The 288,358-nt window shown below is 44.3% G+C and overlaps 1 protein-coding gene across 2 annotated transcripts; it reads left to right on the top strand.

Annotated features, from left to right (window-relative positions):
* Positions 1 to 77,663: 77,663 nt before the first annotated feature.
* Positions 77,664 to 243,162, top strand: ARHGEF40 (Rho guanine nucleotide exchange factor 40). Of its 2 annotated transcripts, none has more exons than XM_069760341.1 (22): positions 77,664 to 77,819; positions 107,674 to 107,871; positions 108,003 to 109,731; positions 112,097 to 112,276; positions 118,049 to 118,163; positions 121,393 to 121,489; positions 121,651 to 121,740; positions 124,249 to 124,356; positions 149,168 to 149,254; positions 151,865 to 151,992; positions 152,098 to 152,236; positions 154,270 to 154,332; positions 154,561 to 154,760; positions 180,860 to 181,073; positions 181,251 to 181,337; positions 183,971 to 184,195; positions 203,369 to 203,539; positions 204,517 to 204,694; positions 223,803 to 223,919; positions 224,000 to 224,173; positions 241,091 to 241,146; positions 241,234 to 243,162. In XM_069760341.1, exons 1-22 carry the CDS (start codon positions 77,817 to 77,819, stop codon positions 241,273 to 241,275), a joined length of 4,401 nt encoding a protein of 1,466 aa, XP_069616442.1. In that variant the 5' UTR covers positions 77,664 to 77,816; the 3' UTR covers positions 241,276 to 243,162. The 2 variants fall into 2 exon arrangements, with proteins under 2 accessions (XP_069616442.1, XP_069616451.1); XM_069760350.1 differs by having other exon boundaries at positions 77,669 to 77,819; positions 112,100 to 112,276.
* Positions 243,163 to 288,358: the final 45,196 nt, after the last annotated feature.

The raw sequence follows: 288,358 nt of genomic DNA, 5'->3' as shown, positions 1-288,358 counted from the left end.
TAAAAAAAATGGTTTTGTAAATTTCGTTGTAAAAATGACAAATCGCTGGTCAAATTTTAACCCTTATAACTTCCTAACAAAAAAAAAATTTGTTTCCAAAATTGTGCTGATGTAAAGTAAACATGTGGGAAATGTTATTTATTAACTATTTTGTGTCACATATCTCTCTGGTTTAACAGAATAAAAATTCAAAATGTGAAAATTGCGAAATTTTCAAAATTTTCGCCAAATTTCCGTTTCTATCACAAATAAACGCAGAATTTATTGACCTAAATTTACCACTAACATGAAGCCCAATATGTCATGAAAAAACAATCTCAGAACCGCTAGGATCCGTTGAAGCGTTCCTGAGTTATTACCTCATAAAGGGACACTGGTCAGAATTGCAAAAAACGGCAAGGTCTTTAAGGTCAAAATAGGCTGGGTCATGAAGGGGTTAAAGTTAACAAGTGACTTGTGTATTGATGCTTTGCACTACCTCAGAGAAAGACTTGACTTTGCCCTTAAAGGGATTGTTTTCTAGTTGCACTGTGCTAAAAAGTTAATATAATAGATAGTGAATTAATGTAATAAAGAGAAAGTAGATAGCAATAATGTTTACATAGTATGTAGCTAGAATGTTAGATAGTGATAAAATGTTTGATAATGTTGAGAATAAAAAGTTAAAGTGATGTACTTTAGATAAAACTAGCTGAAGAGCCCGGCGTTGCCTGGGCATAGTAAATTGTACTGTGGTTAGTTATAGCACCTCACTTCTCTTATTTTCCCATCACGCCTCTCATTTTCCCAATCACATCTTTCATTTTCCCCCTCACATCTCTCATTTTCTCCCTCACACCTCTCATTTTCTCCCTCACTCCTCTCATTCCCCCCTAACACTTGTCATTTCGACCTCACATCTGTCATTTTCCGATCACTCCACTATTTTCCCTCACTCCTCTCATTTTGCACTCACACCTTTTCATTTTCACCTCACACCTCTCATTTTCACCTCAGTATATACATGTTTGTCATCTCCCTTATATACAGTATAGTATACACCTGTATGTCATCTCATGTATATAGTATATACCTGTATGTCATCTCCCCTGTATATAGTATATACCTGCTGTGTGTCATCTCCCCTGTATATTGTATATACCTATATGTCATCTCCTCCTATATATAGTATATACCTGTATGTCATCTCCTCCTGTATATAGTATATACCTGTGTGTCATCTCCCCTGTATATAGTATATATCTGTGTGTCATCTCCTCCTGTATATAGTATAAACCTGTATGTCATCTTCTATATATAGCATATACCTGTATGTCATCTCCTCCTGTATATAGTATATACCTGTAGGTCATCTCCTCCTGTATATAGTATATACCTGTATGTCATCTCCTCCTGTATATAGTATGTACCTGTATGTCATCTCATCCTCTATATAGTATATACCTGTGTGTCATCTCTCCTGTATATAGTATATATCTGTGTGTCATCTCCCCTGTATATAGTATATACCTGTGTGTCATCTCCTCCTATATTAGACCTCGTTCACACGTTATTTGCTCAGTATTTTTACCTCAGTATTTGTAAGATAAATTGGCAGCCTGATAAATCCCCAGCCAACAGGAAGCCCTCCCCCTGGCAGTATATATTAGCTCACACATACACATAATAGACAGGTCATGTGACTGACAGCTGCCGTATTTCCTATATGGTACATTTGTTGCTCTTATAGTTTGTCTGCTTATTAATCAGATATTTATTTTTGAAGGATAATACCAGACTTGTGTGTATTTTAGGGCGAGTTTCGTTTGTCAAGTTGTGTGTGTTGAGTTGCGTGTGGCGACATGCATGTAGCGACTTTTGTGAGATGAGTTTTGTGTGGCAACATGCGTGTAGCAACTTTTTGTGTGTCGAGTTGCATGTGACAGGTTAGTGTAGCAAGTTGTGTGCAGCAAGTTTTGCGCAAGGCGAGTTTTGCGCGTGGCGAGTTTTATGTGTGGTGCCTTTTGAGTATGTGCAAGTTTTGTGTGAGGCAACTTTTGCATGTGTTGCAACTTTTCTGCATGTGACAATTTTTCCGCGTGTGCAAGTTTTGCGTGTAGCGAGTTTTCCATGAGGTGAGTTTTTCACTTGTGGCGAGTTTTGCGTGAGCCTAGTTTTTGCATGTGGTGAGTTTTGCGCGTGGCGAGTTTTGAGCGCCGACTTTTGTGTTTCGACTTTTATGTGGCGAGGTTGGTGTATGTGTGGTGAAATGTGTGCTGAGGGTAATATGTGTTCAAGCACGTGGTAGTGTGTGGCGCATTTTGTGTGTGTGTTCATATCCCCGTGTGTGGTGAGTATCCCATGTCGGGGCCCCACCTTAGCAACTGTACAGTATATACTCTTTGGCGCCATCGCTCTCATTCTTTAAGTCCCCCTTGTTCACATCTGGCAGCTGTCAATTTGCCTCCAACACTTTTCCTTTCACTTTTCCCCATTATGTAGATAGGGGCAAAATTGTTTGGTGAATTGGAAAGCGCGGGGTTAAAATTTCACCTCACAACATAGCCTATGACGCTCTCGGGGTCCAGACGTGTGACTGTGCAAAATTTTGTGGCTGTAGCTGCGACGGTGCAGATGCCAATCCCGGACATACATACACACACACACACACACACATACACACACACATTCAGCTTTATATATTAGATCATAGGTTTTAGGAAAGGAAATGCAGTAGGCCCGTGGGGGTAGACAGATAGTCCTGCATGTGTAGAAGAGAGATAAGGAAATTGTTAATTTGCACTTTAAGGGTTAATGATAGTATAGGGTACTTGCACTAAGTAGATAGAATACCTGTACGGGTAATTGTGTTTCATAGATAGCTAGTAATTGTTTTCCATTTGCCTTTAAAAGTCGCACGCACAATGTAAATATGTTATTGTTTGCAACGTTCAAGTGTTCTCACCTCCCAAAAAGGGAAACTTAGTATATATTAACTTGTTTTATAGCATTTCAAAAATTTTGCATGTCTTTTGATAATGTATTGTTGTTTTCTTTTTCCCAGTCCGGGAGTACTGGATTTAACGGGTGTGCAGCGCCCCAGAGTCCTGGTCGTTGCAGTAATGTTATTCTTCCACCAGGGGGAGTGATGTTACGTCTGAAGGCAATGAAGGAGATCTTCTGTCCTGGTATCACAACCACAAAACACACTTCACACTCCAGTACGCCAGGCGGAGCTAAGCTTCTATCTACTTGGACACTCCTCACACTTGGGTAAAACTGGTGGGTTGGTTAGAAAGTTAGACAGTCTGAGGAGGAGAGGAGAGACAGACAATGAGTCCCGACTGAGTTTGGCAGAGGCTGGTTGGAGTGGGTTCCAGCCAGCTCCAGACTGCGACCTGCGGAAGGCGAGGGTACACGGAGCTGCGCCTCCATCCCATGCAGCAGAATCCCAAGAAGGAGACATTGAAAGGAATTGTGTTGCAGTGAGTGAGAAACAAAGTCATAGCAAAAGGAGAGGAACATCAGCGGGAGACCAGCTAGAAGCAGGCTGCCTCCTTCTGAAGCGCAGTACCGGTAGCCAGAACACTGAGGGAGTAAGGAACTCTATGCTTTACTTCAGAGACTGGCAGGACAGTTGATTCCACGTTGGCTGCCCGACCATATACCCAGGAGGTACGGTGGCAACTTGTAGGGGCCGGGGCATCTTTAGGGTCCCTATAAAAAGCCTCAGGCCACCAGTCATACGGATTTGTCCTATTCGTCAGGGGGACAGAGAGGAAGAGACTTAACACCTACAATAGTTGTGAGGACCTCACCGAGTTGCTCAGCAGGGAGGAACTACAACACTCAGGTGCTAGAGGAAGGCTATTGAATTCCACCTGGATAAGGGGACTCTGGATTTGCCTTCAGACCGGCCGGACTCTGCCTACCCTGTGGTCCCTACCCTGGACTGTGGATGCTGAAGCCCTCAGTAAAGGTAAAGAGACTGCAACCTTGTGTCCTCACTATTCACTGCGCCTTGCATCACCCACCATCCACCATCTACACTCTGGGAAGCCCTGGGGACATACTTCACCTGTGGGAAGGTATACCATCTAGCTGCCATAACATCACCCCAGTGGACCCCTAAGCAGCGTCGGTCACCCTGACCGAATACCACAGGTGGCGTTACGAACACTATCCCTTTAAAGACCTTTCCTGTCATGATCCCAATGGCAGGGGATCACAAAAGGACAAGCACAAAAAACAAAACAAGCTCTAGGGTGATGGAAACTGAGCTGACCACGATCCTGAACCTAAACACACAACTAGCTGTAGCCGGGGAACGTGCCTACGATGATTCCTAGACGTCTCGCGCCAGCCGAAGGACTAACTTCCCCTATTAGAAGAAACACAGACCTCTCTTGCCTCCAGAGAAACACCCCACAGAAATAGCAGCCCCCCACATGTAATGACGGTGAAATGAGAGGAAAGCACATACGTAGTTATGAAAACAGATTCAGCAAAATGAGGCCCGCTAAAGCTAGATAGCAGAGGATACAAAAGTGAACTGCGCGGTCAGCGAAAAACCCTTCAAAAAACCATCCTGAAATTACTTGAACTCATGTGCCAACTCATGGAACATGAGGAGTAATATCAGCCCACTAGAGCAACCAGCAAAAAGGAATCACATATCTGCAAGCTGGACTAAGACAAAAATTAAGCAAAACGTGGAACAGGAAAATCTAAAACTTAGCTTGTCCTGAAGATTACAGAAGCGGGAAGCAGAGGTAACAAGACACACTGATTACATTGATAGCCGGCGAGGAAATGACAAGAAAGCCAGGTTAAATAGGAAACTCCCATATCCTGATAGAACAGGTGGACACCAGAGACCGCAGAAAACACAAGTCACCCAGTACCATCTGTAACCACCAGAGGGAGCCCAAAAACAGAATCCACAACAGTACCCCCCCCCATTGAGGAGGGGTCACCGAACCCTCACGAGGACCACCAGGGCGACCAGGATGAGCCCTATGAAATGCACGGACCAAATCAGCAGCATGAACATCAGAGGCAACCACCCAAGAATTATCCTCCTGACCATAACCCTTCCACTTGACCAAATATTGGAGTTTCCGTCTGGAAACACGAGAATCCAAGATCTTCTCCACAACATACTACAATTCTCCCTCCACCAGCACCGGAGCAGGAGGTTCAAGCGAAGGAACAACAGGTACCTCATACTTCCGCAACAACGACCGATGGAACACATTATGAATAGCAAACGATGCCGGGAGATCCAAACGAAACGACACAGGGTTAAGAATTTCCAAGATCCTATAGGGACCGATGAACCGAGGCTTGAACTTAGGAGAAGAGACCTTCATAGGAACAAAACAAGAAGACAACCACACCAAGTCCCCAACACGAAGTCGAGGACCCACGCGGCGACGGCGATTAGCAAACTGCTGAGCCCTCTCCTGGGACAACTTCAAATTGTCCACCACATGACTCCAAATCTGATGCAACCTATCCACCACCATGTCCACTCCAGGACAATCAGAAGGCTCCACCTGACCAGAGGAAAAACGAGGATGAAACCCCGAATTACAAAAGAAAGGAGAAACCAAGGTAGCAGAACTAGCCCGATTATTAAGGGCAAATTCGGCAAGCGGCAAAAAGGTAACCCAGTCATCTTGATCAGCAGAAACAAAACACCTTAAATAAGTTTCCAAGGTCTGATTAGTTCGTTCCGTCTGGCCATTCGTCTGAGGATGGAATGCAGACGAAAAGGACAAATCAATGCCCATCTTAGCACAGAACGTCCGCCAAAATCTAGACACAAACTGGGATCCCCTGTCAGAAACGATGTTCTCTGGAATGGAGGGACCAACTCAGAGGAGGAAGGTAACTTAGGCAAGGGTACCAGATGAACCATCTTAGAAAAGCGGTCAAACACAACCCAGATGACGGACATTTTTTGAGAGACAGGGAGATCCGAAATAAAGTCCATGGAAATGTGCATCCAAGGCCTCTTCGGGATAGGCAAAGGTGACAACAATCCACTGGCCCGAGAACAGCAAGGCTTAGCCCGAGCGCAAACTTCTGGAGATAAATAGGAAACTCCCATATCCTGATAGAACAGGTGGACACCAGAGACCGCAGAAAACACAAGTCACCCAGTACCATCTGTAACCACCAGAGGGAGCCCAAAAACAGAATCCACAACACTTTCCCCAATTTACAACGGACGTTCCCCTAGGGCCACGGACCGGGTCAGCCACCGTGACATCCCCTCAGAGAACCATAGGGCCCAGCTCTGAGTAACCCCTAGCCCCTGGGGGCGATCCAGAACCACTTAGTCAGACAGCTGGGTTGTCGGGGGGAAGACTTTCTGCCCTGGACAGAAGGGAATATGTGACTGCTGGGGGCAGAGAGGAAGAGAGGGGGGTGTGGTCAGAAAAGAACGGGAGAGCAGAGCGCGTGAAACAGAGAGGACAGTGCGCCAGAGAGAGAGCAGGCTGCAGCGCCGCGCTCCCCATGAGAGAGTGCTCCCCATGAGGGCACTGAGGCTGAGATACCAGCCGTAGTGGAGGCTGGATGTGAGAGTGTGGACTTGGAAGCTTCCGTAATCAGAGAAGACCTATCCCCTGACAGTGACCTGAGCGCGCAGCCCCGGTGACCGCACTGACAAGCCGGGACCCCTGAGAGTGACAAGTAAACTGCTCAGTGTGTGTGTAGCATTGCTGCTGCAGAGAGAGAGAGACTGCCAGCCTGATATACAGAGACTAGCAGCAGAGTGGCTGTGTTACTTCCTGCTTCCAGCTGCACTGGGAGAAAAGACTGCAAACACTTAACCCCAGAGTCTCCATTTCCCAGGAGACAGAGGAGAGACTTCAGGATCTTCAAGTGCTGCTGGTGACTGTACCCACGTTGGAATAAGGACCCTCCAGTCAGGACCACCCTGGACTGATAAGTTACAAGAACATTCGTTAATCGTTTCGATTCCGCTTAACTGTTTACTGTTTGCTTTATCTCTATTAACCCCCTGTTTACTCCCTGCGAGGAGAAACCTACTCCTGTTAATAAATTCCCCTCAACAGTTGGTCTGTCTGTTCCGTGGTGACATACTCAACCCTGCACCCTATTACACTTGGCGTAGTCTGCAGAATGTCACACGGTAGCAGGGAAAGGGCAGACCAAGCAGTTGGGGAAGGCCCTAGGTCTAGCATCTCTCTGGGAGCCATGTTAGTTAACCTGCCAAAATTCTCGGGGAGCGATGTCATGTTGTGGAGTTGGACAGAGCGCATCTGAGGGATGATGCGGATGCATCCTATGACGCCGGCTCTGCAGGTGGAAATAGCTGTGATGACCCTAGAGGGGTTATGCTCAGACCTGTTGTGAATTCTGTGGCAGAGCTCCCTCCTGTGGTCACAAGTGGTACTTCGGCTGATTCTGTCTATGAGCTTCCGTTGGTGGAGGTGAGTGGTACTGCGGCTTCTGAGTTTCCTTCCTCAGGTAATGTGGTGAAGTTGTTAAGTGCTGCTCTATTTAACTCCAACTAGTGCTTTGCTCCTGGCCTCCAGTCAATGTTCTAGTTTTGGTCTTGCTTCCTCCTGGATCGTTCCTGTGGCCTGTCTGCTCTGCATAAGCTAAGTTTTGCTTGTGTTATTTTTGTTTGCTATTTTTTCTGTCCAGCTTGCCTAATTGTTTTTTCTGGCTTGCTGGAAGCTCTGGGACGCAGAGGGAGCACCTCCGTACCGTTAGTCGGTGCGGAGGGTCTTTTTGCCCCCTCTGCGTGGTTGTTTGTAGGGTTTTGTGTTGACCGCAAAGTTATCTTTCCTATCTTCGGTCTGTTCAGTAAGTTGGGCCTCACTTTGCTAAATCTATTTAATCTCTGCGTTTGTATTTTCATCTCTACTCACAGTCATTATATGTGGGGGGCTGCCTTTTCCTTTGGGGTATTTCTCTGAGGCAAGGTAGGCTTATTTTTCTACCTTAGGCCTAGCTAGTTTCTCAGGCTGTGCCGAGTTGCATAGGGAGCGTTAGGCGCAATCCACGGCGGCCTCTAGTGTGGTTGGATAGGATTAGGGATTGCGGTCAGCAGAGTTCCCACGTCTCAGAGCTCGTCCTATGTCTTTTGGTTATTGTCAGGTCACTTTGTGTGCTCTGAACTTCAAGGTCCATTGTGGTTCTGAATTACCTAATCATAACAGTACTGGAGGCCAAAAGTACTAATGCTTCTCAATAGAGGGAAAAAAGAAGTTCTGAGACCATTTTTTTTTCTTTGCACTGTGTTTTGCCTTTTTTCCCCCTAGACATTTGGGTGGTTCAGGACACAGGTGTAGTGATGGACATTAAAGGTCTGTCTTCATGTGTGGATCATCTCACTGCAAGAGTACAAAATATTCAAGACTTTGTGGTTCAGAATTCTATGTTAGAACCAAGAATTCCTATTCCTGATTTGTTTTCTGGAGATAGAGCTAAATTTCTGAGTTTCAAAAATAATTGTAAACTGTTTATGGCTTTGAAACCTCGCTCCTCTGGTGACCCAGTTCAACAAGTTAGGATCATTATTTCTTTATTACGTGGCGACCCTCAAGACTGGGCATTTTCCCTTGCGCCAGGAGACCCTGCATTATGTAATATTGATGCGTTTTTCCTGGCGCTCGGATTGCTGTACGATGAACCTAATTCGGTGGATCAGGCAGAGAAAAATTTGCTGGCTCTGTGTCAGGGTCAGGATGAGATAGAGATTTATTGTCAGAAGTTTAGAAAGTGGTCCGTACTCACTCAATGGAATGAAGGTGCGCTGGCAGCTATTTTCAGAAAGGGTCTCTCTGAAGCCCTTAAGGATGTCATGGTGGGATTTCCCATGCCTGCTGGTCTGAATGAGTCTATGTCTTTGGCCATTCAGATCGGTCGACGCTTGCGTGAGCGTAAATCTGTGCACCATTTGGCGGTATTATCCGAGCATAAACCTGAGCCTATGCAGTGCGATAGGACTTTGACCAGAGTTGAACAGCAAGAACACAGACGTCAGAATGGGCTGTGTTTCTACTGTGGTGATTCCACTTATGCTATCTCCGATTGTCCTAAGCGCACTAAGTGGTTCGCTAGGTCTGCCACCATTGGTACGGTACAGTCAAAATTTCTTTTGTCCGTTACTTTGATCTGCTCTTTGTCATCTTATTCTGTCATGGCATTTGTGGATTCAGGCGCTGCCCTGAATTTGATGGACTTGGAGTATGCTAGGCGTTGTGGGTTTTTCTTGGAGCCCTTGCAGTGTCCTATTCCATTGAGAGGAATTGATGCTACGCCTTTGGCCAAGAATAAGCCTCAGTACTGGACCCAGCTGACCATGTGCATGGCTCCTGCGCACCAGGAGGATATTCGCTTTCTGGTGTTGCATAATCTGCATGATGTGGTCGTGTTGGGGTTGCCATGGCTACAAGTCCATAACCCAGTATTAGATTGGAAATCAATGTCTGTGTCCAGCTGGGGTTGTCAGGGGGTACATGGTGATGTTCCATTTCTGTCTATTTCGTCATCCACCCCTTCTGAGGTCCCAGAGTTCTTGTCTGATTACCGGGATGTATTTGATGAGCCCAAGTCCAATGCCCTACCTCCGCATAGGGATTGTGATTGTGCTATCGATTTGATTCCTGGTAGTAAGTTCCCTAAAGGTCGACTGTTTAATTTATCTGTACCTGAGCACGCCGCTATGCGGAGTTACGTGAAGGAGACCTTGGAGACATGTCTGAGATGCTTTGTTTCTGCTGATCAGGATGATTGGGTGTCCTTCTTGCCTTTGGCTGAGTTCGCCCTTAATAATCGGGCCAGCTCGGCTACCTTGGTTTCGCTGTTTTTCTGCAACTCTGGGTTCCATCCTCGTTTCTCTTCAGGGCAGGTTGAGTCTTCGGACTGTCCTGGTGTGGATACGGTGGTGGACAGGTTACAGCAGATTTGGACTCATGTAGTGGACAATTTGACCTTGTCCCAGGAGAAGGGTCAAGATTTCGCTAATCGCAGACGCTGTGTGGGTCCCCGACTTCGTGTTGGGGATTTGGTTTGGTTGTCATCTCGTCATATTCCTATGAAGGTTTCCTCTCCTAAGTTTAAGCCTCGTTTCATTGGTCCGTATAGGATTTCTGAGGTTCTTAATCCTGTGTCTTTTCGTTTGACCCTTCCAGATTCTTTTTCCATCCATAACGTATTCCATAGGTCATTGTTGCGGAGATATGTGGCACCTATGGTTCCATCTGTTGATCCTCCTGCCCCGGTTTTGGTGGAGGGGGAGTTGGAGTATATTGTGGAGAAGATTTTGGATTCTCGTGTTTCGAGACGGAAACTCCAGTATCTGGTTAAGTGGAAGGGTTATGGTCAGGAAGATAATTCCTGGGTCTTTGCCTCTGATGTCCATGCTGCCGATCTTGTTCGTGCCTTTCATATGGCTCATCCTGGTCGGCCTGGGGGCTCTGGTGAGGGTTCGGTGACCCCTCCTCAAGGGGGGGTACTGTTGTGAATTCTGTGGCAGAGCTCCCTCCTGTGGTCACAAGTGGTACTTCGGCTGATTCTGTCTATGAGCTTCCGTTGGTGGAGGTGAGTGGTACTGCGGCTTCTGAGTTTCCTTCCTCAGGTAATGTGGTGAAGTCGTTAGGTGCTGCTCTATTTAACTCCACCTAGTGCTTTGCTCCTGGCCTCCAGTCAATGTTCTAGTTTTGGTCTTGCTTCCTCCTGGATCGTTCCTGTGGCCTGTCTGCTCTGCATAAGCTAAGTTTTGCTTGTGTTATTTTTGTTTGCTATTTTTTCTGTCCAGCTTGCTTAATTGGTTTTTCTGGCTTGCTGGAAGCTCTGGGACGCAGAGGGAGCACCTCCGTACCGTTAGTCGGTGCGGAGGGTATTTTTGCCCCCTCTGCGTAGTTGTTTGTAGGGTTTTGTGTTGACCGCAAAGTTATCTTTCCTATCTTAGGTCTGTTCAGTAAGTTGGACCTCACTTTGCTAAATCTATTTCATCTCTGCGTTTGTATTTTCATCTCTACTCACAGTCATTATATGTGGGGGGCTGCCTTTTCCTTTGGGGTATTTCTCTGAGGCAAGGTAGGCTTATTTTTCTATCTTAGGCCTAGCTAGTTTCTCAGGCTGTGCCGAGTTGCATAGGGAGCGTTAGGCGCAATCCACGGCTGCCTCTAGTGTGGTTGGATAGGATTAGGGATTGCGGTCAGCAGAGTTCCCACGTCTCAGAGCTCGTCCTATGTCTTTTGGTTATTGTCAGGTCACTTTGTGTGCTCTGAACTTCAAGGTCCATTGTGGTTCTGAATTACCTAATCATAACACAGACCCCCCAGGTGAGAGATACCCTGGACAAAGTATCATGTATACTTGAGGAGACGCATGGGGACCCCACTGACGTAGGGGAGCTGCGCATGCGACTGTTTCGCTGGGTACAAAGAGAGGGGGAGACCGTGATGCAATATATGAATGCACTGCAGGAGCTTCATACTGCCATTATACGGAAGGACGGTGTAGGTGTGGGGTTAATTGACGTTGTGCTGCGAGACCAACTGGTGACAGGCTTGCGAGATGTGTTGATGAAACAGGCCCTGCGAGAGCGCATGCGCGTAAAGCCAGATATGACCTTTTCTGAGGTCGGGAGTGAGGCACGCACGTGCGAGCAAGAGCAAGGGGTGGTAGTGCAAGTGAAGAAGGTATGGAACGGGGAGGTAACAGCCCCTCAATGGGTAGAAGACTTGAAGAAGGAGATTAAGTGGGTCCATGAAGGTGTGGCTGAATATAAGAAGACCCCTGCTGCAGAGTACAGCCCTCCGGTGCGAGAAAGAGAGACTGCCCCCCAAGGTGAGACTAGTGCCGCTCGGCGAAGAAGACTGCCGACATGCTACAATTGCGGAGCTCCCAGTCAGAATGAAGAGGAGATGACATGGACCCAGGATTCCAGGTTGAAGATGGGAAGAATCTGGGAAGAGATTGAGAGTGTGGGGAAAGCCCTGACTGCCGTTTTGGGGACCAGCGGCATACCCCGAGGTAATGTGAGGAAGCAGCCAGAAAGAGATAGCAGAGAGGTGTGTAGCATGAAGAAGGTTCCAGTGGTGGCTCCAGAGTGTAACTCCGTATCCTGGGATGAAGAGCAACCGCATATGAGAGATGTCTCCCGCCGAGGTCGACGATCCAGACTAAAGCGCCCTCCAGACAGACGCAGTTGTGAGTTCTGGTCCTGCAGAAGGGTGGGACATATGTCCAGAAATTGCCCTACCCGAGAAGAGCGGTGTCAAAGATCCGCTCACCGCTCTGAGGGTCCTGCTAACTGGAGGGAACGACGCTCCTGGAGGGATTGCTATGGCAGGAAGAGAAGAGCACCACCTAGAGCAAGACAGTACCACAATGTCGGATGCCCAAGAGAAGGAGAGAAAGTGCCAAGTGTTCCTGCGATGCTCGTTTTCAAGGTCCTAGACGATGAGAAGGAGGAACCACTGATGTCGTCCCCTGAGGTGAAGAGTGTGCTGGCTGTCAGCTCACCTGTTCCTGATCGGACAGAGGAAATGGAACAGCTGTGTGAGACAGGGCATGTGGCTGAGAAGCCCTGGGAAGTGATGCCCGCAGAGCCCGGCGCAGATGACAAAGAGTCCAGCCTGCATGGTCTTAATTCATCTGATTCTAGTTTCGACGAAAATGCTCCTGTCAAAGAGAGGGGGAGCTATGGAGAAGAATTACTTGTACTAAGCCCCCAGACTGAGGAGCCCGGGCAAGAAGTCCCTAAAGTTTCCGATAACTACAAGGAACAGAATAAATCGTCTATGCAAGCATCTTCTAGCGGCAAAGCCAAAAAGAAGAAGAAAAAGAAGAGGACAGTGGATGCCGTTGGAAAATCTAATGTGACAGCACAAAATTCATCTGAGGAATTTTCTTCTATGGCTGCCGATGAGGTAGAGGAAGAGTATCTCAACCTGACTGATGAACAACTCCTAGACCATTTAGTTTAGCAGTATGTGAAAGAAGAAAGGCAGAAGGAGATGCGAGAATTGCAGGTATCTGACTCCCCTCAAAAGAACAAAGAGAAACACGAAGAGTCCTCGCCCATGGAATGGTGAGCTTCAAGAGAGGGGGAATGTAAGGAGGTTGCTTTCCCTGCTCCTTACCTGAAACCACTTAGTCAGACAGCTGGGTTGTCGGGGGGGGGGAAGATTTTCTGCCCTGGACAGAAGGGACCATGTGACTGCTGGCAGCAGAGAGGAAAGAAAAGAGCGGGAGAGCAGAGCGCGTGAGACAGCGCGCCAGAGAGAGAGCAGGCTGCAGCGCCGCGCTCCCCATGAGAGAGTGCTCCCCGTGAGGGCACTGAGGCTGAGATACCAGCCGTAGTGGAGGCTGCATGCGAGAGTGTGGACTTGGAAGCCTCCGTAATCAGAGAAGACGTATCCCCTGACAGTGACCTGAGCACGCAGCCCCGGTGACCGCACTGACAAGCCAGGACCCCTGAGTGTGACAACTAAACTGCTCAGTGTGTGTGTAGCATTGCTGCTGCAGAGAGAGAGAGACTGCCAGCCTGATATACAGAGACTGGCAGCAGAGTGGCTGTGTTACTTCCTGCTTCCAGCTTCACTGGGAGAAAAGACTGCAAAGGCTTAACCCCGGAGTTTCCAGTTCCCAGGAGACAGAGGAGAGACTTCAGGATCTTCAAGCGCTGCTGGTGACTGTACCCACGTTGGAATAAGGACCCTCCAGTCAGGACCACCCTGGACTGATAAGTTACAAGAACATTCGTTACCGTTTCGATTCCGCTTAACTGTTTACTGTTTGCTTTATCTCTATTAACCCCCTGTTTACTCCCTGCGAGGAGAATCTTACTCCTGTTAATAAATTCCCCTCAACAGTTGGTCTGTCTGTTCCGTGGTGACATACTCAACTCTGCACCCTACTACACCTGCTTCCAGCAGGGTGGCACTCCAAGCTGCTCATTGGCATCACTCGAGCATGGCTGGAGAGGTACAGGGGACTCAGACTATACTCATCTCACCGAGGACAGCTTGTTGTTGACTCTAGGCACCCTGGCACACATGAGCCAATACATGCCACTGTGCCTATACAACAACCACTGAGTTGCCTATATTATTAGCAGTACTTATTACTTGGTTAACCCCCTGCTGGATCCCCACTACAAGGACAACATACTATCCTTACTTCCGTTCTTGGACCGGGATTGCCAAATACGTGAATACAAGCACACACTGGTTGAGAAACTACTGATGGCTTTACTATCTGACAGCGGAGTTCAGAGGAAAAACAAGGCAGAGCCAGAGCAGGAAGTCACCAAGGCAGCTTGGGCACTGCCAGCAATTCAGAAGGCAAGGTTAGCATGATCAAAATGTGGAAACAATTCCTCCGTGCACCACAAAATCCAGCACCACCATCTGATATGGCTCATATCAGCAGGAGGCAGCGTTTCCACAACATTGTGGAATACCTGTCCACACATCTCCACGTTATAACTGATGTGTCTCCAAATTTCATACATGGCCTGAACTTGCCCTTTACGCCATGGAGGTGCTGGGTGGCCCTGCTCAAGTGTACTGGCATGTGTTTAGCATGGCAGGTGGTGTCATCACAGACAGGCATATCCACCTGACCACAGCCAATGTGGGCAAGTTCACATTCATTAAAATGAACTAGGCACGGATCAAAAAGGACTTGTCAGTATATTTGGCTGACTTGACCAGCTGTACCCAGTCATGGTTAGACTATTTGCCATTTGTCTAATTTTGGGGCCTCCCCTCCCCCAATTTTTTTTTTAAAGTTGCTGGCTACCTCCGCCTATTCCGCCACTTGGACCTCGGCCTCCTGGTTCAAGATAATACTTTAATAATGCTTTGTGTACTTAATTTTTCTTATTTTCATTAATGCCTCTTAAAAAAAAAAAAAAAATATATATATATATATATATATACATTAAAAAAAAGTGTTAGCTACCTCCCACTTTTAAAAAATGTCCAGCCGAACACGGAGTTCCACGGGTTCGCTCATCTCTACCGTGGATGTCCGTGTTCGGCTGGTTCGGGCAGACTTTTTTAAAAGTGGGAGATAGCCAACACTTTTTTTTAATGTACAACTCTGGCAAAAATTAAGAGACCACTGCAAAATGTTCAGTTTGTCTGATTTTTCTCTTTATAGGTATATTCTTGAGTAAAATATAAATTGTTCTTTTAGTCTATAAACTTCTGGCAACATGTCTCCAAATTTTCAAGCAATAAATTGTGCATTTTTTTTCTAACAAAGAAAAATTGTCAAAATGAAAAATAAAAACAGTGCTTTCAGATCTCAAATAATGCACAGCAAACAAGTTCATAATCATTTAGAAACAACAATACTAATGTTTTAACTCAGGAAGAGTTCAGAAATTAATATTTTCTGGAACAATCATGATTTTTAATCATAGCTTTCATGCGTCTTTGCATGCTTTCCACCAATCTTTCACACTGCTTCTGGGGCAAAAATGTAAGCAGTTCTTCTTTGATGGCTTGTGACTATCCATCATCCTCTTGACTACATTCCAGAGATTTTCAATGGGGTTCTGGTCTGGAGATTGGGCTGCCCATGACAGGGTTTTGATGTGGTGGTCTCTTAATTTTTGCTAGAGCTGTATTTTTAAATATGTTCGCTCATCTAGAGAAAGGCATACCTTAAAAGCTGCTCTCCACTTGCTGCCCTGGATTGACAGGTTTTTGCTTACATATAACACAGCATTTCAGAATCAAACCTGCCTGGCTGAGATCATACAGCCAGTGCCTAATACAAGCTGCCCATGGATTGGGCAGCATGTATCAGCTGTCAGGTTCATTTTAAATTACCTGATATCTCAATGATTAATAGAAGCAGTCATAGGCTTTGTATAAATTCATTTTTAAAGTATCAGATCAGACACAAACCAAGCAGAAATGTGTGCCCAGAGATGAGTTGGTTAAAGGGGTGTGTGGGCTGAAAACTCCTCCTTTCCACCCACACCCATTAGAGTGAACACAATTACCCTATTCTCATACACAAAGAAGTTCATTTAGCAGTTAAAGTGACGCATGAAGCTGCTTTTCTTACATATTCACTAAATACATTGCCTTTGAAAAAATTTCATTCACATCAAGTAAACCCTTTATTAGTCAGACACTACTTTGCATTGAATGAATATGAAAATTCCAGTTTAGAAGAACATATGGAATTAATTTAAGAGAAATTCAGTGATGGAAGATCCCTACCACATGATGATAGTTTATCAGATGGTTCTCATAAACAAGAGGAAATTAGAACACAGCAATATAATCAGACATCACCAGCCCCATGTCACCTAATAGGGCTCGCTCACACTTCCCATGAAATTGGATGAATGCAATCCAATAAAAAATTGGATTGCATTCTGACCAATTTTATTCAATGATTCAGTGCGCACCTGCATTTTTTTATCAGCTCGGACAGCATTGTGATCGGACTGATAAAAAAAAATCACAGTATGATTTTTATGCATAATGCATAAAACACTGCGGGGCTGGGATTCACAAGCTGGGTGGCCGCACAGGCGCAGTCTGCGAGACTGCATCTGAGGTCAGACGGGCAGCGCTCACTGCGCCTTCCCCAGGCAGAACAAAACAGCGCAGGCGCCGGATTTGATTTAAAAACAGTGCGGAGGGGGCGGCGCCTGGCGCCGAAGAAGCCTTGAGTGACGGAAGTGGCATGTGCAGCAAGGGGGTTAAGACCTGCCTCCTTGACTGAAGACAGGTATTTTTGCGAAATTATAAAACGCTTTATTTCTGCTTTGACTGCACCAATAACTAAAAGAGCCACCTTGTCAGAATGCAGCATTACTGCTGCACAATGTGGCTCTTTTAGTTTCTAACGGCTGGAGGGGGTGACAGAGTCCCTTTAATCACAGCTTCTGGCACAAAAATTTAAGCAGTTCTTCTTTGTTTGACGGCTTGTGACTATCCATCATCCTCTTGATTACATTCCAGAGGTTTTCAATGGGGTTCAGGTCTGGAGATTGGGCTGCCCATGACATGGTTTTCATGTGGTGGTCTCTTAATTTTTGCCAGAGCTGTAGATTGTGAGCACATAGATATTCGGTGAACCATACAGCCATAATAGTCCCTCGAAATGCAAATATTCAAATGTATTTCCAATTAAAGGGGGACTCCTACTACGTATATGTGATGCAAATTATGTATGTGTTTATAATAAGGTAAGACATATGGTGATATTATAATAGTGAGGTGGCCAAAAGGTCCCACCACCTCTGCAATTACTGAGCTGTATCACACTATATGCTGGTGGTATTCATATGGTGCATGTAAGTAACGCAGTAAGCTAGGATATACATTGGTCCAATCGTAAATAATAAAGATACTCTCGTCATATGGGGAAATAAATGAATATAAGTTGGTAAGTATAAGTGGGTACGGAAAGTATTCAGACCCCTTTAAATTTTTCACTCTTTGTTTCATTGAAGCCATTTGGTAAATTCAAAAAAGGTCATTTTTTTCACATTAATGTACACTTTGCACCCCATCTTGACGGAAAAAAAACAGAAATGTAGACATTTTTGCAAATTTAATAAAAAAGAAAAATTGAAATATCACATGGTCGTAAGTATTCAGACCCTTTGCTTAGACACTCATATTTAAGTCACATGCTGTCCATTTCCTTGTGATCCTCCTTGAGATGGTTCTACTCCTTCATCAGAGTCCAGCTGTGTTTAATTAAACTGATAGGACTTGATTTGGAAAGGCACACACCTGTCAATATAAGACCTCACAGCTCACAGTGCATGTCAGACCAAATGAGAATCATGAGGTCAAAGCAGCTGGCCAAGGAGCTCAGAGACAGAATTGTGTTACAAAAGAATTTCTACAGTACTCAAGGTTTCTAAGAGCATAGTGGCCTCCATAATCCTTAAATGGAAGAAGTTTGGGACCACCAGAAGTCTTCCTAGACCTGGCCGTTCAGCCAAATTGAGCAAACGTGGGAGAAGAGCCTTGGTGAGAGAGGTAAAGAATAACCCCAAAACCACTGTGGCTGAGCTCCAGAGATGCAGTAGGGAGATTGGAGAAAGTTCCACAAAGCATGGGCAGACATACCGCATGTGCAGCTGCACCGGGGCCCAGAGGTGGAGGGGGCCCCTGCAGGGTGGCTAATAATGAGGGCAATCTGGCCTGTTTATTCAGCCCCGAGACTTTGGGGGGCCCCTGGCCAGATTGCCCTCATATGCGGCCTACAAGAGAAAATAGGAGTGGAGCTGCAGCAATCTGTCCTGCTTCCTGCCCGCGCTTCCTCTCACACAGATAGCAGCACCGCTGGATAACGTCATCATTCAGCGGGCGGCTGTGCCAGAGAGAGAAAGGCGACTGTGATGCTGTGGCAGAGTGTGCAGAGAGGTGGTGTGTGTGTATGCGTATATGTGTGTGTGCGTGTGTATGCATATATGTGTGTGTGTATGCATATATGTTTGTGTGTGTATATGCGTAGTGCTGCGGGGGAATGTGAAGAGAGATGAATGGTGCTGTGTGTGTCTGTGTGTGTGTAGGGGGAGGAGAGGGCAATGATGGGGTTGATGGTGAGAAGGCAATCATGGGGTGATGGACAGAGCAATGATGGGGATGGTGGGGAAGGAGGAAATGATGGATGTGGGGGAATGGGCAATGATGGTGGTGGGGAGGAGGAAATGATGGATGTGGTGAAAGCGCAATGATGGGGTGGTGGAAAGAACAATGATGGGGTGGTGGGGAAGAATGCAATGATGGTGGTGGTAAAAAGGACAATGATGGTGGTGGTGCAAAGGGCAATAATAGGGGTGGTGGGGAAGGAGGAAATGATGGAGGTGGTGGAATGGGCAATGATAGTGGTGGGGAGGAGGAAATGATGGATGTGGTTAAAGCGCAATGATGGGGTGGTGGAAAGAACAATGATGGGGTGGTGGGGAAGAATGCAATGATGGTGGTGGTAAAAAGGACAATGATGGTGGTGGTGCAAAGAGCAATAATAGGGGTGGTGGGGAAGGAGGAAATGGAGGTGGTGGAATGGGCAATGATAGGAGTGGTGGGGAAAAGACAATGATGGGGGTGGTGGGGGAGGAGGAAATGATGGAGGTGGTGGAATGGGCAATGATGGGGTGGGGGAGAGGACAATAATGGGATGCTGGGGGAGGAGTACAATGAGGGGTGTGGGGGATTGGGATGGGAGGAAGGGGGACTTGTAATGGACTTAGGAACAGGGGAGGTGGAGGAAGACATTATCGCTTAATATGTATAACACAGTCCCTTAGTATATAGTGTACTCACTAATTCTGTATAACACCATCCTTAGTTACATAGTTTCCTCTTTTATTACGTATAACATTGTCCCTTATTATGGACCATTCTCTCTAGTTATATATGGTGCCAACCCTTATTATATAGCTTCCTCTGCTGTTATGTTCAGTACTGTCTCTTAGGCTGATTTCACAATTGCGGTTGTGTCCGCAACGTTTCTGACGCATACATCTGCCTGCGTCTTGATTTCCTATCTTTAGCATTGTAGACACAGATGCATGCGTTTGCCCGCGTTTGCTTACACATGTGTATTTTTGCGGTGTGCAGCTGGGCGCACATGTTAGAATTTTTTGGCATCAAATTTCCACCGCCATACGCATGCGGATGCTTGCAGAAGGATTGCGTTAAAAAAACACATTACAGTCTATGGGAACGCATAGGAACACAAGGACATGCGTTCGCTTGCGTTTGCACAAGGGTCTATATACAGAAATCCCATGAGCCACGCCTATTGGGCGTGGCTTGTGTCAATTAAATTCTCCTTGAAAATATTTTTTATAACAAACGCATGCGCATAAACAACGCAAACACATGCAAACGCGTGCAAACGTTGCGTCTTTTTAGCAGTCATGCATAAGTTGATGTGGATAAAAAACGCAGCATTATCATGCATGCATTTTGCCATGCGGTTGCGTAGGAAACGCTGTGGACTCCACTGCAAATGTGAACCTAGCCTTACATACTGTCTTCTTGTTAATTTTGTTATTCACAGTGCCCTCTTTTATTACATAGTCCCCTCTCTTTTTAGATATAAAATCACTGCTGATGGAGGAGCCGGTGACCAGACGACTGGTCGATCAGCTCCTCCATTAGAAAAGAAGCTTTCCCATGCTCCATCGGCCATCATTGCATTATACAGCTAACAAGAAAGGATGGTATGTAATAAAAAACAGGGCTCTATAAAATCCAATATGTAAGGGACGGTACTGTGCATAACAAGAGAGGGCACTGTATAATAAGGGATGACAATATACATAATAAAGGAGACAATGTAATATATATACGTGAGTGTGTGTGTGTGTGTGTGTGTCTATGTACAGCTTTGGCAAAAATTAAAAGACCATTGCAAATTTTTCAGTTTGTCTGATATTTCTCTTTATAGGTATATTTTTGAGTAAAATGTAAATTGTTCTTTAATTCTATAAACTACTGACAACATGCCTCCGAAGTTCCAAGCAATAAATTTTGTATTTTTTTTTCTGAAAATGAGAAACGGTCAAAATAACAAAAAAATGCATTGCTTGTAGACCTCAAATAATGCAAAAAAACAAGTTCATAATCATTTAGAAACAACAATGTTTTATCTCAGGAACAGTTCAGAAATCAATATTTTGTGGAATAACCATGATTTTTAATCACAGCTTTCATGCGTCTTAGCATGCTTTCCACCAGTCTTTCACACTGCTTTTGGGTGACCTTATGCCACTCCTGTTACAAAAATTTAAGCATTTCTTCTTTGTTTGATGGCTTGTGACTATCCATCTTCCTCTTGATTACATTCCAGATGTTTTCAATGGGGTTCAAGGTCTGGAGATTGGGCTGGCCATGAAAGGGATTTGATGTGGTGGTCCTTCATCCACACTTTGATTGACCTAGCTGTGTGGCATGGCGCATTGTCCTGCTGGAAAAAAACAGTCCTCAGAGTTAGGGAACATTGCCTGAGCAGAAGGAATCAACTGTTTTTCCAGGATAACCTTGTATGCGGCTTGATTCATACACCCTTTGCAAACATTAGCCTGCCCAATTCCAGCCTTGCTGAAGCATCCCCAGATCATCACCAATCCTCCACCAAATTTCACAGTGGGTGCAAGACACTGTGGCTTGTACTCCTCTCCAGATCTCCATCTAACAATTACATGACCAGGTGTTGGGCAAAGCTGAAAATTAGAGTCATCAGAGAAGATTACCTTACTCCAGTCCTCTATGGTCCAATCCTTATTTTCTTTGGCAAACTTCAGCCTGGCTCTCCTTTGCTTCTCATTGATGAAAGGCTTTTTTCTAGTTTTACATGACTTGATTCCTGCCTCTAGGAGCCTGTTACGAACTGTCCTTGCCGTGCACTTCACCCAAGCCGCCATTTGCCATTCTTTTTGTAGGTCACTTGATGTCATCCTGCGGTTGCTGAGTGACAATTGAATAAGGTGATGGTCATCCCGGTCAGTGGAGAGTCGTTTTCACCCTCTGCAGGTCTGTAGCTTTGTTGTCCCCAATGTCTGCTGCTTGACCTTGTAATGGACTGCCGTCTTAGAAATTTTAAGGATCGAGGCAACATGACGCTCACTGTGTCCCTCTGCTAGTAAAGCCAGAATTCAGCCCTTCTTTTCCTCACTCAAGACTTTTCTTTTCAACTCCTTTGGCATGGTTCAAAGTTATTCATTCCTATTTACTTTTGGGATATTACAAGCACTTGTTTTGCCATCCAGCTTGTCCTATTGCAAGATAGTAACATAGTAACATAGTTAGTAAGGCCGAAAAAAGACATTTGTCCATCCAGTTCAGCCTATATTCCATCATAATAAATCCCCAGATCTACGTCCTTCTACAGAACCTAATAATTGTATGATACAATATTGTTCTGCTCCAGGAAGACATCCAGGCCTCTCTTGAACCCCTCGACTGAGTTCGCCATCACCACCTCCTCAGGCAAGCAATTCCAGATTCTCACTGCCCTAACAGTAAAGAATCCTCTTCTATGTTGGTGGAAAAACCTTCTCTCCTCCAGACGCAAAGAATGCCCCCTTGTGCCCGTCACCTTCCTTGGTATAAACAGATCCTCAGCGAGATATTTGTATTGTCCCCTTATATACTTATACATGGTTATTAGATCGCCCCTCAGTCGTCTTTTTTCTAAACTAAATAATCCTAATTTCGCTAATCTATCTGGGTATTGTAGTTCTCCCATCCCCTTTATTAATTTTGTTGCCCTCCTTTGTACTCTCTCTAGTTCCATTATATCCTTCCTGAGCACCGGTGCCCAAAACTGGACACAGTACTCCATGTGCGGTCTAACTAGGGATTTGTACAGAGGCAGTATAATGCTCTCATCATGTGCATCCAGACCTCTTTTAATGCACCCCATGATCCTGTTTGCCTTGGCAGCTGCTGCCTGGCACTGGCTGCTCCAGGTAAGTTTATCATTAACTAGGATCCCCAAGTCCTTCTCCCTGTCAGATTTACCCAGTGGTTTCCCATTCAGTGTGTAATGGTGATATTTATTCCTTCTTCCCATGTGTATAACCTTACATTTATCATTGTTAAACCTCATCACCTTAAGATGATTGTTAACACCACAGCAGTGTTTTTTATACTTTCCTTTGTTAAATAAGATTTGGCTCAGGTGGTCACCTAATCAGAAGCACATTACGTAGAATGAGGTGTACTCTGTTTCGAGTTCAACTGACACTGGAATGGAATGGCTGCCAGACATGTAGAGATGGTGATTTTTATAAAACTGTGCAGTGGTCTCTTAATTTTTGCCAGAGCTGTGTATATATAGCTTTTTTTGCCATAAAAGGAGGGGGCCCAGACACATTTCTTGCACAGGGGCCCCAATATGTCAGTGTCCATCCCTGCCACAAAGTCATCAATCACTGCAGCTGTCCACCAGTCGGGCCTTTATGGCAGAGTGGCCCGACGGAAGCCTCTCCTCAGTGCAAGACATATGAAAACTGGACAGAGTTTGCTAAAAAACACATGAAGGATTCTCGGACTATGAGAAATAAGATTCTCTGGTCTGCTGAGATGAAGATAGACCTTTTTGATGACAATTCTAAGCGGTATGTGTGGAGAAAACCAGGCACTACTCATCACCTGCCTAATACAATCCCAACAGTGAAACATGGTGGTGGCAGCATCATGCTATGGGGGTGTTTTTCAGCTGCAGGGACAGGACGACTGGTTGTCATTGAAGGAAACATAAATGCGGCCAAGTGCAGAGATATCCTGGATGAAAACCTCTTCCAGAGTGCTCTGGACCTCAGACTTGGCCGAGGGTTCACCTTCCAACAAGGCAATGACCCTAAGCACACAGCTAAAATAACAAAGGAGTGGCTTCAGAACAACTTTGTGACCATTCTTGACTGGCCCCGCCAGAGCCCTGACCTAAACCCAATTGAGCATCTCTGGTGAGACTTGAAAATGGTTGTCCACCAACATTCACCATCCAACTTGATGGAACTGGAGAGGATCTGAAAGGAAGAATGGCAGAGGATCCCCAAATCCAGGTGGGAAAAACTTGTTGCGTCATTCCCAAGAAGACTCATGGCTGTATTAACTTAAAAGGGTGCTTCTACTCAATACTGAGCAATGGGTCTGAATACTTATGACCATGTGATATTTCAGTTTTTGTTTTTTAATAAATTTTCAAAAATTACTACATTTCGGTTTTTTTTCAGTCATGATGGGGTGCAGAGTGTACATTAATGAGAAAAAAATGAACTTTTTTGAATTTACTAAATGGCTGCAATGAAAAAGTGAAAAATTTAATGGGTTCTGAATACTTTCCGTACCCACTGTATATAGATCTCTATATGTTGGTAAGTATTATCATCTAGCCTTTTGGATATATTTAAATGGAGCAACCGTCTCCTTCTTCCACCAATCAGCATATGTGACAGAGCTAGCAGACACGACGATGTCACTTCATCGTGACTGCTGTGTGGAGAGTCAGAGCACTGGAGACAGGAGCAGTGCGCAAGCCGCAAGGGGAACAGAAGCGAGGTGAATGTTTTTTTCTCTAGTCACCTTCCACGACGGCATATGGAGGTTGTCTCTTTGCCCTAATGGGGAACAGGAAACACAAGAGAGGTTAAAAGCACCTCCCACCTCCCACTCGCCAGTGTCTTTCCTGTTCCCCATGGTACAGGGAGAGGTTCCTACATGCTGTAGTGGCCGGTGACTACAGTCATTCTTCAGGTCTTACCTGTGTTTTAGCCGGGCAGCTGGGGTCGCCTTGTGCCTCTCCGTGGGCTGCTCCCGTCGTCCTGCTTGACAGGTACCTCGGGACCCTTCCCGGCCTTCCTGCGCCCCCATGAGGGTAAAGCAGGCCGGGATCCCCAGCCGGGATCCTCTCCGAAGCTTCCCGGCTTCCTCCATCCATGCTGCTCGGTCGGCGTTCCGGAAGTGGCGTCAGCGGTCGCGCGCGCGTCACTTCCGGTTTTCGTATCACCCTGAAGCCGGCTCTTCCGGGTTTCGCCGGCGGCGGTGTCGGTACCAATGGCGTCCCACACGTGGATCCTGGAGGAGGAGGAGGAGGAGGGGAAATCCTACCGCTGGAGGCAGGTGCTAGGAGAGCTACTCCATAAAAGCCTGCTGAATCACCACTGAAGGTAAGACTATAATTTCTTCAGTATGGATGGTTCCTTGTGCCCTGCATCTGCAGAGCCCAGCGCTGCCCCTGCTACTGTGAGTATGCAGGGTCTGGATCCGGGAGGTAGTTTTTTCTTAGGGGTAGCTCCTCATTCTTCTCTCCCTCTCTGTTTCAGGGAGAAAAGTCTGCCCCTAGAGCTACTATTAGGAAGAAGTCGACAAAAAAGGCGTCAGTGCAAAATACAAAACGCACATATATGGCGACTCAACAATCCAATTATCAAAATTTAGGAGACACACGAGTCAAAACTGGCCACAATATATAATAACAAATAGTTTTTACTAAGTAATCAAACTTACAATAGTATAGTATTCAAAAAAGAGGACTATAAAGTGCATAGCAACTTAATCTAAGGGTACATCCAAGTCACCCATTTGTCCAGAACAGGGCCCACACAAGTATGGAACAAATATATTCGATAATAAATATCAACATTAAAGTGCTGCTCACATAAGGGCTATATAGCCTAAAGCATGTGGTAATCCTAATGAAAAGGAGTATATTCACAGTGACCTACAATACATGGAATACCACATGTTTCAAGCGTACAGATGGTCACACAGAAGAATCAAATGGTAAAGTTACCCATGTGTGGTTAAGGGGTCCTGCCTGGGTCCTGGGTGACGTTCCCCAACGCGCGTTTCGCGTCCTATGGTTACCGCTTCTTCAGGGCGCCCCCTCGTGTGTCTCCTAAATTTTGATATTAGGAAGAAGTGTCCGGTATGTTCTGCAAAGCTCCCTCCTACCTGGGATAAAAAACTCTGAGCAAACATCCCTTTTAGATGAGATACGCTCTCTTGTTAAACAGGAGGTACAATCTTCCTTAGCAGCCTTTACACCTCCACCCCCACCTCCGCCACCACATTCCCCAGCTAAGAAGAGGAAGATTCAGGTCGTAGAATCTGATTCGGATTCAGACCACTCTTTTTCTTCATCTGCTGGCTGGGAAGATCCAGCATCCCCTAAGGCTGAGGTCAGGAAATACCTCTTCTCCTCGGATTATATTGAGGACCTGGTGTCTGCTGTTCGTAACACTATGGGGCTTGAAGAGGAACCTGTACCACAGTCCATACAGGATCATATGTTTGGTGGGCTCAGATCGGAGAAAAAGGCAGGATTCCCAGTTCATGCTAATGTTATTAATATGATTGAGCAAGAGTGGGAACTCCCTGAAAAGCGCCTTAGTATATCTTCTGAGATGAAACATAGATTTCCTCTAGAAGGCGACCTTGTCAAACTTGACATTCCCAAGGTGGATGTGCAGGTGGCCAGAGTCGCCAAAAGAACAGCACTCCCCTTTGAGGATGCGTCGCAGTTAAAAGACCCTATGGACAGGAAGATTGAGAGTCTCCTGAAGAAGTCCTGGGAATCTTCTTCTTCTGTCCTCAAAGCAAATATTGCCTCTACCTGTGTAGCGAGGACCCTTTCCTGCTGGCTGGAGAAATTAGAATCGCACATTTCTCAGGGTACCTCTAGAAGTGAGATGTTGGATTCTCTCCCTATCTTACATAAGGCTACTGGGTTTCTGGCGGATGCTTCTCTGGAGTCCGTTAGAATTGCCGCCAGATCTTTAGTGCTCTCTAACTCTGCCAGAAGAGCTCTCTGGCTTAAACTATGGAGTGGTGACACGTCTAAGGCCAAGTTATGTGCCATCCCCTTTAAGGGAGACTATGTGTTTGGTCCAGCTTTAGACGACATTTTGGATAAAGCGACCGACAAGAAAAAGGCGCTCCCGGAGCAAAAACAACCGAGGAAACGTTTTTTTCGTGCCCCACTGTCTCAGCCCTCTCAGCCGAGGGGTAAAGGCAAGACCGGCAGGTGGAGCTATGCTAAAGGCAGAGGGAAAAATATCTTCGTCCCTCAACAACAACAACAGCAGCAGCAGCAGTCATTCCAGCAAGATAAACAATGACTCCGACCCGGTGGGGGGAAGACTCTCAAAATATGTGGATCAGTGGGAAAATATCACCAGCTCTCACTGGGTCCTCAATGTTATCAAGGAGGGCCTATTGATCGAGTTAACTTCTCCCCCCCCCCTCAGGGTCTAAAGATTACTACCCCCTCAATGAGGGATCACAAATTGTTAACATTGGGTCTCATAGACCTTTTAAAATCAAATGTGATCTCCCCAGTTCCACAATCAGAATGGGGTCAGGGACATTATTCCCGTTTATTCCTGGTACCCAAACCATCGGGCGAAGTACTTATCATCATAAATCTAAAAGGTCTGAATCAATATGTAAAATATCGAAGATTCAAGATGGAGTCTGTAAAATCAGCCATTCCTTTAATAGATCAGCACGCCTTTATGGCGACAATCGACCTGAAGGATGCGTATTTTCATATCCCTATTCACCCGAGACACAAAAAATATCTCAGGTTTGCGATTCAGGGGAATCATCAGGTGGAGCACTACCAGTTTGGAGTCCTTCCCTTCGGCATCTCATCAGCTCCGAGAGTATTCTCCAAAGTAATGGCGGAAGCAGTGTCATTCATTCGGAGACAAGGGGTTTGTATAGTGCCCTATCTGGACGACCTGCTGATAGTGGCTCCCACCAAAATGACCCTGGTATCTCATGTGTCAACCACATTAGAGATATTGAAGTCTCTGGGTTGGATACCAAACATAAAGAAATCCCAGCTTCAACCCTCAAAAACCAGGAAGTTTTTGGGAGTAATCCTGGACTCGGAAAAACAGATGTCCTTCCTTCCAGAAGATCACAGACTACCATTAGTAGTAAAGATCAAAAAATACAAAGAGATGAGATCCCCCACACTCCGGGAAGGAATGTCACTATTGGGCTCCATGACAGCCTGCATTCAGTCGGTGGCTTGGGCTCAAGCCCACTCAAGAACTCTCCAGACCTATGTGCTAGACAATTGGGATGGACGTCCTGGCTCCTTAAACAAAAGGATTCACACTCCAGGTCGAGTGAAAGCATCCTTAACGTGGTGGATGAAGTCCGTAAACCTTCGCAGGGGTGTGAGTTGGATTCAATTCCCGTTAACCACGATCAAATCAGATGCCAGCAAGAGGGGCTGGGGAGCCATGATAAATCATGTTCCTTATCAGGGTCTTTGGGACCCGTCAATCAGAGAGAGATCGTCAAACTTCCGAGAACTCAAAGCTGTGGAAGAAGCTCTCCTTGCAGCAAATCGTCAGCTCTCTGGACAACATGTCCAGATATACTCGGACAACATGACCACGGTGGCTCACATCAGACATCAGGGCAGTACAAAATTCGCCAGTCTAAAAAAGATCTCTGCCCGAATCTTTGCCTGGGCCGAGAAACATTTACTGTCCCTGACGGCAACTCACCTAAAAGATACTGCCAATTTTCAGGCAGATTATTTGAGCCAACAGGATATTCACCCAGGCGAATGGAGTCTGGATCGGCAAACTTTCAGCTTACTGGTAAACAGATGGGGTCTCCCGGAGGTCGACCTCTTTGCCTCTCACCAGAATGCGAAAGTAGAAACATTTTTTTCCCTGGATCCAAGAGGAAATCCCAGAGCAGTAGACGCCTTAGTTCAAGATTGGCATTTTCATCTGGCGTACGCATTTCCGCCCATTCCGATTCTTGCAAAGGTGCTACAGAAAATTTGGATAGAAAAGACTCCAACTATTTTGGTTGCTCCATTTTGGCCCAAGAGAAGTTGGTTCAACCTGATTATTCAACTTCAGGTGGACGGACCGATAATGTTACCGATAAAGGTCAATCTCCTTTCTCAGGGCCCAATTCTTCACTCGGATCCTCAGAAGTGGAATTTAGCGGCGTGGTTTCTGAAGCCAATGTGCTGAGAGCGACAGGGTTATCAAACCCTGTTATAGCTACTCTACAAAAATCCAGAAAACCGGTAACAAATGCTATTTATAATAAAATCTGGAAAAAAATTTCATCTTTTTGTCTGCCTAACCCTCCAGACCCTCTCAGGCCAGATATACCTAAGATATTAGACTTTTTACAAAGAGGCCTAGAAATTGGTCTGAAACCCAGTACTCTGAAAGTCCAGGTCTCTGCGCTCAGTTCCATCTTTGATCAAGATCTAGCAGGACATCGCTGGATTAAAAGGTTCATGACCTCAGCAAACAGAATAAACCCTAGGAAGCAAGTCATAGTTCCTCCATGGGATCTCAATGTTGTGCTTCAAGGCCTTACAGGTCCACCGTTTGAACCTTTGTCTACCTGTTCCCCACAAAATCTCGCCTACAAAACAGTTTTCTTGGTAGCTATAACTTCAGCTAGAAGAGTGGGTGAATTACAGGCCTTGTCTATAAGAGAACCTTATCTACTGGTTAGAGAAGATTCAATAATACTCCGTCTTGATCCCTCTTTCCTCCCAAAAGTGGTCTCTGAATTCCATCGTTCTCAAGAGATAGTACTACCAACCTTTTGCAATAATCCTGCAAACTCTGAGGAAAGAAGATTTAATACTCTTGATGTTAAGCGTATCCTGCTTCATTACTTAGATCAAACCCGTGCCTTTAGAGTTGATCACAACCTTTTTGTCCACTCCTCAGGTCAAAATAAAGGGAAGAAGGTAGCCAAGAGTACCATTGCTACATGGATTAAAAAAGCCATAACAGAATCTTACCTTGCTCAAAATAAACTACCTTCGGTAGGAATCAAGGCCCATTCAACTAGATCTACGTCGGTCTCCTGGGAAGAGAGAGCAGGCGCATCTCCAGAGCAGATCTGCAGGGCAGCTACGTGGTCGTCACTCCATACCTTCTCCAAACATTATAGATTGGACGTATTATCCAATAGAGATTTAGTCTTCGGCCGCAAGGTTCTTCAGGCCGTTGTCCCTCCCTAGTGCCAATTAGTTGGTATTCCTCCATATGCCGTCGTGGAAGGTGACTAGAGAAAATAGAATTATTCTTACCGTTAATTCGGTTTCTAGGAACCTTCCACGACGGCGCTAATTTCCCACCCTCTATATTTCCTGGATTAATTCTGGGACTCAGAAGGTAAACCGGTGCTATGGTTTCAGTTATAAGTCACTGGCGAGTGGGAGGTGGGAGGTGCTTTTAACCTCTCGTGTTTCTTGTTCCCCATTAGGGCAAAGAGACAACCTCCATATGCCGTCGTGGAAGGTTCCTAGAAACCGAATTAACGGTAAGAATAATTCTATTTTTTCATATGTTTATGGGATATTTGCATGTATATAGGGGTTATGTGGGAGCTTTTACTGCATTTGAGTCTATGTGGAGGCTTATATTGTATTTAGGGGGCTATGTGAGGGCTCTGCCGTATATAGAGCCTAACCACAAGGCCAATAACCACATACACAGATACAATATAGATGTGGAAATAGAATAAGGATAGGATTCAATGCAGCAATCGATAGAACTCCAACCAAAAATTACGCACCACCAGAGATCAAAAGTTATAAGTATACAATTTTATTACAATTAAATACATAAAAAGTACAAGGGATGTGACAGGGGTTTAGCCAATTCGTGGAGAAACACAGGGAAGCCAGGCACCAACAGGTATGCATGTTACAGATTAATGAGATTGCTCCATAGTGTGTCAAGTATTAGTATACATATAAGACCCAATATATAGGTGCACACCTCGGAACAACCAACCAAACAGCAGAGGGGCTGTAAACCACCTCTGAGCCCGCAACCGAGAGGATATAAAGTTAGAGTCAATCGTTCATACTGTTTACCTGTACGTGCCTGGAGCCCTGTGTAGCCCACCGTCCCCTACGCGCGTTTCGGCGCTCAAGCCTTCTTCCGGGGGAGATTATAGCAGAGCTCCTGCCTGTAAAATATTTTAACCCCTTCAGATGGATTTACATCGTGGGACGTTACAGATCAACGGAAGGTATGTATATTGTTGGTTTATTATTTTTTATTTGTTACAGAGCGAGGGTCTTCAAGTGGATTGAGAGAACAATAAAATATTAACCCCTTCATGACCCAGCCTATTTTGACCTTAAAGACCTTGCCGTTTTTTGCAATTCTGACCAGTGTCCCTTTATGAGGTAATAACTCAGGAACGCTTCAACGGATCCTAGCGGTCCTGAGATTGTTTTTTCGTGACATATTGGGCTTCATGTTAGTGGTAAATTTAGGTCAATAAATTCTGCGTTTATTTGTGATAAAAACGGAAATTTGGCGAAAATTTTGAAAATATCGCAATTTTCACATTTTGAATTTTTATTCTGTTAAACCAGAGAGATATGTGACACAAAATAGTTAATAAATAACATTTCCCACATGTTTACTTTACATCAGCACAATTTTGGAAACAAATTTTTTTTTTGTTAGGAAGTTATAAGGGTTAAAATTTGACCAGCGATTTGTCATTTTTACAACGAAATTTACAAAACCATTTTTTTTAGGGACCACCTCACATTTGAAGTCAGTTTGAGGGGTCTATATGGCTGAAAATACCCAAAAGTGACACGATTCTAAAAACTGCACCCCTCAAGGTACTCAAAACCACATTCAAGAAGTTTATTAACCCTTCAGGTGCTTCACAGCAGCAGAAGCAACATGGAAGGAAAAAATGAACATTTAACTTTTTAGTCACAAAAATTATCTTTTAGCAACAATTTTTTTATTTTCCCAATGGTAAAAGGAGAAACTGAACCACGAAAGTTGTTGTCCAATTTGTCCTGAGTACGCTGATACCTCATATGTGGGGGTAAACCACTGTTTGGGCGCACGGCAGGGCTTGGAAGGGAAGGAGCGCCATTTGACTTTTTGAATCAAAAATTGGCTGCACTCTTTAGCGGACACCATGTCACGTTTGGAGAGCCCCCGTGTGCCTAAAAATTGGAGCTCCCCCACAAGTGACCCCATTTTGGAAAATAGACGCCCCAAGGAACTTATCTAGATGCATAGTGAGCACTTTGAACCCCCAGGTGCTTCACAAATTGATCCGTAAAAATGAAAAAGTACTTTTTTTTCACAAAAAAATTCTTTTAGCCTCAATTTTTTCATTTTCACATGGGCAACAGGATAAAATGGATCCTAAAATGTGTTGGGCAATTTCTCCTGAGTACGCCGATACCTCATATGTGGGGGTAAACCACTGTTTGGGCACATGGTAAGGCTCGGAAGGGAAGGAGCGCCATTTGACTTTTTGAATGAAAAATTATTTCCATCGTTAGCGGACACCATGTCGCGTTTGGAGAGCTCCTGTGTGCCTAAACATTGGCGCTCCCCCACAAGTGACCCCATTTTGGAAACTAGACCCCCCAAGGAACTTATCTAGATGCATATTGAGCACTTTAAACCCCCAGGTACTTCACAGAAGTTTATAACGCAGAGCCATGAAAATAAAAAATAATTTTTCTTTCCTCAAAAATGATTTTTTAGCCTGGAATTTCCTATTTTGCCAAGGATAATAGGAGAAATTGGACCCCAAATATTGTTGTCCAGTTTGTCCTGAGTACGCTGATACCCCATATGTGGGGGTAAACCACTGTTTGGGCGCACGGCAGGGCTCGGAAGGGATGGCACGCCATTTGGCTTTTTAAATGGAAAATTAGCTCCAATCATTAGCGGACACCATGTCACGTTTGGAGAGCCCCTGTGTGCCTAAACATTGGAGATCCCCCAGAAATGACCCCATTTTGGAAACTAGACCCCCAAAGGAACTAATCTAGATGTGTGGTGAGGACTTTGAACCCCCAAGTGCTTCACAGAAGTTTATAACGCAGAGCCATGAAAATAAAAAAAAAAAAATATTTTCTCAAAAATGATCTTTTAGCCTGCAATTTTTTATTTTACAAAGGGTAACAGGAGAAATTTGACCCCAAAAGTTGTTGTCCAGTTTCTCCTGAGTACGCTGATACCCCATATTTGGGGGTAAACCACTGTTTGGGCACATGCCGGGGCTCGGAAGTGAAGTAGTGACATTTTGAAATGCAGACTTTGATGGAATGCTCTGTGGGCGTCACGTTGCGTTTGCAGAGCCCCTGATGTGGCTTAACAGTAGAAACCCCCAACAAGTGACCCCATTTTGGAAACTAGACCCCGAAAGGAACTTATCTAGATGTGTGGTGAGCACTTTGAACCCCCAAGTGCTTCATAGAAGTTTATAATGCAGAGCCGTGAAAATAATAAATACGTTTTCTTTCCTCAAAAATAATTATTTAGCCCAGAATTTTTTATTTTCCCAAGGGTTACAGGAGAAATTGGACCCCAAAAGTTGTTGTCCAGTTTCTCCTGAGTACGCTGATACCCCATGTGTGGGGGTAAACCACTGTTTGGGCACACGTCGGGGCTCAGAAGGGAAGTAGTGACTTTTGAAATGCAGACTTTGATGGAATGGTCTGCGGGCGTCACATTGCGTTTGCAGAGCCCCTGGTGTGCCTAAACAGTAGAAACCCCCCACAAGTGACCCCATTTTAGAAACTAGACCCCCCAAGGAACTTATCTAGATATGTGGTGAGCACTTTGAACCCCCAAGTGCTTCACAGACGTTTACAACGCAGAGCCGTGAAAATAAAAAATCATTTTTCTTTCCTCAAAAATGATGTTTTAGCAAGCATTTCTTTATTTTCACAAGGGTAACAGGAGAAATTGGACCCCAGTAATTGTTGCGCAGTTTGTCCTGAGTATGCTGGTACCCCATATGTGGGGGTAAACCACTGTTTGGGTGCACGTCGGGGATCGGAAGTGAGGGAGCACCATTTGACTTTTTGAATACAAGATTGGCTGGAATCAATGGTGGCGCCATGTTGCGTTTGGAGACCCCCTGATGTGCCTATACAGTGGAAACCCCTCAATTCTAACTCCAACACACCCCTAACCCTTATCCCAACTGTAGCCGTAACCCTAATCACAACCCTAACCCCAACACACCCGTAACCCCAACACACCCCTAACCCTAACCACAACACTAATTCCAACCCAACCCTAGCCCTAAGGCTATGTGCCAACGTTGCGGATTCGTATGAGATTTTTCAGCACCATTTTTGAAAAATCCGCGGGTAAAAGGCACTGCGTTTTACCTGCGGATTTACCGCGGATTGCCAGTGTTTTTTGTCTGGATTTCACCTGCGGATTCCTATTGAGGAACAGGTGTAAAACGCTGCGGAATCCGCACAAAGAATTGACATGTTGCGGAAAATACAACGCAGCGTTCCCGCAGGGGGGGGGGTGGTTTGGAGCACGGAGTCGGGGATCGCTGTGCGGGCGGGTGGATCGGAGCACGGGGGGGGGGATCGCTGTGCGGGGGAGAGTCGCTGTGCGGGGGGTGGGATCGGAGTGCGGGGGGGTTTGTTTGGAGCACGGGGGGAGCGGGCAGGAGGACGGGGGAGCGGAGCACAGGACCGAGGGGAGCGGACCACAGATCGGGGGGCTGGGGCGGCGATCGGAGGGGTGGGGTGGGTGCACATTAGTGTGTCCAGCCATGGCCGATGATATTGCAGCATCGGCCATGGCTGGATTGTAATATTTCACCATTTTTTTAGGTGAAATATTACAAATCGCTCTGATTGGCAGTTTCACTTTCAACAGCCAATCAGAGCGATCGTAGCCACGAGGGGGTGAAGCCACCCCCCCTGGGCTAAACTACCACTCCCCCTGTCCCTGCAGATCGGGTGAAATGGGAGTTAACCCTTTCACCCGGCCTGCAGGGACGCGATGTTTCCATGACGCATATGCTGCGTCATGGGTCGGAATGGCACCGACTTTCATGACGCAGCGTATGCGTCAAAGGTCGGGAAGGGGTTAAAACAACCTGTGTTTATTTCATTAAAATAAATTTTTAATAATGTGTGTGTGTGTTTTTTAACCCTTTCATACAATTGGATTAATAATGAATAGGTGTCATAATTGACGCCTCTCCATTATTAATCTGGCTTAATGTCACCTTACAATACCAAGGTGACATTAACCCTTCATTACCCCATATCCCACCACTACACGGGAATGGGAAGAGAGTGGCCAAGTGCCAGAATAGGCGCATCTTCCAGATGTGCCTTTTCTGGGGTGGCTGGGGGCAGATGTTTTTAGCCGGGGGGGGGGGGGCAATAACCATGGACCCTCTCCAGGCTATTAATATCTGCCCTCAGTCACTGGCTTTACTACTCTGGCGGAGAAAATTGCGCAGGAGCCCACGCCAATTTTCTCCGCCATTTAACCCTTTAATTTAATAGCTAGAGAGCCCAAATTTTGCACATACACACTACTTACATTAGTTGTGTGGAATATGTAAAAAAAATGGGGATATAAGATGGTTTACTGTATGTAACCATGTCTCATATCATGTCGGGTTTGGGAAGGAGATAGCAAAAGCCGGCAATTGAATTACCGGCTTTAAAGCTATCTAGCGCTGGATGAAATATTAATAAATATACATATACGTGTCTTAATGATATATATATATATTTATATATATATATATATATCTATTCTATGTGTACACATTTATTCTACATATTCTATTGTAAGCTGTCAGTGTGATTTTACTGTACTCCGCACTGAATTGCCGGCTTTTCTATAGAACACCGCTGCGTATTTCTCGCAAGTCACACTGCTGGTCCGTGTGTATTCCGTATTTTTCTCGCCCCCATAGACTTTCATTGGTGATTTTTTGCCCAATACGGTGACAGACGCAGTATGCTACGATTTTCTACGGCCGTAGAAGACCGTATAATACGGATCAGTAAAATACGGCTGATAGGAGCAGGGGCATAGAGAAGTATTGTACCGTATCCAATCCATATTTTCTGCACCTCTCTTACATCCGTAAAACACGGTAGTGTGACGCCGGCCTTAACGTATGGAAAATCGGTCCGAGTCTCCCTGCCAAGAGTTGCACAAGTGTTCTCCATATGGTCATCTGTGTGTAATGTGTTTGCAATGCGATGATGCGATTTTCTCGCACCTATGCATTCGTATGACATTCGTATGTCCTGCGTATGGCTTTACATTTCTCACTGACTTTCCGCATTAAAATAAATGGCTCAGGCGGCGCATGCGCGGACTCTGGTAGCGACGGACATGTCGCGCTAAGCTCCGCCGCCCGACAGTCCCCAAACAACCCCTTTCAGCGACCAGGACACAGCGAAACTATCGCCCCCGGATCACTTACATTCCTGGGAGTGCAGTCGTCGGTAATGCCTAAAAAATGCAGCGCAACCCAGCCTGCAGGCCGCACCATCTCGGAGCTCCTCTTGAGCGGCAGCGCTCCCAAAATGGCCGCCGCGGCCGCCCCATCTCTGGCTGCAGCTCTGATGGCAGAGGGAGACGTGGAGCAGGAGGAAGCCGCTGCAAGCACAGAGACCACGATCTCCACAGCAGCGCTCACAAAATCACTGCAGGAGACTTTCCGGGCAGAACTGTCTTCTGCCATGCAAGGTATGGCGTCACAGCTGCAGGACGTGCTGCAGCGCACAAACTGCCTGGAGGAGAAGGTGGAGGCCATAACTGATGCATTAGAGGAGGACCATGACACGCTTAAGCGCCACACTGACCTCATCACTGAACTGGAGCTTCGGTGTGAAGATTATGAAAACAGGTCACGCAGGAGCAATCTGAGAATAAGAGGCCTCCCTGAGCATATAGTCGCCCTTAAGGATACAGCGACCGCTCTCTTTACAGCACTCCTACCTGATTTGGACTCAACCCTCCTCCATATCACCAGAATCCACAGGGCCTTGGGTAAGCTTTGATCTAATGACGTACCTAGAGATGTAATATTAAAACTACACTATGAGGAAACGCGGGATCTGATCCTGATGGTGGCCAGAAACCAGCCTTCATTACCTGGCCTACCAAATACTGTTCATATATATGTTGACATTGCAACAGCCACACTGGCCAGAAGGAGATCTCTCAGACCCATCACGGCCTCCCTCCAGGGAGCTCAGATTAAATATCGCTAGGGGTTTTCTTTCGCCCTAAATTTTACAGTTAACTCTCAATTGTACGTCTGCTGGTCACTAGAGGAAGGAAAACAGGCGCTAACCAAAGCAGGAATACCGATCGCTACTGACATCCCCCTCTACCTCAAAGAAGATCCAGGCCGGTAAGGGAATGGAAGGACTCCCCCAGAACAAGAAGCCAAAACGCACAGATCACCTGACCAGATGGAACAATAATATAAAAGGAAATTGCGTCTCTCATGATCGTCTTTTTGGACAATTGCGACCTCTCCAACACCTGAACTTGTCCTGTTTATTATATAACGGATCCAGATGAGTATTTTATCAATCTGTGCCTGGTATATCTACCACAAGTTTATCATTCCTACCTAAATTCCACCTATCCCCTCCAACCCTCCATCTTTCTCTACCCCACCTTACCCCGCCACCCTCCATTACCCTTCCCTGTTATCTCCTTTCTTTCTTATTTTCATCTCTATTCCTCCTCCATCCCTCCCCCCCCATTCCCTCTCTTCCCTCCCCCCCCCTTTTTTTTTTTTTTTTTTTTGGGGGGGGGGGGGGGGTTGTTTTGTTTTATTCTTACAGGGGTTGGGACTCTCGAAGTTATAACATGCTGCCTGAAATTGGTGACCCCTGGTTTTCTACTTATTATGGGAACCTAGATCGCCATACTTCTTGAATTAGTGTCCTTTTGAATGTACTATCTGTTTTGCTTGTCGTTGTCTTCCCCCTGTCTGACTCCTTCCTCATGTTACCTTTTAGAAATAGTCGTTCTAATTTCAAAATAACCAAATACAGTGATAGAGTCGAGGTAACTGAGTCCTTAGTTCACTGCCTCACGTTCAATAGCAATAGACACACATTCAATTATGTGTAGAGTCCTTTCTCACAATGTCCGGGGATTCAATTCGCCTATAAAGCGCAGGAAGGCATTTCTCGATTATCAGAGACAGAAGCCCGATATAATCTGCTTACAGGAGACCCACTTCACCAACTCCTCATTTCCTAAGTACTTTGACTCGCACTACTCACAACATTATCTGTTGTCCTGGAACCGTAAGAGGAGAGGTGTGGCCATTTTTATCAGAAACAACTTCCCACTCCACTGCACTAAAGGCCCCTTCACATTAAGCGACGCTGCAGCGATACCGACAACGATCCGGATCGCTGCAGTGTCGCTGTTTGGTCGCTGGAGAGCTGTCACACAGACCGCTCTCCAGCGACCAACGATGCCGGTAACCAGGGTAAACATCGGGTAACTAAACGCAGGGCCGCGCTTAGTAACCCGATGTTTACCCTGGTTACCTTCCTAAAAGTAAAAAAAAACAAACAGTACATACTTACCTAACGCTGTCTGTCCTCCAGCGCTGTGCTCTGCACTCCTCCTGTACTGTCTGTGTGAGCTCAGCGGCCGGAAAGCAGAGCGGTGACGTCACCGCTCTGCTTTCCGGCCGCTGTGCTCACACAGACAGTACAGGAGGAGTGCAGAGCACAGCGCTGGAGGACAGACAGCGGTAGGTAAGTATGTAGTGTTTGTTTTTTTTACTTTAACGATGGTAACCAGGGTAAACATCGGGTTACTAAGCGCGGCCCTGCGCTTAGTTACCCGATGTTTACCCTGGTTACCAGCGAAGACATCGCTGGATCGGTGTCACACACGCCGATCCAGCGATGTCTCCAGGGAGTCCAGCGACGAAATAAAGTTCTGGACTTTCTTCAGCGACCAACGATCTCCCAGCAGGGGCCTGATCGTTGGTCGCTGTCACACATAACGATTTTATTAACGATATCGTTGCTACGTCACAAAAAGCAACGATATCGTTAACAATATCGTTATGTGTGAAGGTACCTTAATACATACTCCGACCCAGAGGGCAGATTTATCATCCTCTTTGGAACTTCCCAAGGTATCAATATATGCATCGTCAATAGTTACTCTCCTGCAGCGGCTCAGACCCGCACCTTTCAACTAATCCTATCAAAACGCGCCTCGCTCACGTACCAGCACCTTATCTGGTGTGGTGATTTCAATCTTACTATAAACCCAACACTAGATAGCAGTTCTCTAAAGCGTATGGACATAACAAAAGCTGATCGGAAAAAGGTACTGCAGCTGATGAGGGAGAATCATATTGCAGATGTCTGGAGGGAATTAAATGGGCTCACACGGGGGTACACCTACTGCTCGCCAGCAATAATTAACCGGTACCTCCTCCTTTCTTCATCTTTTTTATTATCTTCCCTCCTCACCCTATCCAAGTTGAAACGCTCTAACGGCAACAAGGAAAAAATCTCTATATATTCCCCTTTCCATATTTTTTCTCTCACTTCCTTTTTTAAATGAGCCCCTAATGGGCCTTCAAAGCATACATATACTTCGCCTTTTGCCACATCGTCTAGGCGCACCGTATCCTCCTTTTCTTTTTCGCCACCCGCCCTTGTACTACAATTAGTACTGGCCGCGTCATCCATAACTATGCTGCCTCCAGACACCACCTCCCCCTCCTGTCATGGACTGGGCGCTGCCAGCATCACAAGCCACATTGCTTGGTGTTCCACCAGTGTCAGTGAAAACTCCAGTGCCCAGCCCTGAATTCCCCAGCCAAGCTGCCACCGGAGGAGCTACCCTCGCACCTCCCCCAGACCCCAGTAAAAAGGCTAAGTCCCTAAGGCCGTGTAACAATAAACCCATGCCCCCACTCACCCCCCCCAGACAACAACTCGCGCCCCGTACTCTCAATTACGGGAAAGCATGGATTAATAGGAAAAATATGCTCACTCTTACCTGGCTGCCTGGGTCCTGTGACCCCACCAGCCGTAGATCCTGCATCCTGTTGTAGCCGTCCAGTCGCAATCGTGGATTGGTCTTCTGCTCCTACTGTAGCCACTGGGTCAACCTGACCAGCAACCCATGAGGCTGATGCTACGCTGCTAGTGACTCCTGTCACCCTGTGTGCTGGCATGTGTGAGCCTCCCTGTGCTTGTGCAGGTGATTCCGGACCGTTGCCCGTGTCTGCTGCTTGCTGCGCGCCTCTCAGGAAGGCAATGGGAGCCGACCCCCACCACGGCCTGCGCTGTATCGCTGTCTGCCACGAGGCGCCATCGCTGACCACGCTCTCCTGCCTGGGCCGGCCGGCTGCCACCCGCTATGGCTCAAACGCTGAGGGGCTGATTGGTAAGGCCCCCTCTTCGCAGTCTCCCGCTCACATCCTCGCTGAGCAGGCCTTGCCACCGCGCAAGTGCCCGCCGTCCCTGGTCCCGACTCCCGCTGTGGTGCACTCACCGCCGTGGGGGAAGCGGATGCTTCCCCCCCCCTCTGCAGGTCCTGCCATCTGACAGAACTCCTCCTGGTTCTCTGGCACGGTGCGAGCTGCCTGCGGCCAGAATCGGAAACTGGAGGGTCCCCGGAGGGGCTCCTTATTCGGCGCCGGACCCTGGGGATGGCATCTGGGCTAAGGAGGCCTGGACCTCCATGGCCGTCTGCCTTCAGATGAAGCCTGAGAGCTTCCTGCCGCCGCCCCCTGAAGTAGGCTGCTGATGGAGGTTTGCGAGTGCAGCGCCCCAGAGACCTGGTCGTTGCAGTAATGTCGCTCTGCCACTAAGGGGAGTGATGGTACGTCTGATGACACTAAAGGAGTTCACCTGACCAGGTATCACCAGCACAAAGTACACTTCACACTCCGGCCACTAGGGGGAGCAAAAGTTTCTATTTATTAGGCCACTCCTCACACTGGTAAAACTAGAGGTTGGATAGGAAGTTAGTCAGAAGCTGACTGGGTTTTGTCCAGGCAACATCCCGTGGCAGGGGGTGTTGCGGGGAAGATTCAGGGGGGTCCCTGTCAGGTGTGGGAACCTGGCAGGTACCTAGCGACAAGGCAGAACGTTACGGAACCGTGCCTGCACTACCTTGCACGAAAAGAAAGGACACGAAGCGAAGGATATTGTGGACAGTGAGAAACGAGATCAAGCACAAAGGAGAGCCAGTAGGAGTCGTGCCCGGAGAACGGCAACATCCTACTGAGGTGCGTAGCCGGTGCCCGGAACACCGAGGAAGTAACTGACTTTATGCCTTACTTCAAATACCGCAGGACAGTTAATTATAGGTTGGCTGTCTACCTTACATCACCTAAGCAGACATAGGGGGCAACCGTGGAGAGGGGCGTCTCTAGGGTCCCGGAAGAGCTCCGAGCCTACCCATCAAACAGGTGCGTTCTAGCCATAACAAACCTGGGGGATGGAGAATAGAAAGAACGAGAAAGAACTAGAAAGAACGAGAACAGAAGTTGTGAGGACTATCCCGAATGCTCAGCAGGGAAGCACTACATCACACAGGCGCTAGTGGTAGGCAACGATTTCCACCTGCAAAGGGAAGTCTGGATGTGCCTTCGGACCGGCCGGTCTCAGACAGCCCTGTTAACTGTGCTCTGGATTGAGGATCCTGAAGTTACCATTAAAGAGGTAAAGAGACTGCAACCCTGTGTCCTCGTTATTGACTGCACCTCACACCAACGTCACCTACACTACTGGGAAGCCCTGGGGATATACTTCACCTGTGGGATGGTATACCATCTAGCTGCCATCACATCACCCCAGTGGACCCCAAGCAGCGTCGGTCACTCTGACCGAATACCACAGGTGGCATCACGAAACCTTGACAGACTTGTTTCACCTTTTATTGGATGCCCCTTAGCAGGGTCACGGACCGGGTCCAGCCACCATGACAACCCCAGAACTGAGCCAGAGAGGACCAGTACCGAGTAACCCGCGGCCCTGCGTCTGGGGGCGCTCCAACTTGGCGTCACGAACAGGATCTACTTAAGCCTGAGAAGCAGGTCATGTGTGCCTTGGAACTGTGATTGAATTGTGCTTGAACTGTGACTTGTTGCAAAGACTGTGCATTGCTGATTGTCGCAAAGGTTCCGGCCAAAACCGCTGCCATTATAGCGCCACGAGGAGCACAGGAGAAGAAGAAGGGCGTGGAGTTGTCGGCATGGAAGAACTGAGGAGCGCGAAAAGCAATGGCCGCCCTGTCTAAGTATTGCTGTATTCTGTGGGCGTGCCCGTCAGCCGCTGAGGTCCGCCTTCTCATCCTCTATGGAGGGTGGAGACAGTGGGGACAGAGACGCCCCCAAAAAAGAGCCCGGGAAGAAGATCCAGAGGAGGGGACGAAGATGGCGACGTCCGGGACCCTGCATGGAGACGCCTCGGCCCGGGGCAGGGCTGCATCACCCGTAGCAGTCCCGGAGTCACCGACGTCGCAGAGCTGCCTAGAGAGAAACCCGGTGGGCGGATGCCTGATGGCTGGGTGGCCGCAGCCGAAGCCCGGCGGCTGGCACGCTGCCAAGAGGCCCACGCTCGGGTGAGCTCCCAGTTGGGCCACCCGACGGAGATCCGCCTCTCCCCTGTGTCCCCTCCTCCACCCGCTCCGACCACGGCAGACCCCTAAACCCAGCCACGGCTCTGGCGCAGGCGTACTTTGCTCTGCCCTCTTGAGGGCAGAGGATAGTACTGCAGTGCGCAGGCGCCGGAAAGGTCAGAGGCCTGGCGCCTGCGCACTGTAGTACTTTGTCTGCCCTCAACAGGGCAGAGCAAAGTACGCCTGCGCCGGAGCCGTGGCTGAAGATCAGAAGAGGACGTCATGGAAAGAAGATGGGAGGCGCCGCAGCGGACCAGAGACGCCCATCCGACCTGACCAGCAGCGGGACCGCCCCTGGGTGAGTATAATATAACGTCTTTTTCTCCTTTTTCAGGTAACATCGGGGGCTTATCTACAGCATTACAGAATGCTGTAGATAAGCCCCTGATGCCGGCGGGCTTACCTCACCCGCGATTTTCGGGGTGACAGGTGCCCTTTAACTAACTGTCTTCCTGCTTTTTTGCTGCTAATACCCATCTAGGGTTAATTCTAAGAGGGGTCCCTTTGTTTACGCGGGATCCCTATTGTTCTATTTTATTTTGCACAAGTTCATCAGTGTTTTAAAAGACTGTCGAATCATGGATGGTGAATGATTCACAAACTGTGTTGTAAATAGTTCACACCTTCTTAAAGGTGCCCTCTACTGGTTTTACAAAGAAAGAAGGCTTTGTGAAGAGACTGTTTTTGAATACAGAGCAGAAGTTCTTGCTTTCTAACGGACTTGCAGATAGAGAGAATCTGCACTACCTCAAAGAGACTTGGTTCCCTCTTAAAGGGAATGTTCACATGTTGCACTTAAGTATAATGTTGCATTAGGAAAGTTAAGATTGTAATAATGTTGAGATTTAGGAACTGTTAATAATGTTACTAGAGATTGAGGACAGGAAAAGTTGAAAGCCGAATTCCAACATAGTGAACCCGTAGGGGTTAGAGAGTCCTCCTGAGAACCACAGAAAGATGGTTGATTGCGGCAATGACAGTAGGCCCAGCCAAGGAGCTAGGCGGTCCTGCATTTGTGAAGTTAGAAAATAAAGAAAAAGTTGAGTTTGCATTAAAGTACTTTATAGTAAGCCTTTAGTGGGTTCGGGCTATACGCCCTTAAAGGAGAAGTTAAATTATTGTTCAGAATTTGCACTTAGTAGAATACCCGGCAGGGTACCAGAAGTTATTTATAGTCAGAGTGTTATTTAAAATATTTAACCTTCTTTTCATTTGTAACGTTCAAGTGTCCTCACCTTCCATAAAGGAAAGCATTGTTATATTTTCATTGCATTTCAAAAATTTGCATGTCTTTCACTAACATGTATTGTTGTTCTTCTTCCCAGTCCAGGAGTACTGGATTTAACCGGGGGGGGGGGGTGTGCAGCGCCCCAGAGACCTGGTCTTTGCAGTAATGTCGCTCTGCCACTAAGGGGAGTGATGGTACGTCTGATGGCACTAAAGGAGTTCACCTGACCAGGTATCACCAGCACACAGTACACTTCACACTCCAGCCACTAGGGGGAGCAAAAGGTTCCATTTATTAGGCCACTCCTCACACTGGTAAAACTAGGGGTTGGATAGGAAGTTAGTCAGAAGCTGACTGGGTTTTGTCCAGGCAACATCCCGTCGCAGGGGGTGTTGCGGGGAAGATTCAGGGGGGTCTGTTATGACCTGGTGGTTAGGAGCACCTGACACGACCTGATAGTTAAACTCACACAGGACAAGCTCTGGGATGTGGGAGCTCTGCTGACCGCAGGCCCTAATCCTATCACAACAACTAGAAATAGCCGTGGAGCGTTCCTGACTCTCCCTAGACGCCTCTTCACAGCCTAAGAGCTAGCTAGCCCTAGAGATAGAAAATAAAGCCTTCCTTGCCTCAGAGAAATTTCCCAAAGAAAAGGCAGCCCCCCACATATATTGACTGTGAGTAAAGATGAAAGTCACAAACGCAGAAATGAAACAGGTTTCAGCAAAGGGAGGCCAGACTTACTAAACAGACAGAGGATAGGAAAGGTATCTTTGCGGTCAGCACAAAAAACTACAAAAGACCACGCAGAGTGTGCAAAAAGACCTCCGCACCGACTAACGGTGCGGAGATGCCACTCTGCATCCCAGAGCTTCCAGCTAGCAAGACAAAATCATGATAACCAGCTGGACAAGGAAACAATGAACAAATAATAACTATCAGGAACTTAGCTTCTGCTGGAGAAGACAGGTCACCAGAAAGATCCAAGAGCGAACTGAACCAATGCAGGAACATTGACAGCTGGCATGGAGTAACGATCTGAGTGGAGTTAAATAGAGCAGCCAACCAAAGGATAAACCACATCACCTGTGTAAGGAACCTCAGAAGCAGCAGCTTCACTCACAGCCACCAGAGGGAGTCCATGGACAGAACTCGCCGAAGTACCATTCACGACCACAGGAGGGAGTTCGACAACAGAATTCACAACAGTACCCCCCCCTTGAGGAGGGGTCACCGAACCCTCACCAGATCCCCCAGGCCGATCAGGATGAGCCAAATGAAAGGCACAAACTAGATCGGCAGCATGAACATCAGAGGCAAAAACCCAGGAATTATCTTCCTGACCATAACCCTTCCACTTGACCAGGTACTGGAGTTTCCGTCTCGAAACACGAGAATCCAAAATCTTCTCCACCACATACTCCAACTCCCCCTCGGCCAACACCAGGGCAGGAGGATCAACGGAGGGAACCATAGGCGCCACGTATCTCCGCAACAACGACCTATGGAACACATTATGGATGGCAAAAGAAGCTGGAAGGTCCAAACGAAATGACACAGGGTTAAGAACTTCAGAAATCTTATATGGCCCAATGAAACGAGGCTTAAACTTAGGAGAGGAAACCTTCATAGGAACATGACGAGATGATAACCAAACCAAATCCCCAACACGAAGTCGGGGACCAACACAGTGCCGGCGGTTAGCAAAACGTTGAGCCTTCTCCTGGGACAATGTCAAATTGTCCACCACATGAGTCCAAATTTGCTGCAACCTGTCCACCACCGTATCTACACCAGGACAGTCCGAAGGCTCAACCTGCCCTGAAGAGAAACGAGGATGGAAACCAGAATTAAAGAAAAAAGGAGAAACTAAAGTAGCCGAGCTGGCCCGATTATTAAGGGCGAACTCAGCCAAAGGCAAGAAGGACACCCAATCATCCTGGTCAGCAGAAACAAAGCATCTCAGATATGTTTCCAAAGTCTGATTAGTTCGTTCGGTTTGGCCATTAGTCTGAGGATGGAAAGCCGAAGAAAAAGACAAATCAATGCCCATCTAAGCACAAAAGGACCGCTAAAACCTCGAAACAAACTGGGAACCTCTGTCCGAGACGATGTTCTCTGGAATGCCATGCAAATGAACTACATGCTGGAAAAACAATGGCACCAAATCAGAGGAGGAAGGCAATTTAGACAAGGGTACCAAATGGACCATCTTAGAGAAGCGATCACAAACCACCCAAATGACCGACATCCTTTGAGAAACAGGGAGATCAGAAATAAAATCCATGGAAATATGCGTCCAGGGCCTCTTCGGGACCGGCAAGGGCAAAAGCAACCCACTGGCACGAGAACAGCAGGGCTTAGCCCGAGCACAAGTCCCACAGGACTGCACAAAAGAACGCACATCCCGTGACAAAGAAGGCCACCAAAAGGATCTAGCCACCAAATCTCTGGTACCAAAGATTCCAGGATGACCAGCCAACACCGAACAATGAACCTCAGAGATAACTCTACTAGTCCATCTATCAGGGACAAACAGTCTCTCCGCTGGACAACGGTCAGGTCTATCAGCCTGAAACTTCTGCAGCACGCGCCGCAAATCAGGGGAGATGGCAGACAAAATTACCCCCTCTTTAAGAATACCCGCCGGCTCCGGAACACCCGGAGAGTCAGGCACAAAACTCCTTGACAGGGCATCAGCCTTCACATTCTTAGATCCCGGAAGGTATGAAACCACAAAATCAAAACGGGAGAAAAAGAGCGACCATCGAGCCTGTCTGGGATTCAACCGTTTGGCAGACTCGAGATAAGTCAAATTCTTGTGATCCGTCAAGACCACCACCCGATGTTTAGCTCCTTCAAGCCAATGTCGCCACTCCTCGAATGCCCACTTCATGGCCAACAACTCTCGATTGCCAACATCATAATTGCGCTCAGCAGGCGAGAATTTTCTAGAAAAGAAGGCACATGGTTTCATCACCGAGCCATCAGAACTTCTTTGTGACAAAACAGCCCCTGCTCCAATCTCAGAAGCATCAACCTCGACCTGAAACGGGAGCGAAACATCTGGCTGGCACAACACAGGGGCAGAAGAAAAACGACGCTTCAACTCCTGAAAAGCCTCTACACCCGCAGAGGACCAATTGACCACATCAGCACCTTTCTTGGTCAAATCAGTCAACGGTTTAGCAATACTAGAAAAATTAGTGATGAAGCGACGGTAAAAATTAGCAAAGCCCAGAAACTTATGCAGGCTCTTCACAGATGTCGGCTGAGTCCAATCACAAATGGCCTGAACTTTAACAGGGTCCATCTCGATAGTAGAAGGGGAAAAAATGAAACCCAAAAATGAAACCTTCTGAACTCCAAAGAGACACTTAGACCCCTTCACAAACAAGGAATTCGCACGAAGGACCTGGAACACCATTCTGACCTGCTTCACATGAGACTCCCAATCATCCGAAAAGACCAAAATGTCATCCAAATATACAATCATGAATCTATCCAGGTACTCTCGAAAGATGTCATGCATAAAGGACTGAAACACAGATGGAGCATTAGAAAGCCCGAATGGCATAACCAGGTACTCAAAATGGCCCTCGGGCGTATTAAATGCTATTTTCCATTCATCGCCCTGTTTAATTCGCACAAGATTATACGCCCCTCGAAGATCTAACTTGGTGAACCAACTAGCCCCCTTAATCCGAGCAAACAAATCAGACAGCAGCGGCAAAGGATACTGAAATTTGACTGTGATCTTATTAAGAAGGCGGTAATCAATACAAGGTCTCAAAGAGCCATTCTTCTTGGCCACAAAAAAGAACCCTGCTCCCAATGGTGACGACGACGGGCGAATATGACCCTTCTCCAAGGATTCCTTTATATAACTCCGCATAGCGGCGTGCTCTGGCACAGATAAATTAAACAGACGGCCCTTAGGAAACTTACTACCAGGAATCAAATTAATAGCACAATCACAATCCCTATGAGGAGGTAGGGCACCGGATTTGGGCTCTTCAAATACATCCCGGTAATCTGATAAAAACTCAGGGACTTCAGAAGGAGTGGAAGGCGAAATTGACAACAATGGAACATCACCATGTACCCCCTGACAACCCCAGCCGGACACAGACATAGATTTCCAATCTAACACTGGGTTATGGACCTGTAGCCATGGCAACCCCAAAACGACCACATCATGCAGATTATGCAACACCAAAAAGCGAATATCCTCCTGATGTGCAGGAGCCATGCACATGGTCAATTGAGTCCAGTACTGAGGCTTATTCTTGGCCAAAGGCGTAGCATCAATTCCTCTCAATGAAATCGGATACTGCAAGGGCTCCAAGAAAAAACCACAGCGCCTGGCAAACTCCAAGTCCATCAAATTCAGGGCAGCGCCTGAATCCACAAATGCCATAACAGAATAGGACGACAGAGAGCAAATCAGAGTAACGGACAAAAGAAATTTAGACTGTACCGTACCAATGGTGGCAGACCTAGCGAACCGCTTAGTGCGCTTAGGACAATCGGAGATAGCATGAGTGGATTCACCACAGTAAAAACACAGCCCATTCCGACGTCTGTGTTCTTGCCGTTCAGCTCTGGTCAAAGTCCTATCACACTGCATAGACTCAGGCCTATGCTCAGAGAATACCGCCACATGGTGCACAGCTTTGCGCTCACGCAAGCGCCGATCGATCTGAATGGCCAAGGACATAGACTCATTCAGACCAGCAGGCGTGGGAAATCCCACCATGACATCCTTAAGGGCTTCAGAAAGACCCTTTCTGAAAATTGCCGCCAGGGCACACTCATTCCACTGAGTAAGCACAGACCACTTTCTAAACTTCTGACAGTACACCTCCGCTTCATCCTGACCCTGACACAAAGCTAGCAAGATTTTCTCTGCCTGATACACTGAATTTGGTTCATCATAAAGTAATCCAAGCGCCAGAAAAAACGCATCAACATCACGCAATGCAGGATCTCCTGGCGCAAGGGAAAATGCCCAGTCTTGAGGGTCACCACGCAACAAAGAAATAATGATTTTTACTTGTTGAACGGGGTCACCAGAGGAGCGGGGTTTCAAAGCTAGAAACAGTTTACAATTATTCTTGAAATTCAGAAACTTAGATCTATCCCCAGAAAATAAATCAGGAATAGGAATTCTAGGCTCTAACATAGGATTCTGAACCACAAAATCTTGAATGTTTTATACCCTTGCAGTGAGAAGATCCACACAAGAGGACAGACCTTGAATGTCCATATCTACACCTGTGTCCTGAACCACCCAAAGGTTTAGGGGAAAAGAAAGACAAAACACAGTGCAAAGAAAAAAAAATGGTCTCAGAACTTCTCTTATCCCTCTATTGAGATGCATTAATACTTTGGGCCAGCTGTACTGTTATGACCTGGTGGTTAGGAGCACCCGACACGACCTGATAGTTAAACTCACACAGGACAAGCTCTGGGATGTGGGAGCTCTGCTGACCGCAGGCCCTATTCCTATCACAACAACTAGAAATAGCCGTGGAGCGTTCCTGACTCTCCCTAGACGCCTCTTCACAGCCTAAGAGCTAGCTAGCCCTAGAGATAGAAAATAAAGCCTACTTTACCTCAGAGAAATTCCCCAAAGGAAAAGGCAGCCCCCCACATATATTGACTGTGAGTAAAGATGAAAGTCACAAACGCAGAAATGAAACAGGTTTCAGCAAAGGGAGGTCAGACTTACTAAACAGACAGAGGATAGGAAAGGTATATTTGCGGTCAGCACAAAAAACTACAAAAGACCACGCAGAGTGTGCAAAAAGACCTCCGCACCGACTAACGGTGCGGAGATGCCACTCTGCATCCCAGAGCTTCCAGCTAGCAAGACAAAATCATGATAACCAGCTGGACAAGGAAACAATGAACAAATAATAACTATCAGGAACTTAGCTTCTGCTGGAGAAGACAGGTCACCAGAAAGATCCAAGAGCGAACTGAACCAATGCAGGAACATTGACAGCTGGCATGGAGTAACGATCTGAGTGGAGTTAAATAGAGCAGCCAACCAAAGGATAAACCACGTCACCTGTGTAAGGAACCTCAGAAGCAGCAGCTTCACTCACAGCCACCAGAGGGAGTCCATGGACAGAACTCGCCGAAGTACCATTCACGACCACAGGAGGGAGTTCGACAACAGAATTCACAACAGGGGTCCCTGTCAGGCGTGGGAACCTGGCAGGTACTTAGCGACAAGGCAGAACGTTACGGAACCGCGCCTGCACTACCTTGCGGCGGTATCTAAAAAAAGGACACAAAGTGAAGGATATTGTGGACAGTGAGAAACGAGATCAAGCGCAAAGGAGAGCCAGTAGGAGTCATGCCCGGAGAACGGCAACATCCTACTGAGGCACGTAGCCCGTGCCCGGAACACCGAGGAAGTAACCGACTTTATGCCTTGCTTCAAATACCGCAGGACAGTTAATTATAGGTTGGCTGTCTACCTTACATCACCTAAGCAGACATAGGGGGCAACCGTGGAGAGGGGCGTCTCTAGGGTCCCGGAAGAGCTCCGAGCCTACCCGTCAAACAGGTGCGTCCTAGCCATAACAAACCTGGGGGACGGAGAATAGAAAGAACAAGAAAGAACTAGAAAGAACGAGAACAGAAGTTGTGAGGACTATCCCGAATGCTCAGCAGGGAAGCACTACATCACACAGGCGCTAGTGGTAGGCAACGATTTCCACCTGCAAAGGGAAGTCTGGATGTGCCTTCGGACCGGCCAGTCTCAGACAGCCCTGTTAACTGTGCTCTGGATTGAGGATCCTGAAGTTACCAGTAAAGAGGTAAAGAGACTGCAACCCTGTGTCCTCGTTATTGACTGCACCTCACACCGTCACCTACACTACTGGGAAGCCCTGGGGATATACTTCACCTGTGGGAAGGTATACCATCTAGCTGCCATCACATAACCCCAGTGGACCCCAAGCAGCGTCGGTCACCCTGACCGAATACCACAGGTGGCGTCACGAAGCCTTGACAGACTTGTTTCACCTTTTATTGGACGCCCCTTAGCAGGGTCACGGACCGGGTCCAGTGTTGTGAATTCTGCTTTTGGGCTCCCTCCGGTGGTTGTAGACGGTAATGCAGTTGTGCCTGGACTGCAGGATTGGACAGGTGTATCTGCTAATTGCAAAGCTGACTGGGGTATTTAGCTTTGCAGGACCCATTAGTCCCCGCTAGTTGTCAATGTTCTATGGCCAGTAATGGTTCTTTGCCTGGCCTCTCCTGCCTGTTGCCATTTCAGCTAAAGATAAGTGTCTGATTCTGTTTCTTAGGCTCACAGGCTGTGTGTCTATTTTTCTGTCCTGTTCATAGTTTCTATTTTGTTCCAGCTTCGACTGTCCTGTTGTTTTCTCAGTCTGGTTGGATTCGCTGGAGTTGCAGATATACTATCCACACCTTTAGTTAGGTGGTGGAGTTTTGTATTTTTCTGCTGTGGATATTTTGTAGATTTTGTGCTGACCGCTCAGTATCCTGTACTATACTTTCCTATCTAGGTAGAAGTGGCCTCCTTTGCTAAATCTGTTTTCCGCCTGTGTGTGTCTTTTCCTCTCCTACTCACCGTCATTATTTGTGGGAGGACTGCCTATACTTTGGGGGTCTACTCAGAGGCAAGTCAGTTTTCCTATTTTCTATCTTTAGGAATAATTAGTCCTCCGGCTGTGTCGAGGTGTCTAGGTCTGGATAGGCACACCCCACGGCTACTTCTAGTGTCTGTGATAAGTTCAGGGTTAGCGGTCTGTATAGTTACCACTACTCCAGCGAAGGTTTTTTCATGTTGTTCCAAGGCCGCCTGATCATAACGGTCCAGCCACCGTGACAACCCCAGAACTGAGCCAGAGAGGACCGGTACCGAGTAACCCGCAGCCCTGCGTCTGGGGGCGCTCCACAGCCATGCTGATCCCTGGGTGCTCGCAGCCTCCCTCAGAATCTGAAGCAAGGCTTCTATCTCCCTTTCTGCCATATAAGAAGGAGCTACAGTCATGGCCAAAAGTATTGACACCCCTGCAATTCTGTCAGATAATACTCATTTTCTTCCTGAAAATGATTGCAAACACAAATTATTTGGTATTATTATCTTCATTTAATTTGTCTTATATGAAAAAACACAAAAAAATTGTCCTTAAGCCAAATTGGATATAATTCCACACCAAACATAAAAAGGGGGTGGACAAAAGTATTGGCACTGTTCGAAAAATCATGTGATGCTTCTCTAATTTGTGTAATTAACAGCACCTGTAACTTACCTGTGGCACCTAACAGGTGTTGGCAATAACTAAATCACACTTGCAGCCAGTTGACATGGATTAAAGTTGACTCATCCTCTGTCCTGTGTCCTTGTGTGTACCACATTGAGCATGGAGAAAAGAAAGAAAACCAAAGAACTGTCTGAGGACTTGAGAAACCAAATTGTGAGGAAGCATGAGCAATCTCAAGGCTACAAGTCCATCTCCAAAGACCCTGCGCACGGTAGACACAGGAACATTCATCCTGTATCTACCGTGCGCAGTGTCATCAAGAAGTTTAAAGCCCATGGCACTGTGGCTAACCTCCCTAGATGTGGACGGAAAATAAAAATTCACAAGAGATTGTGCGGATGTTGGATAAAGAACCTCGACTAACATCCAAACAAGTTCAAGCTGCCCTGCAGTCTGAGGGTACAACAGTGTCAACCCGTACTATCCGTCGGCATCTGAATGAAAAGGGCTTGTATGGTAGGAGACCCAGGAAGACCCCACTTCTTACCCCGAGACATAAAAAAGCCAGGCTGAAGTTTGACAAAACTTACCTAAAAAAGCCTAAAATGTTTTGGAAGAATGTTCTCTGGTCAGATGAGACAAAAGTAGAGCTTTTTGGGCAAAGGCATCAACATAGAGTTTACAGGAGAAAAAAGAGGCATTCAAACAAAAGAACACGGTCCCTACAGTCAAACATGGCGGAGGTTCCCTGATATTTTGGGTGTTGCTTTTCTGACCCTGGCACTGGACTGATTGACCGTGTGCATGGCATTATGAAGTCTGAAGACTACCAACAAATTTTGCAGCATAATGTAGGGCCCAGTGTGAGAAAGCTGGGTCTCCCTCAGAGGTCATGGGTCTTCCAGCAGGACAATGACCCAAAACACACTTCAAAAAGCACTAGAAAATGGTTTGAGAGAAAGCACTGGAGACTTCTAAGGTGGCCAGCAATGAGTCCAGACCTGAATCCCATAGAACACCTGTGGAGAGATCTAAAAATGGCAGTTTGGAGCAGGCACCCTTCAAATATCAGGGACCTGGAGCAGTTTGCCAAAGAAGAATGGTCTAAAATTCCAGCAGAGCATTGTAAGAAACTCATTGATGGTTACCGGAAGCGGATGGTCACAGTTATTTTGGCTAAAGGTTGTGCAACCAAGTATAAGGCTGAGGGTGCCAATACTTTTGTCTGGCCCATTTTTGGAGTTTTGTGTGAAATGATCAATGTTTTGCTTTTTGCTTCATTCTATTTTGTGTTTTTTCATTTAAGACAAATTAAATGAAGGTAATAACACCAAATAATTTGTGTTTGCAATCATTTTCAGGAAGAAAATGAGTATTATCTGACAGAATTGCAGGGGTGTCAATACTTTTGACCATGATTGTAGGAGCTGTTTCCGTCTGGTGAGTACCTGACTGGTTGACTCACTGATATGGCTGCCCCCCTTTATAAGCCCGCCTTTTCAAATCCCTCTGTGCCCTCCCCATCAGTGACCTCATCACCCTTGCATTCACATTAACCCCCTATTTACCCTCTGCACAAAATGCTCCTTATTATCCCACGTCTCCTTGTCATGTCGGCTAGAGACACCAAATTTTACACACATACACTTCTAACATTACTAAAGAGGAATATATAATATATAATAAAAGAGGGGATATGAGATGGTTTACTGTATGTAAACCAGGTCTCATCATGTCGGGTTTTGGAAGGAGATAGCAAAAGGCGGCAATTGAATTACCGGCTTTTCTGCTATCTAGCGCTGTATAAAATATTAATATATATATATGTGTCTCACTGACATATACCGTATATACTCGAGTATAAGCCGACCCGAGTATAAGCCGACCCCCCTAATTTTGCCACAAAAAACTGGGAAAACTTATTGACTCGAGTATAAGCCTAGGGTGGAAATGCAGCATTTACCGGTGAATTTCAAAAATAAAAATAGATCATTATTTCCCCATAGCTGTGCCATATAGTGCTCTGCACCGTTCATATTTCCCCATAGGTGTGAACCATATAGTGCTCTGCACCGTTCATTGTGCCCCCTAGCTGTGCCATATACGGTGCTCTGCACCGTTCATTGTGCCCCATAGATGTGCCATATACGGTGCTCTGCACCGTTCACTGTGCCCCATAGCTGTGCTGTGCCATATACGGTGCTCTGCACCGTTCACTGTGCCCCATAGATGTTCCACATAAATTTGTGCCGCCGCTGCCGCAATAAAGAAAAAAAACCACATACTCACCTCCCTTGATTGCAGCTCCCGGCGTCTCGTTCCGGCGCCTCCATCTTCCCGGCGTCTCTGCTCTGACTGATCAGGCAGAGGGCGCCGCGCACACTATATGCGTCATCGCGCCCTCTGCCTGAACAGTCAGAGAGCAGAGACGCCGGGAAGATGGAGGCGCCGGCCGGGAAGATGGATCGGCGCCCGGCGGCTGGAACGAGGACAGGTGAATATGCTATACTTACCTAGTCCTGGCGATCCTCGCGCTGTCCCCTCCTGTCTTCGGTGCCGCAGCTTCTTTCTCTATCAGCGGTCACCGGCACCGCTGATTAGAGAAATGAATAAGCGGCTCCGCCCCTATGGGAGGTGGAGCCGCTTATTCATTTCTGTAATGAGCGGTCCCACGTGACCGCTGAAGAGAGGAAGAAACTGCAGCGCCGAAGCCCGTGGGACGGCAGGGACAGCGCGAGGATCGCTGGGACTAGGTAAGTATACCTCAGCGCCCTCACCCCCTCACCCGCCGACCCCACCGCTACCGTGACTCGAGTATAAGCCGAGGGGGGCACTTTCAGCCCAAAAATTTGGGCTGAAAATCTCGGCTTATACTCGAGTATATACGGTATATATATATATATATAAACAGTATATATGTTTTAACGAATATTTGAGCGCATGGATCCATTGTATGTCCGTTTTGCAAGCCTGCGAGAAAATCTCGCCATATGGATGCCATACGGATGTCAAACGGATCATTTTTTTTTTTTAAATTCGTTTATTAGCAACAAAATAAGTGATGTTACATACATTTTGTATCCAAGATTATTAAACATAGTGTATGATACACATAAATCATGCGTTGGTAAGCAGACAATAAAACATAACTGTCACCTATATCCAGCATTGTCTTGTGATTATTAGATTTATTAAATCGATTGTAACATGTGAATTATGTAAATAGAAAAACTCGTAAAACCAGAACTCCTAAAATAAAACTGTACTCTTAACTACTAACTCGCCGCAATGCCTCGCGCCTACCTCTCCACATGAAATCCCCAGACCACGATGAGTCTACAGGGTAAGATGGGAAGAATTCCACCTACCCCAGATCTTTTCAAATTTTCCCGGACATCCTCTATTTTGATACAACGTGCGTTCATATGGAATGATCGAATTAACCAAATCAATCCAAGCTCTTGTAGATGGGTTCGAGCTCCCCATCCACCGCAAAGCCAGTACCTTTCGTGCCATAAAGAGCGTTTCGCGTAGGAAAATATCAATGCAATGATCCCAGGACTCCTCCTCCCACACCCCAAATATGCAAACTAGTGGGTCAAGGGGAACTGGAATTGACAGCAATGTTGCAAGAAGTGATATCACCTCTCTCCAATATTGAAGAACAACAGGGCATCTCCATATCATGTGGATGAAGTCTGCATCTAGAGCCCGGCATCTCATACACTCAGATGTTTGAAACCTACCCATCTTAAAGAGCCTTACCGGGGTTAAGTATGATTGGTGTAGTATGTATAGCTGGGTCATCCTATTGTTAACTGATGGGGATACTTTAATTGGAGATTCAAGAATGTCATCCCATTCCTCCTCTTGTACATTGGAAAGAAGTCCCCCCCACTTCCCTTTAATGGAATTGACAGTCGATATGGCTCCCGAAGATAGCAGATAGGTATATAAGGAGGAGATAAGGCCCTGGGGGCCCTGCGATTTAAGAATTCCTATCAAGGGTAAAGAGGATATAGCCTGACCTACACCTGCCTGTCTCATGTATGATTGTATGGCTGACCGTAACTGTAGATATCGGAAAAATTGGGATCTCGGTACGTCATACTTAGTTTGCAATTGCTCAAAGGACACAAACACCCCACCATCATACAAATCACCCACTGAGGAGACACCATGCCCAATCCAAAAGTCCGCTGATGGGTGATTCAATAAAGTTGAGAAATAACCGTTCCTCCACAGGGGCATCTCCGCTATAATATCTGTGAATCCTACAGTTTTTTTAATTTGTCTCCAAACTGACCGCGCCAAACGAAGCAAGGGCAACATGCGAGGGATATTAATTTTCTCCAACTCTAAAAAGTTCAATGGACAGTCAGTTTGAGCTGCATGAAGTAAATGACTTTCAGAGTTAGGGAGGCAATTATTGGGCATCCATTTATTGAGTGCTTTAACCTGACCGGCCAAATAATATAAATAGAAGTCTGGCAACGCAGCCCCACCTCCCTGCCTTGGTCTCTGCAGCGTAGACAGTCTAAGTCTGGGCCTGGATTTCCCCCATATGAAAGATGTGATTTGAGAGTTCAGACCCATGAAGAAGAATTTAGGGATTAGCACAGCACTATGTTGAAGACAGTAACAGAGCTTAGGGAGCAGTATCATTTTGATTAAGTTGATACGGCCAGCTACAGACAATGGAAGTTTGCTCCAAGTTGCAAATTTAGATTTAACTAATTCTAATAACGGAAATATATTAAGTTGTAGATCAGATCTATTACAGTGAGATATATGTATACCCAGGTATTTAAAGCTAGGTACAATAGGAAGGGAGGAAAGGGTCCCAAGACTGGGCATCGGAATATGGGAGAGAGACATCAACGCCGATTTGTCCCAATTTATGTATAAGACTGAGTGTCTACTGAATCTGTCCACAGTAGCGATTACCCGTGGTAGTGTTACTTCCGCCTCATCCATAAATATCACCATGTCGTCAGCATATAGGCCAATGGTGTCCACACGACCAGCTATATTTATGCCTTTAATGTCTGTAGATGATCTTACACGTATCGCCAGGGCCTCTATTGCGAGGGCAAAGAGGGCCGGGGAGAGGGGACACCCCTGGCGGGTCCCTCTATATAATGAAAAAGATTTGGAGATGGAACCGTTAACAATTATACGGGCCTTGGGTTTCATATACAATAGACCTACCCATTTCAAAAATTTATCCCCAAAACCATATTTTTGTAAACATGCTAATAGGAAGGGCCATTCAAGAGAGTCAAAGGCTTTGGCCGCATGCAAGGATGCCAGAGCCCAGGAGTTATCTAGTTCCAATGAGCTGTATTGAACTACTGACTGGACCCTTCTAATGTTAATCGAAGTATTTTTGCCCGGCATAAAACCCGTCTGGTCTGGATGTACAAGGTCCAATATAATCGAATTAAGTCTAGTAGCTAGGATTTTAGTGAAGATTTTATAGTCTACATTTACTAGCGAGATAGGCCTATAAGATCCACACTCCAGCGGGTCCTTCCCTTCTTTTTTAAGTACAATAATATTTGCTTCATAGAACGTGTCGGGCATAGAACCCCCCTCCCACGCCCCCTGGAACACTCTCAACAAAAGTGGTGCTAGTATATCATGATATTTCCTATATAATTCAATGGGAAACCCGTCTGGGCCAGGAGCCTTCCCAGAGGCCATATCCATCAGAGCATTTTCAACCTCCTCCAAGGTAAACTCTGCGTCCATAAAGGCTCGCTGAGCTGGGGTCAGTAGAGGAAATGTCACATCTGATAAATAGTCCAGGTTTTCTTGAATATCAAAGTCACACTTAGATGTATATAGCGACTTATAATAATCGTGAAAGCAGCGAAGTATCTCCTCAGTCGAGGACACCAACGATCCGTCTGGTGTTCGAATCTGTAGTATAGTATTGGAGACACTATGTTGGCGTACCAGAAAAGCCAAAAATTTGCTAGGCTGGTTTCCCAATTCAAAAAAGGATTGACGGGTAAAAAATAATTTACGCTTAGATTTGGCATCTGTATGCTGAACATATAACCTCTGGGAAGTCAACCACTCAAGTCTATTACCGTTAGTTGGATCAGAAATATATGCAGTCTCCGAATCTTTTAGTCGTTGTTCCATCTCGTCATCCTCCCTCGAAGTTACCCTTTTTATGTAAGATATCGTAGAAGAAAGACACCCCCTTAGATATGCCTTAAGGGTATCCCAGAATAGATTAGTGTCTTGGGGTTCCGGGTGGGATAAAATAAAGCCCTTCAACTGGTCCACAGTTCTATCATTGGAATCTATTAACTTGAGCCAAAATGGATTCAATTTCCACACTATGCCATTATTTGAGTGCCCAAATTTAAGTTTAAGGATAACCGGGCTGTGGTCAGAAATTCCTCTATTGCCATGTTCAATACTATCCACCATTGTCGCCAATCCCACGGATCCGAATATATAATCCAGGCGAGAGAGGGAACGTCTGGTAGATGAGTGGCAGGTATAGCCCCTTACCCCCGGATGACGCGTTCTCCACAAATCCAACCAACCACTACCCTCCATAAACAAAGCCAAAAGGGATGGAGTCTGAGAGGAGGGTTCCCCTGCTATGTCATCGCCCAGTCTCAACCTATCCAAGCGGGTGTCCATTACCAGATTGAAATCTCCCATGCATATGACATTTGCGTCCGGATAGCTTAAGGCAAAGCTCATTGCCATCCGGAGTATTGAAAGATTAGCTGGAGGGGGGTTATAAACACATAATATGACATATTCACGAGAGTTAATTAATGCGTATACAAAGACAAATCGACCTTCAGAGTCCCTCTTAGCCTCCCTCACCTCCCATCTAACGTCTCTGTGGATTAACAGCGAAACCCCTCTTGAATAACTAGTGTGGAACGCGTGTATGGACCACTGCACCCACGGTTTCTGTACACACCGGGCCGTGTCCCTAGTCAAATGTGTCTCAACCAACGCTACAATGTGTGGGTGATGACGCTTGATCTGTGAAAATACCTTTATCTTTTTCCGGGGAGCTTTAATACCCCGCACATTCCAGGTCATGCATATTATTTCAGACCCCATACTTACTCATAAAAAAAAATATAATAAACAATGTTGTCCAGGAAGGGCCTAGGGATAACACATAGAGGTCGAGATATCCACTGGCGGCGATTTCTACCTTCATAATAGAACAAACATAGAAAGAAAAACAAACCGAAAACCAAACAGAGTAGGAGCTTCGTCTCATGCTCCTATTATCAAGTGAAAATGGGGATACCCTCGCTAAATTAAGCGTTCGGTATTGTTGGTAGGTTAGGCACCCATATGGAAAGCTCCACTATAGAATTATCCACTCAAGTACTTTAGAATGTCTTTACATTGGACACCTTGTGGACCCGTAACCACTCAGTCACCTCCTCTGGATCAGTGAAAAATATAGAGGAACCCTCATGGGCGATCCGCAGACGAGCAGGATAAATCATGGAGTATACAACATTCCGGTCTCTGAGTTGTTTCTTAATTTCTTGGAACCGTGCCCGCTGTTTCTGAAGCTCCATGGAGAAATCCGGAAATATCGAGATTGTGGCATTGTGGAACTTAATAGGGCTCTTCTGTCGTGCCAGACGCAGGATAGCATCCCTATCTTTGCAATTGAGAATACGCGCCAAAAAAGGTCTCGGCGGAGCTCCAGGAGGGAGGGGCCTCGCAGGGACCCTATGGGCTCTCTCCACAGAGAAGGTTGAGGAGAATTCTCCTTCCAGAGAAGTCTTAAGCCAGTCCTCTAGGAACTCCTCAGGTCGCTGGCCCTCCGCGCGCTCTGGTAGACCAATAATACGAATATTATTCCGACGTAGTCTATTCTCCAGGTCATCCGCTTTTTGTTTCCAGGCGTTTATGGAGCCAGCCACCTTTGTCAATTTAGTCTCCATGGGCGGAATGGTATCTTCTATTTGTGACACTCTCGTTTCCACCTCTGCGATGCGACCTCCCATAGTCTGCATATCTAGTCTTAGACGGCCCACCTCAGTGTGTACACCCTCTATCTTTTCAGTAAGAGAGGATCTAGTTAAGGAGATAGCCTGCATTAATTGCTCAGAGGCCTGTTTAAGGGTTAACTCCTCTTGTTCCCCTTCCTCAGTACTATCAGAAGGACGACCTTTACGCTGAGTCTGTGAGGAGTTGTTTCTGAGGGTCCGTCCACCATCCGGGGGATCCTCTCTGGCAAATTTTTTAAGCCTATCAGCCGTTCCTGATCCTTTAGAGTGCTGCATAGTTGACAGGAATGAGAGGCAGCAGAGTAACTAGAGTTATGATCTGAAATATGTTGTTTTAATGTCAGATAAACAGTAGAGCCGGCAGAAACTGCCCACGTGTTGCTATGAGGCAGCCCTGGACATGCAAAGTCCTTCCAGCAGTAAGCACTTCTGCCCCCAGATAACAGCAGAGTTCTGTGCCCCAAGGGGGGGGGGGGGAGCCTGCAGCAGCGGCAAAGGCAGCAGAGGGGGAGGGGAGCCAGACCCTACAAATTATTAGCACCAGTAGGGAAGATGTCTTTAAATGGGGGGCAAGCGGGGCCCAATTTTCCAGAGCACTCACCGCTTGTCCCTTAATGTATCACAGGATGAGCGTCCACCTCCCAAGCGGCGCTGCAGATCTAGTGCTCGGCGCCGCGTCTCCTCTCACCAGAGCGTGCGCCTCTGTATTAACTGCCGCCCACGCCGGTACCGCCGATCGAGACTCCTCAGCTCCCGGTGTTTTAGAGTCCAGCCGCCGGGATCAAAGGGTGCTGGCGCCGCTGCGCTCCTCAGAGCGCGCGCTTGTAAAATGGCCGCCGCTCCACACAGGGCTCACCACTACCGCAGGCTCCGCCGGCTCCCTGCTCTCCTCCGGATCTCACACAGCCTCCCGCAGTGGTCACACGCTCCCCAGGGTCCAAGGGGGACTACAGCTCACAGGTAGCCCGCTCTTTAAAGGGGTCTGAGTGGCAGGATAATGTCAGGATTTGGGAGCTCTCTCAGGGTACGTCTTCTCTCTTTGGCTACATAGCCACGCCCCCCAAACGGATCATTTGATGCGAGAAAATCGCATCCTCGCACTGCCCACGGATCACTGTTTTGTTAACATTTGTGCGATTCTCGTCCGTGAAAAACGGACCGTTTTTTTTAAACGTTGTGTGTGTCCCCGGCCTAAGACTAGCATGAGCAAAGCCAGTCATAATTAATCAGCCCTTATGTGACTGCAGTTAGGAGTGCCTGTGGAGTCTGAAATAGGACCGGGTTTAGTGTTGCTAAAGCAGAAGATTGTATCAGGAAACAAATTGTGGGCCCGATTCATTATTTGAATTTTTTTTTAGTTACTATTCATTTTTTTGTCTTGTGGTATTCACTGACGTTTTTGTGCCAAATTCAAATTTATCAACATGACACACGTGGTTCATGAATTTTGCATAAAGAAAACATGGTCTTTTTTCTGTGTTTTAATAGATTTTGGCTCAAAAATAGTTGCTTGTTTTATAAAGTCTTGCAAAAATGACTGACTTGCGTAGAATCACTCCATAGTACAACTGGAGTACTCATGCAACAAATTTCAAGGACAAATCAAGTTGAAACATCGGGAAACCACGCCCACAGTGGCAAGCTAAAACAAAAAATATAACAAAAAACATGCAAATAAAATAGACTTAAAAAAAAAAGAGCAAATGGAAAAGTGGATTTAGTGCAACACACCAAATACTCGATAAAAAACAGGAGTAAATGCAATAAAGAATCGGGTCCTAAGTGATGGATTTCTATTAGGGAGCTGTTAAAATATCCTAAAGAATAATAATGGATCAATATCACTCAACAGAGGGCAAACAATGAATATCCAGAATTAGTGCCTTAATGCTGAGTATGCGTGTGACCCCAGGCATGGAAACAAAGGATTGATTGTTACTTTCTACTTCGAAAAAATCTTAAACATTTCTCCGAATATCTGTTTCTGACACGAATGCTTACCAGGAAGAGGGGAACAACTGAAGTTAATTAAAACACAGAGAAGAGGGACAATAAAGGAAAGAGCCAGGAATATAAACCAAAGACGCCGGAGGGTGGAGCAAGGAAAAAGCACATATGGGGAAAGTTTACTGAACTACAGTTAAAATGGAGGAAGGAGTAGGGGAGACAGAAGATTACTAGCCAATAAGACAGAGGTGAAGGCGAGAAATGGAGAAGTGTGAAAAGAAATAACGGAGGGATTGAGAAAGTGATGACAGAAAGACTGAGCGAGAAGTGCTATTGAGAGAAATGGTATACCTATAATGTACAAGAGAGAGACAGCACAGTTATAATGTATGAGGAGAGAGACAGCACAGTTTTAATGTAGGAGGAGAGAGACAGCTATAATATACGAGGAGAGACAGCACAGTTATAATGTACGAGGAGAGACAGCACAGGTATAATGTACAAGGAGAGAGACAGCACAGGTATAATGTACAAGGAGAGAGACAGCACGATTATAATGTACGAGGAGAGACACAGCACGGTTATTATGTACGAGGAGAGAGACAGCACGGTTATAATTTAGGCGGGGAGAGACATCACATTTATAATATATGAAAAGAAAAATACATCAGTTATAATGTGTAAGGGAAAAAAAGTTATAGTCTATGAGGAGAAAGAGACAACTTGGCTAAAATGTATGAGGAGAATAAAGACACAGCACCATTATAATGTATGAGGATAGAGACATTACATTATAAATTTTTCCCTTACACAATATTAACGTATGAGGAGAAAACAGGGGCAGACATGGACAGAAAAGGGCCCCAGTGCAAGAACACTATATGCGCCCTGTGCGGTTCCATAATGGGTCTGTGGCAGAAGCTGCTTGCTGTTTTGAAGGTGGAAGTGGGCCCTCCAACCACTTGTGCCCCTGTGCAGCTGAACAGGTTGCACCAATAGCATGTCCACTCCTAGAAAAAAAAGGGATACCATAGTTATAATGTATGTGAGGAAAGATACAACCTGATTATAATGTATGAGGAGAGATACTACAGTTTTAATGTATGAGGAGAAAAAATAACACACATATCGCTTTCATCTCATTCACAGATTAAAATCATCCTTTCAAGAGAATGAGTCCATGAAACAAAAAGGCACACAAATGCCATCAATGTGTCGAATACTGTTTTTTTCTTCATCACTGTTTAAGACCTGGTTCACATGATGCATATTTGTCAGCAACTTTCAACAAACACAGTAAGGCCAGTTTCACACGTCAGTTTATTTCCAGTACCGGAAAACCGGTATTGGACATATCTGTGTTCATGTGTGTAATTACAGAATAAGTGTGGCAGCCAAGTGCCGCAGTACCACACAGATTGGCGCCGGGGAAGAAGCGCTACAGTAAGCGTTGTTCCCCGGCGGTGGGTGCTGAAGATGGCTCTCATCATTCTCCCCTGCTCTGCCAGTGATCGGCGCAAGCAGAAGAGAATGATGAGAGTTAAAGTCAGAACGATGACTATAGGTGAGGGCTTTTGGGACTCTTACTCCCATCATCCAACAATACAATACAAAGGTGACATCAACCTCAAAATATTAACCCCACTTGCCACTACAGGGCAAGTGGGAAGAGCCGGGCAAAGCACCAGAATTGGCGCATCTAATAGATGTGCCTTTTCTGGGCAGCTGTGGACTACTATGTTTAGGCTGGAGGGGGGGCCAATATCCATGGCCCCTTACCAGCCTGAGAATACCAACCTCCAGCTGTCTGCTTTAGCAAGGTTGGTTGTCAAAAATGGGGGGGACCCCACGCCGTTTTTTAAATTATTTAAATAATTAAAATATACGGCGTAGGGACCCCTCTATTCTTGATAACTAGCCTTGCTGAAGCTGAGGGTTGCAGACCCCAGCTGTGAGTTTTGCCTGGCTGGTTAGCAAAAATATAGGGGAACCAACACTATTTTTTATTATTTACAGTGCATGAGCGGCAGATGAATACTCCCATCCTCCGCTCTTGCCCTTGCTGTTATTAGCGGCAGCAGGTTTCGGTTGATGATGGGAGCAGTTGTCCCATCAGCTGATACCAGTGACCGGAGGTAAAATTTATACCTCTGATCACAGCTGAGCGCTCAGGCTGTCTTTTTCCGATCAGAAGCGGTGTTTGCCGCGCTGTCATGCACATTACAGCGCACCTAACACTGGATGTTCAGGCCCCCCATTCATGTGAACAGGGTTAGTCTTATACGGCGAGTATATCCCAAACTCTATATTTTTACTGGAAAAGTTGGGGGTCGTCTTATACATCCAGTCGACCTATACGCCGGAAAATATGGTAATTATGAGTGAGGAGGGAAAGAGCGTACAGTGTGAGGGTGGTTTCACACTTGCGTTTTTGTCTGCAGCGTTTTTTTTTCTCAAAAAAACGCATGCGTTTTTTTCCCCTATATTTAACATTGAAAACGCATACGTTTTTTGTTGTACGCGTTTGGTCGCGTTTTGAAACGCATGCGTTTTTTTACTGCATGCGTTCATTTTCAGAAATGCAACCTGTAGTATTTTTGAGAGGCGTTTTTTGGACCAAAAAAACCGCATGCGTTTTCATGCATTTTTTTGGGGTAAAAAAATACATTGGAGTCAATAGGGACGCATGCGTTTTTTTGTGCATGCGTTTTTTTTGCGTTAAAAACGCATGCGTTTTTATATTAAAAAAACAGAAAACACACTAATATGCCACCCCCCCAACATAAAAGTGATAAAGGGATCCTAACCCTAACCCTACCCCTACTCCTAATCCCTTTAGGGTTAGGGTTAGGGGTAGGATCCCTTAGGGTTAGGGGTAGGATCCCTAACCCTGCCCCTAACCCTATTTCTGTTTATAGTGGGTTTTTTACTTTATTTTGATGATTGGCAGCTGTCACACATTTCTCAGCATGCGTTTAAAAAACGCAAACGCATGAAAAAACGCATGTAAATGCATCAAAACGCCGCGTTTTTTTCACCACATGCAAAAACGCATGCGTCAAAAAAACGCAGCGTTTGCACGCGTTTTTTTCACCATGCGTTTTTTACCGCAAAAACGCACCCAAAAAACCGCAAATGTGAAACCAGCCTGAAAGGGACATCAAGTGTATTATTTATAAGGTGAAAGAGACAGCTGCTGTAATATCGAGTGGAACAGCAGTATAAGGGTATGTTTCCACGGGCCGGATTACATCTGGATTAATCCGCAGCGTCCAGATGTTACAGCATAGTGGAGGGGATTTTATGAAATCCCGTCTCCACTATGCGTGTGAACACGCACCCAGCGGCCCTGTGTTTCCAGACATGCAGCGCGTCTTTTTAGACTGCATGCCTGTTTACCTTGCAGCGATGCTCCATCTCCGCAAGGTAAATAACACAGTCCTATGTATAGGGGTGTGGCGATTCCAGATGTGTTCAATTAACACATCTTAAATCACCGCGCATACAGAAGGTGGCGTTGCTTTGGGCGGAGCGGGTTTCCGCTCCATCCAAAGCGCCGACAATACGGCCCGTGGAGATGTACCATAACAGTACTGTTATGTATAATGTGCAGCAGCACAGGTATTTGTGAAGAAAATAATGTGAGGAGAGAATACAGCACAATGATGTGTGAAGAAAGTGAGACATACAATAGCAAAGCTACTGTATTACACTAGAGACAGATATAATGAACAATGAGAGAAACCACAGCTAAGCTATAAAACACAAAAAGAAAGAATATAGCTATGTAAGGAAGGAAGAGACAGACCAGCTACTGTGCAAATAGGAAAAGCAAGACTAATGAGAGTAGAGAGAGACAGCACCCATAGTGGCAATGCGTGAGGAGAAAGAGACTGAGCACAAAGCCGCAAAGTGTGAGAATAAAAAGACTGAGCACACAGGCGCAACGTGTAAGAGACAGCACACACAGGCGCAACGTGTGAGGAGAAAGAGGCAGCACCCACAGCCACAAGGTGTGAGGAAAAAGACACCGCACACACAGCCACAACGTGTGAGAAAGAGACAGCACACACAGCCACAAGGTGTGAGGAAAAAGACACCACACACACACAGCCACAACGTGTGAGAAAGAGACAGCACACACAGCCGCAATGTGTGAAGAGAAAGAGACAGTACACACAGCCGCATCATGTGAGGAGAGACAGCACACACAGTCGCAACGTGTGAGAAGAAAGACAGCACACACAGCCGCAACATGTGAGGAGAAAGACAGCACAAACAGCCGCAACGTGAGAAAAGAGACTGAGCACACACAGCCGCAATGTGTGAGGAGAAAGAGACAGCACACACAGCTGCAACGTGTAAGAGACAGCACACACAGCTGCAACGTGTAAGAGACGGCACACACAGCCGCAACGTGTGAGGAGAAAGAGACAGCACACTCTGCTGCAATGTGTGAGGAGAAAGACAGCACATACAGCCGCAATGTGTAAGAAAGACAGCACACAGAGCTGCAACGTGTGAGGAAATAGACTGAGCACACACAGCCGCTACGTGTGAGGAGAAAGACAGCACACACAGTCGCAACGTTTGAGGAAATAGACTGAGCTCTGAGCACTCACAGCTGCAACACGTTCACATTTCAAGATCGCACAAGATCGCATCTCACCACCTGTGCACTTGACCCTATCCCTTCCCACTTCATCCCAAACCTCGCCACAGTCTTCATCCCAACTCTAAGCCATCTCTTCAACCTATCACTAACAACTGGCGTTTTCCCCTCAAGCTTTAAACATGCCTCAATCACACCTATCCTCAAAAAACCCTCTCTTAACCCATCCTCTGTATCTAGCTATCACCCTATATCACTTCTCCCCTATGCCTCAAAACTACTGGAACAATACGTCCATCTTGAACTGTCCTCTCATCTACAGTATCTTCCTGCTCCCTCTTTGACCGCTTACAATCAGGCTTCCGGTCACACCACTCCACTGAAACTGCCCTAAGGTCAACAATGACCTATTAACCGCCAAGAGCAAGCGACACTATTCTCTCCTCCTCCTCCTGGACCTGTCCAGACTTGGCCCTATCCTGGATCTCGTCATACCTAACTGACCGAACATTCAGCGTCTCCCATTCACACACCACCTCCTCACCTCGCCCCCTATCTGTCGGAGTCCCGCAAGGTTCAGTTCTAGGGCCCCTGCTCTTCTCCATTTACACTTTTGGCCTGAGACAGCTCATAGAATCTCACGGTTTTCAGTATCATCTCTATGCTGATGACACACAGATCTATATCTCTGGACCAGATATCACCACCCTACTAACCAGAATCCCTCAATGTCTGTCCGCTATTTCATCCTTCTTCTCCGCTAGATTTCTAAAACTTAACATGGACAAAACAGAATTCATTGTCTTTCCTGTTATGATCCGGTGACCTTGGAGCCGCATGGAACTTTCTCTGGAGTTGGTGGAAACTGTACTGACCACAAATCCTGAACTTAACACCGCAACTAGAAGTAGCCGTGGGGTGTGCCTAACAAATCCTAGACACCTCGACACAGCCGGAGGACTAAATACCCCTATAGATGGAAGTAGGAATTCTACCCTGCCTCAGAGCAGAACCCCAAAGGATAGGCAGCCCCCCACAAATATTGACTGTGAGTAGTAGAGGAAAGACACACGCAGGCAGGAAACAGGATTTAGCAAAAGAGGCCACTCTAGCTAAAATAGGAAAGGATAGGACAGAATACTAAGCGGTCAGTATTAAAACCCTTCCAAAAATATCCACAGCAGAAAATACAAAAAATGCCACCATCTAACTAAAGATGTGGAGCGTATATCTGCAACTCCAGAGAATCCAACAAGACTGAGAAAACACTGACACAATCTAAGCTGGACAAGAGAAAACAAATGAATAGCACAGAATTATTAAGCACACAGCATGTGTGCCACAGAAACAAAAACCAGACACTTATCTTTGCTGAATTGGCAGCAAGGCAGGAGGAACCAGACAAAGATCCAAAACCTCCCAGAACCATGGACAACTGGCAAGGACTAATGAATCCTGCACACCTAAATACCCCAGTCAGAACTGCAATCAGCAGATACAACTGACCAGGACTGCAACTCAGGGACAACTGCATTACCACCTACAACCACTGGAGGGAACCCAAAATCAGAATTCACAACAGTACCCCCCTTGAGGAGGGGTCACCAAACCCTCACCAGGGCCCCCAGGACGATCAGGACGAGCCAGATGAAAGGCATGGACCAAATCAGCAGCATGGACATCAGAGGCAAAAACCCAAGAATTATCTTCCTGGCCATAACCCTTCCATTTGACAAGGTACTGAAGCCTCCGCCTCGAAAAACGAGAATCCAAAATCTTCTCAACCACATACTCCAACTCTCCATCAACCAACACAGGGGCCGGAGGATCAACAGAGGGAACAACGAGCACCACATATTTCCGCAATAAAGATCTATGGAAGACATTATGGATAGCAAAAGAGGCCGGAAGCGCCAATCGAAAAGACACCGGATTAATAATCTCAGAAATCCTATAAGGACCATTAAACCGAGGCTTAAACTTAGGGGAAGAAACCTTCATAGGAACATGACGGGAAGACAACCAGACCAGATCCCCAACCCGAAGCCGGGAACCAACACACCGACGACGGTTAGCAAAACGTTGAGCCTCCTCCTGAGACAACACCAAATTGTCCACCACATGAGCCCAAATCTGCTGCAACCTGTCAACCACAGAATCCACACCAGGACAGTCAGAAGGCTCAACCTGACCAGAAGAAAAACGAGGATGAAAACCAAAATTCCAAAAGAAAGGCGAAACCAAAGTAGCCGAACTAGCCCGATTATTAACCCCTTCCCGACCTTTGACGCCACGTAGGCGTCATGAAAGTCGGTGCCAATCCGACCCATGACGCCTATGTGGCGTCATGGAAAGATCGCGTCCCTGCAGATCGGGTGAAAGGGTTAACTCCCATTTCACCCGATCTGCAGGGACAGGGGGAGTGGTAGTTTAGCCCAGGGGGGGTGGCTTCACCCCCTCGTAGCTACGATCGCTCTGATTGGCTGTTGAAAGTGAAACTGCCAATCAGAGCGATTTGTAATATTTCACCTATTATAACTGGTGAAATATTACAATCCAGCCATGGCCGATGCTGCAATATAATCGGCCATGGCTGGAAACACTAATGTGCCCCCACCCCACCCCACCGATCGCCCCCCGATCTGTCCGGTACTCTGCTCCGGCTCCCCTCCGTCCTGTGCTCCGCTCCCCCCCGTGCTCGTGTCCGCTCCCCCCGTGCTCCAATCACCCCCCCGTGCTCCAATCACCCCCCCCTGCACTCCGATCCAACCCCCTCCGTGCTCCGTTCCACCCCCCGTGCTCCGTTCCACCCCCCGTGCTCCGTTCCACCCCCCCGTGCTCCGTTCCACCCCTCCCGCGCTCCGATTCACCCCCCCATGCTCCGATCCCCCCCCCCCGTGCTCCCCCCCACCCCATCATACTTACCGATCCTGCCGGGGTCTGTCCATCTTCTCCCCGGGCGCCGCCATCTTCCAAAATGGCGGGCGCATGCGCAGTGCGCCCGCCGAATCTGCCGGCCGGCAGATTCGTTCCAAAGTGCATATTGATCACTTAGATAGATTATATCTCAGTGATCAAAATAAAAAAAATAATAAATGACCCCCCCCCCCCCTTTGTCACCCCCATAGGTAGGGACAATAAAAAAATAAAGAATTTTTTTTTTCCACTAATGTTAGAATAGGGTTAGGGGTAGGGTTAGGGTTAGGGGTAGGGTTAGGGTAAGGGCTAGGGTTAGGGTTAGGGGTAGGGTTAGGGTTTCGGTATGTGCACACGTATTCTGGTCCTCTGCGGATTTTTCCGCTGCGGATTTGATAAATCAGCAGTGCTAAACCGCTGCGGATTTATGGCGGATTTACCGCGTTTTTTCTGCGCATTTCACTGTGGTTTTACAACTGCGATTTTCTATTTGAGCAGTTGTAAAACCGCTGCGGAATCCGCACAAAGAAGTGACATGCTGCGGAATGTAAACTGCTGCGTTTCCGTGCAGTTTTTCCGCAGCATGTGTACAGCGATTTTTGTTTCCCATATGTTTACATTGAACTGTAAACTCATGGATCCGCAGCGTGTGCACATACCTTTAGAATTAGGCTATGTGCACACGGTGCGGATTTGGCTGCGGATTCGCAGCAGTGTTCCATCAGGTTTACAGTACCATGTAAACATATGGAAACCAAATCCGCTGTGCCCATGGTGCGGAAAATACCGGGCGGAAACGCTGCGTTGTATTTTCCGCAGCATGTCAATTCTTTGTGCGGATTCCGCAGCGTTTTACACCTGTTCCTCAATAGGAATCCGCAGGTGAAATCCGCACAAAAAACACTGGAAATCCGCGGAAAATCCGCAGGTAAAACGCAGTGCCTTTTACCCGCGCATTTTTCAAAAATGATGCTGAAGAATCTCACACGAATCCGCAACGTGGGCACATAGCCTTAGGGTTGGAATTAGGGTTGTGGTTAGGGTTAGGGGTGTGTTGGGGTTAGGGTTCTGATTAGAGTTATGGCTACAGTGGGGATTAGGGTTAGGGGTGTGTTGGGGTTAGTGTTGGAGGTAGAATTGAGGGGTTACCACTGTTTAGGCACATCAGGGGTCTCCAAACGCAACATGGCGCCACCATTGATTCCAGCCAATCTCATATTCAAAAAGTCAAATGGTGCTCCCTCAATTCCGAGCCCTGACGTGTGCCCAAACAGTGGTTTACCCCCATATATGGGGTACCAGCATACTCAGGATAAACTGCGCAACAATTACTGGGGTCCAATTTCTCCTGTTACCCTTGTGAAAATAAAAAAATGCTTGCTAAAACATCATTTTTGAGGAAAGAAAAATGATTTTTTATTTTCACGGCTCTGCGTTGTAAACGTCTGTGAAGCACTTGGGGGTTCAAAGTGCTCACCACATATCTAGATAAGTTCCTTGGGGGGTCTAGTTTCTAAAATGGGGTCACTTGTGGGGGGTTTCTACTTTTTAGGAACACCAGGGGCTCTGCAAACGCAACGTGACGCCCGCAGACCATTCCATCAAAGTCTGCATTTCAAAAGTCACTACTTCCCTTCTGAGCCCCAACGTGTGCCCAAACAGTGGTTTACCTCCACACATGGGGTATCAGCGTACTCAGGAGAAACTGAACAACAACTTTTGGGGTCCAATTTCTCCTGTAACCCTTGGGAAAATAAAAAATTCTGGGCTAAATAATTATTTTTGAGGAAAGAAAACGTATTTATTATTTTCACGGCTCTGCATTATAAACTTCTATGAAGCATTTCAAAACGTCACGTCTTCAATTCCGAGCCCCGGCATGTGCCCAAACAGTAGTTTACCCCCACATATGGGGTATCACCGTACTCAGGAGAAACTGGACAACAACTTTTGGGGTCAAATTTCTCCTGATACCCTTGGGAAAATAAAAAATTGCAGGCTAAAAGATCATTTTTGAGAAAATAATTTTTTTTTTTTATTTTCATGGCTCTGCGTTATAAACTTCTGTGAAGCACTTGAGGGTTCAAAGTCCTCACCACACATCTAGATTAGTTCCTTTGGTGGACTAGTTTCCAAAATGGGGTCATTTCTGGGGGATCTCCAATGTTTAGGCACACAGGGGCTCTCCAAACGTGACATGGTGTCCGCTAATGATTGGAGCTAATTTTCCATTTAAAAAGCCAAATGGCGTGCCTTCCCTTCCGAGCCCTGCCGTGCGCCCAAACAGTGGTTTACCCCCACATATGGGGTATCAGCGTACTCAGGACAAACTGGACAACAACATTTGGGGTCCAATTTCTCCTATTACCCTTGGCAAAATAGGAAATGCCAGGCTAAAAAATCATTTTTGAGGAAAGAAAAATTATTTTTTATTTTCATGGCTCTGCGTTATAAACTTCTGTGAAGCACCTGGGGGTTTAAAGTGCTCAATATGCATCCAAATAAGTTCCCTGGGGGGTCTAGTTTCCAAAATGGGGTCACTTGTGGGGGAGCTCCAATGTTTAGGCACACAGGGGCTCTCCAAACGCGACATGGTGTCCGCTAACAATTGGAGCTAATTTTCCATTTAAAAAGTCAAATGGCGCGCCTTCCCTTCCGAGCCCTGCCGAGTGCCCAAACAGTGGTTTACCCCCACATATGAGGTATCGGCGTACTCGGGAGAAATTGCCCAACAAATTTTATGATCCATTTTATCCTATTGCCCATGTGAAAATGAAAAAATTGAGGCGAAAAGAATTTTTTTGTGAAAAAAAGTACTTTTTCATTTTTATAGATCAATTTGTGAAGCACCTGAGGGTTTAAAGTGCTCACTAGGCATCTAAATAAGTTCTTTGGGGGGTCTAGTTTCCAAAATGGGGTCACTTGTGGGGGAGCGCCAATGTTTAGGCACACAGGAGCTTTCCAAACGCGACATGGTGTCCGCTAACGATGGAGATAATTTTTCATTCAAAAAGTCAAATGGAGCTCCTTCCCTTCCGAGCCTTACCATGTGCCCAAACAGTGGTTTACCCCCACATATGAGGTATCAGTGTACTCAGGAGAAATTGCCCAACAAATTTTAGGATCCATTTTATCCTGTTGCCCATGTTAAAATGAAAAAATTGAGGCTAAAAGAATTTTTTTGTGAAAAAAAGTACTTTTTAATTTTTACGGATCAATTTGTGAAGCACCTGGGGGTTCAAAGTGCTCACTATGCATGTAGATACGTTCCCTGGGGCGTCTAGTTTCCAAAATGGGGTCACTTGTGGGGGAGCTCCAATTTTTAGGCACACGGGGGCTCTCCAAACGTGACATGGTGTCCGCTAAAGAGTGGAGCCAATTTTTTATTCAAAAAGTCAAATGGCGCTCCTTCCCTTCCAAGCCCTGCCGTGCGCCCAAACAGTGGTTTACCCCCACATATGAGGTATCAGCGTACTCAGGACAAATTGGACAACAACTTACGTGGTTCAGTTTCTCCTTTTACCATTGGGAAAATAAAAAAATTGTTGCTAAAATATAATTTTTGTGACTAAAAAGTTAAATGTTCCTTTTTTTCTTTCCATGTTGCTTCTGCTGCTGTGAAGCACCTGAAGGGTTAATAAACTTCTTGAATGTGGTTTTGAGTACCTTGAGGGGTGCAGTTTTTATAATGGTGTCACTTTTGGGTATTTTCAGCCATATAGACCCCTCAAACTGACTTCAAATGTGAGGTGGTCCCTAAAAAAAATGGTTTTGTAAATTTCGTTGTAAAAATGAGAAATCGCTGGTCAAATTTTAACCCTTATAACTTCCTAGCAAAAAAAAATATTGTTTCCAAAATTGTGCTGATGTAAAGTAAACATGTGGGAAATGTTATTTATTAACTATTTTGTGTCACATAACTCTCTGGTTTAACAGAATAAAAATTCAAAATGTGAAAATTGCGAAATTTTCAAAATTTTCGCCAAATTTCCGTTTTTATCACAAATAAACGCATAATTTATTGACCTAAATTTACCACTAACATGAAGCCCGATATGTCACGAAAAAACAAACTCAGAACCGCTAGGATCCGTTGAAGCGTTCCTGAGTTATTACCTCATAAAGGGACACTGGTCAGAATTGCAAAAAACGGCAAGGTCTTTAAGGTCAAAATAGGCTGGGTCATGAAGGGGTTAAGGGCAAACTCGGCCAATGGCAACCCCAACTAGTCACAGACATAGACTTCCAGTCCAACACAGGATTATGTACCTGCAACCACGGAAAACCCAGCACGATAGCATCATGCAAATTATGCAACACCAGAAATTGACAATCTTCCTGATGGGCTGGCGCCATGCGCATGGTCACCTGTGTCCAAAACTGGGGCTTATTTTTAGCCAAAGGTGTAGCATCAATGCCAATTAAAGGAATAGGGTTCTGCAAAGGCTGCAAGGGAAAACCACAACGCTTAGCAAAGTCAAAGTCCATTAAGTTCAAGGCGACGCCTGAATCCACAAACGCCATGACAGAAAATGATGACAATGAGCAGATCAAGGACACAGATAACAAAAATTTAGGTTGTACAGTACTGATGGTAAATGAACTGGCGATCCTCTTTGTCCGCTTAGGGCAGATAGAAATGACATGAGAAGCGTCGCCACAATAATAACACAACCTATTCTGACGTCTGAAACCTTGTCGTTCCGTTCTAGACAGAATCCTATCACACTGCATTGGCTCAGGAATTTGCTCTGAGGACAACGCCACAGCGCGCACAGTTCTGCGCTCCCGCAAGCGCCGGTCAATCTGAATGGCCAGAGACATAGAATCATTCAGACCGAAAGGCGTGGGAAACCCCACCATAACATCTTTAACGGATTCAGAAAGACCCTTTCTGAAAATTGCCGCAAAGCAACATCACTCCATTTAGTCAACACAGACCATTTTCTAAATTTCTGACAATACAATTCTGCCGCCTCTTGACCCTGAGACAGGGCCAACAAGGTCTTCTCCGCTTGATCCACAGAATTAGGTTCATCATATAATAATCCAAAAGCCTGAAAGAAGGAGTCTACATTAAGCAAAGCCGGATTCCCAGATTCCAGGGAAAATGCCCAATCCTGTGGATCGCCACGCAGCAGGGAGATGACGATTTTAACCTGCTGAATGGAATCACCGGAGGATCGAGGTCTCAGAGCAAAAAAACAGTTTACAGTTGTTTTTAAAACTCAAAAATTTGGACCTGTCACCAAAAAACAAATCAGGAGTAGGAATCTTCGGCTCTAAAACAGGAGTCTGAACAATATAATCAGAAATACCCTGTACCCTAGCAGCAAGCTGGTCTACACGAGAAGCTAATTCCTGAACATCCATGCTAGCACAAGACTCCTCAGCCACCCAGAGAAAAAGAGGGAAGAGAAGACAAAGCAGACTGCAGAAAAAAAAATGGCTCAACACCTTTCTTCCCTTCTTCTGAGATGCATTTAACTCATTATCGGCCAGTTGTACTGTTATGAGCCGCATGGAACTTTCTCTGGAGTTGGTGGAAACTGTACTGACCGCAAATCCTGAACTTAACACCACAACTAGAAGTAGCCGTGGGGTGTGCCTAACAAATCCTAGACACCTCGACACAGCCGGAGGACTAAATACCCCTATAGATGGAAGTAGGAATTCTACCTTGCCTCAGAGCAGAACCCCAAAGGATAGGCAGCCCCCCACAAATATTGACTGTGAGTAGTAGAGGAAAGACACACCCAGGCAGGAAACAGGATTTAGCAAAAGAGGCCACTCTAGCTAAAATAGGAAAGGATAGGACAGAATACTAAGCGGTCAGTATTAAAACCCTTCCAAAAATATCCACAGCAGAAAATACAAAAAATTCCACCATCTAACTAAAGATGTGGAACGTATATCTGCAACTCCAGAGAATCCAACAAGACTTAGAAAACACTGACACAATCTAAGCTGGACAAGAGAAAACAAATGAATAGCACAGAATTATTAAGCACACAGCATGTGTGCCACAGAGACAAAAAACAGACACTTATCTTTGCTGAATTGGCAGCAAGGTAGGAGGAACCAAAGATCCAAAACCTCCCAGAACCATGGACAACTGGCAAGGACTAATGAATCCTGCACACCTAAATACCCCAGTCAGAACTGCAATCAGCAGATACACCTGACCAGGACTGCAACTCAGGGACAACTGCATTACCACCTACAACCACTGGAGGGAACCCAAAAGCAGAATTAACAACACTTTCCCCCATCTCACGCGACCCCCCTAACGAACCTATCCATTACAGTAAACGGCTGCCCACTCTCCCCAGTCACACAAGCTCGCTGCCTCGGGGTAATCCTTGACACTGATCTCTCCTTCAAACCGCATATCCAAGCCCTTTCCATTTCCTGCCACCTTCAACTCAAAAATATTTCACGGATCCATACATTCCTAAACCAAGAATCTGCAAAAACCCTAGTCCGTGCCCTCATCATCTCCCACCTCGACTACTGTAACTTCCTGCTCTGTGGCCTCCCCTCTAACACTCTCGCACCCCTCCAATCTATTCTAAACTCTGCTGCCCAACTAATCCACGTGTCCCCTGGCTATTCCCAGGCCTCTCCCCTCTGTCAATCCCTTCACTGGCTCCCCATTACCCAGAGACTTCAGTACAAAAGCCTAACCATGACATACAAGGCCATCCACAACCTGTCTCCTCCATATATCTGTGACCTCGTCTCCCAATACTTTCCTGCACAACCTCAATCCTCACAAGATCTCATTCTCTACTCCCCTCTTATCTCCTCTTCTCACAATCGCATACAAGATTTCTCTTGCGCATCACCCCTACTCTGGAACTCTCTACCACAACATATCAGACTCTCGCCTACCATGGAAACCTTCAAAAAGAACCTGAAGACCCACCTCTTCCGGCAAGCCTACAACCTGCAGTAACCACTGATCCACCAAACCACTGCACGACCAGCTCTATCCTCACCTACTGTATCCTCACCCGATCCACCAAACCACTGCACGACCAGCTCTATCCTCACCTACTGTATCCTCACCCATCCCTTGTAGATTGTGAGCCCTTGTGGGCAGGGTCCTCTCTCCTTCTGTACCAGCTGTGACTTGTTCAAGATTATTGTACTTGTTTTTATTATGTATACCCCTCCTCACATGTAAAGCGCCATGGAATAAATGGCGCTATAATAATAAATAATATAATAACATGTGAGGAGAAAGACAGCACACACAGCCGCAACATGTGAGGAGAAAGAGACAGCACACACAGCCGCAACGTGTGACAACAAAAGAGACAGCCGCAACGTGTGAGGAGAAAGACTGAGCACACACAGCCGCAACGTGTGAGGAGAAAGAGACAGCACACACAGCCGCAACGTGTGAGAAAGAGACAGCACACACAGCCGCAACGTGTGAGGAGAAAGAGACAGCACACACAGCCGCAACGTGTGAGGAGAAGGAGACAGCACACACAGCCACAACGTGTGGAGAAAGAGACAGCACACACAGCCGCAACGTGTGACAAAAAAGAGACAGCCGCAATGTGTGAGGAGAAAGACTGAGCACGTGTGAGGAGAAAGAGACAGCACACAGCCGCAACGTGTGGAGAAAGAGACAGCACACACAGCCGCAACGTGTTATAAAGACAGCATACACAACCGCAAGTCCGCAACGTGTGAGGAGAGAGACAGCTCACACAGCCGCAACGTGTGAAGAGACAGCACACACAACAGTAACGTGTGAGAAAGAAACAGCACACACAGGTGCAAAGTGTGAGAAGAAAGAGGCAGCACACACAGCCGCAACTTGTGAGATAGAGACAGCACACACAGCTGCAATGTGAGGAGAGACAGCACACACAGCCGCAACGTGTGAGGAGACACAGCACAGCTATAACGTAAGAAGAGACAGCACAGCTATAATGTGTGAGGAAAGAGACAGCACAGCCATAACGTGTGAGGAAAGAGACAGCACAGCCATAACGTGTGAAGAAAGAGACAGCACAGCTATAATGTGTGAGGAAAGAGACCGCACAGCTATAATGTGTGAGGAAAGAGACAGCACAGCCATAATGTGTGAGGAAAGAGACAGCACAGCCATAATGTGTGAGGAAAGAGACAGCACAGCCATAATGTGTGAGGAAAGAGACAGCACAGCCATAATGTGTGAGGAAAGAGACCGCACAGCTATAATGTGTGAGGAAAGAGACCGCACAGCCATAATGTGTGAGGAAAGAGACAGCACAGCTATAATGTGTGAGGAAAGAGACCGCACAGCTATAATGTGTGAGGAAAGAGACAGCATAGCTATAATGTGTGAGGAAAGAGACAGCACAGCTATAATGTGTGAGGAAAGAGACCGCACAGCTATAATGTGTGAGGAAAGAGACAGCACAGCTATAATGTGTGAGGAAAGAGACCGCACAGCTATAATGTGTGAGGAAAGAGACAGCATAGCTATAATGTGTGAGGAAAGAGACAGCACAGCTATAATGTGTGAGGAAAGAGACAGCATAGCTATAATGTGTGAGGAAAGAGACAGCACAGCTGTGTGTGGGAACAAGCTGGCATTTAGATGCAGGAATGATGAGAGACAGCACTGAGTGAAGGTAATATAGAAGCAAGGAGAACAAATCACAGAGGCAGAGGGGCGGTGAGGCAGAAGAGGGGGGCGCTGTGCTCACCCCCTAACAGGTCCCCCAGTGTGAGCAGAGAGACAGACAGAGGAAGGCAGGAGATGCTTCGAGGAGACGCCAGCGAGACTGCTGCATGAGACTGTCACCAGGAGAGCGCACTGCAGACCCCGGCACAGAGGCTCCCGCATAGATATGTGACTGCACATCCGCAGCAAGACATGGTGAGGGTGGCACTGCCCTTCGCGCCACTGTCTCACTCCTACAGTCCCGTGTCTGTCTCTTTCCTCCGATTCTCTGCTTTCTATTTCTTTGTTTCTGTCTTGTTCCACCTCCTAAAATCTGGTTTCAATTTCCACATATCTGGGTCTCGACTCCTTGTACTTCCTATGGGGAATACTGACTTTCCGTCTAGCGGGGCTGTCTGAGGTGAGGGAGTTGTTAGTTTAGGTCAGTAGTACACGGAGGTCTGCTCATCTGTCTCCCTGCCCTCAGATAACGATTGGCCTCCTTATCGCTGCTGGCGTCTCCGTATTCCCCTGCAGCCTCTATTACCGCTGTCCTCGTCCTCCCTCATCCTCCGTCCCCCTCACATTACTCCTCATTGCTCCTCACATTACTCCTCATTGCTCCTCACATTGCTCCTCACATTGCTCCTCACATTACTCCTCATTGCTCCTCACATTACTCCTCATTGCTCCTCACATTGCTCCTCACATTGCTCCTCACATTACTCCTCATTGCTCCTCACATTACTCCTCAGCCCTCTCTCATCCCAGCTCTCTGCAGGAAGAAATGAGCTCACACATTTAATGATTTGCAGCTGGTGTTATGGCTGAGAAAGGACACACACAGACATGTATGGAGGGCTCACTACTCACCTTACTTTCCCGTGTGTGGCGTAGACACACTACTTTCCCGTGTGTAGCGTAGACACCCTACTTTAAGATGTGTAGTGTAGACACCCTACTTTCTCGTGTGTGGCATAGACACCCTACTTTCCCGTGTGTAACGTAGACACCCTACTTTCCCGTGTGTAGCGTAGACACCCTACTATCCCGTGTGTGGCGTAGACACCCTACTTTCTCCGTGTATGGCGTAGACACCCTACTATCCCGTGTGTGGCGTAGACACCCTACTTTCTCGTGTGTGGCGTAGACACCCTACTTTCTCCGTGTATGGCGTAGACACCCTACTATCCCGTGTGTGGCGTAGACACCCTACTTTCTCGTGTGTGGCGTAGACACCCTACTTTCTCGTGTGTGGCGTAGACACCATACTTTAAGATGTGTAGTTACATACTTTCCAATCTATTGATTAGACAATACTTTCCCACGTGTGGCATAGACACCCTACTTTAAGATGTGTAGTGTAGACAACCTACTATCCCGTGTGTGGCGTAGACACCCTACTTTCTCGTGTGTGGCATAGACACCCTACTTTCTCGTGTATGGCGTAGACACCCTACTTTCTCGTGTGTGGTGTAGACACCCTACTATCCCGTGTGTGGCGTAGACACCCTACTTTCTCCGTGTATGGCGTAGACACCCTACTATCCCGTGTGTGGCGTAGACACCCTACTTTCTCGTGTGTGGCGTAGACACCCTACTTTCTCGTGTGTGGCGTAGACACCCTACTTTCTCGTGTGTGGCGTAGACACCATACTTTAAGATGTGTAGCTACATACTTTCCAATCTATTGATTAGACAATACTTTCTCATGAATTGATAGGACACACTACTTTCCTATGCATAGATATGCAATACTCCACCTCTGCAGCCAGTATTCACACAGTGCAGGCGCTATCTGCAATTCTGGGTGCGATTTGATCTTCTAACCAAAATGTTTTGGAAGCCGAAAAATTGCTTATTAACTTTCCATTATATTTGTCCACAGTAGGTTTTATCTATGAGCACTAAAATTGTATTATGTAACCACTGCAAGGCTGCTTGAAGTAATTAGTCAACATGCAGTTCTATGTTATTCCTGCATCTGTGCTTTGGACTGATAATAATTTACAGGGCTGTGTATGCAGTTAATGGAGCTGATGACAAACTGACCATTCATATTGATTAGTGATAGGAGCTTGCTGAAAAGAAGTGGTTTAGGCTACGTTCACATTTGCGTTGTTGTGTGCTGCGTCGGCGACGCAACACACAACGCACACAAAAACGCATGCAAAACGCTGCGTTTTGTGACGCATGCGTTCATTTTTATAGCGCACAAAAAATGCAACAAGCAGCGTCCTCTGCGCCCTGACGCTTGCGCCCAAAAAACGCATGCGTCAGAAAACGCAACAAAACGCATGTCCGTGCGCCTCCCATGTTAAATATAGGGGCGCATGGCGCAACCGCGGCGACGCACCACAAATGTGAACGTAGCCTTACAGACACCTCTGGCAGCCGCTTATCTCAGTAGCAAAATGTTTAAAACAATGCCCTATCCTTCCAGTATCTGACTTTCAGATTAGGCCCCATTCAGATGTCCATTTTTTTTCATGCAAGAAAAAATAGACTGTTTTTTATCAGTTTACTGGATCAAATTTTCTTGCAATTTTTATCCATGTGTCTGTTTTTACCTTAAGTGTGGTATCCGATTTTATTGTATGCAGTTCTACGCATTAAACTGTGATAAACAGATAGCAGATGGATGACACACGGATGGCATAGGAGTGCTATCTTTTTCTTTACACAGACCCATTCACTTGAATGGGCGAGTTTAGCAAGCAGTTAGGATAAAAAATGGATAGGTCTCCATTCTTTTTGCAAAATATCAATCCATAAAAAAACAAAAAAGTCGGACATGTGAACAGCACCATAGACTTAAATGGAATGTGTTCTAAACATGGATTGGACATAGCCATGAAACAGACGTCTGAATGAGGCCTTAGTCATGAGTCTCCATGCATAATGGATTGCTGGCAGATCCTTACTTTGATCTATGTGATGTGTGTGGCCAGCTTCATGTATGGGCTGATGACTTTTATGTCAATCCTACGCAATTCAGACTTGCTATCATCTGTTCTGCTGATAGTTCTTTCCTACAGCTCTGCAGTTATTACTGGAACACGCCTGCAGCTATATAATAATACCTTTACTGTGATAAGTGATGCCTACTGATCTTGTTGAGTCTGTACGAGTCTACATTATAACAGAACTGTCTGAAGCTCCGTTGTTACTAGTGTTAGGAAATCCATTCATCCTCCCATTCTCTGTCACAATAAATAGGAACAGTGCTCAGAGATGGCAGTAAGAGGACATTGGGGGAAGTGTTTCTGTTCCTGTTTGCATCTCGGCTTCAGGAAAATGGCCGCCGCGATCTCCATCTGCGCACGCGCGGCATCCCGCGGCCATTTTCCTGAAGCCCCGTGCAGCAGAGCACTCCATCTGCGCACGCGCGGCCTCAGGAAGATGGCCGCCCCCACCGATGACAAGGGTAATAGCGCAGATCGCGTGCTTTTTCTTCACCTGCGCGCAGTGGATTCGGCACTTGGACATGCGCACACCACTACGCCACCAACGGAAAGCTGGGGAAGAAACAGCGATGTCACCACGCCCACCTGACCTGACCAGCCTGATTGACAGGCGAAAACGGCGACTTTGGTAATGTATTGCGCAGCATAGGTGGGGAATCAGGGTACACTACATACACTATTGTAACGCACAGCGCAGGCCCTATTTAACAGTATTTTTATCTCAATCTGAAAAAACGGGGTGACAGGTTCCCTTTAAAATGGAAGGGAGAATGAATTTATTAAATATCCACTTACCATGTACTGGTGGCTGTAGTCTCATACTATACTGAAAGGTTTATAAAAATCCTGTTTACACATTGTAGCACAGTGATGAAGATACTATGTACTCCGATATGTGTAAACATACCGTGTATGTGTTTTTTTTCCTTTTTTTAACAATAGCATATTTTATCCATGTGTCATCAGCGTAGAGATGGTACTGCATACCGTGGGATTCTATGAGCTGTCCCAGGCCGAAAGTGTAGATGTAGAAGAGTAGGGGTCCTAGAACAGAGCCTTGAGGAACACCGACTGACAAGGGGCGAAGTGAGGAGGTGGTGTGGGGGAGGGAGACACTGAATGTTCGGTCTGTCAGATATGACGAGATCCAGGAAAGGGCCAAGTCTGTGATGCCAAGAGATGAGAGGATTTGTAGCAGAAGGGAGTGGTCCACAGTGTCGAAGGCAGAAGACAGGTCCAGGAGAAGGAGGACAGAGTAGTGTCGCTTGCTCCTGGCAGTTAGTAGATCATTGGTGACTTTAGTTAGGGCAGTTTCAGTTGAGTGATGGGAACGGAAGCCAGATTGTAACCGATCAAAGAGGGAGCAGGAGGAGAGGTGGGAGGACAGTTCAAGATGGACGTGTTGCTCCAGCAATTTGGAGGCATAAGGGAGAAAAGATATCGGGCGACATATACGAAGGCTCATAATGTGTATGGTACATGGAGGCACAGTGGCATCTGTCAGCCATGGTTTTTTCACAGCTACAGTAAGTTCAAAACCTCTGTGACCGACTCTTCCAAAATATAAAGCTAAATTTTTTACTCCATGAAATGTCGGCTACCATAACAGAAAGCTGTGAGGTTTTGTTATACAAAAGATGGTCAATTGGACATTCCAGGGGTTTGGCTTTACCGTTAGAACAGAACAATGGAATTGAATAACATTGAGGTCTGCAGGGCCTGATTGCAGTTCTTGTCAAATCAGTTCTAAGGCTACGTTCACATTTGCGTTGTGCGCCGCTGCGTCGGCACAACGCAGCACAACGCATGTCCATGCGCCCCCCATGTTAAATATAGGGGCGCATGACGCAAAACGCTAATGTGAACGTAGCCTAAGAACTTTTCCTAGAATTCCTGTACTTGAAACATTGTCAAGTTTCGAAAAGACATTTACAAATTAGGGAGCTCAGAGTTAAAGAGGTTCTCCAAGAACGTAATGAAATGACTCCTGTCACACAATTCAACTAGCTGCCCATTTTATTCACAACCTATCCTGTGTCTCAACTGACATAGGAGTTGTATCGTAAGCACACATATCAGAGCTGCCAAAGAAAGGCTGTGACAGCAGTGGAAGTACATTTTCCTTTCAGTGACTAAACTTTGACCACTGAGGCTGGAGAAAAAATCATTTGTGGTCAGGCAGCTGAGGAGATTTATTTCTTTTGATGTGGAGATTTATTTCTTCTGATATCACAGCCTTTCTCCTCAGCTCACTGAGGTAAGATACTAGCCTTCTGTCAGTTCAGACAGAATTCAGGAGCTGTGTTTTTCAGACTGCAGCTTAATCTGACATGTAACTAGAACGGGCTGCCATTTTCATTATGTGATGGAGGTTATTTTATTACATTTTTGGACAACCGCTTTAAAGAGAACCCGTCAAGTGGCCAGTTTTTGCTCTTTTTACTTTTTCTGCTTCCCAGTTTTTTTTTTCTTAAATCTGCAATACAGTTCGAGAGATGTGATTATTTTTATTTAGTGCTCCCAATATGCTAAATTTGATAGTCTTTACAAGGGGGCAATGCTTACAGCAGGGGTGCAGAACCTTTTTTTCAGTCAAGGGTCATTTGAAAAAAGCTTTCAGGGGCCGTATAAATTATTAACTTAAACATTAACCAATTATATTTATACAAACATTTAAATAACTTTCAGCTGCCCCCCCACACACAGTATAGTGCAGCCCCCCCACACAGTATAGTGCAGCTCCCCCCACACACAGTATAGTGCAGCTCCCCAATATAAATTATAGTTAAGCTCCCCCAACACAGAGTACAGTACAGCCCCCTAACACACAGTACAGTGCAGCTCTCCAACACGCAGTATAGTGCAGACGCAGTTTCCCCAATACACAGTATAGTGCACCTCCCCCACACACACAGTATAGTGCAGCTCCCCAACACACAGTATAGTTCAGGCGCAGCTCCCCCAATACACAGTATAGTGCAGCACCCCACCACACACAGTACAGTGCAGCTCCCCAACACACAGTATAGTGCAGTCACAGCTTCCCCAATACACAGTATAGTGCAGCTCCCCAACACACAGTATAGTGCAGCTCCTCCCCAACACACAGTATAGTGCAGCTCCTCCCCAACACACAGTATAGTGCAGCTCCCTCCCAACACACAGTATAGTAAGTATAGTGCAGATGCAGCTCCCCCCATTACACAGTATATTGCTGACACACACAACATAGTGCAGCCCCTACGCTCACACTCAATAATGCATACACATACACAATACTCACCCCTCCTCCTTCTTCGCCGCGCTGCTCCAGGTTCTGCTCCAGACTCATCGGCTCCACTGCTGGTACAGCGTGGCACACGATGAAGTGACGTCATTGCGCGCCCTATGAGTCACAAGCTGAGGGGGAGTGATGAGAGAGGAAGTGTAACACTGCTTTCAACTGTATCGGCGACTATGATGCCGATAAGTTGAATGAGCAATGGGGGTGGCGCCGGGCCACATAGCGGCCATCCACGCGCACCTCTGAAGAATTAAAGGGTCCTGGGCCAAAAAATGGGCTAAGTGGTTGCGGGCCGCACCAGATAATATCGCGGGCCTTATACGGCCCACGGGCTGGACGTTCCCCACCCCTGGCTTATAGGGTAATTATGCAGAGCAGCTTAAAGATACAGACCCAGAGAATCCTTGAAGTAACTTTAGTAGGACCAAAGGACCGATAAGGCTAGGTTCACATTGCGTTAGTGCTATCTGTTTAGCGGATATGCTAACGGATTGCGCTAACGCAATGTCCAAAAAGGGATTGCGTTTGGCAATCCCGCTAGCGCAGATGCCCGATCTGCGCTAGCGAAGAACGGACCCTGAACGCTGCAAGCAGCGTTCGAGGTCCGTCCGAAAATAACGGCACATCGCTGACGCATGCCAAAAATGGCATGCGTTAGCGATGCGTTAGCGATCCGTTAGCACATTGCAGTCAATGGGTGCGCTAACGGATCCGTTACATAGCGTTAATTGCAACAATTTCGCCATGTAACGGATTCCGTTAGCGGACACCCACTAACGCAATGTGAACCTAGCCTAAGGAATAGCAGTGTTTTGAACTCAGCACATTTACACTGTATCTAACACGCTGCTTTCTACATTAGAAGCACAGTAGGTGGGTTTTATAGAAAGCCCATGCCCACTGTGCTTCTATTTAACACTGCATAAACTCACCCATGGTGCCGATTTACGAGCCGCAGCATGTTAATCATCTAGGCTAGCCATTCATTAGGTTCACTGAACACATGCGGATTTAACTGCGTGATTATAACGCAGCGCTTTGGATGCAGCAAAAATACGCTGCTTCCAAAACATTGCTATTTCCTGATCATGGGCACATAGCTTAAGAATTAGCCCTAAGTCTAATGTCCCATATCTCTGCAGCCGTGCAACCATGTTTTTATCTGAAACACTGCAGTGTTTCAGAGTTAGGCCGGGATCGCACTAAACGTATGGAAAATCTGTCCGAGTGTCCCTGCTGAGAGTCACACAAGTGTTCTCCATATGGTCATCCGTGTGTAATTTGTTTGCAATGTGATGATGCGATTTTCTCACGCCTATGTAATCCGTATGGCATCCATATGACATGCGCATGGCTTTACATTTCTCACTGCTTTTCCTCATTGAATTTAATGGCTCAATGGGCTTAAATGGGAAAAATGTGTGCGTATTTCTCGCAAGTCACACGGATGGTCCGTGTGGTGTCCCGAGCTTTTCTCACACCCATAGACTTGCATTGGCGAGACTAGGGCGATATATGCGTAAAATCGTAGCATGCTGCGATTTAACGCGCACGCTGAATACGCCCGAGAAAAAAAACGGTGATGTGAGCTGCCCCATAGATTAACAGTGGTCCGAGTGCTATGCGATGTTTTCTTGCGTAGCACTCATCCATATTCTATGCTGTTGTGACCCCAGCTTTAAACATATGTGACTGAAATCAGTCAGCCAGTGTCGACTGTAGTATTTGCTGCCTGTGTATTAGGCAGCATGTATCATCAGCTGTCAGGTTCTCTTTAAGAAGGAAAATACTTCATAAATACTACGTTTGTGTTCCCTCTTTTATTCCTCAGTTACATATATATACCGTATAAGCTTATGCAATGTCTAGTGGGGACTTGTATTCACAATGTAGAAAGCAAAGATTGGTGAGAGATCCGTGTCTGCCTCCTGTCTATTTTGGCTTGCAATATTTTTGTTTTTTAAGTTCACTTAAGTTCTGTTCAGTAGTTTGCTAAAATTTGGACAAAAGCTAGATTTTTTTTGGAAAGAGATATAACAGGAAGCAGCTGGGCCAGCAGGGAGGGATTGAGACACCAATGTAACAGCAGGCTGAGCATATGATCCTTATACAACTTTGTCTAAATATACAAAAGCCAGTTACCAAGGCCTCACACACAAGTCTTTCTGCACATGCAATATCCAGTTACACAGTATACTGGGGTTTCTGCATAAACTAAACTCAATCACAAGACCTCATTGTTATACCACTCTGCGTATGCAGCTTAATATCATTAGCACAGGCATAGGTTTACATGGCTTCTTAAAGGGACACTGTCACCTGAATTTGGAGGGAACAATCTTCAGCCATGGAGGCGGGGTTTTGGGGTTTTTGATTCACCCTTTCCTTACCCGCTGGCTGCATGCTGGCTGCAATATTGGATTGAAGTTAATTCTCTGTCCTCCGTAGTACATGCAGCAATCTTGCCTTGCGCAGGCGTGTACTATGCAGGACAGAGAATGAACTTCAATCCAATATTGCAGCCAGCATGCAGCCAGCGGGTAAGGAAAGGGTGAATCAAACACCCAAAAACCCCGCCTCCATGGCTGAAGATTGTTCCCTCCAAATTCAGGTGACAGTGTCCCTTTAAAAGCATGCCAAGGTTTGTTTCGCAGTTTTTTAGGGTTTGCTCACATTGGTGTAAAAATTGGACGAGTGCAATGCTAGAAAAAATTTTTGCATTGCATGCTGACCAATTTTATTAAATTAGCAAGTGCTGATCTGCAAGTTTTTCCTCATCTGTAATTTGGCTGAGGAAAAAAATTGGCACATGCAGCGAGTGGCCGCGTATATCGGATGAGACTCGCCAATGCAAGACAAAGAGTGTGAGAAAAAAACGGACTGATTTTTACGCATACACCTCAAAGGAACCAAGAAACTGCATCAGCTAAGCACAGATTCACAGCCAGAAGCCTGAGAATAGATAGATAGATAGATAGATAGATACCAAAAAAGAAAAGGAACAGCACAGAGATACTTATCTTCAGGTGCAGAGCCCCAAGACGATCTGTCCAGCGATCATCCACATTTATAAATATCCAAAAATGAGGCAGCACTCCATAGCAAATGTCAAAAAACGTGCAGGGTTTAATTTACCCACATATTGTGGCGACGTTTCAGCTCGCAATGAGCTTTTCTCAAGCCTCATCAACCGCATTCTTCCCTACGCGTTTTGTTTTATGGACTCATCAGGGGAAACCGATATGACGTCCCTCCACCTCCGTGGGGGTTTAAGAATGCGGTTGATGTTTTGGGGTTAATTCACACGCCTGACAGCTTGGATGGGTATATGTGTGGTCAAAACTGTGGACCCCCCCCTCCCAGATGCTGCGGATGTGAATAGATCTTGCCGTTACAAGGCAACTAGAGGTGAGATCGTTCCAATTTTTCTTTATGTACTGTGTATGGCTCTGCATTAACTACAAAGACAGGATACATGCACCTTCACCGCACTTTCATGGTTTTTTATATGCGGTGAGAGACACTACTTGTACATGTTACATGCTCCTTCTTGGGAGATTTTTCCCTTTCAAGACTGACACTGAGGCGTCCATGTGGACAGTCTGAGGGATCCTACTATCCGCAGATTCCATGTATATGGGAATCTATTCTGTGAGTCCTTTGTTTGTTTACCTATATGTGGTTGATTATACCGATTTTAGCCTTATATATTAAAAGTTAATTTTTATTATTAGTCACACCCTGCTTTGATACAAAGAAGGAATGAATAATCTTTTTTTTTCTTTCCCCTTAAAAATAAAGTTTGTGCATCCCCTCCCGCCTCCCATCCCCTGTGCGTTCCCCCCCCCCCGCTTGCCAGTAAATACTCACCGACACCCAGCTCCAGCGATGTCTCCTCTCAGCGGCTGCAGCAGGCCCTGTGTGAGCGGTCACGTGGTCCCGCTCATTACAGTGAGGAATATGCACATATTCCTCACTGTAATGAGCGGGACCACGTGACCGCTCACACAGCACAGGCTGCCGGCGCTGAGAGGAGACATCGCTGGAGCTGGGTGTCGGTGAGTATTTCCTGGCAAGGGGGGGGGGGGGGGGTTTGGGGCGCACAGGGGATTGGAGGCGGGAGGGGACGCACAAACTTTATTTTTAAGGGGAAAGGAAAGGATCATTCATTCCTTCTTTCCAGCGAACGCTGCTGGGAAGAAGGGATGAATTCCGGCTTCAGCACCACACGCCGGGGGGGGGGGGGGGCGACAGCGCTTAGAGTAGCGCTGTCTCCTGCACGGCACACAGACTGCACATGGACAGCATCCATTGACTTTAATGGGTCCGTGTGATCCGTGCGCTCCCAAGAACACTGACATGTCTCCGTGTTTTCCAAACGGACACACGGTCCGTGAAAACACGCTGACATGTGCAGAGACACATTGATTTTAATGTGTCTACGTGAGTCAGTGTCTCCGGTGCGTGAGGAAACTGTCACCTCACGTACCGGAGCCACTGACGTGTGAAACCGGCCTAAAAGACTTTAGAGACTCAGAACGACTCTCCATGGGCTTTTATCAAGGAAATCTGGGAACGTCGAAGAAATCGCTGTTGTACATCCGACTGAACGAGGGACAGTGTCTTATTTTTTCCCCTCTTTTTATGTTTTTCATATCTCCATTTGTGGACTACGCCGGATTTGGTGGACTACGTCAGACCTGCATGGGGTATTTTTTTTTTTTTAATAAATTGGTGAACCAGACAAAGTCGGGGAGAGTTTATTTAAATAAACTATTTTTTTCGTCTATGAGGTTTTTTTTTGGGGTGGGGGTGGGGGGGTGGGAGAGAATAAATAGCTAGAATCAGGGTCTCTGTTTCTACCTCATGCTGCTTTCAGGTTAAATAGCAAAAAAATGCTAATGTGATGTTTTGTATAAAGTATTGTACATTTGTTCTCTAGGAACCAAACATTTTTGGAGTATCAGACATGTAGTAAAGGGTATATATTTACATATTTTTACATATACTCTTCAATAGCCAGCCATCTCAAAAAAAGAGCATCATATTGTCATATGTTTGGCATAAGGCTAGGTTCCCATTGCGTTAATGGGTTAACGCTAACAGACAGCGTTGAACGGCGAAAATGTCGCAATTAACGCCGTGCAACGGGTCCGTTAGCGCACCCATTAACAGCAATGTTATTTCTGCCTGTAGCGCATCGCTAGCGATGTGCCGTTCTTTTGTGACGGACCTCGGACGCTGCTTGCAGCGTCCGAGGTCCGTCCCTCGCTACCGCAGATCGGGGATCTGCGCTAGCGGGGACGGCGAACGCGGCCACAAAATAAACATTGCGTTAGCGCAATCCGCTAGCGCTATGCGCTTAACGGATTGCCCTAACGCAATGGGAACCTAGTCTTAGTCCAGTCTTGGTTCTCTTAGGCCGGCGTCACACTAGCGAGTTTTACAGTCGTATGAGCGCATAAAATACGTCCGTAAAATACGCATTACACACGGCCCAATGAATCTCTATGGCCCAGCTCCTATCTGCCGTATTTTACTGATCCGTATTATACGGTCTTCTACGGCCATAGAAAATCGCAGCATGCTGCATTTGTCAGCGTAATGCGCAAAAAAAATCGCCAATGAAAGTCTATTGGGGCGAGAAAAATACGGATTACACACGGACCATGCGTGTGACTTGCGAGAAATACGCAGCGATGTTAGAGGGAAAAGCTGGCAATTCAGTGCGGTGTACAGTAAAATCACACTGACAGGTTAGAATAGAATAGGTAGAATAAATGTGTACACATGTGTCATTGAGACATATATATATATTAATATTTTATACAGCGCTAGATAGCAGAAAAGCCGGTAATTCAATTTCCAGCTTTTCCTATCTCCTTCTCAAACCCGACATGATATGAGACATGGTTTACATACAGTAAACCATCTCATATCGCCTTTTTTTTTGCATATTCCACACTACTAATGTTAGTAGTGTGTATGTGCAAAATTTCGGCGTTCTAGCTATTAAATTAAAGGGAAAAAATTGGCGTCGCCTCCCGCGCAATTTTCTCCGCCAGAGTGGTAAAGCCAGTGACTGAGGGCAGATATTAATAGCCTGGAGAGGGTCCATGGTTATTGGCCCCCCCTGGCTAAAAACATCTGCCCCCAGCCACCTTAGAAAAGGCACATCTGGAAGATGCGCCTATTCTGGCACTTGGCCACTCTCTTCCCACTCCAGTATAGCACTCCAGTGTAGCGGTGGGATATGGGGTAATGAAGGGTTAATGTCATCTTGCTATTGTAAGGTGACATTAAGCCAGATTAATAATGGAGAGGCGTCAATTATGAGGAATATGTAATAAAAGAAGGGCTATGAGATGGTTTACTGTATGTAAACCATGCCTCATATCATGTCGGGTTTTGTAAGGAGATAGCAAAAGCCTGCAATTGAATTACCGGCTTTTCCGCTATCTAGCGCTGTATGAAATATTAATATATATATATCAAGCCGGCGGGAAAATCTCGCAGTATGGATGCCATATGGATTACATATGGAGGATGCCATGCGCAAAATACGCTGACACACCCTGCCTACAGATGACATACGGATCACTATTTTGGGAATGTTTCTTTGTATTATGAGCATATTACGGCCGTAAAATACGGACCGTATTGTCTTACGCCGAGTGTGACGCCGGCCTTAGGGTTTGTGCATACGATCAGGAATCAGGATCACATCTCCACAAGCTAAATAGACATGCTACGTTCTGGAGAGACACGCTGCATATTTGTCTCCGTGGGTAATTCGCGTTCTTCTCTGGACGCATAGTGGGCATGGGATTTCTTGAAATCCCTTCCACTAAGCCATAACAGCTGGACGCTGCGGGTTGGATGCTGAACAAGTATGCAACATCCAACCCACAGCGTTTACTGATCGTCTGCACATACCCTTATAGTATTCATAATCTATTTTCATTCAAATAAAATAAATCTCTATCAAGGATCAACAAGAAGGATAGATGTGTAAGCAGGTGCGGGAATGCAGTAACGCAGGGATTGCAGAACCGGGCTGTATAACAAGGTTGGTTAATTGGCTAACAAAGTAAAGGGTAACAATGGTCTCCTCGCAAGGAGCTAATAACATTAACCAATGGATAGTAAAGGTACCTTCACACTGAGCAACTTTACAACGAGAACGAAAACGATCCGTGACGTTGCAGCGTCCTGGATAGCGATCTCGTTGTGTTTGACACGCATCAGCGATCAGGATCCTGCTGTGACATCGCTGGTCGGAGCTGAAAGTCCAGAACTTTATTTGGTCGTCAGGTCGGCTTGATTCGTCATGTTTGACAGCAAAAGCAATGATGCCTGCAATGTTTTTTCACAGAGCTAACAACCAGCGAGAACGATAAGTACGTCACTGGATCGCTCCTGCATTCTGGAGTTGCTGTGTTTGACATCTCTACAGGGACCTAACAGCGACGCTCCAGCGATCTAGTTTAGGTCGGATCGTTGTCTATATCGCTGGAGCGTCGCTAAATGTGACGGTACCTTAACAAGGGAAGTAAACAAAGGGTTAACACGACAGTCTGATATGTAAATGGCACTTATAGTGGTCTTCTCTGGTCCTCATTCGAATACAGTCTGATAGGGATTGTAGTACCGGCAACGGCTAGCGTGGTGTCCTTAGATGGATCCAGCAAATCACGGTCCAGCTTCTGGCGGCATCGGGCGGTCACCGGTTTTACAGGTTAAGCCCCTAGTCCATAAATCTGTGCAGCCAAAGTAAGGAGTGCAGCTTGAGTCTCTGTCCAAAACGTGTGCTGCTGCTCGTCTATCGCTAAAGGGGGACGCACCTTGGGACCCTGCACCTGGCATCCTCCTCATGAGCACAGCCCTCTGCCTAGCCAGGCGCGCTGCACTCTGCACACTCACTGTCCCCCTGGAGCGCTCGCCTAATCTCTGCCACGGCTTGTCTCCTCGCTGTCTGTCACCCTGCGGAGCACACCACACGCCTGCTTCTGCTCGCACTGCCGGCCGGAAACTAACTGTCGCTTCGTGTGCTTTTAGCTCTGTTTCCGGCTTAAACACACACCCTCTTCTCGGGTCATGGTCCCCTATTCCTTCCCTCTGGCAACATAGGATGAAGCCTCGAGAGTTCCGGACCCTGCTCAATGCAGGTACCCGTAACCCGGTCTTCCTTCATACAGACGCTGAAATAATAATTGTGTAATGTTATTATTCAGACATAGTCAGGGGCATAATGCTTGCGGTCGCAGAGGTCGTGATATGGCCTGTGGTGGTAGGCCGATCGAAGCCAGCGCAAACCAGCGTAGAGCACCCACGTGTTTGTGCGCTACAATAAATGCTGATGGCCAATCAGAGGCCAACAGTTTATGTTGGCGTGCAAGTGACTGGGAGCCAATGGCAGTGATGGCATGTGCTGTCCGTCGCTTGCATGCTGAAGTCAGCTGCCTGCTTTAGGAGAGGACAAGGGAGCGGATGGGAGGTGAGCAGAATCGTTTATTTTTTTTTCTATGCAGTAAAGTACCGTACAGCGTTAACAAAACCTCAAAAAAGGGGGAGGGGGAGAAAATAGAAATACACATGTAGATAGTATGACTGTATAAAAAAAATCATAAGGATAAAAGGGTAAGTCCCCTACTATCGCCACATGTGTATTTTGGATCAATTATGGACTCATTGGTGAACATAGTCCCGTGCCCATATACCCATCATACATATCCTCCATCCCATAGTCCCATGCTCATATACCCATCACACATCCTCCATCCCATAGTCCAGTGCCCATATTCCCATCATACATAACCTCCATCCCATTATCCCGTGCCCATATACCCATCATACACATCCTCCATCCCATAGTTACGTGCCCATATACCCATGATGACATCATCTTCGCCATGAAACCATTCTGACATCATCACCATTGCAACCTATTTTGAAATCATCGTCGCTATGGCAACCATGATATAACTGTCACCATTGCAACTTATTATATCATCGTTGCCATGGCAACCATTATGACATCATTATGACATAACGTCACCATTACAACCTATTATGACATAATCGACGCCATGGCATCCATGACATAACCGTCACCATTGCATCCTATTATGACATCATCGTTACCATGGCAACAATTATGACATCATCTATATATATAATTGTCTAAGGCTTTTTCCGTCTGTCTGTCTTTCTGTCTGTCTGTCTTTCTGTCTGTCTGTCCTGGAAATCCCGCCTTTCTGATTGGTCGAGGCCGCCAGGCCTCGACCAATCAGCGACGGGCACAGCGACGATGATGTCATAAAGGACGTAGACATCCCGCGTGTGATTGGTCGAGGCCGCCAGGCCTCGACCAATCAGCAACGGGCACAGTATCGACGTAGATGTCATAATGGTTGCCATGGTGACGATGATGTCATAAAGGTTGCCTCGACCAATCAGCGACGGGCACAGTCTGCCGCGAATTCTGGAATCATCATTGTCCATATACTACGGGGACATGCATATTCTAGAATACCCGATGCGTTAGAATCGGGCCACAATCTAGTCTATATATATAATTGTCTAAGGGTTTTTCCGTCTGTCTGTCTGTCTGTCCTGGAAATCCCGCCTCTCTGATTGGTCGAGGCCGCCAGGCCTCGACCAATCAGCGACGGGCACAGCATCGACGTAGAAATCCCGCGCCTCTGATTGGTCGAGGCCGCCAGGCCTCGACCAATCAGCGACGGGCACAGCGACGATGATGTCATAAAGGACGTAGACATCCCGCGTCTTTGATTGGTCGAGGCCGCCAGGCCTCGACCAATCAGGGACGGGCACAGCGACGATGATGTCATAAAGAACGTAGACATCCCACGTTTCTGATTCAGCGACGGGCACAGTATCGACGTAGATGTCATAATGGTTGCCGTGGCGACGATGATGCCATAAAGGTTGCCTCGACCAATCAGCGACGGGCACAGTCTGCCGCGAATTCTGGAATCATCATTGTCCATATACTACGGGGACATGCATATTCTAGAATACCGATGCGTTAGAATCGGGCCACAATCTAGTTATGACATAACCGTCACCATTACAACCTATTATGACATCATCGTCACCATGGCAACCATTATGACATCAACATTGCAACCTTTTATGACATCATCGTCGCCATGGCAACCATTATGACATCATCATCGCCATGGCAACCTTTATGATATCATCGTCGCCATGGCAACCATTATGAGACATAGACACTCGTTTTTTATATATAGATGAGATTCACTTTTTTTGTTGAAGAACTGAAATAAATTAACTTGTTAATGATTTTCTAATTTTGTGAGAAGCACCTGTACATACAAGAAAAGAAGAAAAAAACAAGATTGCAAGTCCAAAGTGAATGAATAAAATATACAACTTTATTAGTTAATACGATAAAAATGTGGGGGTGGGGAAATGGCAAGTAGTGCAGCGGACGCAATTCGACGTGACACATAGAAAAATTATATACATATGAAAGATGAATCAAGAATAAGAAACATGGTTAATGAATAACATTAATAAAAGGAATGTGTGGAGACTAGTAGAATGGAATAAAATAGTTGCATAGATTGGAATTAGAGTAATCAATTTAATAAAATGCAAAAAGCGCTATAATCTGGATCAATTGTAATAACATCCACAGATCCAAGTATATTGACCATGGAATTATATCAATATATGCAGGTAATGTGGAAAACAGGACATATCTATAAGCAGCATGAATGGCTGATTAAAGGGAATCTGTCACCCCCATGTTTTGCCTATAAGCTAAGGCCACCGCCATCTGGGGCTTATCTACAGCATTCTATAATGTTGTAGATAAGCCCCCAATGTATCCTGAAAGATAAGAAAAACAAGTTAGATTATACTCACCCAGGTGCGGTATGGTCGGATGGGCTTCGCGGACCGGGTCCGGCGCCTCCCATCTTCATATGATGACGTTCTCTGCTTCCTGTCGCAGTTCCTGCGCAGGCGTACTTTATCTGCCCTGTTGAGGGAAGAGCAAAGTACTGCAGTGCGCAGGCGTCTGGCCTCTCTGACTTTTCCCGGCATCTGATGGCGGTGGCCTTAGCTTATAGGCCAAAAATGGGGTGACAGATTCCCTTTAAGGTGCATGTGCATATAGGTCCTGAGACACAGAGAGGTCACTATAGAGTGGTAAATGTAAGGTATATTGGAGGTTGCCAGCAGGCTCTACAAATAATATAGTAGGACCATATAGTAGACTGTACCTTTATGGCAGTGGATGAGTAGTGAGTGTGGCAAAGAAGCATTCTCCCCAACGTGCGTTTTGACATCTCCTTTTGTCAGGGGGTGACACCATCAGAAGAGAAAGGAGTTTAAGAAGAGCGAAGTAGCCAATGGTAGTGGGCGTCGGCGTGTCTTGACTCTTGGCCATTGTGACAAAGTCATTGTTAAGGTGACTTGTGATCAGTCACATGGGGGAGGAGTCACATGGTTTGGGGGTTAAGTAAGTTTTTAATGAGACAGCGTTCCGTTTCTACCTCTGTGTCAAGCCGAGTGATCCGCTCTACCACATTCTACCACATTGTACAGGAGGTTACCCGGATTCACCACCCACACGCTCCACATGACCCATGACGCCACGGTCAAGAGACACGGCGAGGGGGGAGATGCAAGAGTCAGGGGGAGAGGCACCCAGGAACACAGTACAGGGAAGCGTACTGCCCGGCCAACAACCATGGGGGAAGATGATGCGAATGGTCACATGGTGGAAGGTCCTATGGTCATGTGTAAAGGTCCTACAGATATAGATTCAATGCCGGATTGATGCAAAACAAAACCACAATCATGTGTGGATAAAAAGTAAAGGGATGCATATGGTAAAATGCAATGACGTAAAGATAATATGATGTGAATAAATATACGGTATGTAAAATAAGCAGTGTGGCAGCGATTGTGTATCAAAAAGAGGTAAGTGTAGTAGAGAATAATAAAATGAAAAATCAAAATAAATATAAATTAATGTATAAAAGTAAGATAATGAGTGTATAGTCATGATAGTACTTACCGGTATATGTGGAACACTAAAAAAACATGTCTGATAAATGGAACTAAGGGGAAGGGAAAAGGTGAGATTAAAAAGCTGCCTTGCATCAAGATATACTACAATTGAATGTAGTGACATTTAATAGTGAAATGAAATAATGTAAATTGCATAGGATAGAATAATACAGTATAAAAAATATAAAATATGACAACACTGGAACTAACGGTGACAACAATAATTATATTGATAATCACATAATGTGCTCAGTAAAAAATATGAAGACACTCAATATCTTGAGTGAAAGTGAAAAAGAAAAAAAAGAAGGAAAAAAATTGTGAAATATGCAAAAAAAAGATAAGTAACAAAAGGAAAATAATAATAATATACCAAATATATTTGTTAATAACAATAGTCCTTGAAAAAGATTATCATATTTGTTAATATATAAAATTATGCTATATACTAATATGTCATAGGGACTGCTAATATGTGTATCTGTATAGGACTAAATTGGGACCAAATACATTAGCAGGGGGGAAAAGAGAACAAAAAAACGATCATGAAGTCTCATATGTAGTAAAAATGTATAACATCTTTATTAAATATTCAAACAGGCATGAGAGAACGTGGACAGTAGCACATACCAGAACATACACAAAACTAAGTGCACAGAACACACCAAACCCGGATCTAACATCTACATAATTACAAAACAAATGGTGAAGCACTTATTGCAGAGTAAATCCATATAACTCCATGTAAGTTTTGGTGTCAGGTATTAGCTGTGGACCTAGGCATCAATATGTATATATATATATAATGATCACAAAGGGGAGGTGATATAAGATCAATAGGCCACAGGGTAATAGACCTAACACAATGTCACAGAAGTATTATCACGTAGTTACATATATCTGGGAAGTAACACCAACAGGGGCTCACAGGGTTTGTCCGTCCGCCTCTGCGGTCCTTCGTCAGAGACATGGAGGGTGGTGGGGAATCGTGTGTTCTGTACACATAGTTTTGTGTATGTTTTGGTATGTGCTTCTGTCCACGTTCTCTCATGCCTGTTTAGTTTTTTACTATATATGGGATTTCTTGATCTTTTCCACCCTGCATATATATTTGTTGCATGACATTTAGAATGTATTGTGAAGGCTAATAAATATAACAAGGTGTCCAAATCTAAACAGTTAATGTCCATAGTAATCGTGATTATAATATCACGTAAAGTACAGCAGCAGAATCGAGGACATATACCAGGATGTGCCCAGGATAAGGGACACAAATACCAGAAAGGGAATATACAGTATACCAGCATGTGTCTAGGATTGGGAACAAATATATTCCCAAGATGGGGAACTTGGACCCATCCTGGTGTATAAGACGGGGACCATATATACCAGGATGGTGGTCATATATACCAGGAGGAAAACATATACCAGGATGGGGGTCATATTTACCAGGATGGGGGACATATATATACTAGGATGGTCAAAGGATGGGGGACATATATACTAAGATGGTCCCAGGATGGGGGACATTACTACATAATGGGAGAGGGAGGTACAACTTGTATGCCGGTATAGGATTTAGAACGCTACAATGGGGGGGCCGAAGCCCAAGTTTTGCATCGGCCCATCGGACTCTAGTTATACCACACAATAACCGCACTTGCAGGGCTGCAGGCTATTTTAATATTACCAGTTATTGCCCTGATTATTCGTAAGCGGACTACAATTTATTTAGTTTATTTAGTGTGTCAATGAACACCAGACTTCAAGCTTCCATAAAATAGCTTGTTTCTACTGATGGATAAGCAGGAAAACTACAGGGAATCTTTTACTGCTCTACAACACTCTCAGTTGTTGAAATGCTTTTTGGCTAAAAGGAAGAACTACCGTACTAGAGAGAGTATGCCCAAATTATGCCCAGATACTGTTCATTTTTCAAATTATCACAGTAACTCGTAGAGCAGGAGCAGAGACCAAGACCCACCCTAATTTATTGTAATCCATTTTGGCATCTCTGAAAGTTTATACTTGACAGTAGGACTTGTCGAACCTGGAAATACATGTTACTGTTTGGGTTCGACAGCTCAAACAAATAATGTTGAAAGGCTGCAGTGCAGCCAATCAACAGGCTTTTCTTGTGTGATCACTTCTGGGCTCATCACAGCCATGTCAAGTATTAGCATGGCTGTAATTGGCCAGCGCACTGTATAAAATAAAAGAAAAAAGATGTGGGGTCTCCCATATTCTTGATAACAAGCACAGGTAAAGCTGACAACTGCAGCCCTCAGCTGTCAGCTTTATCTTGGCTGGGTATCAAAAATAGAGGAGCTGCCATGCCGTTTTTTTAAACTATATAAATAAATTTAAAAAAAGACATCAAGCCCAGGGGTTAGTAATGTAGAGGCTTCTATCAGATGCCCCCATTACTAACCCCATAGTGAAAATTAATAAAGACACACACAGGAAAAAGTCCTTTAATTTAACAAAACACTCCCTGACAAATGCCTGCTTTTTCCCATTTATTAACGTAAAAATAAAAACATCAAAGTTATACTCACCTGTCCACCGATAATACTAAATGATGATGCCTGTTATGATAGGCAATTCAGTAACACAATGTACATAGCGATCAGAGCACATACAGTGATCTGACAATAACCCAAAATAATAGAACGAGCTCTGAGACGTGGAAACTCTGTAGACCGCAATTCCTGATCCTCTCCAAACACAACTAGAGGCAGCTGTGGATTGCGCCTAACGCTCCCTATGCAACTCGGCACAGCCTGAGAAACTAACTAGCCTGAAGATAGAAAAATAAGCCTACCTTGCCTCAGAGAAATACCCCAAAGGAAAAGGCAGCCCCCCACATATAATGACTGTGAGTAAGATGAAAAGACAAACGTAGGGATGAAATAGATTCAGCAAAGTGAGGCCCGATATTCTAGACAGAACGAGGATAGGAAAGATAACTTTGCGGTCTACACAAAACCCTAAAGAAAACCACGCAAAGGGGGCAAAAAGACCCTCCGTACCGAACTAACGGCACGGAGGTACATCCTTTGCGTCCCAGAGCTTCCAGCAAAACAAATAGACAAGCTGGACAGAAAAAATAGCAACAAATAGCAAAGAAGCACTTAGCTATGCAGAGCAGCAGGCCACAGGAATGATCCAGAGAAACACAAGTCCAACACTGGAACATTGACAGGAAGCATGGATCAATGCATCAGGTGGAGTTAAGTAGAGAAGCAGCTAACGACCTCACCAGATCACCTGAGGGAGGAAACTCAGAAGCTGCAGTACACTTTCCTCCACAAACGGAAGCTCCCAGAGAGAATCAGCCGAAGTACCACTTATGACCACAGGAGTGAACTCTGTCACAGAATTCACAACAGATGCCCCATGACGATCCCCGACTTGCTAAACAATGACATCAGTAATGTTACCGCTCATCCCGGCAACCAGCTCACGGCTGCATGTGACCGGCTGTGACATCATTAAGGTTCCCGCTGGTCATTACTGATGTCACCGCCCAGCAATTCAACCAGATGTAGCAGAGTTGGGGTTCTTCGTGGGACATCAGCATTATGGATTATCGGCGAATAGATGAATATTACTTTTATTTTTTATTTTTACATTAATAAATGCGAAAAAGAGGTGATTTGTTGGGGTGTAGTTTGTTCAATTATTATTATTCTTTTTTATAATTAAAATATTTTTGTGTGCGTGTGTCTTTATTTTCACTACGTGGCTAGTTAGTGATGTGGGTGACTGATAGCCCCTGGGCTTGATGTCAGCAACATAAAACTGCTGACATCAACCTCAAAGCTATTACTCCACTTGCTAACGCACCAGGGCAAGTGTGGCGTGCCAAGGTTATGCGCAAGAATTGGCGCGTTTAATGGATGCGCCATTTCCGGGGCGGCTGATGTTATTAGTCTGGGGGGATGCCAATATCCATGTTTAGCCTTAGCTGGTTATTAAATACTAGATGGTGGCCCGATTCTAACGCATCGGGTATTCTAGAGTGTGCATGTCCACGTAGTATATTGCCTAACCACGTAGTATATTGCCCAGCCATGTAGTATATTGCCCAGCCACGTAGTATATTGCCCAGCCACGTAGTATATTGCCCAGCCACATAGTATATTGCTCAGCCACATAGTATATTGCCCAGTCACATAGTATATTGCCCAGTCACATAGTATACTGCCCAGCCACATAGTATATTGCCCAGCCACGTAGTATATTGGCCAGCCACATAGTATATTGCCCAGTCACATAGTATATTGCCCAGTCACATAGTATACTGCCCAGCCACATAGTATATTGCCCAGCCACTTAGTATATTGCCCAGCCACGTAGTATATTGCCCAGCCACATAGTATATTGCCCAGCCATGTAGTATATTGCCCAGCCACATAGTACTGTATATTGTCCAGTCATGTAGTATACAGCACAGAGCCACGTAGTATACAGCACAGAGCCATGTAGTATACAGCCCAGTCACGTAGTATATTGGCCAATCACGTAGTATGCACCATATCACTGTTAAAAAAAATAATTAAAATAAAAAATAGTTACATACTCACCTTCCGGATCGAAGCGGCCGGTTAGCGATGCTCGTCGCATGCTCCGGTCTGAAGAGTGCATTGCGGTCTCGTGAGATGATGATGTAGCGGTCTCTCGAGACCGCACGTCATCATCTCGCAGACCGCAATGCATGGAGCGGTCACCGGGGCGTCGCAAGGAGCATCGGTAACCGGTCGCTTCGATCCGGGGGCCAACCGAGGGTGAGTATGTAACTATTTTTTATTTTTTTAAATTATTTTTAACATTAGATATTTTACTATTCATGCTGCATAGTAAAAGATGCACCTATTCTAGCACTTAGCCACTTTATTCCCACTCCCCTGTAGCGGTGGGATATGGGGTAATAAAGGGTTAATGTCACCTTGCTATTGTAAGGTGACATTAAGCCTGGTTAATAATGGAGAGGTGTCAATAAGACACCTCTCCATTATTAATTAGATGTGCCTTTTCTGGGGTGGCTGGGGGCAGATGTTTTTAGCCGGGGGGGGGGGGGGGGGGGTGGCTATATCCACGGTCCCTCTCTAGGCTATTAATATCTGCCCTCAGTCACTGGCTTTCCCACTCTGGCGGAGAAAATTTGGCGGGAGCCCACGCAAATTTTTTCCGTGATTTAACCCTTTATTTTAACAGCCACAAAATTTTGCACACATACACTTCTAACATTATTAGTGAGGAATATGTAAAAAAATAAGGGATATGAAAACCATTTACTGTATGTAAACCATGTCTCATATCCTGTCGGGTTTGGGAAGGAGATAGCAAAAGCCGGCAATTGAATTACGGGCTTTTCTGCTATCTAGCACTGTATGAAATATATTTATAGGGGTCTCACTGACATATATATATATATATATATATATATATATATATATATATATATATATATATATATATATATATACTGCATATATTGAGCCCATGGAACCATTCTATGTCCATTTTGTAAGACGGCGAGAAAATACGGATGACACACGGATCATTTTTGGAGAAAAAAATCACATCCTCGCATTGAATACGGATCAATGTTCAACAGCTTTTCTGCATATTACGGGCGTAAAAAACGGACCGTATTTCCGTACGCTAAGTGTGACGCCGGCCTTAGGCTATGTTCACACGTTGCACTTTTTATGCAAACATAGTATTAGAGCACTCTAAAGATGCTTTATTAGCACTCAAGCATGTTCGGAAAACACCTTATCCAAGCACGCTCGCTCATCACTAATATACAGGTGCTTCTCACAAAATTAGAATATCATCAAAATGTTAATTTATTTCAGTTCTTCAAGGCAAAAGTGAAACTCATATATATAGAGAGTCATTACAAACAAAGTGATCTGTTTCAAGAGTTTATTTATGTTAATGGTGATGATTATGGCTTACAGCCAATGAAAACCCAAAAGTCATTATCTCAGTAAATTAGAATACTTTATAACACCAGCTTGAAAAATTATTTTAAAATCCGAAATGTTGGCCTATGAAAATTTATGTCCAGTAAATGCACTCAATACTTGGTCGGGCGCCTTTTGCATCAATTACTACATCAGTGCGGCGTGGCATGGAGGTGATCAGCCTGTGGCACTGCTGAGGTGTTATGGAAACCCAGGTTGCTTTGATAGCAGCCTTCAGCTCGTCTGCATTATTGGGTCTGGTGCCTCTCATCTTCCTCTTCACAATACCCCATAGATTCTCTATGGGGTTAAGGTCAGGTGAGTTTGCTGGCCAATCCAGCACAGTGATACTCTTGTTTTTAAACCAGGTATTGGTACTTTTGGCAGTGTGGACAGATGCCAAGTCCTGCCGGAGAATTAAATTTCCATCTCCAAAAAGCTTGTTGGCAGAGGGAAGCATAAAGTGCTCTAAAATTTCCTGGTAGACATCTGCGCTGACTTTGCTTTTGATAAAACTCAGTGGACCTATGCCAGCAGATGACATGGCTCCCCAAACCATTACTGATTGTGGAAACTTCTCAATGGACCTCAAGCAGCTTGGATTGTGTGCCTCTCCACTCTTCCTCCAGACTCTGGGACCTTGATTTCCAAGTGAAATGCTAGATTTACTTTCATCTGAAAACAACACCTTGGACCACTGTGCAACAGTCCAGTTCTTTTTCTCCTTGGCCCAGGTAAGACGCTTCTGGCATTGTCTATTGGTCATGAGTGGCTTGACACAAGGAATGTGACTCTTGTAGCCAGGGCCGGAGTTAGCGGCAGGCAGACCAGGCATCTGCCTAGGGCCCCCGCTTCCCCAGAGGCCCCCAGCCAGTCGCCTGCCGCCAGTACCGCCTCCCCCCGGCAGCGCCGACTGCCCTCTGCCACCACCCCCGCCGCATTGAACTATAATGGTGTCATAGACACTCCTTCTATCATTTCCCCCTGCCTCTGACACTGCGGGTGCGCAATGACGTCATATCATTGCGTTCCTGCTGTGTGCCGGGCAGACTGCAGCCGCTGAGACCGGAGCGGAGCCTGGAGAACTAGGCGCAACGCAGGGCACGAGGCGAGGTAAGGATTGTGTATTTTTTTAAATATATCAATGAGTGATTACTGGACTGTGGGGCCATTCTCGGGGAGGGGGAGGGCTGTATTATATTCTATCAGGGAGAGCTGTATAATATGCTGTGGGGGCTACATTATATTCTATGAGGGAGGGCTGTATTATATTCTAGGGGGTTACATTATATTCTATGGGGAGGTGGGCTGTATTATATTCTATGGGGAGGTGGGCTGTATTATATTCTATGGGGGAAGGCTGTATTATATTCTATGGGGGGTTACATTAAGTTCTATGGGGAGGGCTGTATCATATTCTATGGGGGCTGTATTAGATTCTATCGCGGAGGATTGCATAATACTCTTTGATGGGGCTACATTATATTCTATGGGGAGGTGGCCTGTATTCTATGGGGGGTTACATTATATTCTATGGGGGGCTGTATTAGATTCTATGAGGGAGGATTGCATCATACTCTTTGATGGGGCTACATTATATTCTATGTATTAAATTTATTCTATGTATTAAATTCTATAAGGGGTGATTACATCATACTCTATGAGGGGGCTACATTGTATTTTATGGGGGCTGCATTATACTTTATGAGGAGTGCTACATTGTATTCTATGGGGGCTGCATTATACTATATGAGGAGGGCTACATTGTATTCTATGGAGGGGCTATATTCTATTCTATAGGGGACTGCATTATATTCTATTAGGGGCTGCATTATACTATATGAGGGGTTTACACTATATTCTATGGAGGGTTACATTATATTGTATGGTGGGGCTGCATTATACTCAGGGGCTACATTATATTCTGTGGGGTGGCTGCATTATACTCTGGGGTGGCAGCATTATCCTATATGTGGGCTGCATTATACTGTATCGAGGACTATGGGGAATACATTACACTATATGAAGAACTATGTGGGGCATTATACTATGGGAAGTGAATTGTACTACATGGATGACTGGCGGTGCATTATACTATATGGAGCAATATGAGGAGTGTATTATACTATATGGAGAACTGAGGAGTGTATTATACTATGTGGAGTACTGGGGAGTGTATTATACTATATGGAGGACTGAGTGCATTTTAATATACGAAGGACTATGAGGAATGTATTATACTATATGGAGGACTATGAGGAGTGTATAATACTATATGGAGCACTATGAGGAGTGTATTATACTATATGGAGGACTGAGGAGTGTATTTTAATATATGGAGGACTATGGGTAGTGTATAATACTATATGGAAGACTATGGGGCACATTATATTATATGGAGGACTATGGGGTGTGCATTTTACGATATGGAGAACTGTGGTGCACATTATACTATGTGGAGGACTATGGGGAGTATTATACTTTACAAGCAAAATGCTGCATATTCATCGATTGATTGGATTGTTTATGCGGGAACAAAAATCATTGTTCTCAGCAGCACATTGCCGGTGTAAACTGTTGTTGTTCTGCTGATAACATGATACTGTATGGAGACAGATTAATCTAACGGGAAACGGGAAATAAGCGTCGAACGACTTCAGTATTGTCGATCACACTCGTTTAGCGGCCTCAACTCAGTGCACATAAATACAACAGAAATGCTTCTGTGTGATGTGCAATATGTTAGTATTTGGGGCCCCATTTTAAACTTTTGCCTAGGGCCCCACTTTGCCTAAAACAGGCCCTGCTTGTAGCCCATGTCCTGGATACATCTGTGTGTGGTGGCTAATGACTCCAGCAGCAGTCCACTCCTTGTGAATCTCCCCCAAATTTTTGAATGGCCTTTTCTTAACAATCCTTTCAAGGCTGCGGTTATCCCGGTTGCTTGTACACTTTTTTCTACCGCACTTTTTCCTTCCACTCAACTTTCCATTAATATGCTTGGATACAGCACTCTGTGAACAGCCAGCTTCTTTAGCAATGACCTTTTGTGGCTTACACTCCTTGTGGAGTGTGTCATTGACTGACTTCTAGACATCTGTCACGTCAGCAGTCTTCCCCATGATTGTGGAGCCTACTGAAAAAGACTAAGGGACCTTTTTAAATGCTTAGAAAGCCTTTGCAGGGTTTTTTGTTACCGTAATTATTCTAATTTACTGAGATAATGATTTTTGAGTTTTCATTGGCTGTAAGCCATAATCATCAACATTAACAGAAATAAACACTTGAAATAGATCACTCTGTTTGTAATGACTCTATATAATATATGAGATTCACTTTTTGTATTGAAAAACTGAAGTAAACTAACTTTTTGATGATATTCTAATTTTGTGAGAAGCATCTGTAGATGCATCTTAAGTTGACGTGCCCCAACAGTGTTCCTTAAAGGGAATCTGTCAGCAGGATTGCACCCCCCTTCCTCCAAACTATTTATATGTGCATGTAGCCCTTTCCTAGTTATCCATACATTTTCATGACCAGTCCATTACTGAGAAATTAGCATTTGAATTGATATGCGAATGAGGGTGTAGATCCGAAGCCTCTGTCACTCTAGTTCTATTCTCTGCCCAGGGCCGCCTTTTCCAGTTTGACAGCTTCAATGCTTGTGTGACTTCATGCCAAGGAGCCATCAGTCAAGCAGGAGGAAGCGGTGCTGTGAGGGGATAGAGCTGGAGTGACAGAGTCTTCAGATCCAGAGGCTCAATTCAAACACTGATTTCTCAGTAATGGAGGAATGGACTGGCCATATAAAAGTATTGTACATATAAATAGGTGGGTGTAAAATTCTGCTGACAGATTCCCATTAAAAGCAGCAATATGCCATGTAGAGTACCGGTAGTAGTTTATTCAGTTTGTACAATATTCACACATGGCGACTTTTCTAATAAGAAATAGTGAAATAATAGTCAGTATTCAAACATATGATTTTTCTTTCCTGCATGTAATGCACAGAAAGTGAATTAACAGATAAAAATATGCTTTAAGATGTGGAAAATGAGGCCCAGTGAAATACATTAACCCCTTAGTGACCGAGCCAAATTTTTGAAATCTGACCAGTGTCACTTTATGTGGTAATAACTCTGCAACGCTTCAACAAATCCCAGTGATTTTGAGATTGTTTTTTCCTGACACATTATACTTTATGATAATGGTAAATTTTGTTCAACATTTTTTGTGTTTATTTATAAAAAATATCAAAAATTTTAGAAAAATGTTAAAAAATTAGCAATTTTCTAAATTTGAATGATTATCCCTTTAATTCAGATGGTCATACCACAGCAAACCATTAATAAATAACATTTCCCACATGTCGGCTTTACATCAGGACCATTTGTAAAATATTATTTTACTTTGTTAGCAGTTTAGGAGGTTTAAAAATGTAGCAGCAATTTTTCATTTTTTCAAAGAAATTACAAAATTTATTTTTTTAGGGACTTATCCATGTTTGAAGTGACTTTAGGGGTCCCATATATTGGGAAACCCACAAACATGATACCATTTTAAAAACAGCACCCCCTGACATATCAAAAACTGCTGTCAGGTAGTTTATTAACCCTTCAGGTGCTTTACAGGAATTAATGCAAAGTGGTATGACAGAAATGAAAATGTGTATTTTTACCACCTAAATGTCTCTAACTTCTAAACAGATTACTACAGCAATCAGACTCTAAGGCCACTATTTGGCCATGAATTGCCATGGCAAACATCAGGACAACAAAATCATGATCTGAGGGTACCAATTGGGACAAAGAAGAAGCCCCCACGCTCTGTTAACCATTTATAATGATGTAGTCACTATTGACAGCAGCATCTAAGGGGTTAAACAGATTTAGATGGTGCAAATACTGATCGTGGCTGGTACAGCAAGTTGTCAGCTATAGTGTACAACTGACAGATGCTGGATTGTCACCTGTATGGGGATACTATTCTCTTATATCTCAGGTCAGTTAAAAGACGTATTGGCGGTCATTAAGGGGTTAAACAAAATAAGGCTCCATGAAAAGAGTGTAAAATCTTGGTATAAGTTCAATTAACACAGTCAGAATTGACGTATGGTTTAATTTGTCTGCTTTGAGTAAAGAAAGTCTTTGTTCTGAAACAGCAGCAGCATTGTTACCACAGACTTCCAGTAAATATCACTGGTATTTCCAACACATACGTTCAGAAATTCCCCACTAGGAACAGAGCCATTTTGCCAGTAAGCAAGGTAGAAACAGTTGAAATTCTGAAATTATTGGCAGAACATCATGATTGTGTACAATATTCATCTGAAGAGAAAAAGTTTCCAATATACCGTACTTTAAGTTGAAGAAAAAAATATCCAAAAATGGCCAAAACATTGTTATCTCTATAGGAAAATGATGAATGACTTAACAAACAATCAATAAACAATATATTATTAATCAAGTCTAGTTCACATTTGTTTCACAGGCCCTGTAGCCAATTCCAGTGATCTTCTCACGCAAGCATAGCATGCAGCACTACTTTTTCATTCTTTGTGCTGGACACCATGGCAGACCCCATTATATGCCTGTAGTGTGCCACTGCTGCCAGTCATGTAATGGACTCCGCATTCTGTCATTTTTTGTTTCCTGTTCCTATGACAGAACATAAAACTGGAAATGATAGTGCTTCAGTCTCTGTTTCTTTAGCAGTTAAGGCTTGTGATACAATGAATACAGGATGATATGAAGTACAACATGTCTGTTTTTCAGACCCCTCAGTCTGTGGAGGATTGCCTACAAAGTACACTGTCATCCCTTTACCCCCCTTTTGAGGTGACTGCACCTACACTCCTGACCCAAGTGTTTGCTGTGCTAGAAAGGACATATCGTGAGGACCCTCTAAGATATACTTTGGAATTTCTGATCCCAGCTAAGAGAATACTGCAGAATGTGCAGCATCAGGCATGTGTAAGTATATACTTTACAATACTGCACCATTCTGATAGACTATGTTACTTAGGTTTTATTATATCTTGCTCTGTTTCACATTCTGCCAAACTTTATGTAACTAAACATATCTATTATCCTTTGTTTTCTAGTCTCAGTACAGTGGATTTCTCTTTTTCCATGAAGGATGGCCACTTTGCCTTGGTGAAAAGATCCTCATTCAATTGTCATCTCTTCCATGGCACTTTCTAAAGCCTGGAGATTTTTACTTGCAAGTGGTGCCATATTTGGAATGTTCTCCCAGGCTTGTGCTGAAGTGCCTTTCTCAGGATGGCAGCGGAGTACAGGAGATTGTGGTTCCTGAATCCTCCCATTCATTCATTTTTTCAGCTGAGTGGCTTAATAGCATTAATAAAGACCGTAGCTCAGTTCGCCTTGAGAACTGTTTAGCAGCTGTAGAGGAAAAGGTTCTTCGACTACCATGGTCAGAAGTAATCTATCCTCGATTTATCCATAAGGATGGCTTTATTGTTGGGAGGAGGTGCCCCACAGGTCCTCTAATGCCACCTCTGGAGTTCCGAAGTCCTGGTGATGGAGGAATCACAATTGGAGAGGTTATTGATCCCAAAGTCAATACTCATTTGCCGTTGTCACATAATCAAGAAGAAATTCAAAGCTGGAGAGTTGGTGCTTTTTCACCACCTTTGCTGGATTCTTTCTCTGGCTCTGCCGCAGAATCTGTAGAAGGGGAATATGTAGAACTAAGTCCCCCCCATACAGGGTCAGTGTGTAATGATGAGAGTCCCAGGGATACATGGCTATCAAGAGCAAAGACTGCTCCAAGCAGAAAAGGTAAAAAGAAAGTTCCGCAAGCATGGCTTCACCAAAGGAAGCCTGGAAAGGTAGGTTCATTGAGCACTTTAAAGGGGAGGTCAGAAAACATATGGGAAGATAGATCTTGCACAGAAGATGCTGGAGAGCAAACTCAACCCTCGCCAGAGGTTAACAGTTACTGGGATGTTGATACATCAAAATATTCTGCTGAAAGTGATGTATTGGCTGAATGGAGAAAAGGTTTGGATCTTCTTCAAAGACATGAGAAAGATATATTTTCAGAAGAGAGACAGTTATGGGATTCTCCTGAAATTCAGGCAAAAGATTGCAAAGATTGTGAAGTGGAACAGAAGGAAATATCATGGGAAGCGGGGACTACTGTACACAAAGGAAGCTCCAAAGAAGTGGACAATTTATCAAATTCAGTAAAAGGATGCTCTTTAAATACTGATATCACTAAAGAAACAGAGAATGTGCTCTCCACTTGTGACATTAATAAAGATAGCCAGGACTTGTTCACTGAAGATAGTTCAGAACCATTTAAAGAAAAATGTGATAACCTAACTCCTATCGATGAATGTCAAAATGACAGCCAACTGGACAATTCAAAGCAAACACTTAAGGAAAGTAAAACAGCAATAGATACCCTTAACGAAACGTATTTTTCGAAAGACTCTCTAGTGACTGGAACAGGAAGAACATGGGCAGACGGTCAAGAAAGAATTTCAATTAGTGAAGGTAATGTGGAGGACATTCAGGTGCCATGTATTGAGGCAAAAGTGCACCAAGGAAAAGAAAAGCATCGTGCTTGGGATCCGATCACTGAATTATCTCATAAGACAGGAAGAGGGCGAAGAAAAAAAAGAAACAAGAAGGGTAAAGGGGCTACAAGAGCAGATGCAAGGAAAGGTGTTCACAGGGTTGAGCAGACCAAAACTAGTAGCAAAGAAGAAGAAAATAATAAACCTCTTATCACCTCCAAAGATGAAATAGACGACAACAAAACTGGTCAGGAGCCATTTGATCGTAGACTGCCTACTGAGTTAGGTATAGTATATTGGATTGTATATGCCATAAATTGAAGACATGTATGTTATTTCATGGTAAACATGCAGTTTTTTTTATAACAGCTTAGTTATATAACCAGTGCAAAAAGTACAGTGAAATTGTCTCAGATAAGTAACCTAGGGCTTGTTTACACTGGCCGATGGCAACCATTAAATGACCACAGATCAGTTACCGTACGGGTTTGCTGATCTGTGGTCGTTTAATAGCCTGTTTAGACAATAACCTGTTTAGACAAAAGCCGTTCATACTTCTGTTGATTGAATGAACAATCTGTGTGCATAGAGCAGTATTTTTCTCGGAAGCACAGGTCCTGTTTGCACAGGATAACTTGCTATCAAGAAAGATAATTTTTAAGCATGCTTAAAAATTATTTCATCTAATGAACAAGCATTCCTAGGACTTCCTAGGAACTCTTAATGATGGTAATCAGCAGGTGTATTTACACCCTTAAAGTTTAAGGTTAAAGAAAGCGAAAAGATAAAATGTCTTGGATTTTCTAAACTTGTTTAATTGATGATCAAAACTTAAAACTCTGCCATAAAAAAACTTTGATTTAGGTCAAGGGGAGATTCTAGATTATTTATTTTACTAAATAAGTTCTTAAGTTCTTAAATTTGATTCAGCTATATCCATAACATTTCATTCAGAAAAAAGTACCGTAAGTGCTTTTAAGATTTTTTTTTTTTCATTCCCAGACCTGCATGATTAAAAAAACAGTTCTCTCCTCTAGGCATGTTGAAAGAAACCTTTTGAGAATTATAATTTTGAAAAAGAAAGGTTATAAAGGTTTAAAAATTGCAAAAGATTCACCTACAGGCCAACAGTATAGATCATGTATTCTCTACAGAGAGCACCGAATTGTCCTGCAGTACAAAAGGATCAGGCATTTGACTACAAACAATCATCTCCCCAAAATCATCTGCAAGGGAAGAGTCATGACGCCCCTGTACAAACCTATCTTGTCGACAGTTCAGATGTCTTTAATCTAGTGTGTACAGGGCGAGTTGGGGGATGTTATTGGTAACTTTTACCAATTAACACTGCTACTGTTCATTCACCTGCAGTTCTCTCCATGAGATTTCTGTAAAGGCATCCACTTTGTTGGGACAGTAAGATGCTGCGCTAAAAAGATATTCAACATCAAATATTCACCAAAAGCTCATCGAAGGAGCTTAACCTGATTTTCATTACATATAAAATATATATGTATCTGGGAAACATGGGCCTGAGTGGTTTATAGGTGTACATTAAATGCTTATATTAAACTCAGCAAAAAAAAAAAATAGTACTTGACAGACAAAATTACAGTTTACCACATATGGTCCTGTCTTACATGGCAGACAGTTTTTCCTTAGGCAGTTTCCATCTCACCAGTCAAAACAAATAGGAAAAGTATAAAATAGGAGCAAGGCCTATATAACTTGCTAATTAAACAAGACATTCAGTAATTTAGTTATTGTGAATTACATCAGCGACAGATCTAATTTTATAATCAGCAGTTGTCGTTGTGTTTATTAAGTGTTATATACATACAGTAAAGGTACCTTCACGCTGAACAACTTAACAACGATATCGCTAGCGATCCGTGATGTTGCAGCGTCCTGGATAGCGATATCGTTGTGTTTGACACGCAGCAGCGATCTGAATCCTGCTGTGACATCGTTGGTTGGAGCAGAAAGGCCAGAACTTTATTTCGTCGCTGGATCTCCCGCAGACATTGCTGAATCGGCGTGTGTGACGCCGATTCAGCGATGTCTTCACTGGTAACCAGGGTAAACATCGGGTTACTAAGCGCAGGGCCGTGCTTAGTAACCTGATGTTTACCCTGGTTACCAGTGTAAATGTAAAAAAAACCAAACACTACATACTTACATTCCGGTGTCTGTCGCGTCCCCCGGCGTTCTGCTTCCCTGCACTGACTGTGAGCGCCGGCTGGCCGTAAAGCACAGCGGTGACGTCACCGCTCTGCTTTACGTCTGGCGCTTACACAGTGCAGGGAAGCAGAACGCCGGGGGACGCGACAGACACCGGAATGTAAGTATGTAGTGTTTGTTTTTTTTTACATTTACACTGGTAACCAGGGTAAACATCGAGTTACTAAGCGAGGCCCTGCGCTTAGTAACCCGATGTTTACCCTGGTTACCCGGGGACTTCAGCATCGTTGGTCGCTGGAGAGCTGTCTGTGTGACAGCTCTCCAGCGACCACACAGCGACGCTGCAGCGATCGGCATCGTTGTCTAGATCGCTGCAGCGTCGCTAAATGTGACGGTACCTTAAGACTAACAGGACATTCAAATCTTGTACTTGATATTTCACATTATTCTTGGCATATTTCTTATGTTAGCAGAAAAAGTTTCATCAAGTGTCACTGAAGCTGAAGAACCAGCTGCTTTGTCAGAACCAGAACCGAATGTATCTGCTACTCAGAAGCCTTTGCCGCCATCTTCTCCTATTTTAGATTTCAGCCACCTCCATCGAGCTGTTGATTGGGACATACTGGAATCTGGAGTCTTCTACGTGCCTGGTAGGTTTCAACTCTCTATTTTATTACAACTTACAAACATTGAAAAAAGGAAAAGAACAAAAAAGCAAATATTCAGTATGATTACAGGAAACATAATGGGTTGGCGACGACCTGTGCAACCCTTTTTTTAAATGAAGTATTCCCATATGTAAAATTAAAATAACATATGCTCACCTCCTGCACTGGCACCATTCCAGCAATCTCTGCGCCAGGTCTCCCAGGCTTTGCGACACATTGGCTGCAGGGCTCACCTGATATAGCAATCATCGGCCGCTATTAAGCTGCTGTGGTCTCACTATTTCCACTGGTCCAAAATTCATATGAGCCGCCCATTAGATGTAGTTGAAAGGCTCACCTGGCATAACAATTTCATGTGAGTCCTTAGAGACCCGATGCTGACAATGCTGGAACAGCGCAATTGTGGGAATTGCGCTCAACACTAGACATCATATCGTCATTTTATTTTTCTTTTGAAAAAAAACCCCAAACCAATTCTAACACTAACACGCCCCTAACCCTAGCACCAACTCTAACACCAACCCTAACCCCAACTGCAAAAAAATGGAAAAAATAAAAAAATTTGTTATTTTAGAATTTTTGTCTAACTAAGGGGGTGATAAAGGGGGATTCGATTTGCTATTTTTTTTTAACCAATGTGATAGTGATTAAAAGGAACCAATAGAAAAAAATGTTCTTTTGTTGCTGGCAGACCTCAGCAGGCGCACTGAGCATGTGCCCGCATTTTGCTATTCAAAGAAGAGGACGCCAGGCCAGAGGACGTATCAGCAAGGCCCGGAGGTACCGGAGATTCTCGGGGGGCATCATTTCTCTCTCCTCTGACATATATATCATGTCAGAAGAGAGAAAAATGATGTTCATAGCGGGCACACTTTTTTTTGTGATCGCTGTTATTCACCCACGGTAGCTGAGACCCTGAAGATTTTCTGAATCTGGGGGGCGCTACAGCAAAATGGCGATGAGGGAATAAGTACCCTCAGCTGCCGCCGTTTTAATGCATATTGGTGGTCGCTAAGGGGTTAAAAGGACTATTCATTTAAAAACAGGAAAAGAGGTTGTCCACGCAGTGTGAAATCCATTTATTAAATGTGGATGACATCCGCTGCTGTTGCCCTGTGGCTGGAGAGACCAATCTTCCAGATGTTAACTCAACAGAGTAGGACTTGGGCTGTGGTGAAGAAGGAACTTTAGAGAAATGTTTTTTTTATTTATAACCCAACGCGTTTTGGCGCTAGATCAGCTCCTTTCTTGACAACTAGTCCTTTAGTACCGTATTTTTCGGACTATAGACGCACTTTTTTACTCCAAAAATGCGGAGGCAAATGGGGGTGGTCTCTTATAGTCTGGATTTACCACCTCTGTCTGTGGTGGGGAGGTGGGGGAGTGGCATCAGTAGAGCAACGGGTCACAGAGGCAGTTGCTTGCTGCTGCGGCTAGCTTCTGTGCCAGCTGCTAAAGACATATGAATATTAACTGCATTCCATGCCCATGGGCGTGGAGGACAATGAATATTTATTTCTCTTTAGAATCCTGGTATAATTGCCCCCATCCCCATCCTGGTATGCATGGCCCCATCCTTATCCTAGTATGATTGGCCCACTCCCCATCCTGGTATGCATCATATACCCATCATTCATATCCTCCATTCCATAGTCCCATGCCCATATACACATCATACATGTCCTCCAACCCATAGTCTCGTGCCCATATACCCATCACACATATCCTCCTTCCCATAGTCACGTGCCCATATACCCATCATACACATCCTCCATCCCATAATCCAGTGCCCATATACCCATCACACATCCTCCATCCCATAGTCCCATGCCCATATACCCATCATACACATCCTCCATCCCATAGTCCAGTGCCCATATACCCATCGCACATCCTCCATCCCATAGTCCTGTGCCCATATACCCATCATACACATCCTCCATCCCATAGTCCTGTGCCCATATACCCTTCCTCCATCCCATAGTCCCGTGCCCATATACCCATCATACATATCCTCCATCCCATAATCCAGTGCCCATATACCCATCACAAATCCTCCATCCCATAGTCCCATGCCCATATACCCATCATACACATCCTCCATCCCATAGTCCAGTGCCCATATACCCATCGCACATCCTCCATCCCATAGTCCCATGCCCATATACCCATCATACACATCCTCCATCCCATAGTCATGTGCCCATATACCCATCATACGCATCTTCCTTACCATAGCCCCATCTACTATATAATTGTCTAAGGGTCACTTCCGTCTGTCTGTCTGTCTGTCACGGATATTCATTGGTCGCGGCCTTTGGCTGTCATGGAATCTAAGTCGCTGATTGGTCGTGGCAAAACGCCCACGACCATTGCCACGACCAATCAGCGACAGGCGCAGTCCTTCCTCCCCGCAGTCAGTGCCCGCTCAGTACTCCTCTCCAGTCAGCGCTCACACAGGGTTAATGGCAGCGCTAATGGTCCGTGTTATGCCGCGGTGTAACGCACTCCATTAACGCTGCTATTAACCCTGTGTGACCAACTTTTTTACTATTGATGCTGCCTATGCAGCCTCAATAGTAAAAAGATATAATGATAAAAAAAATAAAAAATTATATACTCACATTCCGGCGCCTTTCCCGCTCCTCGCGACGCTCCGGTGACCGCTCCATGCAAGCGGCAGGTTCCGGTGGCAAGGATGGTATGCGACAAGGACCTGCCATGACATCACAGTCATGTGACCGCTACGTCATCACAGGTCCTGCGCCCATACCAACCCTGGGACCGGAAGCTGCCGCGTGCACAGGGCCAGGACTTCAACGGAGGGTGAGTATATGTTTATTTTTTATACTACATGGCTCTGTGCTGTATACTCCGTCGCTGTGCAATATACTACGTGGCTGGGCAATATACTCTGTGACTGGGCAATATACTACGTGACTGGGCAATATACTACGTGACTGGGCAATATACTACGTGACTGGGCAATATACTACGTGACTTGGCAATATACTACGTGGCTGGGCAATATACTACGTGGCTGGGCAATATACTATGTGACTGGGCAATATACTACGTGGCTGGGCAATATACTACGTGGCTGGGCAATATACTACGTGGCTCTGTGCTGTATACTACGTGGGCTGTGCAATATACTACGTGGCAGGGCAATATACTACGTGACTGGGCAATATACTACATGGCTGTGTGCTGTATACTACGTGACTGGGCAATATACTACGTGGCTGGGCAATATACTATGTGACTGAGCAATATACTAAGTGGCTGGGCAATATACTAAGTGGCTGGGCAATATACTATGTGGCTGTGCAATATACTACGTGGCTGGCCAATATACTATGTGACTGGGCAATATACTGCATATCTGAGCAATATACTACATATCTGGGCAATATACTACGTGGCTATGTGCTGTATACTACGTGACTGGGCAATATACTACGTGGCTGGGCAATATACTACGTGGCTGGGCAATATACTACGTGGCTGGGCAATATACTAAGTGGCTGAGCAATATACTACATGGTTGGGCAATATACTATGTGGCTGTGCAATATACTACGTGGCTGGGCAATATACTATGTGGCTGGGCAATATACTACGTGGCTGGGCAATATACTACGTGGCTGTGCAATATACTACGTGGCTGGGTAACATACTACGTGACTGGGCAATATACTACGTGGCTAGGCAATATACTTTGTGACTGAGCAGTATACTAAGTGTATACTACGTGACTGGGCAATATACTACGTGGCTGGGCAATACACTACTTGGCTGGGCAATATACTACGTGGCTGGGCAATATACTACGTGACTGTGCAATATACTACGTGGCTGTGCTATATACTACGTGGCTGGGTAAGTCATGCGACCGCAACGTCATCACAGGTCCTGCGCCCATACCAACACTGGGACCGGAAGCTGCCGCGTGCACCGCACACAGGGCCAGGACTTCAACGGTGGGTGAGTATATGTTTATTTTTTATACTACATGGCTCTGTGCTGTATACTCCGTCTCTGTGCAATATACTACGTGGCTGGGCAATATACTACGTGGCTGGGCAATATACTACATGGCTGGGCAATATACTACGTTACTGGGCAATATACTACGTGGCTGGGCAATACACTACTTGGCTGGGCAATATACTACGTGGCTGGGCTATATACTACGTGACTGCAATATACTACGTGGCTGGGCAATATACTATGTGGCTGGGCAATATACTACGTGGCTGGGCAATATACTACGTGGCTGGGCAATATACTACACTACGTGGCTGGGCAATATACTATGTGACTGGGCAATATACTACGTGGCTGGCCAATACACTACGTGGCTGGGCAATATACTACGTGACTGTGAAATATACTACGTGGCTGGGCAATATACTACGTGGCTGGGCAATATACTACGTGGCTGGGCAATATACTACACTACGTGGCTGGGCAATATACTACGTGGCTGGGCAATATACTACGTGGCTGGGCAATATACTACGTGGCTGGGCAATATACTACGTGGCTGGGCAATATACTAAGTGGCTGGGCAATATACTACACTATGTGGCTGGGCAATATACTACGTGGCTGGGCAATATACTACATGGCTGGGCAATATACTACGTGGCTGGGCAATATACTACGTAGCTGGGCAATATACTACATGGCTGGGCAATACACTACGTGGCTGGGCAATATACTACGTGACTGTGAAATATACTATGTGGCTGGGCAATATACTACGTGGCTGGGCAATATACTACGTGGCTGGGCAATATACTACGTGGCTGGGCAATATACTAAGTGGCTGGGCAATATACTACACTACGTGGCTGGGCAATATACTACGTGGCTGGGCAATATACTACATGGCTGGGCAATATGCTAAGTGGCTGGGCAATATACTACGTAGCTGGGCAATATACTTCGTGGGCTGGGCAATATACTATGTGGACATGCATATTCTAGAATACCCGATGCGTTAGAATCGGGCCACCATCTAGTTCCCATATATCCATCACACATCCTCCATCCCATAGTCCCGAGCTGGGTATCGCTGAGCAGGGAGTTCCTGGAGATGTGCTGTTATGTAACCTGGCAGTGTGGCTCTGTGTGCGGCCACTGATGATGCGATTTTCTACGCCGGTAACAATAGAGCGCGGCAGTAATGGCGGAGGGGGTGATTCATTTCTGTCATGTCTGGGGGGCAGACAATGGCTGGGAGCTTATGTTCCCGGGGATGCTAGATTTCTCCCACCCGGTCAGTGTCTGCTGAAGTGTTGCGGAGTGGGAAAACTGTTGCTCATAGCAACCAATCACAGCTCAGCTTCTTTTAAACAGCTCTGGTGAAATGGAAGATGCTTAGTGATTGGGTGGGGCTATGAGGAGTGGGCGTGGCTGATACACACACACATACATACTGTACACTCATTTTTATATATATATAGATTACAATTTGTTAGATGATCTGAAACATTTGTGTAGCAGAAGAAATGTCAGAGGGACAAATACTTTTTTTCACAGTATTGTATTTGCTTATGCATAAGCGTTACAGTAAAATCTAATGAGAAGTTTTATTTTGTCTGTGTGGACAGGTTAGAAGAAGGGCTGATTGCTATGGGAGCTATTATAGTGTTGTCTGCGCTACTTTCTGTACATGAGGACCCTGTTCTCTCAGAACAACTTTGCCGACTTTCTCTCATTAACTATTTCTGTGTTTCTGTGTAGGAGCACAAGACAGAGAAAAGAGAGCACTGTTAATTGTATCTCCATCTAAAGCAGTGGCAGAATACACTCCGAAAACGGTTCAAGAAGCTATATTATATTTGTTCTCTCTTCTCAGGTAAAGATTACGTGGGGGCAGATAAATAACCGTCCAACAAGAATTTTAATTCAGTAGTATTTGGGCAAGGGCTTAATGGAATTTTTTTGTTCAATATAGTAATCAAAACCTTATAGAATTTCAATCGGTTTGTAAGATTTCTTTATATTACTCTATAAAAGAATATAGTGGCTCCTACATTTTTTCAACCATTGAGAAATACCAAGAAGAAACCAGTAAAAATCAAGATTGCTAGCAGGGCGCTTGGCAGATGTGATTTTTTTCCAATTCTTAAAGAGATTTTCATGTGCATAACTATAGATAGTGATTTTTCAGCATATTTTTCCAGATGACTAACAAAAAAGCAAAGGCCATAATTTATCATTTGGGATTTTTTTCAAGTGAATTTTACTTTTTGTCTTGTGGTATTTGTTACGAGGTTTTATGCAAGATTTGGCAAATGGGGGTTAATGATTTTTTGCCCAGAATGAAAGATCCTCTGTTTTCTTGTCTTTTCCTTTTTTTGTAGCCCCCTTTAGAGCAAAAAGTCGCATGTTCCTTTAAATTGTAGCAAGATTGACTTCAACTGAACAAAAATAAAACATATTTTGTAGTTCAGTAGGATTCTGGATTTCAATTGTAAATTTTTTTTGCCACATTTCAAAGAATTGCAAATGATGAATTAGGCTAACATACCCAGATAAGGTCTCATTCATGCATCCATTTAACCCAGTGTTCCCCAAATCCGGTCCTCAAGAGCCACCAACAGGTCATGTTTTCAGGATTTCCTTAGTATTGCACAGGTGATAATTGCATCACATGGACAGGCAAGCATTCAATGACCTGTGCAATACTAAGGAAATCCTCAAAACATGACCTGTTGGTGGCTCTTGAGGACCGGAGTTGGGGAACACTGATTTAACCTATGGGGCTGTTAACATGTTCATGATTTTTTGCGGACACACGGCCTGCAAAAAAAAACATACCCAAGGTCATGTACATTTTTGATCCAAGTAACGGATCCAAATCACTTATACCAGTCCATGGGTCCGTGAACATCACGGGCAGCACACAGGTAACATCAGTGTGCAGTTTGTGTGCTGTCCGCCATTAACATTGTAGTGTATTGGAGAACCTTTGCAATTGATTTAGTTTTCCATATGAGAAAAACACTGATGAACCTCTGATGGTAAAAACTGACATGCTGATCGAACACTGAACGACTGTTGTTCATCAGTGTTTTGGATAAGTGTTTCGTGTTTTTCCGTACAAGAATAATCTTGAACATTTGAATGAGGCTTTAGGAAAACTATAACAACAAAAAAGAAAAATACAGACTGAAGCAAGTATAGTTGACTTAAAAAAAGGATTTAGATTAAGCAATAAGTAAGGCATGAGCATAAAATTCGCTGCCAGTCAAGGGTTCCGAGACCATTTTTCTCTCATTTGAGAAAACTGATCCATTTATGCTGATCACACTTTGATCCAGCTCTGATCAGAGTGTGATCCGATTTTCTGTGGAGAATAAAAAATAAATCTCCATCTTCTCCATCCTGTCAGTCCGAGAAAATTGGACTACACTTGGATGTAATTCGAGCGTGGTCTGATTTTTTTTTTTTCCATGGACCCATAGACATGAATGGCCAATTCCGACCCAATAATCGGATGCTACTCTTGCATGCTGCGATTTACTTCTTCGGACCACTTAGTGTGAGGAAAATATTGGATATGTGCATGGCCCCATAGAGTAACATGAGCACAAGTGCTATCTGTCAAAATGACAGATAACCCTCATCCGATTTTTACGGTAGTCCGCGCAATCCCTTAGAACCATTTTTTACTGCATAAACAAAGCTTAAAGGCAATCTGTCAGGAGGATCAACCCGCTGAAGCCATGTATATGGGCATGCAGATCATAGGAAGCTCAATATCTTCGAATTGATATCTTATTCCAGAGAAATCCACGTTTTTCATATATGTAAATGAGCTGTAAGGGACTATGGGCTGGACACTGATCTGCATAAGACTCCGCCTCCAGAGATTATTTTACATAAAAGGGGGCGTTACCAGTGTGATATGTAATGCCTGATCTCACTGCAAAGCTGTGCATGGTTATACCTGATACATCTGCAGCTTCTATCTCACAGGCAGCCGGTGTTGCAATATTGTGGTGATATAGCAGAGCTGTGAGAGCTGCAGCTGCTAATGTGTTTGTTATGAGACAGAGTTTAGTTGTACAGTTCTGTGTTAGTTGCATGTCTCACTGGTGAAGTCCATTTCATTTATAATAAGCTCTGGAGGCAGAGTGACATGCGGATCAGTGTCCGGCTCATAGCCTGGAACAGTTCATCTACATAAAAGAAAAATATGTATTTCTCTTGAATAAAACATCATTTCACAAATTTCAAGGTATCATTTTATTCCACTTCCTATGACCTGCATTCTCATATAGACGACTTAAAGGGAACCTGTCACCCCCCCAGGCTTTTGTAACTTAAAGAGCTTCATTGTGCAGCACTAATGCTGCATTCTGACAAGGTGGCTCTTTTAGTTCGTGTCCCTGCCAATGCTGAAATAATCGATTTTGCAATTTTTCCAAAATATCTTGAAACAGTCCTTGGGGCAGGTCTTTCCCCCATAATGCAGACGCAGCACCGCCGTCACTCAATGCCCTTGTGGCGCATGCCCCGCAGTGTCTTCTGATTTATTCACACTGCGTGGCGGGATCTCGGGCAGCATGGCCGCACAGGCGCAGTCAGCAAGACATCAAATGATTTCAGAAGACGGGCAGCGCTAACTGCGCATGCCCAAGGCATAAGATAACAGCGCAAGCATCGGGACAGATTCAAACAACGATGAGGAGGCGGCGCGAGTGATGGCGGTGCTGCGTCTGCATTAGGGGGGGAAAAGACCTGCCCCCTGGACTATTTCAAGGTATTTTGGACAAATTGCAAAATCGATTATTTCTGCAGTTACAGCACCAAGAACTAAAAGAGCCACCGTGTCAGAATGCAGCATTAGTGCTGCACAAGTGGCTCTTTAAGTTACAAACGCCTGGGGGGTGACAGGTTCCCTTTAACAGGATTGATCCTACTGACAGATTCCCTTTACATTCCATGAAGATTTGAGGGCTTAGTGTCTGTCATGGAGCAATAGTTGGGAAAGGACGTTTACTAAATAATATCAAATATACTAATATATACATCCTGGAATGTGTCTGCAGATTTTTATTCAATCCTATATATCTTAGGTCTGATCTACGCGATTTAGGTTTGACCCTCATTGTGGATCTACGAGATTGCACTTCTGATTCAGTGACATTCCTTCAAGTGCTTCATGGAACCAAGGTAAAGTTAGTATGAAGTGTCTTAACAACAAACAAATTTATAGCACATTATAAAGAAGCATCTGCAGACTGCTGGGACAAAATGTTTCCAGTATGTTGTAAGAATATAATTCTGTATCATGCCAATGCTGGCCTGTGTCATAGAATATATTTTACTTCCAGGACTCCATCCGTGCTTGTGTAAAGTGCACTTTAGTGGTTTGTGATAAAGAAAGCCCAGCTCCAAGACAAAACGATCTTTCTGATGCACAGGTAAGAATATACCATCCTTGCTTACTGTATGAATAATAATAATTATAATTAAACCAGAGGTAGAGCTGATAGAGTATAATATAAAATGTAAGATGCACCTTCGGACGCCATTTTACAATTCCTATTGAGATCATTTTAATTTAGATAAACAACCATTTTGGTGTTATATTTTCTTTTTTTTTTCTTACATATATAAAACCTTTTTTTAAGTTGTTCCATTCTAAATCAAAATTTTAGTAACTTTATTAACACAGTAGGGCTGATTTTCTAAATGATGTTTTAGAATTCTGCCTTAATTTCCACCAAAAATCTGTGTTACATGCATGGTTTGATGGCAAAGGGAATATGGACTAAATTATGGGTCTCAAACTTGGCCGGGTAAATGGGCCGCACATAGGAAAAAAAATTAATTTGATGGGCCACATGTTATGCGAGGCAAAATGACTTTCAGTAATAACATTTTTTTTCTATACGACTTTTTGATCACTTTTTATTCCATTTTTGTGAGTTTCTATAAAACTACATTTTTTTTGGCTTGTTTTTTATTTATAATTTTTTTTAATGGCATGCATCATATGGGCTATGACACAGTTTTTTTTTTGTTTACCTTTTTGCATGATACAGCATTTTTAGCGGCAAAATATTTTCCATTATTTTTTCATACTTCTATTTTGATTTTTCTTTTTTAATTCTTTAAAAAAAATTGTGTACCCCAATTAGCCCCATACAGCAGTCTTGTCTAATATTTAGCCCGCCAACTTGTAATAATGATCCCCCTTGGTATAATAATGTCCCCCATCCTGGCACACTTCACATACACATTAAAAACAACAATTCTTCATAACTATTACCACGAACAGCAAACGCTTCCTCCTAAACAGCTGGGGCAAGGGTGCAGCGAGTTGCTACCTGCGACAGAAAAGCAGATTTAAAGCAGTTGTCCCACAAACAAAGTATACTTTAATCAACATACTGTACAGACCAAAAGTTTGGACACACCTTCTGATTTAAAGATTTTTCTGTATTTTCATGACTATGAAAATTGTAAATTCACTCTGAAGGCATCAAAACTATGAATTAACACATGTGGAATTATATACTTAACAAAAAAGTGTGAAACAACTGAAAATATGTCTAAGGCTATGTGCACACGTAGGAAAAAGAGGTGCAGAATTTTCTGCACAAAATCCACATCTCCTGGCAGAATCCGCAGCCGCGGATTTTGTGCGTTTTTTATGCAGATTTTGTGCAGTTTCTATGCGGATTTTCTGCGGATTTTCTGAGGATTTTGCCACTGCGGATTTTTAACATGGCGGGGTGCAGAAACGCTGCAGATCCGCACAAAAGAAGTGACATGCACTTCTTTGAAATCTGCAGCAGTTCCGCACTGATTTTTCCGCACCATGTGCACATCTTTTTTTTTTTTCACATTAACTAACATTGTACTGTACATCACAGTGCGAATCTGCAGCATTTCTGGGTGGTAAAGTCCATTGCGGATCTGCAGCAAATCCGCATCGTGTGCACATACCCTAAAATGAATAAGCATGTTTATTCTTCATGTGGATACTGCATAGAATATCTAGCCCTATTGCCATTGAATTGGATGCATCAATTACCCTTTGGCTATGTGCACACGTATTCTAGGTCCACTGCCGATTTTTCTGCAGCGGATTTGATAAATCTGCAGTGGAAAACCGCTGCGGATTTAGCGCGTATTTACCTCTGTTTTCCTGCAGTTTTTCTGCGGATTTCACTGCGGTTTTACAACTGCGGATTTCTATTGGAGCAGTTGTAAAACCGCTGCAGAATCCGCAGAAAAAAGTGACATGCTGCGGAATGTAAACCGCTGCGTTTCCGTGCGTTTTTTTCATGTGCACAGCGTTTTTGGTTTCCAATAGGTTTACATTGAACTGTAAACTCATGGGAAACTGCTGCTTATCCGCAGCAAAATCCGCATTGTGTGCACATACCCTTTGCTAACATGGAAGCTGGAAGATTTTAGCTCCAATATTAGAAAATTGTGAATACAGCTTCAGACTATAACAAGACTGTTTTTCCAATTCAGTGTTAGATAAATATTGCCATTTTCTTATAGAAGTAATCAACTTTTTCATGTAAAATCTACGGTATATGTAATCTGCAAATTGATGTGTAGAGGTGCTTATACATTTTAGTGTAATTTCTTATATCCCAACACAAAGTATGGCATTGATGGGATTTATTTGACAAGCACACACCTATGATTCTTCATCAGTCTTTCCATATGCCAGAGAATTTTCCTGGACCTTCCAGCAATAGCTTAAGTGTGAATAAGGAAACTTTCTCCTTGGATGGAAAATCTGCACCTTCAATTATATGTCAACATTTGGTTTGACTCAGACATTTAAGACAGAAAAAATTGAGAGCAGGCAGCAAAATGAAATAGTATTTATAGTAAATCACCATCATGAAAATAAGTTGTTTCTGTTTTGATTTTATCATAGTTCTCCTCTTTATATACTATAGATTGTAGAAACGTCAGAACTGACAAAGTATGTTGAAGCAGAAGAACTGCCAGAGAGTCTCGGGGGAGAAAGGCCATATGTACACAATGACTGTGTGAGGAGCCAGCGGGTGAGATGAAAAGCTATGTGTTTGTTTTAGGCTCATTAAGGTCCATACATCATCAACAATCTAAAAAGGCTGTTTATGAAACTGTCTTTACCAGAATAGATAGAAACATACGGTACATCACATGGCTGTAAAGCACACCAGTCTTGGATTAATCCTGATTTATGAAAGTCTTAGTCAAAACCAGATGATTTGTAAGAGAATGCAGAGACAAAACTTAACCAAATAGTAACATCTGGCTTGATGGGGTCTTTCTGTCTGTTAGATGTCCACATCAATACACTGACTTCATACTGAGGAAAATATTCTTGTAGTTTTATTTGCAATGGCACTTACAATGGCATCATTTTTTTTAACCTTTCCTCCTACATAGTTAGATATATTTGATGATGTTTTGATGCACAGTGCTGTAAAACTGATAAAAGTGTAGGCCAAAACAATTATTATTGACCTGTAAATTATAAAATCCTGCCTGGAAACAATAGAAAAACAGAGAAATGAAAAAGATGCTCGTATGTACTGCTACATGTGATTAAAAATAACATCAAATGTTCCAAAATATTCCTCTTTCTAAATAAATCCAGACACTTAATCCTAAGTATCACTATCTTTCAGATAATTGAGCTTTAATGTGTATGTATATGAGTAGTATCCCAATTTCTGACCCATTATAAGACATGAGTAATGCATTTTTTCATATATGCCAATAATTTTCCCCTCTGCAGGCCCAATTTTTAATTGTCATTTTTTCATAAGCTCAAGTTTCAAAAGACTCTAGATCAAGGGTACACAACCCGTAGCCCACGGGCAACATGTTACCTGCACTGCTGCTAGTTGCCTCCCGTGCAGTGCAGACTAGAAAGACACCACACCTGTCAGCATGCATGTGTGATCATCTGTGTAAAGAACGCTCGGGCCGGCAGCTACTGTGCTGCTCAGTACCTAATGAACTAGAGAGAAAGAGAGAGAAACACTCCAGACAATGAACTGCCACCCCCAAAACACATGGGAGGCCACTAGAGATTTACTAAGCGTGCGCAGCCCACAGGGAAAAAATTCAAACAGATGAAAGGAAAAATTTGGTTCCCATGAAGGAAAGATGGCTAAAAACCACCTGCCCCAAGGGAGATGAGGAACAAACCAGGCTCAAGTTCTGACCAGAGGTAAAGGAGATTAAGACCTCTTTCACATTTCTGTCTTTTGCTGTCCGTCGCAATTGCGTCATTCTGTGCAAAAAACGCATCCTGCAAAGTTGCCCGCAGGATGTTTTTTTGCACATAGACTTGTATTACCGACTCATACCGACGTATGGACACACGTTCCATACGTCGTGCACTGGATGCGTCAGTATTTGGCGGACCGTCGTAGCGAAAAAACGTTCAAGGGAACGTTTTTTCGTACGTCGGATCCTGCATTTCCTACCGCGCATGCGCGGCCGGAACTCCGCCCCCTCCATCCCGGGACTTCAGAATGGGCAGCGGATGCGTTGAAAAACTGCATCCGCTGCCCACGTTGTGCTGAATTTTCACAACGTCCATCGGTACGTCGCGCTGATGCTTTGTGATGGCCCCATACCGACGGAAGTGTGAAAGAAGCCTAAGAGGGCTACCCTACTTAGATCTTACACAAGACGTGATAGGGGAAGCGGAACTTGAATGCTGCGTTTCAAATCGTTAAACTGAAACAATCAAATCATAATAGCGACGATGATATGGAAGTTTACAAGAGGAGACTGTAAGAAAGTAGACTACTTCTGCAGTAAAGAAGGCAGAAGGGGGAGCATTGGAGTCTAGGCGACAGCAAAGGTGTTGTAAACAATGGCTGAGTTGCGGAATCTGAAAGCGGACTGAAAAACCTCGCAGAGTACCTTGGATCTCCTCGGAACGATGTATGGTATGAACCGCATAAGCAACTATGGACCCCCGTACCATGTCATGAGAACCGTCGGATAAGACAACACTTCACCTGTCGAAGACCTTTCGCTGTTTGGGAAGTTGAGAGAACATAGCTTACTGTGGGCGAATCAGCAGATATTTGTTCAGTCCATGATCGGACACCATCGGCGAGGATGACCAGGATTCCGTTTCACCCTGGAAAGAAGAAAATTCTGGGTTCCGTCATTTGAAGGTAAAACAAATACATACCAATCTGGGTTCCAGATGAGGAAGAAAATGAATCATAATTAGCCTACACGTGATCCTAAGCTGTGTTACACTGGACTAAAGTTGCTAACGAAGGCAAGAGAAAAATGCCCATCATCACAAACCCTCTTCGGTCTGAGAGGATCTTTTGCGAAGAATGAGGTTAGAACCCGAAACTAGACCAACACTAAGAGTATGCTCAGACGACAGAGACAGAGGAAGGAAAGAGGGGGAGACCATGGATTGGGACCGCATGCTCTGATAAACTAAAGACTGGATTGAGGTAAGGGATGATATTGCTCTGTTGAAGGTCAAACCGAATCTCCCAGCATGTAGAAAAAAAAAAAAAGAGTGGCCCTGGACCGAAAGTGTGCTCCTCGTAAAGACTCCAAAGAAGGGACCAAGCCGATGGTAAAGCCTAGGACTGGCAGAGAATCATATGGTGACTGCTGTCTAGAAGAAAGATGCACAGGGAAGGATACAAACAGAATGGGCGGAGGAAGGCCGTAGGTTTTATGTATTTAGTCGTCTTTAAGGGCGTTGAAGGGAACAACAGTAGATAAGCCGTTAATCCAGAATGCAAGGCTAGGAACTGTCCTACACTGAATCAGGAGATGGTAAGATGAGAAAAAACCTGAGTGAGTGCAGTAAAAACATGGGAAGAAGACCTACCAACTCCCTGGAGCGTTAGCCATGGAGAGGTCTGAACCTAGAATCCAAGTACTAAAGAGCAACAGTGTGAAACCAAGAGTCGGAAAGGGCATACGTGGCAAAAAGAAAGACACTGATGAGGACTCTAGCTGATTTGAGAACAACCGGTCCAGCCTATTGGGAATAAAAAAAACTTAAGTACTGATCCCCTAAGGCTTCCTGGGTAACCCTTGTCCAACCCGGATCTTCCAGAAAAGGAAGGGGACAAGGATCCTTGAATCTGGGATCACTTAATTTAACAGATAATTGTGGAAAAGATTAGGAAAAGAAGGCCGCTGTGAGAACAAACACAAACAAAAAGCTATTTTGTTCCACGACATACAACCATCTGAGGGAGGGAGAATCCCGGGAACACGTATGGTGCCAGCAACAGAATGCCTAGTATGGGGAACTGAGAGGACGGAAGGTCGGCTCACCGACACCATCAGCTGGGTACGAGTGCTGAGCCTGTGAACCACAGGGTCAGACATATCTTGAGATTCCACAAGTTGGAATGAGCTGTCCGGGTGAGACAGTGCTGTACCTAGGAGTCAAACTGTAATTTCCGTGAGAGGAAAAACAAACTATGACTCTAACTACTGAGAAGGATATAATTTTAGCCGAAAGAAGGAACTTGTTTTTGTGGTGTTCAAACATCGGATCCAGGACTGCAGCGGCTCTCGAGCTATGGCTGTGAATAGCGATGTTGGACATTAGGAATCGAATCCCAGGGTTAAAGAGGCTCTTGTAGTATTAGCTGTATTTTGCCAAGGACAAGGTGTTATCCAGTCTCTGTAAGACAGAAGGGGTAAGTACGGGCAAACAGCTGAGGTGCTGATGAACACTCAAGGCCTCTTGGATTGCACTGTGATCAGTCATGAGCATCATGGTAAATGTAGGATCTGACTCCCTAGGTAGTGACAGAGCACAAAGAAACACTACTGCTATTAGTCAAGAGAAACATATATGGTCGGTCTAATTCATTGGATAGTGGGTAGTGCACGTAGACAGTTGTGTGATTCATGGTAGATGGAAATTCTGATCCACTGTATTGTTGGTAGTGGGTCCAATAACCGGACCCACCGTAGATCCGTTGACAATTCTGTTGCTTTTCCATGATTCACAATCCAGAAATAGCACTGGCTGGATGAAAGATGCAAGAGTCTGTCTGGATCCCAGAAACTCATTCAGCTTTTATGCACACACACTGATTACAAGCAAACAGGTCACAGGTGAGAATGTTACCTTTAGTAGCCATTCAAACCCATTTATGTGAACTTCTGTGCATGTTATCAGGCCAAAATCACCAGGGAATGTGAACTTTTGATCAGGGTCATTTGGATGTTTTGGGTTGTCATTATGATTTTCAAAGAGAAAACACAGTAGTTTGACAATAAATGGCTTCACCCAACCACTTAGCATGAGTGGGGAAAAAGTTTTGGTGTTATCATTCATATTCCATGAAAAAAGGCCAAGAAAGCAAAAATTCTGCAGGGTTATGTAATCTTTTGAGCACAACTGTAGCTGCGGAATGTCTCAGCACTTGGCTTTGCAGACTCCTTCCTAGTCCTTTTGACTTTAGGACCCATGGCAACCTCCCCCTGCTCTAGTTGGCACACTTGGACCGGGGTGTTTACAGACTTGCATCTTGCTGCTGGCAGTTGCCGGTGATATTTCCATTTCCCACTGTTGAGGCTTGGAGCTATACCAGTCGGCTATCTTACTTTTTTGTGTTTGGAGGACGTCTGTGTTTCTCTCTGAGTCCACTCAAGCTAAGTGTTACCGTTGTTTGTGTATCCCATCTGTCTTTAGTTATAGCGGGGATCGACCAGCGCACAACACATCCTTCCCTAAGCAGGGCTTACTGCTAGGGTCAGATAGGGTTTAAGTATCCTGCTCGGCGATGATTTATTCTCATTTACACATGGAAAGACTAGAAGCAATGGGATGAAACTGAATGGGAGGAGACACAGATTAGATATTAGAAACAACTTTTTCACAGTTAGCGTGATCAATGAGTGGAACCTTCTGCCACAAGAGGTGATGACGAGTTCTCCTTCCATGGAAGTCTTCAAACAGAGGCTGGACAGACATCTGTATGGGATGATTTAGTGAATCCTGCTTTGAGCAGGGGGTTGGACCAGATGACCCAGGAGGTCCCTTCCAACTCTACCATTCTATGATTCTATCATGCCATGATTCTATGGAGGTGCGGAACCTATATAGGGATGCTTAGGGCAGACCGAGTGACATTATATCTGCCTGGGGTCCCCACTCCCCTAGTCTTGGGCTCCCTTCCCCTCATCCCTTTGTGTTGCACTTAGTCTTTCCTACACTTTGCCTGACAGGTGAGCAAGGCACCTGGAACACAACCGTAACAAGGGTGAGGTGTGAGGCAGGAAATAGGTCTGACTTGCTTGATCACAGACAAAGCACTTGGATCACTACTGCAGTTGGACATCTTACTTGATAGATGTGAGTTTGGCTTACCGGATACCAGACAAGGCATATACACACATGGTCAAAATTGTTGGTACCCCTCGTTTAATGACAGAAAAGCCCACAATGGTCACAGAAATAACTTGAATCTGACAAAAGTAATAATACATAAAAAAAATTGATGAAACTGAACAAATGAAAGTCAGACATTGCTTTTAAACCATGATTCCACAGAATTTTAAAACAAGTAAAACTCCTGAAATAGGCCCGGACAGAAATGATGGTACCCTTAACTTAATATTTTGTTGCACAACCTTTTGAGGCAATTACTGCAATCAAACGATTCCTGTAACTGTCAATGAGACTTCTGCACCTCTCGACAGGTATTTTGGCCCACTCCTCAAGAGCAAACTGCTCCAGTTGTCTCATGTTTGAAGGTTGCTTTTTCCAGATGGCATGTTTAAGCTCTTTCCAAAGATGCTCAATAGGATTTTGGTCAGGGCTCATAGAAGGCCACTTCAGAATACCGGTAGTCCAATGTTTTCCTCTTAGCCATTCTTGGGTGTTTTTAGCTGGGCAGCACATTTCTCTCTAGAATCACTTGATAGTCTCGAGATTTCATTGTACCCTGCACATATTCTAGACACCCTGTGCCAGATGCAGCAAAGCAGCCACAGAACATAACAGAGCCTCCTCCATGTTTCACAGTAGGGACAGTGTTCTTTTCTTGATAAGCTTCATTTTTCCGTCTGTGAACATAGAGCTGATGCGCCTCGCCAAAAAGTTCAATTTTTGTCTTATCTGTCCATAGAACATTCTCCCATAAGCTTTGTGGCTTGTCAACAAGTAGTTTGACAAATTCCAGTCTGGATTTTTTATGATTTTTTTCAACAATGGTGTTCTCCTAGGTCGTCTCCCATGAAGTTCACTGATGTTGAAGTTCACCTTTAATGTGTTGAGAAGTTTTTCTGGGCTCTTTTGTTACCATTTGTATTATCCATCTCTTTGATTTGTTGTCAATTTTCCTCCTGTGGCCACGTCCAGCTGCTTGGAGATGGTCTTATAACTTAAACCTTTAACATGTTTGTCTATAATTTTCTTTCTAATCTCCTGAAACAGCTCTTTCCTTCGCTTCCTCTGGTCCATGTTGAGTGTGATACACACCATGTCACCAAACAGCACAGTGAGTATCTGTAGCCCTATATACAGGCCCATGCACTGATTCCAAGATTGTAGACACCTGTGATGCTAGTTATTGGACACATCTTGATTTAACATATCCTTTTTGTCACATTATTTTCAGGGGTACCATCATTTCTGTCCAGGCCTATTTCATGAGTTTTATATTTTTAAAAATTCTGTGGAAGCATGGCTGAAAAGCAATGTCTGACTTTCATTTGTTCATTTTCATAGAACTTTTACTTATTATTACTTTTGTCAGATGCAAGTTATTTCTGTGACCATTGTGTGTTTTTCTGTCATTAAACGAGGGGTACCAACAATTTTGATCACGTGTGTATGTTGCTGCTGTGATTGCCTTGTGGTACGTGGTAGATATGCATCTGACTCACTGTATGGCGAACAGAACTACACAGCACGCTGTTGCAATCACCATTAGGTACATGGTGGATGGTGCGTGTGACTCACTGGAAATTGAATGGAAACATGGAGCGCTCCTCTAATCTACCGTGAGGTATGTGGTGGAAGGTGTTTTCAAAGCGCCTGATTGCAGCAGCAGTGCTAATATTCTGTCAGCTGTTAAACACGAGGCACGTGAATCGTCTGACTCACTGGCTAGAGGACAGAGGCAAACGTGGACTGCTGCTGCAGTCAACCATATGGAAGATGGTACGTCTGACTCACTGGGTAGCGGGCAGACCACTAGTACCCTGACTCACCGTGGATAAGAACCCAGAGAAGAGGGCATAGGAAAGTGTTCTCCAGTGCTACAGTCGAGATCTGGATACCTGACCACTCTAGGCAGAATAGCAGTCTCTGAAATCAGGCTATGTTGTGCTCGCCCCTATGAAATATGTCCCGGAGCATGTCCTGTCCCACCATATTACTGTATTTATTTACAGGAAAGAAATATATCTTGGTACCGTGCTAGCCAGTAGATAGAAAAATATTTAGAATTGAGAGTCCTCAGTGGTTGATACCTTTTAATGGCTAACTGAAAAGATGGTAACAAATTGCAAGCTTTCGAGACTACATACGTCTCTTCATCAGGCAAATCACCAAAAAAGAATACCTTCACATACGGCCAATAAAATCCACATAATCTTTATTAAACATATTTACAAACAATGATATAAGTACAATAGGTATATAACCACAGGCACAGGTAACAACAGGTGGGTAACCCTGGTAGTAACTCCAAACAACGCATATATATAAACATGAAAAAATACTATGTCTGACCACTGTGTGACCATGTACAGTTAAGCACACAAATATAGAGACAGTAAAAATACAAGTGTATGTGAGAACCAATACTATGGTATAGTTACCTAGGAGCACTCCTGGGGACCCACCACACCCGACGCGCGTTTCGCATGGAAATGCTTCGTCCAGGGGTGGTTGGGTATTGGCCAGCTATGGTAATATATCCTCCAAGGACCAATAGAATAAGCGCACTAATCAAATAAATGATGAATACCTGTTGTGCAGGAACAACACGTGCACATAGGACGTCGATATACCGGAACTAGATACGCCGCCGAGATGAGGAGCCATCGACCATAACAGCTTTGCCCCTTTTCTGCCAATCTGAGCCTGTGGCATTTCTGAAGGGGTTAGTATGTTGCGTTTTCATTGCTGTCTTTTGATCCTGGCCTTTTAGCTTTGTTTTTATTTATTTTATATGCTTTATGTGTTTTTCCCTTTAAGGACCTCTAGTTCTGGTGCCTCTTGACTTACAGTGGACCGTTGGATCTGGACCTACGTGCTTCTCACTATGTTCACATCGTTGGAGTCCCCATGAAATTAGCTTTTGTCCTGCAGCTGTGTGTCCATGCACTTTTTTGCACTATATGTTACTCATTAATATCATGGTTATCACTGTGTACTGTATTTATTATCCTTCTATTTATATTCTTATATGCCTATCCACATGTATATATATTTTTTATCGTGTGACATCATTTAAGTATCTTATATATATATGTATATCTTCTTATATGCCTTAATGTCTTTTTTCCTTTGGTCCTGTAGCAGTTCTTTTGCTCAACGCACTTTTATTCACTTATGCACTTTTTACGCTGCCTATTACGGCTTTTGAGTAAATGCGGTGTTGCTATCGCGTATTAGGTACTTTCACTTCCGGTCATGCGCCTTGTACTTTTCTGTTCGGTAGTTCCCTGTGTGTAGTTCTTAGGAGTCGCGCCCAATGACTAGAGGGTGCGCATCGGATATGACGTCAGCGGCCTTTACTCCGTGTTACACAGCAGCCGCGTACCAGGGCTGTGGCATCGATTCTATGCGCTTGCGCTCCTCATCTCAGCGGCGTATCTAGTTCTGGTATATCGACGTCCTATGTGCACATGTGTTGTTCCTTGTTCCTGCACAACAGGTATTCATCATTTATTTGATTAGTGCGCTTATTCTATTGGTCCTTGGGGGATATATTACCATAGCTGGCCAGTACCCAACCAACCCTGGACGAAGCATTTCCATGCGAAACGCGCGTCGGGTGTGGTGGGTCCCCAGGAGTGCTCCTAGGTAACTATACCATAGTATTGGTTCTCACATACACTTGTATTTTTACTGTCTCTATATTTGTGTGCTTAACTGTACATGGTCACACAGTTGTCAGACATAGTATTTTTTCATGTTTATATATATACAGTGGGGCAAAAAAGTATTTAGTCAGTCAGCAATAGTGCAAGTTCCACCACTTAAAAAGATGAGAGGCGTCTGTAATTTACATCATAGGTAGACCTCAACTATGGGAGACAAACTGAGAAAAAAAAATCCAGAAAATCACATTGTCTGTTTTTTTATCATTTTATTTGCATACTATGGTGGAAAATAAGTATTTGGTCAGAAACAAAATTTCATCTCAATACTTTGTAATATATCCTTTGTTGGCAATGACAGAGGTCAAACGTTTACTGTAAGTCTTCACAAGGTTGCCACACACTGTTGTTGGTATGTTGGCCCATTCCTCCATGCAGATCTCCTCTAGAGCAGTGATGTTTTTGGCTTTTCGCTTGGCAACACGGACTTTCAACTCCCTCCAAAGGTTTTCTATAGGGTTGAGATCTGGAGACTGGCTAGGCCACTCCAGGACCTTGAAATGCTTCTTACGAAGCCACTCCTTCATTGCCCTGGCGGTGTGCTTTGGATTATTGTCATGTTGAAAGACCCAGCCACGTTTCATCTTCAATGCCCTTGCTGATGGAAGGAGGTTTGCACTCAAAATCTCACGATACATGGCCCCATTCATTCTTTCATGTACCCGGATCAGTCGTCCTGGCCCCTTTGCAGAGAAACAGCCCCAAAGCATGGTGTTTCCACCACCATGCTTTACAGTAGGTATGGTGTTTGATGGATGCAACTCAGTATTCTTTTTCCTCCAAACACGACAAGTTGTGTTTCTACCAAACAGTTCCAGTTTGGTTTCATCAGACCATAGGACATTCTCCCAAAACTCCTCTGGATCATTCAAATGCTCTCTAGCAAACTTCAGACGGGCCCGGACATGTACTGGCTTAAGCAGTGGGACACGTCTGGCACTGCAGGATCTGAGTCCATGGTGGCGTAGTGTGTTACTTATGGTAGGCCTTGTTACATTGGTCCCAGCTCTCTGCAGTTCATTCAGTAGGTCCCCCCACGTGGTTCTGGGATTTTTGCTCACCGTTCTTGTGATCATTCTGACCCCACGGGGTGGGATTTTGCGTGGAGCCCCAGATCGAGGGAGATTATCAGTGGTCTTGTATGTCTTCCATTTTCTAATTATTGCTTCCACTGTTGATTTCTTCACTCCAAGCTGGTTGGCTATTGCAGATTCAGTCTTCCCAGCCTGGTGCAGGGCTACAATTTTGTTTCTGGTGTCCTTTGACAGCTCTTTGGTTTTCACCATAGTGGAGTTTGGAGTCAGACTGTTTGAGAGTGTGCACAGGTGTCTTTTTATACTGATAACAAGTTTAAACAGGTGCCATTACTACAGGTAATGAGTGGAGGAAAGAATACATACATGCTAGCCACCTTAGGGAGAGACCCAAGTTGGGCTAAATGTAGCGGGACGAAAGAGACCGAAAAGCCCTCTACTTAAAGGAAATACATAGTGGATGCTTTCCTGAAACGGAAAGTACTTGCAAGCAGCATAATACAAAGAATAGCAGGTTTACCCAGAATCCTTTGCAGTAGGCGGAGCTATGCAAATCATCTCTTTCCACCCCTGTCTAATCCACAGCGCTTGGAACCGCCAAGCGTGCAATGCTGCGGATTAGTTTCTAAATTTACACAGCCAACCAATTCCTACCTGTGGACACGTGTTTCGGGCTTTAGGCCCTCATCAGCACAGGGCTGGAATTGGTTGGCTGTATGGAGTGGGGCTCGGTGAGCAAGCGATACATACATGCTAGCCACCTTAGGGAGAGACCCAAGTTGGGCTAAATGTAGCGGGACGAAAGAGACCGAAAAGCCCTCTACTTAAAGGAAATACATAGTGGATGCTTTCCTGAAACGGAAAGTACTTGCAAGCAGCATAATACAAAGAATAGCAGGTTTACCCAGAATCCTTTGCAGTAGGCGGAGCTATGCAAATCATCTCTTTCCACCCCTGTCTAATCCACAGCGCTTGGAACCGCCAAGCGTGCAATGCTGCGGATTAGTTTCTAAATTTACACAGCCAACCAATTCCTACCTGTGGACACGTGTTTCGGGCTTTAGGCCCTCATCAGCACAGGGCTGGAATTGGTTGGCTGTATGGAGTGGGGCTCGGTGAGCAAGCGATACATACATGCTAGCCACCTTAGGGAGAGACCCAAGTTGGGCTAAATGTAGCGGGACGAAAGAGACCGAAAAGCCCTCTACTTAAAGGAAATACATAGTGGATGCTTTCCTGAAACGGAAAGTACTTGCAAGCAGCATAATACAAAGAATAGCAGGTTTACCCAGAATCCTTTGCAGTAGGCGGAGCTATGCAAATCATCTCTTTCCACCCCTGTCTAATCCACAGCGCTTGGAACCGCCAAGCGTGCAATGCTGCGGATTAGTTTCTAAATTTACACAGCCAACCAATTCCTACCTGTGGACACGTGTTTCGGGCTTTAGGCCCTCATCAGCACAGGGCTGGAATTGGTTGGCTGTATGGAGTGGGGCTCGGTGAGCAAGCGATACATACATGCTAGCCACCTTAGGGAGAGACCCAAGTTGGGCTAAATGTAGCGGGACGAAAGAGACCGAAAAGCCCTCTACTTAAAGGAAATACATAGTGGATGCTTTCCTGAAACGGAAAGTACTTGCAAGCAGCATAATACAAAGAATAGCAGGTTTACCCAGAATCCTTTGCAGTAGGCGGAGCTATGCAAATCATCTCTTTCCACCCCTGTCTAATCCACAGCGCTTGGAACCGCCAAGCGTGCAATGCTGCGGATTAGTTTCTAAATTTACACAGCCAACCAATTCCTACCTGTGGACACGTGTTTCGGGCTTTAGGCCCTCATCAGCACAGGGCTGGAATTGGTTGGCTGTATGGAGTGGGGCTCGGTGAGCAAGCGATACATACATGCTAGCCACCTTAGGGAGAGACCCAAGTTGGGCTAAATGTAGCGGGACGAAAGAGACCGAAAAGCCCTCTACTTAAAGGAAATACATAGTGGATGCTTTCCTGAAACGGAAAGTACTTGCAAGCAGCATAATACAAAGAATAGCAGGTTTACCCAGAATCCTTTGCAGTAGGCGGAGCTATGCAAATCATCTCTTTCCACCCCTGTCTAATCCACAGCGCTTGGAACCGCCAAGCGTGCAATGCTGCGGATTAGTTTCTAAATTTACACAGCCAACCAATTCCTACCTGTGGACACGTGTTTCGGGCTTTAGGCCCTCATCAGCACAGGGCTGGAATTGGTTGGCTGTATGGAGTGGGGCTCGGTGAGCAAGCGATACATACATGCTAGCCACCTTAGGGAGAGACCCAAGTTGGGCTAAATGTAGCGGGACGAAAGAGACCGAAAAGCCCTCTACTTAAAGGAAATACATAGTGGATGCTTTCCTGAAACGGAAAGTACTTGCAAGCAGCATAATACAAAGAATAGCAGGTTTACCCAGAATCCTTTGCAGTAGGCGGAGCTATGCAAATCATCTCTTTCCACCCCTGTCTAATCCACAGCGCTTGGAACCGCCAAGCGTGCAATGCTGCGGATTAGTTTCTAAATTTACACAGCCAACCAATTCCTACCTGTGGACACGTGTTTCGGGCTTTAGGCCCTCATCAGCACAGGGCTGGAATTGGTTGGCTGTATGGAGTGGGGCTCGGTGAGCAAGCGATACATACATGCTAGCCACCTTAGGGAGAGACCCAAGTTGGGCTAAATGTAGCGGGACGAAAGAGACCGAAAAGCCCTCTACTTAAAGGAAATACATAGTGGATGCTTTCCTGAAACGGAAAGTACTTGCAAGCAGCATAATACAAAGAATAGCAGGTTTACCCAGAATCCTTTGCAGTAGGCGGAGCTATGCAAATCATCTCTTTCCACCCCTGTCTAATCCACAGCGCTTGGAACCGCCAAGCGTGCAATGCTGCGGATTAGTTTCTAAATTTACACAGCCAACCAATTCCTACCTGTGGACACGTGTTTCGGGCTTTAGGCCCTCATCAGCACAGGGCTGGAATTGGTTGGCTGTATGGAGTGGGGCTCGGTGAGCAAGCGATACATACATGCTAGCCACCTTAGGGAGAGACCCAAGTTGGGCTAAATGTAGCGGGACGAAAGAGACCGAAAAGCCCTCTACTTAAAGGAAATACATAGTGGATGCTTTCCTGAAACGGAAAGTACTTGCAAGCAGCATAATACAAAGAATAGCAGGTTTACCCAGAATCCTTTGCAGTAGGCGGAGCTATGCAAATCATCTCTTTCCACCCCTGTCTAATCCACAGCGCTTGGAACCGCCAAGCGTGCAATGCTGCGGATTAGTTTCTAAATTTACACAGCCAACCAATTCCTACCTGTGGACACGTGTTTCGGGCTTTAGGCCCTCATCAGCACAGGGCTGGAATTGGTTGGCTGTATGGAGTGGGGCTCGGTGAGCAAGCGATACATACATGCTAGCCACCTTAGGGAGAGACCCAAGTTGGGCTAAATGTAGCGGGACGAAAGAGACCGAAAAGCCCTCTACTTAAAGGAAATACATAGTGGATGCTTTCCTGAAACGGAAAGTACTTGCAAGCAGCATAATACAAAGAATAGCAGGTTTACCCAGAATCCTTTGCAGTAGGCGGAGCTATGCAAATCATCTCTTTCCACCCCTGTCTAATCCACAGCGCTTGGAACCGCCAAGCGTGCAATGCTGCGGATTAGTTTCTAAATTTACACAGCCAACCAATTCCTACCTGTGGACACGTGTTTCGGGCTTTAGGCCCTCATCAGCACAGGGCTGGAATTGGTTGGCTGTATGGAGTGGGGCTCGGTGAGCAAGCGATACATACATGCTAGCCACCTTAGGGAGAGACCCAAGTTGGGCTAAATGTAGCGGGACGAAAGAGACCGAAAAGCCCTCTACTTAAAGGAAATACATAGTGGATGCTTTCCTGAAACGGAAAGTACTTGCAAGCAGCATAATACAAAGAATAGCAGGTTTACCCAGAATCCTTTGCAGTAGGCGGAGCTATGCAAATCATCTCTTTCCACCCCTGTCTAATCCACAGCGCTTGGAACCGCCAAGCGTGCAATGCTGCGGATTAGTTTCTAAATTTACACAGCCAACCAATTCCTACCTGTGGACACGTGTTTCGGGCTTTAGGCCCTCATCAGCACAGGGCTGGAATTGGTTGGCTGTATGGAGTGGGGCTCGGTGAGCAAGCGATACATACATGCTAGCCACCTTAGGGAGAGACCCAAGTTGGGCTAAATGTAGCGGGACGAAAGAGACCGAAAAGCCCTCTACTTAAAGGAAATACATAGTGGATGCTTTCCTGAAACGGAAAGTACTTGCAAGCAGCATAATACAAAGAATAGCAGGTTTACCCAGAATCCTTTGCAGTAGGCGGAGCTATGCAAATCATCTCTTTCCACCCCTGTCTAATCCACAGCGCTTGGAACCGCCAAGCGTGCAATGCTGCGGATTAGTTTCTAAATTTACACAGCCAACCAATTCCTACCTGTGGACACGTGTTTCGGGCTTTAGGCCCTCATCAGCACAGGGCTGGAATTGGTTGGCTGTATGGAGTGGGGCTCGGTGAGCAAGCGATACATACATGCTAGCCACCTTAGGGAGAGACCCAAGTTGGGCTAAATGTAGCGGGACGAAAGAGACCGAAAAGCCCTCTACTTAAAGGAAATACATAGTGGATGCTTTCCTGAAACGGAAAGTACTTGCAAGCAGCATAATACAAAGAATAGCAGGTTTACCCAGAATCCTTTGCAGTAGGCGGAGCTATGCAAATCATCTCTTTCCACCCCTGTCTAATCCACAGCGCTTGGAACCGCCAAGCGTGCAATGCTGCGGATTAGTTTCTAAATTTACACAGCCAACCAATTCCTACCTGTGGACACGTGTTTCGGGCTTTAGGCCCTCATCAGCACAGGGCTGGAATTGGTTGGCTGTATGGAGTGGGGCTCGGTGAGCAAGCGATACATACATGCTAGCCACCTTAGGGAGAGACCCAAGTTGGGCTAAATGTAGCGGGACGAAAGAGACCGAAAAGCCCTCTACTTAAAGGAAATACATAGTGGATGCTTTCCTGAAACGGAAAGTACTTGCAAGCAGCATAATACAAAGAATAGCAGGTTTACCCAGAATCCTTTGCAGTAGGCGGAGCTATGCAAATCATCTCTTTCCACCCCTGTCTAATCCACAGCGCTTGGAACCGCCAAGCGTGCAATGCTGCGGATTAGTTTCTAAATTTACACAGCCAACCAATTCCTACCTGTGGACACGTGTTTCGGGCTTTAGGCCCTCATCAGCACAGGGCTGGAATTGGTTGGCTGTATGGAGTGGGGCTCGGTGAGCAAGCGATACATACATGCTAGCCACCTTAGGGAGAGACCCAAGTTGGGCTAAATGTAGCGGGACGAAAGAGACCGAAAAGCCCTCTACTTAAAGGAAATACATAGTGGATGCTTTCCTGAAACGGAAAGTACTTGCAAGCAGCATAATACAAAGAATAGCAGGTTTACCCAGAATCCTTTGCAGTAGGCGGAGCTATGCAAATCATCTCTTTCCACCCCTGTCTAATCCACAGCGCTTGGAACCGCCAAGCGTGCAATGCTGCGGATTAGTTTCTAAATTTACACAGCCAACCAATTCCTACCTGTGGACACGTGTTTCGGGCTTTAGGCCCTCATCAGCACAGGGCTGGAATTGGTTGGCTGTATGGAGTGGGGCTCGGTGAGCAAGCGATACATACATGCTAGCCACCTTAGGGAGAGACCCAAGTTGGGCTAAATGTAGCGGGACGAAAGAGACCGAAAAGCCCTCTACTTAAAGGAAATACATAGTGGATGCTTTCCTGAAACGGAAAGTACTTGCAAGCAGCATAATACAAAGAATAGCAGGTTTACCCAGAATCCTTTGCAGTAGGCGGAGCTATGCAAATCATCTCTTTCCACCCCTGTCTAATCCACAGCGCTTGGAACCGCCAAGCGTGCAATGCTGCGGATTAGTTTCTAAATTTACACAGCCAACCAATTCCTACCTGTGGACACGTGTTTCCACATAGCTCCGCCTACTGCAAAGGATTCTGGGTAAACCTGCTATTCTTTGTATTATGCTGCTTGCAAGTACTTTCCGTTTCAGGAAAGCATCCACTATGGAGGAAAGAAGAGACTCTTAAAGAAGAAGTTACAGGTCTGTGAGAGCCAGAAATCTTGATTGTTTGTTTCTGACCAAATACTTATTTTCCACCATAATATGCAAATAAAATGATAAAAAAACAGACAATGTGATTTTCTGGATTTTTTTTTCTCAGTTTGTCTCCCATAGTTGAGGTCTATCTATGATGTAAATTACAGACGCCTCTCATCTTTTTAAGTGGTGGAACTTGCACTATTGCTGACTGACTAAATACTTTTTTGCCCCACTGTATATGCGTTGTTTGGAGTTACTACCAGGGTTACCCACCTGTTGTTACCTGTGCCTATGGTTATATACCTATTGTACTTATATCATTGTTTTTAAATATGTTTAATAAAGATTATGTGGATTTTATTGGCCGTATGTGAAGGTATTCTTTTTTGGTGATTTATCTGGCGTTTGCTTCATGACCCTATATATGGGATATACTTAGGTGTGTTCATCAGGCAAAGACTAAAACAAATTCTGAAGAATCACATATTTATGCACAACTATGTTGTGCATAAATATGTGATTCTTCAGAATTTGTTTTAGTCTTTGCCTGATGAAGAGACGTATGTAGTCTCGAAAGCTTGCAATTTGTTACCATCTTTTCAGTTAGCCATTAAAAGGTATCAACCACTGAGGACTCTCAATTCTAAATATTTTTGTATTTATTTATTAATTATTTTTATATATTTTAATTATTATTTTTTTTACATAGTTTCTTGGAGGGAGGGTGTCAGAGAGGATCTAATGTGGATTAGACTGTTGGATAATAACAAGCTATAGTGGGCGAGCGGGCAGGAGTAGGGGGCCAGAACCATTTCTCGGATCACCTGAACACTCTTGATGTGTTAGGGGCTGTGGTCTCCTGCCAGTTAGACAGAAGCCCACGCCTTACTCTCTGTCTCTACATGGGATAACAGTGTGACTGTTCACAACCAAAACCAATGTAGATATGGGTATAATGAAAGACCCATGTCTGCCTCCTATTGACACTAAGCTAAACTGATTGTTCTGGTCGGTGGGAGCTAACTTGTTTTTATTGCATAGTGTCAGCCTCCTAGTGGCAGCAGCATACACTCATGGTTTCCTGCGTCCACCAATGCAGCAATTGAGAAATGAATCCTTTTTTCACTGTAAGGCTATGTTCACATTGCATTTTAGCCTGCGGTCAGAGGCTACATAAGGGAATATGTTCAAAACTTTTAATCAAATTAATCTGGTAGTAGCTATTTTAATTAAAAAGAACTTGTCACTGCTTTCTTGCTGCTGGAACTACAGCACGGTGGCTCAGTGGTTAGCACTGCAGCCTTGCAGCACTGGAGTCTCCGTTCTAATCCCATCATGTACAACATCTGCAAGGAGTTTGTACGGTCTCCCCGTGTTTCCTCCAGGTCCTCTGGTTTCCTCCCACATTCCAAAGACATACTGATAGGGAAGCTAGATTGTGAGCCCTAATGGAGACCGCGATGATAATGTGTACAAACTGTAAAGCGCTGCGGAATATGTTAGCACTATGTAAAAATAAAGATTATTATTATAACTACGACAACATAAATCAGAGCTTCGCTGTTTGATTGCAGCCAGGTATATTTTACTCTGAAACACACCGGTGTTTCAGAGCAATTTTTGAAAATCTTAACGGGAGACCACAAGAAGAGACCCAACTTGTCCAGCGCAACCCCTGGTCGTCTTCTCCCTGTCCACGCCAGATGGTTGACATAGATAAGGAGGATTTGTGGATAATTTGCGCTGCTTGTATCCCATACAATAAATCCAAATCCATACAGAAAGTACATGCAGTTATTCTTTATTTAGTCTACGCGTTTCGAAGTACTACACACTTCTTCATCAAGACAAGAAAAGCCTACCAGAGAACACTCTGAACTATGGTTAAGAACCAGTCGGTTTGAAACGCATGAAGCCAGGTTACTTGCATTTTTTCTAAACTAATGGTTTTATACCATAATTTTAACCAAGTTACACATTAAAGATTTTTGCTTTTAAACAATTATTCACTGATGGACCTGTTGCTGGATACCTTTCCCTCCTTGATACCTCTCTGTATACAGCAAGAGCCACATTGCCTCCTCTACACAGTATGAGCCCCCACATAGCGTCTTCTATAGAGTATGAGTCCCCACATTGCGCCCCATGGACAGCATCTGCCCCATGTAAACTCTGATATACAGCGTCTGCCCCATATAGCCTCTAATATATTGCATGTGCCCCACATAGCCTCTGATATACAGCACGTGGCCAACGTAGCCTCTGTTATAAAGCATGTGCCCCACATAGGCCCCTATATACAGCCTGAGTCCCATGTAGCCACCCAATATACAGCATAAACCTCCACATAGCCTCTTTTTTACAGCATGTGCCCCATATAGCCTCTTATGTACAACATGTGGCCCACATAGACACTTATATACAGCATGTGCCCCACATAGCCTCCCTATGTACATTATGAGCTCCACATAGCATCTTATATACAGTATGACCCCACATGGCCTACTGTATACAGCATCAGCCCCACATAGCCTTCTATACACAGTATGAGCCCCACGTAGCCTCTGATAAACAGTATAAGCCCTACATAGCCTCTTACATACAGCATGAGCCCCCCTATATACAGTGGGTATGAAAAGTATTCAGACCCCTGTACATTTTTCACTCTTTGTTTAATTGCAGCCATTTGGTAAATTCAAAAAAGTTCATTGTTTTCCTCATTAATGTACACTCTGCACCCCATCTTGGCTGAAAAAAACAGAAATGTAGACATTTTTGCTAATTTATTAAAAAGAAAAACTGAAATATCACATGGTCATCATAAGTATTCAGACCCTTTGCTCAGTATTGAGTAGAAGCACCCTTTTTAGCTAGTACAACCATGAGTCTTCTTGGGAATAATGCAACAAGTTTTTCACACCTGGATTTGGGGATCCTCTGCCATTCTTCCTTGCAGATCCTCTCCAGTTCCCTCAAGTTGGATGTGAACGTTGGTGGACAGCCATTTTCAGGTCTCTCCAGAGATGCTCAATTGGGTTTAGGTCAGGGCTCTGGCTGGGCCAGTCAAGAATGGTCACAGAGTTGTTCTGAAGCCATTTCTTTGTTATTTTAGCTGTGTGCTTAGGGTCATTGTCTTGTTGAAGGGGAACCTTCGGCCAAGTCTGCGGTCCAGAGCACTTTGGAAGAGATTTTCATCCAGGATATCTCTGTACTTGGCCGCATTCATGTTTCCTTCAATTACAATCAGTCGTCCTGTCCCTGCAGCTGAAAAACACCCCCATGGCATGATGCTGCCACCACCATGTTTCACTGTTGGGATTATATTGGGAAGGTGATGAGCAGTGCCTGGTTTTCTTCACTCATACCGCTTAGAATTATCACCAATAAGATCCATCTTCGTCTCATTAGACCAGAGAATCTTATTTCTCATAGTCTGGGAGTACTTCATGTGTTTTTTTAGCAAACTCTATGTGGGCTTTCATATGTCTTGCACTGAGGAGAGGCTTCCATCGGGCCACTCTGCCATAAAGGCCCAACTGGTGGAGGGCTGCAGTGATAGTTGACTTTGTGGAACTTTCTCGCATCTCCCTACTGCATGTCTGGAGCTCAGCCACAGTGATCTTGGGGCTCTTCTTTACCTCTCTCTCCAATGCTCTTCTCCCACGATTGCTCAGTTTGGCTGGACGGCCAGGTCTAGCAAGACTCCTGGTGGTCCAAAGCTTCTTCCATTTAAGGATTATGGAGGCCACTGTGCTCTGAGGAACCCTGAGTACTGCAGAAATTCTGTTGTAACCTTGGCCAAATCTGTGCCTTGCCACAGTTCTGTCTCTGAGCTCCTTGGCCAGTTCCTTTGACCTCATGATTCTCATTTGGTCTGACATGCACTGTGAGCTCTTATATAGACAGGTGTGTGCCTTTCCAAATCAAGTCTTATCAGTTTAATTAAACACAGCTGGACTCCAATGAAGGAGTAGAACCATCTCAAAGAGGATCACAATGAAATGGACAGCATGTGACTTAAATATGAGAGTCTGAGCAAAGGGTCTGAATACTTATGACCATGTGATATTTCAGTTTTTCTTTTTTATTAAATTTGCAAACAATTCTACATTTCAAGACACAAAAACGCACAGAGAGGTCAAAACTACTCTGTTGTAAAAAAAAAGTCACAGTAAATAAGCAAGTGCTAGTCAAAAAATGAAAAAAATTCAGGGTATTTAGTTAATACGTTTTTTTTGCAAAAAAATGTATGTTAAGCTGCTCCAACAATCGCCAAGGTATACCCATAATAGAGCAGTCCTATCTAATGTATATAATCCCTATCTGATGTATTTAAAACCCTGATCATCTGTATAGTACCTGTATAAGCAGGGTTCAGAGAGAAAAAATATCCATGTGGACGTGCTGGATGGAACAGCTACAATGCAAATGACCCACAGAGGAGTGGTGGACTCCCAGTCTTGTAGAAACAAGAGAACAATTGTAGAACCAAAAACACATGGGCTACTTGCATAGTGAACAAGTCTGTAGGAACCTGTTCACACCACCAAAGAACTTGAAGACACAAAAACGCACAGAGAGGTCAAAAAATACTCTGTTGTAAAAAAAGTCACAGTAAATAAGCAAGTGCTAGTCAAAAAATGAAAAAAATGCAGGGTATTTAGTTAATACGTTTTTTTGCAAAAAATGTATGTTAACCTGCTCCACCAATCGCCAAGGTATACCCATAATAGAGCAGTCCTATCTAATGTATATAATCCCTATCTGATGTATGTAAAAAAAAAAATCTACATTTCAGTTTGTTTTTTAGTCAAGATGGGGTGCAGAGTGTACATTAATGTGAAAAAAACTTTTTTGAATTTACCAAATGGCTGCAGTGAAATAAAGAGTGAAAAATTTAAAAGGGTCTGAATACTTTCTGTACCCACTGTAAATACATTATGAGCTCTACATAGCCTCCAAAATACAGTATGAGTCCCACATAGCATCGTAAATACTGCATGAACCCCACATAGGCTCTTATATACTGCATGAGCCCCCTATATACCGCATGAGCCCACTATATACATAAAGATATCCCAAACGCATGAAGAAAAAAAAACAACACATGCTCATCTTGCTCCCGTTCCCACTGCGATCTGCTATCTGATGCACTGACTTTCCACAGTACACAGCTGACGCAATGAAATGACAACATTGTGTCTGCTGTCTCCACACGCTGATTGTTGAAACATAGAGCCGTTTTCCACCAATGTATTCACTGCGGTCTGCAACCAGAGGATGCAAAAAGCAGTGACAGCAAGCAGCGGATGGATGGCAGGCCGGGGAGGGTACGGTGCTGCTTGCACGCCACTGTTTCGATCCTTTGGTTGTTTCAGTCTGAGTGCTTGACTGGAACAGATAAATGGCCAGATGTGGCCCATGGACTGCACTTTATCCAAGTCTACTCTAGATTTTTTTTTACCCTTTCTATTTTCTGTTTGCAGATACTTCTCTTCTCTTTCCTGCCTGGATGCAGATCCATTCCCTTTCTATTCTGTCTGGATGCAGATCTTTATCCTCTGTCTTCTGTCTGAATGCTGATCCTTCTTATGTCTCTCATGTATGGATGCAGATCCTTCTCTCTTTTAAATCTGGATGAATATCCTCTCCTCTTGATGCAGATCCTTCTCTTTTTTCCTCTCTGAAAGCAGATCCTTCTCTTCTCTTTCCTGATTTTTCTACTCGCTCTCCCCTCTGGATGGAGATCCTTCTCTTCTCTTGATGCAGATTCTCTCTCCTGTTTGTCTGCAGATTCTTTTAGCGCTCTCTCTGTCTCTTGCCTGAATACAGATCATTTTCCTCTATCTCTTGTCTGGATGCAGATCCTTCTTCTCTTTCCTATCTAGACATAGATTCTTCTCCTCACTTGTCTGATTTCAGATCCTTCTACCCTGTACGCCTACTGAATGCAGACACTCAAACGTAGTAGACTGTGTGTGGATGTCCGTCTCCATTAGATGTATGCTATCGAAAGTGAGGCAGGACAGACAGAGCACACTGTTCTCACTGTCGGCACCATTATAGTCTATATGGCTTCATCAGCTCATATGCCCATATATCATTTTGCGGGGGATGGGGGTCGGAATTAAGCCCAGACGGGACCAACAAACTGCCAAAATGCTGAAAGCACTCTTAGGCTATGTGCGTACGTTGCATATTTGCTTGCAGAAATTTCTGCAAGGTTTCTGCATCTCTTGGCAGAAAAATGCAGCAGAAATACGTACGTTTGTTATGCATTTTTGCATGCGTTTTCGAAAATCCATAGAGCTAAATAAAGATATATTATTGAAAAAAAAAGAATTGTGATGTTGTTTCCTTGTTCAACCTCTTCAGCCAGATACCCTCATTAATATTAAATAAAGACACACACACACAGTCACCAGCCAATGTAGGGGTATTAACATAATTAACCTACATATGCTGTAACAAAACATCAACTGTCAGAAATCTGCGTGAAATGTTTATTTAAAAAAAAATGTTTTTATTAAGTTGTGTGGGCTTCCGAATTATTTTCATAACCAGCAGAGGGAAAGCCAACGGATAAGGGCTGTTGCTAATATTCTGGGAAGGAGCCAATAGCCAAAGGTTCCCAGACTATTAACGTCAGCTCACATCTATTTGCTTAGCCTTTACTGGCTAGTTTACAGGGGAACCCCAGAAGAAAAATCAATATGGGGTCCCCCTAGAAAATCAAACCAGCAAAGGCTAGGCAGACAGCTGCGGGCTGGTATTAATAGACTGGGAAGGGGCCATGGATATTTTCACCCCCCCCCAGGCTAAAAACATCAGCTCTCAGCCCCCCAGAAATGGTGCATCTTATAGATGTGCCAATTCTGGCACTTAACTTCGCTCTTCCCATTTGTCCTGTAGCAGTGGCAAGTGGGGTTCATATTTGTGGGCTTGATGTCAGGTGACATCAAGCCCACAGGTTAGTAATGTAGAGGTGTCTGTAAGATTAGACAGACTAGTTGAAGTCAATGAGTCAAAAACGCTGCAGAAACGTAAAAAGAATTGACATGCTGCAGAAAATAAAACTCTGCAAATACGGATGGAAATTTACTGAGTGATCATGTGCACAGCACTTCAGGATTGTCATTGTATTACCTTGCATAAGTATTCCATTGCGTTTTTGGACCATTTACGTGTGTAAAAAAACGCATCAAAAGCGCATCGTGTGCATATAGCCTTAGACACACAGGCTGCTGCTTTTAGTATTTTCCTGCACAGCAGCTCCTTCCTCCTCCTTTCCTCTCCATAGACAACTATTAGCAACAGTTGTAAACTGATGTCTTAAGGTACCGTTACACTAAACGACTTACCAACGATCACGACCAGCGATACGACCTGGCCGTGATCGTTGGTAAGTCGTTGTGTGGTCGCTGGGGAGCTGTCACACAGACAGCTCTCTCCAGCGACCAACGATCAGGGGAAAGACTTCGGCATCGTTGAAACTGTCTTCAACGATGCCGAAGTCCCCGGGTAACCAGGGTAAATATCGGGTTACTAAGCACAGGGCCGCGCTTAGTAACCCGATATTTACCCTGGTTACCATTGTAAAAGTTTAAAAAAAAAAACAGTACATACTCACATTCCGATGTCTGTCACGTCCCCCAACGTCAGCTTCCCGTACTGACTGTGTCAGCGCCGGCCGTAAAGCAGAGCACAGCGGTGACGTCACCGCTGTGTTCTGCTTTACGGCCTGGCGCTGACAGTCAGTACGGGAAGCTGACGTCGGGGGACGTGACAGACATCGGAATGTGAGTATGTACTGTTTTTTTTTTTACTTTTACAATGGTAACCAGGGTAAATATCGGGTTACTAAGCGTGGCCCTGCGCTTAGTAACCCGATATTTACCCTGGTTACCAGTGAACACATCTCTGGATCGGTGTCACACACGCCGATCCAGAGATGACAGCGGGTGATCAGCGACCAAAAAAAGGTCCTGATCATTCCCCAGCGACCAACGATCTCCCAGCAGGGGCCTGATCATTGGTCGCTGTCACACATAACGATTTTGTTAACGATATCGTTGCTACGTCACAAAAAGCGTGACGTTGCAACGATATCGGTAACGAAATAGTTATGTGTGAAGGTACCTTTAGGCTGATATTCCATCTAATCGCTGCTGCACTGAAAATTTTAGTAGGGATTCCATTAGTCACTTAATGGAGAAGTAAAGTGTCTGATAGATGGGCAAGCAGGCTTTTTCCTCTTTATTGTTGATCTTGCTTAAAAATAGGAAAGCTGATATGAAGCGACCCAGATTACCAGACAAATGTTTGAAAAGTTTCAGTTCAGGGATATATGTTTTATGGATTTGAAAGGCCCCCATGCACTATAAATATGCAATTCATGTTTAGAATTAGAAAGCTCCTTTGCCATCAGATGGAGATTTTAGAAGACAATGATCATTAGTTTACAGTCCAATGTAAAATAATATAACAGTATTTTATAGTCATCCATTCTTCATCTTTTCTGCCTTTTGTAGTCTTTGTGGCGGCTCCACTCTTTGTGCTGTGATGTGCTTGACTCCCTGGAGAAGGTGACACAAGAAGTATTAGCTGACAGCACTGAGGTTAGCCATTCTATTTTTTAAAAATAAAGATTTAGTTTGCTAAAGTTGTTAAAAATATTGTTTTTCACCAATGAAGGTAGATGATATACTGTTACATGCAAAAACAATAGTGAATCTTTTCATTATGATGTTTTTATTTTGACTGTATTTTAGTTAGTGACTTTTGCCAAGAAGGATGTTTTTTTTCTTAAATCCCAAATGATTGATCCCATACATGAGATACTCGGCTTTGGACAACTTTTCTCTCATGTTTTTAGGCAGCTATATTCATAGTAGCTGGTTGACTGTGGTCTCTCTAACAACACATTTTTTTAAAAGAAAAAAGTACTACTTTGTTACACCTACACTGAAAGATTATTCTAGGAACTCTCTTTTCACCATAATGTTGCGATGTAAACAAGCTAACAATCACCCGATGAATGAGCAAAACGCATATTCATTGGATTAAGTAGTTTTCTTGCCGAGAACAATGGCATCATATACGCACTGAACAATCCACTACAGATTATTATTATTATTATTATTATTATTTATTATTATAGCGCCATTTATTCCATGGCGCTTTACATGTGAGGAGGGGTATACATAATAAAACAAGTACAATAATCTTGAAAAATACAAGTCACAACTGGTACAGGAGGAGAGAGGACCCTGCCCGCGAGGGCTAACAATCTACAAGGGATGGGTGAGGATACAGTAGGTGAGGGTAGAGCTGGCCGTGCAGCGGTTTGGTCAATCGGTGGTTACTGCAGGTTGTAGGCTTGTCGGAAGAGGTGGGTCTTCAGGTTCTTTTTGAAGGTTTCGATGGTAGGCGAGAGTCTGATATGTTGTGGTAGAGCATTCCAGAGTAGGGGGGATGCACGAGAGAAATCTTGTATGCGATTGTGGGAAGAGGAGATAATAGGGGAGTAGAGAAGGAGATCTTGTGAGGATCGTAGGTTGCGTGCAGGAAAGTACCGGGAGACGAGGTCACAGATGTATGGAGGAGACAGGTTGTGGATGGCTTTATATGTCATGGTTAGGCTTTTGTACTGGAGTCTCTGGGTGATGGGGAGCCAGTGCAGGGATTGACAGAGGGGAGAGGCCGGGGAATAGCGGGGGGACAGGTGGATTAGTCGGGCAGCAGAGTTTAGAATAGATTGGAGGGGTGCAAGAGTGTTAGAGGGGAGGCCACAGAGCAGGAGGTTACAGTAGTCAAGGCGGGAGATGATGAGGGCATGGACTAGGGTTTTTGCAGATTCTTGGTTTAGGAATGTGCGGATCCGTGAAATATTTTTGAGTTGGAGGCGGCAGGAAGTGGAAAGGGTTTGGATATGTGGTTTAAAGGAGAGATCAGTGTCAAGGATTACCCCAAGACAGCGGGCTTGTGGGACTGGGGAGAGTGGGCAGCCGTTTACTGTAATGGATAGGTTCGTTGGGGAGATCGCGTGAGATGGGGGAAAGATGATGAATTCTGTTTTGTCCATGTTAAGTTTTAGAAATCTAGTGGAGAAGAAGGATGAAATAGCGGACAGACATTGAGGGATTCTGGTTAGTAGGGAGGTGATATCTGGTCCAGAGATGTAGATCTGTGTGTCGTCAGCATAGAGATGATACTGAAAGCCGTGAGATTCTATGAGCTGTCCCAGGCCAAAGGTGTAGATGGAGAAGAGCAGGGGTCCTAGAACTGAACCTTGCGGGACTCCGACAGATAGGGGGCGAGGTGAGGAGGTGGTGTGTGAGTGGGAGACGCTGAATGTACGGTCAGTTAGGTATGATGAGATCCAGGATAGGGCCAATTTTGTGATGCCAAGGGATGAGAGGGTCTGCAGCAGCAGGGAATGGTCCACTGTGTCAAAGGCAGAGGACAGGTCCAGGAGGAGGAGGACAGAGTAGTGTCGCTTGCTCTTGGCGGTTAATAGGTCATTGGTGACCTTAGTTAGGGCAGTTTCAGTGGAGTGGTGTGACCGGAAGCCTGATTGAAAGCGGTCGAAGAAGGAGCAGGAAGATAGATGGGAGGACAGTTCAATATGGACATGTTGTTCCAGTAGTTTTGAGGCAAAGGGGAGAAGTGATATAGGGCGATAGCTAGATACAGAGGATGGGTCAAGAGAGGGCTTTTTGAGGATAGGTGTGATTGTGGCATGTTTAAAGCTTGAGGGGAAAATGCCAGTTGTTAGTGATAGGTTAAAGAGATGGGTTAGGGTTGGGATGAAGACTGTGGTGAGGTTTGGGATGAAGTGGGATGGGAGTGGGTCAAGTGCACAGGTGGTGAGATGCGATCTTGAGAGTAGAGTGGAGAGTCCGTCTTCTGTAATGGTGGAGAAGTTGGTTTTGGAGGTGGAGGGCTGGGTAGTTGGGAGGAAGGGTTCTGGGGGTTGTTTACTAAAATTGTCTCTGATGTTCTCAATTTTCTGCTTGAAAATCAGCAGAATCATTTAATGCACATCGTATAGCATGGTCTGCCTGTTTTCAATGACAACCCATTGGTAAATATTAACCGATCATCAGTCATTTACTGCCATTTGATTCATGTAAAGGGAATCTTAGGAGAGAAAGCTTATCAGTCTGTAGTAAATAATCATGTTTCCTTTTCCTCTAGAAATTACATTACATTTTTTTATGTGCTAGGATAATCAGTGGCTGATTTCTCATCATCGAGATGCCATGAAGAAAGCACTGACGGATGAGAAGCTTCAAAGGCTGCAGAGGGATGGGGGCACTCTGGTAGCAAGTATCCAGAAATCACCTTATCTGAGGTAATCCTGGAGCCATGTTTTAATGTCAGCCAGGAAGCTCAATTCCATCCAGAAATATTCAGAAAAATTGAGGTTAGGAATATTCGTTTTGCTTACGTTCAACAGACTTCATGACCCGGTTACCTTTGACTTGTATGAGAGGGTTGATGAGGCTCTACATCGACTAGTCCAGTTGTCAAACCAAAAACTCCAAGAGCTGGAGGCAAAATTGCCATCCCCTGAGTATCGAAACCGAACCCTTGAGGTATGCTCTATGTTGTTGAGAAGAACATTCAGCTGTACTGTTTAATAGTAAAATAGTCATATAAGGCTACAGAAATACTGGTTGATGAGACAGAAAAAGAGCAATACTGTCAATATCAAATGCGTAAATGGGTCGCTATGGGAAGCCTAGTTTCCCCAGTCTTCCCTCTTTTTCCTTTGTATTAATGTCCTTGTTCCCTCCAAGTATATATTTCTTACCATTTAGCGATGCTGCCCACCCCTAATTTTAGAAGGGAACCGAAGATACAGGGGTTGTCAGAAGAGGACTTTGGGATGTAAGGGGTGTATGTAGATGGGACATTTAGGGATACAAGGATTGCATGAGGCAGAGGAGTAAAAGGTTAATGCAGTTGGCGCATCTTGGTGATTAGCAGAGGGAAGTAAAGTGTTAAAGTCTGCTGTTCTCTATGGATAGGAGAGACCAGGGGGTCAGTAAATACTCAGCCAGCAAGGGTTGCCTGTGGAAGTGGAAGGTTTGTGTTTGTGAGTGCAGGGCCAATGGTAAGCCCATTTGTGATGGGGTCGGTGTCGTCTGGACTCAGGAGTGTTTTTCTCTTGGCTTTTTAAAGGGACACTGTCACCTGAATTTGGAGGGAACAATCTTCAGCCATGGAGGCGGGGTTTTGGGGTTTTTGATTCACCCTTTCCTTACCCGCTGGCTGCATGCTGGCTGCAATATTGGATTGAAGTTCATTCTCTGTCCTCCGTAGTACATGCCTGCACAAGGCAATCTTGCCTTGCAAAGGAGTGTACTATGGAGGACAGAGAATGAACTTTAATCCAATATTGCAGCTAGCATGCAGCCAGCGGGTGAGGAAAGGGTGAATCAAAAACCCCAAAACCCCGCCTCCATGGCTGAAGATTGTTCCCTCCAAATTCAGGTGACAGTGTCCCTTTAAGCCCAACAACTGAGCTGTTATGGGGTCATGTGCAGCGACAGGTGTGGGGATGACGTGTATTACTAGAACAAAAGTCCGCATTCCCTACCTCCTGCCTAACGTCCAGCTCCCTGCTGGCCGAGGGATCTGATGATCAGTAGAGATTAGTGATGAGCGAGTGTGCTCCTTACGCGAGTTTTCCGAGCATGCTCAGGTGTTCTCTGAGTATTTTGGGTGTGCTCTGAGATTATGTTTGAGTCCCCACAGCTGCATGATTTGCCGCTGCTAGACAGCCTGAATACATGTGGGGTTTCCCTAACAAGCAGGCAATCCCTGCTTGTGTTCAGGTTGGCGCCGGACACCTGATTATTGGGAGCGATCCAGGTATCCGGGTTCCCTCTGCAGCTTCTTCGATAGGCCCTATAGCTTGCCGAATAAGGAGGGAGCCGAACATAATTGCTCATCTCTAGTTAAAACCGGACTTAAACAATGGGTCCTTTCTAATGATACATTCCCTTTAAAAATGTTCCTTTATCTTGGTGGCTGCTGTTCCACTCTCAACAAACTGACTTCTGTTTATTAGTTGGATTAATATTGGTTTGACTGAAGCAAAAATTTCTGTCTTAAGCCCAAAATTTTGGGGGGTCAGGCAGCATGATGTTGTTTTAAGGTAAATAATGACATTTAAGTCACATTAGATTAATTACAACTTTGTATAAATATTTAGTGTGTTTTACCTATTGATTAATCCTATAACCATGGAAACCATTGAAGTGAATAGTACGTTGCTAGTAGAGATGAGCGAACCTGAACTTAAAAGTTCGGAGTTCGTACCGGATAGTTAGTGCACCGTACCAAACGCCGAACAGGGATTTCTCCTGGAAGTCCATTGCAATGTTCGGAGTACCAGGGGAAGTCTGGGAGAAGAGAAAGAGAATATTTTCCAGCTCAAAAGATCGAGTCCCCATTGTTTTCAATGAGGTTCGGGTTCTGGTTCAAGTTTGGGTATAGTTCTAATACCCAAACCGAACTTTGGAATAAAGGTCAGGGACCAAAACTCGAACTTCTACGGATCCACTCCCCCCAGTTGTTAGGTAAAATTGTTTCCCCTAGTTAACATTTCATATGCTTGTAGGATTCTCAGGGTCTACTTGATGCACAAGAACATGGAACAGAAATCCATGGAGAAAGTCGAGATGTAAGTAAGCAACAAAAAACATGCCATGCAAATTGTAGTCATGATTAATATTTATCTTTTAATGAAGGTGACAGTATCCTGTGAAGGAGATAGACTCGTGGGTGTCTGGCTTTGTTATCTCCAGGATCATCATGTTTTTGTATTGTAGCCAGTTTTTAGATTTTGACTTAGTGACTTATTTAAACTTGAGACAATATCTACAATAATCACGTTTACTCCTTTCTGCAGATACCAAAATTAGAGCTGTCGGTTCTAGACACAGACAATCGCAGACTAGAAGGCGGTGTTAGAATTCGTGGTCTGGAAGTCAGTAGCCGAGAGCTGGCTGACCGTACCTGCAGCCCGCCACGTGGTCATGTTCTGAGTAGGGGTGATGGAAGAGGTCCAGATGCACCTTGGGGAGGAGTCCCCAGACCAGAGGGAAAGAGGTGAGAAACATCTTCTTCAATCTTTTTAATTAGACCTGGATCCCACCTAACCTGTAAATTTGTTGCACTGACTATGGAAAGGTAAGTTTAAATTTCATAGTGTACTTTGCCAAGAAAAAAGTGACACTTTATTTTGTTTGGTGGGCACACAGTAATTGGCTGATTTGTATGCCAAATACCTCAGTTTTAGGGCTCGCTCGCACAAGCATATAACACGGCCGAGTGCAATCTAATGTTTTATGCAATACATTGCATTTCATAGCACTCTGCCCAATGTCATACTATGGGGCAGTGTAGATCTGCAATTTTTTTTCTCATGCTGATTTGGCATGAAAATACAATTGCAGCATGCTACGAATGGTTCCGATCATATCACGTGCACCAATACAAGTCTATTAGTGCATGTGAAACATCGGACTGCACTCGGCTGTCATCTGAGTGCAGTGCGACATCCCCGGACACACATACTGGAGAAGATGGCTAAATTAAGTTCTCTGTCTTCTCCTGTGCTGCTATCTGAAAGAATCGTATCACAGTAAGATGGCGCTCAGATCAAACTCCAGCAGAGTGGCATTAGCATAATCAGATCTATTCTATTGAGAGAATCGACGACCATATGAGTGAGCCCTTGTAAGTATACCCTGCACAGCAGTAATGTATTTAAATATTCATATAATCATGTCTGCATATGTATTGGCGCACACAATGTGTATGTATATGTGGTGTGTGCCAATACATGTGCATTACATATATATTCATTAGATTAGGTACCTAAATTCAACATATTTCTGTTCTAATTGCCTTTCTATAATTTGACCTTCGAGCTTCAGCAAATGTGCAGGACCCTGTAGGAGCCATGTAGACATACCGTATGATTCTGTTATTTTGTATCTACCACACGTCAGTGTTTCCTTTACGTGTGGTGACAGTTTTCACCAGAGATACTTACACGCACAGACCAATTCAGGCTCACGGACTGTGCTCGGATCCTCACGCACGCCAGGATCGGAGCACAGCTGCGGAGGAGACAGAGAAATTTATTTCTTCATCTCCTCTGCTCTCGGCGTATATCACACTGCACTCGGGTAATATCCGAGAGCAGTGTAATGTTTCACTCACACCCATAGACTTGTATGCGTGCGTGTGAGGTGAGTCTCGCTGCCAATTGCAGCATGCTGGGATTGTTCTCTCAAGCCGTATCAGCATGAAAAAATAATCACAGATGTGATCTGCCCCATAGAATAACACTGGGCCGAGTGTTATCCAATGTTTTACCGCATAGCACTCGGCCACGTAATACGGTAGTGTGACTCCGGCCTAAATGGTTTGGTGGGGGTGAAATCCTGTTGACAGATTCTTTCAAGTTGCATTTACACTATACAGTGCTCATAGAAGGCAGGATGAGGTATGCATTTCTGAGGGAGTGCAGGGCGCAGGATTCCGGGGCCGTAAATGGAATGCATGGGTGTGGGTAATATTATAATAAAGGCAGGGTGCAGGGATTTCTTCCAGGCACCACATGCCCCCTGAGCCTGGATGAAATCATTAACATAAAGACAAAACATTTCTCCACAACAATATGATGCATACAGGTAGGATTAGTATAACATTTCTGTTACCTGTATGCCCATATTAATAGGTCATATATGTTCCGGGGTGATAGATTCCCTTTATATTGGATGTTGATCAGATATCAGCATTATAAAACAATGGATGATACGAGTTTCAGCCTTTAAAGTCTGTGATGACATCTAAATAGAATTCACGATTTGTTTTTCATATGCTTGTATGTGGTATAACATCTCATGATTGTCCTGTATCCTCAGTCTTACGGTATGTTTCCACGTTCAGGAAACGCTGCGTGTTTGACGCTGCGTAGAGCCGCGGCGTCAAACACGTAGCGTCCAGATGTTACAGCACAGTGGAGGGGATTTCATGAAATCCCGTCTCCACTATGCATTAAAAGATGCATGCAGCAGACCCGCGGAAACGGACATGCGGCGCGTCTTTTCAGAACGCAGCATGTCCTTACATTGCAGAAACAACTCAAGGACAGCGCAGGTGACCTGCCAGTGACCTCAGGTGCAGATTTGGTCAGGATTTTACCTGCATAATATCCTGACCAAATCCTGATGCAATCCTGAATGTGGACACATACGCTTACCAGTCACAAAGAAAGCCATTTGTGTGTGCGCACATGATCCTGTATATGATGCATACATTACATTTCACAGCCTACTTGAGTTTCCTATAAGTTGGAGAGCAGATCATTCCCTCTTTGGTTTTTTAGTCACAACATATCATTATCATCGTTTCTCTGACTTCTTCTATTTCCTATTATGTGGTTTGGCATTATTTTGGCTAGCTGGGAATTCTTCCTGTGGCTAATGAGTCATGTTTTATTAACACTTTATTGCATGAAGAAAAAATGTTGCAAGGAAGACTTTTAGGGTGTGAGAGCACAGGGTAAATATGGAAAACTGCTGGTTATTTACGAGTGGAAAAATCCGCTGTGTATCACTATATCAACAGTATGAATTTGATGTTACAAAATGTTATGCTGTTGCAGTGAATTTAGCTTTTAGCAATGCAAAGGGTTTAATGTGCGGCAAATCAGCACTTTTCCCGCAACAGAATCATTTATTTACCGCTGCAGAGTTGTTGCGCATTTTCCGCTACAGAACCTTTGCAGCAGAAAAATCCTATGGGAACATACGCTATGAATGTATACATAATTAATAAATGGAATATGTCACTAGATTCATACTGCCCGAATCATAGACAGGACCGAAGGAATCGGAGCCTCTCTGCTCGATTGCAGACCACATTATTAAACTTTTTTCTATAATCCCCTGTACAGAAATACATGCAGCTGAAAGCTGCGGTCCCAAGTGCCGGCGGCAGTGCCGGGTATTGATGCAAGAGAGGCGTGCGAGTTTCTCGCATTATTCTTGCAAGTGTGACACTTGGGTCACACTTGCAAGAGCATTGGATGCGATATGTTAATAACACTCGGTTCCTGCTCTGCTGCGAGTGTGATCCGAGTATCCGTGCTCTGTCCGCTGAACCTCTGACGTGAGAGAATCGCAGCACAGCTCCGGCGGAGACAGAGAAATTAATTTCTCTATCTCCTCTGCTGCAGGCAACGGTTGGAATCGCACTGCACTCAGGTGATATCCGAGTGCAGTGCAATGTTTCACATGCACCCATAGATTTATATGAGTGCGTACGATCCGAATTTGGCATGCAATCACAGCACGCTGCAATTTTTTTTCTCCTGTCCAATCGTGAGCAGAAAAAATAAAACCCCTTGAGAATAGAAGTATAGGAATAAATTGGTACAAATGCAATCCGATTTTTAATTGGATTGCATGCGTCCAATTTAATTGCAAGTTGGAGTGAACTCTAAGGCCGGCGTCACACTACCGTGTTTTACGGATGTAAGAGGGGTGCTGAAAATTCGGATTGCATACGGTACAATGCTTCTCTATGCCCCTGCTCCTATCAGCCGTATTTTACTGATCCGTATTATACGGTCTTCTACGGCCGTAGAAAATCGCAGCATGCTGCGTTTGTCACCGTATTGCGCAAAAAATCCGCCAATGAAAGTCTATGGGGGCCAGAAAAATACGGATTACACACGGACCAGCAGTGTAACTTGCGAGAAATACGCAGCGGTGTTAGAGAGAAAAGCCGGCAATTCAGCGCGGTGTACAGTAAAATCACACTGACAGCTTACAGTAGAATAGGTAGAATAAATGTGTACACATAGAATAGGTATATATATATATATATATATATATATATACATATATATATATATATATATATATGTCAGTAGACACATATATGTATATATATTAATATTTCATACAGCGCTAGATAGCTTTAAAGCCGGTAATTCAATTGCCGGCTTTTGCTATCTCCTTCCTAAACCCGGCATGATATGAGACATGGTTTACATACAGTAAACCATCTCATATCCCTATTTTTTTGCATATTCCACACTACTAATGTTAGTAGTGTGTATGTGCAAAATTTGGGCGCTCTAGCTATTAAATTTAAGGGTTAAATGGCGGAAAAAATTGGCGTGGGCTCCCGCACAATTTTCTCCGCCAGAGTAGTAAAGCCAGTGACTGAGGGCAGATATTAATAGCCTGGAGAGGGTCCACGGTTTTTGCCCTCTTCCCCTCCCCGGTTAAAAACATCTGCTCCCAGCCACCCCAGAAAAGGCACATCTGGAAGATGCACCTATTCTGGCACTTGGTTACTCTCTTCCCACTCCCGTGTAGCGGTGGGATATGGGGTAATGAAGGGTTAATGTCACCTTGCTATTGTAAGGTGACATTAAGCCAGATTAATAATGGAGAAGCATCAATTCTGACACCTATCCATTATTAATCCAATATCATGAAATGGTTAAAAAAACACACACATTATTAAAAATTATTTTAATGAAATGAACACACAGTTTGTTTGAATATTTTATTGTTCTCTCAATCCACCTGAAGACCCTCGCTCTGTAACAAAGGAAAAATAATAAACCAACAATATACATACCTTTCGATGATCTGTAACGTCCCACGATGTAAATCCATCTGAAGGGGTTAAAATATTTTACAGGCAGGAGCTCTGCTATAATGCAGCTGTGCTCGTGCCTGTAAAACCCCAGGGAATGAAGGTAATGTAGGTCAATGACCTGTAGTTACCTTCATTAGCGGTGATGCGCCCTCTGCTGGTTGTCCTCATATGAACTCGAGCCGGGGAACTTTCCTTACATACGGAGGATGCCATGCGCAAAATACGCTGACACACCCTGCCTACGGAGGAGATACGGACCACTATTTTGGGGACTTTTCTGCATATTACGGCCGTAAATTACGGACCGTATTTTTATACGCCGAGTGTGACGCCGGCCTATGGCCGGAGTCACACTACAGCGAGATACGGCCGAGTCAGGCTGGTTAAAAGCAAGCTCTGGCACCGGCACTCCAGAACGGAGCGTGCAGTTCCATGTATTGCTGTGCGGCCGCACGCTCCGCTCCGGAGTGCCGGTGCCAGAGCTTGGTTTTAACCAGCGAGACTCGGCCGTATCTCGCTGTAGTGTGATCCCAGCCTAACACACATACCTGCATGCCATTGCTGCAATCGTGCAGTCAGTTTCTGATTCACGCTGTCTATGATTCGGGTAGCATCAATCTAGTGACAATTTCCCTTTAAATCTGCAGCACAATATCCTTTTTACGTGCATGATTGCGAGTGATCTTGTGTGTGGTGCTCAGGAGCTAAGCTGTCTCCACACATGGCAGATATCGGCTATATCAGTCAGATGGCATCTGTCTCCATCAGCCACAGTCAGATCTAATCTGTGACTGATAACCACTTAAACGCTGCTGTCAATCTCTTACAGTGGCATTTAAATAGAACAAGCACTAGAGCTCACTAGGAATGATTGAATAGCTATAGCGCCTACGGATGGCCCCAGTTGCTGTCATCTTCCTTCTCTTCTGAAGCTCAACTATAGGCTAAGCTTCAATTGAGACCGTGATTTTCACTATATACTGCAATACTATGGTATATGGTCCTTTGTGGAGACTAAAACAATAATTTGAATTTTTTACAAAATATATATAAATAAAAAAATAATTAAAAGTTTAAAATCACTGCCGGTCCCCCCCATTAAAAATAAAGATATTTAAAAAAGAGTAAAAATGAATGTATTTGGTATCACAGCATGCATAAAGGTGTGATCCATCAAATTATAAAATTATTAACCCAATCAGTAAATGCCATATTGATAAACAAGCACAAAACGCCACAATTGTGATTTTTTTTTTTTGGGTCACCATTCCTGCCTAAAAATAATGAAATCAAAACGTCAAATTAGTATCAATAAAACCACGGCTAGTCTCTAAAAAAACAAACCTTCACAAAGCTCAATGGAAAGATAGAAATGATCCTCGTCTCGAGAAATTATGACAAAACCGAAATTTATTTTTGTTTACAAATTTATTTATTTTTTTTGAATCTGTACTAGTTTGGTATTGAGGTAATCATACTGACCTAGAGATTAATGATTCAGGATAAAATAATTGCAAAAACTTGGATTTTTTTTCCAGTTTTCCTGTACATGCAGTGGTAAAATAAATGGTGTCATTCAAAACTACAACTCATCCTTCAAAAACAACAGCCCTCATATGGCTTTGTCGACGGAAAAATTAAAAAAATATATGTTTTTTGGAAGGAGGAGAGGAAAAAATTGGCTGAGAGAAGAGGTTAAATCAATGTTTTACAGAACCATATACAGTTTCCCACCTTACAGAATTATAATGTACTAGATGGTGGCCCGATTCGGACGCATCGGGTATTCTAGAATATGCATATCCACGTAGTATATTGCCCAGTCCACGTAGTATATTGCCCAACCACGTAGTATATTGCCCAACCACGTAGTATATTGCCCAGCCACGTAGTATATTGCCCAGTCACGTAGTATATTGCACAGCCCACGTAGTATATTATGCAGCCCACGTAGTATATTGCCCAGTCACATAGTGTATTGTACAGCCCACGTAGTATATTGCACAGCCCACGTAGTATATTGCCCAGTCACGTTGTATATTGCACAACCCACGTAGTATATTGCCCAGCCCACGTAGTATATTGCCTTGCCCACGTAGTATATTGCCCAGCCACGTAGTATATTGCCCAGTCACGTTGTATATTGCCCAGTCACGTAGTATATTGCCCAGCCACGTAGTATATTGCACAGCCACGTAGTATATTGCTCAGTCACGTAGTATATTGCACAGCCCACATAGTATATTGCCTTGCCCACGTAGTATATTGCCCAACCTCGTAGTATATTGCCCAGCCACGTAGTATATTGCCCAGTCACGTAGTATATTGCCCAGCCACGTAGTATATTGCCCAGTCACGTAGTATATTGCCCAGCCACGTAGTATATGCGACGTAGTATATTGGCCAGTCACGTAGTATATTGCCCAGTCACATAGTATATTGCCCAGCGACATAGTATTCAGCACAGAGCCATGTAGTATATTGCCCAGTCACGTAGTATATTGCCCAGCGACGTAGTATTCAGCACAGAGCCACGTAGTATATTGCCCAGTCGCGTAATATATTGCCAAGCGACGTAGTATATTGGCCAGTCACGTAGGTATATAACACTGCCCACGCAGTATTTAGCAGTGTGTGCACCATATCCCTGTTAAAAAAAATAATTAAAATAAAAAATAGTTATATACTCACCCCTGGGATCCGTTCCCAGGATGCATTGCGAAATTACCCAGATGACTTAGCGGTCTCGTGAGACTGCTAAGTCTTCTGGGTAAGTTCGCAATGCATCTCTGGGAAAGGGAGATGGCGGCCGGCGCGAGCGCATCGTCCGACGATGGAAGGTGAGAATAGCAGGTTTTTGTTTTTTTATTATTTTTAACATTAGATCTTTTTACTATTGACGCTGCATAGGCAGCATCAATAGTAAAAACTTGGTCACACAGGGTTAATAGCAGCGGTTACGGAGTGCGTTACCCGCGGCATAACGCTGTCCGTTACCGCTGGCATTAACCCTGTGTGACCGGAGGGGAGTATGGAGCGGGCGCTGACTGCGGGGAGTATGGAGCAGGGAGTATGGAGCGGGCGCCGGGGACACTGACTGCGGGGAGTATGGAGCGGGCGCCGGGGACCCTGACTACAGGGAGTACGGAGCGGGCACTGTGACTGCAGGGGAGTAGGGGAGGGACTAATCGGACTGTGGCCATCGCTGATTGGTCGCGGCAGCCATGACAGGTAGCTGGCGAGACCAATCAGCAACTTGGATTCCATGACAGAGGCCGCGACCAATGAATATCCGTGACAGACAGAAAGTCAGAAGGACAGAAAGACTGAAGTGACCCTTAGACAATTATATAGTAGACTAGATGGTGGGCCGATTTTAACGCATCGGGTATTCTATAATATGTATGTATGTATATGGCAGCCACATAGTATATAGAACAGGCCATGTAGTATATAGAAGTACTACGTGGCCTGTGGTATATACCATGTGGCTGCTATATACATACATACATATTGTAGAATACCCGATGCATTAATATAGGCCACACAGTAAATAACACAGCCCATGTAGTATATAACACAGCCCACGCAGTATATAGCAGCCACGCAGTATATACCACAGCCCACGTAGTATGTAACACTGGCCACGTAATATATAGCACAGCCCACATAGTATCTAACAGTGGCCACATAGTATATAGCACGCAGTATAGAACACAGCCAAATAGTATATAACACTGCCCACGTAGTATATAGCAGCCATGTAGTATATAACGCGGCCCACGCAGTATAGAACACAGCCCACATAGTATCTAACACTGGCCAGGTAGTATATAGCAGCCACGTGGTATCTAGACTCGCGAGACCGCTAAGTCTTCTGGGTAATTTCGCAATGCATCTCTGGGAACGCAAGATGGCCGCAGGCGCGAGCGCATCGGCAGCATCAATAGTAAAAACTTGGTCACATAGGGTTAATAGCGGCGGTAACGGAGTGAGTTACCCGCGGCATAACGCGGTCCGTTACCGCTGGCATTAACCCTGTGTGAGCGGTGACTGCGGGGAGTATGGAGCGGGCGCCGGGCACTGACTGCAGGGGAGTAGGGAGGGACTAATCGGACTGTGGCCGTCGCTGATTGGTCGCGGCAGCCATGACAGACAGCTGGCGAGACCAATCAGCGAATTGGATTTCCATGACAGACAGAGGCCGCGACCAATGAATATCCGTGACAGACAGAAAGACAGTAGTACAGACCGAAGAGACCCTTAGACAATAATATAGTAGATCCGTAAAAATCGGATGCCATACAGATGGTCGTTTTTTCTTGCACCCATCCGATTTTGCAGTCAAATTGCAGCATGTTGCTATTTTTTATAAGTGCAATCTGATAAAAAATCAGATTGCACTTGGACCAATGTTATTCATTGAGGCAGTGTATTTTTCTCAGCTGTATTCGGCATGCTGCGATTTCACTCTGAAACTCAAGACAGTACGAGAAAAGAAAATTGCATGCCATACAGACCATAAGTATGGCATCCATTTTTACAGATACATTATTACTACTGTAATTTCCTACACATTACTGTAGCATAGGAAAACTGTAAATGGTTCTGTAAATGATAAATAGCTGCTGAGTAAAAAAAAAAAATAGATTGTATTCTGACACCACACACGGATGACAAGTGAGAAAAAGAATTGTCCCACTCTTCTGGGTGAGAATGGAACTGATTATTTATACGCCAATATGGCCAAATCCTAAGGCTGCCATCACACTAGCAGTATTTGGTCAGTATTTTACATCAGTATTTGTAAGCCAAAACCGGGAGTGGAACAATTAGAGGAAAAGTATAATAGATACATTTGCACCACTTCTGGATTTATCACCCACTGCTGGTTTTGGCTACAAATACTGATGTAAAATACTGACCAAATACTGCTAGTGTGATGGCAGACTAAATGTGTAAACCTAGTGGTATTGATATTAAAGATTTGTATTTATTATGCTTTGCTTATATAGCGCAATCATACTCCACAGCGCTTTTCATACATTATCATCACTGTTCCCAATGGGGCTCACAATTTAGATCAGTAAGGCTGCCGTCACACTAGCAGGATTTGGTCAGTATTTTACATCAGTATTTGTAAGCCAAAATCTGGAGTGGGTGATAAATACAGAAGTGGTGCATATGTTTCTATTATACTTTTCCTCTATTTGTTCCACTCCTGGTTTTGGCTTACAAATACTGATGTAAAATACTGACCAAATACTGCTAGTGTCACGGCAGCCTAAGTCTTTAGAGTGTGGGAGGAAACCCACGCAAACACAGGGAGAACATGCAAACTCCTTGCAGATGTTGTCCTTGATGAGATTTGAACCCAGGATCACAGCGCTGCAAATCAACAGTGCTAACCACTGAGCCACCGTGCTGTACAGGAATTGCAGTGTTTTATGATTGAGTCCTGATCAGTGACAATCGATAAGATATTCAGCACATGTCCCGTTATAACTGAATGCTGAGGACCCCACCACTTGGATCCCCACTATTACTAGAGCAGGGGTCCCGAGCTGCACATTCCTCCTCACAGTGCGACCTTTCAGTGGAGCGGCGGCACACAGCTGTTTCCATCAGCCCTATAGGCATTGAATAGTTGAGAGGAGTGTGCTCCACTACCGCTGTATTAAAATTCACTGGGGTCGTGTAATGGGGAGAAACTGGCATTCTAGTGATTGTGCAGTCTCAGTGGGGTCCCCCACTCATAACACATCACCCACCCTCTTAACAGCTGATACATTTTCAATGTGAGACCTTTAGTCCATTTTCTCTGGTTGCAGCAACAAGAAATATGCACTGCTCTTGACAGATACTAAAATGATTGTGTGATGACAGGTTGGATGCTGAGATGATTGCTGGTTGCAAGATATCAATCTGTAGATAAGCATTCCTTAAACACCAGCCTTTATATAACCTTGACATCACTTCATTATTTGCAATTTTGATAAGGAAGAAAAACTAACAGTTCATGAGCAAAATGGTATTGTGCAAAGCACAGTCAACTGCTTCTACATCGCTTTCCAAATTATTATGCAGATTGTATTGAAGTGTCATCAAGATGTAATTTTTTGGTTTTCCAATAAACTCCTGAATGGTATTCATGACTCAGGGATCTTTGGATCAGTGAACTCAATCTCAAACACCTGTGATAATTAGTGTGCCAGGTGAGCCCAATTAAAGGAAAACTACTTAAGGCTATGTGCACACGTTGCGTTTTATCTGCGGATCCACAGCGTTTTTTGCAGTGCAGAAACGCTGCAGATCCACAATTGATTTACAGTACAATGTAAATCAATGAGAAAAAAAAATGCTGTGCACACTTTGCGGAAAAACCGCTGCGGAAACGCTGCGGTTTAAAAGAAGTAGCATGTCACATCTTTTTTGTGAATCTGCAGCGTTTTTGTACCCATTCCATTATAGAAAACCGCAGGGGTAAAAAACGCAGCAAATCCGCAAGAAAACCGCAGCAAAAACGCACAAAAAATTCTGCGGAACCGCACAAAAAGCGCAACAAGTCCGCAGGTGCGTTTTCTGCCAGGAGAGGCAGAATCCGCACCAGAAATTCCTAAGCCTAATCCGCAGGGTGTGCACATACTTATAAACCAATATTCCCCAAAACATCATCAGGGGAAAAAGAGAGGCATAAACTATGCGTAGAATTCTTTTAAAATCAATTTTAATAGATAAACTAATATACAGAAAAAAATGAAAAAAGCAGGGTAAAACTCAAAGTACATACGGCTGGGAACAATGAATTACACCAGGTAATATCGTGAATGTAATCAGATCTAATAGCAGCAAGCAAATCACAGTAAAGAAATATTGCACAATTATAAATTATTCAGGAAACTGAGTTCCTAAAGTGCTAAATCTATAAAACCTGATGTTATCCTCTATGGCCTGCTATACATAAAGTGCAGAGTGCCTGATGCAAGGTGCATACCAATAAACTAATCTATGGCGTTTATTTATGAAAAAAAACAAAAATTTGGCAAACATTTTGACAATTTGGAATTTTCAAACTTTTAATTTTTGTACCCTTAAATCAGAGAGTGATGTCACACAAAATAGTTAATAAATAACATTTCCCACATGTCAACTTTATATCAGCACAATTTTGGAAACATAATTTATTTTGTTAGGTTTTTATAAGGGTTAAAAGTTGACCAGTGATTTTTCATTTTTCCAACAAAGTTTACAAAACCATTTTTCTAGGGCGCACCTCACATTTGAAGTGAGATTGGGGGGTCAATATAACAGAAAATACCCAAAACTGACACCATTCTAAAAACTGCACTCCTCAAGGTGCGCAAAACCACATTCAAGAAGTTTATTAACCCTTCAGGTGCTTCACGAGAACTGAAGCAATGTGGAAAGTAAAAATTAACATTTTTACTTTTTTCACAAAACATTTACTTTGGAACCAAAGTTTTTTATTTTCACAAGGGTATCAGGAGAAAATAGAAAACAAAATTTGTTGTGCAATTTCTCTTGAGTATGCCGATACCCCATATGCGTGGAAAAGCTACTGTTTGGGTGCATGGCAGGGCTCAGAAGGAAGGGAGCACCGTTTGACTTTTTGAGCACAAAATTGGCTGGATTCAATGGTGGCACCATGTCACATTTGGAGACTCCCTGATGTACCTAAACAGTGGAACCCCCCAATTCTAACTCTAACCATAACCCTAACCAAAATCCTAACTCCAACATACCCCTAATCCTAACCCTAAGCGTAATCCAACCATAACCACAACCCTAACTTTAGCCCAACCCTAACTTAAGCCCAACCCTAACCCTAATGGAAAAATGGAAATCCTTTTTTATTTTATTAGTTTTACCTAACTAAGGGGGGGTTGATTTACTATTTTTTTTTATATTGATCGCTGTGATGTATGACTTGCAGATGAGCATTTGATGAATCAAGCTATAGAATTAAACAGCTCCTATGTACAAGTGTTTTCAGTCTTCACCACCCAGCCTGACTGACAGCTGCAGTTTTTCTTTAGGAGGGAAGAATGAAGCCAGCGCTGATTGGCCACTGTGATCGCGTGACATAATGTCACGTGATACCTAGGGCGACATACGTATTCAGAAGGGGTTGTCTGAGTAGTGGACAAACCCTTTAATGCACCAAACTGTACTGCATTAAAAACTGCTACATTTTTTAATTGGAAAATACCTCCTAAAAACATTTAGTAACTCTTGGCCTGTCTGGAGGGCAGCTATGATCCGGCATATATTTGTGCTTTAATTTAAACTAACCTTGGGCTAAATTATAGTATATCTGTTGATCCATAGGAGGCCTTGTTCTTATCAATAAATCCCCTCCCACTGTTCTCATCCCTTTTGTGGACTGACTAGAGTAGCATACATCGCATGTGCCAAAGCTTGCAATTTACCATATTTTGCGGATTATAAAATGCATCGGATTCTAAGACCCACCTAGGTTTTAGAAGAGGAAAATAGAAAAAAATTGAAGCAAAAAATGTGGTGATGATGTACTGTGGGGGATCTGCTGCTGACACTGTTATGGAGGTAATGTCTCCCATGGGCGTGGGAGCAATGGATATTAATTTTCTGTAATAGTGGATGCACGTGATTGCACAGCCGCTGCAGGAAGCCGGCTGCTGCGGCTAAGGCCAGTCTCACACGTCCAGATAATTCCGGTACCGAAAAAATCGGTACCGGAGTTATCCGTGTCCGTGTGTCCGTGAGCTCACGTAGGCCATCCGTGTGGGAGGTGGAGCCGCATATTCATGACTGTAATGGGCGGCACCACGTGACTGCTCATACAGGAGAAGCTGCGGCGAGGACAGGACGCTGCGAGGGAGCCGGGTGAGTATTTTATTACCAGCGGGCGGGCGCACAGGGGGTGGGATGGGGGTTGGGACAGGGATCTTTATTTAAAACCCGAAAAAACAAAAAAAAAAGGATTTTTCATATCTTCTTTCCAGCGAACGCTGCTGGAGAGAAGATATGAATGGCGACTTCAGCACCATGTGGGGGGCACAGCGCTTACTGTAGCGCTGTCTCCTGCATGGCACATGAACTGCACACGGACAGCGTCCGTGTGCGGTACGTGTTTTACACGGACCCATTGACTTTAATGGGTCCGTGTAATCCGTGCGCTCCCACGAACACTGACATGTCTCCGTGTTTTGCACACGGACACACGGTCCGTGAAAACACGATGACATGTGCAGAGACACATTGATTTCAATGTGTCTACGTGAGTCAGTGTCTCCGGTACATGAGGAAACTGACACCTCACGTACCGGAGCCACTGACGTGTGAAACCGGCCTAACTCGTGTGCCCTCTATTAAAGAAAATGAATATGAATTGTTTCTCACGCCCATTGTCCCTCCCACCTCTTAGTGCCGGCTTCAGTTTAGAGAGTTGAGCAGGAAACACGTGCCAAACACGGAGACATGTCAGTGTTCGTGGAAGCTCACGAATTACACGAACCCATTAAAGTCAATCGGCGGCCCCACGTGACCGCTCATACAGTAGAAGGTGCGGCCAGGACAGGAAGCAGCGCCAGCGAGGGAGCAAGCCGGGTGAGTATTTTAAGAACAGTGGGAGGGGGGTGGGGACATGGAGCTTTATTTTAAACACGAGAAACTTAAAAAAAAGGAATATTCATATCTTCTCTACAGCAAACGCTGCTGCAGGGAAGATATCAATGGCGGCTTCAGCACCAGATGCTGGTGCGTGTGGTACCCAGCACGGTGCGTGTGGTACCCAGTGGGCACACGGGCGGCACACGTGTGCCACACTGATGTGTCACAGAAACGCACGGGCACGGATAATTCCGGTACCGATTTTTCCGGTACCGGAATTATCTGGACGTGTGAGACTGCCCTAAGACAGCAAATTGCCTTAATAAATCCCCTCTCCCCCCATTGTGTATACTGCACTACATGATTGCATCCTGATTAGCCATCTATACTTTTTGTTCCATTTCTCTTTCATTTTTCATGTAGAAAAAGCAGGAGACTCATTCTGCATTCAAAGTCTGATTGTGAATAATAGCTCAATGACTGTGATTTCTGGCAAAGCTTTGATGCCTCCTGGTTTTTGCTGTTCATATTTTATAATACAGTATTCTGCACATTTTTGGAGCAAAATATGTTTAATCTCCTTACAATGTAGAATCTGCTGGTTAGACATAAAAATCCGTAGCTTATATATCAAGTTTTAGGCCGAAGTCACACTAAACGTATGAAAAATCGGTCCGAGTCTCCCTGCTGAGAGTCGCACGAGTGTCATGCGAGTACAATCCGATTTTTCACAACTAGCATCTGATTTACATCCGAATGTAGTGTGATTGCTGTCCGATTGCAATGCAATTTTAACGTGAGGTTTTACATGCAGTAATTCTCTGTCATTTACACATCGTTTTCAAAGGAAATACTCGTCAAAACACACATATTATATATATTATTTTTTTTTAGATAGAATAACAACCAGCAATTCATGTGTCACGTACAGTGTTATCACAGCGTGACAGGTTAGAATAGAATAGATAGAATAGATATACAGCTCTCGGAAAAATTAAGAGACCACCACATCAAAACCCTGTCATGGCCATACAGTTAATACAAATAGAATATGTAGATATATAGATGTCTGTGACAAATTAGTACAGTGTGTGCAGGTTACTATACATGTATTTAATTAATAAAATATTATTTTTCGGAAAAAAATGGCGTGGGCTCCTGCACAATTTTCGTAACCAGCAGAGGGAAAACTGATGGCTGGGGGCCGATGTTTATAGCCTGGTAAGGGGGTAATACCTAATATTCACCTACAGTACAGACCAAAAGTTTGGACACACCTTGTCATTTAAAGATTTTTCTGTATTTTCATGACTATGAAAATTGTAAATTCACACTGATGGCATCAAAACTATGAATTAACACATGTGGAATTATATACTTAACAAAAAAGTGTGAAACAACTGAAAATATGTCTTATATTCTAGGTTCTGCAAAGTAGCCACCTTTTGCTTTGATGACTGCTTTGCACACTCTTGGCATTCTCTTGATGAGCTTCAAGAGGTAGTCACCGGAAATGGTTTTCACTTCACAGGTGTGCCCTGTCAGGTTTAATAAGTGGGATTTCTTGCCTTATAAATGGGGTTGGGACCATCAGTTGTGTTGAGCAGAAGTCTGGTGGATACACAGCTGATAGTCCTACTGAATAGACTGTTAGAATTTGTATTATGGCAAGAAAAAAGCAGCTAAGTAAAGAAAAATGAGTGGCCATCATAACTTTAAGAAATGAAGGTCAGTCAGTCTGAAAAAATTGGGGAAACTTTGAAAGTGTCCCCAAATGCAGTTGCAAAAATCATCAAGCGCTACAAAGAAACTGGCTCACATGAGGACCGCCCCAGGAAAGGAAGACCAAGAGTCACCTCTGCTTCTGAGGATAAGTTTATCCGAGTCACCAGCCTCAGAAATCGCAGGTTAAAAGCCGCTCAGATTAGAGACCAGGTCAATGCCACACAGAGTTCTAGCAGCAGACACATCTCTGCAACAACTGCTAAGAGGAGACTTTGTGCAGCAGATCTTCATGGTAAAATAGCTGCTAGGAAACCACTGCTAAAGAAAGCAAACATGCAGAAGAGACTTATTTGGGAAAAGAACACAAGGAATGGACATTAGACCAGTGAAAATCTGTGCTTTGGTCTGATGAGTCTAAATTTGAGATCTTTGGTTCCAACCACCGTGTCTTTGTGCGACACAGAAAAGGTGAACGGATGGACTCTACATGCCTGGTTCCCACCGTGAAGCATGGAGGAGGAGGTGTGATGGTGTGGGGGTGCTTTGCTGGTGACACTGTTGTGGATTTATTCAAAATTGAAGGTATACTGAACCAGCATGGCTACCACAGCATCTTGCAAGGGCATGCTATTCCATCCGGTTTGCCTATAGTTGGACCATCATTTATTTTTCAACAGGACAATGACCCTAAACACACCTCCAGGCTGTGTAAGGGCTATTTGACCAAGAAGGAGAGTGATGGGGTGCTATGCCAGATGACCTGGCCTCCACAGTCACCAGACCTGAACCCAATCGAGATGGTTTGGGGTGAGCTGGACCACAGAATGAAGGCAAAAGGGCCAACAAGTGCTAAGCATCTCTGGGAACTCCTTCAAGATTGTTGGAAGACCATTCCCGGTGACTACCTCTTGAAGCTCATCAAGAGAATGCCAAGAGTGTGCAAAGCAGTCATCAACCTAGAATAAAAGACATAATTTCAGTTGTTTCACACATTTTTGCTAAGTATATAATTCCACATGTATTAATTCATAGTTTTGATGCCTTCAGTGTGAATGTACAATTTTCATAGTTATGAAAATACAGAAAAATCTTTAAATGAAAAGGTGTGTCCAAGCCTTTGGTCTGTACTGTATATAGTGCCATTAATTCCACAGCGCTTTACAGACATTATCATCACTGTCCCCATTGGGGCTCACAATCTAGAATCCCTATCAGTATGTCTTTGGAATGTGGGAGGAAACCGGAGAACCTGGAGGAAACCCACGCAAACACGGGGCGAACATACAAACTCATTACAGATGTTGTCCTTGGTGGGACTTGAATCCATGACCCCAGCGCTGCAAGACTGCAGTGCTAACCACTGAGCCGCCATGCTGCCCATTAGAAATGTCATATAGTTTTCCTGATAAAGTAGGTCACTTACCCCATGTGCAGGCATTGCAATAGCTTGCTATCCATAGATATGACCATATGCAAATTGCTAACTGTTACTATATGAGTGGTCGTAACCATGGATACCTAAGTTACTGCAATGCTTGCACATGGGGAAAGCGACAAAGCGAATCAGAACTAGACTACATTTCTAATTGGAGGTATTTCTAATATTATTATTACACCTACTACATATTGGGATAGGATCTATTGGGATAGGATCTTAGAAATGGGGATACCCTTTTAATTCTCATGATCATTAGGAGTTCCATCTTGGACCCCCTCCCCCACACCAATCATACAGTGATAACATGCTCTAGCAATATAAATTTCTGAGTTGGGATTATTCTCTTTGTTGTTTGGCCTGCTTTAGCCTACCATAAAGGAACTTTCAGTAAAAAGTGGACATTGCAGATGACGTATAGAGCCTATTTTCACTGTTTACCTGGGCAGACAAGACTAGTGACAATCATTTGGGTGAATTTAACCCCTCATCGACCGGGCAATTTTTATGCTTTCGTTTTTTCCTCCCCTTATTCTAAGAGCTATAACATTATTTATAGTTCCATTCACATAGTCATATGAGAACTTTTTTTTACGAGACAAGTTGTACTTTTAAATTATTGCATTCATTTTATCATGTGATGCATTCCGCATTTGGTTTTTATTTACTATGTCCACTATGTGGTAAAACTGATCTGGCAATATGATTCTCTAGGCCAGTACAATTATATCAATAAGGAATCTTAGAGACAAAATACACATGTATGAGTCTTAGTGTATAGTTATAATAGGTGGTGATATCCGATATATCAAAGAGAATATGTTCACCACCACATGTGTACACATAAAATGGGGCATATCTGCTAGGATAAATAGCGAAAGAAGAGAAAAAACGAATTTATTGAAGCCCAGGGTGAGTGAATAAAATATAACTTTCTTAAATACAAGACGGTTTTGGGGAGCCATGTCATCTGCTGGTGCAGGTCCACTGTGTTTTATCAAGACCAAAGTCAGCGCAGACGTCTACCAGGAAATTTTAGAGCACTTCATACTTCCCTCTGCTGACAAGCTTTTTGGAGGTGGAAATGTCATTCTCCAGCAGGACTTGGCCCCTGTCCACACTGCCAAAAAGAACCAATACCTGGTTTAAAAGCAACAGTATCATTGTGCTTTATTGGCCAACAAACTTGTCTGACCTTAACCCCATAGAGAATCTATGGGGTGTTGTAAAGAGGAAGATGAGAGACCCCAGACCCAACAATGCAGATGAGCTGAAGGCTTCTATCAAAGCAACCTGGGCTTCCATAACACCTCAGCAGTAGTGATGAGCGAGTATACTCGTTGCTCGGGTTTTCCCAAGCACGCTCGGGTGGTCTCTGAGTATTTGTAACTGCTCGGAGATTTAGTTTTCGTTGCCTAAGCTGCATGATTTACAGCTGATAGCTTGAATACATGTGGGAATTGCCTAGCAACCAGGCAACCCCCACATGTACTCAGGCTGGCTAGCAGCCGTAAATCATGCAGCTGCGTCTACAAAAACTAAATCTCCGAGAAGTTACAAATACTAGGAGACCACCAGAGCAACAAGTACACTTGCTCATCACTACTCAGCAGTGCCTCAGGCTGATCACCTCCATGCCACGCCGCATTGATGCAGTAATTGATGCAAAAGGAGCCCTGACCGAGTAGTGAGTGCATTTACTGAACATACATTTCAGCAGGCCAACATTTCGGATTTTAAAATAATTTTTTCAAGCTGGTGTTATAAAGTATTCTAATTTACTGAGATAATGACACTTGGGTTTTCATTAGCTGTAAGCCATCATCAACAACATTAACAGAAATAAACACTTAAAATAGATCACTCTGTTTGTAATGACTCTAAATAATATATGAGTTTCACTTTTTGTATTGAAGAACTGAAATAAATTAACTTTTTGATGATATTCTAATTTTGTGAGATGCACCTGTATGATGTACATTTACGACATCTGCTGGCTCCCTGACTTTGATGATGGCTAGCAAGCTGAGCCAGCATCTTTGCCAGCAGATGATTGCTGTGTTATTCATCAATTATCTGCCGCTAACCGCAATGCATGCAGGGGAGCACTGCCTGCGGCTGTTAACCTGTTGAATGCCGCTGTCAATCTCTGAGGTGCTGATGGGTTGAATGACAGCCTGGGAACTGCTGAACACTGTGGTATTGCTGTGTACTGTATAATACAAGCGATCGGATGATTGCAGGTTCAAGTCTCCAAAGGGGATTAACAAATACAGTAGAAAGTGAAAAAAAAATTAAAAATAAAATTTCAAATCACCCCTTTTTCCCCATTAAAAACAAATAAACAAACAAAACACATATTTTGCATCGCTGCATTCTTAAAAGTAAGATATATTAAAATATTAAATAAATTGATCAAATCGGTAAGTGGCGTAATTATAAAAAAAACTGAATGGCCAGAATTACGTTTTTTCGTCAGCCACAACACTTCAACAAAATACAATAAGAGGCGATCAAAGCAATGTATCTACCCCAAAATAGTATTAATTAAAATGTTAGAACTGGGCACAAAAAGTACTCCCTCACGCAGTCACATCGACCAAAAATTTAAAACATTACGGGTCTTGAAAAATGGTGACACAAGCGATTGTTTTGTTTTTTTTTTACAAATTTCAGAATTCTTTTTCACCATGTGAAAAAACCTTTGCATGTTTGGTATCTGCATAATTGTACTGGCTTAGACCTGTCTGACAGCACCGCAAAAAGAACTTTCTCATGCTCACGGTGTGCTCAGACAGGGAATAGGAGTTCACAAGGAGACACTGGGCACACGCTCAGTGTATCTGCTGGATGACAGGCTGTATGTTTGCTTCATGCAACCATGCATCCTGCCATCTAGATGTAGCAGAGCTAGACCCATCGTGGAACAAACGGATTAGCAGCATCTCTGCGGAAAGGTGAGGAATATTGTTGTTTTTTATTTTTAACTCTTTTGAAAATGACAAGGGCTTCAGTGGAATGGGCAAGGTCGTAAGTATGGTTTAATTAGGATTTATTAAAGGAGTCTGTGTCATTCTTTCAATTAAAGGACTTTATTCTGGGTATCTTTGTTTTCATACAATGTGACTATGGGGTTAGTAATGGGGCCGTCTTATTGACGCTTCTCCATTACTAACTTCGGAGCTTGATGTCACCTGAAAATACAAAGGTGACATCAACCCCCATCCCCCCCAACTATTACGCCACTTGCCAACACTACAGGGCAAGTGTGAAGATCAAGGCTAAGTGCCAGAATTAGCACATCTTAGAGATGCTCATTTTCTGGGGTGGCTGAGAGCTGATGTTTTTAGTCTGGGGGGGTCAGTATCCATGCCCCCTTACTAGGCTATTAATATCAGCCCGCAGCTGTCTGCATAGCCTTTGCTGGTTATTAATAATAGGGGGACCCCACATCAATTTTTTAGGGTTCCCTCATTTTAATAGCCATTAAAGGCTAAATATACAGTTGTGAGATTATATTAATAGCCTGGGAAGCTCCATTGGTATTACCCTCTTCCCAGGCTGTAAACATCGGCCGTCGGCTTTCCCTCCGTTGATTGCAAAACTATGCGGGAGCCCACGCCATTTTTTTCATTTTTTTTTTTTCATTATCTTTTATGAAAGGGAATCTGTAACCCCAAAAATCGTATATAAGCTAAGGCCACCGGCATCAGGGGCTTATCTACAGCATTCTGTAATGCTCTAGATAAGCCCCCGATGTAACCTGAAAAGTAAGAAAAACAGGTTATATTATACTCACCCAGGGGCGGTCCCAGTTCATTTCGGATCTGATGGGCGACCAGGTCTGGCACAGGCGAACGTTGTCTGCCATGTTGAGGGCAGGGCAAAGTACTGCAGTGCACAGATGCCGGGCACATTTTCTTCATTTCTTTTAGTGTATCTTAAAGCCAGAAAGTTAACATTTGAAATTACGGTACTTTAGTTTTGTGCCATGTCTGTGATCTAATTTTAGCTGCCCCATAGATTAACACTGGGTTGTATTCTACGGTAGTGTGACGCCGGCCTAATGGATAAAGTTGTGGAGGAGAATCAAGTAGGTTATAAAAATAAAATGGCCCAAGCTCTGAATATCTCATAGAGCACTGTTCAAATCACCCCAAAATTTAAGGAATATGGCACAACTGCAAACTTAGCAAGACATGGCAGACCACCTAAACTGACATCCAAAGTAATGAGAGCACTAATTAGAGAAGCAGGGAAGAGGAAGCTCAAAGGCTAATTTCTCCAGATATTGAATAGGTGCTATAAGTGTAAGCAGCCAGTCGTATTCTGTCATTTGCTCTCTTTTTAGCCATACCTGTCTCATTTTCACAAGGGTAATTGTAAAAGTGTGCTAATATTTCTTTCCTTGTAACAGACATTGAAAAAATACACAGAAAATTCTACTATCCACATGAACTGTATGTTGGCAGGCAGCCATTGCTGGAAGATGTGCATGTTTTTATTCCATAATGAAAAATTCCAGTGTTGTGTTTCCACTGTGGAAATAGACTGCTAGGTTCACAAATGTCTGCTCATATCACGAAGAACTGTGGCGTTGTGCACTTGCAAGCAGATTTATATAAGGAGGATTTATATTACAGCAAATTTCAGTGCGGTTTCTGCTACTTTTCAGTTGTATATAGCATGTTCAGCAGTCTGTGCAATATTCCCCATTAGGTCCCTTTCACACATCAGGTTTTTGCCATCAGGCTCAATCTGGCAATTTTTGAAAAAAACGGATCCAGCGAAAGCTGTCGCCAGATCCGTTTTTTTTCTCATAGACTTGTATTAGTGCCTCATGTTTCGTCCGTCTTTCAACGGCAAAAACTGTTTTCCGGCGTCTGGAAAAAAACGTTCAAAGTTACGCTTTTTGTCTGCGACGAAAACCGGACTGCACCGGATCCAGCGCTTCCGGCTTTTTGCTAGAATGGAAGCCTATGGTTGCCGGCAAATAACGGATATAGCGCCGGATTCCTTTTTTTTTTAACTGAGCATGCTCCGATTGGCCAGCCCTCAATTAGGAAACAGATATAAAGCCAGCCAATTAGGCCTTCACTCATCCATTTACCAGCCAGCAAGACACAGAGAACACCCGCCTCAAGAGCTGAACCTGCCACCAGAGCCAGAGCTGAACCTGCCACCAGAGCCAGAGCTGAACCTGCCACCAGAGCCAGAGCTGAACCTGCCACCAGAGCCAGAGCTGAACCTGCCACCAGAGCCAGAGCCGCACCTGCCACCAGAGCCAGAGCTAAACCTGGCACCCGAGCCGAACCTGCCGCCAGAGCCGAACCTGCCGCCAGAGCTGAACCTGCCACCAGAGCCAGAGCTGAACCTGCCACCAGAGCCAGAGCTGAACCTGCCGCCAGAGCCAGAGCTGAACCTGCCACCAGAACCAGAGCTGAACCTGCTGCCAGAGCTGAACCTGCCACAAGAGCCAGAGCTGAACCTGCTCCAGGCCAGCCAGCCAGCAGCTGTCGTTCCTCCGGTCGACGATGGTGAGCAGAAGGTAAATATTACCCACCTCATTTAATAAAAAATGTTTACATGTCTAACACTTTTTTTTAGTGTTTCAGCCAGGGCCAAGCAATATCAATATAATAATTGCATTTTTTTTTCTTTTTTCCGCAACACCGTCTGCAGCACTCGGGAGCCTGCAGACTTGAACCTTTCTGAAACAATCCCTCAGGAGACTGCCACCGCGGCACACTTCGACAGACCTGACCCCTCTGCACCATCCCAGCCTTACCTCACATCTGATCCCTCGGTCCCATCCACCAGCACTGGAGCATGGTGGCAGACTTCGTTACATGAAGCTGCTGGTGAGGATATAGCTTTTCCTTTACCCCACCCCTCTGATGCTGCCACCTCTAGAACACCTGTGGGTTCTGGGTGGCAGCGCCAGAGGGGTCAGGAAAAGAGCTATGCGCCTGAGTTTTTGCATCTGAATTCAGCCTTCCAGAACTGTCTGAAACTGTTGTCTGAGCAAATGAGTGCAGGATTTAATTTGCTCAACAACAGTATTCTCAAGTTGCACACACGTCTGGATAGGATGCATTCAAATGCAAGTAAATCGCCAAACCACTCTTTTTTCCAGGCAGTACTTGAGCGCATAGAAAAGCTATCTCCTGACCAGCAGATGCATGTAATGCAAACCTGCCCATTTGACCTAGCGCATGTTACCTCTCAAGACCCTCTACCTGCCCCGGTAGATCCTCCACCACCTGCCCCCCTGCAGCCTCCTCCCCCTCCTATACAGTACCATCATCCTGCCCCATACCAGCACTCTGCCCCGCACCAGCAATCTGCCCCCTACCAGCATTCTGCCCCGTACCAGTTCCCTACCACATCACCTGCGCCTCCACTCCCTGCCCAACCTCTACTCCCTGCCCACTACCACCAGTCTCCTTCCACAACCATCATGCCCCCAACACAACCCTCTTCTCCACCCACCACCTCTTCTGCCTCCCAATCCCTCCACTCCACCCCTCAAACCTTCCAAAATCCCAACACTACTCCCGCTTTTATGTCCACACGTTCTATTTCTTTCTCCACCCCTTCACCTTCTGTTTTTCCTCCTGATCCGTCACCATCACCACAATCCTCTCTCCACACTCCCACTGTCAAAGTATCCCAATCTGACAGCCTCGGCAGTATTATCTCCACCCCACACTACCTAAATTTATGAAACTTTAGTCAATTTGTAAATAAAACAGTTTTTTGTTTTTAAAATTTTTGTCTTTCATTTATTAAATCATAATGTTAAATACTTTGGGTAAATTAAAGTACAATACTTTGGGTAAAACCCAATCAGGTACAATACTTTGGGTAAAAAAAAGGTCAGATACTTTGGGTAATAAGGTCCAAGACAAATTTTTCACACTCTCTCATCCTGCCAGTCTACTCTTCCTTGAGGTGAAATAAAGTATTCAGCAAATTTGTCCCTCATTCTGGAAACTGACACAGAACTTCTATAAGTAATGTTGTGATAATCAGCAAGGTGGTTTCTTCAAAGTTGTCATCAATGGAAATCTGTTCCTTGCATATAACAAAATTGTGCAGGACCACACAAGTTTTAACCACCTCGTCGACTGTGTCAGTTTTCAGGTTGATAGCGGTTAACAGAACTTGCCATTTTGCTGTTAGAATCCCAAAAGCGCACTCCACCATTCTTTGTGCTCGTGTAAGTCGGTAATTAAAAATTCTTTTAGTTGGTGTCAATACACTACTTGAGTAAGGCTTAAGCAGGTGTTCCGAGAGTGGGAACGCTTCATCTCCAACACATACAAATGGCATTGGTGACCCAGAGGTTTCAGGCAGCGGTCTTGGGGGGTGGAAATTGGAAGGTGTTTCCATAGAGATGACGCCCCATTGCAGATACTTTAAAAACTTGGGATTCATTGGAGCGGCCATAGGCCCCAATATCGACCGCTATAAATTTGTATTCCGCATCAGCGATGGCCAAAAGCACAATGGAGAAATATTTTTTGTAGTTAAAAATTCCGATCCAGATGCAACAGGTTTGACAATGTGGATATGTTTCCTGTCCACTGCTCCCAAGCAATTGGGAAACTGACAAATTTGTTGTAATTTTTGGCAATCTCCAGCCAACTCTCCGTTGTGGGGTGTGGTATAAACTCACCATTGAAAGAGTCCCACAATGCATGGCAGGTGTGCTTCACAATTACCGATATTGTAGAAATCCCAAGTCTAAACTGAAAATGTAGTGACGACAGGGATTCTCCAGTTGCAAGGAATCTGTGAAAAAAAGCAAGACAAAAAATTAGTACAAAATACCAGCAATAACATTACAGTTATAAGTGTGCTTTACCAGTAGGAGATACTATAAAAATAATTATAAAACTATACAAGCAACAACATTACAGTTATAAGTGTGCTTTACCAGTAGGAGATTCAATAAAAATGGCTTACCGAAGAGTCACCATCAGACGCTCCGCCGGTGAAATGGAGAATCGACAATATGTATCACTTCTAACAAGTCGAAGTTCTCCGCTTTCATCTGCATGTATCTGAAAAACTTCTTGGGGTTTCCTCGTAACTCCATGTGTAAAGTAGAAAAAAAAACACGTGTCATTCTCTGTGCTTATTGGGTGAATCCAAAAACGCCGTTGGCGCAGACGCATGATGCACTGCTGTCTCTCTCACTACTTCTCCAGAACAATCGCTTTCAAACAATTTGCCTCAAAAGTAAAATCCACAGATATCTTCAGAATGGTTGCCATCACACCTTCCATCTTCGCAAATTGCTCCTCTACAACCTGTCAAAGATGGGCTCTAGGAACACTGTATATACAGGTTTTTAAAAACCGGATCTGTCGTAAAACGGATTAAAAAACGGACGGATTTAGCCGGATCTGCTAGACGGTTCCGGCAAAAAAAAACGGATCCGTCGCATCAGTTTTTCCACAATTTATGTCGGATCTGTTGCTCCAGCGTGACGCCGCATTTAGCCTGATGGCAAAAACCTGTTGTGTGAAAGGGGCCTTAGCTGATTATCTGATCCAGGGAGGTGGCTAAGTAGGGTACCTTGCATTTCCTGTTCTCTGTTATATATTGCCGAGATGCACCATGTTATGCTAATATTTGACCATGAACCATTGGTACTGCTATTTGCAATTTTACGCCATATTCTATTATATGTATATTTGCCATTTTTTTAAACTTTGATTTCCATTGTTCACTATAGGTCACCTCAGCGTTTGCTATTAGATCTCCTGTGCTCAGAGAGAAGTTACATTCAGTCTCTGCGACGGTCTCTGGAAGTTAGAGGGTCGTGTCCGGCAGGCCTTGCACTAAGAGGGAGCTTGGAGCAGCTTCTTAATTTCCACACTCATTTCCTGAGAGATCTCCAGAATTGTGTGTCTCATCCCCTGACTGTCTCTTACTGCTTCCTGCAGCATGTGAGTCCAAGCCCTCTTGACCCCGTCTTACTTCTCCCCTGCAGCTGCTCTGAGTCACACAAATCATGTCTGTGTAGGATATGTTCATGCTGTCTATTCTTCATACATCTATTCACCAGTAGTGACATGAGTCCTATTTGTTCTACTTTATGTCTCACATATTGATTTATCTTTTAGGCAGATCAGTTACGTTTATACTCTCTATATGTGAAAAACAAACAGAAGGTAGAGCTGTTCCTTCCATCTCCCAGTGGGAGTTTAAAGGTGAGTGATGAGGGAACTTAAGGTCAGAATTGAGCATTTTATCCTTCCTTTCACTACATCTTGTGAAATGAATGGATGTCAGTGTTGAAAGGTTTCCTGACCTTTCTGCTCACAGCGCAGAATTACTCTGAATCAGCATTTTAGACTGGTATTTAACATTGTAACACTATTTTACTGGAATGGTGATTAAATCCATGAAAATATTGTTTAGGAAACTTTATATGGGCTTTCACTGAAGCCCCTTCAATCAAATAAATGTTTCCTATCTGCTTGTACTAGAAAAATAATCAACTCTGATAGGATTCTATGTTCTAATTTCCATTTTTATTCAAAAGTAGTTGGATCACTGGAGTTTCTGCTTACTGCAATGGATCTTCTTTTACGCCAACTAGCACAAAGACACATCTATACAAGTTTTGTCCTAAAGTGTTCCCAATAGTTTTAAATATTACCAACCTTATACATCTGCACTCTTCTAACTCCTCATTGATCGGGTATGCCCTCTAGTCTGTCCCACAGCATTTACGGTACATCACTGTCTACTCACAAGGCCAATGCAGGCAATTACTGTCCTCTGTGAGCTACTGAAACCAGCAGTCATGTGGGCTGTCAGGGGCATGTTTGCAGTAGTTGAATAAACAAAGATCACTGCAACCAATCATAGGCCCCATTAGTTATGCACTGTTGGAATGGTGGTGGATTTATTATGTAAGTAATCTTTTTCATTATCTTATGCAATTTCTACCCCTTGATCAAATTTTTTTAATTAAAAAAAAACAACAACAACAACAACAAGAAATGAATCCCATCCTGACAAAGTGTACCCAATTGGGATGGTTCTATCTTTAAAGGGAATCTGTCACCTAATTTTGGGCCTATAAACTGGGGCCACCGCCATTAGGGGCTTATCTACAGCATTCTATAATGTTGTAGATAAGCCCCCCGATGTATCCTGAAAGATAAGAAAAACAATTTAGATTATACTGACGCAGGGGTGGTCCCGCTGCGGTCCGATCCGATGGGCATCGCAGGTCCAGGTCCGGCGCCTCCCATCTTGATACGATGTCGTCCTCTTCTTTGCTTCCTGCGCAGGCGTACTTTATCTGCTCTGCAGAGCAAAGTACCGCAGTGCGCAGGTGCTGGGCCTCTCTGACCTTTCCCGGCGCTTGCACACTGCAGTACTTTGCTCTGCCCTCAACAGGGCAGACAAAGTGCGCCTGCGCAGGAAGCAAAGAAGAGGATGTCATCGTATGAAGATGGGAGGCACTGGACCCAGACCTGCGACGCCCATCGGACCGTAGCGGGACCGCCCCTGGGTGAGTATAATATAACCTGTTTCTCTTATCTTTCAGGTTACATGGCTGTGGCCGCAGTTTATAGGGCCAAAACTAGGTGACAGATTCCCTTTAATGTAAAACCTCTCTACGTTCCAGCCAGTCTCAAAAGATGGGGCAGTTCAGGACCCAAAAAGGGGAAAGGGGAGCCACGTCAATGTATCTATAAAGTACAAAAAAGCTAACGCAAAACCAAAGAAATGAAACTAGGCAGAATTACAGGATCTTACATCTCTCGGTCACACACTGAAGGCTTCATCTAAGTGTGACAAGCAGGATGCTTCCTAATTTAGTGCAGCCCGCAGCACAGACTTCGGGCTGTCCGTGTTGCGGGTTATCATTAAAGATCGCTAATAGAGTCATTTTGAAAAACAATTACACTGCACTGTAATCATCTTCTGGTGAAAGTGAAGAACATTTTAAGTTTTAATCACGGGTGTTGTATTATAATTCTTTTCTCCCACTGAAGCCTTTCCTGTGACTAGTCAACCAGTCCAAGCTGTAATGATGTGAATGCATAAATCTTCCAATCTGCCTCTCAGCTTCTTGTGCATGTGTAGTGCACAGATGGAGCTGAGGGTAGTGCATTTTCCAGAAAACAGAAATCCATAGAGCATGTGGGGGAAGTGGAAGGTGGAATACAAAGAGCATGCACTGGGTTTCAGCAGCCATTCCAGTGCTATCAGGATTGGCATGTCAGTCACACCACAGTGGGCGTGACTAGATTCCTAATTACATTATTATTCACAGGAAAGGTCCAGCCCAGATGACTACTTGGGATAAATATAATATGGCATGGGTTTGATTAAAATCCTATTTTCTACACTTTCCTATTGACAGGTTTGCATTAAAATGGCACATTAGAGCTTGCTACATTTGGAAAAAATCGTTATGGACCTAAATAATACAAATTGCATCATCGCGAAAATGAATAAGAACATCTTTTTTATGCACATATACTGTATACTTTTTAGGGTGTATGAGCGGTCTGTACATGGGCATAAAGCATGCATGTACAAAAATCTTTAATGTAGGCATAAAGGCAAATAAAGGGTGGGATCAGGGATACAAAAAGTAGTGTCAGTCATGTGTGTGGATTTAATATATGTTCAATAATGTACAGTTACACAAGCAAGAAATCAATAACTCCTATGTATTATTGCAGCATGTAAAGGCATCCTCATGTTATGATTAACCCTTTTAGCGTGTTTTACAAATTCAACAATTGCCCACTGATTTTGCAGTTCCTTTTATATGCTCTGAAAAAAATAAACATGTTTGGAAACCTTTTTCATTCAGGGTAAAAAGAGGGACCAGAAGGAAGAGGAAGAGTCACGGGGAATTCTGCAGAGACCACTGGAGCAATTGGACCTGTATCAACGCTTTCTAGGAGACATGATGCAAGAGTGTGACCAAGATGCTGAACAAGAACGACAGTCCCTACATGCTGCTCAAGAACTCGTAGGTTCCCTGGTGCTCCATGGGAAAAATCTACTAGCTGCCGAAGCCATTCGTGGATTTGAGGTAACCCCCTAGGACATCTGTCTCATTCTTCTGTTGAACACAAGGTTGTACGTATTTTTCACAGGAGCCCTACTGGAAAAGGCATCTCTCCCTAATGGTCAAGACTGGATTAATGTTTGTGCTGTAGTAATTGGTTGTGCAAGTATGGACTTCTTCAGAAACAACATATTAGGGCTATATTAACATTACACGTTACATGTATATTTCCAAGGAAAATATTTTTTGGAGCTATAAGTAATCAAAATCAGTTATTCTGCTAAACGTCCCGGGCTTATGCATCAAGAAGAACATATTTTCTTCTAATTAGAACTTCTCTAGAGGTGTTTGGAAGTGAAGGAGTCAATACCACGAATTTTAACAGTAATTCTGCAGGTCCAGATAGCTTTCTCATTTGGCATGCACTAATCACATATGATTGTTGGGCAGGAGGAGTGAGAACTGTGCCGCTACATAGTTCCCTCAGTGATCGAGTAGGATACTGTATCAACATATTCCTCAATCATAAGTAGCTGCTTACGGACAATAAGATTATGGCAAAAAATGTTTTTGCTAAAAAGTGCATCTTATAGTCTAGAAAAAAAGTTTTATTAAAATGTACCTATTACTTCAAATAACTTTGTAGAACAAGCTGTCATGTGTACATATATGAAGAATAACAGTGTTTCTGGCCATTATGTGACTTTTGCCCTGCATTTTAACCAGTTGTCCCCTATGCATCCTGTATCATGAATTTTCAGTTGTCTCTGAGCAAGTGTGTGGAGACTTCCTGCTATGATGTCATCATTACACTAAACTTACAGAAAGCAGAATTCCTGCACTTGTTTTACTTTGGTAGCACACAGTCAGTAGCAGAGCAGCATGGAGAACAATATTCAACAGTGCTGCGCAGTGTAACTGTATATGCAGCTCTGGGGTGAGATAAACCACTCTTCTCTTCCGTGTCATTGGGGACTCAGAGACCATAGTTATAGCTGATGCCATTGGGAGACTAGCATTTAAAGGGGTTGTCCCACGCAAAAAGTACATTTTCATAAATAGATCTCAAAATAAAAATAAGTTCCGCAATTGGATGTGTTAAAAAAATGTTCCTGTGCTGAGATAATTTTATAAATGTGCCCCTGTGTGACTTCCAACAATTCTATTTTAGAAGCATTCTCAGGCTATTATCAAGAAATACATATGTCAGTTATCATATACGGCGGATTAAATTGGAACCTATCTTAAAGATATTAAATTTCCCCAATCAACCATGGAACAAGTATGCATCTTAGAGGCTAACTTAAATATGGAGGAACTTAAGGAGGCCTCATCAGATATGGTTAAAGGCAAGGCTTCTGGGCCTGATGGTTTACCTTTGTAGATCTATATTCAGTATAGGGAGGAGATTTTCCCCTGCCTGTTGATGATATATAAAGCCTCTTTTGAGGTAGGCTGTCTTCCAAGTTCGTTTTATGAAGCCTCAATAGTGGTGCTACTATTGAAGCCCGATAAAGAACTGTTGGACTGCGGGTCCTACAGACCTATTTCTTTACTAAATATGGACTACAAACTCCTCACAAAAATTCTAGTTAATGGATTAAACAAGGTTATAACTAGCATAATACATTCTGATCAGTCTTGCTTATACATGGTAGAAGCACCTCTGACTACTTGAAGGGAGCTCATCTTGTGTATCAGATCAGGGCTAGAAGATGTGAAGACTGCGCTCTGGTTTCCTTAGGCTTCTTTCACACTTCCGTCTTCTGCTGTGCGTCGTTGCGCAGTAAAATGATGAGAGAGAGAGAAATTGAAAATCCTTCCGGGCATGCTCAGAGGGGAAAAACGGATATGTCGCTAGATTCCTGTGTGTGACGGTCCATAGGCTTCCATTATAGCCGACGACGGACAGCGCAGGATGCGTCGCTGACCAATTTTCCGACGTGCAGAAAAACCTTCAACTCTGCACCACGGACCGCTATTTTCCAACGAATCCAGTGCCCGACGGATGAAACGGATGGCCATCCGTCACAATCCGTTGCTAATACAAGTCTATGGGAAAATGCAAATTTTTTTTGCAGGATCCTGCATTCTCAAAAATCGATTGTGACGGGAGCTGAAAGACGGAAGTGTGAAGGAGACCGTAGATGCAGCCAAGGCTTTTGATTCCATATAATGATCTTTCATAATAGAAGTCTTACATACATTTTGCTTCAGAAGTAATTTCATAAAATGGATTACAATTATCTAGGTTATCTAGACAAACCCTAAAGCAGCTATTCAGCTAAATGGTGTAGTATCTGATTATTTCCCTTTGTTTAGGGGTACACATCAATATTGCCCCTTATCTACCTTAGTGCATGCGTTGGCAATGGAGCCACTGGCTATCCATATTAGATCTGACTAAATCTATAGATGGTAACTCACAAATCGGGGGAAGATCATCTGGTGCTGTATGCAGTTGATCTATTATTATCCCAAGGGCTATACAGGTGATTGATCATTATGGGGGCTATTCCGGTCTATTAATAAGTTGGACAAAGTCCTTCATGCTATATCTTTCTCCCAGTAGATCCAGTTTATTAAACTTGGTGGTGTTGGGCCTGAGAGTGCCCTTCGTCTTTCTGTAGCACGTAGGAACAATCTGATCAAATGGGTCATCCAACCTAAATGTTTATATATTCTACAACACATCTTCACATGGATACCAAAATCCTTTAAATAATTACTGTAGATTACATGATTGTCTGTTTTGTATGAGGTTCCACTAGTTCTAATTTGCAACTGGCAAAACTACAAAGACCTAAAGAGTTGGCTGGTATGGCGCTTCCTCATATATTTCTATACTTCATGTTAAGCCAGCTTAAATATTTAAGACCATGGACCCAAGTCAAAAGGATAAAAAACCCTGAATTTAATTTGGGGGATTTTGTAGATTCACAATTAGTGATGAGCGAGTGTGCTCGTTACTCGAGTTTTCTGAGCACGCTCGGGTGTTCTCCGAGTATCTTGGGCAGTATCGTAGATTATGTTTGTGTCTCCACAGGTGCACGATTTGCGGCTGTTAGACAGCTTGAACGCACGCAGGGATTGCCTGTTTGTTAGGGAATCCTCACATGTATTCAGGCTGTCTAGCAGCCGCAAATCATGCAGCTGCGGGAATTCAAACATAATCTACGAGCACGCCCAAGATACCCAGAGAACACCCGAGCATGCTCAGAAAACGTGAGCATACTCGCTCATCACTATTTACAACTCCTATAGCCCATACTGGAAAGTCAGAAATTGTCAAATGCTGTTTCCAATTCATAAACTGGCAGGTAGGGTGTGGTGAGGGGCTAAAAAAAAATATATGATTGTGCTGATATTCCCCTAGAGACCCCATTTTGACATAACCCTGGGCTGCAACACTTCATTATACTTCTATAAAGAAGTATAAAAGGTATCAACCACTGAGGACTCTCAATTCTAAATCATTTTCATTATACTTCAGAACTTTGGGGTGAGGGGGAATAATGATATGGTATTAGTCATATTTAAAGAAACATGTTTTTTGCTCTTTTGCACATTTACAATCCCAATTTCAGTTTCTAAACTCCCACTTTCATAAATTCTTCCAGAAAACACATGCATTTCAAGCTCAGGCAGGGGGCTTCCCTTTAATTGTGATTATTAGATCTCAGGGTCCAGGAGGTCTGATTTCTAGACTATACTCTTCGCTCATACATGCTAAAGCACAGAAAACTCCCTTAACAGTGCCGGATATATGGAAATCTAGGATCCTATGTCTGGATGATGAGCTTTGAGTGGATTTAGTTGAATCTCATGTATATGTGTCTCTAGCTATAAATAATACGGTATTTGTATATCATACTTCAGCGTTATCGTGATGAAAATGGGCAGGTCTCAATATGCGGATTTTAGAAAACAGATTTTTGGCACATGATATGCGAGTGTCCAGTTTTTAGTTCCTTGATTTCTTATCTGCAATCCTAAATATTAACTTCAGAATGTATCCTCTGTTATGTTTGTTTGATATTATGGATGAAGAGAGTATCCTTGTTACTCTCTTATATTTTTGAGAGAATCTCTATTCATAGCTAGGAAACCAATTGCTACATGTTGGATAGACGGATGTCCTCTGAACTGTTCTTTGTGGGTTAACCCCTTCCCGACCCATGACGCCACGTAGGCGTCATGAAAGTCGGTGCCAATCCGACCCATGACGCCTATGTGGCGTCATGGAAAGATCGCGTCCCTGCAGATCAGGTGAAAGGGTTAACTCCCATTTCACCCGATCTGCAGGGACAGGGGGAGTGGTAGTTTAGCCCAGGGGGGTGGCTTCACCCCCCCGTGGCTACGATCGCTCTGATTGGCTGTTGAAAGTGAAACTGCCAATCAGAGCGATTTGTAATATTTCACCTATTATAACTGGTGAAATATTACAATCCAGCCATGGCCGATGCTGTAATATCATCGGCCATGGCTGGAAACACTAATGTGCCCCCACCCCACCGATCTGTCCGGTACACTGCTCCGGCTCCCCTCCGTCCTGTGCTCCGCTCCCCCCGTGCTCTTGTCCGCTCCCCCCGTGCTCCAATCACCACCCCCCCGTGCTCCAATCACCCCCCCCTGCACTCCGATCCACCACCCCCGTGCTCCGTTCCCCTCCCCCTCCCCCCCCGTGCTCCGTTCCACCCCTCCATGCTCCGATTCCCCCCCCCCCCGTGCTCTCCCCCACCCCATCATACTTACCGATCCTGCCGGGGTCCGACCGTCTTCTCCCTGGGTGCCGCCATCTTCCAAAATGGCGGGCGCATGCGCAGTGCGCCCGCCGAATCAAAAAAATAATAAATGACCCCCCCCCCCCCCTCGTCACCCCCATAGGTAGGGACAATAAAAAAATAAAGAAATTTTTTTTTTCACTAATCTTAGAATAGGGTTAGGGCTAGGGTTAGGGCTAGGGTTATGGCTAGGGTTAGGGTTTCAGTATATGCACACGTATTCTGGTCCTCTGCGGATTTTATAAATCCGCAGTGCTAAACCGCTGCGGATTTATGGCGGATTTACCGTGTTTTTTCTGCGCATTTCACTGCGGTTTTACAACTGCGATTTTCTATTTGAGCAGTTGTAAAACCGCTGCGGAATCCGCACAAAGAAGTGACATGCTGCGGAATGTAAACCGCTGCGTTTCCGTGCAGTTTTTCCGCAGCATGTGTACAGCGATTTTTGTTTCCCATAGGTTTACATTGAACTGTAAACTCATGGGAAACTGCTGCTGATCCGCAGCGTTTTCCGCAGCGTGTGCACATACCTTTAGAATTAGGCTATGTGCACACGGTGCGGATTTGGCTGCGGATCCGTAGCGGATTGGCCACTGCGGATTCGCAGCAGTGTTCCATCAGGTTTACAGTACCATGTAAACCTATGGAAAACCAAATCCGCTGTGCCCATGGTGCGGAAAATACCGCGCGGAAACGCTGCATTGTATTTTCTGCAGCATGTCAATTCTTTGTGCGGATTCCGCAGCGTTTTACACCTCTTCCTCAATAGGAATCCACAGGTGAAATCCGCACAAAAAACACTGGAAATCCGCGGAAAATCCGCAGGTAAAACGCAGTGCCTTTTACCCGCGGATTTTTCAAAAATGATGCTGAAAAATCTCACACGAATCCGCAACGTGGGCACATAGCCTTAGGGTTAGGGTTGTAATTAGTGTTGTGGTTAGGGTTGTGATTAGGGTTATGGCTACAGTTGGGATTAGAGTTAGGGGTGTGTTGGGGTTAGGGTTGGAATTAGGGTTGTGGTTAGGGTTGTGATTAGGGTTATGGCTACAGTTGGGATTAGAGTTAGGGGTGTGTTGGGGTTAGTGTTGGAGGTAGAATTGAGGGGTTACCACTGTTTAGGCACATCAGGGGTCTCCAAACGCAACATGGCGCCACCATTGATTCCAGCCAATCTCGTATTCAAAAAGTCAAATGGTGCTCCCTCAATTCCGAGCCCCGACGTGTGCCCAAACAGTGGTTTACCCCCACATATGGGGTACCAGCATACTCAGGATAAACTGCGCAACAATTACTGGGGTCCAATTTCTCCTGTTACCCTTGTGAAAATAAAAATATGCTTGCTAAAACATCATTTTTGAGGAAAGAAAACGTATTTATTATTTTCACGGCTCTGCATTATAAACTTCTATGAAGCACTTGGGGGTTCAAAGTGCTCACCACACATCTAGATAAGTTCCTTTCGGGGTCTAGTTTCCAAAATGGGGTCACTTGTGGGGGGTTTCTACTGTTTAGCCACATCAGGGGCTCTGCAAACGCAACGTGACGCCCGCAGAGCATTCCATCAAAGTCTGCATTTCAAAACGTCACTACTTCAATTCCAAGCCCCGGCATGTGCCCAAACAGTAGTTTACCCCCACATATGGGGTATCACCGTACTCAGGAGAAACTGGACAACAAATATTGGGGTCAAATTTCTCCTGTTACCCTTGGGAAAATTAAAAAATTCTGGGCTAAATAATTATTTTTGAGGAAAGAAAACGTATTTATTATTTTCACGGTTCTGCATTATAAACTTCTGTGAAGCACTTGGGGGTTCAAAGTGCTCACCACACATCTAGATAAGTTCCTTTCGGGGTCTAGTTTCCAAAATGGGGTCACTTGTGGGGGGTTTCTACTGTTTAGCCACATCAGGGGCTCTGCAAACGCAACGTGACGCCCACAGAGCATTCCATCAAAGTCTGCATTTCAAAACGTCACTGCTTCACTTCCGAGCCCCGGCATGTGTCCAAACAGTGGTTTACCCCCACATATGGGGTATCAGCGTACTCAGGAGAAACTGGACAACAACTTTTGGGGTCAAATTTCTCCTGTTACCCTTGGGAAAATAAAAAATTGCAGGCTAAAAGATCATTTTTGAGAAAATAATTTTTATTTTTTATTTTCATGGCTCTGCGTTATAAACTTCTGTGAAGCACTTGGGGGTTCAAAGTCCTCACCACACATCCAGATTAGTTCCTTTGGGGGTCTAGTTTCCAAAATGGGGTCATTTCTGGGGGATCTCCAATGTTTAAGCACACAGGGGCTCTCCAAACCTGACATGGTGTCCGCTAATGATTGGAGCTAATTTTCCATTCAAAAAGTCAAATGGCGCGCCTTCCCTTCCGAGCCCTGCCGTGTGCCCAAACAGTGGTTTACCCCCACATATGAGGTATCGGCGTACTCGGGAGAAATTGCCCAACAAATTTTATGATCCATTTTATCCTATTGCCCATGTGAAAATGAAAAAATTGAGGCGAAAAGAATTTTTTTGTGAAAAAAAAGTACTTTTTCATTTTTACAGATCAATTTGTGAAGCACCTGAGGGTTTAAAGTGCTCACTTGGGGAGTCTAGTTTTCAAAATGGGGTCACTTGTGGGGGAGCGCCAATGTTTAGGCACACAGGGGCTCTCCAAACGCGACATGGTGTCCGCTAACGATGGAGATAATTTTTCATTCAAAAAGTCAAATGGTGCTCCTTCCCTTCCGAGCCTTACCATGTGCCCAAACAGTGGTTTACCCCCACAGGTGAGGTATTGGTGTACTCAGGAGAAATTGCCCAACAAATTTTAGGATCCATTTTAAAACAATTTTTTTGTGAAAAAAAAGTACTTTTTCATTTTTACGGATCAATTTGTGAAGCACCTGGGGGTTCAAAGTGCTCACTATGCATCTAGATAAGTTCCTTGGGGCGTCTATTTTCCAAAATGGGGTCACTTGTGGGGGAGCTCCAATTTTTAGGCACACGGGGGCTCTCCAAACGTGACATGGTGTCCGCTAAAGAGTGGAGCCAATTTTTCATTCAAAAAGTCAAATGGCGCTCCTTCCCTTCCAAGCCCTGCCGTGCGCCCAAACAGTGGTTTACCCCCACATACGAGGTATCAGCGTACTCAGGACAAATTGGACAACAACTTTCGTGGTTCAGTTCAGTTTATCCTTTTACCATTGGGAAAATAAAAAAATTGTTGCTAAAAGATAATTTTTGTGACTAAAAAGTTAAATGTTCATTTTTTCCTTCCATGTTGCTTCTACTGCTGTGAAGCACCTGAAGGGTTAATAAACTTCTTGAATGTGGTTTTGAGTACCTTGAGGGGTGCAGTTTTTAGAATGGTGTCACTTTTGCGTATTTTCAGCCATATAGACCCCTCAAACTGACTTCAAATGTGAGGTGGTCCCTAAAAAAAATGGTTTTGTAAATTTCGTTGTAAAATGAGAAATCGCTGGTCAAATTTTAACCCTTATAACTTCCTAGCAAAAAAAAATTGTGTTTCCAAAATTGTGCTGATGTAAAGTATACATGTGGGAAATGTTATTTATTAACTATTTTGTGTCACATAACTCTCTGGTTTAACAGAATAAAAATTCAAAATGTGAAAATTGCGAAATTTTCAAAATTTTCGCCAAATTTCCGTTTTTATCACAAATAAACGCAGAATTTATTGACCTAAATTTACCACTAACATGAAGCCCAATATGTCACGAAAAAACAATCTCAGAACCGCTAGGATCCGTTGAAGCGTTCCTGCGTTATTACCTCATAAAGGGACACTGGTCAGAATTGCAAAAAGCAGCAAGGTCTTTAAGGTCAAAGTAGGCTGGGTCATGAAGGGGTTAAAATGATAAACACAATGCTATCTTTTGAGCATTTTATTTATAAAAACAAGAACTGTCCAGATAAGTGTGAAAAGGTATGAAGGTTATGGATCAGATCCCCACAGACAGGAGATCCTCCTCAGGCCCTTATGGCTAATGTACAAGACCTGATTGAGGGCTTAATAATATAATAATCTAAAATCTCTATCCCGTGTTTATGGTTTCTTAAGTCAAGAAGGTTATAGTTATAGGTATGATTTTCTTTATTGTTTCCTGAATGAGTTCACAATGTTTTATTCTTATGACATGGAATGTGCACTGTGTGTTTCGTGTCTAATGTGCCTTTTGATATATATTGGATTTTGTAAGTACTAAAGCTATGCTTAATTCTTTATTATGTTGTTTTATATGTTATTTACTTTTCAATAAAATCAGTTAAGAAAAAAAAATGTGCCTATGTAATGGATGTGTCCGAACAGGCTGGACATACCACAGCTCCATGGTAGGGAAGGAAGGAAAAGAGTATACAGACATTACAGCACGGGATCACAGTTGATTCTTTCTGTGAGGTAAGAAACCAGCAGCTGGGATCCCATACTGTAATGTCTGTGTACTCTCTTTTGCTTCCTCCCCTCGCCAGGAGCTGTGGTATGTGGTCAGACACGGCCATTACACAGTACACAGCAGGGGCACATTTATAAGATTATATATACTGATTTTTATTCCAAGATCTATTGATTAAAGTGTATTTTGTTTGTGGGAAAACCAATTTAAGTAGTTAATTGTTTGCCAGACACCAGTTATACCCCTCATGCAGGCGCTGATATGAATCAGTTGTACTTTAGTGTTTAAAGGAGGCAGAGCTGAACAGGGCAGCCATAACTGACCTGCTTCCCTCCAGCCATTGGCATCATCCATCATTCTTGCCTGCTCCCCTCGCCATACTAGTGTGCTCTCCTGATTGAGGTAAAGTTGCTGAAGGGGTTGACCCGGCTGGTTCACCGGTGAAGCTGAAGTGCAGAGGATGAAGAGGAGGTGAGTAAACAGGATAAGGTGAATATGGTGTCATACACAACTACCGCGGACAATCCTAATCTCCTACACCGCTACTCAAACCTCTGCCCATGATTTATCTCAACAAGTTTATGTAGCCACTGACGAGGCGCACCTTTTCCCCCTATACAGGATATTTCCGGTTATGTTTTACAACATTCTCCTACAGAGCAGCCACTTAGACCTCCACTACCAATCAAGCCCTCATTCCCAAACAATAAGATGTCGATGTGTGTCTGCAGCCAGTGATACAATAGAACACTGTGCTAGGATTCTTTCTAACTGTGCGGCTTGGGTGGTGCATACAGGGGGGAAATGCCTTCCCCTCCCTTCCCAACTGCTCTCTATTTGCCGTGTCTTTGCATTTTCAAAACATTAAGAAAGTCCTATCCGGAGACACTGGAAGCAGACCTCTGGTGGCCAAGTTCGCTTCTCCGTCAAGGTTGCACACCTATTTGAGTCCCTTTCCCCTCAGCTCCTTGCTCCTCCTGGCGCCATATTCAGCCAGAAAGCGATCCGGACAGCTACAAAAATTGTGTCCCCATATTTTTCAAGGTTTAGGCCACACTTTTGATACTAGGACCAGCAGGGAGCTGAGCTTATATTGGGGCACTTGATTTCTTTTGGCTAAACACCTTCTGATTAGGGGTTAAATTTCTTCTGTCAATTTCTTCCTAGCAGGAACAGACCTTTGTCATTTCTGGATTTTCTTAGCCAATTTCTTAGCCATACAATTTTTAGTGGCAGACCCAGTAAATAACAACCAATTAATTTATTGGGAGATGTAGTGTACAATTAGCAGTTTGCACGTTTTGTTTATCTGGCGTTATCGCCATTCTGTCAGCCACTCAGAGCTTGTACCATGACAGCCTAGCAATTACAGTATGTCTGCACCAAGCACCTGCTTTAAATGCTTTTATACGCAGAGGGGGGCGTATTATCTTAGGTTATGAAGTTATTGCTTGCACTCTGCACACTCTGCAGGTGTCTTCCACCCTTTGGTATCTTTTAGAAGGATTTCCCACCCCAAACCTATTTTATATGACCTTGTACACTGTGTTTCAAATTATTATGCAGATGCTATTTTTCTCTGATTTTCCTAATTGGTTGTTGCAAATCACTCAGTGTAATGTTCAATCATCAACCCTTAAAGTATAAATTACATTTTATTGGACAAACCTCCCAATTATATGTGATATGCAAATAAGGCTGCAGAGCTACTGTAGATCTGAAGCCTCTGTCACTTCAGCTCTATTTCCCACTCGCTGCCACCACCTCCTGCTTGACTGACTGCTCCTTTGCCTGAACTTGCACATCAATAGTCACCTTTTAACTTGTGGAATAATTTGGATAAGCTTATTGCATTATAATACACAGCTACACAGTTATGGATTTCTGAGAAACTGTGTGTTGTACCGAAACAACACTTGCATACAGTGGGTACGGAAAGTATTCAGACCCTTTCAGACTATTTGATTCATTGCAGCCATTTGGTAAATTCAGAAAAGTTATTTAAAAGTTATTTTTTTTCTCATTAGTGTACACTCTGCACCCCATCTTGACTTAAAAAAAACAGAAATGTAGACATTTTTGCAAATTTAATAAAAAAGAAAAACTGAAATATCACATGGTCGTAAGACACTCATGTTTAAGTCACATGCTGTCCATTTCCTTGTGATCCTTCTTGACATGGTTCTAATCCTTCATTGGAGTCCATCTGTGTTTAAAGAAACTGATAGGACTTGATTTGGAAAGGCACACACCTGTCTATATAAGAGCTCACAGTGCGTGTCAGACCAAATGAGAATCATGAGGTCATAGGAACTGGCGAAGGAACTCAGAGACAGAATTATGGCAAGGTACAGATCTGGCCAAGGTTACAACAGAATTTCTGCAGTACTCAAGGTTCCTAACAGCACAGTGGCCTCCATAATTCTTAAATGGAAGAAGTTTGGGACCACCAGAAGTCTTCCTAGACCTGGCCGTCCAGCCAAACTGAGCAATCGTGGGAGAAGAGCATTGGTGACAGAGGTAAAGAAGAACCCCAAGATCACTGTGGCTGAACTCCAGAGATGCAGTAGGGAGATGGGAAAAAGTTCCCCAAAGTCAACTATCACTGCAGCCCTCCCTGCAGACTATGAGAAATAAAATTCTCTGGTCTGATGAGATGAAGATAGACCTTTTTGGTGATAATCCTAAGCGGTATGTCTGGAGAAAACCAGGCACTGCTCATCACCTGCCCAATACAATCCCAACAGTGAAACATGGTAGTGACAGCATCATGCTATGGGGGTGTTTTTCAGTTGCCGGGACAGGACGACTGGTTGTCATTGAAGGAAACATGAATGCGTCCAAGTACAGAGATACATTGGATGAAAACTTCTTCCAGAGTGCTCTGGACCTTACAGACTTGGCCGACGGTTCACCTTCCAACAAGACAATGACCCTAAGCACACAGCTAAAATAACAAAGGATTGGATTCAGAACAACTCTGTGACTATTCTTGACTGGCCCAGCCAGAGTCCTGACCTAAACCCAATTGAGCATCTCTGGAGAGACCTGAAAATGGCTGCCTACCAACGTTCAACATCCAACCTGATGGAACTGGAGAGGATCTGCAAGGAAGAATGGCAGATGATCCCCTAATCCAGGTGTGAAAAACTTGCTGCATCATTCCCAAGAAGACTCATGGCTGTACATAGCTCAAAAGGATGCTTCTACTCAATACTGAGCAAAGGGTTTGAATACTTATGACCATGTGATATTTCAATTTTTCTTTTTTAATAAATTTGCAAAAATTACTACATTTGTTTTTTTCAGTCAAGTTGGGGTGCAGAGTGTACTATAGGAAAAAATTAACTTTTTTAAATTTACCAAATGGCTGCAATGAAAAAAAGAGTGAAAAGGTTAAAGGGGTCTGAATACTTTCCATACCCACTGTAGATTGTTTGTTTGTCCAACAAGGCAGCATCCACATAAAATGAGTACGGTATGTCTGCCCACCTAGGCAGTATCTGCATAGAATTGGTATGTCTGCTCAATTCATCAGCATCTGCATAGAATAAATAAGTATGTTCTGTGCACCAAGGCAGCATTTCCTTAGAATCGGTATGTTCTGCCCACCAAGTCAGTATCCACATAGAATCTGTATGTCTGTCTACCTAGACAACATCCACATGGAATTTTTAATCTCTGCGCACAAAGGCATATGTCTGCCCTCCAAGTCAGCATCTAGATATAGATGAGCATGTTTTATTCATCGAGACAACATCCGTATAATTTTTGTCTGTCACATCAACAAACAATCTGTATGTTTTACTGACTAGGTATCTATATGACATAAAGCCTCTGTAAACTTCATGCAACATGGCAGCACCTCACCTGAGGTTCACCACTCAGTCCCCACAAGTTTACATCCAAGTAACTTTGCTTATTTTCTTGGAACTTTCACCCCTTAACTAGGTCACATGCAACCTTCCTACCAGGCCAGGCATGATGGCAAAGATCTCTGGTTCTGAGCCTTCTAAGGCTGTTGATCCCATGCAGAAGAACAATGATGTATAGGCTAAAGTTTTGCTTGGGAATCCAGCAGTCATAGTTTAGATTTAATCAGAGAGCATCTACATGGAAATGCTATATTTCCGTGCAGATGGTCCCTCTTCCTGGGGCATGGTGCCACCGTTCACACCACCCTCTCCTGGGAGTATGCACTTGCTTTCCCTCCATACTATAGAACTAGTTTAGAAGTTGACCTTTTTAAATCATACTCTCACTGGGACATACAACAACAGACAAATCCTCTTGTCTAAAGTTGTTAAATTTAGGATTATGACACTTTGCAATTACAGGTCCTGCGTCCTTTTAGTTTTCTACCTATTTTGCGTGACAATGTGTCATCTTTCTCAGTTAAGATAAATATAATTAGTGCCAAATCTGTCTTGGGAGCAACAGGTTGGGCTCAGCAACTTCACTGGCTTTTTTTCCCTGCCTTTACATGAGTAAGCATAGTAAGAAATGAGTGAAACAGTCAAGCTTCATTGAAGCCAGGTTCCCGGGCACCATGTTAAAGGAACTGGGCTGCTGCATGATCATTCTCAAGGTCACTATAATACTATGAGTCACTGGATTAGACCTTTATAAATTATTCTTATTGGGGTCTCTTTTGCTTGGCAGATTTCTTTATAGAGCTGACTCTGTTTCTCTGTTAGCCCAAGAAAGAGTGGGCCTCAAGTTCCTATTCTCTTGGACTCCCCTCCAGCTTCATCTTTCAATCTCCCCTCTCACGAGATATATCCTCAGGCATATGACATACTGTAAGCATGTTGACTAACTCTACTAGTAGAGCTAATCTTAGGTAAATGGTTAAGGGTCTTGTTGTTTGGGGCACTTGACACCCTACATCTCGATTTCTTGTACTTAAGGCTGACTTCACAGAATAGAATTTTTTATTGTATTCACTATGCACTGTTTTCTGACTGTCCTATCCATGCTTCACTCCAAGATTTGCATTTTTTGTTCGGGGTGGTTCACTCTCTTCTATCTGTGGGAGTGATTGTTTTAGCTTCTCCATAGGATAGTGGTCATGATTGTTCGAGACCTGTCTATTGGTTGTTGTTCTTGTTGTCTAATCACACCTCTTGAACTTGCTGCTGTTATGAATGTAAGACATACTAACTCATGGGCAACCGAAAAAGGGAAGACCTACTACAGGGTGACTATGCACCAACTCCCGACTGGTCCCTGTACAGACTTTAAAGACCTACTTAACTCAAAAAACACCACCTCTGACCTGACTCCCTAAAAGGAACCAGAGGGGAGGCTGCAACTCACTGCCAACAAGAGGAGAGGAAAATGTGCAGGAAGATATGAAAACCCAGGGTGAGAAAATTGACACACGTTCATATAAAGTAAAGTGGTAAAGCTAAGGAGAGACAAAAATAAACGGAACAAGAATAACCTCCCAGAAACCTAAAGAAGTGAAATGAAGAAGAACTGAGAAGAAAAACAAACATACTCACTTCAGGAATTCTGATAGTGTTTACCATGCAAGATAAACCCCTTAGGCTACGTTCAGACTAGCGTTGCGCGCCGCTGCGTCGGCGACGCAACGCACGACGCACACAAAAACGCGGCAAAACGCACGCAAAAACGCTGCGTTTTGTGACGCGTGCGTCGTTTTTTGCCGAAAATCGGACGCAAGAAAAATGCAACTTGCTGCGTTTTCTTGGTCCGACGCTAGCGGCAAAAAAGACGCAAGTGTTGCAAAACGCAACACACAAAAACGCATGCGTCCCCCATGTTAAACATAGGGGCGCATGACACGTGCGTCGCCGCTGCGTCGCCCGACGCTAAGGCGACGCACACTAGCAGAACGCTAGTGTGAACGTAGCCTTAGCTGAAGGGCTGAAACTGATTGCATCTTTTTCTGTCCCTGGAACTTATGTCAAGTGTGTTTTCAAGCCTAGAAACTCTTCAACTAACTAGGAACTCTTCAGATTACCCTGATCATCTTGTCCGACAGCACCTGAATAACAGCTACCTAAAACCAGCCACAGTGGTTGAGGCCGCAGTCCAGAACAGGAATATTCTTCCGGAGGGAAAATCTCATTAGAATTCAAAGTCTGGTAGTTTTCAGGCACACTCCACACTCTGGCTCTCTGACCCTTGGCACCTGCGCACTGTAGTACTTTGCACTTCCCTCAACAGGGAAGAGAAGTACTCCTGTGCAGGAACGCAATGCCGAGGAGACTTCTGTGGATCATGCAGGGACTCGTCAGCCACACAAACCAAGAAGGAGGACAACATCGCAAGAAGATGGGAGGCGATAGACCAAGAAGAGCGACACCCCTCGGACCGGACTGCCCAGCAGGTAAGTATAATAAAAGTTCTTTTTCTTCTCATAAAGGCCAGGTTAGGGGCTTTTATAGAACATTATAGAATGCTGTCCATCAGCCCTAAAAGGTGATGGCGGTATCTCATATCGGCCTAAACTGGTGACAGGTTCCCTTTCAGAATTTCCTTAGCCCAGCCCACTCTCTCTGGTTTATCCCATGTATTATCCTGTTGGGTGAAATAAATCTATATTTGGGACCCCAGTAATATTTTGCTTTGGTTAGCTCTGAATTATTAATTGTCCTTTTTTGGTGTTGTCCAGAACAAGGTTATTTAGCTGTCATTTCTTAGTCTTTTCTATTAAAGGTTTTTTTTTCCCCTTTTCTTTTCTCTAGGTTATTTCCACCTTAACCCCTTAGTGACCGAGCCAAATTTTTGAAATCTGACCAGTGTCACTTTATGTGGTAATAACTCTGCAACGCTTCAACAAATCCCAGTGATTTTGAGATTGTTTTTTCGTGACACATTCTACTTTATGATAATGGTAAATTTAGTTCAACATTTTTGTGTTTATTTATAAAAAAAATCAAAAATTTGAGAAAAATGTTAAAAAATTAGCAATTTTCTAAATTTGAATGATTATCCCTTTTATCCAGATAGTCATACAACAGCAAACCATTAATAAATAACATTTCACACATGTCTGCTTTACCTCAGGACCATTTGTAAAATGTTATTTTATTTTGTTAGCATTTTAGGAGGTTTAAAAATGTAGCAGCAATTGTTCATTTTTTCAAAGAAATTTACAAAATTTATTTTTTTAGGGACTTATCCATGTTTGAAGTGACTTTAGGGGTCCCATATATTGGGAAACCCCCAAACGTGATACCATTTTAAAAACAGCACCCCTAAACATATTGAAAACTGCTGTCAGGTAGTTTATTAACACTTCAGGTGCTTTACAGGAATTAATGCAAAGTGGTATGACAGAAATGAAAATGTGTATTTTTACCACCTAAATGTTGCTAACGTCTAAACAGATTACTACAGCCGTCAGACTCTAAGGCCGCTATTTGGTCATGAATTGCCATGGCAAACATCAGGACCACAAAATCATGATCTGAGGGCACCAATTGGGATAAAGAGGAAGCCCCCACACTCTGTTAACCATTTATAATGATGTAGTCACTATTGACAGCAGCATCTAAGGGGTTAAACAGATTTAGAAGGTGCAAATACTGATCGTGGCTGGTGCAGCAAGTTGTCAGCTATAGTGTACAGCCGACAGATGATGGATTGTCATCTGTATGGGGATACTATTCTCTTATATCTAAGGTCAGTTAAAAGACGTATTGGCGGTCATTAAGGGGTTAATGTATCTACTTTTGAAGAGTCTACTGCTTCTTTCCTGTCTGTGGCTATTCTGATACATCAATAGTCCTTGTGTGACCCCTTGGAACAGAGCTTTTTCTGCACAAGTGTGAACTGAGGTTCTGTACAAGTACAGGCAGGGCTATTCTGTACAAGTCTGTACAGAGGTTTACAAATCCTCTTCAGAGTCCCTTCAGCTTTTTCTTTGTATTCTACAACGTCTTTGGAGACTTTTTCGGTTTTACACATCCATGCGTTCTTCATGATTTTATCTTTCCCACCCCTAGGGACTGATTTTGAATGTCCCTCGGTCTCTGTGTCCTTCTATGACATACAGTTGAATAAAAATACATTTTTCTTCTCTATCTTAAAATCCATTTTCCTCACTTTCATTAGGGGACCCAGCACACATCAAGTTTTCCTCAGAGGACTTTTGTTCTCAATAGGTCTTGGATGCTTTGTGGATCTTGTTCTGGTAAACATTCCTTTGATTCTCCTACTGCTCAATGCCTGCAGTATCGAGGAGCGAAAAATACTTCACTACTTAGTGACTGCCTCCTAGTGGCAATTGCTATAACCACAGTCTCTGTGTCCCCCAACGGATGTGGCTAGAATAGGATTTTATTGTAATGATAAAATCCATTTACTGAAAAGCAACAGCACATTTTCTGTGTGTCTCGCTCTGCTTCTTTCCTTTCCCCTTTTTATAGACTTCAATAGGGAACTCAGCCGTATACTGATTCTTCAGTGTGTTGGCAGTCCAGCTAGTTTTAACCAAGATGGATTTAAGCTGTTTTTCAGCGTGGATGATGTGTTCAGGAGGCAAGGGGAGGGGAAGAAGTGGCTCATACATGGTGAAAGCAGATGATTACGTAACAAGATATTTTTCTTATATTCACTTTTACTATTGATTCATGCAACAGAAGAAGTTTAATCCAGCTAATGTAATATCTGCCAGGGCATTATTCAAAAATTGTTAAAATCCAAACAATCCTAAATCGGCATCCATTTATGCCTTTTCAAGCATTTATAGTGCCATTTTTTGTTGAAACAACTGTGACCATGAAAGAGTGGAGTAAACTAATCTTCTGCAAAACGACATTCACTTTCTTGTTCATTTTTTATTTTAAAGGGAACCTGTCACCAGAAATAATGCTGTTAACCTGCAGATATGTCAAACTGCTGCTATGTGCTTTCTAGCACTGCTGTCTTTTAAAAACATATTTTCCCAATCATAATATATGCAAGTGAAGGAAGACTAGTCCTGCAGGCATGTATTCCCCTAGACTGCCTCTGCCTCAGCACTTCTAACATATGAAGTCTTACATATAATCCCTGTCTTGTAAGGATGGCTAGAAACCTTCTGCATATGTGCAATATGCCAGCAGCCCTACCACAGGGTCAGGGCCGCCATGAGGGCATTACTGCCATTACTGCTGTATGGGGCCCAATGACCAGCGGCACACAGGGAGGCCTCTTGTGCTACTGCTCATGGGGCCCCATCCTGCACTAACGTGCCTGCCGACATGTGCAAGGACACTGTGACCAGAAGAGGCGCTGCGCCTACTGGGGATCGCTTGTGAGATAAGTATGAAAAACATTTTTTTTTTCTTTATACAATTAATTAAATGGATGAGGAGGGGTTCTGCACATGATGAAAGGGGGGGGGGGGTGGAGTCTGCACATGATGAAAGGGGGGGTCGGCACTACTACTACTAAACTACTGACACACAGAAAAGCGTGCTGCAAGTCTATCTTATAGTGGAGACGGCCAGCGGGGCGACAAGTTGACAAGACCTCTCGGCGGGAGGATGTTTCTCATCGCTGTCGCTGAGGTTCATTGCACTTTCACTTCTCATGAACCGAAGTAAGTACAGTCTAAATTTCAGTACAATTGTCCGTCTTTCTTAGAAGTTACATCAATTTTTCCAGGTAAAGTAGCGAGTGAACCACCCTGTAGAACAGGGATTGTTTGGACTATGGAGGATGTCAGTCACATCATGTAGACAGGATAAGAAGGTCAAGGCCGAGCTGGGGAACAAAAGTACTTTTTATGAAGTGTTAGTAAGGCACATAGAATAAATAAATATGCACCCTGATCTCTATAGTAGTAGTGTGAGAAAGCCTCTAAGCTATACAAAGTTCCCCTTTTTGTGAAAACCTACACTCACACATCACTCTTCTACTTCATTAACAAGCATCAGCCCTATTACCTATTGGCCTACCAGAGAATACTACACTTATTTGCTTGATTATAACCCTAATTGCAGGTTTACTGTATATTTGGTCTTATGCTCATATTTAGGTGGATGAGAAGGAACACGGACGCCTCCTGCATAAGGATGTATTTACTGTTTTATCTGGAAGAAAGAAGTCCGTGCGACATGTCTTCCTGTTCCAAAAACTTCTGCTTCTGAGTAAACTGAAGACAGCAGAAGGAGGACTGGAGACGTATGGATTTAAACAAGCTTTTAAGGTAAGAAAACTGAAATGAAGGAAAATAACATGAACAACTGAATAGTGTTATTACTTCTTGCGTCAAGATCTATGTACGTAGCCCAATAGAACATTGTATTGGCAGGGGCAGGGAAATCTCTGAAGAAGTTGATAACCCATGTTCAACATGATACACAATGTGACAGCACAGAATAGTTGGGGGTTTCGTCCTTCACATTTTAAATGCTCCTTAGTATTTTTAAGGAATATTTTTAGTTATGGAACAGTAGTAAAAAGGCTTCATTTATTTATTTGGAGCATAAAAAAAATGGCAAGTATAAGTTTCTGAGCAACTTTAACAAGGACCAAATTGTGAGATGATTGGGTTAAAGCATCTTTAAAATGACAGGTGTTAGGGTCATAGGCATCCAAGACTCAGTAATGTTTGTTGAGAGCGAAGACTGTTCAATGTGGTTCAGTCCTAAATAAGGGATGCTGTAGCACGAGCTGCTGAAAGAGTTAATGTTGGTTATGATAGAAACAGTGCATAGAAGTTTGCGTGTAGAGCTTTTTAACCACAGGCCTGTCAGATTGCCCATGCTGACCACTGTAACATCATGCCATTCCAGTCGGCTGAGTAGGACAATGTCAGGAAATACGGAAGATTAGGTTGTGAGATACTATTACAGAAACCATGCATAATGAGAAACCACGTAGGTTACATTCACACGCAGCAGTCATGCTATGGCTTTTATTCCTGTGCCTCTGCTGATAGTGTACTGTTCGCCTGCACAATCACATATTGGTCTTATAGGGAAAACCGGTGTTACCCTGCAAGATTAAGTAATTGTACAGGAAAGACTGTAGTAGTATAGGGCTGCTGTGGTTAAAAGCCAAAGCATGACCTCTGCATGTGTGTACGCAGCCATATTCTGCTGAACAGACTATAATCTATCATTTTCATCTGTATAATGGAAAAATAATGGTAATAAACTGTATATTCCTTTTCTCATTTAGACAGCTGACATGGGTCTTACAGAGAACGCTGGAGAGGGAGACACTCGAATTGAGCTTTGGTTTCGTCGCCAAAAGTCTCGTGAGACATTACTTCTCCAAGCAGAGACTTCAAACGTGAAAGAGACTTGGACTAATGAGATCACAAAACTCTTGTGGGATCAGGGAGGACTAAGCAAAGGTACACGTTTATTCAATGTTATTTCTCATTTAATTAAACCATCCAAGAAACGTGTGAATCCCAAGGAACATAGACTAAATCCGGCCCATGATGTCATTTTATGTGACCCATGATGTCCAGATGCAGAAGAACATGCTCTTTACTTTACCCATACACCAAAGTGGAGAGCCTGTCCTGCGTTTAACGCCTGTGAGTTGCTAAAAAGAGCGGTGTGGAGCTGCCCACTGGGCCTCAGAATCCAAGATGGCACTTGCTCCTTGTGCTGGTTCTACCTCCTCTGATAAGCATTCCCAACACAGGGAGTGGGTGCCATCTTGGCAGCGGCGTAGCTAGGGTTTTGGTTCAGGGGGGGTGAAGCTTCTGAGTGGGCCCCTAACCAGGTAACCTTGATTACAACTGGGTGACGCACCCTAATAGTGGAGGAGAACCTCAGCAGATGACCGCGCTGTTACTGAAGATAATCTCTATACAAAAAGCAACATGGATATTACCGCCATATGGTCAGTGGTAGATACCAGCCCTGCAGAACATATAAGATCACAGCACAGTTACAGATAATGACTTTCCGCTGACATTCTTTCTGATGGAGTTGTTCACTTTTCCGGTCTTTTCCATCTGGCCCAGACCGACACAACTTCTTCCACCCAGGACTCGTCTGCAGAGAATACAACAAAGACACATTTCATGTCTCATATTTTCAGCCATCACCATCTATTCCCAACCTGCATAAACTCCTCATCCTAATAGTACCCCAATGCTGAGCCACAGCTGCCGTATGTGTCGCTATTACTGCACCTGCTGTGTGGTTCTCTGGGCCCTCTAAATTCTAATGCAACCCTCTATAAGTCCGGTTTCACACGTCAGTGGCTCCGGTACGTGAGGTGACAGTTTCCTCACGTATCGGAGCCACTGACACACGTAGACACATTAAAATCAATGCATCTGTGCAGATGTCATTGATTTTTTGCGGACCGTGTCTCCGTGTGCCAAACACGGAGACATGTCAGTGTTCGTGGGAGCGCACGGATTACACGGACCCATTAAAGTCAATGGGTCCGTGTAAAACACGTACCGCACACGGACGTTGTCCATGTGCAGTCCGTGTACCGTGCAGGAGACAGCGCTACTGTAAGCGCTGTCCCCCCCCACTGGTGCTGAAGCCGCGATTCATATCTTCCCTGCAGCAGCAGCACCCCATAGGGGTGGAGCCGCATATTCATTACTGTAAATGAGCGGCCTCACGTGACCGCTCATACAGTAGAAGGTGCGGCCAGGACAGGAAGCAGCGCCAGCCAGCGAGGGAGCCGGGTGAGTATTTTAATAACAGCGGGGGGGGCGCACAAGGGGTGGGGTCATGGATCTTTATTTTAAACACGATTATTCATATCTTCTCTACAGCAAACGCTGCTGCAGGGAAGATATGAATCGCGGCTTCAGCACCAGATGCAGGGGACAGCGCTAAACTTTAGCGCTGTCTCCTGCACGGTGCGTGTGGTACCCAGTGGGCACACGAGCGGCACACGTGTGCCACACTGATGTGCCACAGAAACGCACCGGCACACGGACACGGATAATTCCGGTACCGATTTTTCTAACTGTATTTCAAAATGAGACATTTAGCAAACAATTGATCAATTCTTTGAGCTACCCCGCCACTTCACGGCAATCTCACAATGGGGCAGTCCTACGCTACGTTTTTTATATTCGCTGTGCCATAAAGACCTCCTAAATAAATTAAAAGCAAGACCATATTAAATGCAGACAGTACCTGGAGCATTTCTGAATCACTCCCATGGCGTCAGAGGGGCAGGTAAGGATAAAGGTCAATAGAAAAAAATCGGCTATAAGCCGCAGCCAGCTCACCAACCAGACCATAGATAATTGAGCACGGAGATTCATCCAGACCAAGACGCCAAGCAATTGCAGTATACGAAAACGTGGAAACTCCAGCTCCAATAAAATGGCAAAATTCTTTATTAGTCCAACTTCATTAAAACGGACATCCTTACAGAGTAAACAGGGCGCAGGTGGTTACATGAATATAGGCAATGCGTTTCGATCACACAGGATCTTATTCATGCCCATGGGTGTATTGCGTTCTGACCATAGGCAGCGCTGGCTTCTCCCCTTTCTTGCTTCGATATGGGTCTATGGCTGATCACCACTGTAGCCGTGCGCGCCCGGTCACGTGCGCCATTCTTTCTGTGTTTCCTGTGATTGATAGGCTGCTGTACACACATACAGCAGCCCTGCCCTGCCCTGCCCTAGGCTCTGTTTAATTATGCAACTGTGTCTCAGCCTGTCTCATCCTTTATCTGTGGTGCTTGATGGGCAGTGTGGAGGTTGGATCTGAAATGTCTATGTCTGGACCTGGTCAACCTTTATCCTTACCTGCCCCTCTGACGCCATGGGAGTAACTCAGAAATGCTCCAGGTACAGCTTGCATTTAATGTGGTCTTGCTTTTAATTTATTTAGGAGGCCTTTATGGCACAGCGAATATAAACAACGTAGAGTAGGACTGCCCCATTATGAGATTGCCGTGAAGTGGCGGGGTAGCTCAAATAATTGATCAATTGTTTGCTAAATGTCTCATTTTAAATACAGTTAGAAATCAATATGTGCATTTGCACTTTATGTATTGCGTTCTGACCATAGGCAGCGCTGGCTTCTCCCCTTTCTTGCTGCTATAGTATAATGCACCCCCATTAGACAGCCAGTACAATATAATGCACCCCCATTAGGCAGCCTGTATAGTATTATGCACTCCCATTAGGCAGCCTGTATATTTTAATGCACCCCCATTAGGCAGCCAGTACTGTATAATGCACCTCCATTAGGCAGCTAGTACTGTGTAATGCACCTCCATTAGGCAGCCAGTACAGTATAATGCACCCGCATTAGGCAGCCAGTACAATATAATGCACCCCCATTAGGCAGCCAGTACAATATAATGCACCCCCATTAGACAGCCAGTACAATATAATGCACCCCCATTAGACAGCCAGTACAATATAATGCACCCCCATTAGACAGCCAGTACAATATAATGCACCCCCATTAGGCAGCCTGTATAGTATTATGCACTCCCATTAGGCAGCCTGTATATTTTAATGCACCCCCATTAGGCAGTCTGTATAGTTTAATGCACCCCCATTAGGCAGCCAGTACTGTATAATGCACCTCCATTAGGCAGCCAGTACAGTATAATGCACCCGCATTAGGCAGCCAGTACTGTATAATGCACCCGCATTAGGCAGCCAGTACAGTATAATGCACCCGCATTAGGCAGCCAGTACTGTATAATGCACCCGCATTAGGCAGCCAGTACAGTATAATGCACCCGCATTAGGCAGCCAGTACAGTATAATGCACCCGCATTAGGCAGCCAGTACAGTATAATGCACCCGCATTAGGCAGCCAGTACAGTATAATGCACCCGCATTAGGCAGCCAGTACAATATAATTCACCCTCATTAGGCAGCCAGTACAGTATAATGCACCCGCATTAGGCAGCCAGTACAATATAATGCACCCGCATTAGGCAGCCAGTACAATATAATGCACCCGCATTAGGCAGCCAGTACAATATAATGCACCCGCATTAGGCAGCCAGTACAATATAATGCACCCGCATTAGGCAGCCAGTACAATATAATTCACCCTCATTAGGCAGCCTGTATAGTATTATGCACTCCCATTAGGCAGCCTGTATATTTTAATGCACCCCCATTAGGCAGCCAGTACTGTATAATGCACCTCCATTAGGCAGCTAGTACTGTGTAATGCACCTCCATTAGGCAGCCAGTACAGTATAATGCACCCGCATTAGGCAGCCAGTACAATATAATGCACCCCCATTAGACAGCCAGTACAATATAATGCACCCCCATTAGACAGCCAGTACAATATAATGCACCCCCATTAGACAGCCAGTACAATATAATGCACCCCCATTAGACAGCCAGTACAATATAATGCACCCCCATTAGACAGCCAGTACAATATAATGCACCCCCATTAGACAGCCAGTACAATATAATGCACCCCCATTAGGCAGCCTGTATAGTATTATGCACTCCCATTAGGCAGCCAGTACAGTATAATGCACCCCCATTAGGCAGCCTGTATAGTATTATGCACTCCCATTAGACAGCCAGTACAATATAATGCACCCCCATTAGGCAGCCTGTATAGTATTATGCACTCCCATTAGGCAGCCTGTATATTTTAATGCACCCCCATTAGGCAGCCAGTACTGTATAATGCACCTCCATTAGGCAGCCAGTACAGTATAATGCACCCGCATTAGGCAGCCAGTACAATATAATGCACCCCCATTAGACAGCCAGTACAATATAATGCACCCCCATTAGACAGCCAGTACAATATAATGCACCCCCATTAGACAGCCAGTACAATATAATGCACCCCCATTAGACAGCCAGTACAATATAATGCACCCCCATTAGGCAGCCTGTATAGTATTATGCACTCCCATTAGGCAGCCTGTATATTTTAATGCACCCCCATTAGGCAGTCTGTATAGTTTAATGCACCCCCATTAGGCAGCCAGTACTGTATAATGCACCTCCATTAGGCAGCCAGTACAGTATAATGCACCCGCATTAGGCAGCCAGTACTGTATAATGCACCCGCATTAGGCAGCCAGTACAGTATAATGCACCCGCATTAGGCAGCCAGTACAGTATAATGCACCCGCATTAGGCAGCCAGTACAGTATAATGCACCCGCATTAGGCAGCCAGTACAATATAATTCACCCTCATTAGGCAGCCAGTACAGTATAATGCACCCGCATTAGGCAGCCAGTACAATATAATTCACCCTCATTAGGCAGCCTGTATAGTATTATGCACTCCCATTAGGCAGCCTGTATATTTTAATGCACCCCCATTAGGCAGCCAGTACTGTATAATGCACCTCCATTAGGCAGCTAGTACTGTGTAATGCACCTCCATTAGGCAGCCAGTACAGTATAATGCACCCGCATTAGGCAGCCAGTACAATATAATGCACCCCCATTAGACAGCCAGTACAATATAATGCACCCCCATTAGACAGCCAGTACAATATAATGCACCCCCATTAGGCAGCCTGTATAGTATTATGCACTCCCATTAGGCAGCCTGTATATTTTAATGCACCCCCATTAGGCAGTCTGTATAGTTTAATGCACCCCCATTAGGCAGCCAGTACAGTATAATGCACCCGCATTAGGCAGCCAGTACAATATAATTCACCCTCATTAGGCAGCCAGTACAGTATAATGCACCCGCATTAGGCAGCCAGTACAATATAATTCACCCGCATTAGGCAGCCAGTACAATATAATTCACCCTCATTAGGCCATGTTTCTCTGGGAAGCAGCCCTAGTGCTGTCTTTTAGCTACACAAAATAGTGTACACCAAAGTGAAGAGCCACTGCTTGTTGGTCTTGCTCACTGTGGAAAGAGGTCAGAGTAGTCTGTATAGTATAGTATACTATATAGTAAAAAAAAATATATAGTAACATAGTAACATAGTTAGTAAGGCCGAAAAAAGACATTTGTCCATCCAGTTCAGCCTATATTCCATCATAATAAATACCCAGATCTACGTCCTTCTACAGAACCTAATAATTGTATGATACAATATTGTTCTGCTCCAGGAAGACATCCAGGCCTCTCTTGAACCCCTCGATAGTAAGATAGTTAGTAAGGCCGAAAAAATATTAAATATAGTATATATATATATATCTATATATATATATATATATATATATATATATATCTATATATATCTATCTATCTATCTATATATATCTAGATATATATCTATATATAGATATATATATATATATATATATATATATATATATATATATATATCTATATATAGATATATATATATATATAGATATATCTATATATATATCTATATATATATATATATATAGATATATCTATATATATATATCTATATATATATATATATATCTATATATAGTATATATATATCTACTATATAATTGTCTAAGGGTCACTTCCGTCTTTCTGTCTGTCTTTCTGTCTGTCCTTCTTTCTGTCATGGATATACATTGGTCGCGGCCTCTGTCTGTCATGGAATCCAAGTCGCTGATTGGTCTCGCCAGCTGCCTTTCATGGCTGCCGCGACCAATCAGCGACGGCCGTAGTCCGATAAGTCCCTCCCTACTCCCCTGCAGTCAGTGCCCGGCGCCCGCTCCATACTCCCCGCAGTCACCGCTCACACAGGGTTAATGCCAGCGGTAATGGATTGCGTTATAGTTATTAAGGTTGAAGGAAGACTTTAAGTCCATCTAGTTCAACCCATAGCCTAACCTAACATGCGCTAACATGTTGATCCAGAGGAAGGCAAAAAAAAACCCATGTGGCAAAGAGTAAGCTCCACATTGGGGGAAAAAATTCCTTCCCGACTCCACATACGGCAATCAGACTAGTTCCCTGGATCAACGCCCTATCAAGGAATCTAGTGTATATACCCTGTAACATTATACTTTTCCAGAAAGGCATGCAGTCCCCTCTTAAATTTTAGTAATGAATCACTCATTACAACATCATACGGCAGAGAGTTCCATAGTCTCACTGCTCTTACAGTAAAGAACCCGCGCCTGTTATTATGCCTAAACCTTCTTTCCTCCAGACGTAGAGGATGCCCCCTTGTCCCTGTCTCAGGTCTATGATTAAAAAGATAATCAGAAAGGTCTTTGTACTGTCCCCTCATATATTTATACATTAAAATAAGATCACCCCTTAGTCTTCGTTTTTCCAAACTAAATAGCCCCAAGTGTAATAACTTATCTTGGTATTGCAGACCCCCCAGTCCTCTAATAACCTTGGTCACTCTTCTCTGCACCCGCTCCAGTTCAGCTATGTCTTTCTTATACACCGGAGACCAGAACTGTGCACAGTGTTCAAAGTGTGGTCGAACAAGTGACTTGTATAGAGGTAAAATTATGTTCTCCTCATGAGCATCTATGCCTCTTTTAATGCATCCCATTATTTTATTTGCCTTAGTAGCAGCTGCCTGACACTGGCCACTGAATATGAGTTTGTCATCCACCCATACACCCAGGTCTTTTTCATTGACGGTTTTGCCCAGAGTTTTAGAATTAAGCACATACTTATACATCTTATTACTTCTACCCAAATGCATGACCTTACATTTATCCCCATTAAAGCTCATTTGCCATTTATCAGCCCAAGCTTCTAGTTTACATAAATCATCCTGTAATATAAACTTGTCCTCCCCTGTATTGATTACCCTGCAGAGTTTAGTGTCATCTGCAAATATTGAAATTCTACTCTGAATGCCCCCTACAAGGTCATTAATAAATATGTTAAAAAGAAGAGGGCCCAATACTGACCCCTGTGGTACCCCACTGCTAACCGTGACCCAGTCCGAGTGTGTTCCATTAATAACCACCCTTTTGTTTCCTATCCCTGAGCCAGCTCTCAACCCTCTTACACATATTTTCCCCTATCCCCATTATTCTCATTTTATGTATCAACCGTCGCTATTAACCGCCGCTATTAACCCTGTGTGACCAAGTTTTTACTATTGATGCTGCCTATGCAGCGTCAATAGTAAAAGGATCTAATGTTAAAAATAATAAAAAATCATTACATACTCACCTTCCGCCGCCTTTCACGCTCCTCGCGACGCTCCGGTAACCTCTCCATGCAAGCGGCAGGTTCCGGTGGCAAGGATGGTATGCGACAAGGACCTGCCATGACATCACGGTTATGTGACCGCGACTTCATCACAGGTCCTGCGCGCCTGCGTGAGAAGGACCTGCCATGACGTCATGGTCATGTGACTGCGATGTCATCACGGGTCCTGCGCTGCCAACCTTGGGACCGGAAGCTGCCGAGTGCACCGCACACAGGCGACATGACTACAAGGGCTCCCTCGGAAGGTGAGTATATGTTTATTTTTTAACCTGTGACATACGTGGCTGGGCAATATACTACGTGGCTGGGCAATATACTACGTGGCTGGGCAATATACTACGTGGCTGGGCAATATACTACGTGGACATGCATATTCTAGAATACCCGATGCGTTAGAATCGGGCCACCATCTAGTATGTATATATATATATAGTAAAAAAAATAAGGGATGTGAAATGATTTACTGTATGTAAACCATGTCTCATATCCTGTCAGGTTTGGGAAGGAGATAACAAAAGCCGGCAATTAAATTACCGGCTTTTAGGCTATTATTATTATTAGTATTATTATTTATTGTTATAGCGCCATTTATTCCATGGCGCTTTACATGTGAGGAGGGGTATACATAATAAAAACAAGTACAATAATCTTAAACAATACAAGTCACAACTGGTACAGGAGGAGTGAGGACCCTGCCCGCGAAGGCTCACAATCTACAAGGGATGGGTGAGGATACAGTAGGTGAGGGTAGAGATGGTCTGTAGCTCTGTATGAAATATAAATATATATATATGTTTTCACAAATATTTGAGCCCATGGATCCATTCTATGTCCATTTTGCAAGCCGGCGAGAAAATCTCGCAGTACGGATGCCATACGGATTACATACAGAGGTTTACATCCATAAAATACGCTGCCACACCCTGCCTACGGATGACATACGGATCACTGTTTAGGGAACATTTCTGCGTGTTACGCCTTTAAAAAACGGACTGTATTTCCCTAGACTGAGTGTGACGCCGGCCTGAGAGAGACTTGCTCTGCTGTGTGAGCAGGACTAGGCTCTCCTGCTAAACCTTGACAAAAGACTGACTGGCATTTCCAAGCTAATGTGAACAGGTGCCAACTAGGAGCAGCCACCTCCATATACAACAAACAAAAAAAGTTGCACTCCGTAGTGCTCAAGCATGTCAATGCTTTATATATTTTCAGCTTTATAGCTTCTTAACACTTAAAGGGGGTACCTAAATGGCTACTCCAAATAAGTTGGCTGACCCTTTTTAAATTGCTGCCCCATAACCCCACCACAGACCCCTCCTCCCCCTAGACCTGACCCCAGCTCCACCTCTTTACAAATCTGCTAACCCCCACACTCTAAATGTCCCTCCAGCTCCAGCCATGTCATGTCGGCCTCCCTTCAAGGCCAGGGGCCTAGTATGGCCTCTTTGGAGTGGTACTAATAAAACATCCCCTTTAAAGCAAATGTCTGCTATGAATGACCATGTCCAACATGTAAGTATGGTTAATTTCATAGAGTAGCAGTAGTAGTGGTGGTAGTGGTAGTTTCCAAAGGTAACACTGAGGTTGTTTTCAGCCACTGGTAGAGGGGAGAATATTTCTATCACACTATTTTCTATGTTTTTTTGCGTCTATAATATGATGATTGTATTAGCATGGACATAATTTCTTAATGAATGACTTGTCATACACCTAAGAAAATAGGATTGTTAGGCTTGTTATCTCCATACTTGTAGATTGTTGATCCCGCTGGATTTAGCAGGATATGGTAGCATGATACACAAGGGAAGAATGAGAATTTGGGAATATATATTTTTATATGAATCACAAACAGAAGAAAAATATGCTCACCAAACTGCGTGAAAAGATATATCTTTTCCTATTTTAGAAAAAGTGCACATTATTCCCGGGAGAGAGTGACGGGGTGTATGAAAGGGCGGCAGACATTTCACATTCAGTCATCCTTAGAGGAAGTGCGATCCAACGCGAAGAGTCTGTTGCCTATTCGTATTCTTTGTTATGCTTTCCTGTGAATATGCACTCTAATCTATTCACACAGTTTGGTGAGTGCCATATTTTTGTGCTAATATGTGCCTCTCTTAGATTCCGAGCACCGCCTTGCTGTGTGTTCCAGTCCCGCCTGTCTGTTTGGATAAGGGAGAGCAGTGCCAACTGCATTTCTTTTGAATAAACAATGATTCTATGATTTGATTCAGTATTTTTGCTTAAAAAATTGTTCAGCCACACGCAGTGATTGACAGCTCCTCAGGCATATAAACCTGTCAATCACCCCGTGTGGATGGAGGGAGCAGAGCTCCGGTTTTCTCTTAGTCCTGACATTTAACTTTTTTTTTTTACTAGAGAATCTTGGATCAAGTCCAAGAACAATATATTGCCTCGCCCTCTATACTATTCACCCAGATATGGATAGAGACCTGACCGAGCTGCTTTTCACTACTATATAAGATATATACTTCAACTGATATCCCTAATCAGTTGTTTTACTGTCTCTAGTCAGTTATGTGTGTAGGCAATGAGTACCTGATGTATGGTTAATGGTAATGTGTCACATAAAATCATTTACAAACATCTGTGATTGCAGCTCATTTCTATCCTGTTTACCATCTCCTCGTTCTCTTTGAAACTTGCTGTTATACTGCCCTCTGCTGGTGAAATGTGCATATATTCTTATTTTGTACATTGTTCCTAATGCAGCAAAGTTTTCAAAACAAAGGGCATGGCGATGTGTTGATGACCAATATGACGGTCTCCTCTCTCCTTTGACATGATACAGGTGTCATGAATGGTTCCTGAATTCTGGTTCTGCTAATAATGGAAAGCAGATATGGATAAGTTGGACCATATTTTCAGAGGGCCTTTTCTGCTGAGTGAGGGAACATCAGATTGAAGTTAAAATTGAGAAATTCATTTTAGATTTTAAACTGATTGAGATGTCTTTAGACACAGTGGATATAAAAACTCTGCACACCCCTATTAAAATGGCACGTTTCATCATGTAAAAAAATCATACCAAGAGGAATAATTTTAGAATGTTTTCCACAAACTGAAAATTATTTTGAGAGGGAAAATGAAAGTAACAAAAATAAAAAAATGTTATTCCATTAGGCAATCACATGTAATGTTAAATGCAGTGGCGTAACTACAAAGTTATGGGCCCCGGTGCGAACTTTCAAATGGGCCCCCCCCTGCCAAAATATTTTCCACCCAAATCCACATCCTGCCCCATCTGTCTCCACATTCTGCCCCATCTGACTCCACATTCTGCCCCATCTGACTCCACATTCTGCCCCATCTGACTCCACATTCTGCCCCATCTGACTCCACATTCTGCCCCATCTCAATCCACATTCTGCCCCATCTCAATCCACATTCTGCCCCATCTCAATCCACATTCTGCCCCATCTCAATCCACATTCTGCCCCATCTACCTCCACATTCTGCCCTATCTACCTCCACATTCTGCCCCATCTGACTCCACATTCTGCCCCATCTGACTCCACATTCTGCCCCATCTGTCTCCACATTCTGACCCATCTGTCTCCACATTCTGACCCATCTGTCTCCACATTCTGACCCATCTACCTCCACATTCTGACCCATCTACCTCCACATTCTGACCCATCTACCTCCACATTCTGCACATCTGACTCCACATTCTGCCCCATCTGACTCCACATTCTGCCCCATCTGACTCCACATTCTGCCCCATCTGACTCCACATTCTACCCCATCTGACTCCACATTCTGCCCCATCTGACTCCACATTCTGCCCCATCTGTCTCCACATTCTGCCCCATCTGTCTCCACATTCTGCCCCATCTGTCTCCACATTCTGCCCCATCTGTCTCCACATTCTGCCCCATCTGTCTCCACATTCTGCCCCATCTGACTCCACATTCTGCCCCATCTGACTCCACATTCTGCCCCATCTGACTCCACATTCTGCCCCATCTGACTCCACATTCTGCCCCATCTGACTCCACATTCTGCCCCATCTGACTCCACATTCTGCCCCATCTCAATCCACATTCTGCCCCATCTCAATCCACATTCTGCCCCATCTGACTCCACATTCTGCCCCATCTGACTCCACATTCTGCCCCATCTGTCTCCACATTCTGCCCCATCTGTCTCCACATTCTACCCCATCTGAATCCACATTCTGCCCCATCTGAATCCATATTCTGCACCCTCTGAATCCACATTCTGCCCCATCTGACTCCACTTTCTGCTCCATCTGACTCCACAATCTGCCCCATCTGTCTCCACATTCTACCCCATCTGACTCCACATTCTGCCCCATCTGACTCCACATTCTGCTCCATCTGACTCCACATTCTGCCCCATTTACCTCCACATTTTGACCCATCTACCTCCACATTCTGACCCATCTGACTTCACATTCTGACCCATCTGACTTCACATTCTGACCCCTCTGACTCCACATTCTGCCTCATCTGACTCCATATTCTGCCCCATCTGACTCCACATTCTGCCCCATCTGACTCCACATTCTGCCCCATCTGACTCCACATTCTGCCCCATCTGTCTCCACATTCTACCCCATCTGAATCCACATTCTACCCCATCTGAATCCACATTCTGCCCCATCTGAATCCACATTCTGCCCCCTCTGAATCCACATTCTGCCTCATCTGAATCCACATTCTGCCCCATCTGTCTCCACATTCTGCCCCATCTGACTCCACATTCTGCCCCATCTGACTCCACATTCTGCCCCATCTGACTCCACATTCTGCCCCATCTGTCTCCACATTCTGCCCCATCTGTCTCCACATTCTGCCCCATCTGTCTCCACATTCTGACCCATCTTTCTCCACATTCTGACCCATCTACCTCCACATTCTGACCCATCTACCTCCACATTCTGCCCCATCTGACTCCACATTCTGCCCCATCTGACTCCACATTCTGCCCCATCTGAATCCACATTCTGCCCCATCTGACTCCACATTCTGCCCCATCTGTCTCCACATTCTGCCCCATCATTCTCCACATTCTGCCCCATCTGTCTCCACATTCTGCCCCATCTGACTCCACATTCTGCCCCATCTGACTCCACATTCTGCCCCATCTGACTCCACATTCTGCCCCATCTGACTCCACATTCTGCCCCATCTGACTCCACATTCTGCCCCATTTGACTCCACATTCTGCCCCATCTGAATACACATCTCACCGGAACAGCAGGAAACGGAAATCTGCTGGCTGATACCAGAGAACACGATCTGCACACAACCAGGACTGAGCTGCTGCTGAGAGCTGAAGGACTTGTGGTGACGTCATCGTCATGTGATCAGGAGGCGGAGCTGATAAATGGTGAAGGACCTATGATAATGATGACGTCACCACAGGTCCTTCAGCTCTTCCTTTCTAACAGTTCAGGTGTCGGCTGCTGAGTTGATGTGTGCGCCCGGCAGGTCAGGTGGAGGGCAGGTCTGTCTTTTGCAGTGCGGGAGGAATCACCTGCGCGGCAACAGTTTTTAACTTTTTGCTGATGTCGGTATGCATCTGACCTGCCGGGGCCCCTGACTCCCCCAGGCCCGGTCGCAGTGGCGACTGCTGCGACCGTGGTAGTTACGCCCCTGGTTTAATGGTATTCCGTACACAGCTGCCATAATTTAAAGTGATTCTGGTGAACCCCATATGAAATGTAGCTGTTCTAGTAGAATTTTCTTAGTTTAATTTTACAGCAAAAGCCATGGTCCATAAACAGCTTACAGCACAGCAATCTTGCCTTGCGCAGGCGTGTGCTATGGAGGACAGAGAATGAACTTCAATCCAATATTGCAGCCAGCATGCAGCCAGCGAGTAAGGAAAGGGTGAATCAAAAACCCCAAAACCCCGCCTCCATGGCTGAAGATTGTTCCCTCCAAATTCAGGTGACAGTGTCACTTTAAAGGAGCTGCAGGTATTTCTGGCAAGTGCTGTTTGTGCACTACATGTGAGAACAATCTCCCATGCTCTTCATATGTCTGGCCTGTGGGGTAGGTTGACATGATGTATGCCTTTTCTTACAAAGAAAAGCATCCAAGCCTAGTTATGTTTTGCCAAACCCTACATTGTCTGTCAAAATGTATATCTGATGAGACCAAGGTTGAACTTTTTGACCATAATTCCAAAAGGAATGTTTGGCTCAAAGACAACAATGTGCATACTCAAAAGTACACCATACTCACAGTGAAGCATGGTGGAGGCAACATTATGCTTTGAGGCTGTTTTTCAGCAGCTGAAGCTGGGACTTTTGTCTAGGTGGAGGGAATTATGACCAGTTCCAAATATCAGACAATTTTGCATCAAACCCTTTAGGCATCTGCTAAAAAAATGAAAGGGAATTTTACCTCTTCAAATGAATGGCATTGCAAGAAAGTTTTGCAATGGCTCAGCCAGAGTCCAAACCTGAATCCTATTGAAAATCTATGGGTTGACCTGAAGAGGGCGCTAGACATACTGTAGGAGATGCCTTTTGCAATCTGACAGATTTAGAACCCTACTGCAAGGACAAACATGACAAACATAAATTGAGAACCTGAGTATCCATACAATGACAGAGTTAAAGGGGTTATCTATTTAAAACAATTTATAGCAAATTATATAACTTACAATGTAGTTCAGTTATTGAAGGTTCCCCAATCTGAACATCATTGTCTGATCCCAGGTCCACTTCCGGCTTGAGATCATCAAAAAATGGCACTTGCTTTGTTAGTATGTCATAAATGCTATGTGTGAAGGGCTCATTTGAATAACTAAGTCAGCTCCCTTCTCTGTCACAGCACCTGCATAGATTGAGAAGTAGGCTGGCTTATCTATTGAAATGAGCAGTCTGCCAGCCCCTTTGTATACACTAGACTGATTATGTCCCGATACAAAAAACAGCATCCTCTGTCAAGAACAAGCCAGAAGTAGTCCTGATGGGACTCAGAGTTGAAGCAAATATCTACACATCAGGGCACCATTGATAAATTAAAGGGAATCTGTCACCAGATTTTTGCCACCTAATATGACAGCAGCATAATGTAAAGACAAGGATCCTGGTTCCAGTGTCACTTGATGGGATGCTTATTGTAGTTTTGAAAAAAAAATCTGTGTTTTATCAGCAGGATATGGAGAATATCACTAGAGGAGTAAACCTTCAGCAAGGTAGTCAAGTATATTCATGAGCACTGTATAAACACGGCCCCCACCGCTGACTGACTGTTTTCTGCCTATGCACAGTATTGATTGACAGCTGCTAATCAGTGGTGTGGGCGGGGTTATACAGAGCTCACTTTTTAGAGAAATGGTAAATCTGCAGCAGATAAAACAGTGATTTTATCAAAATGACAGCAAGCAGCCCAATAAGTGACACGTCACTGGATTCAGGGTATATGTCCCTACATTATGCTTATCTCAGATGGGGGAGGAAAAACCTGGCGACAGATTCATTGTAATATGTTTAAAGTAGAAAACGCAATTACGGTACTTAAATATTAACCCCTTCATGACCGGGGGATTTTTCGTTTTTCCGTGTTCGTTTTTCGCTCCCCTCCTTCCCAGAGCCATAACTTTTTTATTTTTCCGTCAATTTGGCCATGTGAGGGCTTATTTTTTGCGGGATGAGTTGTACTTTTGAACGACATCATTGGTTTTAGCATGTCGTGTACTAGAAAACGGGAAAAAAATTCCAAGTGCGGTGAAATTGCAAAAAAAGTGCAATCCCACACTTGTTTTTTGTTTGGCTTTTTTGCTAGGTTCACTAAATGCTAAAACTGACCTGCCATTATGATTCTCCAGGTCATTACGAGTTCATAGACACCAAACATGACTAGGTTATTTTTTATCTAAGTGGTGAAAAAAAATTCCAAACTTTGCTAAAAAAAAAAAAAAAAAAAATTGCGCCATTTTCCGATACTCGTAGCGTCTCCATTTTTCGTGATCTGGGGTCGGTTGAGGGCTTATTTTTTGCGTGCCGAGATGACGTTTTTAATGATAGCATTTCGGTGCAGATACGTTCTTTTGATCGCCCGTTATTGCATTTTAATGCAATGTCGCGGCGACCAAAAAAACGTAATTCTGGCGTTTCGAATTTTTTTCCCGCTACGCTGTTTAGCGATCAGGTTAATACTTTTTTTTAATTGATAGATCGGGCGATTCTGAGCTCGGCGATACCAAATATGTGTAGATTTGATATTTTTTTTATTGATTTATTTTGATTGGGGCGAAAGGGGGGTGATTTAAACTTTTATGTTTTTTTTATTTTTTTCACATTTTTTTAAACTTTTTTTTTTTAACTTTTGCCATGCTTCAATAGCCTCCATGAGAGGCTAGAAGCAGGCATAGCACGATCGGCTCTGCTACATAGCAGCGATCTGCTGATCGCTGCTATGTAGCAGAATTGCACGTGTGCTGTGAGTGCCGACCACAGGGTGGCGCTCACCACGACGGGCAATCAGTAACCATAGAGGTCTCAAGGACCTCTATGGTTACCATTCACAAGCATCGCCGACCCCCGATCATGTGACGGGGGTCGGCGATGACGTCATTTCCGGCCGCCCGGCCGGAAGCGGTAGTTAAATGCCGCTGTCTGCGTTTGACAGCGGCATTTAACTAGTTAATAGGTGCGGGCAGATCGCGATTCTGTCCGCGCCTATTACGGGCACATGTCAGCTGTTCAAAACAGCTGACATGTCCCGGCTTTGGTGCGGGCTCACCGCGGAGCCCTGCATCAAAGCAGGGGAGCCGGCATCGGACGGTATAGTACGTCCGATGCCGGTAAGGGGTTAAAGGACTTGTCCAGTTAAAAAATAATCTTTAGCTATACAAGCTATACAGCTCTTAAGGTAAATCAGAGAAAAAGCAAAAAATATTATTCGGATTGGTTAGTCAAAGACTTGATTTGTTAAAGGTTGATATCACTTAAAATTAACACCTTAATGTCCGCCGATACACCTTTTAATGGTGACAGTTAGGGTACTTATTCCTCGGCGCCGCTTTTTAACGGCGCTGAGAAATAAGGTTATAGCGCCCCTATCATCGGAAACTCTCCGGGGTCTCAGCTACTGGGGTAGCAGAGACATCGGAGAACATGATTCGGGTTGGTTTATACTGTCCCCAGTGATGCGATCACCGTTATTCATGGAATAACGGCGACCGCAAAAACAAAGTCTGATTTCCTATTTATAATGACAGCAAGCAGCCCAATAAGTGACACGTCACTGGATTCAGGGTATATGTTCCTACATTATGCTTATCTCAGATGGGGGAGGAAAAACCTGGCGACAGATTCATTGTAATATGTTTAAAGTAGAAAACGCAATTACGGTACTTAAATATTAAAGGACTTGTCCAGTTAAAAAATAATCTTTAGCTATACAAGCTATACAGCTCTTAAGGTAAATCAGAGAAAAAGCAAAAATATTATTCGGATTGGTTAGTCAAAGACTTGATTTGTTAAAGGTTGATATCACTTAAAATTAACCCCTTAATGTCCGCCTATACACCTTTTAATGGTGACAGTTAGGGTACTTATTCCTCGGCGCCGCTTTTTAACGGCGCTGAGAAATAAGGTTATAGCGCCCCCTATCATCGGAAACTCTCCGGGGTCTCGGCTACTGGGGTAGCTGAGACATCGGAGAACATGATTCGGGTTGGTTTATACTGTCCCCAGTGATGCGATCACCGTTATTCATGGAATAACGGCGACCGCAAAAACAAAGTCTGATTTCCTATTTATTTCTCTTTCCTCTGATATGATCTAGCACATCAGAGGAGAAAGAAATTGGGCCCCCCTGGTACCTCCGGCACCTCCTGCATCCCCCAGTGATGTCTCCCGGCCCTCGGCATCTTCTTCCGAGAAGAAAATGACGGCGCATGTGCACCCAGCAACAATAGGAGATTTCTCTTATTGGTTCATTTTGATCACTGTGATAGACCCTATCACAGTGATCAAAATAAAACAAATAAATAAACCCCCTTTATCACCCCCTTAGTTAAGTAAAAGTAATGAAAGTATTTATTTCCATTTTTCTGTTAGGGTTGGGTCTAGGGTTAGAGTTGGGATTAGAGCTTGGGTTCGGTTTGGGCTAGGGTTTGAGCTAGGGTTAGGGTTGGGGCTAGGGTTAGGATGTTGTTGGGGGTCAGAGTTATGGTTAAGGTTGGGATTAGGGTTAGGTTTGGGTTAGGGATGGGGCTGGGGTTAGAGCTAGGGCTAGGGTTGGGCTAGGGTTAGGGTGGTTGGGCTTAGGGTTGTGGTTAGGGTTGGGACTAGGGTTAGGGTTGGGATTAGAGCTAGGGTTGGGGTAAGGCTTGTGTTGGGGTTATGGTTGTGGTGTTGGGGTTAGGGTTGTGTTGGGGTTATGGTTGTGGTGTTGGGGTTAGGGTTGTGGTTATGGTTAGGGTTGGGATTAGAGTTAGGGGTGTGTTGGGGTTATGGTTGGGGTGAAGGCTGTGTTAGGGTTGGAGTTGGAGTCTCCAAACACGACATGGCGCCTGACATTGATTCCAGCCAATTTTGCGTTCAAAAAGTCAAACGGTGCTCCCTCCCTTCTGAGCCCTGCCATGCGCCCAAACTGTGGCTTTTCCCACACATGCGGAGTATCGGCGTACTCAGGAGAAAATGGACCACAAAATTTGTTGTGCAGTTTCTCCTGATACCCTTGTGAAAATAAAAAAGTTTGGTTCCAAAATAAATTTTTTGTGAAAAAGTAAAATGTTCATTTTTTCCTTCCACATTGCTTTAGTTCTTGTGAAGCACCCGAAGGGTTAATAAACTTCTTGAATGTGGTTTTGCACACCTTGAGAAGTGCAGTTTTTAGAATGGTGTCACACTTAGGTATTTTCTGTTATATTGACCCCCCAAACTCACTTCAAATGTGAGATGGTCCCTAAAAAAAATAGTTTTATAAATTTTGTTGGAAAAATGAGAAATCGCTGGTCATCCTTTAACCCTTATAACTTCCTAACAAAAAAAAATTATGTTTCCAAACTTGTGCTGATGTAAAGTAGACATTTGGGTAATGTTATTTATTAACTATTTTGTGCGATATGACGCTCTGATTTGAGGGCACAACAATTAAAAGTTTGAAAATTGCAACATTTTCAAATTTTCTGCCAAATTTGTTTTTTTCATAAACACAAGTCATATCGAAGAAATTTTACCACTAAGATGAAGTACAATATGTCACAAAAAAACAGTCTCAGAATCAGTGGCATCCAATGAAGCATTCCAGAGCTATAACCTCATAAATTGGCTTGGTCATTCAGTACAAAATTGGCTCTGTCACTAAGGGGTTAAGTAAGGTGGTGTAATTGTGATGTGAAAAATCATTTCACTAATAATTAGTTTGTTTTTTTTCTAGAGCATCGAGTCCAGGACACATCTACCGTTGGTTCAAGCCACCGGTCATTTCTGGACATTAAGGCTGGATTCAATGCAATAAGTGAAAGGACAGTGAGTGCTCTCCTGACGGCAAGAGGTGGGTCTAGCAAAAGCACCATTAAAAAGGGGCTTTAAGAATGAATAATGCACAAATATAAAACAGTTCAACTTTTTCAGGTTCTCGTACCCGTGCTTCTGTGCCTTTCTTATCCTGTGAGCACAGTTCTCCTTCCCCTCCATCATCTCTCAGCCTTGCACTCCCATATGGACCAAGCCCTCGTAGGCTGCGTTCTCCTGGAAGGGTCTCTCATCCAGAAAAAATAAGCGAAGAGATAGGTGAATCTTTCACAGGTAAAAAAGGTGTATGGGTATGAATGTGTTTGTGTGGGGTTGTATGTACACATACATGACAGACCCCAGCTATCAAGATGCTGTGTGTATCCTCTATGTTGTCCATAACATATACCATTTGCTATCCATAACTAAGAATCCTAAAAAAACCTAAATCATTCACCTTTATCATCACTGCTCAATAGAATCGCAGAATTAAACACTGTAAGAGCCATACTTGGACATATTTGTGTTTTTGACATGACTAGAAGCAACGGTGTTAGTTTCCTGTTTTTGATATTTCTGTATACTACTTTTAGTTATACATTTAGTGCATTTCTGTGCTGTATAGTCATTCTTTAATGCAGTCATTAGGACAACATCATGTAAAACGCTGATAAAAAAAGAGGTATACAATTGGTTACAGGTGCAATCAAAATTATTCAACCCCCATTGCAAATTAGTTATTTTAGAAAAATGTTCAAACTTTCTGCTGTTTGCAATAAATCAATGAACCAAGAATATAAATAACTCATCACGACTAATATAGCAAGTGGTTTCTACAAATTCACCACAATGTCACTTTTACTGACTACTGCTGTGTCAGAATTCTTCAACCCCTTCATGACAAGGGTCTTTAATACTTAGTAGAGCAGCACTGGTTATGATCTGTTACAAACATGTTTTCTCCAACATAGGGAAAATAAGTATTTGATGCAATGACCTGAAACACACAGCTAGGGGTATTAAAGAGTGGCTCCGTAAGAAGCATTTCAAGGTCTTGGAGTAGCTTAGCCAGTCTCCAAATCTGAACCCAATAGAAAATCTTTGGAGGGAGCTGAAACCTGAAAGATCTGGAGATCTGTATGGAGGAGTGGGCCAAAATCCCTGCTGCAGTGTGTGCAAACTTGGTCAAGAACTACAGCAAATGTCTGACCTCTGTAATTGCAAACAAAGGTTTCTGTACCAAATATTAAATTCTGTTTTTCTATTTTAACAAATACTTATTTCATGCAATACAATGCAAATTAATTATATAGAAATCATACAATGTGATTTTCTGGATTTGTTTTAAGAGTCTGTCTCTCACAGTTGAAGTTTACCTACAATATAAATTACAGACCTCTGCATTCTTTGTAGGTGGGAAAACTTTGGCAATGTATCAAATACTTATTTTCCCCACTGTACGATTTCCTGACACCTGATTGAATCCAACTTGCCCTCCACACACACGTTTCTAGTAACAGAGGAAGCAAAGCTGTCCTAAAGCATCACTGAGCCACCACCATGGTTCACTCTAGGCAGGATGCTTTTTTCAGCATAAGCTTCAGTCTTTCTCCTTGTGAGGCTGTGTGCACATGTTGCTAATTTTTCACGGTTTTGTTCACGGTTTTTCGCTATAAAAACGCTATAAAACCGCAAAAAAACAGCATACATTATGCATCCCATCATTTAGAATGAATTCCGCAATTTTTGTGCTCATGATGCATTTTTTTCAGCAAAAAAAACGCATCACGGTACAAAAAACGCAGCATGTTCATTTTTTTGCGGATTTCCCACTATGTAATGCATTCGGAAGTGTCCGGAAAAATCCACACAAAAAAAACGCACAAAAACGCATGCAGATTTCTTGCAGAAAATTTCAGGTTTTTATCAGGAAATTTCTGCAGGAAATCCTTAACGTGTGCACATAACCTTATAGTCTGCCTACCATAGGCCTGAAAAGCTCCTGTTTTGTCTTATTGCTCCGGTGAACAGAATCCCAAACTTCTGTGGCTTATGCAGACATCACAGGTGGCATGCAAAATAACCACACACACACTGCCCCTCTGCTAAATACACACACACACTGCTTCTCTGCCAAATACACACACACACTGCTTCTCTGCCAAATACACACACACACTGCTTCTCTGCCAAATACACACACACACTGCTTCTCTGCCAAATACACACACACACTGCCCCTCTGCTAAATACACACACACACGGCCCCTCTGCTAAATACACACACACACGGCCCCTCTGCTAAATACACACACACACGGCCCCTCTGCTAAATACACACACACACGGCCCCTCTGCTAAATACACACACACACTGCTTCTCTGCTAAATACACAGACACACACTGCCCCTCTGCTAAATACACACACACACGGCCCCTCTGCTAAATACACACACACACACGGCACCTCTGCTAAATACACACACACACTGCCCCTCTGCTAAATACACACACACACACTGCCCCTCTGCTAAATACACACACACACTGCTTCTCTGCTAAATACACACACACACTGCCCCTCTGCTAAATACAAACACACACGGCCCCTCTGCTAAATACACACACACACACGGCCCCTCTGCTAAATACACACACACACTGCCCCTCTGCTAAATACACACACACACGGCCCCTCTGCTAAATACACACACACGGCCCCTCTGCTAAATACACACACACACACTGCTTCTCTGCTAAATACACACACACACACTGCCCCTCTGCTAAATACACACACACACGGCCCCTCTGCTAAATACACACACACGGCCCCTCTGCTAAATACACACACACACTGCCCCTCTGCTAAATACACACACACACGGCCCCTCTGCTAAATACACACACACACTGCTTCTCTGCTAAATACACACACACACTGCTTCTCTGCTAAATACACACACACACTGCTTCTCTGCTAAATACACACACACACTGCCCCTCTGCTAAATACACACACACACGGCCCCTCTGCTAAATACACACACACACACACTGCCCCTCTGCTAAATACACACAAACACACTGCCCCTCTGCTAAATACACACACACACTGCCCCTCTGCTAAATACACACACACACTGCTTCTCTGCTAAATACACATGCACACTGCCCCTCTGCTAAATACACACACACACGGCCCCTCTGCTAAATACACACACACACACGGCCCCTCTGCTAAATACACACACACACTGCCCCTCTGCTAAATACACACACACACGGCCCCTCTGCTAAATACACACACACACGGCCCCTCTGCTAAATACACACACACACGGCCCCTCTGCTAAATACACACACACACACACGGCCCCTCTGCTAAATACACACACACACGGCCCCTCTGCTAAATACACACACACACGGCCCCTCTGCTAAATACACACACACACACACACGGCCCCTCTGCTAAATACACACACACACACGGCCCCTCTGCTAAATACACACACACACTGCCCCTCTGCTAAATACACACACACACGGCCCCTCTGCTAAATACACACACTGCCCCTCTGCTAAATACACACACACACACTGCCCCTCTGCTAAATACACACACACACTGCTTCTCTGCTAAATACACACACACACTGCCCCTCTGCTAAATACACACACACACGGCCCCTCTGCTAAATACACACACACACACGGCCCCTCTGCTAAATACACACACACACTGCCCCTCTGCTAAATACACACACACACGGCCCCTCTGCTAAATACACACACACACACTGCCCCTCTGCTAAATACACACACACACTGCTTCTCTGCTAAATACACACACACACTGCCCCTCTGCTAAATACACACACACACGGCCCCTCTGCTAAATACACACACACACACGGCCCCTCTGCTAAATACACACACACACTGCCCCTCTGCTAAATACACACACACACGGCCCCTCTGCTAAATACACACACACGGCCCCTCTGCTAAATATACACACACACACGGCCCCTCTGCTAAATACACACACACACGGCCCCTCTGCTAAATACACACACACACACACGGCCCCTCTGCTAAATACACACACACACTGCCCCTCTGCTAAATACACACACACACTGCCCCTCTGCTAAATACACACACACACACTGCCCCTCTGCTAAATACACACACACATTGCTTCTCTGCTAAATACACACACACACGGCCCCTCTGCTAAATACACACACACACTGCTTCTCTGCTAAATACACAGACACACACTGCCCCTCTGCTAAATACACACACACACGGCCCCTCTGCTAAATACACAGACACACACTGCCCCTCTGCTAAATACACACACACACGGCCCCTCTGCTAAATACACACACACACACTGCCCCTCTGCTAAATACACACACACACGGCCCCTCTGCTAAATACACACACACACGGCCCCTCTGCTAAATACACACACACTGCCCCTCTGCTAAATACACACACACACTGCTTCTCTGCTAAATACACACACACACACACTGCCCCTCTGCTAAATACACACACACACGGCCCCTCTGCTAAATACACACACACACGGCCCCTCTGCTAAATACACACACACACGGCCCCTCTGCTAAATACACACACACACACTGCCCCTCTGCTAAATACACACACACACTGCTTCTCTGCTAAATACACACACACACACGGCCCCTCTGCTAAATACACACACACACTGCTCCTCTGCTAAATACACACACACGGCCCCTCTGCTAAATACACACACACACTGCCCCTCTGCTAAATACACACACACACGGCCCCTCTGCTAAATACACACACACACACGGCCCCTCTGCTAAATACACACACACACTGCTTCTCTGCCAAATACACACACACACTGCCCCTCTGCTAAATACACACACACACGGCCCCTCTGCTAAATACACACACACACACTGCCCCTCTGCTAAATACACACACACACTGCTTCTCTGCTAAATACACACACACACACACTGCCCCTCTGCTAAATACACACACACACTGCTTCTCTGCTAAATACACACACACACACTGCTTCTCTGCTAAATACACACACACACTGCTTCTCTGCTAAATACACACACACACACTGCCCCTCTGCTAAATACACACACACACTGCTTCTCTGCTAAATACACACACACACTGCTTCTCTGCTAAATACACACACACACTGCCCCTCTGCTAAATACACACACACACTGCTTCTCTGCTAAATACACACACGGCCCCTCTGCTAAATACACACACACACTGCCCCTCTGCTAAATACACACACACACTGCTTCTCTGCTAAATACACACACACACACACTGCCCCTCTGCTAAATACACACACACACGGCCCCTCTGCTAAATACACACACACGGCCCCTCTGCTAAATACACACACACACACACACACACACGGCCCCTCTGCTAAATACACACACACACTGCCCCTCTGCTAAATACACACACACACACTGCCCCTCTGCTAAATACACACACACACTGCTTCTCTGCTAAATACACACACACACTGCTCCTCTGCTAAATACACACACACACACGGCCCCTCTGCTAAATACACACACACACTGCCCCTCTGCTAAATACACACACACACGGCCCCTCTGCTAAATACACACACACACACGGCCCCTCTGCTAAATACACACACACTGCTTCTCTGCCAAATACACACACACACTGCCCCTCTGCTAAATACACACACACACGGCCCCTCTGCTAAATACACACACACACACTGCCCCTCTGCTAAATACACACACACACTGCTTCTCTGCTAAATACACACACACACACACTGCCCCTCTGCTAAATACACACACACACTGCTTCTCTGCTAAATACACACACACACTGCTTCTCTGCTAAATACACACACACACTGCTTCTCTGCTAAATACACACACACACACTGCCCCTCTGCTAAATACACACACACACTGCTTCTCTGCTAAATACACACACACACTGCTTCTCTGCTAAATACACACACACACACTGCCCCTCTGCTAAATACACACACACACTGCTTCTCTGCTAAATACACACACACACTGCTTCTCTGCTAAATACACACACGGCCCCTCTGCTAAATACACACACACACTGCCCCTCTGCTAAATACACACACACACTGCTTCTCTGCTAAATACACACACACTGCCCCTCTGCTAAATACACACACACACGGCCCCTCTGCTAAATACACACACACGGCCCCTCTGCTAAATACACACACACACACACACACACACGGCCCCTCTGCTAAATACACACACACACTGCCCCTCTGCTAAATACACACACACACACTGCCCCTCTGCTAAATACACACACACACTGCTTCTCTGCTAAATACACACACACACTGCCCCTCTGCTAAATACACACACACACGGCCCCTCTGCTAAATACACACACAAACACGGCCCCTCTGCTAAATACACACACACACTGCCCCTCTGCTAAATACACACACACACGGCCCCTCTGCTAAATACACACACACACACTGCCCCTCTGCTAAATACACACACACACTGCTTCTCTGCCAAATACACACACACACTGCCCCTCTGCTAAATACACACACACACGGCCCCTCTGCTAAATACACACACACACACTGCCCCTCTGCTAAATACACACACACACTGCTTCTCTGCTAAATACACACACACACACACTGCCCCTCTGCTAAATACACACACACACTGCTTCTCTGCTAAATACACACACACACACTGCTTCTCTGCTAAATACACACACACACTGCTTCTCTGCTAAATACACACACACACACTGCCCCTCTGCTAAATACACACACACACACGCACACACACACACTGCTTCTCTGCTAAATACACACACACACACTGCCCCTCTGCTAAATACACACACACACTGCTTCTCTGCTAAATACACACACACACTGCTTCTCTGCTAAATACACACACACACACACGGCCCCTCTGCTAAATACACACACACACTGCCCCTCTGCTAAATACACACACACACTGCTTCTCTGCTAAATACACACACAAACACTGCCCCTCTGCTAAATACACACACACACACACACTGCCCCTCTGATAAATTCACACACACACACTGCCCCTCTGCTAAATACACACACACACTGCTTCTCTGCCAAATACACACACACACACTGCCCCTCTGCTAAATACACACACACACACACACACACACACTGCTTCTCTGCTAAATACACACACACACACTGCCCCTCTGCTAAATACACACACACACTGCTTCTCTGCTAAATACACACACACACTGCTTCTCTGCTAAATACACACACACACACACGGCCCCTCTGCTAAATACACACACACACTGCCCCTCTGCTAAATACACACACACACTGCTTCTCTGCTAAATACACACACAAACACTGCCCCTCTGCTAAATACACACACACACACACACACTGCCCCTCTGATAAATTCACACACACACACTGCCCCTCTGCTAAATACACACACACACTGCTTCTCTGCCAAATACACACACACACTGCCCCTCTGCTAAATACACACACACACACTGCCCCTCTGCTAAATACACACACACACTGCTTCTCTGCTAAATACACACACACACACTGCCCCTCTGCTAAATACACACACACACACACTGCTTCTCTGCTAAATACACACACACACACTGCCCCTCTGCTTAATACACACACACACTGCCTCTCTGCTAAATACACACACACACACGGCCCCTCTGCTAAATACACACACACACACACTGCCCCTCTGCTAAATACACACACACACTGCTTCTCTGCTAAATACACACACACACACACTGCTTCTCTGCTAAATACACACACACACACTGCTTCTCTGCTAAATACACAGACACACACTGCCCCTCTGCTAAATACACACACACACGGCCCCTCTGCTAAATACACACACACACACGGCACCTCTGCTAAATACACACACACACTGCCCCTCTGCTAAATACACACACACACACTGCCCCTCTGCTAAATACACACACACACTGCTTCTCTGCTAAATACACACACACACTGCCCCTCTGCTAAATACAAACACACACGGCCCCTCTGCTAAATACACACACACACACGGCCCCTCTGCTAAATACACACACACACTGCCCCTCTGCTAAATACACACACACACGGCCCCTCTGCTAAATACACACACACGGCCCCTCTGCTAAATACACACACACACACTGCTTCTCTGCTAAATACACACACACACACTGCCCCTCTGCTAAATACACACACACACGGCCCCTCTGCTAAATACACACACACGGCCCCTCTGCTAAATACACACACACACTGCCCCTCTGCTAAATACACACACACACGGCCCCTCTGCTAAATACACACACACACTGCTTCTCTGCTAAATACACACACACACTGCTTCTCTGCTAAATACACACACACACTGCTTCTCTGCTAAATACACACACACACTGCCCCTCTGCTAAATACACACACACACGGCCCCTCTGCTAAATACACACACACACACACTGCCCCTCTGCTAAATACACACAAACACACTGCCCCTCTGCTAAATACACACACACACTGCCCCTCTGCTAAATACACACACACACTGCTTCTCTGCTAAATACACATGCACACTGCCCCTCTGCTAAATACACACACACACGGCCCCTCTGCTAAATACACACACACACACGGCCCCTCTGCTAAATACACACACACACTGCCCCTCTGCTAAATACACACACACACGGCCCCTCTGCTAAATACACACACACACGGCCCCTCTGCTAAATACACACACACACGGCCCCTCTGCTAAATACACACACACACACACGGCCCCTCTGCTAAATACACACACACACGGCCCCTCTGCTAAATACACACACACACGGCCCCTCTGCTAAATACACACACACACACACACGGCCCCTCTGCTAAATACACACACACACACGGCCCCTCTGCTAAATACACACACACACTGCCCCTCTGCTAAATACACACACACACGGCCCCTCTGCTAAATACACACACTGCCCCTCTGCTAAATACACACACACACACTGCCCCTCTGCTAAATACACACACACACTGCTTCTCTGCTAAATACACACACACACTGCCCCTCTGCTAAATACACACACACACGGCCCCTCTGCTAAATACACACACACACACGGCCCCTCTGCTAAATACACACACACACTGCCCCTCTGCTAAATACACACACACACGGCCCCTCTGCTAAATACACACACACACACTGCCCCTCTGCTAAATACACACACACACTGCTTCTCTGCTAAATACACACACACACTGCCCCTCTGCTAAATACACACACACACGGCCCCTCTGCTAAATACACACACACACACGGCCCCTCTGCTAAATACACACACACACTGCCCCTCTGCTAAATACACACACACACGGCCCCTCTGCTAAATACACACACACGGCCCCTCTGCTAAATATACACACACACACGGCCCCTCTGCTAAATACACACACACACGGCCCCTCTGCTAAATACACACACACACACACGGCCCCTCTGCTAAATACACACACACACTGCCCCTCTGCTAAATACACACACACACTGCCCCTCTGCTAAATACACACACACACACTGCCCCTCTGCTAAATACACACACACATTGCTTCTCTGCTAAATACACACACACACGGCCCCTCTGCTAAATACACACACACACTGCTTCTCTGCTAAATACACAGACACACACTGCCCCTCTGCTAAATACACACACACACGGCCCCTCTGCTAAATACACAGACACACACTGCCCCTCTGCTAAATACACACACACACGGCCCCTCTGCTAAATACACACACACACACTGCCCCTCTGCTAAATACACACACACACGGCCCCTCTGCTAAATACACACACACACGGCCCCTCTGCTAAATACACACACACTGCCCCTCTGCTAAATACACACACACACTGCTTCTCTGCTAAATACACACACACACACACTGCCCCTCTGCTAAATACACACACACACGGCCCCTCTGCTAAATACACACACACACGGCCCCTCTGCTAAATACACACACACACACACACGGCCCCTCTGCTAAATACACACACACACACTGCCCCTCTGCTAAATACACACACACACTGCTTCTCTGCTAAATACACACACACACACGGCCCCTCTGCTAAATACACACACACACTGCTCCTCTGCTAAATACACACACACGGCCCCTCTGCTAAATACACACACACACTGCCCCTCTGCTAAATACACACACACACGGCCCCTCTGCTAAATACACACACACACACGGCCCCTCTGCTAAATACACACACACACTGCTTCTCTGCCAAATACACACACACACTGCCCCTCTGCTAAATACACACACACACGGCCCCTCTGCTAAATACACACACACACACTGCCCCTCTGCTAAATACACACACACACTGCTTCTCTGCTAAATACACACACACACACACTGCCCCTCTGCTAAATACACACACACACTGCTTCTCTGCTAAATACACACACACACACTGCTTCTCTGCTAAATACACACACACACTGCTTCTCTACTAAATACACACACACACACTGCCCCTCTGCTAAATACACACACACACTGCTTCTCTGCTAAATACACACACACACTGCTTCTCTGCTAAATACACACACACACTGCCCCTCTGCTAAATACACACACACACTGCTTCTCTGCTAAATACACACACGGCCCCTCTGCTAAATACACACACACACTGCCCCTCTGCTAAATACACACACACACTGCTTCTCTGCTAAATACACACACACACACACTGCCCCTCTGCTAAATACACACACACACGGCCCCTCTGCTAAATACACACACACGGCCCCTCTGCTAAATACACACACACACACACACACACACGGCCCCTCTGCTAAATACACACACACACTGCCCCTCTGCTAAATACACACACACACACTGCCCCTCTGCTAAATACACACACACACTGCTTCTCTGCTAAATACACACACACACTGCTCCTCTGCTAAATACACACACACACACGGCCCCTCTGCTAAATACACACACACACTGCCCCTCTGCTAAATACACACACACACGGCCCCTCTGCTAAATACACACACACACACGGCCCCTCTGCTAAATACACACACACACTGCTTCTCTGCCAAATACACACACACACTGCCCCTCTGCTAAATACACACACACACGGCCCCTCTGCTAAATACACACACACACACTGCCCCTCTGCTAAATACACACACACACTGCTTCTCTGCTAAATACACACACACACACACTGCCCCTCTGCTAAATACACACACACACTGCTTCTCTGCTAAATACACACACACACTGCTTCTCTGCTAAATACACACACACACACTGCCCCTCTGCTAAATACACACACACACTGCTTCTCTGCTAAATACACACACACACTGCTTCTCTGCTAAATACACACACACACACTGCCCCTCTGCTAAATACACACACACACTGCTTCTCTGCTAAATACACACACACACTGCTTCTCTGCTAAATACACACACGGCCCCTCTGCTAAATACACACACACACTGCCCCTCTGCTAAATACACACACACACTGCTTCTCTGCTAAATACACACACACTGCCCCTCTGCTAAATACACACACACACGGCCCCTCTGCTAAATACACACACACGGCCCCTCTGCTAAATACACACACACACACACACACACACGGCCCCTCTGCTAAATACACACACACACTGCCCCTCTGCTAAATACACACACACACACTGCCCCTCTGCTAAATACACACACACACTGCTTCTCTGCTAAATACACACACACACTGCCCCTCTGCTAAATACACACACACACGGCCCCTCTGCTAAATACACACACACACACGGCCCCTCTGCTAAATACACACACACACTGCCCCTCTGCTAAATACACACACACACGGCCCCTCTGCTAAATACACACACACACACTGCCCCTCTGCTAAATACACACACACACTGCTTCTCTGCCAAATACACACACACACTGCCCCTCTGCTAAATACACACACACACGGCCCCTCTGCTAAATACACACACACACACTGCCCCTCTGCTAAATACACACACACACTGCTTCTCTGCTAAATACACACACACACACACTGCCCCTCTGCTAAATACACACACACACTGCTTCTCTGCTAAATACACACACACACACTGCTTCTCTGCTAAATACACACACACACTGCTTCTCTGCTAAATACACACACACACACTGCCCCTCTGCTAAATACACACACACACACGCACACACACACACTGCTTCTCTGCTAAATACACACACACACACTGCCCCTCTGCTAAATACACACACACACTGCTTCTCTGCTAAATACACACACACACTGCTTCTCTGCTAAATACACACACACACACACGGCCCCTCTGCTAAATACACACACACACTGCCCCTCTGCTAAATACACACACACACTGCTTCTCTGCTAAATACACACACAAACACTGCCCCTCTGCTAAATACACACACACACACACACTGCCCCTCTGATAAATTCACACACACACACTGCCCCTCTGCTAAATACACACACACACTGCTTCTCTGCCAAATACACACACACACACTGCCCCTCTGCTAAATACACACACACACACACACACACACACTGCTTCTCTGCTAAATACACACACACACACTGCCCCTCTGCTAAATACACACACACACTGCTTCTCTGCTAAATACACACACACACTGCTTCTCTGCTAAATACACACACACACACACGGCCCCTCTGCTAAATACACACACACACTGCCCCTCTGCTAAATACACACACACACTGCTTCTCTGCTAAATACACACACAAACACTGCCCCTCTGCTAAATACACACACACACACACACACTGCCCCTCTGATAAATTCACACACACACACTGCCCCTCTGCTAAATACACACACACACTGCTTCTCTGCCAAATACACACACACACTGCCCCTCTGCTAAATACACACACACACACTGCCCCTCTGCTAAATACACACACACACTGCTTCTCTGCTAAATACACACACACACACTGCCCCTCTGCTAAATACACACACACACACACTGCTTCTCTGCTAAATACACACACACACACTGCCCCTCTGCTTAATACACACACACACTGCCTCTCTGCTAAATACACACACACACACGGCCCCTCTGCTAAATACACACACACACACACTGCCCCTCTGCTAAATACACACACACACTGCTTCTCTGCTAAATACACACACACACACACTGCTTCTCTGCTAAATACACACACACACACTGCTTCTCTGCTAAATACACACACACACTGCTTCTCTGCTAAATACACACACACACACTGCCCCTCTGCTAAATACACACACACACTGCTTCTCTGCTAAATACACACACACACTGCTTCTCTGCTAAATACACACACACACACTGCCCCTCTGCTAAATACACACACACACTGCTTCTCTGCTAAATACACACACACACTGCTTCTCTGCTAAATACACACACGGCCCCTCTGCTAAATACACACACACACTGCCCCTCTGCTAAATACACACACACACTGCTTCTCTGCTAAATACACACACACACACTGCCCCTCTGCTAAATACACACACACACGGCCCCTCTGCTAAATACACACACACACACGGCCCCTCTGCTAAATACACACACACACTGCCCCTCTGCTAAATACACACACACACGGCCCCTCTGCTAAATACACACACACATACTGCCCCTCTGCTAAATACACACACACACTGCTTCTCTGCTAAATACACACACACACTGCCCCTCTGCTAAATACACACACACACGGCCCCTCTGCTAAATACACACACACACACGGCCCCTCTGCTAAATACACACACACACTGCCCCTCTGCTAAATACACACACACACGGCCCCTCTGCTAAATACACACACACACACGGCCCCTCTGCTAAATACACACACACACTGCTTCTCTGCCAAATACACACACACACTGCCCCTCTGCTAAATACACACACACACGGCCCCTCTGCTAAATACACACACACACACTGCCCCTCTGCTAAATACACACACACACTGCTTCTCTGCTAAATACACACACACACACACACTGCCCCTCTGCTAAATACACACACACACTGCTTCTCTGCTAAATACACACACACACACTGCTTCTCTGCTAAATACACACACACTGCTTCTCTGCTAAATACACACACACACACTGCCCCTCTGCTAAATACACACACACACACACACACACACACACACTGCTTCTCTGCTAAATACACACACACACACACTGCCCCTCTGCTAAATACACACACACACTGCTTCTCTGCTAAATACACACACACACTGCTTCTCTGCTAAATACACACACACACACACGGCCCCTCTGCTAAATACACACACACACTGCCCCTCTGCTAAATACACACACACACTGCTTCTCTGCTAAATACACACACAAACACTGCCCCTCTGCTAAATACACACACACACACACACTGCCCCTCTGATAAATTCACACACACACACTGCCCCTCTGCTAAATACACACACACACTGCTTCTCTGCCAAATACACACACACACTGCCCCTCTGCTAAATACACACACACACACTGCCCCTCTGCTAAATACACACACACACTGCTTCTCTGCTAAATACACACACACACACTGCCCCTCTGCTAAATACACACACACACACACTGCTTCTCTGCTAAATACACACACACACACTGCCCCTCTGCTTAATACACACACACACTGCCTCTCTGCTAAATACACACACACACACGGCCCCTCTGCTAAATACACACACACACACTGCCCCTCTGCTAAATACACACACACACTGCTTCTCTGCTAAATACACACACACACTGCTTCTCTGCTAAATACACACACACACACTGCCCCTCTGCTAAATACACACACACACACACACACTGCCCCTCTGCTAAATACACACACACACACGGCCCCTCTGCTAAATACACACACACACTGCCCCTCTGCTAAATACACACACACACTGCCCCTCTGCTAAATACACACACACACTGCTTCTCTGCTAAATACACACACACACACACACACACACACACTGCCCCTCTGCTAAATACACACACACACTGCTTCTCTGCTAAATACACACACACACACACACACTGCCCCTCTGCTAAATACACACACACACACTGCCCCTCTGCTAAATACACACACACACACGGCCCCTCTGCTAAATACACACACACACTGCTTCTCTGCTAAATACACAAACACACACACTGCCCCTCTGCTAAATACACACACACACGGCCCCTCTGCTAAATACACACACACACACGGCCCCTCTGCTAAATACACACACACACTGCCCCTCTGCTAAATACACACACACACGGCCCCTCTGCTAAATACACACACACACACACACTGCCCCTCTGCTAAATACACACACACACACTGCCCCTCTGCTAAATACACACACACACACTGCCCCTCTGCTAAATACACACACACACACGGCCCCTCTGCTAAATACACACACACACTGCCCCTCTGCTAAATACACACACACACGGCCCCTCTGCTAAATACACACACACACACTGCCCCTCTGCTAAATACACACACACACACTGCCCCTCTGCTAAATACACACACACACACTGCCCCTCTGCTAAATACACACACACACACACACACACACACACTGCCCCTCTGCTAAATACACACACACACACACGGCCCCTCTGCTAAATACACACACACACTGCCCCTCTGCTAAATACACACACACACTGCCCCTCTGCTAAATACACACACACACTGCTTCTCTGCTAAATACACACACACACACACACACACACACTGCCCCTCTGCTAAATACACACACACACTGCTTCTCTGCTAAATACACACACACACACACACACTGCCCCTCTGCTAAATACACACACACACACTGCCCCTCTGCTAAATACACACACACACACGGCCCCTCTGCTAAATACACACACACACTGCTTCTCTGCTAAATACACAAACACACACACTGCCCCTCTGCTAAATACACACACACACGGCCCCTCTGCTAAATACACACACACACACGGCCCCTCTGCTAAATACACACACACACTGCCCCTCTGCTAAATACACACACACACGGCCCCTCTGCTAAATACACACACACACACACACTGCCCCTCTGCTAAATACACACACACACACTGCCCCTCTGCTAAATACACACACACACACTGCCCCTCTGCTAAATACACACACACACACGGCCCCTCTGCTAAATACACACACACACTGCCCCTCTGCTAAATACACACACACACGGCCCCTCTGCTAAATACACACACACACACACTGCCCCTCTGCTAAATACACACACACACACTGCCCCTCTGCTAAATACACACACACACACTGCCCCTCTGCTAAATACACACACACACTGCTTCTCTGCCAAATACTCCTTCCAGCAGGTCATAACAGCCAAAGGTGCTTTACTGAGTGCTAAAGACACTTGTTATGAAGGGGTTGAGTAATTCTGAGACTGCAGTAGCTGATAAAAGTGGCATTTTGTGTAGAATTTTTGGAAAACACTTATTATATTAGATGTGATGAGCTATATAAATTGTTCTTGTTTGGTTTATTACAAAAAGCAGAAGTTTGTAATTTAGGTTTATTCGCCAAATTCACAATGAATTATTATAACTGCAACTATATCTTGGTCAAATCTTCCTTTTCCTGCAGTGTTATTGAAAATTGCATAGCCAGGCCACGTTTGTATGTATTCTGTATACACAATATCAGGACTAACAGATTTCAGCGTATATTTAATGGATCTTTTAAGCTATTAACTAGTAAAGAGAGGCACCATGCATCTTAATGTAATGCAATTGTATACGACTGGTTTCTCTACTTTGTAGTTTGGCACATATTTGAGTTAGCCATCTTGTGTTTTCTATAGGTGGCCCAGTGTGCCTAAAATCAATCTCACCTATTAAGGAGGGAGACAAACCAAAGGTAATATTCCTGGCCATACCCATATTTATCATGGATTTTTCGGCCTCCAGTCAATACCTGTCACTTACAGTTCTCCCTTCATTTTAGGAGTTATCCATTGAAGCCATCTTCCCTTCCACATCTGTGTAATGCCATGTGTGCGCCTTTAAAACTCTACCTTTATGGTGCCATAATCGCTGGAGATCACATTCAGCATTTACACAACCTCAGCGGATGACGGTGCTTCATTTGTTTCCACAAGGAACCAAAAATCTCAGACATCACGAACAAGTCCCTTCGCGGAAGAAATATTTCTGATTAGTTAGAAGATGTTCTCGGCTCTGTTTCCGCTTGCAATCGGTACCTTCTTCTCTCCGACTATCTGATGTGGAAAGATGAAATGTCAGATTTGTTCTTAAAGTAGTGGACAATCAGTTGTACGGAATAGGACAAGTCCAGGCCCAGTGTAATGGGGTTCATGGAAAATATCTAGCGATAATTAATTTACAATTATCAGTATTATTTCATTATCATACCTGGATACAGCTTTAGATCCATAATACCAATGATTATTGCTAATTATTACTAATGAGCCTAATATAGCATGACAACTGTCAGTGTCCTGGAAATATAGCCTGCTGGGGTGGCTTTACTACATGGCTATTTGTGTCTCTTATATGGAACTGCACCCTGCTCCAAATACTTTGGGTTAGTATTTTTGGCAGTATGAATACAGCAATAGAATATTTAATTAGCAGGATTTATATCCAAATGGTACTTGCTAGAAAAAGCCATAGAAACATATCATATTGCTTTTCTAGTCTTAAAATAATAGCCATCTAGAAGCCAGGAATATATAAGGGATGACATGATCAATCTAATACTATGCACTCGATAGACAGCCATACAAATGCTTAACTGGATGAATAGTGCAGACTGGACAATGGCAGTCATACAGCTGGGACCTGGGAGCGGCGTGGATGTTTTCTGACCGGACGACAGTTATTAGAGCCAGGAAATCAATGCTGAACGGGTGAACAGGTTGATAGACCTGAGCTATAAGATTTATCTCAGCTTCTATGGAAGGTGATTAATAAAAATGGCACTTTTCTTCTCTCCATTCTTGTGCCTTTTCGTAGAAATCAATGTTCTTCCTCGTAGAGCTTGCACTTTTTTAAAAAAGAAAAAAAAACAATGTCAGTTTTCTTCTGCTAAACATGCAATAGCAAATGTGCATGCATAAGTGTAACGTAGAGGGAAACCTATGCCTGTGTATGTTATGTTTTACGTTTATTTGTCTCTGTAGATCACGTTGCCTATTATGCGCTCTTTTACATTTTGCTTCTGTGCTGAGTAGAAAGGGTATAACCTGATATGTGGAGATCAATAAACCCTGCCTGGCAGCCTGCAGCAGACGCGTTTATAAAGAGATGTATTGATTGTATCCTCTCTACAGGAAACAATGAGATTTGGAGACAAGGAAGAGGAGATTCTTTGCTCTTTAGTTTTGCTGCAGTACTTCAGGGGGGCTTGGAATGTATTCATCTCTGCTGGGTTATGCCTGCCATGGTACATCTATTTGTAACTAGATATTGTTTCATGCTATTATGGTACATTCCTAACCCCTAACATGCTGGTGCAATCCCTGCCGGACAATGCTTTAGAATGGTACAGCCTGTTTGCCTCAGATTGGCGCAGTCCCTGCCATTTGTTTGTCTGGGGAGGAGTGTAAGCGATTGTCCCTCTACCTTCTCTATCAAACTACAATCATTTATAGTCAACTTTTCTTTTATATAAACAGGTACAAGTAAACTTTTTGCAAACAATAACAATAAAACATATCTTCCGACCTTGGCACAGAATAGAAAGGCATTGATTACCGTATGTAAGCATAAAGTATTATTCTCACATGTATGCCAATGTTAACCTTGTTTAGCTTATTTTCTGTTTTGTTTTGTTTTTTCTACCTTGTGTCTTGTCTGTGGTTTGTCTTTGGCACTTTTTTATTATTAAACATTATCAATTCATTCTCATTAATATTTTTCAATTTTATGTCTTATTTCATATAAAAAGCTTTCTCAAGAACATATTTATTCATTGCCATATGTTGTGGCTGTAGTTTAGAAAGTACCGTAATAATTACAATAATATACACTGCTTAAAAAAATTTAAGGAACACTTAAACAACAAAATGTAACTCCAAGTCATTCACACTTCTGTGAAAATCAACCTGTCCAGTTATGAAGCTACACCAATTGTGAATCAATTTCTTCTGCAGTAAAATGGAACAGACAACAGGTAGAAATGATAGGCAATTAGCAAGACAACCCCTACAAAGGAGTTGTTTTACAGGGGGTGACCACAGATCATTACTCTGTTCTCATCTTTTTTGGCAGTTGTTTTGGACACTTTTGCATTTTGTCATTGCTCTCACCCATAGAGGTACTGCACAGTAGCATGAGGCAGTGTCTACAACCCACAGAAGTTACTCAGGTAGTACAGTTCATCCAGGATGGCACATCAATGCGAACTGTGGCAAGAAGGGTAGCTGTGTCTATCAGCACAGCGTCCAGAGCATGGAGCAGATACCAGGAGACCGGCCAGTACACCAGGAGATGTGGAAGGAGCCGTAGGAGGGCAGCAACCCAGCAGCAGGTACGCTACCTCCTCCTTTGTGCAAGGAGGAGCAGTGCCAGAGCCTTGAAGCAGACTCCATGAGGTTGGTATGAGGGCCCGACATCCACAAGTGAGTGTTGTGAATACAGCCCAACACCGTGCAGAGCGACTGGCATTTGCCAGAGAATGCCAAGATTGGCATATTCGACATTGGCGCCCTGTGCTCTTCACGGATGAGAGCAGGTTCACACTGAGCACATGCGACAGAGTCTGGAGATGCCATGGAGAACATTCTGCTGCCTGCAACATTCTCCATCATGACCAGTTTGGCAGTGGGTCAGTAATGGTGTGGGGAGGCATTTCTTTGGAGGGCCAGACAGCCCTCCATGTGCTTGCCAGATGTACCCTGACTGCCATTAGGCACTGAGATGAGATCCACAGACCTATTGTGATACCATAAGCAGGTTTAGTTGGCTTCCTTCTGATGCGTGACAATGCTAGGCCTCATGTGGCTGAAGTGTGTCAGTAGTTCCTGCATGATGAAGGTATTGATGCTATGGACTGGCCTGCCCGTTCCCCAGACCTGATTCCAATCAAGCACATCTGGCACATCATGTCTCGTTCCATCTACCAATTCCATGTTGCACCACAGACTGTCTAGGAATTGACTGATGCTTTAATCCAGTTCTGAGAGGAGATCCCTCAGGATAACATCCACCGCCTCATGACGACCATACCCAGGCATTGTAGGGATGCCATTCAGGCACTTGGAGGCCACACACACTATGACCATCATTTCCTTGTCTTGAGACATTTCCACTGAAGTTGGATCAGCCTGTAACTTGATTTTCCACTTTGATGTTAAGTATCATTCCAAATCCATCTCCATGAAATATTAATTTTGATTGACATTGATCATTTTTATGTTTTAGTGTTCTCAACGCATTCCACTATGTAATGAATAAAGATTTGCAATTGGAATAATTCTTTCAGTGATATCTAGGATGAGGTATTTTAGTGGTCCCTTTATTTTTTTTGATCAGCTATATATATATATATATATATATATATATATATATATATATCTGCTCAAAAAAATTAAAGGGAACACTAAAATATATAAATACATATCTCTATCTCACACACACACACACACACACACACACACACACACAGTCGTGGCCGAAAGAGTTGGCACCCTTGAAATTGTTCCAGAAAATGGAAGTATTTCCCAGAAAATTATTGCATTTACACGTTTAATTATTGAATTTACATATGTTTTGTTATACACATGTTTATTTTGCTTTTGTGTATTGGAACAACACAAAAAAAAACATTAAAAAAAGGCAAATTGGACATAATTTCACACAAAGCCTCCAAAATGTCCTGGACAAAATTGGTGGCACCCTCAACCTAATATTTGTTTGCACACCCTTTGGAATAAATAACTGCAATCAGTCGCTTCATATGATGATCAACAAGCTTCTTACACCTTTCAACTGGAATTTTGGCTCACTCTTTTGTAAACTTCTCCAGGTCTCTCATATTTGAAGGATGCCTTTTCCCAACAGCAATTTTAATCTCTCTCCATGGGGCTTCAATAGTATTTAGATCCAGACTCATTGCTGGTCAATTCAGATGCCTGTTAGTGTTAGTACCTACAGGATCTAGTCCCCCAGAATATACAGTTAAACAGTGTAGAAAAACTCTCTAAGGCTACATTCACACTAGCGCTGTGCGCCGCTGCGTCGGCGATAAAACGCACAACGCACGCAAAAACGCTGCGTTTTGCGACGCATGCGTCGTTTTTTGCCGAAAATCGGACGCAAGAAAAATGCAACTTGTTGCGTTTTCTTGGTCCGACGCTTGCGGCAAAAAAGACGCATGCGTCGCACAACGCAACAAACAAAAACGCATGCGTCCCCCATGTAAAATATAGGGGCGCATGACGCGTGCGTCGCCGCTGTGTCGCCCGACGCTAACCCGACGCACACTAGCATAACGCTAGTGTGAACGTTACCTAACAGATAACTTTAAATAATTATCATAAAATAAGGATAAACCCAGGAAAGAATGAACCACAATAACCCAAGAATAACGTCTATATTAATACATTAGTAAATGATAGACTTGTTGATTGGTAGTGTGTGGATTTAGAACAAGAAGGGAGAAGAAAGACGCTGCTACAAAAATTGCACACCACCCGGTATATGAACATGCAAAAAACACTTTATTGGCATAGACAATAAAAACAATTAAAAACATAGAACCACTGTAAACCACCTGGACATAAATACATGTGTATATACATAGCAATAATTATACAGCCTATCAATATGTCCATAGGGAATATTGATAGGCTGTATAATTATTGCTATGTATATACACATGTATTTATGTCCAGGTGGTTTACAGTGGTTCTATGTTTTTAATTGTTTTTATTGTCTATGCCAATAAAGTGTTTTTTGCATGTTCATATACCGGGTGGTGTGCAATTTTTGTAGCAGCGTCTTTCTTCTCCCTTCTTGTCATTTACTATGCTGCTACTTGCACCCCCCTTTTATGTGTATAGTTTATAGCTGTGCGCCAGTTCTTTTGGTATGTTTAGTGGATTTAGAACAAATCAAATAAAAGGTATAATGCATAGAAAAGTGTAGATTTCACCCATTTGAGCCATAAGAATGTCAAGTTCCACGGATAACTAAAATTACATATCACGTCTATCTATCCTGCCTTGCCCCATGTATATGCTCCTGCCCTAACAAAGGAAGTATCCAAGTACAGTGTGGGCCATTTATATGGACACGCCTAAATAAAATGGGAATGGTTGGTGATATCAGCTTCCTGTTTGTGGCACATTAGTATATGGGAAGGGGCAAACTTTTCAAGATGGGTGGTGACCATGGCAGCCATTTTGAAGTCGGCCATTTTGGATCCAATTTTATTTTTTTCAATGGGAAGAGGGTCATGTGACACATCAAACTTATTGAGAATTTCACAAGAAAAACAATAGTGTGCTTGGTTTTAACGTAACTTTATTCTTTCATGAGTTATTTACAAGTTTATGACCACTTATAAAATGTGTTCAAAGTGCTGCCCATTGTGTTGGATTGTCAATGCAACCCTCTTCTCCCACTCTTGACACACTGATAACAACACCGCAGAGGAAATGCTAGCACAGGCTTCCAGTATCCGTTGTTTCAGATGCTGCACATCTCGTATCTTCACAGCATAGACAATTGCCTTCGGATGACCCCAAAGATAAACGTCTAATGGGGTCAGATCGGGAGACCTTGGTGGCCATTCAACTGGCCCACAACGACCAATCCACTTTCCAGGAAACTGTTCATGTAGGAATGCTCAGACCTGACACCCAAGATGGTGCATGACCTTTTTCCTATTGAAAAAAATAAAGTTGGATCCAAAATGGCCGACTTCAAAATGGCCACCATGGTCACCACCCATCTTGAAAAGTTTTCCCCCTCCCATATACTAATGTGCCACAAACAGGAAGTTGATATCACCAACCATTCCATTTTATTTAGATGTATCCATATAAATGGCCCACCCTGTATAACTCTCAAGATGTTAACCCCAGAAAAAATCTTTCCCAATTGCTGTCGGCTTCAGAGGAGCACTGTGCATGCTTGGAGGTACTTTCCTCACTTCTGGACATGAGCAATTCACCTTTGAAGTCGGGAAGTGTACACCTGGCTTCAGAGGAGCAAAGATGTGGGTGAAAAAGCCACGTGCGAGTTTTGTAGTGAGCTAGCGATGATGCCGACTTTTGCATATCATGTTATCATGCCCACAGGGGCATGAAAACATGCTATGAGAGCTGACTAGTCTTGGGAAAATACCTGATCAACTAGTCAAAGGCCTAATTAGCATAAGAAATGCAAAGTTCATAAAGCCTTTTTTTAAAAAAAAAACATGGGTCCAGGCGTTAAACACTAAAAAGACTGGTTAGGCATGGTATTTAGCAACAAATAGTCTAATGCTGGTGGGTTGGAGGGCATGGGGGACCTGTCAGGTTCCCTTTAAATGCAGAGAAGTGTATTATATTGCATTTAGATTGTGAGCCCTCGCGGGCAGGGTCCTCTCCTTCTGTACCAGTCGGGACTTGTATTGTTTAACCCCTTAAGGACCGCCGATACGCCTTTTAACGGCAGCAGTTAAGGGTACTTAAACCACAGCGCCATTAATTAACGGCGCTGTGGAAAAAGTGTATAGCGCCCCCCAGAGTCGGATTTTCTCTGGGGTCTCGGTTGCCGGGGGTAGCCAAGACCCCAGAGAACATGATTCGGGTCGGTTTTTACTGACCCCCAAGTTGCAATCGCCGGTAATTAACCGTTTACCGGCAGTCGCAAAAAAAAAAAAGCAATTTGCCATTTAATTTCTCTGTCCTCTGATGTGATCGCACATCAGAGGACAGAGAAGTGGGGTCCCCTATCGCCCCCCCCCCCCCCCCGATACTCACCCGTCTCCCCGATTCTCCTCGTGGCTCCCAATGGGCGCCGCCATCTTCCGACAAAAAATGGCGGGCGCATGCACAGTGCACCGGCCGGCACCCGCCCGATCTTTGGGGTCTGCCGGGTGGTCACTGTGAGATCCTATCACAGTGATCAAAATAAAAAAATAGTAAATAACCCTCCCCTTTATCACCCCCTTAGTTAGGAAAAAATAATAAAATAAAAAAATGTATTTCTATTTTCCAATTAGGGCTAAGGTTAGGGTTGGGGCTAAAGTTAGGGTTGGGGCTAAAGTTAGGGTTGGGGCTAAAGTTAGGGTAAGGGTTGAGGCTAAACTTAGGGCTAGGGATGGGGCTAAAGTTAGGGTTAGGGTTGGGATTAGGGTTAGGGTTGGCATTAGGGTTACGTTTGGGATTAGGGTTAGGTTTGGGATTAGGGTTAGGTTTGGGATTAGAGTTAGGGGTGTGTTGGGATTAGGTTTGAGGTTTGGGTTGAGATTAGGATTAGGGGTGTGTTGGGCTTAGGGTTTTGATTAGGGTTATGGTTAGTGTTAGGATTAGGGGTGTTTTGGGGTTAGGGTTGTGATTAGGGTTATGGTTAGGGTTGTGATTAGGATTATGGATCGGGTTGGGGTGTGTTGGGGTTAGGGTTGGAGTTAGAATTGGGGGGTTTCAACTGTTTAGGTACATCAGGGGGTCTCCAAACGCGACAGCCAATTTTGCGCTCAAAAAGTCAAATGGTGCTCCTTCCCTTCTGAGCTCTGCCGTGCGCCCAGTGGTTTACCCCCACATATGGGGTATCAGTGTACTCAGGAAAAATTGGAAAACAACTTTCGGGGTCCAGTTTCTCCTGTTACCCTTGCAAAAATAAAAAAAATTGGGGGCTAAAAAATCATTTTTTGTGGGAAAAAAAAAAGATTTTTTATTTTCACGGCTCTGCGACAAACTTCTGTGAAGCACTTGGGCGTTCAAAATGCTCACCACATATCTAGATAAGTTTTTTGGGGGGTCTAGTTTCCAATATGGGCTCACTTGTGGGGGGTTTCTACTGTTTAGGTACATCAGGAGCTCTGCAAATGCAACATGACGCCCGCAGACCATTCCATCAAAGTCTGCATTTTAAAACATCACCACTTCCCTTCTGAGCCCTGATGTGTGCCCAAACAGTGGTCCCCCCCCCACATATGGGGTTTCAGCGTACTCAGGACAAACTGGCCAACAAATTTTGGGGTCCAATTTCTCATGTTACCCTTGAGAAAATAAAAAATTGCGAGCAAAAAAATCATTTTTGAGGAAAAAAAAGGATTTTGTATTTTCACGGCTCTACGTTATAAATTTCTGTAAAGCACTTGGGGGTTCAAAGTACTCACCACACATCTAGATAAGTTCCTTAATGGGTCTAGTTTCTAAAATGTGGTCACTTGTGGGGGGTTTCCACTGTTTAGGCACATCAAGGGCTCTCCAAACGTGACATGGCGTCCGATCTCAATTCCAGCCAATTCTGCATTGAAAAAGTCAAACGGAGCTCCTTCTCTTCCAAGCCCTGCCATGCGCCCAAACAGGGGTTTACCCCCACATATGGGGAATCGTCGTGCTCAGGACAAATTGTACAACAACTTTCGTGGTCTAATTTCTCCTATTACCCTTATGAAAAAATTGGGGGGCGAAAAGATCATTTTTGTAGAAAAAATGCTTTTTTTTATTTTCACAGCTCTACGTTATAAACTTCAGTGAAGCACCTGGGGGTTCAAAGTGCTCACCAAAAATCTAGATAAGTTCCTTAAAGGGTCTAGTTTCCAAAATGGTGTCACTTGTGGGGGGTTTCCACTGTTTAGGCACATCAGGGGCTCTCCAAACGCGACATGGCGTCCGATCTCAATTCCAGCCAATTCTGCATTGAAAAAGTAAAACGGCGCTCCTTCCCTTCCGAGCTCTGCTGTGCGCCCACACAGTGGTTTACCCCCACATATGGGGTATCTGCTTATTTAGGAGAAATTGCACAACAAATTGTGTGGTTCATTTTCTCTTTTTACACTTGTGAAAATAAAAAAAATTGGTTCTGAAGTAAAAGGTTTGCAAAAAAAATAAATGTTGATTTTTTTCCTTCCACATAATTTCAGTTCCTGTGAAGCACGTAAAGGGTTAATAAACTTCTTGAATGTGGTTTTGAGCACCTTGAGGGGTGTAGTTTTTAGAATGGTGTCAAGTTTGGGTATTTTCTGTCATGTATACCCCTCAAAGTGAAGGAACACCATATAAGAATAGAATAATATACCCAATAAAACTTAACATATAATAATACTCTTTATAATAAAAAACACATACCACATACAACCTAAGACCAGTACCAGTTGTTTGACACAAAAGATATAAGACAAAGATACAGGGTGCTCTCGATCCCTAGGTTCCCAACTGTCTGTCCCCTACCTTGCTGCAGAGGTTGGCACCCTATATATCCTGCGCAATGGCACCCCACTCAGCGTAGGCTATCCCTAAATCGCCCTGATGGGCCCTTACGTGCAAGAAATAGAAAAAAAAAAGTCAAACAGAGCATACACTCATAAACAGATTATCACAGTGATAACTGATAGTAGAAAACTTATTGCACATGCCCAGATATATTAGTGCGTATCATAAAATACGTTTAGATGTTGCATTTAGAATGATAAGCAACAGACTAGGGAAACCTGTAAAAAATCCCTAGGTGGCCCTACCTGCCAGTGGGGGTTGGCACCCTAGAATCCTGCGCAGATGGCGCCCCCACTCCACGTAGTCTATCCCTGGTGACACCCTAAGCTACTTGCAAGGGGATAAACAATATATACATAGAACCAAATAACTTACAAAATGTATAAATAGGGGCAAAAACAACACTTAACCAGAGATAGAGATAATACACGGCAGGCCCCAAAAAATTTGTGTCAAAAGAGCTAAACACAACACACCAAATAGTATCAATAAATTGACAAAATTCTAAATATACAATTCTCAAATATGAAATTCTCTCTCAAGTATGAAAATCTCGACGCGTTTCCCTGAAATCAGTTCATCAGGAGACATACTTATAAGCATTCAGAGAACTTATCTGAGTGACGATTCAGGAGGATAAAGATCACACTCTAAGCCATTAATGTGCGGTGGGGAACAGTGTCCATCCGGTACCACAGGTCTCAATCGGCTGATTGAGACCTGTGGTACCGGATGGACACTGTTCCCCACCGCACATTAATGGCTTAGAGTGTGATCTTTATCCTCCTGAATCGTCACGTCAGAGAGAATTTCATATTTGAGGATTGTATATTTAGAATTTTTTCAATTTATTGATACTATTTGGTGTGTTGTGTTTAGCCCTTTTGACACAAATTTTTGGGGCCTGCCGTGTATTATCTCTATCTCTGGTTAAGTGTTGTTTTTGCCCCTATTTATACATTTTGTAAGTTATTTGGTTCTATGTATATATTGTTTATCCCCTTGCAAGTAGCTTAGGGTGTCACCAGGGATAGACTACGTGGAGTGGGGGCGCCATCTGCGCAGGATTCTAGGGTGCCAACCCCCACTAGCAGGTAGGGCCACCTAGGGATTTTTTACAGGTTTCCCTAGTCTGTTGCTTATCATTCTAAATGCAACATCTAAACGTATTTTATGATACGCACTAATATATCTGGGCATGTGCAATAAGTTTTCTACTATTAGTTATCACTGTGATAATCTGTTTATGAGTGTATGCTCTGTTGTTTGACTTTTTTTTTTCTATTTCTTGCACGTAAGGGCCCATCAGGGCGATTTAGGGATAGCCTACGTTGAGCGGGGGCGCCATTGCGCAGGATATATAGGGTGCCAACCTCCGCGGCAAGGTAGGGGACAGACAGTCGGGAACCTAGGGATCGAGAGCACCCTGTATCTTTGTCTTATATCTTTTGTGTCAAACAACTGGTACTGGTCTTAGGTTGTATGTGGTATGTGTTTTTATTATAAAGAGTATTATTAAATGTTAAGTTTTATTGGGTATATTATTCTATTCTTATATGGTGTTCCTTTGCTGTGAATTTTTGAATTTGTTGGCACCTTCATTATATGTTCTGTGATATAAAACACCCCTCAAAGTGACTTTAAATGTGAGATGGTCCCTAAAAAAATGATTTTGTAAATTTTGTTGTGAAAATGAGAAATTGCTGGTCAAATTTTAACCCTTATAACTTCGTAACAAAAAAAAATTGGTTTCCAATATTGTGCTGATCTAAAGTACACATGTTGGAAATGTTATTTATTAACTATTTTGTGTGACATATTTCTGTGATTTAAGGGCATAAAAATTCAAAGTTTGAAAATTGCTAAATTTTAAAAATTTTCGCCATATTTCCATTTTTTTCATAAATAATCGCAAGTAATATCAAAGAAATATTCCCACTAACATGAAGTACAATATGTCATGAAAAAACATTCTCAGAATCATCAGGATCTGTTAAAGCGTTCCAGAGTTCTAACCTCATAAAGTGACAGTTGTCAGAATTGTAAAAATTGGCCCGGTCATTAAGTACCAAATTGGCTCTGTCACTAAGGGGTTAAGATTACTGTACTTGTTTTTTATTATGTATACCCATTTCACATGTAAAGCGCCATGGAATAAATGGCTGTATAATAATAAATAATAATAATTTCTCTGTATTGATATCCGACAAAAATGGGGCCAAAACAAATAAATATATAAAAGGGTAACTCCCACTAGTACACAAATCCAAAAAGAAAAGGAAGCATAAATACCCAGTCTTGTAATCACAGAAAATCTTTATTCACAATTTGGAAAAACATAAAAAACCATTAAAAAAGGGATGTGGAGAGAATAACCCCATGTGCCCAAGGATTGTAGGTAGGACTAAATGTAATAGGTATTGCACAGTTTTAAATATTAAGTCGTTGTAATCAATGATAGGAATATCGGCCCCCCTGTTTACTATAAAGAAATAATCATGAGAGAAATGCTAGGTTTACTAAATATCTCGCTCATAAATGAATGTGGATCATAGTCCTACAAAGAGATGGACAATAAATAAATAGATAAATAAATGAGTATTAGATCTCTCTTAGAAATATATGAATAGCTCAGAAGTGGTTGTAAGGTGCAAGATGACCTGATTAGAGCAAATAAAGGGCTACAAAAATGTTACTACACAAGTGCCAAGTTTGCGTGGTATATAAAAATAAATAATGCAATCACTTTTTCACACAGGACCCTGTAGATTTGGATTTCCCTTTCCGTTAATAATAAACTCCTTAATTTAAAAACTGCATTTCGTGGTTACTTATGTTATCTTTGTCTAATATTTAAATTTGTTTGGTGATCTGAAACATTTAAATTGTAACAATCATGCAATAAAATAGGGAATCAGGAAGGCGCAAAACACGTTTTCACACAACTGTATATATATATATATATATATATATATATATATATATATATAGTGGGCCATTTATATGGATACACCTAAATAAAATGGGAATGGTTGGTGATAAAACTTATTGAGAAATTCACAAGAAAAGCAATGGTGTGCTTGGTTTTAATGTAACTTTATTCTTTCATGAGTTATTTACAAGTTTATGACCACTTATAAAATGTGTTCAAAGTGCTGCCCATTGTGTTGGATTGTCAATGCAACCCTCTTCTCCCACTCTTGACACACTGATAACAACACCGCAGAGGAAATGCTAGCACAGGCTTCCAGTATCCGTTGTTTCAGATGCTGCACATCTCGTATCTTCACAGCATAGACAATTGCCTTCAGATTACTCCAAAGATAAACGTCTAATGGGGTCAGATCGGGAGACCTTGGTGGCCATTCAACTGGCCCACAACGACCAATCCACTTTCCAGGAAACTGTTCATGTAGGAATGCTCGGACGTGACACCCAAGATGGTGCATGACCTTTTTCCTATTGAAAAAAATAAAGTTGGATCCAAAATGGCCGACTTCAAAATGGCCACCATGGTCACCACCCATCTTGAAAAGTTTTCCCCCTCCCATATACTAATGTGCCACAAACAGGAAGTTGATATCACCAACCATTCCCACTTTATTTAGGTGCATCCATATAAATGGCCCACACTGTATATATAATAATAATAATAATTTTTATTTATATAGCGCCAACATATTCCGCAGCGCTTTACAAATTATAGAGGGGACTTGTACAGACAATAGACATTACAGCATAACAGAAATAAAGTTCAAAACAGATACCAGGAGGAATGAGGGCCCTGCTCGCAAGCTTACTAACTATGAGGAAAAGGGTAGACACGAGAGGTGGATGATAACAATTGCTTTAGTTATTCGGACCGGCCATAGTGTAAGGCTCGGGTGTTCATGTAAAGCTGCATGAACCAGTTAATTGCCTAAGTATGTAGCAGTAACGACACAGAGGGCTATTAACTGCATAAAGTGAATGAGAACATGATGCGAGGAACCTGATTGTTTTTTTTTTTGTTTTTTTTTTTAAATAGGCCACACAGGGATCGTTATCGTTAATGCATTGAGGTGGTAGGCCAGTCTGAACAAATGAGTTTTTAGGGTACGCTTAAAACTCTGGGGATTGGGGATTAATCGTATTAACCTAGGTAGTGCATTCCAAAGAATCGGCGCAGCACGTGTAAAGTCTTGGAGACGGGAGTGGGAGGTTCTGATTATTGAGGATGCTAACCTGAGGTCATTAGCGGAGCGGAGGGCACGGGTAGGGTGGTAGACTGAGACCAGAGAGGAGATGTAGGGTGGTGCTGAGCCATGGAGTGCTTTGTGGATGAGGGTATATACGTGTGTGCAATATTTTTTCAACATAATAATGTCTCATACTGATACCAACAGACACTGATGGGAATACAGGTACTAATTGCTCTTAGAAATAGTTGGATGCAGTAATTACCAATCAATTTAGATTACTGTAGGTACTATTGGCTGGTTGTATCAGCATGACCACAGTCTCCTCTAGGGAAGGAAACTGGAGTTTCTGAAATGCATAAGGAAAGGAAGCGTGGACTCTCTCATCTTCCGTAATTCAAGACTGTGACGTCACACACTACCTGCGGCTCAGTGACTTGGTTCATTCGCCAGGAATGCCACCAGCTGGGGCCCCCTGTCTGCTGCATCTCACACGTGTATGCTGTTTCCTCTGAGATCTGACAGTCTTCATACACCTAATCATCAAAACCTACAAGATACAAAATGAGCAAAAAAACCCTGCTGTAACTCAATAACTGCATTTAAATAACTCAGGGTTCTTAGTAATACTGTTTTTGATCAAAAATAGCAAAAAACCCATCCCACCATCGTCAAGGTGCCCTGATCTGGACGGTCCTACACTGTGTCAGAGTTGACCTCAGTATGTGAATAAGGGCAAATAAAAGGACTGGGTCCTTATCTATGGACACCAGTCTGGGGAAGCTTTTCAATGTAATTACCAGCTCAGAAAAGGGAGGCCAGACTCCGGCTTGCACAAAATGCAAAAACACAAAGAAAAACACAAAAATTGAGCTTGGATTAAGTTGGTATACATGCAGCACATAAATGAATGTTCACATTGGCCATAAAGCTTACAAGAAACAAAATGAGCAAAAAACCCTGCTGTAACTAAATAAGTAAAAAACAAGTGCATTTAAATAACTCCGGGTTCTTAGTACCCCATATGTGGTCAAAAAACTTCTGTTTGGGCACATGGCAGGGCTAGGTCAGGAAAAAGTGCTATATGTCTAGAATAGATTGTGAATGCCATGTTGCATTTGGAGAGCTCCTGACATGCGAAAACAGCAGAAACCCCAATCAAGTGACCACATTTTGGAAACTCGACCGCTCAAGGAATTCATATCAGAGTGTGCTGAGCATTTTTCACCTACATACAGTATAATTCACAAAACTTTATAACATTTAGATGTGAAAACAAACATTTTTATTTTTTCCTCTAAAGTACTGTTTTAGATTTTTTTTTATTATATTTATTATTTACACAAGGGTTATTGGGAGAAATTGGACCCCACAATTTGATATGCAATTTCTCCTGAATGTGGCCATACACGATATTTGGTTGTACACTACTGTTTAAGCACATGGCAGGGATCAGATGGGAAGAAGCGCTACTTGGCTTTTAGAACGCAGATTTTGTTTGAATAGATTCTGGGCTCCATTAGCTAAGCCCATGAGTTTCCAGAAGAACAGAAATCCCTCAGGTGACCCCATATTTGAAACTTCACTGCTTAAGGAATTAATCTAGAGGTGTAGTGAGTATTTTGAACTCTTAGGTGCCTCACATAATTTTATAACATTGAGACTTGGAAATATGACATTTTAGTGGGAAACGTAATGTTTGTATTTGCTGCAAATCTGTCAGGTACACAAGGGTTAATAGGTGAAACTGGATCCCATAATTTATTGTGCAATCTCTCCCGAACATGGTGATGCCCCACATGTCATCAGATATTACTGTTTGGCCAGGGCTGAGAAGGTAGGAGCGCTATTTGGCTTTTGGAGCACAGATTTTGCTAGAATAGTTTGCAGGCGACATTTGTGGAGCCTTGAAGGTGCCAGGGAAACAAAAACACCCCAACAGTGACCACATTTTAGAAATTCAGCTCTGAGTGAATTCATTTATGGCTGCAGTGACTATTTTGTAACATCCACACTATGCTTTGTTCTGGAGAATTGCAAATATGCTAGTTTAGTGCCCATACATTGTGCCCTCATACAGTGTAGACAGGGGTGGATTAAGGGTAGCCAGGGCCCTGGGCTGTTCAGACACTGTGGGCCCCCCGGTCATGTGACGGGGTCATGTGATGGGGTCATGTGATGGGGTCATCATATACCTGAACCAGATTATTCCAGAAAAATAGTTGCTGTGTGAAACTATAACCTGTCAAACATCCATTGATCTAGTCAATTTACCCTTTAGTTCAGTATATAGTATACAGTGTATAGTGTCAGTGTATAGGTAATCTGACTCACCAGTGACATCTCTAGGTGAAGCCCTTCATCTTTCATCCAGCACAGACCGCCATCACTTCATCCAGCCAGGACTCGTCTCTGCAGGAAATAACAGTTATCTCGAGCTCCGCTTGTAGAACACATTACTTAATTTTTCCCAACTTCTACATTACACCACATGAAGAAAAAGAGGCGACATAGTGTCACTCTACACAGTAACAGGACCACCCCCCATTTAAAAGTGTCCTCAAAAAATAAAATAAATACATCACTGCAGTAATAATATCCCTTAATTAGCCCTTATGGTAATAATAATATCCCCCATCCTGGCCCAGTGTATCTCATTCCTGGCTCCAGCCATATGTTCTCCCATCCTGCCCTCATGAGTATCCATCCTGCCCCATATGATCTCCCCATCCTGACCATCAGTCTCCATTGTATCCATCCTGCCCCATGATACTGCATGATCTGTCTCCAATACTGCCCCATGTCTTTCATTCTGCCCCGTGTCTCCAATCATGCCCCCGTATCTACATTCTGCCTACATTCTGTCTCCAGTCCTGCCCCCAGTGTGTCCAGCATCTCTGCCTCCAGTGTCCAGCATCTCTGCCCCCAGTGTCCAGCATCTCTGCCCCCAGTGTCCAGCATCTCTGCCCCCAGTGTCCAGCATCTCTGCCCCAATGTGTCCAGCATCTCTGCCCCCAATGTGTCCAGCATCTCTGCCCCCAATGTGTCCAGCATCTCTGCCCCCAATGTGTCCAGCATCTCTGCCCCCAATGTGTCCATCATCCTGCCCCCAATGTGTTCAGCATCCTGCCCCCAATGTGTCCAGCATCCTGTCACCCAATGTGTCCAGCATCCTGCCCTCAATGTGTCCAGCATCCTGCCCCCAATGTGTCCAGCATCCTGCCCCCAATGTGTCCAGCATGTTGCCCCCAGTGTCTCCAGCATCCTACCCCCAGTGTGTCCAGCATTTTGCTCCCAAAATGTCCAGCATGTTGCCCCCAGTGTCTCGAGCATATTGTCCCAGTGTCTCCAGCTTATTGCCCCTAGTGTGTCCAGCAATCTGCCCCAGTGTCTCCAGCATTGCCCCCAGTGTGCCCAGCAATCTGCCCCACTGTCTCCAGCATTGCCCCCAGTGTGTCCAGCAATCTGCCCCAGTGTGTCCAGCATATTGCCTCGGGCCCCCCGGATTGCCGTTCGCAAAAAATAACGAGTTCTCCTCACCTGAACGGCGCTCCGGCGGCGAGCTCCGTCCAGCAGCGCGGACTCGCCGGCGACTGACAATGATGTCAGACGCCGGCGACGTGTGCGCTGCGCCTGCGGCCGACTTCAGCTGCCAGCCTCCAATTGGCTGGCGGCTGTTGTTAACTATTGACGTGCGGGTGCGCACCCGCACGTCAATAGGTGAAACTGCTGCAGCACCAGTAGGGGCCCGGTGAGCAGATGAGATGGGGCCCGATGCGGGCCCCCTCTGCCCACCGGGCCAATATGCCAGTTAGGGCACTAATGCCCTGATGGCGGCGGGCAATCTGAGTGGTAGCCCAGGGCCCCCCCACACCACTGGGCCCTGGGCTACCGCCCAGATTGACCCTATTATAATCCACCCCTGAGTGTAGAGCCCCCATATAATGCAGCGCCTCCATACATTATTCCCAGCTTGTGATTCTGGTGACACGCACCTTGTAAATTGATAAGTGCTCTCTCCTCACTACAATAATGCCAAACATGTGGCCACTTACAGTGGTTTAGGCACAGGGGCTCAGGAGGGAACATTTGAATTTGGGAGTACAGAATTCACTGGATTTTATCTGAGGGGGCAGGAGCCATGTTGCTTTTCCAGAGTCTTTTTTTCTACCAGTAACGTGAAAACCCCATCCTCCATCTTTTTGGGTGTGCACAGATCTGTAGTCATCCATACTTGTGCACTAAAAAGATGACTGAACTGATGGGACACCACCGAAACAGAGACCAGTCTAAAGTGATCCAATCTGCCTCATAAGTGAGTGGTTCTGTCCGGGGTTTTGTGTGAATCACAGTTTTGGGGAATTTACACTGAAAACCTGACGTTAGCGCTCAGCAGAGAGCGCAGGATAAATGTGAGCCGAGCCTTATTCTGATTTTTGGGAGGTAGAATGAACAAATAGCAGTACAAGAATAGTTCTTAGTTTTATTTTTGCGCAGTTCACCATGCGGTATGAGTGATAAGCCAGATTTATTCTTCTGGTCAGTGCAACTATAGTGATACCAAATTTTTAGGTTTTGCTGCTATCATAGTTAAAAAAAATGTTTCTATAAAATGTAGTTTTTTCGTCGACATATTCTGAGAGCTGTAACTTTTTATTTTTGGCAAATAGAGCAGCATGAGGAATTATTTTTTGAGGGATGAGTTACAGATTTTTTTGGTACCATGTTGGGGCACATAATAATTTTTATCACTTTTTATTCAGATTTTTCAAACACAAAATGAACAAAAACAAGCAACACAGTTGTTGCTTTTATTTTTTGCGCCGTTCACCATACGGTAAAAGTGATAAGACTGATTTATTCGTTGGGTCAGTGTGATTACAGCGATACCAGATTTATATTGTTTTTTAATTTTTGCTATTTTTTCACACTAAAAACAAATTTTTTTCAAAAATGAATTTGTATTTGCATTCCCATATTCTGAGAGCTTTAACGTTTTTTAATTTTTTTTCCAAATCAGCCATATTAGGGCTTGTTTTTTGTGGGACAGTTTGGCATTTTGATTTATACCATTTTTTTATATACGACTTTTTGATCACTTTTTATTCTCTTTTATTGTGAGTCAGTATAATGAAAAAGCAACATTTTTTTTTACTGTGTTCGCCATTGGATTTCAGTTTATGTTACGCTGCTATCATTCTGTGGTGTTGAGAAGTCTGGCCCAATCCAGCCCTTGTTCATTTTTATAAGAGTCAGCCTGTCAGCATTTTCAGTTGACAGGCGAATGTACTCAGGGCTGCCACTAGAAATTTCGGGGCCCCATACTGGCAAAATTTTCGGGGCCCCCTTGAGACTCCGCCCAGGCTCCACCCCAGCCCCGCCTCCAGGCTCCACCCCTCGAACTGTCCACAGTCCCACCGCTCTCTCTTGGAAAAACTCCACTTCTCACCAATCACACATTAACAGTTCCCATCACCAGATCACACATATAGCAGGCAGCTTTTGTTTTGGCCAAAAGATTTTTTAAGCCGCCACCATAACACGGTAGACACTTTTGGCCGGGCCCTACTCTGCTGTAACCTATTAAATATTTGTTAAAATATGCAATACAATTTAGGTATATTTTTATTTATTTTTCAATTTTTAAAATGCCCAATAATATCACATAGAAGGAACAAATACCACAACACCATGACCAGACCACATATTACCACCACAGTGATCGAATAATATCACATACAAGGAACAAATACCACAACACCATGTCCAGACCACATATTACCACCACATAGTGACTGAATACTACAATTCTGATCAGTAATTTTTAAAAAAGCGCCATATTATCACCATAAGTGCCATTATACACAGGAGATCTGTACTTAGTATGCAGTGTCTGTGTACAGATAATATAGTGATCACTAGTGAAATTATACACAGGAGCTCTGTATACAGTGTATAGTGTCAGTGTATAGGTAACACACTGACTCACCAGTGACGTCTCTACGTGAAGTCCTTCATCTTTCATCCAGCACAGACCGCCATCATTTCATCCAGCCAGGACTTCTCTCTGCAGGAAATAACACAGTTATCTCGAGCTCTGCTTGCAGAACACATTACTTAATTTTTCACAACTTCTACATTACACCACATGAAGAAGGCGACATAGTATCACTCTATACAGTAACAGGACCGCCCCCCATTTAAAACAGTATACTCAAAAAATAAAATAAATACATCACTGCAGTAATAATATCCCTAAATTAGCCCCTATGGTATTAATAATATCACCCAGCCTGGCCCCGTGTGTCTCATTCCTGGCGTCAGCCAGATATTCTCCCATCGTGCCCTCATGAGTATCCATTCTGCCCCATATGATCTCCTTATCCTGCCCCATATGATCGCCCCATGTGATCTCTCCATCCTGCCCCATCTGTCTCCATCATATCCATCCTGCCCCATGATCCTGCACGATCTGTCTCCAATTCTGCCCCCAGTGTCTCCAATCATGCCCCATGTCTCCATTCTGCCCCCTATGTCTCCAACCATGCCCCCATGTCTGCAATCCTGACACTTGTCTCCAATCATGCCCCCTGTGTCTCCATTCTGCCCCACCTGTCTCCAATCCTGCCCCATCTGTCTCCAGTCATGCCCCCATGTCTTTCATCCTGCCCCGTGTCTCCAATCATGCCCCGTATCTCCATTCTGCCCCGTGTCTCGCATTCTGCCCCTGGGTCTCACAGTCTGCCCCTGTGTCCAGCATTCTGCACCTGTCACTGTGTCCAGCATTCTGCCCCTGTCACTGTGTCCAGCATTCTGCCCCAATGTCCAGCATTCTGCCCCTGTCACTGTGTCCAGCATTTCTGCCCCTGTCTCCAGCATTCTGCCCCACTGTGTGTCCAGCATTCTGCCCCACTGTGTGTCCAGCATTCTGCCCCACTGTGTGTCCAGCATTCTTCCCCACTGTGTGTCCAGCATTCTGCCCCACTGTGTGTCCAGCATTCTGCCCCACTGTGTCCAGCATTTCTGCCCCTGTGTCCAGCATTTCTGCCCCTGTGTCCAGCATTTCTGCCCCTGTGTCCAGCATTTCTGCCCGTGTGTCCAGCATTCTGCCCCACTGTGTCCAGCATTCTGCCCCACTGTGTGTCCAGCATTTCTGCCCCTGTGTGTGTCCACCATTCTGTCCCACTGTGTCCAGCATTTCTGCCCCTGTGTCCAGCATTTTTGCCCCACTGTGTCCAGCATTTCTGCCCCACTGTGTCCAGCATTTCTGCCCCTGTGTGTCCAGCATTCTGCCCCACTGTGTCCAGCATTCTGCCCCACTGTGTGTCCAGCATTTCTGCCCCTGTCTCCAGCATTCTGCCCCACTGTGTGTCCAGCATTCTGCCCCACTGTGTCCAGCATTTCTGCCCCTGTGTCCAGCATTTCTGCCCCTGTGTCCAGCATTTCTGCCCCTGTGTGTCCAGCATTCTGCCCCACTGTGTCCAGCATTCTGCCCCACTGTGTGTCCAGCATTTCTGCCCCTGTGTGTCCAGCATTCTGCCCCACTGTGTCCACCATTCTGCCCCTGTGTGTCCACCATTCTGCCCCTGTGTGTCCACCATTCTGCCCCTGTGTGTCCACCATTCTGCCCCACTGTGTCCAGCATTTCTGCCCCTGTGTGTCCACCATTCTGCCCCACTGTGTCCACCATTCTGCCCCACTGTGTCCAGCATTTCTGCCCCTGTGTGTCCACCATTCTGCCCCTGTGTGTCCAGCATTTCTGCCCCTGTGTGTCCATCATCCTGCCCCCCGGGCCCCCCTGGATCGCAGCAGCTCTCAAAGAAAAAAAAAAAACACAACTTCTTACCTGGCCAAGCTCCAGCGCCGGGTGAAGCTCCCTCTCCAGGCTCCACACAGACGCACTCGCCGCCGGGCCCGGCGGCTGACAATGACGTCAGACGCCGGCGGCGGCGAGTGCGCACTGCGGCCCTATTCAGCCGCCAGCCTCAGACTGGCTGGTGGCTGTTAACTATTGACGTGCGGGCGCGGGCCTGCACGTCAATAGTGTGCCGCTGCCGCAGCGCCTGCAGGGGGGGCCCGGTGACCAGATGAGACGGGGCCCGATGCGGGCCCCCTCTGCTCACCGGGCCCCATACGCCAGTCACGGCTGTCATGCCCTGATGGCGGGCCTGAATGTACTTATCAGTTATAATTCCACCAGCAGCACTAAAAACCCACTCTGACAAAACGCTAGTGGCAGGGCAGGCCAGGACCTCCAAGACATAGAGAGCCAGTTCATGCCACGTGTCCAGCTTGGATACCCAATAATTATAAGGCACAGAGGAATCACGGAGGACGTTGGTACTCCCTCAACATCTTCCCAAACTTTGCACTCCTTGTGAGAGTACCCCGCGCCCCTGTGCGAAGGGAGGGTCTAAGAAAACTCTCCCAGAACTTTGACAGTGTTCCCGTGCCTCTGCTGGATTGGAGTTGTGTCTCTATCGCCTGTACCCCTTGGTTGTCCAACGAACTGTGACCTCTGCTGCCAGCGTTTTCAGATGGGATTTTTTTTAATAATTCATCAACAAGGGCCTTCTGTTACTGCCCCATTTTAGTAAACCTGTCTGCGTCGGGAATAAGAAATAGAAAGTTCTCCTTGTAGCATGGGTCTAGAAGTGTCACCAACCAGTAATGACTGTCGCCAAAAATTTTGAAAACACGGGGGTCACGGGAAAGGCAGCGTGACATAAACTCAGCCATATGTGCCAGACTGCTAACAGGCAAGACTTCCGTGTCCTCACCAAGAGGACAACTGACCATGCTCTTGTCTTCCTCCTCCTCCTCCCTGTCCTCAGGCCATCCATGCTGAACAGACGTTATGACAGTTGTGCAAGTAGTACCATCTATAGCACATGAAACTAGCTTCTGTTCTTCCTCCTCCTCATCCTCCTCATTGTCAACCAATCCATGTTGGGATGAGATGAGGCTGGGCTATGTGTAATAACCCAGTATGGTTCCTTGCTCCATCTCATCATGCCCTGCCTGCAATGCATCCTCTTTGATTGTGAGCAGAAAATGTTTCAGAACACAGAGAAGCGGGATGGTGATGCTAATCATAGCATCATCGCCGCTCACCATCTTGGTGGAGTCATCAAAGTTTTGTAGGATGGTACATATGTCTGACATCCATGTCCACTCCTGAAGTCTTATGTGTGGAGTCTGAACTGAATACCGATGGCCTTGTTGATGCTGGTAGTCAACAACTATTATTATTATTTATTTATTATTATACATTTTTATAGCGCCATTTATTCCATGGCGCTTTACATGTGAATACGGGGCAAATATAGACAAATGCATTAAACATGAGCAAATAACAAGGCACACGGGTACATAAGGAGGGAGGACCCTGCCCGCGAAGGCTCACAGTCTGCAGGGGATGGGTGATGAAACACTAGGAGAGGGTAGGGCAGGTTGTGCGGCGGTTCAGTAAGTTCAGGATCACTGCAGGCTGTAGGATTGTCGGAAGAGGTGAGTCTTCAGGTTCTTTTTGAAGGTTTCTATGGTAGGCGAGAGTCTGATGTGTTGGGGTAGAGAGTTCCAGAGTATGGGGGGAAGCACGGGAGAAGTCTTGGATGCGGTTGTGGGAAGAAGAGATGAGAGGGGAGTAGAGAAGGAGGTCTTGAGAGGATCGGAGGTTGCGTGTAGGTAGGTACCGGGAGACCATGTCACAGATGTATGGAGGAGACATGTTGTGGATGGCTTTGTATGTCATTGTGAGGGTTTTGAACTGGAGTCTCTGGGCGATAGGAAGCCAGTGAAGGGCTTGACATAGGGGAGAGGCTGGGGAATAGACAGGTAAATTAGTCGGGCAGCAGAGTGTAGGATGGATTGGAGTGGTGCCAGAGTGCTAGAGGGGAGTCCAGAGAGTAGGAGGTTGCAGTAGTCGAGGCGGGAGATAAGGGCATGCACTAGCGTTTTTGCGGTGTCGCGGTCAAGGAAAGCACGGATCCGGGAAATATTTTTGAGTTTGAGATGGCAGGAGGAGGCAAGGGATTGGATATGTGGCTTGAAAGAGAGGGCAGAGTCGAGGATCACCCCGAGGCACTGGGCGTGTGGGACTGGGGAAAGTGAGCAGCCATTGACATTGAGTGGTGGAGGGGTAGAGTGAGATGGGGGAAAGATGATGAATTCTGTTTTGTCCATGTTCAGTTGTAGAAAGCGAGCAGAAAAGAAGGCTGAAATGGCAGACAGACATTGCGGGATTTTGGTAAGTAAGGAGGTGAGGTCAGGTCCGGATAGGTAGACCTCGTGTCATCAGCGTAGAGAAGGTACTTCATACCGTGGGATTCTATGAGCTGTCCCAGGCCGAAAGTATAGATGGAGAAGAGTAGGGGTCCTAGAACAGAGCCTTGAGGAACACCGACTGACAAGGGGCGAGGTGAGGAGGTGGTGTGGGGGCGGGAGACACTGAATGTTCGGTCTGTCAGATATGACGAGATCCAGGAAAGGGCCAAGTCTGTGATGCCAAGAGATGAGAGGATTTGTAGCAGAAGGGAGTGGTCCACAGTGTCAAAGGCAGAGGACAGGTCCAGGAGAAGGTGACTTTAGTTAGGGCAGTTTCAGTTGAGTGATGGAAACAGAAGCCAGATTGTAACCGATCAAAGAGGGAGAAGGAAGAGAGGTGGGAGTACAGTTCAAGATGGACGTGTTGCTCCAGCAATTTGGAGGCATAAGGGAGAAGAGATATCGGGCGATAGCTAGACACAGAGGATGGGTCGAGGGAGGGATTTTTGAGGATGGGGGGTGTGATCTTGGCATGCTTGAAGGATGAGGGGAAGACACCTGTTGTGAGTGAGAGGTTGAAGAGGTGCATTAGGGTTGGGATGAAGACCGTGGAAAGGTTAGAGATGAGGTGGGACAGGAGCGGGTCAAGCGTGCAGGTGGTAAGGTGTGATCTTGACAGGAGGGTGGAGAGCTGATCTTCTGTCATGGTGGAGAAGCTGGTTTTGGAGGAGCAGGGTTGAGCAGCTAAGAGGGGCAGTGGGCGCTGTGGGCCAAAGCTTTCTCTGATCGTATCGATCTTCTGTTTAAAGAAAGAGGCGAAGTCTTCAGCAGAAATGAGGGAGGAGGTGCTGGGGGACGGAGTAGAGAATTGAAAGTGTTGAAAAGCTGTTTAGGGTTGTAAGACAGGGAGGATATGAGAGATGAGAAGTAAGTTTGTTTTGCGGCAGTGAGCGCAGACTTGAAGCTGGCGAGGGACTGCTTGTATGCAGTGAAGTGGTCGGCAGAGCGGAATTGCTTCCATCTCCGCTCAGCGATCCTGGATGCCCGTCTCAATTCTTTGGTCAGGCTGGTTAGCCAGGGCTGCCTGTTGAGTGTCTGAGTTTTGCTATGCATGAGCGGGGTGGCCGAATCGAGTGTTGCTGTTATTGTGGTGTTATAAAAAGTGGCAGCAGCATCTGTGTCATGAAGGGAGGCTATGTCTGTAAGAGGGAGAAGGGACTCGGAGAGTGATTGTAAGTTGAGATGTTTAAGATTTCTGCGAGGGAGTTTGTGGAGTGGGGGTTGCACATTAGGAGAGGAGAGGAGAGGGAAGAGAATGTCAGTAGGTTGTGGTCAGACAGTGGGAGGGGTGTGTTAATGAGATTAGTAAGGGAGCAGAGGCGGGTGAAGATGAGGTCCAGCGTGTGGCCATCTTAGTGAGTGGCCTCAGAGGTCCAATGAGTGAGGCCAAAAGAGGCAGTGATAAAAATTTAGAGGCAGCTGAGGTGGAAGTGTCAATCGGGATATTGAAATCACCCATGATGATAGTGGGGATGTCAACAGACAGGAATTGCCAGGTGGTGAAGTGGTCGAGAAAGGTGGAGATGGCTAGTTCTGGGGGGCGGTAGATGACAGCCAGCTGGAGGTTGGAGGGGGAATAGATGCGGACAGAGTGCACCTCAAACGAGGGAAGAGTAGCGCAGGGTGGTATCGGGATTGGAGTGAAGGAGCAGGTGTCAGACAGGAGCAAGCCAACTCCTCCACCACGTTTGTTTCTGGGGCAAGGGGTGTGAGAGAGGTGGAATCCGCCATAGGAGAGCACAGCTGGAGAGTCAGAGGAAGTGAGCCAGGTTTCAGTGAGGCCGAGGAAGGAGAGTTTGTTGGTGATGAAGAGGTCATGGATAAATGGCAGTTTGTTGCAGATGGAGCGCGCGTTCCATAGTACTCCAGGTAAGTGGACCGGGGCAGTGGGGGCTGGATGAATAGGTATGAGGTTGTCATGGTTGGGAAAATGTGCAGAGGATCGTGGCAGGGGGTTACAAATGAGTGTGGGGATGTGTTGGGGAGGGCCGGGATTTGGGGATATGTCACCAGCAATGAGGAGTAGCAGACAGAGCATTAGAAGTTGGGAGCAGGATAAGACATGATGCGGCCATGTGTGTCTGGTGAAAAAGGATTGTATGTGGAGGAACAGTTCTGAGGAGAAGGTGAGATGGCTGGGGAGGATGGAGGAAGAAATTACTAGTTCCTTACTAGGTGGAGGGATTGCAGGAGATTGTAAGCAGGAAAGTAGTATGGGGGTGAAAAAGAAAAGAAACCGAAACATTGTAGTGGTTGGTATTCTGTTACCTTCCAGTCAATTCCAGTCCAATTCAGTCTAATTCAAATTCATAATTAAAAAGATGCAATTTAAAAGATGAATGCAGCAGACTGCGTCTGTAGCAGACTCCTGCATGTGAATATATCCCCAGTTAAGGGCAATCAGGTGTGAATGAGGAAATGGCTGGGTATGGGAGACCAGATGCATAGAGTTACGCAGAGGTCATAAAGAGAGGGAGGGGTTGGACTGACCACTCAAACAACTGCCCTCTTCTGCTCACAAATCCTTCCCAATATCTTCAGTGTAGAGTTCCAATGCGTGGGGACATCACACACCAGTCGGTGAGCTGGAAGTGGCAATTGCTGCTGAAGCAAGGCAAGGGTGGCGGAAGCTGTAGCTGACTGTCTAAAATGGACACACAGGCAGCGTACTTTGACAAGCAGATCCAGCAGCTCCGGGTAGGTTTTGAGAAACCACTGAACCATGAGGTTAAGCACATGGGCCAAGCATGGTACGTGTGTGAGCTCGCCTCGCCTCAGAGCCGCCGCCAGGATACGGCCATTGTCATACATGACCATGCCTGGCTGTAGGTTCACCGGTATCAACCACAGATCTGCCTGCTCTTTAAGAGCTGTACACAACTTTTCAACATTGTGCGGTTTGTCACCTAAACATATTAGCTTCAGCACAGCCTGTTGCCGCTTGCTGAGGCAATGCTGCAGTGCTTCCAGCTTGTGACTGATGTGGTCATTTTGAAGATAGAGGCTGAAGAGGAGGATGCGGAGGAGATGCAGGAGCTATAGACTGTGGGGGCAACCCTGATTGACGTAGGGCCCACAATCCTCGATGTCGGGAAGACGTGTTCAATCCCAAGGTCTGACTGGGTCCCGGCTTCCACTATGTTAACCCAATGTGCCATCAGCGAGATGTTCCATCCCTGCCCACAAGCACTTGTCCACGTGTCGGTGGTTATGTGGACTTTCTCAGTAACTGCATTGTTGAGGTCATGGCTAATATTGTGGGAAATGTGCTTGTGTAATGCGCGCACGGCACACCGGGAGAAATAGTGGAGCCTGGGGCCCAAGTACCGAGGGATGGCCGCTGCCATCAGGTTGTGGAAAGCTTCCATCTCCACGAGCCTAAAAGGCAACATTTCGAGCGCAAGCAGTCACAAAATGTGTGAATTTAGTAGTGTGGCCTGTGGGGCGTTGGCTGCGTGTTTGCGCTTGCGTTCCAAGGACTGGGTATGGACAACTGAATGTTGAGCTGGGACGTGGACGTGCTTGCTGATGGTGCTAGTTGAGTGTGTGCAGCAACAGGGCAGGAGGCATCTTTGCATGCACCATGGGCAGGGGACTGGCTTGCACGCACAACAGCAGAAGAAGCAGTGGTGTCACCTGCAGACACTGTTCCTGGACCCTGGGGTTTGGCCCACAAAACTGGGTGCTTTGCTACCTTGTGCCTGATCATGCTGGTGGTGGTCAGGCTGGTAGTTTTGCTACCACTGCGGATGATGGTCTGCCAGGTGGTGCAAATGGCCTTTTTGGGGTTATCGGCAGATTCTTTAAAAAACAACCAGACTCTGGAAGACCTAAAAGTTTTACTGGCAACTTCCGTTGTGTTGGTGTTACGTGGAACGATTGCCCGCCTTCTGTCTGTGACCACCACAGTACTTCTTCCTGCCTGTTGGGGTGCTATGCCTCTCACCCCCTGTGTGCTGCTGTCCTCGCTCTGCATGTCCTGCCAGGTTGGGTGAGTTACTAAATCATCCACCACCTCTTCTTACACTTCCGCATCCTGGTCCTCTTCCTGACTTTCTGGCAATTGTGTCTCATCATCATCCACCTCTTGTGACTAGTGATGAGCGAGTATACTCGTTGCTCGGGTTTTCCTGAACACGTTCGGGTGGTCTCCAAGTATTTGTGACTGCTCGGAGATTTAGTTTTTGTTGACACAGCTGCATGATTTGCGGCTGCAGGACATCCTGAATACATGTGGGGGTTGCCTGGTTGCTAGGGAATCCCCACATGTATTCAAGCTGTCTTGCAGCCACAAATCATGCAGCTTTGTCTACAAAAACTAAATCTCCGAGCACTCACAAATGCTCGGAGACCACCCGAGCATGCTCAACGAAACCCGAGCAACAAGTATACTCGCTCATCACTACTTGTGACACTTTCCCACCGTTACTTTCATATGACTGTGGCTGCTCAAATATTTGTGATCTCCTCTTGCCCCACTTCAAGTGGACCAGGCGAGAGGCCTGAAACTATAAGTGGAAAAGTGAACAGCTCTTCGGAGTGTCCAAGTGTGGGATCAGTTGTCTCCGGACACTCGGCATGGTGGGAGGAAGGAGGATCAGGGTGAGGAATATGCGGTCCAGACACACGGCTACTCACACTTGACCGTGTGGAAGATAGGGTGGTGGTGGCAAAGTGACTGGAAGCATTATCCGCTATCCAACCAACAAACTTTTGACACTGCTCTGGGTTCAATAGTGATGTGATGTGATCCCCTAGTAATTGGGACAGAAAGTTCAGGCGAGAAGATGTGAGTCTTTGTTGTGGCCCACTTTCAGCTTGGCCATGGCCTCGTCCTCTGCATTTACCATCACCATCACATCCAGTTCTTTGCCACGCACCTTGCCCATCTTAAATGGAGGACAACATTTTCCACGTTCACTACAAATGGCTGAATTTAGAGCGAACTTATATGTGATCCGTGTGACGGAAAGCCACAGTTTTAAATAGCTGGCCTGTAGGTAACTATTTTTATCAGCAAACTGGTGTCAATAACTTCACTAATACACTGCAACAAAATTTAAATGGAGGCCAGAAATGGCAGAATTTTGAGCGCAATTATATGTGATTCGTGTGATGGACAAACCACAGTTTTGAATAGCTGGCTTGTAGGTTACTACTTCTACCAGCAAACTGGTGTCAGTAACTTCTCTAACACTGCAACAAAATTTAAATAGAGGCCAGAAATGGCAGAATTCTGAGCGCAATCATATGTGATCCATGTGATGGGCAAACCACAGTTTTAAATAGATAGATTTTTAGCGCTGTAATATGGAAAGGATCTGGCTGTGTTCTGCAGTGCCAACAATCAAATGGAGCAGAAAAACGGTGTTCTCTGGATTGCTTTTTAAGCAAATAATCAGGATTAAGATCCAAAAAATTATTCCTGTCCCCTGATATCTGGGGCTATGTCTAAAAGTATCTGTCAAAGCAGCAGCAGCAGACAGAACTGGAATGGACCCTCTTGCTATATGCACTGCAGTCTGCCACATATATTGCCTGCCTGCCTGCCTAGCACTGATATCTGTGCACCTGGATTAGTCCTCAGAAGGACTGTTAGTTGAGATGGATATGTGTCTAATATATTGTGGTATACCTACACTAACTAAGACACAAGCAAATTTCTCCCTAGCTCAGCAGCAACTCTCCCTACACTGCCTTATTCCGGAGTAGACTGTGACGAGCATGGCAGTGCCAGGTCTGATATAGACCTGATGACGCTGTGCGGCCAGCCAATCACTGTAATGCCACAACCAACAAGGCTGCGGCATTACAGTGTGTGGCAGACAATCCCTGCATGTTCATTGGCTCTCTAAAGAGAGCCAAACATGCAGGGTGGGGACCCGATCTCCCGCCGAGCAACCCCGAAAATACTCAGCGAACTCCCCGAGCAGTGGCGAGCATGCTCACTCATCACTAATAAGAATTCTTCAATAAAATGGCACCAGAGTCAACAAGTGCAAATCCCGCGCTGTCCGCCGCCATTTTCTTCAAGACACTGTGTCTGCGAATTCTCTCACACAGTGTCTTCAATAAAATGGCGCCGTAGTGCTGTTTGCGCATGCACTGCAGAGGCACTGAAGGCTTTGGACAGAAGAACACATCTCCGGTTATATTATAGATAATGACTGCAATATACTAAGAGGATAAAAACTTTGATGGGAGTATTTCTTTAACCAAGGCTCCTCTCCAACTCCCTCTCTGAAAGGGTCTGTTAAGCCTTACAGTTGCATGAAAGCTCAGATTAGTAAAATTACCTGAGTGAACCCTTTTAAAGTGTTTTGAAACATTAGAAGGATTAGGTGCCTTTGAACCAACAGAATCCTTAATACATTTGCGCATTCTTTGTTTTTATTTCCTACCGATACAACCAATATACGATAAGTAAGTTACAGGCTTCACAGTTAATGTGGTAAACCACATGTGTGGAAATACATTTTATGACTTGATTTATTTTATAAATATTATGTATGGCGTTATGAATTTCTGTGATTTTGACCGCAAATTTGCAGCATAAACATTTTGGAGCACCACATTGGTCCAAACGATTACATTTTAACCAACATTTTCCTTTTCATTAGACTAGAGAATAGTAAGCCACCCAGTGGAGGGGATTTTTACTAAAACTGTTTTTTTTTTATAATGGCATGCAGTTTCTCATTCTGCGACAACAATGGGAGAGTTTTCTTTATAAAAATTTTAAATAAGGCAGTTGTTCACTAAATTTTGTAATATTGTATTGTTACCAATTTTTACATGCATAAAGGTTGCAAGAGATCAAATTTCATATATTAGGCTACGTTCACATTTGCGTTGTGCGCTGCTGCGCAACGCACAACGCAAACAAGAACGCATGCAAAACGCATAGTTTTGCGACCAATGCGTCCTTTTTTTGCCGGATTTTGGATGCCAAAAAAATGCATCTTGCTGCGTCCTCTGCGCCCTTATGCTTGCGGCAAAAAAGACGCATGCATCGCAAAACGCATGCAAACGCATGTCCATGCGCCCCCCATGTTAAATATAGGGGCGCATGGCGCATACGTCGCCGCGGCTGCACCTGACACAGCCCGGCAGAACGCAAATGTGAACATAGCCTTAGTGTAAAATTTTGTGCACATTGGTCTCCTGCTTCGTTCTGTTCATGGGATGTGTACTAATTACCATTTTAAAAAGTCACAATTTATGCAAAAGTTCATCATTGCCCTGCGATAATTGATACATAAAGTAGTTTTCCCACTTTTTGCTAACATTAGGAATAATATTCCTATGCTTAAAAAGTTGCTCGGCATAATTTGCTACATATTTATAACGTTAGAGTGAGATTTCATAAGTATTGATAAGATTTGGTGCAAATTATTAATTTTTTTTATAAATAACACTTATTATTTGGCGTGACTTGGCATCAATGACAAATGCAACAAAACAAGTCCAATTGTCAGTAGATGCAAAGTTAGCGATAAAGTCAGCAATGCAGACATTTTATACACAAGTCTAGAACTATGGTGCACTGGAATAAGAGGTGCCAAATTCATAAAGAGGTGCATGTCTCCTAATAAAATTGGCCTAATTGGCCTATCCTTTAACTGCCCGTGTGCCAAAGTTAGAAATGTACTCCAGAATGGTGTAAATTACAATGATTATGGCTTGACACATAACCCATAAGTTATGCCCACTTTTGCCAAAAAGTCACACATATTTTGCTTAATAGTGTGTTAGATTTATTAGCAGGAAAGTTGTAAAATATCACAAATTTTATTACATTTAGCGCAAATCACACAAACTTTATTTTTTTTAGACTTGCTCAATGAACCCAATCTAAATAAATGTGAGCCACAGTGGTAGAATAGACTGATGGGCATGTTTTGTGCTGCCTTTATATGTAGGCAGCTGTTGGTTGGTTCCGTGCCAGCTCCCAAATTGTGTGATCTGATGTCTATTATGACAAGCTTCTCTTATCTAAATGTGTATCTACTGCTTGAAAAAGATTTCTAATTTTTAATAACTTCTAGTCTCTGCATTAATACTGGTTGGCCGCATCAATTACATGCAACCAGGCAGACAATAACATTTCAGATACCTTACATGAGCTTTGTATTTTATTGCTGAGTTATTCTAAGGCCAAATGGGGCAGGGATGTATTAAATATATATTTAGCATTTTCAACACTAGAATAATATATCGTGGCCTGCATATTACAGCTTAAGGCAAAAGTACATAACGATGAGATGGGGAGTGATGAGGGTCAAAAACCCAGAAACAGGTTTTTATAAATGGATGTACTAGTTTGACTGTACATCTTTTTCCTTGACTTTTAGGATTGCAACTTCCAATAGGTGGCACTAGAGAAGTGTTTCTCAACTCCAGTCCTCAAGACCCACCAACAGGTCATGTTTTCAGGATTTCCTTAGTATTGCACAGGTGATAATTTCATCGCCTGCTCAAGCATTAATTCCATCGCCTATGCAATACTAAGGAAATCCTGAAAACATGACCTGATGGTGGGTCTTGAGGACTGGAGTTGAGAAACACTGCACTAGAGTCTCTGCTCTTTTCCTCAATGAAGAAGATATTTGCACATTTCATTTCCCAGAGGGGTGCATTGCATGCGCTATAAGTCTTCTCATGCCAACTTGCCACTCTCCACAAGTAGAAACTTTGCCACTTAGAACCCCTAACAAACCTTTGAAATGTCATAGAGATATGTCAGAAGTTTCAATTAGTTGTGTACAAAGAAAGTAGGATGTCATTAGTACTGTTCTGTGTCATGTGCTCTGTTTTAATAAGTACTGATAAATTTGGTTGCAATGAGAGAGGTCCATAATTTGTGAAACAAATGTATTTTGGGTTAGGTAATCAACCTAGCAAATTTTTTGTCCACATAGTTAAACAGAATCTGGAATCACAAGCCATTTTTGGTATTAATTCAGCAGGATGTGATTCACTTTTAGCTTCAACTGATTTAGTTAGCAGGTTTAAAGAATTCTATGCAGAATTATATGAAACCCAACTAAACTGCTCGGATAAGGAGCTTTGCGATTATTCGGCCTAGATTGAGTTTCTCAGGGAGCCCTGGATAAAGAACTCACCCTATCGATCATAGATGAAAATGTCTATGGCCAATGGTAAGGCCATAGGACTTGACAGCATTCTGGTAGAGGTTTACAAGAAATATGTTGACCAATTTAGGCTGGATTTGCTGGAAACATACAATAAGGCTCTAGAGGTAGGAAATGTTCCACCATCCTTGTATGTGGCTACTTTAATAGTTTTGTAGAAACCTGACAATCCACCAGAAGAATTTGGATCTTATAGATCCATGTCTCTTATTAATGTAGATTGCAAAATGTATTTATTTTTTTTCCTAAATATTGAATTCAGTCATACTGAACTAGTCGAGTAGATTAACCTTGTAAAACATTAGAAGAGATAAGGTATTCACACAAATAGGTTGCGCCTTACAAGAAACATAGACACTTATAACATTGGATGCAGCTAAAGATTTTGATTCCATGGAATGGAGGTACTTTCAGTAAGTATTAGTAAAATATGGATTTAGACCAAAAATGTTGTATTCGGCTCAAAGTACTATTTAAGAGTCCCAGAGCTAATGTTTTAATAAATGGTATTAGCTAGACCTTGTTTGATCTTGGCATGAAGACCCATCAAGATGGCCCTCTTTTGCCAATGCTATTTCTGCTAGCTGTTGAGCACATAACCTGTCATCTGGAAGTGAGGAGCAACGGGTTGGGATTGTTATCTCTCCCCTTCAAGAAGATCTTCAATCCTGGGCCTTTTGACTTCCAGTGGACTCACTATCTCTGAGGTCAGTTGATGTTTTTTTTTAGGCTCTAGGCCTTGTGTATGATGACTGTGTCTCCCTTACTGAGCCTTAGGTAAATAAGCTCCAGCATGGAGACTGGCCGGCAGAGGAGTTTTGCTCAGAGTTCCGTAGATGGGCCACTGACACCCAGTGGAACGATCCTGCTCTTTGCAGTCAGTTTTGTCAGGGCCTGTCTGAAATACTAAAAGATGCACTAGCGTTTTACGAGACTCCTGAGTAGTTGGCGGCCGCCATGGCTATGGCTATTGATAGATGCCTCAGGGGTAGACCTGTTATGACTTTGCCCCCATGGTACTCCCTAAAACCTAGGTTCTCCCTGTGTGCTCTGAAGAACGAATGCAGTTAGGAAGGGCCTCCCCTCGGTATGAGTCTCTTGCGGTTCGCTGCAAAACGGGGTTGTGTTTTTTCTGCAATCAAAAGCAGCAGTTCATTGGGGTTTGTCCTTCTTTACTAAAGCACAAAAAGCAGTCGGAAAACTTCTTACCCCAGGTTGTATGAAGGATAGCAACCTGGGTGTATATATCTCCTCCGCATTTGTATCTCAGTTTTATTAGAGGTTATTGGTATAAAAACAGAAAATATCCATTCTATTGGATAGTAAAGCAGGAGCCAATATGGTGGATGCTCGGTTTGCACAGGACCTTTGTATTTCCTGTAGTACTCTGGCGAAGCCCGTCCCCATACTTGCAATTGACTCTGCACCTTTTGGTCACGTAAATTTTACACAAGTAGTGCATTGTGTGAAACTGCGCATCGGGGCTCTTCACATGGAGCTCCTTTCTTGTTTTATCTTGGAAAGTCTCCCTGCTCCTACTTTGCTGGGTCTTAATCCGGTCATAGACTTCCAGGCCAGAGAGATTATTAAGTGGAGCAATTTTTGCAAAAATAATTGCCAAGGGATTACTATCTCCAATGTCTCCACTAAAATCACTCCATCTTGCCTTTCCGATTTTGAGGAAGTGCTCTCTGAAAAGGGGTGTCAAGTTATAATTGATGGCAATTTAGAATTTCAGGTAGCGAAAATCATCGATTCTGTGTGGTTTACCCTGGGGTCCTGGGGGGTACTGTTACTAGTTTGTCACGCCAACCTGGAAGATCTGCTGGTAGAAGATCTCTGCGTATTGTGAATCGCATATCTTCCATTTTGCCTGTATATTTGGATCCCATTTAAATCAATTTGGTTTCCTTTGGTGCTGTAGAGGTTAACGACCCTTCCTACGCTGGTCAAAAACATGCAGCTCTAATTTATATGCTTCCGATCTGGTCATTAACTCTTCCTATAAAACCTGGCCAGAACCTCTCTGTCCTGCTGGTAAAAGCTCTACTTTCTTGCTCTTAGGAGACGCGGTGAACAGGAGTTTGCTGTTGCTATTGGAGATTTGTCTGTCTGTGCTGTGTGCTAAAGCTAAGTAGTTGAAGTTTGGATTTGGAGTTGTGGTGTTCTATAGTTTGCTGTTGTACGTGTTTATTTATCTCCTGTTCCTTTTTCCCATTTAGTTTATTCCTCCATGTCCCTATCCTCCTTCCTATGATTGATCATTGCTTTTGTATGATAGACGTTTTCTGTTATCCCTGTTTTGTCTTTCTGTCTGGTTTACCTTTCATTTATGTCCCAGGCCTCATGGGGTGAGGAAGGGGACAGATTAGGCTTTTTACAGGAGCGTAGTAAGATCGAAGACTTGGGCCTCTCTACGTTTAAGATTACCCCTGGGACAGGGATAGTTAGTGTCCCTGCTCCAGGGACAGTTTGAGGCCCCTCTTACATATTGAATACTGTGACAGCATGACATTAGGATCATGAAGTAAGGAACAAAAAAGATAAATTGAGACTCTATGGGGTTCTTTTCTGGATTGAGAATAAACTGGTCTGTCAGTTCTGATTCTTCTGAAAGCTTACTCTACAATCCCCAAATCTTGTGGACAAAAGGCTGGGTCTAGATTTAAATTTTTAGGTATAATTATAAATATGTCCCCAACTGAGGGCTTACCATTTATGACATGCTATCTATTCTTTGCTTTTATTCTAGGTTTTTGTCTGTTAAAGGCGGTAGTGTGAATGTGCACCTAGACAATGAACTGAAACTAACTGGTATGCTGGCCCAGTTTTTCGGTTTTGCAAAATAGGAGTCTTGACTACATCTTCTATTCTTTGGATAGTCATTATCAGCAGTGCCTGTGTCCTGCATTTTCTGCTATATCATTGCAAATTACGGCTAGAGGACTATGGAGGCCAAGGGGATATACTCTTATTGACTTGTATAACTTCAATAATGTGATTGGGGAAATTCAAGTATAGGACAACACTAAATACGCACATTTATTTTTCCTAATAGAGCAGTATGGAGTAACATTTTTTCAAGTTAAGAATTTCCCTTCTTTAACCAAATGCAAACTCAATTTGATATCCCGTCTCCAAGCTTTTTATAGGTATTTACAACTATGACATGCAGTCACAAGTCAATTCCCTCGCCCTAGACAGAGTATCATCACACAGTTTGATAGTGATATATAAAACCCAAGGTCCCACAAGTTTAATGTCAGCATTTTCGCCATCTACTAAGTGTCAGAATCTCTTCAACCTAGTTGCCTGTCAAAAATAGATTTCAGAATTGAATTCCAGCATTAACAGACTAGCTTTGGTGATAGCACTGACGTCCCCTACATGAGTTTCTATGACTGAAAATAATAAAATGATTCAACTGTACATTGTATGCCAGAGTTACAGTACTTAGAGGGAGTCTGTCACCCCTAAGCTTTTAGACAGTGCTTGTTTGAGAGATGAAGGGCTCTCAATCAAGATAAGGCACTGTCTTTAAAATGCAAATAGTAGGGCATTAGTGTCCACTAAAGCATAGGCCATGCCAACACCTTGTAGATCTTGCAGCAAGTACTAAGTGGAACTGTATATGGCTGTTATGATTTGTAATGGGGTATGTCCCCTACATAAATGTTATGCAGTTTAATTGACATTATGGGGGTGACAGACTTCCAGAATGTTGCATGACTGCAGTCGTTAGTGTCATAACCCCCTTGTATATTTCTGGCATCTTATATGGGATTGTTCTGATACTCAAAAATGTTGATTTGAATTGATAAACATCTTATCAGAAGTAATGGAGACCTCTGTAGATCATGCAGCTGAGATATCTTTATTTGGAATCTTAGATGGAGAACCATGGTCTCACCAGGATAGGTTTTTCTGATAGAGTTCTTATTTGGAATAGAAGCTTATTGCTGTATGTGAGAGAGACCACCCTGTAAATCTCAATGGAAAAAAACAGCAAATAATGCTGTTTCATATGAAAATATAGTGCATAAAAATAGAAGCAATCCTTGGTTTTCATCATGATTCCGAACACATATAGCGTTTCAAACGGGTTGATGACCAATAATGATTCAACACTCTCCTATGGATTTTAAATGTTTGAAATAAAGTGCTAATTTTAACCCTTTTTTATTGAGCTGGACAACCCTATCAAACTGCAGCCTTTATTGATGAATCTCTGTCCAACTACTTTCCTATTCTGTGAAGACAATAATGGGTATTTTATTCCATTCTACCTGGTTATTCACTATGAAATAATACAAAGTGGAGCTGAGGTTCTGAGTTTTCAAGTCACTCCTCTGTTTAGTTGATTTAGTAATTAATATGTACTGTATATTGGAAACCAAGTCAAATGAGCAGTAACAGGACTGAATGTTTTCATATTAATTTATTTAAAAAAAAAAACAGCTTAAAAAATTGTGGTTGCAATTCAAAGAGCTGCCGGCATTCCCTAGGAGGCAGTTTGCACAGCTCTCATCTGGTGGCCACGGGCTACTGACTTGGCCACCGGACCAGAGTCCTGCAAATTAATTCACTTCATCTCTAGATGCAATATATCGGTCTGTGAAAGCCCCTAGGCTGTGAGCACACAATGTGTTTGCTTTCCTAGCATACTGGCTAGTTGCCTAATTTGCAGTGTTATTGAATAGGAATTTACATAAACGGTTAATAAGCTCACGTTTTGGTTTTGTAAGCAGTTTTTTAAAAAGCAGCATTTACAATTTATGGGATTTTGGGACATTTTTCTCCCATTTGTTTCAATGAGGAAGAATTTTGTTTTTCTCATAGGAAAGATGCAGTTGTCCATTACTATTTGTGGCTCCATTGTGAATGAGGCATAAAAGGGCAAATACTTGAAGACATCTTCTGACATATTATGGGTCATTGGGCATTATAAGGTGTCAAAAAAATGTTTTTGGTGGGGACCCCTACTGATTGCTAGACCAAAAGACCTGTGACTCTTGCTGTAAAATCCCATCAGTTTCACAAGATCAAATAGATGAAGGGGCACAACCCACATTGTTTTAGAAATCGTTGTTGGGAATATCATTAACAGATCCCCACCGATTTATTCTGGTATGTTTCAGGAACATGTCAGAAAATGCTTAAAAGGTGCAAACATTGTAAAATTTTGGCTTTATGTCAAGTTTTGCTGTTGGCTTGTCTGTCAATATGGTGGGACTATACAATGCTAGTCACTCATGTTTTGCAGATGACTAACCAAGTGCGTCAAAATCCCTACATGCATATGTCTGATCATTTGTCCTTATTCTATAAATGTAACACTATTAAGATACCCATACATAGATATCAAAATGAATATTTAACATCTTGGCAAAGGCCAAAACAATAAGTGCCAAAAACAGTAACTATGGTAACTCCTAGACCAAGTGAACAGAACAACTGCAATGTGTGGTGGCAGAGGAACATGGGAATATACTGAGCTTTCATACAAGCAATGCAGATGAAAAGAATTCTGTTATCAATGTCACACATTTTAACCATGTTAATGCCATTCAGCCTTCCAATGGGCTCAAACTTGACTGGATAATTGTCGATTCCCCAGTTATGCCTATTGATCTCTAAATGATTGTATTGAGCTTTTATTGTGAGTTGTAAAGCCAATTTTTAGGTAGGGGATGGGGGGCATTAGGCAGAGTTGTAATCATTTTCTGCTACTTTGGGGCAGACTGCACAAATTATAAGGACGAGCAGTCTGCACTGTATTAAGGAAACAAGCAATAAGAAGTGTTGTGCCCCATACTGTGTGTTACAATGTGATGAACATGAACTGTCCAGTAAACTCTTGTTTGTTGAAACAAACTGCATGTCCCTAGAGTTATATGGCGGCTCCTGAAAATGAAGGCATGGAGAAAGCGGAGGCCTGTGGCCTACACGTGAGTGTGATGCACCTCACACCTGGTAGCACATTGGGACTGGGAAACTATTCTCCTGATAAGTGCCAGGGTATTATGGAGCAGCAGCTCGTCCATGGCTACCGCCCTGGGTCACTTTACAGTATAACAGTGACTTTATCAAAACTACAACAAGCATACCAGTAACTGACACATCGCTGGAATGAGTGTCTCCTTCTCTACATTATGATGCTCTCAGATTAGGCTGAAAAACCTAATGACAGATTCCCTTTAATACATTTGTATATTTGTACCTATTTGACAGGGTAAGGGAAATCGAAAATCACAATGACAGGTAAAAAAATTTGACCAAAATTTGCGTAGTTTTCTCTTATCCCGTATAATAAATGTGACTTATATCACATCTTCTTGAGAATTTGGCAAGTGAAAAATTAATGTCTCTTTTTCATCCCAGCATTTTATCAGCCCAAAGGACACTGTTTTGTGTATATGGCCAGAGTCTCATCTAGCATTCCAGTCTAATCTATAAATTGCAATCCATCTTTAGGTTTACATTTCAGTGAATTATTTTTAGAAACACAAGGGAACTGGCTCGCTGATATAGAAGCAGCATCCGTATGTGAATCAAAATAGAAATGAAGGCTGAGAGACTCAGGTTACACACATACAGTGTAGGAACACTGAAACCCTAAAACCTCTTTAAGAAGACCACGCAAAATTGCATGGAAGAGTGTTTTCCTAGGTAGGATGTTTATGGCCATTTATGCCAGGACAGATCAGAAGGTTCCTGTGTAATTAGGAAAGACACATTTTTATCAAAGCTGTAAATAAAGAACTCGTAAAATACTTCTGGCAGTAGTAGCAAACAGGGGGATTGTTTGAAAGTGAACCCAAGAGAATAGCCACCAGGGTAAAAACCTTTAATCTTGAAGTCAATCTTCCAAAATTTCTGGCAATCTGTCATCCAACAAAAATAGCGGACTGATTAGCAGAAAATCACCGGCTAGTCTGAATCTAAAAGATATGGGACTGATGGCAAGTGGCTGATCAGCATCAGGTCTTGTTGCATAGTTTGATTGCAGAAGAAGCTTGTGAGTAGATTATATGGGGTAATTCAACTTTTATCTACACAGAACAGGAGGTACATGCATCAGCTTCTTAATACAGCATAATAGGAGGTCTGAAGGACCTTTTACCATAGACAAAGTGAAACGAAAGTACAACAAGAATATGCATTACATTCAACTAAGCATATAACAGTAACAACATCGCCATCTACTGTCAGAAAAGTGTAAATGGAGTGCCCCCCAAGGGCTATGGGGTACTCGGAGCTGGGACCTTCGGTTCTCGTTGGGGATGTCACGGTGGCTGACCCGGTCTGTGGCCCTAGAGGAACGTCCGTTGTAAAATAGGGGAAAGGTCTTTAAAGGGATAATGTTCATGATGCCACCTGTGGTATTCGGTCAGGGTGACTGACGCTGCTTAGTGGTCCGCTGGGGTGATGTTATGGCAGCTAGATGGTATACCTTCCCACAGGTGAAGTATGTCCCCAGGGCTTCCCAGAATGTAGATGGTGGATGGTGGATGATGTAAGGCGCAGTGAATAATGAGGACACAAGGTTTCAGTCTCTTCACCTTTACTGAAGGCTTCAGCATCCACAGTCCAGGGTAGGGACCACAGGGTAGGCAGAGTCCGGCCAGTCTGAAGGCAAATCCAGAGTCCCCTTATCCAGGTGGAATTCAATAGCCTTCCTCTAGCGCCTGAGTGTTGTAGTACCTCCCTGCTGAGCTTCTCGGTGAGGTCCTCACAACTATTGTAGATGTTAAGTCTCTTCCTTTCTGTCCCCCTGACGGATAGGACAAACCTGTATGACTGGTGGCCTGAGGCTTTTTTATAGGGACCCTAGAGAAGCCCCAGCCCCCACAAGTTGCCACCGTGCCTCCTGGGTATATGGTTGGGCAGCCAAAGTAGAATCAGCTGTCCTGCCTGTCTCTGAAGTAAAGCATAGAGATGTCGGTGTTCTGGCTACCGGTTACTGCGCTTCAGAAGGAGGCAGCCTGCTTCTAGCTGGTCTCCCCCTGATGTTCCTCTCCTTTTGCTATGACTTTGTTTCTCACTCACTGCAACACAATTCCTTTCAATGTCTCTTTCTTTGGATGCTGCCACACGTGGTTCAGGCGCAGCTCCGTGAACCCTCGTTCTCCCACAGACCTCCGTCTGCTCTCCTCTCTTCGTTCTGACTTTCTGACTAACTTTCTCTCCATTACTAACTTTAGCTTTTATAACGCTTGCCCTGCATTCCCTGAAAAAAGCATTATATTCTTCTTTAGCTATGCCCCAACTTCCCTTATAGTATACTGTACACTTCTTTTTTCCTTTTTAGCAAATTATTATGGGATTGTTACAGATTGTGCAGTGAGAATTTCATTTAGCAAAATCTCCTATCCTTGGACATTTCTGTCCTTTAGAACAGGGGTCCCCAACTCCAGTCCTCAAGGCCCACCAACATGTCATGTTTTCAGGATTTCCTTAGTCTTGCCCAGGTAATAATTGCATCACCTGTGCAATGCAAAGGAAATCCTGAAAACATGACCTGTTGGTGGGCCTTGAGGACTGGAGTTGGGGACCCCTGCTTTAGAACATCCAGCCATTGGACCGTTACCACCCTTCTTTCTGAGTCCATTAAAATCTACCTTTCTGAAGTTCAACCTTAAGTCCTCACTGGTCTTCCTCCTCTTGTAATCTAAAATTTGAGGATAACATGATCGCGGCCTCCTAAATTCACAGCCACCTTTACTTCCTCAACCATTTCCTCCCTGTTGGTAAGAATTAGGTCCAAGATTGCAGATCCTCTTCTTCTCTCTTCTTCGACGTTTTGCCGCTCACTTTCGATAGGGCGTCACAAAGGTTTCCAGCGCTTGTGGGTGAACCCTTTATCTTTCTACAGGCGCATAGCCTGGCGCGTGTGGATAGCACGAAAAGTCCAGAATCCAAATTAGGTAGGCATCTAGACACCTTTATTAAAGGAACTGTATCCCAAATTTCATCCACAAGCAAAATCTACTCAATAATAAGGATGTAAGGGTCTTGGGATGGAAAATTGAAGGGTCCAGGCAAGTAGAGGGAAGATATACCAGGGTTTGAAATGGAAGACTTTCTAAAAGCCACAGTGACCCAAAAGAAAACGATCCCTTATAAGGCCACGTGCACAAGTTGCGGAAAGTGGTGCGGATTTTCCTGGACTGATGTTGGTAATTCCGCAGGTAAAACACACTGTGGATTACCTGAGGAATTACCGAGAATTTACCGCAATGTTTTCACGGATTTTGTGCGGATTCCACCTGCCGTTTTACACCTGTGGATTCCTATTATTGAGCAAGTGTAAACCGCTGCGGAATCTGCACAAAGAATTGACATGCTGCGGAATAAAAAAACGCTACGATTCCACACGTTTTTTCTGCAGCATGTGCACTGCGGATGTTGTTTTCCATAGGTTTACATGGTACTGTAAGCTTAGGGAAAACTGCTGCGAATCTGCAGTGGCCAATCCCCTGCGGATCCGCAGCAAAATCCGCAACGTGTGCACATACCTTAATAGCTATGCTGGTTTCTAGGGAAAGGGAAGGGGGAGGGAGGGGATTATTATTATTATTATTTATTTATATAGCATCATTAATTCCATGGTGCTGTACACTAGATGGGTTTACATCAAAATACAAATATCACTTACAGTAAACAAAACTAACAATGACAGACTGATACAGAGGGAAGAGGACCCTTCCCTTGCGGGCTTACATTCTACAGGATTATGGGGAAGGAGACAGTAGGTTGGGGTTGCAGTAGCTCCAATGGTGTTGAGGAGGCCATGTGGTCATTACAGGTTGTAAGTTTCTTTGAAGATATGGGTTTTCAGGTTCCGTTTGAAGGATCCAAATGTGATGGATAACCGGACGTGTTGGGACACAGATTTCCAGATGATGGGGGTATTCGAGAGAAGTCTTGGAGGCGATTGGGTTGTTCTCTCCATTATGAAACAGACTTAAGACCCAACATCAACCATAATTCAAACCTCGCAACTCCGTCTCCAAGACTTCTCTTGTGCTGCGCCATTTCTCTGGGACTCACTACCCTAAACAATCAGACTGCTACCTAGCTCCCATGTTTTTAAGTGTGCTTTAAAAACATATCTTTATCCCCTTAACGACCAGAGGTATTTTTGGTTTAGCATTTTCATTTTTTGCTCCCCTTCTTCCCCGAGCCATAATTTTTTTATTTTGTGGTCAATATAGCCATGTGAGGGCTTGTTTTTTGTGGGACGAGTTGTACTTTTGAACGACTCCATTGGATTTACCATGTTGTGTACTAGAAACCGGGAAAAAAATTCCAAGTGCGGTGAAATTGCAAAAAAAGTGCAATCCCACACTTGTTTTTTGTTTGGCCTTTTTACTAGGTTCGCTAAATGCTAAAACTGATCTACCATTATGATTCTCCAGGTCATTACGAGTTCATAGACACCAAAAATGCCTAGGTTCTTTTTTATCTAAGTGGTGAAAAGAAATTCCAAACTTTGTTGAAAAAAAATGCACCATTTTCCGAAACCTGTAGCGTCTCAATTTTTCGTGATCTCTGGTCGGGTGAGGGCTTATTCTTACGTTTTTAATTATTGCATTTTGGTGCAGATACAATCCTTTGATGCGCTGTAATTGAAAATATGTGGCCTTGTTGAACATTGTAATGTCTGGACTCTGTTTCTCTATTTGAATTTCGTTAATAAAAATCTATCTGATTAAAAAAATATATAATAGCTACACTGACATGGTTTTGCTGATATTCTACAGGCATATATAACCCCTTACATACAATCAAAGATGTCTCCTGGGACTACCTATTCATGATCCAAATCTGGTTCAGCTAACACAGATATACTCCATCACTTGTGGGGGTGCATGCATAGCCAGAAATTATGGAAAAACATTCATTCACATATCCAAAATATGTATTGCATTACGGTTCCATTACCACCACAGTGGGCGGTTTTCAACATCCTGGCAGATAGTCATCAAAATATATTGAGACAGATTAGATCATCACTAATATTTGGGCCTCGGCTACAAGGAAGAGTATCCTCCATCATTGGTTAAACCCAGTGCCACCACCACCACTAACACTTATGGATTGGCTGGACACACTAACAAACAAAGAAAAAATGACCGGGAAATTCTTCGAAAGATGGGTGTCGTCCATTCCCACATTACCAGACAACACTAAAGATAGATTGAGTAAACAATTCGAACACACCTCATGTTACTTACTTGAGACACTTCATAACCGGGTTCCAATACCATAGTCATTGATGTTATGTGAGAATTTAGTTTGCACATGTTTTTTTTTGTTTTGTTTTTTTGGTTAAGAGTTAACTTCAGGATATTTGCTTGATATCATTACCTGTATGTACTCCTATGCATTTAATAAACAGAGTTTAAAAAAAGTAGAATGACTGTTAGCTCAGGCAGGAACTTTTTTCATTTTGCTCTATAAACCGTCCTAAGCCATGGGCAGGGTCGGACTGGCCTGGTGGGGTACCGGTGAAATTCCCAGTGGGCCCCAGAATGAGAGTCGGGTGAGTACGGTGCCAGCGCTGTCACCGGGCCCCCCTCAAATACTCACCTCTCCTCATTCTCAGGAGCTACAGTGTCTTCAGCTCCCTCTGAGGTCTCAGGGCAGAGGGTGCCATGATGTCACTACAGTGTGCTCTCTGTCCTGAGCACTGCAGAGTCAGAAATGACGCTGAGTATACCCGACCTGTGGCGGGAATGGGAGAGGTGAATATTTGATTTTTTTTATGTATGCAGCATTATATGGGTCCCATTATATACTGCATAGAGGAGCATTATATGGGCCCATTATATACTGTATGGAACATTATATGGGTCCCATTATATGCTGTATGGAGTAGCATTATATGGGGCCTAATATATACTGCATGGATCATAATATGGTGCCCATTGTACTGTATGGAGGAGTATTATATGGGTCCCATTATACACTGTATGACACATTATACGGGGCCCATTACATACTGTATGGAGGAGTATTATATGGGGCCTAATATATACTACATGGAGAATTATATGGGACCCATTGTACTGTATGGAGGAGTATTATATGGGTCCCATTATATACTGTATGGCACATTATATGAGGCCCATTATATTCTGTATCAAGCATTATATGGGGCCCATTACATACTGTATGGAGGAGCATTATATGGGGCCTGTTATATACTCTATGGAGCACTATTTTGGGCCCATTATATACTGCATGGAGGAGCATTATATGGGGCCTATTATATACTGTATGAAGCATTATATGGAGCACATTATACTGTATGGAGCAATATATGGGGTCCATTATACTGTATGGAGCACTATCTGGGGCCATTATTCTGCATGGAGCAATATATGGGGCCACTATACTTTATGGAGCACCGTGTGGGGCCATTATACTGTATAGAGCAATATATGGGTCCCCTTCATACTGTATGGAGGACTATGTGGTGCCCATAATATTGTGTGGAGGACTATGTGGTGCCCATAATACTGTATGGAGGACTATGTGGTGCCCATAATACTGTATGGAGGACTATGTGGCACCCATAATACTGTATGGAGCAGTATGTGGTGCCCATTATACTATATGGAGCAGAATATGGTGCCCATAAAATTGTGTGGAGGACTACGTTGTGCTCATAATATTGTGTGGAAGACTATATGGGGCTCATAATACTGCATGGAGGACTATGTGGTGTCATTAATACTATATGGAGGACTATATGGAGCCCATAATACTGTATGGAGGACTATGTGGTCACCATAATACTGTATGGAGGACTATGTGGAGTCCATAATACTATATGGAGGACTATGTGGAGCCCATAATACTGTATGGAGGACTATGTAGTCACCATAATACTGTATGGAGGACTATGTGGAGTCCATAATACTATATGGAGGACTATGTGGTGCCCATAATACTGCATGGAGGACTATACTGTCCGGTCTGCAGTCACTCTGTGTGCTGTGAGCTGTGAGGAATTGCCGCTTTCTGAGCTTTTGTATAATTTACAATAGATATCACTCATGTAATGTAATAATAATAATCTCTTTATTTATATAGCGCCAACATATTCCGCAGCACTTTACAGTTTGCACACATTATCATTGCTGTCCCTGATGGGGCTCACAATCTAAATTCCCTATAAGTATGTCTTTGGAATGTGGGAGGAAACCGGAGTGCCCAGAGGAAACCCATGCAAACACGGGGAGAACATACAAACTCCTTGCAGATGTTGTCCTTTGGTGGGATTTGAAGCCAGGACTCCAGTGCTGCAAGGCTGCAGTGCTAACCACTGAATCACCGTGCTGCCCTGTAAGAATGTAAGAAGTAAGTGAAATCTTGGGCATTGTATTATACTTATATTTCTTAGCTGTGCATTATGAATCGTGGTATGTGTTAAAGGGGCCCACTGAGTCTCTTTTGCACGGGGCCCCTGAAAACTTGGAACCGGCCCTAGTGGCGAAGCACATCAAGATGTACGCCAACTGCAGCTGTAAGGAACATATATTATTGGTTTATCGTGGCAAGTGGGGACATAATTACTGTAAGGGCCAATCAGGGAACATTATAAATGCTGTAATTTAATTTATTTTTGAAGATACTATCTTACATGGGGGAGAACAAGGGTCCTGTTACTGTGCAGGGTGGCACTATATCTCTTTTTTTCTTCATCTGACATAGGGTAAAAGTTGGGGAAAAAGTGGGGAAAGTGCTCTAGAAGCGATCAGCTATAGATAACTGTGTGTTACTTTATGCAGAGACGAGTCCTGGCTGAAAGAAGGGATGGTGGTCTCCACTGGATGAAGTAGAAAAGCGAAGATGAAGGACTTCCACTATAGATGTCACTGGTAAGTCAGTGTGTTACTTGTACACTTACATTATACACTGTATACTATGTACAGAGCTACTGTGTATAATGTCACCGGTGTTCACTTTATTACCTGTACACTATACGCTATATACAGAGCTGATGT

Source organism: Ranitomeya imitator, chromosome 1 (assembly GCF_032444005.1).
Source record: "Ranitomeya imitator isolate aRanImi1 chromosome 1, aRanImi1.pri, whole genome shotgun sequence".
Taxonomy (NCBI): Eukaryota; Metazoa; Chordata; class Amphibia; order Anura; family Dendrobatidae; genus Ranitomeya; species Ranitomeya imitator.
The sequence above is the reverse complement of the archived record's forward strand: the minus strand, read 5'-3'. Positions and strand labels throughout refer to the sequence as shown.

Bases quoted from the DNA above. Each gene is read 5' to 3' on its own strand.
- ARHGEF40 (XM_069760341.1), top strand. The intron at 124,357-149,167 runs GTGAGATGAAAA...TGCCTTTTGTAG, and splicing joins ACTGTGTGAGGAGCCAGCGG to TCTTTGTGGCGGCTCCACTC. The intron at 154,761-180,859 runs GTGAGAAACATC...TGTTCACTATAG, and splicing joins CCCAGACCAGAGGGAAAGAG to GTCACCTCAGCGTTTGCTAT.